The sequence below is a fragment of the Agelaius tricolor genome, unplaced genomic scaffold (assembly GCF_023055355.1).
Source record: "Agelaius tricolor isolate 1412-34295 unplaced genomic scaffold, bAgeTri1.0.p SCAF_55, whole genome shotgun sequence".
Classification (NCBI taxonomy): Eukaryota; Metazoa; Chordata; class Aves; order Passeriformes; family Icteridae; genus Agelaius; species Agelaius tricolor.
Genome location: NW_027269315.1, coordinates 1797878 through 2078468, shown reverse-complemented (window position 1 = coordinate 2078468; position 280591 = coordinate 1797878). Strand labels below are relative to the sequence as shown.

General features: G+C 53.6%; 11 protein-coding genes across 21 annotated transcripts in view; 6 read left to right on the top strand and 5 right to left on the bottom strand.

The window, feature by feature from the left end:
• Nucleotides 1–18437, top strand: part of NXPH4 (neurexophilin 4) — a 24964-nt gene extending 6527 nt beyond the window's left edge. Inside the window, exons 2-4 of one of the 9 annotated variants that reach the window (XR_011684108.1) lie at nucleotides 15786–16582; nucleotides 16813–16880; nucleotides 17074–17089. Coding sequence is in view for 3 of the 9 variants with exons in the window: in XM_071456153.1 (XP_071312254.1) it covers nucleotides 15786–16553 (768 nt within the window). In the remaining 6 variants the exon portion in view is untranslated. Of the gene's footprint in view, nucleotides 1–15785 lie in introns of all 9 variants that reach the window. The other 8 variants (XR_011684107.1, XR_011684106.1, XR_011684105.1 and 5 more) reach the window with 8 other exon arrangements.
• Nucleotides 18438–20657: 2220 nt separating this feature from the next.
• On the top strand, nucleotides 20658–37296 carry SHMT2 (serine hydroxymethyltransferase 2). Of its 2 annotated transcripts, XM_071456083.1 has the most exons (12): nucleotides 20658–20801; nucleotides 24308–24505; nucleotides 25231–25310; nucleotides 27123–27323; nucleotides 28597–28678; nucleotides 29689–29811; nucleotides 30394–30533; nucleotides 32437–32602; nucleotides 33798–33897; nucleotides 34554–34709; nucleotides 35579–35686; nucleotides 36591–37296. In XM_071456083.1, the coding sequence occupies exons 1-12, from the start codon at nucleotides 20778–20780 to the stop codon at nucleotides 36716–36718; spliced, it is 1506 nt and encodes a 501-aa protein (XP_071312184.1). In that variant the 5' UTR covers nucleotides 20658–20777; the 3' UTR covers nucleotides 36719–37296. The 2 variants fall into 2 exon arrangements, with proteins under 2 accessions (XP_071312184.1, XP_071312186.1); XM_071456085.1 differs by lacking the exons at nucleotides 20658–20801; nucleotides 24308–24505; nucleotides 25231–25310; nucleotides 27123–27323 and adding an exon at nucleotides 27904–28028.
• A 3509-nt stretch (nucleotides 37297–40805) lies between these two features.
• On the bottom strand, nucleotides 40806–51106 carry NDUFA4L2 (NDUFA4 mitochondrial complex associated like 2). The gene is made up of 4 exons (XM_071456165.1): nucleotides 50982–51106; nucleotides 46440–46528; nucleotides 43835–43895; nucleotides 40806–41012 (listed from the first exon to the last, which is right to left on the bottom strand). Exons 1-4 carry the CDS (start codon nucleotides 51036–51038, stop codon nucleotides 40956–40958), a joined length of 264 nt encoding a protein of 87 aa, XP_071312266.1. The 5' UTR covers nucleotides 51039–51106; the 3' UTR covers nucleotides 40806–40955.
• A 21518-nt stretch (nucleotides 51107–72624) lies between these two features.
• On the bottom strand, nucleotides 72625–84783 carry STAC3 (SH3 and cysteine rich domain 3). Its single transcript, XM_071456169.1, is given in 13 exon segments — nucleotides 72625–72899; nucleotides 72901–72939; nucleotides 73627–73738; nucleotides 73740–73762; nucleotides 74293–74344; nucleotides 75982–76076; nucleotides 76170–76218; nucleotides 77870–77940; nucleotides 78653–78744; nucleotides 78831–78906; nucleotides 81527–81624; nucleotides 81727–81985; nucleotides 84718–84783. Coding segments are annotated over 13 exon segments (1092 nt in total). The 3' UTR covers nucleotides 72625–72839.
• A 5233-nt stretch (nucleotides 84784–90016) lies between these two features.
• On the bottom strand, nucleotides 90017–181772 carry R3HDM2 (R3H domain containing 2). Its single transcript, XM_071456167.1, is given in 26 exon segments — nucleotides 90017–90895; nucleotides 99550–99634; nucleotides 99714–99814; nucleotides 101146–101293; nucleotides 103483–103652; nucleotides 104908–105008; nucleotides 106593–106747; nucleotides 108136–108231; nucleotides 109502–109563; nucleotides 111915–112041; nucleotides 114114–114359; nucleotides 116992–117081; nucleotides 120440–120549; nucleotides 120552–120602; nucleotides 123622–123854; nucleotides 126707–126738; nucleotides 129784–129879; nucleotides 132217–132325; nucleotides 134112–134252; nucleotides 134468–134527; nucleotides 136815–136893; nucleotides 138295–138421; nucleotides 138595–138681; nucleotides 140961–141002; nucleotides 142970–143168; nucleotides 181657–181772. Coding segments are annotated over 25 exon segments (3093 nt in total). The 5' UTR covers nucleotides 143138–143168; nucleotides 181657–181772; the 3' UTR covers nucleotides 90017–90518.
• A 1806-nt stretch (nucleotides 181773–183578) lies between these two features.
• LOC139604843 (inhibin beta C chain-like) lies at nucleotides 183579–191071 on the top strand. The gene is made up of 4 exons (XM_071456170.1): nucleotides 183579–184006; nucleotides 184430–184470; nucleotides 186910–187402; nucleotides 190828–191071. The coding sequence occupies exons 1-4, from the start codon at nucleotides 183726–183728 to the stop codon at nucleotides 191069–191071; spliced, it is 1059 nt and encodes a 352-aa protein (XP_071312271.1). The 5' UTR covers nucleotides 183579–183725.
• Nucleotides 191072–205376: 14305 nt separating this feature from the next.
• On the top strand, nucleotides 205377–206882 carry LOC139604732 (inhibin beta E chain-like). Its single transcript, XM_071455951.1, has 2 exons — nucleotides 205377–205701; nucleotides 206143–206882. Exons 1-2 carry the CDS (start codon nucleotides 205377–205379, stop codon nucleotides 206880–206882), a joined length of 1065 nt encoding a protein of 354 aa, XP_071312052.1.
• A 9736-nt stretch (nucleotides 206883–216618) lies between these two features.
• GLI1 (GLI family zinc finger 1) lies at nucleotides 216619–257612 on the top strand. Of its 2 annotated transcripts, XM_071456025.1 has the most exons (12): nucleotides 216619–217029; nucleotides 237988–238177; nucleotides 238272–238349; nucleotides 240652–240847; nucleotides 241522–241672; nucleotides 243832–243933; nucleotides 244014–244154; nucleotides 245326–245475; nucleotides 249730–249894; nucleotides 250531–250779; nucleotides 251767–252046; nucleotides 254794–257612. In XM_071456025.1, the coding sequence occupies exons 2-12, from the start codon at nucleotides 238081–238083 to the stop codon at nucleotides 256968–256970; spliced, it is 3786 nt and encodes a 1261-aa protein (XP_071312126.1). In that variant the 5' UTR covers nucleotides 216619–217029; nucleotides 237988–238080; the 3' UTR covers nucleotides 256971–257612. The 2 variants fall into 2 exon arrangements, with proteins under 2 accessions (XP_071312126.1, XP_071312127.1); XM_071456026.1 differs by lacking the exon at nucleotides 216619–217029 and having other exon boundaries at nucleotides 235847–238177.
• A 113-nt stretch (nucleotides 257613–257725) lies between these two features.
• On the bottom strand, nucleotides 257726–262917 carry PRPH (peripherin). Its single transcript, XM_071456118.1, has 9 exons — nucleotides 262441–262917; nucleotides 261393–261453; nucleotides 260533–260628; nucleotides 260297–260458; nucleotides 260097–260222; nucleotides 259797–260017; nucleotides 259410–259459; nucleotides 259189–259265; nucleotides 257726–259114 (listed from the first exon to the last, which is right to left on the bottom strand). The coding sequence occupies exons 1-9, from the start codon at nucleotides 262782–262784 to the stop codon at nucleotides 259073–259075; spliced, it is 1179 nt and encodes a 392-aa protein (XP_071312219.1). The 5' UTR covers nucleotides 262785–262917; the 3' UTR covers nucleotides 257726–259072.
• A 1236-nt stretch (nucleotides 262918–264153) lies between these two features.
• Nucleotides 264154–266818, bottom strand: LOC139604811 (tubulin alpha-1C chain). The gene is made up of 3 exons (XM_071456087.1): nucleotides 266575–266818; nucleotides 266338–266486; nucleotides 264154–265176 (listed from the first exon to the last, which is right to left on the bottom strand). Exons 1-3 carry the CDS (start codon nucleotides 266693–266695, stop codon nucleotides 264205–264207), a joined length of 1242 nt encoding a protein of 413 aa, XP_071312188.1. The 5' UTR covers nucleotides 266696–266818; the 3' UTR covers nucleotides 264154–264204.
• Nucleotides 266819–274682: 7864 nt separating this feature from the next.
• Nucleotides 274683–278753, top strand: TUBA1A (tubulin alpha 1a). Its single transcript, XM_071456092.1, has 4 exons — nucleotides 274683–274831; nucleotides 276372–276594; nucleotides 276683–276831; nucleotides 277595–278753. Exons 1-4 carry the CDS (start codon nucleotides 274829–274831, stop codon nucleotides 278573–278575), a joined length of 1356 nt encoding a protein of 451 aa, XP_071312193.1. The 5' UTR covers nucleotides 274683–274828; the 3' UTR covers nucleotides 278576–278753.
• Nucleotides 278754–280591: the final 1838 nt, after the last annotated feature.

The following is a 280591-nucleotide window of genomic DNA, read 5'->3' as shown; positions in this document are numbered from 1 at the left end:
AATGGCCCAGGAAAGATGAAGCTTCCTCTGCCGCCGCTTGGATTGCTGCTGAAGGAATAATCACATCCCTGGGCCCCCCTCCCTCCCCTCCCTCCCCTCACCGCTTTTTTTTTTTTTCCCTGTTGCAAAAGGAAAGTCATTGTGGAGGAACAGAGCAGGGAATCCATCCCAAATCAATACTAAACCAATCCCAAATTAGTCCCAAATCAATCCCGAATCAATCCCAAATCAATCCTAAATCAATCCCAAATCAATTCCAAATCAATCCTAAATCAGTCCCTAATCAATCACAAATCAATTCCAAATCAAACCCAAATCAGTCCCAAATCAGTCCTGAATCAATCCTGAATGAATCCCGAATCAGTCCCAAATCAATCCCAAATCAATTCCAAATAATCTCAAATCAATCCCAAATCAATTCCAAATCAATCCCAAGTAATCCCAAATCAATCCCAAATCAATGCCAACTCAATTCCAAATCAACCCCAAATAAATTCCAAATCAACCCCAAATCAATCCCAAATCAGTCCTGAATCAATCCTGAATGAATCCTGAATTAGTCTCAAATCAATCCCAAATCAATTCCAAATAAACCCCAAACCAACCCCAAACCAACCCCAAATCAATTCTAAATCATCCCAAATCAATCCCCAAAAAATCCCAGATCAATCCCAAATCAACCCCAAATCAGTCCCAAATCAATCCCAAATCAATTCTAAATCATCCCAAATCAGTCCCAAATCAATCCCAAATAACCCCAAATCAACCCCAAATCAATCCCAGATCCCCTGTGCCACCCAGGCTTGGTGTCACACCGGGGGTGCCCCTCTCATTGTCCCCATTGTCCCCTCGGGGTGGTAACCAGCCCCTGGCTGAGGTGGGTCATGGTCCTTGTGACCCCAAAGGGTCCCCAGTGCTCCTGGTGGGGTTTCTTGAAGGGTTTTAATCAAAGTTTGATGTGGGGTGAAAACGGGGCTGAATTCAGCTCTGAGGGGCACCAGGAGGGTGCCAGGGGGGTGCCAGGGGGGTCTCGGGGGGGTCCTGGTGTCACCCAGCACCTGGCTGAGGTGGGTCATGGTCCTTGTGACCCCAAAGGGTCCCCAGTGCTCCTGAGGGGTCTCTTGGAGGGTTTTAATCCAAATCCACTGTGGGGTGAAAATGGGGCTGAATCCAGACCTGGAGGGCATCAGGGGGATGCCAGGGGGTGCCAGGGGGTGCCAGGGGGGATCAGGGACACTCTGTGCCCTGCTCCACCTGGCTGGGATGGGTCACGCTCCTTGTGACCCCAAAGGGTCCCCAGTGCTCCTGGTGGGGTTTCTTGAAGGGTTTTAATCAAAGTTTGCTGTGGGGTGAAAACGGGGCTGAATTCAGCTCTGAGGGGCACCAGGAAGGTCCCAGAGGGTGCCAGGGGGGTCTCGGGGGGGTCCTGGTGGCTGCCAGCACCTGGCTGAGGTGGGTCATGGTCCTTGTGACCCCAGAGGGTCCCCAGTGCTCCTGAGGGGTCTCTTGGAGGGTTTTAATCCAAATCCACTGTGGGGTGAAAATGGGGCTGAATCCAAACCTGGGGGGCACCAGGGGGATGCCAGGGGGTGCCAGGGAGGTCTCAGGGGGGTCCCAGGTGGGTCCTGGTGGCACCCAGCACCTGGCTGAGGTGGGTCATGGTCCTTGTGACCCCAAAGGGTCCCCAGTGCTCCTGGTGGGGTTTCTTGAAGGGTTTTAATCAAAGTTTGCTGTGGGGTGAAAACGGGGCTGAATTCAGCTCTGAGGGGCACCAGGAAGGTCCCAGAGGGTGCCAGGGGGGTCTTGGGGGGGTCCTGGTGTCACCCAGCACCTGGCTGAGGTGGGTCATGGTCCTTGTGACCCCAAAGGGTCCCCAGTGCTCCTGGTGGGGTTTCTTGGAGGGTTTTAATCAAATCTGGGGTGAAAACGGGGCTGAATCCAACCCTGAGGGGCATCAGGGGGGTGCCAGGGGGTGCAGGGACACTCTGTGCCCTGCTCCTGGTGGCCGCCAGCCCCTGCTCACTCCTTGTGGCCCCTCAATGCTCCTGAGGGCTTCTCTTGGAGGGTTTTAATCTAAATCCACCGTGGGGTGAAAATGGGGCTGAAAATCCAAACCTGGGGGGCACCAGGAGGGCACCAGGGGGCACCCAGCACCTGGCTGAGGTGGGTCAGGGTCCTTGTGACCCCAAAGGGTCCCCAGTGCTCCTGGGGGGGTTTCTTGAAGGGTCTCTTGGAGGGTTTTAGTCAAAGTTTGATGTGGGGTGAAAACGGTGCTGAATCCAACCCTGGGGGTCCCAGGGGGGCACCAAGGGGGTCCTGGTGGCACCCAGCACCTGGCTGAGGTGGGTCATGGTCCTTGTGACCCCCCCAGCACTCCTGAGGGGTCTCCTGGAGGGTTTTAATCAAAATTCATCTTGTTCTGCTGGAGGGAAATTGTTCTGCTGTGGGGTGAAAACGGGGCTGAAAATCCAACCCTGGGGGTCCCAGGGGGGTCTCAGGGGGGTCCTGGTGGCACCCAGCCCCTGGCTGAGGTGGGTCATGGTCCTTATGACCCCCCAGGAGTCAATCCAACCCTCTTGGAGGGTTTTAATCAAAATTTACTTTGGGGACTTTGCTGGTGCCCCCCGATTCCTGTGGGGGACAGATCCCAGCTGGCACTGGGGACGTCAGGAGGGTCTGCAGGTGACACCCAGGGGACAACCTGGCATTTCCCCCCCCCCCCTGGTGACCTTCTCAGTGGCCCTGCCTCATCCAGGGAGGTTGTGGGGGGGCTGGGATTGGGATTTATGATCCCTCCTGATACGATCTTATAAAATTTCCCGGGCACACTGGAAATTACATTTCCATAGCTCGGGAGCAGCGATCTCTGCGAGCGCCAATACCTGCCACTTTTATGGCTACATTTATTGCAATAATAAAGTGGAACGCTGAGGGAAGGGCTGGGGGGTGCCTGGGGGGGGAGCAGGAGGTGGGGGATGAGTTGCTGAGGGTTTGGGGTGCCCCGATTTTGGGGGGATTTGGGTGAAGCTGCTGCGTCCGTGCTGAAGAGCTGGGAGAGACGTAGAGGGATCTGGTTCTGCTTGGGGGAAACTGAGGCAGGAGCATCCTGGGGCCCATCCCTGGTGCTGGGGATGTGGGAATGAGGTGGAACCCATCCCTGCTGGCTGTTTGTCCCCACCCCATGCCCATGAGCTCCCTGTGTCCCCCCATATTTTGGGGGTATTCAAGTGAAGCTGCTGCGTCTCTGCTGAAGAGCTGGGAGAGAGGTAGAGAAATCTTGTTCTGCTTGGGGGAAACTGAGGCAGGAGCATCCTGTGGGGACATCCCTGGTGCTGGAGATGTGGAACCCATCCCTGCTGGCTGTTTGTCCCCACACCATGAGCTCCCTGTGTCCCCCATATTTTGGGGGATTTGGGTGAAGCTGCTGCGTCTCTGCTGAAGAGCTGGGAGAGGGGTAGAGGGATCTGGTTCTGCTTGGGGGAAACTGAGGCAGGAGCATCCTGGGGGCCACCCCTGGTGCTGGAGATGTGGAACCCATCCCTGCTGGCTGTTTGTCCCCACCCCATACCCATGAGCTCCCTGTGTCCCCCATATTTTGGGGGGATTTGGGTGAAGCTGCTGCGTCTCTGCTGTCATCATGGAGGAGGGGTAGAGGGATCTTGTTCTGCTGGAGGGAAACTGAGGCAGGAGCATCCTGGGGCCCATCCCTGGTGCTGGGGATGTGGGAGGGATGTGGGACCTGCCTGTTTGTCCCCACACCATCCCCATGAGCTCCCTGTGTCCCCCCGATTTTGGGGGATTTGGGTGAAGCTGCTGCGTCTCTGCTGAAGAGCTGGGAGAGGCGTAGAGGGATCTGGTTCTGCTTGGGGGAAACTGAGGCAGGAGCATCCTGTGGGGCCATCCCTGGTGCTGGGGATGTGGGAATGACGTGGAACCCATCCCTGCTGGCTGCATTTCCTCCTCCCCACCCCATCCCTTTGAGCTGCCCCTGTCCCCACGTCCTCCTCTGGGGGGTGGCCATGCAGACCCCCTCACTCCCCAGGGACCCCCACAAGGAGCTGGGCGCCCCCAAATTCAACCAGAGCTGTTCCAGGCCTGTTGTTGAGCTCAGGGAGCTGCTGGGTGACAGCCACCCAGCGTCCCCGTCCCCTGCCACCCCCGTGTCCCCTCTGTGCTGGCTGCTGCCCCCCTCCCACACCCCCTCTCCCCCTCCCTCTCCGTTTATCTCCTGTTTTCCCATTCATTCCCTTTTCTCCTCCAGCCCAATGAGTCACACAAGCCCCGAATCCTTTGCCTGCCGCCGTCTCCTCCCTTCTATTATATTTTTTTCCTTTGCTCTTAACAGCACTTTTCCCTTTTTCACCCGTGGGGGGAGAAACTCGGCTTGTACATTTATTTATTTTATTTTTTTTTTCCCCAGCTCCTACCTCACCGCGAAGCCCTTAAAAGTAATAAATAAATAAAACAAACGGCTGAGGAAAAGAAAAGGCAGGAAACGAGTGACAGGGAAAAGGAACCGAAACGAAAAAAAAAGAAGGAGGAGGGAGAGAAAAAAAAAAGTCCTACTCTGGCTATGAAATATTTATTAGCCAGCGCGTGCCGAGCCCGTTAATAAAGCTCCAACATTTGCATATTTTTTATTTTTTGCTGTCAGCGAGGAGCAAGGTGAATGTTTGGGGAGTGAGGGCGCAGCTGATCCAAAGCTGATCCCCCCTGGCCCCCCTGAGGGTCCTGGTTCTGCTCCAGGTGACACCGGGGCTTGGGCACGAGGCTGTCACCGGGAGGGGGACCCCAGCACGGGGCTGGAAGGACCCCGGGGTGGATTTGGTTGGAGTTTGGTTGGATTTGGTGGGTTTGGTTGGATTTGGGTGGATTTGGTTGGATTTGGTGGATTTGGTAGGTTTGGTGGATTTGGTTGGATTTGGTTGGATTTGGTGAATTTGGTGAATTTGGTGGGTTTGGTGGGTTTGTTTGGGTTTGGTTGGATTTGGTTGGATTTGGTTGGAGTTGGTGGATTTGGTTGTATTTGGGTGGATTTAGTGGGTTTGGTTTGATTTGGTGGGTTTGGTTGGATTTGGTGGATTTGGTTGGATTTGGTGACTTTGGTTGTATTTGGGTGGCTTTGGTGAATTTGGTTGTATTTGGGTGGATTTGGTGGATTTGGTGGATCTGGTGGGTTTGGTGAATTTGGTAGGTTTGGTGGACTTGGTGGGTTTGTTTGGGTTTGGTTGGATTTGGTTGGATTTGGTTGTATTTGGGTGGATTTAGTGGGTTTGGTTGGATTGGGTGGATTTGGTTGGATTTGGGTGGAGTTGGTTGTATTTGGGTGAATTTGGTGGGTTTGGTTGGATTTGGGTGGATTTGCTGAATTTGAGTGAATTTGGTGGGTTTGGTGAATTTGGTGAATTTGGTGGGTTTGGTGAATTTGGTGGGTTTGGTTGGAGTTGGTTGGATTTGGGTAGCTTTGGTGAATTTGGTTGTATTTGGGTGATTTGGTGGGTTTGGTGGATCTGGTGGGTTTGGTGAATTTGGTTGTATTTGGGTGGATTTGGTGGGTTTGGTGAATTTGGTGGGTTTGGTGGGTTTGGTGGGTTTGGTTGTATTTGGTGGATTTGGGTGGATTTGGTGGGTTTGGTTGTATTTGGGTGAATTTGGTGGGTTTGGTTGGATTGGGTGGATTTGGGTGGATTTGGTGGGTTTGGTTGTATTTGGGTGAATTTGGTGGGTTTGGTTGGATTGGGTGGATTTGGTTGGATTTGGTGGATTTGGTGGATTTGGTGAATTTGGTGAATTTGGTGGATTTGGTGAATTTGGTGGATTTTGCTTTGCTGAGCTCATCCAGACTCCTCTGGCTGAGGAGGTGCTGGTGTCAGATTCACCTGTCCTGGTGCTGGGGGTGCCCATCCCAATATTGGGGTGCCCATCCTGGTGTTCAGGGTGCCCATCCCAATATTGGGGTGTCCATCCTGGTGTTCAGGGTGCCCATCCCAATATTGGGGTGCCCATCCTGGTGTTCAGGGTGCCCATCCCAATACTGGGGTACCCCTTCTCTGTGCTGGAGTTGCCTATTCTGGATTTGGGGTGCCCATTCTGGTTCTGGGGTGCCCATTCTGGTGCAGGGGTGCCTATCTTGGTGTTCAGGGTGCCCATCCCAATACTGGGGTACCCCTTCTCTGTGCTGGGGTTGCCTATTCTGGTATTTGGGGTGCCCATCCTGGTATTTGGGGTGCCCATCCTGGTATTTGGGGTGCCCATCCTGATGTTTGGGATGCCTGGCCAATGTTAGGGGTTCCCATCCCAATATTGGGGTGTCCCTTCTCTGTGTGTGTCACCATGTGCATGTCACTGTGTGTGTGTCACCGTGCATGTCACCATGTGTGTGTCACTACACGTGTGTCACTGCGTGTGTACACACGAGAGGTCTCTGAAGCCAGGGTGTGGAATTTGGGGTTCATTGCAAAGGGCCAAGTGCAGGGAGCTGCTGGAGCTGCCAGGCACAGCTGGAGCAGGACTGAGAGGAGAGAGAGGGGGAGAGAGGATGAGAGGGTGAGAGAGTAAGAGAGTAAAAAGTTAAGAGAGTAAAAGGGTAAGAGAGGTAAGAGCATGAGGTTCCTGTTACAACACAATAAATCTTCCTCTGTGCTGAATATTCTAATTCTCACTCACCAATCTAGTACAAGATACAAATCCTACAGCATTTGCACACAGCCTGTAAGAATCATTACATTACCATACTGTGTTACATTTTAAACCCTACAAACTCCTCTTTGGGCCCCCTCTGCCAAGCCTAAAAACTCCTCTTTGGAAACCCTAAAACCTCCTCTTTGGAGGAGTTTTAAACCCTACAAACTCCTCTTTGGGCCCCTCTGCCAAGCCAGCAGGGTCTGCTCTGCCCCTTGGAGCTCTCTGCAAGCAGAGGGTGCTGTTCCATCAAAAGGGGATCACCTTCAGCAGTCACACCATTGCTTTCCAGCTGTTCAGTGACTGAGGGATCTCAAAACTTGCTTTCATTTCAATCTCTCTTATAGTTTCCATATTCTCAAAATCAATCATATTTATAAGGCTTTCCTGTTTCATCTCCTTCAACATCCTCACCTGTCTGTCTGTGTGTCTGTCCGTCCTGGCTCACCTAAACTTGCTTTCATTTCAATCTCTCTTATAGTTTCCATATTCTCACAATCTTTTGCCAGACAATCATATTTACAAGGCTTTCCTGTTTCATCTCCCCCAACACTTCACCTGTCTGTCTGTCTGTCTGACCCCCCTGGCTCACCTAAACTTGCTTTCCTTTCAATCTCAATATAGTTTCCATTGTAAGTCTATTGTCCATTATCTCCCCTATCATCCTCACCTGTCTGTCTGTGTGTCTGTCTGTCTGTCTGTGATCCCCCTCCGGTTGCTTTCATTTCAATCTCACTTATAATTTCCATATTCTCAAAAATCTTTTGCCAGACAATCATATTTACGAGTCTTTCCTGTTTCATCTCCCCTGTCTGTCTGTGTGTCTGTCTGTCTGTCTGTGACCCTCCCTGGCTCACCTAAACTTGCTTTCACTTCAATCTCGGTTAGCATTTCCATATTCTCAAAATCTTTTGCCAGACAATCTTATTTATGAGGCTTTCCTGTTTCATCTCCCCCATCATCCTCACCTGTCTGTCTGTCTGTGTGTCTGTGTGTCTGTCTGTGTGTCTGTCTGTGTGTCTGTCCATCCTGGCTCACCTAAACTTGCTGTCATTTCAATCTCGTTTATCATTCCCATATTCTCCAAATCTTTTGCCAGGCTTTCCTATTTATAAATTTTTCCTGTTTCATCTCCCCCAACACTCCACCTGTCCGTCCGTCCGTCTGTCCGTCCGTGACCACCCTGCCTCACCTAACCTCGCTTTCCTTCCAATCTCTCTTATCATTTCCATAATCTCACAAACCTTTTGCCCGACAATCCTACATTTCAGTCCCTCCTGTTTCATCTCCCCCATCATCCTCACCCTCCCGGCCACGCCTGGGCTCGCCGGGCGGCTCCCGCAGCCCCGCGGAGCCGCAGCAGCAGCGGGAGATGAATGGGAGCTGTCAGAGGCACCTTGTTTGCTGCTAACCTTTGGAAATGCCACGGCGCCCCGGGCCGAGGCTGCCGGGGGGAGCGGCCCCGCGGGAATTGTCGCTCTGCACCTCCAATTAATCTCCTGGTGCTAACGAAGGCGGCGGGGTGACAGGGGAGAGGATGGGATGAGCCCGCGGCCGTGGGGAGAGAGGGAGAACCACGAGAAGGGGAGAGGGGGAGGATGACAGGGGATGGGGACAGGGAATGGGGAAAGGGGATGGGGACAGGGTGGGGACAGAGGTAGGGACAGCATGGGGACAGGGTGGGGACAGGGGATGGGGACAAGGGATGGGGACAAGGGATGGGGATGGGGACAGGAATGGGGACAGGGGATGGGGACAGGGTGGGGGACAGGGGTAGGGACAGCATGGGGACAGGAATGGGGACAGGGGATGGGGACAAGGGATGGGGATGGGGATGGGGACAGGGATGGGGACAGGGGATGGGGATGGGGACAGGGGTAGGGACAGCATGGGGACAAGGGATGGGGACGGGGATGCGGACAGGGGATGGGGGCAGGGGATGGGGACAGGATGGGGACAGGGGATGGGGACAGGGTGGGAAAGAGGATGGGGACAGGGTGGAGACAGGGATAGGGACAGCATGGGGACAGGGATGGGGACAGGGTGGGAAAGACGATGGGGACGGGATGGGGACAGGGTGGGTACAGGGTGGGGACAGGGGTAGGGACAGGATGGGGACAGGATGGGAAAGAGGATGGGGACAGAGTGGTGGTAATAATAGGGACAGGGTAGGGACCGAAACAGGTTGGCGGGTATTAATGGGGACAGGGTGGGGACAGTGTGATGGGGACAGGGATGGGGACAGGGTAATAGTAATGGGGACATGATGGTGGTAATAATGAGGACAGGGATGGGGACAGGGTGGGAAAGGGGATGGGGACAAGATGGGGACAGGGTAATGGTAATAATGGGGACAGGGTGATGGTATTAATGGGGACAGGATGGGAAAGGAGATGGGGACAGGGATGGGGACAGGGTGATGGTAATAATGGGGACAGGGTGATGGTATTAATGGGGACAGGATGGGAAAGGAGATGGGGACAGGGATGGGGACAGGGTGATGGTAATAATGGGGACAGAGTGGTGGCAAAAATGGGGACAGGGTGGTGGTGGGACAGGGACAGGTTGGTGGCATGAATGGGGACAGGCTGGTGGGATTAATGGGGGCAATGTGGTGGTAATAATGGGGACAGACTGGTGGTAGGGATAGGGACAGGGTGGTGGCAATAATGGGGACAGGCTGATGGTATGAATGGGAACAGGATGGTGACATTGCTGGGGACAGGGTGGTGGTATTAAGGGGGACAGGATGGTGGTAGGGACAGGAACACACTGATGGCATTAATGGGGACAGGGTGGTGGCATTAATGGGCACAAGGTGGTGGTAATAACGGGGACAGGGTGGTGGCATTAATGGGGACAAGGTGGTGGCATTAATGGGGACAGAGTGGTGGTATTAAGGGGGACAGGATGGTGGCATTAAGGGGGACAGAATGGTGGTAGGGACAGGAACACGCTGATGGCATTATTGGGGACAGGGTGGTGGCATTAATGGGCACAAGGTAGTGGTAATAACGGGGACAGGGTGGTGGCATTAATGGGGACAAGGTAGTGGTAATAACGGGGACAGGGTGGTGCTAGGAGCAGAACCAGGCTGATGGTGGGCATGGAGACAGACTGGCCATGGGGACAGGCACAGGCTGGCTGCAGGAATGGAAACAGGCTGGCAACAGAGATGGGGACAAGGCTGGCGCAGGGACAGGCAGTGCTGGTGGCAATGAGGCCTTTGTGGTGCTCTGCTCCCCCCAGCGCTGCTGGGGCTGCTCTGCCATCGCTCCCAGCCCCTGTCTCGGGGTGCTGCAGCTCATCCCAACCCCCAGCAGCCCATCCGAGCCCCCCTGTGTCCCCCTTGCTGCTCCCCTCCCCTCCACCAAGGTGACCGAGGCTCTCGGGGGAGCGGCTTGGCCCCGGCAGCAAATGGGATGTGAGCGGCCGTCAGCGCCGGGCCTGCCGGACCAAATTGATGCCGAAGGCACCGAGAGCCTTCCCCGGGCCCTCCGCAGCTGCTGCCGGCCCTGCCCGCATCCCCTGGGCTGCCACACGGGGCCTGCGGGCACGCGGGGCTGGAGAGCAGCCGAGCATGGATTGGTGCTGGGGGTGAGGATGAGGATGAGAGGGGGTGAGGATGAGGAGGGGGGTGAGGATGAGAAGGGGGTGAGGAGGGGGTGAGGATGAGGATGGGGAGTGAGGATGAGGAGGGGGCAAGGACGGGGGGTGAGGATGAGGATGAGAGGGGGTGAGGATGAGGAGGGGGTGAGGATGAGGATGAGGAGGGGGTGAGGATGAGGAGAGGGATGAGGATGAGGAGAGGGGTGAGAAGGGGGTGAGGATGAGGGGTGAGGATGAGGAGGGGGCAAGGATGGGGGTGAGGATGAGAAGGGGGGTGAGGAGGGGGGTGAGGATGAGGATGAGCAGGGGGTGAAGATGAGGATAAGGATGAGGATGAGGATGAGGATGAGCAGAAGGTGAGGATGAGGATGAAGATGAGGATGAGGATGAAGATAAGGATGAGGATGAGGATGAGGATGAGGATGAGGATGAGGATGAGGATGAAGATGAGGATGAGCAGGGGGTGAGGATGAGGGTGAGGATAAGGATGAGCAGAGGATGAGGATGAGGATAAGGATGAGGATGAGCAGGGGGTGAGGATGAGGATGAGGATGAGGATGAGCAGAGGGTGAGGATGAGGAGGGGGTGAGGATGAGGATGAGGAGGGGGGTGAGGATGAGGATGAGGATGAGCAGAGGATGAAGATGAGGATGAGGATGAGCAGGGGCAGTGCAGGTGCAGCCGTGCGTGTGACAGTGAATGGCAGCATCCCAGGTGACCCCTGCGGCAGCAGAGCCGCTCACTGGGCAATGCTGAGAACAGAGCGGGAGGGGCCGGCACTGAGACCCCCCCAGGCACGTCCAGGAGGGTCGGGGACACTGGGGACAGGGATGGGGACAGGGGATGGGGACAGGGACAGGGATGGGGATGGGGACAGGGAAGGGGGCAGGGGATGGGGATGGGGATGGGGACAGGGATGGGGGCAGGCGTGTCCAGGAGTTTCAGGGGCACTGAGATCCCCCCAAGGCGCGTCCAGGAGGTTCGGGGGCACTGGGGACAGGGATGGGGACAGGGGAATGGGGACAGGAATGGGGAAAGGGATGGGGACAGGGAAGGGGACAGGGATGGGGACAGGGATGGGGACAGGCGTGTCCAGGAGGTTCAGGGGCACTGAGATCCCCCCCAGCCGTGTCCAGGCGGTTCCGGGGCACGTCTGCCCCCCGCCAGGAGGCACCGAGCAGGAGCACGAACACGAATATGATGAATATTTAAGGCGAGGTGTTGGGCACCTGCCCTGAATGCCGACAGGGGGGTGACCTTGGCTCCCCCGAAGCCTCCCCGTTCGTGCTGATCCCCGCAGGCTCCGAGCGCCCCCAGCCCCCCAGGGCTGGGCGGGGGCTGCGGGGGTCGCCCCGCGCTGCCGGTGCCGCAATCGATGGCTCCCGGCTGCAGCGCTGCTCTGCAATTCCCTTTCATCCATCCCGCAGCAGCTCCTGGGGAGGGCCTGGGGGGATTGGGGGGATGCCAAGCTGGCCCCGAGCCCGCAGGGGTTGGGGCGCCGCTGTTACTGCAGGGATGGGGGGGGTTTGGTCTGTCCGTGCCACCCCCCAGCCCCTGGCGCTGTCGCACAGCGAGTGTCTGTCTGTCTGTCCGTCTGTCCGTCTGTCTGTCCGTCTGTCCGTCTGTCTGTCTGTGCCCCCGTGCTGCCGCTGCCTGCCCATCCCTGTCCCTCCCTGTCCCTTCCTGTCCATCCCTATCCCCATCCCTGCCCTTCCCTGTCCCTTCCTGTCCCATCCCTGTCCCATCCCTGTCCCATCCCTGTCCCTCCCTGTCCCTCCCTGTCCCTCCCTGTCCCCTCCCTGTCCCTTTTCTCTCCCATCCCTGTCCCCTCCCTGTCCCTCCCTGTCCCCTCCCTGTCCCTTTTCTCTCCCATCCCTGTCCCTTCCCTGTCCCTCCCTGTCCCTCCCTGTCCCATCCCTGTCCCTCCCTGTCCCTCCCTGTCCCATCCCTGTCCCATCCCTGTCCCTTTTCTCTCCCATCCCTGCCCTTCCCTGTCCCTTCCTGTCCCATCCCTTTTCCATCCCTGTCCCTCCCTGTCCCCATCCCTGTCCCATCCCTTTCCCATCCCTGTCCCTCCCTGTCCCTCCCTGTCCCATCCCTGTCCCATCCCTGTCCCTTCCCTGTCCCTTTTCTCTCCCATCCCTGCCCTTCCCTGTCCCTCCCTGTCCCATCCCTGTCCCCATCCCTGTCCCTCCCTGTCCCATCCCTGTCCCATCCCTGTCCCTCCCTGTCCCTTCCCATCCATTCCCATCTCAGCCTCTTCCAACCCAACCCCATCACCCCCCCCTTCCCTCACGCCGCACGGACGGGATTGAAAAGGGAAACTGAGGCAGGGGAGGAAGGGCAGAGGCACCTGCGGCACTGCCGGGGACCGGCCTTGGCTGCCAGCCCTGGCTGAGATGGAAATTCAGCTCAGAAACCTCCAGAAACCCTTCCCGGAGGTGGGGGCTCGGCAGGATGAGCTGCCGTGCCCGATCCCCCTGGGCTGCAGCCCCCAGACCCTCGCTGTGGGTGTGTGGGAGGATTTGGGGGGCTCCCAGTGGGGTGTGAGGGGTCCCGGGGGCAGAGATGGGGTGCAGAGCCCGCCCCTCTCAGCTTGGAGGGTGCCCCCTCTCGCTCTGCCCTCGTTCTTTCCCCATCCCGGTCCTGGCCCTCCCTCTCCGGCTGGCGAGGGCGCCCGGCTTTGAAGCTGCGTTGAAAAATAGATAAGGGAGAAATGAGCGGCGAGCTGGGAGAGAGCCGGGGGCAGCGGGGGTGCGGGGATGGGGGGCCGGGAATGGGGGGGCAGGATGGGGGTGTGGGAATGAGGGTGAGGGGATGGGGGTGCAGGGATGGGGGTGAAGGGATGGGGGTGAGGGGATGGGGGGGGAGCGGGGGTGCGGGGATGGGGGTGCGGGAATGGGGGGGCAGGATGGGGGTGAAGGGATGGGGGTGAGGGGATGGGGGTGAAGGGATGGGGGTGCAGGATGGGGGTGAGGGGATGGGGGTGAGAGGATGGGGGTGTGGGAATGAGGGTGAGGGGATGGGGGTGCGGAGATGGGGGGGCAGGGATGGGGGGGCAGGGATGGGGGTGAGGGGATGGGGGTGAGGGAATGGGGGTGCAGGGATGGGGGTGAGGGGATGGGGGGGGAGCGGGGGTGCAGGAATGGGGGTGCGGGAATGGGGGGGCAGGATGGGGGTGAGGGGATGGGGGTGAGGGATGGGGGTGAAGGGATGGGGGTGCAGGATGGGGGTGCGGGAATGGGGGTGCGGGGAAGGGGGTGAGGGAGGGGATGGGGGTGAAGGGTGGGAGTGCGGGAATGGGGTGCGGGGATGGGGGGGGCAGGATGGGGGTGAAGGGATGGGGGTGCAGGATGGGGGGGCAGGGATGGGGGTGCGGGAATGGGGGTGCGGGAATGGGGGGGCAGGGATAGGGGTGGGGGAATGGGGATGCGGGAATGGGGGTGAAGGGATGGGGGTGCGGGAATGGGGGTGCGGGTTAGGGTTAATAAAATATTTTCTTTTATACATTAATATTTTATTTTTCTAAAATTAATATTTTTATGACGTTCTTTTAATTCTATTTATTTTTCTTATCTTTAAAATCGATATTAAAACCAATATTTTGATATTATATAATATTTTATATAATATTTTATATTATAAAATTTAATTTTATTGAGAGCCATCCTATGGGCTGAGCGATGCCAGCATCACCCCCAGCCGTGTCAGGAGCCATTCCCTGAGCCTGCCTCGATTTCCCACATCCCCCCCGCCCCCCCCCAGCCCCTCCAGCTGCTGCCTCCGCTCATCTCCCCCTCCCCACTCCCCCTCCGGGGCTCCAGGTGACCCCGGGCAGCTCAGGGTGACAGTGATTGACGAGCCCGGGGCTGCCGCAGCAGCTGGCAGGGCAGGAGGGCACGGCGGGCACCCCGCGAGGATGAGGATGGGGGCGCGGGGGTGAGGGACAGGGTGGGGTCCCAGGTTGGGGCTGGCAGCTGGATCTGCTCGGGGGGGGGAGCTCGGGGAGGGGATGGGGGGGGCTCAGCCCAGCTGGTGCAGGAGGGAGGAGGAGGAGGGAGGAGCAGGGAGAGGATGAGGAGGGTGCGGGAAGGAGGATGAGGAAGGGGCTGTAGGTAGGAGAATGAGGAGGATGCAGGAAAGAGGATGAGGAGGGTGCAGGTGGGAGGATGAGGAGGGAAGAGTAGGAAGAGGATGAGGAGGGTGCAGGTGGGAGGATGAGGAGGGAGGAAGTGGGAGAGGATGAGGAGGGCGCAGGTGAGAGGATGAGGAGAGAGGAGCAGGGGAAGGAGGATGAGGAGAGTGCAGGCAGAGGGGTGAGGAGGGAGGAGTAGGTAGGAGGATGAGGAGGATGCAGGAAAGAGGATGAGGAAGGGGCTGTAGGTAGGAGGATGAGGAGGGTGCAGGCAGAGGGGTGAGCAGGAGAATGAGGAGGGTTCAGGTGCATGAGCAGGTGCATGCAGGAGGATGAGGAGGGAGGGGTAGGTAGAGGATGAGGAGGGTGCAGGTGGAGGGATGAGAGTGGTGCAGGAAGGAGGATGAGGAGGGTGCAGGTAGAGGGATGAGAGTGGTGCAGGAAAGAGGATGAGGAGGGTGCAGGAAGGAGGATGAGCAGGGTTCATGCAGGAGGATGAGGAAGGTGCAGGCAGAGGGACAAGGACGGTTCAGGTGGGAGAATGAGGAGGGGGCTGTAGGTAAGAGGATGAGGAGGGTTCAGGTGGAAAGATGAGGAAGGAGGAGTAGGTAAGAGGATGAGGAGGATGCAGGAAAGAGGATGAGGAGGGTGCAGAAGGGAGGAGGAGGAAGGAGGAGTACGTAGAGGATGAGGAGGGTGCAGGCAGAGGGATGAGAAGGGTGCAGGAAGGAGGATGAGCAGGGTTCATGCAGGAGGATGAGGAGGGAGCAGGCAGAGGGGTGAGGAGGGTTCAGGTGAGACGATGAGGAGGGAGAAGTAGGCAGGAGGATGAGGAGGGTGCAGGAGAGGATGAGGAGGGTGCAGACAGAAGGATGAGGAAGGTGCAGACAGAGGGATGAGGAAGGGGCTGTAGGTAGAGGATGAGGAAGGTGCAGACAGAAGGATGAGGAAGGGGCTGGAGAGGATGAGGCTGTAGAGGATGAGGAAGGTGCAGACAGAAGGACGAGGAGGGTTCAGGTGGGAGGATGAGGAAGGGGCTGTAGGCAGAGGATGAGGAGGGTGCAGACAGAGGGATGAGGAAGGGGCTGTAGGCAGAGGATGAGGAAGGTGCAGACAGAGGGATGAGGAAGGTGCAGACAGAAGGATGAGGAAGGGGCTGTAGGTAGGATGATGAGGAAGGTGCAGACAGAAGGATGAGGAAGGTGCAGACAGAAGGATGAGGAAGGGGCTGTAGGCAGAGGATGAGGAAGGTGCAGACAGAAGGATGAGGAAGGGGCTGTAGGTAGGATGATGAGGAAGGTGCAGACAGAGGGATGAGGAAGGCCACGAGCACAGCTCACACGCTCTCCCCTCTCCCCAGACCGTGTGCGCCGGCGGCCACATCCCCAAAGCCTTGGGCTACCTGGAGATGGGCGCCTCGGGCCTCCTCAAGGACGTCCCCTACGGCGCCCTGAACCCCCCGGCGCTCAACCCCGGGCGCCTGATCCCGGCAGAGCCGCCCAGGGTGGGCGCGGGCACCGCGGCGGGCGCCTCCCACAGCCCCTGGCGCTGGCAGAAGAACCAAACGTCCCTGGAAGCGCCGAAGCCCCGCGGGCACCGCAAGCCCAGCCTCAAATCCAGCCGCGCCAAGAAGATTTTCGGCTGGGGCGACTTCTACTTCAACATCAAAACGCTCAAATTCAGCCTCCTGGTGACGGGCAAGATCGTCGACCACATCAACGGCACCTTCAGCGTCTACTTCCGACACAACTCCTCCAGCTTGGGCAACGTCTCCGTCAGCATCGTGCCGCCCTCCAAGGCCGTGGGCTTCGAGGTGGTGGTGCCGGCGCTGCTGGGCCCGGCTCCGCGTGCCCAGCAGAGCACCCTGCCCGAGGGGCGCCCGGCCAAGGCGCTCAACTGCCACGTGGAGTACGAGAAAACCAACAGGGCCAGGAAGAACAAGCCGTGCCTCTACGACCCCTCCAAGGTTTGCTTCACCGAGCACACGCAGAGCCACGCGGCCTGGCTCTGCTCCAAGCCCTTCAAGGTCATCTGCATCTTCATCTCCTTCCTCAGCATCGACTACAAGCTGGTGCAGAAGGTCTGTCCCGACTACAACTTCCAGCAGGATAATCCCTACTTTGGCTGATGGCAGGAGGGGTTTGGTGGCACTTTGGTGTCACTTCGGGGTCCCTGTCACTGCCACAGGAGCCTCCTCTTCATCACTGTGACCTTCAAGGTCATCGGCATCTTCATCTCCTTCCTCAGCATTGATGGTGCAGAAGGTCCTGACTACAACTTCCAGCAAGAGAATCCCCATTTTCAGGAAGAAAATCCCAATTTTCAGAAAGAAAATCCCCATTTTGGCTGATGGGAGCAGGACAGGAGGGGTTTGGTGGCACCCACAGGAGCCTCCTCTTCCTCACTCTGACCTTCAAGGTCATCGGCATCTTCATCTCCTTCCTCAGCATCGATGGTGCAGAAGGTCCCAACTACAACTTCCAGCAAGAGAATCCCCATTTTCAGCAGGAAAATCCCCATTTTGGCTGATGGCAGGAGGGGTTTGGTGGCACTTTGGTGTCACTTCGGGGTCCCTGTCACTGCCACAGGAGCCTCCTCTTCATCACTGTGACCTTCAAGGTCATCGGCATCTTCATCTCCTTCCTCAGCATTGACTACAAGCTGGTGCAGAAGGTCCCGACTACAACTTCCAGCAAGAAAATCCCCATTTTCAGCAGAAAATCCCCATTTTGGCTGATGGCAGTGGGACAGGAGGGGTTTGGTGGCACCCACAGGAGCCTCCTCTTCATCACTGTGACCTTCAAGGTCATCGGCATCTTCATCTCCTTCCTCAGCATCGACTACAAGCTGGTGCAGAAGGTCCCAACTACAACTTCCAGCAAGAGAATCCCCGTTTTCAGCAAGAAAATCCCCATTTTGGATGATGGAAGTGGGGCAGGGGACAGGGGGGATTTGGTGGTGCCCACAGGAGCCTCCTCTTCCTCACTGTGACCTTCAAGGTCATCAGCATCTTCATCTCCTTCCTCAGCATCGACTACAAGCTGGTGCAGAAGGTCTGTCCCGACTACAACTTCCAGGAGGAAAATCCCCATTTTCAGCAGGAAAATCCCCATTTTCAGCAGGAAAATCCCAATTTTCAGCAGGAAAATCCCCATTTTGGCTGATGGCAGCGGGACAGGGGGATAAGGGGGGTTCTGGTGGCATTTGGGGGTCCCTGTCACCCCCACAGGAGCCTCCTCTTCATCACTCCATGCTGGCTTGTGGGACAGGCGGTGCTGGGGCTCCTGGACCCCACCCAATGCTGTCCCAACATTGGGGTTCAGTTGGGGCTGCACCCCAAAATTACATCCCACCCCTGCAGCATCACGGGGTACAGGCAGTTCTGGGGGTCCCATCCATCCCTCAGCCCCCCATTTTGGGGTACAGGCAGTTCTGGGGGTCCCACCCATCCCTCAGCCCCCCATTTTGGGGTACAGGCAGTTCTGGGGGTCCCACCCGTCCCTCAGCCCCCCATTTTGGGGTACAGGCAGTTCTGGGGGTCCCATCCATCCCTTAGCCCCCCATTTTGGGGTACAGGCAGTTCTGGGGGTCCCACCCATCCCCTGAGACCCATAACTGGGGTACACCTGTTCTGGGGGTCCCCCATTGAGACCCCATCACTGCAGCCCCCCATTTTGGGGTACACCTTTTTTTTGGGGTCCCCCATTGAGACCCATAACTGGGTACACCTGTTTTGGGGTCCCTTCCACCCCCTGAGACCCCATCATTGGGGTACACCCGTTTTTGGGGTCCCCTATTGAGACCCATTCCTGCAGGCCCCCATTTTGGGGTACACCTTTTTTTTGGGGGTCACCTCCACCCCCTGAGACCCCATCATTGGGGTACACCTGTTTTTGGGGTCCCCCATTGAGACCCCATCATTGGGGTACACCCGTTTTTGGGGGTCCCAGCCCCCTCCTCCACTGACACCCCATCACTGCAGCACTGGGAATCCCGAACCCCCAAAACCCCTTGAGACCCCCCCCAACCCCCCCAAAACTCCACCCCTGCCCCTCCCCATTGGGTACAACTGGTGCTGGGGGTCCCGACCCCCCCTCCCCACCCACCGAGACCCCTCCCCATCCATCGAGACCCTTCCCCACCCATCGAGACCCCTCCCCACCCATCCAGACCCTTCCCCAACCCATCGAGACCCCTCCCATCCATCCAGACCCCTCCCCATCCACCGAGACCCCTCCCCAACCCATCGAGACCCCTCCCCATTCACCGAGACCCCTCCCCACCCATCGAGACCCCTCCCCATCCATCCAGACCCTTCCCCATCCATCGAGACCCCTCCCCATTCACCGAGACCCCTCCCCATCCATTGAGACCCCTCCCCACCCATTGAGACCCCTCCCCATTCACCGAGACCCTTCCCCACCCATCCAGACCCCTCCCCACCCATCCAGACCCCTCCCCATTCACCGAGACCCCTCCCCACCCATCGAGACCCCTCCCCATCCACCGAGACCCCTCCCCATCCACCGAGACCCCTCCCACCCCATCGAGACCCTTCCCCACCCATCCAGACCCCTCCCCACCCATCCAGACCCTTCCCCACCCCATTGAGACCCTCCCCACCCATCGAGACCCCTCCCCATCCACCGAGACCCCTCCCCACCCATCGAGACCCCTCCCCATCCACCGAGACCCCTCCCCACCCATCCAGACCCCTCCCCAACCCATCCAGACCCTTCCCCATTCACCGAGACCCCTCCTCACCCTACCGAGACCCTTCCCCACCCCATCGAGACCCCTCCCCATCCATCGAGACCCCTCCCCATTCACCGAGACCCTTCCCCACCACATCGAGACCCCTCCCCACCCCATTGAGACCCCTCCCCACCCATCCAGACCCTTCCCCACCCATCCAGACTCCTCCCCACCCACCGAGACCCCTCCCCACCCATCGAGACCCCTCCCCACCCAATCGAGACCCCCCCCAAATGCAGCTGGGGGGGGGGGGGTGTCCATGCAGGACCCCCAATATTGGGGGGGCACTGAGGGGGCGATGCCAACTCTGGGTTTGGCACAATGGGGGCACATTTGGGTGCTTTTTTTGGGGGGGGGTCTCAGCCCTCCTGCCCCCTCCTCTCGGGGGGGGGGGGGGGAGGGGCTTCTTCTGCATCTTTTTGGGGTTTTTTTGTTGTTTTTTTTTTTGTAAAGAAAATGAAAATGGAAAAAAAAAAAAAAGTGGAAAATAAAGGAAAAAAAAAAAAGCCTGGGAAAAATCCAAAGGATTTTGTTGGTCCCGCCACGAGTGGGGGTGCGGGGGGACCCCCGGAATTTGGGATGGGAGGTGCAAGGGTTGGGGAAGCCCCAAAATTCGGGATGGGGAATGCGGGGACCCCAAATAGGGATGGGGGGAAGTGGGACCCTAAAATTTGGGATGGGGGGTACAGGGATAGGAGAGCAAAATTAGCGATAGGGGGGTGGGAGGAAGGGGGACCCCAAAATTAGGGATGGGGGACCCTAAAATTAAGGATGGGGGATCCCGAAATTAGGGATGGGGGTGCAGGGACCCCAAAATTGGGGATGGGGGATCCCAAAATTCGGGATCGGAGGTGCAAGGATGGGGAACCTTAAAATTAGGGATGGGGGAACCTAAAATTAGGGATGGGGGGTGCAGGGACCCCAAAATTAGGAATGAGGGGGTGGAATGATGGGAGACCCCAAAATTCGGGACGGGGGACCCCAAAATTAGGGATGGGGGACCCCAAAACTGGGGATAGAGGACCCCAAAATTGGGGATGGGGGAACCCCAAAATTCGGGGTGGGGCTGCAGGGATAGGGGACCAAAATTAGGGATGGGGGACCCCAAACTTGGGGATGGAGGACCCTAAAATTTGGGATGGGGGTGCAAGGACCCCAAAATTTGGAATACCCCAAAATTAAGGATGGGGGACCCCAAAATTGAGGATGGGGGTGCAGGGATCGGGACCCCAGGATTGGGGATGAGGGCGCAAGGACCCCAAAATTCGGGATGGAAGACCCCAAAATTAAGGATGGGGGAACCCCAAAATTGGGGATTGAGGGTTCAGGGATCGGGGAACCCCAAAACTGGGGATGGGGGACCCCAGAATTGGGGATGGGGACCCCAGAATTGGGGATGGGGGTGCAGGGACCGGGCTGACCCCGCTGGGGGGGGGTGGGGAGGTCTCGCTCCCCCAGTTTCCCGTCGGCCCCCGCGGCTCCGGTGGCTCCGCCCCCTCGGCAGCGCGCGCGTGGGGGCGGGGCCAGGCGGGGGCCGGGACCGGGACCGGGGCCGGGAACCGGGACCCGGCCGGACCCACGTGCGGAGCAGGGCGAGATGTGGCCGCTCCGGCTGGGCACGGTGAGAACCGGGGCTGGGGCGGGGACCGGGGTGCATGGGGGGGGCCCGGTTCCGGTAAAAATCCCCGGTAAAGATCCCCGGTAAGGATCCCCGGTGAGGATCCCGGTAAGGATACCCGGTAAAAATCCCCGGTGAGGATCCCGGTAAGGATCCCCGGAAAGGATCCCGGTAAGGATACCCGGTGAGGATCCCCGGTAAGGATCCCAGGTTCCCGGTAAGGGTCCCCGGTTCGGATCCAGGGTCCTCGGTGGGGATCCCCGGTTCGGATCCCCGGTTCCCGATTCGGATCCCCGGTTCGGATCCAGGGTCCCCGGTTATGATCCTCGGTCCCCGATAAGGGTTCCCGGTACGGATCCCCGGTTCGGATCCCCGGTTCCCGCATCCCCCGGTGGCTCCCGGTGCACAGAAAGTTCCGGTGACCGGAGGGAGAGTCCCGGACCCCAAACGGGTCCTGGGTCCCGTTCCCGGTGGCTCCCGGTGCTCACAGGGCTCGCGGTACCCGGTACGGGGGGGGACGACACCCACCGGGGCCCCCCGTGCACGGGCAGCCCCAGACCCCACACGGGTCCCGTTCCCGGTGGCTCTCGGTGCTCCCAGGGCTCCCGGTGTCGCAGCAATCCCGGTACCCGCTATGGGGGGGTCCCGCTCCCCGTTACCGGCTGGGGGGATGTCCCGGTACCTCCGTTCCCCCCCCGTGTCCCCCTTTATCCCGGGGGGGTCTCAATTCCATCCCGCTCCTCCTGCTCCCCCTCTGCGCACCGGGACCCCAGTCCCGGTACCGTGTGCGCCCCCCCCTTATCCCGGTACCGTGTGCCCCCCCGCATCCCGGTCCCGTGTGCCCCCCCCTATCCCGGTACCGTGTGCTCCTCCCTATCCCGGTACCGTGTGCCCCCATCCCGGTACCGTGTGCTCCTCCCTATCCCGGTACCGTGTGCCCCTATCCCGGTACCGCGTGCCCTCCCTATCCCGGTACCGTGTGCCCCCCCGCATCCCGGTCCCGTGTGCCCCCCCCTATCCCGGTACCGTGTGCTCCTCCCTATCCCGGTACCGTGTGCCCCCATCCCGGTACCGTGTGCTCCCCTATCCCGGTCCCGTGTGCTCCTCCCTATCCCGGTACCGTGTGCCCCCCCGCATCCCGGTACCGTGTGCCCCCCCCCATCCCGGTACCGTGTGCCCCTATCCCGGTACCGTGTGCCCCTATCCCGGTACCATGTGCTCCCCCCATCCCGGTACCGTGTGCCCCCCCCGCTATCCCGGTACCGTGCGCCCCTATCCCGGTACCGTGTGCTCCTCCCTATCCCGGTACCGTGTGCCCCTATCCCGGTACCGTGTGCCCCCCCCATCCCGGTACCGTGTGCCCCCCCCCTCCCTATCCCGGTACCGTGCGCCCCCCCCCCATCCCGCGGACTTTGTGTCGGTCCCAAAGTCCCCGGGGCCGGTCCCGGCCCCGCCACCACCGGCCTTGGCCCCTGCCCGGTGCCCGCGGCCCCGCGGGTGATGCAATGGGGCGGCCGCGGTTACATCACCCGGGCACCGGGGATGGGCACCGGGGGGATCCCGGGCACCGGGGGTGGGCACCGGGAGGGGGCACGGGGGGAATCCCCCCACAGCCACAATGAGGGGGGGGGGGTCCCGGTTACCGGGGGTGGGCACCGGGGGGATCCCCCCACAGCCACAATGAGGGGAGGGTCCCGGTTACCGGGGGTGGGCACCGGGGGGATCCCCCCACAGCCACAATGAGGGGGGGTCCCGTGGATGCGAATCCAGCTGGGCACCGGAGCTTGGGGGGGTCCCCGTGGGGTTTTGGGGGTTGTTGTGGGGTTTTTGGGGAATTTTAAGGGGGTTCCGTGTGTTCTGGGGGGTCTTTGGAGATCCCCATGTGCTTTTTTTGGGGGCCCTTGGGGGGGATCCCCAGGTGTCTTTGGGGGTCCTTGTGAGGACTTTGAGGGGGCCCCCATGTACCCCCATGTATCCCCGTGTGGTCTGTGGGGTCCCCAGGTACTTTTGGGGGGACCATGGAGGAGTCTCCATGTGCCCCTTGGGGTCCCCATACACCCTGTGAGGAGCTTGGGGGGTCCCCATGTGTGCTGTGGGGTCCTTGAGGTCCCCATGTGCCCCGTGGGGTCCCCATGTGCCCTGTAGGGTCCTTGGGGTCCCCATGTGCCCTCTGTAGAGCTTGGGGGGGATCCCCATGTGCCCCGTGGGGTCCTTGGGGTCCCCATGTGCCCCTTGGGGTCCCCATACACCCTGTGAGGAGCTTGGGGGGGGTCCCCATGTGTGTTGTGGGGTCCTTGAGGTCCCCATGTGCCCCTTGGGGTCCCCATGTGCGCTTTGGGGTCCCCATGTGCCCTGTGTGGACCTTGGGGGGGTCCCCATGTTCCCTGCAGGATCCTTGGGGTCCCCATGTGCCACGTAGGGTCCTTGGGGTTCTTGTGGGGTCCTTGGGGTCCCCATGCACCCTGTGGGGTCGCCATGTGGTCTGTGGGGTCCTTGGGGTCCCTGTGGGGTCCTTGGGGTCCTCATGCACCCTCTGTGGACCCTTGAGGGGTCCCCATGTGCCCCTTGGGGTGCCCACACCTTGCAGGGTGCCTGGGGACAGATCCTGGGGGTGTCACCCCTGCTGCTGTCCCCTGTTTGTCCTGTCAGGGGCCGGGGGGGTCTCACACCTTGTGTCCCCCTCCCCATCTCCATCCAGGGTGGGTCTCACATCTTGGGGGGGCTCCAGGGGGCTCACACCTTGTGTCCCCCTCCCCATTCCCATACAGGGGGGGGTCTCACTCCTTGTGTCCCCCTCCCCATTCCCATACAGGGGGGGTCTCACTCCTTGTGTCCCCATTCCCATACAGACCCTGCAGCACTGGGGGGCTCCAGGGGGGTCTCACTCCTTGTGTCCCCCTCCCCATTCCCATACAGGGGGGGTCTCACACCTTGTGTCCCCCTCCCCATTTCCATGCAGACCCTGCAGAGCTGGGGGGCTCCAGGGGGGTCTCACATCTTGAGGGGCTCCAGGGGGCTCACTCCTTGTGTCCCCCCTTCCCATTCCCATAGAGGGGGGGGTCTCACTCCTTGTGTCCCCATTCCCATACAGACCCTGCAGTGCTGGGGGGGCTCCAGGGGGGTCTCACATCTTGGGGGGCTCCAGGGCCTTGTGTCCCCCTTCCCATTCCCATACAGGGGGGTCTCACTCCTTGTGTCCCCATTCCCATACAGGGGGGGGTCTCACACCTTGTGTCCCCATTCCCATACAGGGGGGGGTCTCACTCCTTGTGTCCCCATTCCCATACAGACCCTGCAGCGCTGGGGGGCTCCAGGGGGGTCTCACATCTTGGGGGGCTCCAGGGGGGTCTCACTCCTTGTGCCCCATTCCCATACGGGGGGGGGTCTCACTCCTTGTGCCCCCCTCCCCATTCCCATGCAGACCCTGCAGAGCTGGGGGGCTCCAGGGGGGTCTCACATCTTGGGGGGCTCCAGGGGGGTCTCACTCCTTGTGCCCCATTCCCATGCAGACCCTGCAGCGCTGGGGCTCCCGCCTGGGCACGGGCCCCCTCCGGGCCCAGCACGGCGCCGCTGCCGCCGCTGCCCCCGGGCACTGCCCGGGCTGGACGGGCCAGGAGAGCCTGGCCCAGAGCGACCCCGAGCTCTGGAGCCTCCTGCAGAAGGAGAAGGATCGGCAGTGCCGGGGGCTGGAGCTGATCGCATCCGAGGTGGGGCTGGGGGCGTGGGAAGGGGTGGGGTCGGGTTTGGGGGCGTGGGAAGGGGTGGGGTTGGGACTTGGGGGGGCTTTGGAAGGGGTGGGGCTGGGTTTGGGGGGGTGGGGAGGGGTGAGGGTGGGGCTTGGGGGGGCTTTGGAAGGGGTGGGACTGGGTTTGGGGGGTGGGGAGGGGTGAGGGTGGGGCTTGGGGGGGGTTTGGAAGGGGTGGGGTCGGGACTGGAGGGGTTGGAAAAAGGGTTGGGCAGGGGTGGGTTTGGGTTTGGGGGGCTTGGGAAGGGTTGGGGTTTGACCTGGGGGGGTTGGGAAGGGTTGGGGGTGGGGTTTAAGGGGTTTGGGCAGGGGTGGGGTTGAGCCTGGGGGGCTTGGGAAGGGTTGGGGTACCCCCTGTTTAGGGGGGTTTGGCTGCTCCAATTCCCATCCGTGTCCCCGTCCCCATTGTGGGGGGGTCCTGGTGCCCCCTCTGCACCTTTTCTCCCACCTCCATCATCCCTGGGGGTCTCAGTTCCATCCCATCCTCCTCCTCCTCACCCCTGGCTGATCACCAGGACCCCCATCCTGGTGTTGTGTGTCCCCCCTGACCCCAACCCATCTCCCCCCATCCCCTGGATTTGACCCCAGCCTTGCTCCCTGCACAGGGTGGGCTCAGGCTTGGGGTCCCCCCTGTTTAGGGGGGTTTGGCTGCTCTGATTCCCATCCACTTTTCTCCCCCCTCCCCAGAATTTCTGCAGCCGGGCAGCGCTGGAGGCCCTGGGCTCCTGCCTGAACAATAAATACTCAGAGGGGTATCCTGGGAAGAGGTAAAGTGGGGAGGGGGCTTGGGGGGGGGGTTCAGCTGCAGGAGACCCCAGCCAGGGGCTCCCCGGTGGTGATGCCTTGTGAGGGTTGATCTAGGACAGAGATTGGAGTTAAATAATGAATAGGGATTGATTAGGGGGCCTCAATGGATCCGCCCTGGGCTGCACAAGGTGAGCCCAGAATGGTCACAAAATGAACCCAAAATCGTCACAAAATGAACCCCAAATGGTCACAAAATGAGCCCAAGATGAACCCAAATGGCACAAAATGAACCCAAAATGGTCACAAAATGAGCCCAAGATGAACCCAAATGGCACAAAATGAACCCAAAATGGTCACAAAATAAACCCCAAATGGTCACAAAATGATCCCAAGGTAAACCCAAAATGGTCATAAAATGGTCACAAAATGAACCCAAAATGGTCACAAAATGAGCCCAAGATGAACCCAAAATGGTCACAAAATGAACCCAAGATGAACCCAAATGGCACAAAATGAACCCAAAATGGTCACAAAATGAACCCAAAATCGTCACAAAATGAACCCAAGGTAAACCCAAAATGGTCACAAGATGAGCCCAAAATGAACCCAAAATGGGGCCCAAGATGAACCCAAAATGGTCACAAAACGAACCCAAGATGAACCCAAAATGGTCACAAAATGAACCCAAGATGAACCCAAATGGCACAAAATGAACCCAAGATGAACCCAAAATGGTCACAAAATGAACCCCAAATGAACTAAAAATGGTCACAAGATGAACCCAAAATGGCCACAAAATGAACCCAAAATGGTCACAAAATGAGCCCAAAATGGTCACAAAATAAACCCAAAATGGTCACGAAATGAACCCAAAATGGTCACAAAATGAACCCAAAATGGTCACGAAATGAACCCAAAATGGTCACAAGATGAACCCAAAATGGCCACAAAATGAACCCAAAATGGTCACAGAATGAACCCAAAATCGTCACAAAATGAACCCAAGGTAAACCCTAAATGGTCACAAGATGAGCCCAAAATGAACCCAAAATGGGGCGCAGGGGTGGTGGATCAGGTCACTCCTATAGGGTCATGCTGGCTCTGGTGTCCCCCTGATGTCCCCAGGTACTATGGGGGTGATGGACCAGATCACTCCCATGGGGTCAGGCTGGCTCTGGTGTCCCCCTGGTGTCCCCTGGTGTCCCCAGGTACTATGGGAGTGGATCAGGTCACTCCTATAGGGTCAGGCTGGCTCTGGTGTCCCCCTGGTGTCCCCCTGGTGTCCCCAGGTACTATGGGGGTGGATCAGGTCACTCCCATGGGGTCAGGATGGTGATCCCCTGGTGTCCCCCTGGTGTCCCCCTGGTGTCCCCAGGTACTATGGGGGTGGATCAGGTCACTCCCATGGGGTCAGGATGGTGATCCCCTGGTGTCCCCCTGGTGTCCCCCTGGTGTCCCCAGGTACTATGAGAGTGGATCAGGTCACTCCTATAGGGTCAGGCTGGCTCTGGTGTCCCCCTGGTGTCCCCTGGTGTCCCCAGGTACTATGGGGTGCCGAGGTGGTGGATCAGGTCACTCCCATGGGGTCAGGATGGTGACACCCTGGTGTCCCCTGGTGTCCCCCTGGTGTCCCCAGGTACTATGGGAGTGGATCAGGTCATTCCCATGGGGTCAGGCTGGCTCTGGTGACCCCCTGGTGTCCCCCTGGTGTCCCCTGGTGTCCCCAGGTACTATGGGGGTGATGGACCAGATCACTCCCATGGGGTCAGGCTGGCTCTGGTGACCCCCTGGTGATCCCCTGGTGATCCCCTGGTGTCCCCCGGTGTCCCCAGGTACTATGGGGGTGCAGAGGTGGTGGATCAGATCGAGCTGCTGTGCGAGCAGAGGGCTCTGGAGGCGTTTGACCTGGACCCTGCCCGCTGGGGCGTCAACGTCCAGCCCTACTCGGGCTCCCCGGCCAACCTGGCCGCCTACACGGCCCTGCTGCAGCCCCACGAGCGCCTGATGGGGCTGGACCTGCCCGACGGGGGCCAGTAAGGGGGGAATTGGGGGTTTAGGGGCTGGGGATTGGGGGAATTGGGGTTTGGGGGCTGGGGGATTGGGGGATTGAAGGTTTGGGATTGGGGGTTTGGGATTGGGGGAATTGGGGTTTTAGGGGCTGGGGATTGGGGGTTTGGGGTTGGGGATTGGGGAAACCTGCCCGACAAGGGCCAGCTGGGGATTGGGAATTGGGGATTGGGAGTTGGTATATAGGGCCAGTACATGGGAATTTGGGAATTGGGGATTGGGGGATTGGACCTGCCCAACCTGGCCGCCTACACGGCCCTGCTGCAGCCCCACCAGCGCCTGATGGGGCTGGACCTGCCCGACGGGGGCCAGTAAGGGGGGGGACGGGGGGATTGGGGGCTGGGGATTGAGGGAATTGGGGGTTTGGGATTGGGGAATTGGGGGTTTGGGATTGGGGGAATTGGGGTTTGGGATTGGGGATTGGGGGAATTGGGGGTTTGGGATTGGGGGTTTGGGGGCTGGGGATTGGGGAATTGGACCTGCCCGACAGGGGCCAGCTGGGGATTGGGAATTGGGGATTGGGAGTTGGGGGATTGGGAGTTGGGAATTTGGGAATTGGGGATTTGGGAATTGGGGACTGGGGGATTGGACCTGCCCAACCTGGCCGCCTACACGGCCCTGCTGCAGCCCCACGAGCGCCTGATGGGGCTGGACCTGCCCGACGGGGGCCAGTAAGGGGGGAACGGGGGGTTTGGGGGCTGGGGATTGGGGGTTTAGGGGCCGGGGATTGGGGGTTTGGGATTGGGGATTGGGGGTTTGGGGTTGGGGATTGGGGAATTGGACCTGCCCGACAGGGGCCAGCTGGGGATTGGGAATTGGGGATTGGGAGTTGGGGGATTGGGGTTGGGAGTTGGGGATTGGGAATTGGGGAATGTGGAATTGGGAGCTGGGGGAATGGGGATTGGGGAATTGGGATTTGGGAACTGGGGAAATGGACCTGCCCAATGGGGGCCAGTATGTGGGGAATTGGGAATTGGGGGATTGGGAATGGGGGAATTGGGGATTGGGGGAATTGGGGGAACATCTTCCCAGGGCCTACCCTAATATTTTCCCAGGCCCAACCTTTCTTTCCAACTCCCCCGAAAATCCCATGATTTTATCCCCATTTTATCTCCATTTTTTCCCCATTTCATCCCCATTTTTCCCCCATTTTATCCCAAATTTTCCCCCATTTTCCCCCTATTTTATCTCCATTTTTTCCCCTATTTCATCCCCATTTTTCCCCCGTTCCATCCCCAGCCTCACCCACGGTTACATGACGGACACCAAGCGGATCTCGGCCACCTCCATCTTCTTCGAGTCCATGCCCTACAAGCTGGATGTGAGCTGGGGGGAGCCCCAGGGTGTCCCCAGGGTGACCTGTCTGTCTGTCTGTCTATCCCTGGGCTGGCTGACCTGTCTGTCTGTCCGTCCCTGAACTGACTGACCTCTCTGCCCGTCGCTGGGATGAGAGACTTGTCCATCTGTCTGTCTGTCCCTGGACTGACCGATTTGTCTCTGTCTGTCTGTCTGTCTGTCTGTCCCTGGGCTGACCAATCTGTCCATCCATCCCTGGGCTGACCAGTCTGTCTGTCTGTCTGTCTGTCCGTCCATGGACTGACTGACCTGTCTGCCTGTCCCTGGACTGACTGACCAATCTGTCTATCTGTCTGTCTGCCTGTCCCTCTCTGGTCTGTCTGACCTGCCTGTCTGTCTGTCTGTCTGTCCCTGGTCTGCCTATCTGTCCCTGGTCTGTCTGACCTTCCTGTCTGTCTGTCTGTCCCAGGTCTGTCTGACCAATCTGTTTGCCTGTCCCTGGTCTGTCTGACCTTCCTGTCTGTCTGTCTGTCCCTGGTCTGTCTGTCTGTCCCTGGTCTGTCTGACCTGTCTGTCTGCCTGTCCCTGGTCTGTCTGTCCCTGGTCTATCTGACCTGTCTGTCTGTCTGTCCCTGGTCTGTCTGACCTGTCTGTCTGTCTGTCCCTGGTCTGTCTGTCCCTGGTCTGTCTGGCCTGTCTGTCTGTCTGTCTGTCCCTGGTCTATCTGACCTGTCTGTCTGTCTGTCCCTGGTCTATCTGACCTGTCTGTCTGTCTGTCCCTGGTCTGTCTGTCCCTGGTCTGTCTGACCTGTCTGTCTGTCTGTCCCTGGTCTGTCTGACCAATCTGTTTGCCTGTCCCTGGTCTGTCTGACCTTCCTGTCTGTCTGTCTGTCCCTGGTCTGTCTGTCTGTTCCTGGTCTGTCTGACCTTCCTGTCTGTCTGTCTGTCCCTGGTCTGTCTGGCCTGTCTGTCTGTCCCTGGTCTGTCTGTCCCTGGTCTGCCTGACCCGCCTGTCCGTCCGTCTGTCCCTCCCAGCCCGCCACAGGCCTCATTGACTACGCCCAGCTGGAGGTGACCGCGCGTCTCTTCCGTCCCCGCCTGATCATCGCGGGCACCAGCGCCTACGCCCGCCTCATCGACTACGCCCGCATCAGGAGGGTGAGGAGGGCTCCTGGGGGGTCCTGGGGGGCTCAGGGGGGCACTGGGGACAGCAGGTGACCCCTGTGGGTGTCCCTGATGGGTCTCCCCAGGTGGGTGTCCCAGGTAGGTGTCCCCGGTTGGGTGTCCTTGATGGGTGTCCCAGGTGGGTATCAGTGGTGGGTGTCCCAGGTGGGTGACCCAGGTGGGTGTCCCTGATGGATGTCCAAGGTGGGTGTCCCCTGGTGGGTGTCCCCAGGTCAGTGTCCCTGATGGTATCCCCAGTGGGTGTCCCCAGGTGGGTGACCCAGGTGGGTGTCCCAGGTGGATGTCCTCTGGTGGGTGACCCCTGATGGGTGTCCCCAGGTCAGTGTCCCAGGTGGGTGTCCCCAGGTAGGTGTCCCAGGTGGGTGACCCAGGTGGGTGTCCCCAGGTGGATGTCCTCTGGTGGGTGACCCCTGATGGGTGTCCCAGGTCAGTGTCCCTCGTGGGTGTCCCTCATGGGTGTCCCCCGCCTCATTGACTACACCCGCATCAGGAGGGTACCTGGGGGGTCCTGGGGGTCTCTGGGGACAGCAGGTGACCCCGGGGGTGTCCCCACAGGTGTGTGACGAGGTCAAGGCCTACCTGCTGGCAGACATGGCCCACATCAGCGGCCTGGTGGCCGCCAAGGTGATCCCGTCCCCCTTCGAGCACGCGGACGTCGTCACCAGCACCACGCACAAGACCCTGAGGGGGGCCAGGTGGGACCCCCACGGGGGGGTGGGAGTGAGGGATTCAGGGAGCTCCTGGGGGGGGCTGGGAATGAAGGAGCCATTTGGGGGGCTGGGAATGAGGGAACCCCAGTGTGGGGCTGGGATTCAGGGAGCTCCTTGTGGGGCTGGGAATGAGTGAGGGACCCCCTTGTGGGGCTGGGATTCAGGGAGCTCCTTGTGGGGCTGGGACCAGGGAGCTCCTTGGGGGTCAGGGAATGAGGGAACCCCAGTGTGGGGCTTGGGATTCAGGGACCTCCTTGTGGGGCTGGGACCTGTGACCCCCTTGGGTGGCTGGGAATGAGGGACCCCCTTGTGGGGCTGGGATTCAGGGAGCTCCTTGGGGGGTCAGGGAATGAGGGAACCCCAGTGTGGGGCTGGGATTCAGGGAGCTCCTTGTGGGGCTGGGACCAGGGAGCTCCTTGGGGGCCTGGGAATGAGGGACCCCCAGTGTGGGGCTGGGATTCAGGGAGCTCCTTGTGGGGCTGGGACCCTGTGAGCCCCATAGGGAGCTGGGACCCAGTGAGTTCCTTGGGGACCTGGGAATGAGGGAACTTCTTGGGGGGGCTGGGAATGAGGGACCCCCTTGAGGGGCTGGGACCCCAGGAGCTTCTTGTGGGGCTGGGACCCTGTGACCCCCTTGTGGGGCTGGGACCCTGTGACCCCCTTGTGGGGCTGGGACCCTGTGAAGCCTTTGGAGGGCTGGGAATGAGGGAGCTCCTTGGGGGACTGGGACCCTGTGAGCCCCTTGGGGGACTGGGAATGAGGGAACCCCAGTGTGGGGCTGGGATTGAGGGACCCCCTTGAGGGACTGGGACCCCAGGGAGTCCCTGGGAGCCCCAGGTGCACCCCAAGGGGACCCCAGGGTTGTCCCAGGCTGGGACCTAGGGAGCTCCTTAGGGGGCTGGGAATGAGGGAACCCCAGTGTGGGGCTGGGATTGAGGGAGCTCCTTGTGGGGCTGGGACCAGGGAGCTCCTTGTGGGGCTGGGAATGAGGGACCCCCTTGTGGGGCTGGGATTCAGGGAGCTCCTTGGGGGTCAGGGAATGAGGGAACCCCAGTGAGAAGCTGGGATTGAGGGACCCCCTTGAGGGACTGGGACCTGTGACCCCCTTGGGTGGCTGGGAATGAGGGAGCTCCTTGTGGGGCTGGGACCCCAGGAAGCCCCAGGTGCACCCCAAGGGGACCCCAAGGTGCCTCATGTTGGGACCCTGTGAGCCCCTTGGGGGACTGGGAATGAGGGAACCCCAGTGAGAGGCTGGGATTGAGGGACCCCCTTGAGGGACTGGGACCCCTGGGAGCCCCAGGTGCACCCCAAGGGGACCCCAGGGTGCCCCAGGCTGGGACCTAGGGAGCTCCTTAGGGGGCTGGGAATGAGGGGACCCCAGTGAGGGGCTGGGACCCCGGGAGCTTCTTTTGGGACCCTGTGAGCCCCTTGGGGGGCTGGGAATGAGGGACCCCCTTGTGGGGCTGGGACTCTGTGAGCCCTTTGGGGGGCTGGGACAGAGGAAGCCCCAGTGAGGGGCTGGGACCCAATGAGTTCCTTGGGGTCTGGGAATGAGGGACCCTCTTGTGGGTGCACCCCAAGGGGACTCCAAGGTGCCTCAGGCTGGCAATGAGGGACCCCCTTGTGGGGCTGGGATTCAGGGAGCCCCTTGGGGAACTGGGACCCTGTGAGATCCTTGTGGGGCTGGGAATGAGGGACCCCCTTGTGGGGCTGGGATTCAGGGAGCCCCTTGGGGAACTGGGAATGAAGGAGCCCCAGTGAGGGGCTGGGACCCAGGGAATCCCTTTGGGGGACCCCAGGGTGCCTCAGGCTGGCAATGAGGGACCCCCTTGTGCCCCTTGAGTGTCCCCCCCGGGCAGGAGAGGTGACAGTGTCCCTTTGCCACCAGGTCAGGGCTGATCTTCTACCGCAAGGGCGTGCGCTCGGTGGACAAGAGGACGGGCAAGGAGACGCTCTACGACCTGGAGGACAGGATCAACTTCTCCGTGTTCCCCTCGCTGCAGGGGGGACCCCACAACCACGCCATTGCTGCCGTGGCCGTGGCCCTCAAACAGGTCTGTGCTGGGGGGGGCTGGGGAGGGCGTGTCCTGTGTCCCCCCTGTGCTCTGGGGTGTCCCCTGTGCTTATGGGGTATCCCCTGTACTTATGGGGTATCCCCCCTGTGCTCTGGGGTGTCCCCCTGTGCTCTGGGGTGTCCCCTCTGTGCTATGGGGTGTCCCCTTTACTTATGGGGTGTCCCCCTGTGCTATGGGGTGTCCCCTGTGCTCTGGGGTGTCCCCCTGTGCTCTGGGGTGTCCCCCGTGTGCTCTGGGGTGTCCCCCCTGTGCTCTGGGGTGTCCCCTGTACTTATGGGGTGTCCCCCTGTGTGCTCTGGGGTGTCCCCTGTACTTATGGGGTATCCCCCCTGTGCTCTGGGGTGTCCCCCCTGTGCTCTGGGGTGTCCCCTGTACTTATGGGGTGTCCCCTCTGTGCTCTGGGGTGTTCCCTGTACTTATGGGGTATCCCCCCTGTGCTCTGGGGTGTCCCCTGTACTTACGGGGTGTCCCCCCTGTCCCCCCTGTGCTATGGGGTGTCCTCCCTGTGCTGTGGGGTTTTGGCATGTCCCCTGTGCTATGGGGTGTCCCCTGTCCTGTTGGGGTGTCCCCTGTGCCATGGGGTGTTGGGGTGTCCCCCCTGTGCTGTGGGGTGTCCCCCCTGTGCTCCCTGTGCTATGGAGTGTCCCCCTGTCCTGATGGGGTGTCCCCAAGTGTTATGGGGTGTCCTGTGTCCCCCCTGTGCTATGGGGTGTCCCCCTATGCCATGGGGTTTCTCCTGTGCTTATGGGGTGTCCCCCATGCTGATGGGGTGCCCTGTCCCTGCTGTCTGTGGGGTGTTGGGGTGTCCCCCTTGTTCTATGGTGTGTCCCCCCTATGCCATGGGGTTTCTCCTGTGCCATGGGGTGTCCCCTGCCCCATTGGGGTGTCCCCTATGCCATGGTGTCTCCCCTGCCCTGTTGGTGTCCCCCGTGCCAATGGTGTCCTTGTCCCCCCTGTCTGTGGGGTCTTGGGGTGTCCCCTGCCCCATTGGGGTGTCCCCTGTGCCATGGGATGTCCCCTATGCCATGGTGTCCCCCCTGCCCCATTGGGGTGTCCCCTGTGCCGATGGTGTCTGTGTCCCCCATGTCTGTGGGGTGTTGGGGTGTCCCCTGTGCTGTGGTGTCCCCCCTGCCCCATGTGGTGTCCCCCATGCCGATGGTGTCCGTGTCCCCAGGCCAGCTCCCCGGCCTTCAGGCAGTACTGCCAGCAGGTGCTGAGGAACGCCAAGGCCATGGCACAGGCGCTGCTGCAGAGGGGCTACACCCTGGTGTCAGGTGAGTCTGTCTGTCTGTCTGTCCCACGTACACCCTGGTGTCAGGTGAGTCTGTCTGTCTGTCTGTCTGTGCCAGGTACACCCTGGTGTCAGGTGAGTCTGTCTGTCTGTCTGTCTGTCTGTCTGTCCTAGGTATCCCCTGGTGCCAGGTGAGGCTCTGTCCCTGCTGTTGTGGGGTCAGGGAGGGAGGAGCCATGCTGGGGACAAGAGTGACCATGGTGGGGACAAGGCTGAGCCATGCTGGGGACAAGAGTGACCATGGTGGGGACAAGGCTGAGCTGTGGTGGGGACAAGGCTGAGCCATGGTGGGGGCAAGAGTGACCATGCTGGGGACAAGAGTGACCATGGTGGGGACAGGAGTGACCATGGTGGGGACAAGAATGAGCCATGCTGGGGACAAGGCTGAGCCATGGTGGGGACAAGAGTGACCATGGTGGGGACAAGAGTGACCATGTTGGGGACAAGAATGAGCCATGGTGGGGACAGGGCTGAGCCGTGGTGGGGCCAGGTGGCTCTGCCCAGTCTCAGGCCAGCGCTGGGGACGTGCAGCAGGCCTGGGGGGCAGAGGCAGCACCGCCAGCCCTGCAGAGCCCACGAGGCCCAGCAGAGCGGTCTGGGGGTGCTCAGCACCCCTCACCCCTGTCCTTCCCTCCCCAGGGGGCACCGACAACCACCTGGTGCTGGTGGACCTGCGGCCCAAGGGCATGGACGGGGCGCGGGCAGAGCGGGTGCTGGAGCTGGTGTCCATCACTGCCAACAAGAACACGTGCCCAGGGGACAGGAGTGCCCTGACCCCCGGGGGGCTGCGCCTGGGTGAGGGGCACCCCCTGCCCTGGGGCCTGGGGGGCCTCAGCCCTGCTGCTTCTCCCCTCTCTGAGTGGGAATTTGGGGATGGGTTTGGGTGGGGAAGGGGGGAAGACCTTGTGGGGACGAGAATTTGGGGACCTCTTGGTCCTCAAATTTGGGGAGGCCCAGTGAGGGGTTTGGGGCCAGGGAGCTTCTTGGGGGGCTGGGAATGAGGGAGATTCTTGGGGGTCTGGGACCCAGGGAGATCCTTGTGGGGCTGGAAATGAGGGAGCCCTTGTGGAACTGGGAATGAGGGAGCCCTTGTGGGGCTGGGACCCCGTGAGCCCCTTGGGGGTCTGGGACTGAGGGAGCCCCTCATGGGGCTGGTGCCCCTGCAGTGCTGCTGTCCCTTCTGTCCCCGATGGGCTCTGTCCCTTCTGTCCCTGATGGGCTCTGTCCCTGCTGGGCTCTGTCCCTGCTGGGCTCTGTCCCTGCTGTCCCTGATGGGCTCTGTCCCTGATGGGCTCTGTCCCCGCTGTCCCTGATGGGCTCTGTCCCTGCTGTCCCCGCTGTCCCTGCTCTCCCTGCTGTCCCCGCTGTCCCTGACAGGCTCTGTCCCTGCTGTCCCCGCTGTCCCTGCTGTCCCCGCTGTCCCCGCTGTCCCTGCTCTCCCTGCTGTCCCCGCTGTCCCTGACAGGCCCTGTCCCCGCTGTCCCTGCTGGGCTCTGTCCCCACTGTCCCCGCTGTCCCTGACAGGCCCTGTCCCCGCTGTCCCTGCTGGGCTCTGTCCCCACTGTCCCCGCTGTCCCTGACAGGCCCTGTCCCCGCTGTCCCTGCTGGGCTCTGTCCCCACTGTCCCCGCTGTCCCTGACAGGCCCTGTCCCCGCTGTCCCCAGGTGCCCCTGCCCTGACCTCGCGCCAGTTCCGTGAGGAGGATTTCCAGAAGGTCGTGGAGTTCATCGACGAGGGCATCGCCCTGGCCTTGGACGTCAAGAGCAAAACCAGTGAGCCCTGGGGACCCCCATTTCCCCCAGTTCTCCCCATTTCCCCTTCCTTGCTGCCCCTCAGCTCCTTCTGCTGCCCACCCTGGTCCCCAAAAACCACGTGGCAAAACCCATGAGCCACGGGGGCCCTATTTCTTTCCCCCCATTCATTTCCCTCCATTTATTTCCCCCATTTCTTTCCCCCATTTACTCCCCCCATTCCTCTCCCCCAATTCCTTTCCCCCATTCCTTTCCTCCCATTTATTTCCCCTCATTTCTTCCCCCCATTTATTTCCCTCCATTTATTTCCCCCATTTCTTTCCCTCCATTTCTTTCCCCCCATTTCTTTCCTCCCATTTCCTTCCCCTCATTTCCTTCCCCCCATTTATTTCCCTCCATTTATTTCTCCCCGTTTATTTTCCCCATTTATTTCTCCCATTTCTTTCCATTCCTTTCCCCCAATTCCTTTCCCCCAATTCCTTTCCCCCATTTCTTTCCCCCCATTTCTTTCCCCTCATTTATTTCCCCCATTTCTTTCCCCCATTTCTTTCCCCCCATTTCTTTCCTCCCATTTCTTTCCCCCATTTATTCCCCCATTTCTTTCCCCATTTCTTTCCCCCATTTTCTTTCCCCCATTTCTTTCCCCCCATTTCTTCCCTCCATCTATTTCCCCCCATTTATTTCCCCCCATTTCTTTCCCCCATTTATTTCCCCCCCATTTCTTTCCCACCAATTCCTTTCCCCTCATTTCTTTCCCCCATTTCTTTCCTCCATTTCCTCCCATTTCCCCCATTCTCCCTTCCTGCCTGCCCCTCTCCCCTTTGTAACACCACCCCTTCACCCCATCCCGATGCCAGCCCAGCCGTGGGTACCTGTGGCAGGGCTGGAGCTGCCCTGGTGCTCACCTGTGCCCTCCCCACACCAGGTAAGCTCCAGGATTTCAGGAATTTCCTGCTCCAGGACCCGGGCACGCAGCAGCGCCTGCAGGAGCTGCGGGGGCGCGTGGAGACCTTCGCCCGTGCCTTCCCCATGCCCGGCTTCAGCGACCACTGAGGGGGGCACGGCCCTGCTGCCAGCCTGGGGGCACTGGGGAGGGGGCACTGAGACCCTCAGACCCTTTCCCCCTCCCCTTTTTTCCCGTTATCACCCTTGGGTGCTGCATCCCTGGGGTGGGGGCGCACCCTGCTCTCAGTGTTAGAACCTTCCTGGGCTTGCTGCAGCCTCATCTTGCACTTTTCTATGGGGAGGGGTCGCTAATAAAAGTGGGGGCAGAGCTTTGGTGCCGTGCTGGATGTTGGGGAGGGGTCCCTGGGGCCCCTCAGTGCCAGGGACTCTGGGGGTCTCATTGAGACCTTGGCCTGTGCCTGCCCCATGCCCGGCTTTGGGCACCACTGAGGGGGGCACAGCCCTGCTGCCAGCCTGGGGCGCTGGGGAGGGGGCGCTGAGACCCTCAGAGCCACCCTCTGCCTGTCCTCCCCCTCCTTTTGTCCCCCGTTGTCACCCTTGGGTGCTGCGTCCCTGGGGTGGGGGCGCATCCTGCTCTCAGTGTTAGAACCTTCCTGGGCTTGCTGCAGCCTCATCTTGCACTTTTCTATGGGGAGGGGTCGCTAATAAATTGGGGGCAGAGATTTGGAGGTGTTTGGGCCGTGCTGGATGTTGGGGAGGGGTCCCCCAAATGCCAGGATCCACGAGGTTCTTGTTGAGGTCTTCCCCATGCTCAGCTTCGGGCACCACTGAGGGGGGCACGGCCCTGCTGCCAGCCTGGGTGCGCTGGGGAGGGGGCACTGAGACCCTCAGACCCTTTCCCCCTGCTCTTTTTTCCCGTTATCACCCTTGGGTGCTGCGTCCCTGGGGTGGGGGCGCACCCTGCTCTCAGTGTTAGGGTACAGAGACCCCCCCAGACCCTGCATTTGGGTGGGGGGCACTGCTTGCTGCAGCCTCATCTTGCACGTTTCTATGGGGAGGGGTCGCTAATAAAAGTGGGGGCAGAGCTTTGGAGGTGTTTGAGCTGTGCTGGGTGTTGGGGAGGGGTCCCTGGAGCCCCTCAGTGCCCTGCCAGGAGCCCCTCAGGCTCTCGTGCCTCAGTTTCCCCAGCCTGGGGGGCTCTGAGGGCAGGGGGTGGTGCTGAGACCGGGGACTTTGGGGTGCGGTGGGGGGGGGACACCCTGGGGACCCGACCGGACCCGACCGGACCGGACCGGACCGGACCCTCCCCTTTTCCTGGCGCCCAGCTGGGCTCTGTCCGGATCTGTCCCGTGTCTGTCCCGTGTCCGTCCCGTGTCCTGTGTCTATCCCGTCTCTGTCCCAGGCTCTGTCCTGTGTCTGTCCCGTGTCCCGGCTCTGTCCCGTGTCCCGTCCTGTGTCTGTCCCGTGTCTGTCCCCTGTCTATCCTGTGTCTGTCCTGTGTCCTGGCTCTGTCCTGTGTCTATCCCGTCTCTATCCCGTGTCTGTCCCGTGTCCGTCCCGTGTCCTGTGTCTATCCCGTTTCTGTCCCGTCTCTGTCCCATGTCCATCCCGTGTCTATCCCGTCTCTGTCCCGTGTCTGTCCGTGTCTATCCCGTGTCTGTCCCGGCTCTGTCCTGTGTCTGTCCCAGCTCTGTCCCGTGTCCTGTGTCTATCCCGTGTCTGTCCATGTCTGTCCCAGGCTCTGTCCCGTCTCTGTCCCGTGTCCCAGGCTCTGTCCCGTGTCCATCCCGTGTCCATCCCGTCTCTATCCCGTGTCCCGTGTCCATCCCGTCTCTGTCCCTGTCCCGTGTCCATCCCGTCTCTGTCCCATGTCCCGTGTCCATCCCGTCTCTGTCCCTGTCCCGTCTCTATCCCGTGTCCATCCCGTCTCTGTCCCGTGTCCCGTCTCTGTCCCGTGTCCCGTCTCTGTCCCGTCTCTGTCCCTGTCCCGTCTCTGTCCCTGTCCCGTCCCCCAGCGGCTCCAGCCCGTCCCTCCCCGTGTCTATCCCGTGTCCCAGGTTCTGTCCCGTCTCTGTCCCGTGTCTGTCCCGTCTCCCGTGTCCTGTGTCCATCCCGTCTCTGTCCCCTGTCCCGTCTCTGTCCCTGTCCCGTCTCTGTCCCGTGTCCATCCCGTGTCCATCCCGTCTCTATCCCGTGTCCCGTGTCCATCCCGTGTCCATCCCGTGTCCATCCCGTCTCTATCCCGTGTCCTGTGTCCATCCCGTGTCCGTCCCATGTCCATCCCCTGTCCATCCCGTGTCCATCCCGTCTCTGTCCCTGTCCCGTCTCTGTCCCTGTCCCGTGTCCATCCCGTCTCTGTCCCTGTCCCGTCTCTGTCCCTGTCCCTGTCCCGTCTCTGTCCCTGTCCCGTCTCTGTCCCTGTCCCGTCCCCCAGCGCTCCCGCCCGTCCCTCCCCGTCTCTCCCGCCCCTCCCAGCCCCTTCCCCTCCCGGGGGTCCCTGGGCCGTGGGAGCGGAAGCGGCCCCGGGGTCCCGAGGGGCTCCTGGGGCTGCCGGGCCATGGGAGCGTCCCCGGGGGGGTCACACGGGCACCGCCGTGCTCGGGGCTCTGGGGAAACATCGAGGATCCAGGGCTGGGCCCCCACGCCCTGGGAAATCAGGAAAGTCTCAATGTGCTGCTCCCAGGACCTGGGAAACCAGGAAAGTCTCAATGTGCTGCTCCCAGGATCTGGGAAACCAGAAAAGTCTCAATGTGCTGCTCCCAGGATCTGGGAAACCAGGAAAGTCTCAATGTGCTGCTCCCAGGATCTGGGAAACCCTAAAGGATTCAATTCGCTGCTCCCAGGATCTGGGAAACCCTAAAGAATCCAGTTTGCTGCCCCCACTCCACCCCAGGCTCTGGAAAACCATAAAAGTTTCAATTTGCTGCTTCCAGGATCTGGGAAACCCTAAAGGATTCAATTTTCTGCCCCCATCCCACCCCAGGCTCTGGAAAACCATAAACAATTCAGTTTGCTGCCCCCAAGTTCTGGGATTCCATAAAGGATCCAGTGCTGACCCCCCTCAGGCTCTGGAAACCCTAAAGGATCCAGTTTGTTGCCCCCCAAACTCTGGGAAACCCTAAAGAATCCAATTTGCTGCTCCCAAATTTTGGGAAACCATAAAGAATCCAATTTGCTGCCCCTGGGCTCTGGAAAACCCTAAAAGATTCAATTTGCTGCTCCCAGGCTTTTGGAAAACCATAAAGGATCCAATTTGCTGCTCCCAGGATCTGGGAAACCCTAAAGGATCCAGGTTGCTGCCCCCAAATTCTGGGAAACCCTAAAGGATCCAATTTGCTGCCCCCAAACTCTCGGGAACCCTAAAGGAACCAATATCTGCTCCCAAATTTTGGGAAACCCTAAAGAATCCAATTTGCTGCCCCCAAACTCTGGGAAACCATAAAGAATCCAATTTGCTGCCCCCCAGGCTTTTGAAAAACCATAAAGGATCCGGTTTGCTGCCCCCACTCCACCCCAGGCTCTGGAAAACCATAAAAGTTTCAATTTGCTGCTTCCAGGATCTGGGAAACCATAAAGGATCCAGTTTGCTACTCCTGGGCTCTGGGAAACCCTAAAGGATTCAATTTGCTGCCCCCAAACTCTGGGAAACCCTGAAGGATTCAATTTGCTGCCCCCAAACTCTGGGAAACCCTGAAGGATCCAATTTGCTGCCCCCCAGGCTCTGGAAAACCATAAAGGATCCAATTTGCTGCTCCCAGGCTCTGAGAAACCCTAAAGGATCCAATTTGCTGCCCCCAGGCTTTTGGAAAACCATAAAGAATCCAATTTGCTGCCCCCAAACTCTGGGAAACCATAAAGGATTGAATTTGCTGCTCCCAAACTCTGGGAAACCCTAAAAGGTCCAATGCTGTCCCCCCCAGGCTCTGGAAAACCCCAACGGACCCAGTTTGGTGCCCCCCAAACTCTGGGAAGCCCCAAAGGACCCACCTGGCTGCCCCCACCCCCCAATTCCTCCCCGTGCTGGGTTCAATGCAGGAGCTGAGGGTGAGGGGGCGCCCCCAGGGCTGGGCTTTATTGGGGGGTGGGTTTGGGGGGGCTGGGGGTTCTTGGGGGGGGGTTTTTTGGGGGTTTTTAAGGGATTTTGGGGGGTTTTTTGGGGGGTTTTTTGAGGGGTTTTGGGGGTTTTTTGGGGTTTTTTTGGGGGGGGTTTTGGGGTTTTTAGGGGATTTTTGGGTTTTTTTGGGGGGGATTTTGGGGGTTTTTTGGGGGGTTTTGAGGGTTGGGTTTTTTTGGGGGGTTTTGTGGATTTTGGAGGGGTTTTTAGGGGGATTTTTTGGGGGTTTTGGGGGGCTCCTCCCGCAGCCCAGCCCGTCCCAGGGCTGGCTCAGAAGCTCGGCCGCTCCTTCTTGAGGTTCTTGTAGTCAGTGGAAACTGCCAGAAACTGCAGGGGGGAGGGAGGGAGGGGGTCAGGGGGGGTCCCTGCAGCCCCCCCAAAGTCCCTGCAGCCCCCCCAGTGTCCCTGGAGTCCCCCCAGTGTCCCTGGAGCCCCCCCAATGTCACTGGAGCCCCCCCAATGTCACTGCAGCCCCTCAGTGTCACTGGAGCCCCCCCAATGTCCCTGCAGCCCCCCCAAAGTCCCTGCAGCCCCCCCAGTGTCCCTGCAGCCCCCCCAATGTCCCTGCAGCCCCCTCAGTGTCACTGCAGCCCCCTCAGTGTCACTGCAGCCCCCCCAATGTCCCTGCAGCCCCCTCAGTGTCACTGCAGCCCCCTCAGTGTCACTGCAGCCCCTCAGTGTCACCCAGTGCCCCCTCCCCAAATTCGAGCACAAACATGAGGAAAACTCAGGGTTTTATCCTAAAAATGCCCTAAAAGTGGCTGAATCTCCCCCAGAATTGCCTCTGGGAAACCCTAAAGTGTCCCCCCAGTGTCACTGCAGCCTTGGTGGCCTTGGTGCCCCTTCCCCAGATTTCAGCACAAACATTTGGAGCTCTCTGCTCCAGGCCTGATCCCCATTTTTCCCTTTCCTGAGTGTTTTTACCCTAAAAATGCCCTAAAAGTGGCTGAATCTCCCCCAGAATTGCCTCTGGGAAACCCTAAAGTGTCCCCCCAGTGTCACTGCAGCCTTGGTGCCCCTTCCCCAGTTTCAAGCACAAATATGTGGGGAGCTCTGCTCCAGGCCTGATCCCACTTTCAGTGGGATTTCCTGAGGAAAACTCAGTGTTTTACCCTAAAAATGCCCTAAAATTGCCTCTCCCCACCCCTCATTGCCTCTGGGAAACCCTAAAAGATCCCATTTGTTACCCCCTGCCCCATAACCAATGTCACTGCATCCTGGCCTTGGTGCCCCCTCCCCAAATTCGAGCACAAACGTGAGGAAAACTCAGGGTTTTACCCTAAAAGTGCCCTAAAAGTGGCTGAATCTCCCCCAAAATTGCCTCTGGGAAACCCTAAAGTGTCCCCCCAGTGTCACTGCAGCCTTGGTGGCCTTGGTGCCCCTTCCCCAGATTTCAGCACAAACATTTGGAGCTCTCTGCTCCAGGCCTGATCCCCATTTTTCCCTTTCCTGAGTGTTTTTACCCTAAAAATGCCCTAAAAGTGGCTGAATCTCCCCCAGAATTGCCTCTGGGAAACCCTAAAGTGTCCCCCCAGTGTCACTTGGTGGCCTTGGTGCCCCTTCCCCAGTTTCAAGCACAAATATGTGGGGAGCTCTGCTCCAGGCCTGATCCCACTTTCAGTGGGATTTCCTGAGGAAAACTCAGTGTTTTACCCTAAAAAATGCCCTAAAAGTGCCTCTCCCCACCCCTCATTGCCTCCGGGAAACCCTAAAAGATCCCATTTGTTACCCCCTGCCCCATAACCAATGTCACTGCATCCTGGCCTTGGTGCCCCCTCCCCAAATTCGAGCACAAACGTGAGGAAAACTCAGGGTTTTACCCTAAAAGTGCCCTAAAAGTGGCTGAATCTCCCCCAAAATTGCCTCTGGGAAACCCTAAAGTGTCCCCCCAGTGTCACTGCAGCCTTGGTGGCCTTGGTGCCCCCTCCCCAAATTCGAGCACAAACATTTGGAGCTCTGTGCTCCAGGCCTGATCCCCTTTTTTTCCCTTTCCTGAGTGTTTTTACCCTAAAAATGCCCTAAAAGTGGCTGAATCCTCCCCACCCCATGCACTGCCAACCTCCTGAGAAACCCTGAAGTGTCCCCCCGGTGTCACTGCAGCCTTGGTGGCCTTGGTGACACAAATTCGAGCACAAGGATTTGGGGGGGCTCTGCTCCAGGCCTGATCCCCATTTTTCCCCTTCCTGAATGTTTTTACCCTAAATGTGCCCTAAAAGTGGCTGAATCTCCCCCAGAATTGCCTCTGGGAAACCCTAAAGTGTCCCCCCAGTGTCACTGCAGCCTTGGTGGCCTTGGTGGCCCCTCCCCAAATTCGAGCACAAACATGAGGAAAACTCAGTGTTTTACCCTAAAAATGCCCTAAAATTGCCTCTCCCCACCCCTCATTGCCTCTGGGAAACCCTAAAAGATCCCATTTGTTACCCCCTGCCCCATAACCAATGTCACTGCATCCTGGGCTTGGTGGCCTTGGTGCCCCCTCCCCAAATTCGAGCACAAATGTGAAGAAAACTCAATGTTTTACCCTAAAAATGCCCTAAAAGTGGCTGAATCTCCCCCAAAATTGCCTCTGGGAAACCCTAAAGTGTCCCCCCAGTGTCACTGCAGCCTTGGTGGCCTTGGTGCCCCCTCCCCAAATTCGAGCACAAGGATTTGGCAGGGGGGGGCTCTGCTCCAGGGCTGATCCCCCTCTCCATAGGATTTCCTGAGGAAAACTCAGTGTTTTACCCTAAAAAATGCCCTAAAATTGCCTCTCCCCACCCCTCATTGCCTCTGGGAAACCCTAAAAAATCCCATTTGTTACCCCCTGCCCCATAACCAATGTCACTGCAGCCTTGGTGTCACCCAGTGCCCCCTCCCCAAATTCGAGCACAAACATGAGGAAAACTCAGGGTTTTATCCTAAATGTGCCCTAAAAGTGGCTGAATCTCCCCCAAAATTGCCTCTGGGAAACCCTAAAGTGTCCCCCCAGTGTCACTGCAGCCTTGGTGGCCTTGGTGCCCCCTCCCCAAATTCAAGCACAAACATTTGGAGCTCTCTGCTCCAGGCCTGATCCCCTTTTTTTCCCTTTCCTGAGTGTTTTTACCCTAAAAATGCCCTAAAAGTGCCTCCCCCCGCCCACTTCCAGCCCTCCCAGTTCCCCCAGTGCTCACTTTGTACTGGTCTGTGGGGCTCAGCTTGTTCCAGGGTTCCGGATTGTTCTTCCTGTCCCAGCTGGGAGGGGGTGACGGGGGGGGACATCAGCACCGGCAAGGATTGGGGGAGAGACCCCCCCCTAACCCCATGGGACCCCCCAAAGCGCCCCCAGCCCCATGGGAGCCCCCCCAGCCCCATGGGACCCCCCCAAAGCGCCCCCAGCCCCATTGGAGCCCCCCCAGCCCCATTGGAGCCCCCCCAAAGCGCCCCCAGCCCCATTGGAACCCCCCCAAAGCCCCCCCAACCCCCTTGGAGCCCCCCCCAAATCGCCCCCAGCCCCATTGGAGCCCCCCCCAAAGCGCCCCCAGCCCCATTGGAACCCCCCCAAAGCCCCCCCAACCCCCTTGGAGCCCCCCCCAAATCGCCCCCAGCCCCATTGGAGCCCCCCCAGCCCCATTGGAGCCTCCCCAAAGCGCCCCCAGCCCCATTGGAGCCCCCCCCAAAGCGCCCCCAGCCCCATTGGAGCCTCCCCAAAGCGCCCCCAGCCCCATGGGACCCCCCCAAAGCGCCCCCAGCCCCATTGGAGCCCCCCCAGCCCCATGGGAGCCTCCCCAAAGCGCCCCCAGCCCCATTGGAGCCCCCCCAAAGCGCCCCCAGCCCCATGGGAGCCCCCCCAGCCCCATTGGAGCCCCCCCAAAGCGCCCCCAGCCCCATTGGAGCCCCCCCAAAGCGCCCCCAGTGCCGTCCCAGTTCTACTGGAGCCAAACTGGTCGCGTCCTGTGCTGTCCCTGAGGGGCTGGGGGAGGCCAGCAGGGCCGTGGGAGGGGTCCCTGGGGAGAGCAGCTCGTGCTGCCCCCCCTTTTTTCCATCCCCCCCCCCCTTTTTTCCTTCCCCCCCCCCTTTTCCCTCCCTCCCAGTTCCGCTGGTGCTGCCAAGAGCAGAATTTTCCATCTGGGAAGTTTTTCTTTGTGTGTGGATTTCCCACCCTGGAGCTGGGGCTGGCCATGGGCTGAGCTCCCCCACCCACCCCAGCTGTGCCCCAGGTGTGCCCAGGTGTGCCCAGGGCACCTCAAAGCGTACCTGGAGTTTGGGCTGTGCGGTGCCAGCCACACTGGGCACCTCTGGCTCCCACATTTCCCCACTCTGGGAGTGCAGGTTGACCCCCAAGTGTACCCAGGTGAACCCCAGGTGTGCCCAGGTGTTCTCCAAATGTGCCCCAGGGGTACCCAGGGCACCTCAAGGTGTACCTGGCATCTGAGCTGTACACACTGGGCACCTCTGGCCCCCACTCTGGGGGTGTGGGGTGAGCCCCAGGTGTACCCAGATGTGCCCAGGTGTTCCCCAAATGTGCCCCAGCTGTGCCCAGCCATACCTGGCATCAGGGCTGTGCAGTGCCAACCATTCCAGGTGCCTCCTGGGCACCTCTGGCCCCACATTTCCCCATTCTGGGAGTGCGGGGTGAGCCCCAGGTGTGCCCCAGGTGTGCCCAGGGCACCTCAAAGCGTACCTGGAGTTTGGGCTGTGCGGTGCCAGCCACACTGGGCACCTCTGGCCCCACATTTCCCCACTCTGGGAGTGTGGGGTGAGCCCCAGGTGTAGCCAGGTGACCCCCAGGTGTGCCCAGGTGTTCCCCAAATGTGCCCCAGGGGTACCCAGGGCACCTCAAGGTGTACCTGGCATCTGAGCTGTACACACTGGGCACCTGTGGCCCCCACTCTGGGGGTGTGGGGTGAGCCCCAGGTGTGCCCAGGTGTGCCCCAGGTGTTCCCCAAATGTGCCCCAGGTGTGCCCAGCCATACCTGACATCAGGGCTGTGCAGTGCCAGCCACACTGGGCACCTCTGGCCCCACATTTCCCCACTCTGGCAGTGCAGGTTGACCCCCAAGTGTACCCAGGTAAACCCCAGGTGTGCCCAGGTGCTCCACAAATGTGCCCCAGGGGTACCCAGGTGTGCCCCAGGTGTGCCCAGGGCACCTCAAGGTGTACCTGGCATCTGAGCTGTACACACTGGGCACCTCTGGCCCCCACTCTGGGAGTGTGGGGTGAGCCCCAGGTGTGCCCAGATGACCCCCAGGTGTTCCCCAGGTGTGCCCCAGGTGTGCCCAGCCATACCTGACATCAGGGCTGTGCAGTGCCAGCCACCCTGGGCACCTCTGGCCCCACATTTCCCCACTCTGGCAGTGCAGGTTGACCCCCAAGTGTACCCAGGTGAACCCCAGGTGTGCCCAGGTGCTCCACAAATGTGCCCCAGGGGTGCCCAGGTGTGCCCCAGGGGTACCCAGGTGTGCCCCAGGTGTGCCAGGGCACCTCAAGGTGTACCTGGCATCTGAGCTGTACACACTGGGCACCTCTGGCCCCCACTCTGGCAGTGCAGGTTGACCCCCAGATGTGCCCAGATGACCCCCAGGTGTTCCCCAAATGTGCCCCAGGTGTGCCCCAGGTGTGCCAAGCTGTGCCCAGCCATACCTGACATCAGGGCTGTGCAGTGCCAACCTTTCCAGGTGCCTCCTGGGCACCTCTGGCCCCACATTTCCCCACACTGGGAGTGAAGGTTGACCCCCAGGTGTTCCCCAAATGTGCCCCAGGTGTGCCCAGCTGTGCCCCAGCTGTGCCCAGCCATACCTGACATCAGGGCTGTACAGTGCCAGCCTCACCAGGTACAGCACGGCGCTGCCCAGTCCCACGCTGATGAAGCCAATGAGAGGAACGAGCTGCAAAAAAAAAAAAACCACACAGAGAGAAAGGGAAAAAAAATAAACCAAAAAAAAAAAAAAAACAGAAAGAAAATTGAAAAATGCCCCAATAAAATGAATATTTATCAGGCAGAGCGCAAGGCAGAGCTGACACCCGGGAGATTTACAGGGGAGAGGTGGCCCAGCAATGCTGAGCTACAGCTGGAGCTGTCAGCCCGGGTGACTGAATGGAAGCAGAGAGGAGGAAAAATCGCCTCGTGCTGGAGAGGAATTGGGTGGGGAATGAGAAATTGGATCCTCTCAGCCCCGCGCTGCCCGCGGCTGGCGCTGCTGAGGGGATGGGGGAGGCATTGCCGGTGTTCCCAGTCAATCCCAGTGCTCCCAGTCAGGGCTGAGCTGTGGTTTGGGGCTCATCCCTGAAGGATTTGGGGCTGGGGATCCCATTCCCAGTGCTCCCAGTGCTCCCAGTCAGAGCAAACCTCGGTTTGTGGCTCCTCCATGAAGGATTTGGGGCTGGGGATCCATTCCCAGTGCTCCCAGTCAGGGCCAAGCCACGGTCTGGGGCTCCTCCCTGAAGGATTTGGGGATGAGCACCCGATTTCCAGTCAATCCCAGTGCTCCCAGTCAGGGCCGAGCCGCGGTTTGGGGCTCATCCCTGAAGGATTTGGGGTTGGGGATCCCATTTCCAGTGAATCCCAGTACTCCCAGTCAAAGCAAACCCAAATTTATGCTTCTTCCCTGAAGGATTTGGGGTTGAAGGCCCCATTCCCGGCATTCCCAGTGCTCCCAGTCAAGGCCGAGATGTGGTTTGGGGCTCCTCCCTGAAGGATTTGGGGTTGAACGCCCCATTCCCAACATTCCCAGTGCTCCCAGTGCTCCCAGTCAGGGCTGAGCCGCGGTTTGGGGCTCCTCCCTGAAGGATTTGGGGCTGGGGATCCCATTTCGAGCATTCCCAGTGCTCCCAGTCAGGGCTGAGCTGTGGTTTGGGGCTCATCCCTGAAGGATTTGAGGCTGAACACACGATTTCCAGTGCTCCCAGTGCTCCCAGTCACAGCAAACCTCGGTTTGTGGCTCCTCCTTAAAGCTTTTGGGGCTCAGCACCCCATTCCCAGTGACTCCAGTCAGGAGTGGCACCTCCATGAAGGATTTGGGGCTGGGCACCCCATTTCCAGCATTCCCAGTGCCCCTGGTCAGAGCAAACCCAAATTTATGCTTCTTCCCTGAAGGATTTGGGGCTGAACGCCCCATTCCCGGCATTCCCAGTGCTCCCAGTGCTCCCAGTCAGAGCAAACCTCGGTTTGTGGCTCCTCCTTAAAGGATTTGGGGCTGAGCACCCCATTTCCAGCGTTCCCAGTGCTCCCAGTGCTCCCAGTGTTCCCAGTGACTCTGCTCAGGGTTGAATGTCACTTTATGGCTCCTTTCTAAAAGATTTGGGGCTGAACCCCCCATTCCCAGTGCTCCCAGTGCTCCCAATCAGAGCAAACCTCGGTTTATGGTTCTTCCCTGAAGGATTTGGGGCTGAACCCCCCATTTCCAGTGCTCCCAGTGCTCCCAGTGCCCTTGGTCAAAGCAAACCTTGGTTTGTGGCTCCTCTGTGAAGGATTTGGGGCTGAACCCCCCATTCCCAGTGCTCCCAATCAGAGCAAACCTTGGTTTATGGTTCTTCCCTGAAGGATTTGGGGCTGAACCCCCCATTTCCAGCATTCCCAGTACTCCCAGTGCCCTTGGTCAAAGCAAACCTTGGTTTGTGGCTCCTCTGTGAAGGATTTGGGGCTGAACCCCCCATTCCCAGTGCTCCCAGTCAGGGCTGAGCCTCCGTTTGTGGCCCCTCCCTGGAGGATTTGGGGCTGGGGGGGATCTGAGGGGATCTTGGGGGTCCTGGGAGGACCTGAGGGGATCTCGGGGCTCCTTCCCCCAGCCCAACCGGGACACCCCAACCTTTACCCACCCCCCAAAAGGTGAGGGGACCCTCCCCGTGTCCCCCCCCCACCCTGTGTGGGGACATTTTTGTCGGGGGGGGTGGGAATGAAGCCCCCTCCCCATTCACCCCAGCAGAGCCGGCCCTGCCACCCCTCAAAGCATCAAATTCAGGGATTTGGGTAAAAAATGCCCCAAAGCCGAGGCTGGGCACTGCCAGGGGGTGGGCACGGGGGGGTTGGCACCCCCTGGGCGCTTCCCACGTCCTCGGGTGAGGCCCCCGCCTCATCCTCGCTGCAAAAATGGGGAAATTCGGGGCGTTTCTGTTCCTGCCTTTCCCCTGAGGGATTTGGGGGGCGCAAAGGAGACCCCAAATCTGAGGTGTAAAAAGCACAGAGGGTCCGGGGTGTTTGTAATTGCTGTGGTGCCGTCCGTCCGTCCGTCCGTCCGTCCGTCCGTCCGTCTGTCTGTCTGTCTGTCTGTCCGCACCACATCCCCCCCTCCGCTCGGGCTCCACCGCTGGCACCTGCGCCTTGGCAGCCTCTAATTGTCCTGCCGCTAATTACTGCCAGGCGTTAATTACCCAGACGGCGGCGGCGGCAGATGGCGAGAGAGCCCCGAACGGGCTGCGGGAGCCGCGGCAGCTCCCGGGGCCACGGGTGGTGCCAGGGATGGACCCAGGGGTGGTGCCAGGATGGTGCCAGGATGGTGCCATTGTGCCAGGATTGTACCAGGGATGGTGCCAGGGATGGTGCCAGGAAGGTGCCAAAGGTGGTCCAGGGATGGTGCCAAGGATGGTGCCAGGATGGTGCCAGGATGGTGCCAAGGATGGTGCCAGGATGGTGCCATTGTGCCAGGATTGTACCAGGGGTGGTGCCAGGGACGGTGAGAGGAATGGACCCAGGGGTGGTGCCAGCATCCAGCCTGGTTTGGGCACTGCTGGGTGGGAACTGGGCCATACTGGGAGCACTGGGAATGCTGGAAATGGGGTGCCCAGGACCGAAACTTATAGGGAGGAGCCACAAACCGAGGCTCAGCCCTGACTGGGAGCACTGGGAATGGAAATGGGGGGTTCAGCACTGAATCCTTTAGGGAAGAGCCACAAATAGGAGTTCGCTCTGACCAGGGGCACTGGGAGCACTGGGAATGCTGGAAATGGGGGGTTCAGCCCCAAATCCTTTAGGGAGGAGCCATAAACTGGGGTTTGCTCTGACTGGGGGCACTGGGAGCACTGGGAATGCTGGAAATGGGGGGTTCAGCTCCAAATCCTTTGGAAAGGAGCCATAAACTGGGGTTTGCTCTGACCAGGGGCACTGGGAGCACTGGGAGCACTGGGGATGGGGTGTTCAGCCCCAAATCCTTCATGGAAAAACCCTAAACCGAGGTTTGCTCTGACCAGGGGCACTGGGAGCACTGGGAATGCTGGAAATGGGGGGTTCAGCCCCAAATCCTTTAGGGAGGAGCCATAAATTGGGGTTTGCTCTGACTGGGAGCACTGGGAATGGAGTGCTCAGCCCCAAGTCCTTCATGGAAAAACCCTAAACCGAGGGAACAGAAGCTCCCAGCGTGTCCCAGTCCATCCCAGTAAAAAGAATAAAAAGGAACAGAAGCTCCCAGCGTGTCCCAGTCCATCCCAGTAAAAAGAACAGAAGCTCCCAGCATTTCCCAGTCCATCCCAGCAAAAGGAACAGTATCCCAGTTTGTCCCAGTAAAAGGAACAGAAGCTCCCAGTCCATCCCAGTAAAAAGAATAAAAAGGAACAGAAGCTCCCAGCGTGTCCCAGTCCATCCCAGTACAAGGAACAGAAGCTCCCAGTGTGTCCAAGAGAGCTGGGGGGTCCCTGGGAGGAGGATGAGGAGGAGGAAGAGGATGAGGAGGATGAGGAGGATCCTTGGGAGGAGAAGGATGAGGGGGGGATCCCTGGGAGGAGGATGATGAGGAGGATGAGGGGGCCCTGGGAGCAGGATGAGGATGAGGATGATGAGGGGGGAGTCCCTGGGAGGAGGAGGATGAGGAGGATGAGGAGGATGAGGAGGCCCTGGGAGGAGGAAAAGGAGGATGAGGATGATAAGGGGGGGGTCCCTGGGAGGAGAAGGATGAGAGGGTCCCGGGAGGAGGATGAGGAGGATGAGGAGGATGAGGGGGTCCCTGGGAGGAGGATGAGGAGGGGGCCCTGCAGGAAGGATGAGGATGATGATGATGAGGGGTTCCCCGGGAGGAGGAAAAGGAGGATGAGGGGTTCCTTGGGAGGATGAGGAGGATGAGGATGATGAGGGGGCCCTGGAGGAAGGATGAGGATGATGAGGGAGGGGTCCCTGGGAGGAGAAGGATGAGGGGGCCCTGGGAGGAGGATGAGGAGGATGAGGAGAATGAGGATGATGATGATAAGGGTTCCCCGGGAGGAGGATGAGGAGGATGAGGAGGATGAGGAGGATGAGAGGGTCCCGGGAGGAGGATGAGGAGGATGAGGAGGATGAGGGGTTCCCTGGGAGGAGGATGATGATGATGATGATGATGATGATGATGAGGGGGCCCTGGAGGAAGGCTGACTCACTCCGGGGTGCCGTTTCACGTGGCGGGAGAAGATCCCTCCGCGCAGGGGACCCTTCATGGCCACGCTGGGGTCGCTCCGGCCGCTGCCGAGCTCCGAGCGAGGCTGCACCGGGGCTGGGCAGGAGGGGAGGGAGGGCAGGGAGGGGAGGGGACAGGGCCGGGAGGGAGGAAGAGGAAGGCCGGACACCAAATCCCGCTCCCGGCCCTCATCCGGCCTCAATCCCGGTGTCTGGAGGGGCTGGGCAGGGACCCCCACCCCAAAATCCAGGAGTTATGGGGAGGGTCTGGGAGGCTGGGGAGGATTTCACTACAGAATGTGGGGGTCTGGGGGGGCCCTCACCCCAAATTGGGAGGGTCTGGGGGTCTGGGTAGACCTTGGCTATAAAATTCAGGGATCCCGGGGGGGCACCTCGAGGGTCTGGAGGGACCCTCACCCCAAAATCCAGGAGTTATGGGGAGGGTCTGGGAGGCTGGGGAGGATTTCACTACAGAATGTGGGGGTCTGGGGGGACCCTCACCCCAAAATTCAGGAGTTCAGGGGAGGGTCTGGGGGTCTGGGTAGATCCTGAGTACAAAATTCAGGGGTCTGGGGGCATCCCGAGGGTCTGGGAGGGACCCTCACCCCAAATTGAGAGGGTCTGGGGGTCTGGGTAGACCTTGGCTATAAAATTTAGGGAGCCTGGGGGGCACCTCAAGGGTCTGGGTTGGACCCTCACCCCAAAATCCAGGAGTTTAAGGGAGGGTCTGGGTAAATCTTGACTATAAAATTTAGGGATTCAGGGGGGACACCCAGGGGTCTGGGAGGGGAACCCTGAGGGCCTGGGTGGGACCCTCACCCCAAAATTCAGAGGACTCAAGACAAGGGGGGAACCATGAGCACAAAAATCAGAGATCAAGGGAGCTGCCAGGAGCCTGGGGGGAACATCGAGGGTCTGGGGGGACCCTCACCCCAAATGAGGAGGGTCTGGGGGTCTGGGTAGACCTTGGCTATAAAATTTAGGGATTCCGGGGGGAACCCAGGGGTCTGAGGGGACCCTCATCCCCAAATCCAGGAGTTTAAGGGAGGGTCTGGGGGTCTGGGTAGATCTGCACTAAAAAACTCAGGGGTCTGGGGGGACCCAGGGGTCTGGGGGGACCCTGGCCCCACAATCCAGGAGTTATTGGGTGGTTTTGGGTAGAATTTCACTATAAAATTCAGGGGTCTGGGGGTACGCAGGGGTCTGGGGGGACCCTAAGGGTATGAGAGGACCCTGGCCCCAAAATCCAGGAGTTATGGGGAGGGTCTGGGTAGAATTTCACTACAAAATTCAGGGATCTGAGGGGACCCTGGCCCCCAAAATCCAGGGGTTATTTGGGGGTTCTGGGTAGAATTTCACTATAAAATTCAAGGGTCTGGGGGGGACCCTGGCCCCCAAAATCCAGGGGTTATTGGGGGGTTCTGGGTAGAATTTCACTAAAAAATTCAGGGGTCTGGGGGGGACCCTGGCCCCCAAAATCCAGGGGTTATTGGGGGGTTCTGGGTAGAATTTCACTATAAAATTCAGGGGTTTGGGGGTACCCTAAGGGTCTGAGGGGACCCTGGCCCCACAATCCAGGAGTTATGGGGAGGGTCTGGGTAGAATTTCACTATAAAATTCAGGGGTCTGGGGCTATCCTGCCCCCAAAATCCAGGAGTTATTGGGGGGTGTTTTGGGTAGAATTTCACTATAAAATTCAAGGGTCTGGGGGGACCCTGGCCCCCAAAATCCAGGAGTTATTGGGGGGTTCTGGGTAGAATTTCACTATAAAATTCAGGGGTCTGGGGGTACCCTAAGAGTCTGGGGGTACCCTGGCCCCACAATCCAGGAGTTATGGGCAGGGTCTGGGTAGAATTTCACTAAAAAATTCAGGGGTCTGCGGGGGACCCTGACCTCAAAATCCAGGAGTTATTGGGGAGAGTCTGGGTAGAATTTCACTATAAAATTCAGGGATCTGAGGGGATCCTGCCCCCAAAATCCAAGGGTTATTGGGGGTGTTTTGGGTAGAATTTCACTACAAAATTCAGGGATCTGGGGGGGACCCTGACCTCAAAATCCAGGAGTTATTGGGGGGGTTCTGGGCAGATCTGACAACAAAATTCATGGATCCAGTGGGGAGCCGAGGAGGGCTCGGGGATGCGGGGGGGGTTTCGGTTCGGCAGCCGCAGCAGGGCTGGGTTATTTTCGTTATTTTCCAAGCGCTCGGCAAATATTATTCAAGATGAAGGAGAATCACGGCTGCCGCTGCCGGCAGCGAGCCGGGGCCGTCGCTGGGAATTTATCAGCGGGAATTGGGGGCCCCCCCGCGCTCCCCCCGCGGCACGCAGCGGTGATGAAGTGCTTCATTAATGGGAGATGCTGCGGCTCGGCACGGACGTGCCCGCACCTGAGCGCTCGCTGCTGCCTGCCAGGGGCTCGGGCTCCCCCCGCGGCTCCACGGAGAGCCCTGGGTCGCTCCTGAGTCGTGGATGCAGAGAGGAAAAGCCACGGAGCCCCCCTGGATACACAGAGCCCCTCATTGGATCCATAAATCCAGTGGGAAAAATCCACAGAGCCCCCCCCAGATCCACAGATCCAATGGGAAAAATTCACAGAGCCCCCCCTGGATCCGTAAATCCAATGGGAAAAATTCACAGAGCCCCCCCTGGATCCACAGAGCCCCCCCTGGATCCATAAACCAAATGGGAAAAATCCACAGAGGCCCCTTGGATCCATAAATCCAATGGGAAAAGAGCCCCCCCAGATCCATAAATCCAATGGGAAAAATTCACAGAGGCCCCTTAGATCCATAAATCCAATGGGAAAAATTCACAGAGCCCCCCCTGGATTCATCCAGGTCCACAAATCCAATGGGGAAAATCCACAGAGCCCCCCATGATCCATAAATCCAATGGGGAAAATCCACAGAGCCCCCCTGGATCCACAAAGCCCCCCTGGATCCATAAATCCAGTGGGGAAAATTCACAGAGTCTCCCTGGATCCACAGATCCAATGGGGAAAATCCACAGAGGCCCCCCCTGGATCCACAGAGCCCCCCCAGATCCATAAACAAAATGGGGAAAATCCACAGAGCCCCCCCTGGATTCATCCAGTTCTATAAATCCAATGGGAAAAATTCACAGAGCCCCCCCGGATCCACAGAGCCCCCCCAGATCCATAAATCCAATGGGAAAAGAGCCCCCCCAGATCCATAAATCCAATGGGAAAAATTCACAGAGCCCCCCCAGATCCATAAATCCAATGGGAAAAATTCACAGAGTACCCCCAGATCCACAGATCCAATGGGGAAAATTCACAGAGCCCCCCCTGGATCCATAAATCCAAGGGGAAGAGTCCACAGAACCCCCCCCTGGATTCATCCAGGTCCATAAATTCAATGGGGAAAATCCACAGAGCCCCCCAGGATCCACAGATCCAATGGGAAAAATTCACAGAGGCCCCCACTGGATCCACAGAGCCCCTCATTGGATCCATAAATCCAATGGGAAAAATCCACAGAGCTCCCCCATGATCCATAAATCCAATGGGGAAAATCCACAGAGGCCCCCCTGGATCCACAGAGCCCCCCTGGATCCATAAACAAAATGGGAAAAATTCACAGAGCCCCCCCTGGATTCATCCAGGTCCATAAATCCAATGGGAAAAATTCACAGAGACCCCCATTAAATCCATAAATCCAATGGGAAAAATTCACAGAGGCCCCTTAGATCCATAAATCCAATGGGAAAATCCACAGAGCCCCCCCTGGATCCATAAATCCAGTGGGGAAAATCCACAGAGCCCCCCTGGATCCACAAAGCCCCCCTGGATCCATAAATCCAGTGGGGAAAATTCACAGAGTCTCCCTGGATCCACAGATCCAATGGGGAAAATCCACAGAGGCCCCCCCTGGATCCACAGAGCCCCCCCAGATCCATAAACAAAATGGGGAAAATCCACAGAGCCCCCCCTGGATTCATCCAGTTCTATAAATCCAATGGGAAAAATTCACAGAGCCCCCCCGGATCCACAGAGCCCCCCCAGATCCATAAATCCAATGGGAAAAGAGCCCCCCCAGATCCATAAATCCAATGGGGAAAATTCACAGAACCCCCCTGGATTCATCCAGGTCCATAAATCCAATGGGGAAAATCCACAGAGACCCCCATTAAATCCATAAATCCAATGGGGAAAATTCACAGAACCCCCCTGGATTCATCCAGATCCATAAATCCAATGGGAAAAATTCACAGAGCCCCCCCAGATCCATAAATCCAATGGGAAAAATCACAGATCCCCCCTGGATCCCTCTTGATTCACAAATCCAACGGGAAAAGTCCACAGAGCCCCTTCAGGTGCTTCCAGATTGCCACAGGCAATGGATCGAATCCACAGATCCCCCCAGACCCACAAATCCAACGGAATCCTCCAGATCCTTCCAGATCCACACAACCCTTGGGTCAAGCTCCTGCCCTTCCAAATCCCTCCCAGTCCCCACGGAACGGCCCCAAGTCCCCCCTGTCCCCATCCCATGGCACAGGGTGGAAGTTCCAGCTCCTCCAGACCCCTCTGGGTCCACACAACCCTTGGGTCACATTCCTGCCCTTCCAAACCTCTCCTGATGATCCACACAACCTTTGGGTGAAATCCCAGCTCCTCCAGACCTTCCAGATCCACAAAACCTTGGAGTGAAATCCCAGCTCCTCCAGACCTTCCAGATCCACAAAGCCTTGGAGTGAAATCCCAGCTCCCCCAGACCCCTCTGGATCCCCATGGAACGGCTCCAAATCCCCCCTGTCCCCATCCCATGGGACAAAGCCACAACCCCCCCCAGAGCCCTCCCAACCCTACAATTGTAGGGAACCCTACAACCCCAGGGAACCCTACAAAGGTAGGAAATCCTACAATCCCAGGGAACCTTACAAAGGTAGGAAATCCTACAACCCCAGGGAATCCTACAACCCCAGGGCCCTACAACCTGAGGGAACCCTACAATTGTAGGGAACCCTACAGCCCCAGGCAATCGTAAAATTCCCAGGCAATCCCACAACCCCAGGCAATCCTACAATTGTAGGGAATTCTACAACCCCAGAGAATCCTACAACCCCAGGGAATCCTACAATTGTAGGGAACCCCACAATCCCAGGGAACCCTACAGTCCCAGGGCCCTACAATCCCAGGGAACCCTACAATTGTAGGGAATCCTACAATCCCAGGCAATCCTACAATTGTAGGGAATTCTACAACCCCAGGAAATCCTACAACCCCAGGGAACCCTACAACCCCAGAGAACCCTACAACCCCAGGCAATCCTACAATTGTAGGGAATCCTACAACCCCAGGCAATCCTACAATCCCAGGAAATCCTACAATTGTAGGGAATTCTACAATCCCAGGCAATCTTACAATCCCAGGGCCCTACAACCCCAGGCAATCCTACAACCCCAGGGGATTTTGTCTTGGCACGATGGAAAGCGCCATAAAAAAATTCATCCCGAGGAAAACAAACAAACAAACGAACAAACGAACAAACGAACAAACGAACGAACGAACGAACGAACGAACGAACAAACAAACAAACAGGAAGCGAAGAGCCGGGAATTCAGTGGAGAATTAAGGGGTAATTAACGGGACGGATTAATTGTGTAACCTCATAGGATCAGCCCCGGAGCGATCCCGGCCATCCCCAGGGGCACCGATGGGCGTCACACCGCAGCACTATCGCGACATGTGGCGATTTGCACGGCCCGATAACGAGGGAGCAGCCGCGGCTCTGCCAGCGTGATGTCACACCTGCCTCGTGACGTCATCGCTGTCCATGACGTCACGGCCCCCTCCTCACTCCTGTCCCGATCGCGACACGGCCCCGATCGCGACACGGCCGCGATGGCGCCCACGCAGGCCCGGCAGCATCCATCACCATGGGCTGGCAGCGGCACTGAGGAGTCATTAACGGCCTAATTGGCCTCATTAATCAGCGAGGGAGCGGCACCGGGAGAGCCCCGAGCCGAGACACGGAGCGGGGTGCGGGGGGACCCCGGATCCGGACACCCCCAAACACCGACACCCCCAAACACAGACACCCCCAAACACCGACACCCCCACACCCCAAAACCCCGGACATTGACACCCCCAAACACCGACACCCCCAAACACCGACACCCCCACACCCCAAAACCCCCAAACACCGACACCCCCGGACATTGACACCCCCACACCCCAAAACCCCCGGACCCTGACACCCCCAAACACCGACACCCCCAAACACCGACACCCCCACACCCCAAAACCCCCGGACCCTGATACCCCCCGATCCTGACACCCCTGCACCCCGACACCCCCAGATCCGGACGCCCCCAAACCCTGAAACCCCGAGAATCTGCATCCTCCGGACCCTGATACCCCAAAACACCGACACCCCCAAATCCTGAAAGCCCCGGAACTTGGTACCCCCAAACACTGACATCCCAGACCCCTGACACCCCCAAACACGGACACCCCCAGATCCGGACACCCCCAAACCCTGAAACCCCGAGAATCTGCATCCTCTGGACCCTGACACCCCCAAACTCTGACACCCCTGGACCCTGACACCCCCAGATCCGGACGCCCCCATACCCTGAAACCCCGAACACTGACACCCCTGGACCCTGATATCTCCAAACCCTGATACCCCCAAACCCTGACACCCCCAGATCCTGACCCCGCCAAAACCCTTGACAGCCCCAAACCCTGACATCCCCAAATCCTGAAACCCCCAAACCCTGATACCCCCAGATCCGGACACCCCCAAACCCTGAAACCCCGAGAATCTGCATCCTCTGGACCCTGATACCCCGAAACACCGACACCCCCAAATCCTGAAACCCCTGGACCTTGATAGCCCCAAACCCTGACACCCCCAGATCCGGACACCCCCAAACCCTGAAACCCCCAGATCCGGACACCCCCAAACACTGACACCCCCAGATCGGGACACCTCCCCCCCGCTGCCGAGGGGGTTTTGGGGAGCCAGGAAAGATCTTGGGGGGCTGGGAGCAATCCTGGGGAGTTTGAGGTCCTCCTGGGGATCTGGGGGTGATTGTGGGGAGCTGGGGGCGATCCTGGGAATCCAGGGAAGATCCTGGGGAACTGGGGGTGCTCCTGGGGGTTGTGGGTGCTCTTGGGGATCTGGGGGTGATTGTTGGGAGCTGGGGGCAATCCTGGGGTGTTTGAGGTCCTCCTGGGGAGTTGGGGGTGCTCTTGGGGATCTGGGGATGATCCTGGGGATCTGGGGGTGTTCCTGGGGATCTGGGGGTGCTCCTGGGGAGCCGAGGGGTTCAGCTCGGCCGTGGCAGTGAAGCCATTCCCGGAGCTGACCCCACAATGCCCCAGCCCGCGCTATCGATTTCTCTTTTCCATCATTGTCCTCAGCCGCGTCCCCGCCCGCGCCGTCAATAACCGGGGCCGTAACCGGGGCTGAAACCGGGGCTGTAACCGGGGCTGTCACCGGGGCCGTAACCGGGGCTGAAACCGGGGCTGAAACCGGGGCTGTAACCGGGGCTGTCACCGGGGCCGTAACCGGGGCTGAAACCCGGGGCCGTAACCGGGGCTGAAACCGGGGCTGTCACCGGGGCCGTCACCGGGGCTGAAACCGGGGCCGAAACCGGGGCCGAAGCCGGGGCCGAAACCGGGGCTGAAACCGCGGCTGTCACCGGGGCTGTAACCGGGGCCGTCACCGGGGCTGTCACCGGGGCTGTCACCGGGGCTGAAACCGGGGCCGTAACCGGGGCCGAAACCGGGGCTGTTATCGGGGCCGTCACCGGGGCTGAAACCGCGGCTGTCACCGGGGCTGTAACTGGGGCCGTCACCGGGGCTGTCACCGGGGCCGTCACCGGGGCTGTCACCGGGGCAGCGGCTGCGGGCGCTGAGCCGCGATTCAATCAACACAACGGCCCCGTCCTTGGTCTGCCAGACACAGCGGGGGATGAGAGCACACGGCTGGGACACGGCTGGGACACGGCTGGGACACGGCTGGGACACGGATACACAGGGCTGGGACACGGACACACAGAGCTGGGACATGGCTGGGACACGGATACACATGGCAGGGACACGGACACACAGAGCTGGGACACGGCAGGGACATGGACACATATGGGTGGGACATGGCTGGGACACACGTCTGGCACATGGTTGGGACAGGGATACACATGTCGGGGACATGGACACATGGCTGGGACACACACACACAGCTGGGACACGGATACACAGGGCTGGGACATGGCTGGGACATGGACATACATGTCAGGGACATGGACACATGGCTGGGACACACACACACACACACAGCTGGGACAGGGACACACGGCTGGGATAAATGGCTGGGACACGGACACGTGCTTAGGACACGCACACACACATGGCTGGGACACGTGTGAACACATCGGACACGCCTGCACAGAGGTGAGACACCTGCACACGTCCAGACACGCGTGCACAGGCACGGACACACGGACAGAGGGGACACACGGACACCTGCGTCAGACACACGGACAGAGGGGACACACGGACAGAGGGGACACACGGACACCTGCGTCAGACACACGGACAGAGGGGACACACGGACAGAGGGGACACACGGACACCTGCGTCAGACACACGGACGGCACGGACACCCCTGTGCAGGGTGGGGCCGCTCCCGCGGGGTCCCGGCCCGGTCCCTCCCGGTCCCTCCCGGTCCCTCCCGGTCTCTCCCGGTCCCTCCCCGTCCCTCCCGGTCCCTCCCGGTCTCTCCCCGTCCCTCCCCGCTCCTCCCGGTCTCTCCCCGTTCCTCCCGGTCCCTCCCGGTCCCTCCCGGTCTCTCCCGGTCCCTCCCGGTCCCTCCCGGTCCCTCCCGGTCTCTCCCGGTCCCTCCCGGTCCCTCTCCGCTCCTCCCGGTCCCTCCCGGTCCCTCCCGGTCTCTCCCCGTCCCTCCCCGCTCCTCCCGGTCTCTCCCCGTTCCTCCCGGTCCCTCCCGTTCTCTCCCGGTTCCTCCCGTTCTCTCCCGGTCTCTCCCCGTTCCTCCCGGTCCCTCCCGGTCCCTCCCGGTCCCTCCCGGTCTCTCCCGGGCCAGCGGGAGGCCTGCGGTGCCCTCTGGTGGCGGCGGCGAGGCTCGGCCCGGGGGCACCGCGCGGGCACCGGGAAGGGGCTGCGGGGGCACCCGGCAGGACGGGGCACGGCTGGGCCCTGCCCTCCGCAGAACCCGAATCCTTCTCCTCCTTCTCCTTCTCCTTCTCCTTCCCCTTCTCCTTCCCCGTCTCCTGCTCCTTATCCTCCTCCTTTTCTTCCTTCTCCTTTTCCTCCTTCTCATTTTCCTCCTTCTCCTTCCTTTCTCCATCTCCTTCTCCTCCTCTTCCCCTTCTCCTTTTCCTCCTTCTTCCTTTCTCCATCTCCTCCTCCTCCTCTTCCCCTTCTCCTTCCCTTTCTCCTCCTTCTTTCTCCTAATTTTCCTCCTTCTCCTCCTTTTCCTTCTTCTCCTTCCTTTCTCCATCTCCTCCTCCTCCTCCTCCTCCCCTTCTCCTTTTCCTCCCTTTCTCCATCTCCTCCTCTTCCCCTTCTCCTTTTCCTCCTTCCTTTCTCCATCTCCTCCTCCTCCTCTTCCCCTTCTCCTTTTCCTCCCTTTTCTCCTCCTCCCTTTCCTCTTTCTTCTTCCCCTTCTCCTTCTCCTTCCCGGTCTCCTTCCCCTTCTCCTTCTTTTTCCTCCTTCTCCTTCCTTTCTCCATCTCCTTCTCCTCCTCCTCTTCCTCCTCCTTCTTTCTCTCTCCTAATTTTCCTCCTTTTCCTCCTTCTCCTTCCTTTCTCCATCTCCTCCTCCTCTTCTCCTTCCCTTTCTCCTCCTTCTTTCTCCTAATTTTCCTCCTTCTCCTCCTTCTCCTTCCTTTCTCCATCGCCTCCTCCTCCTCTTCCCCTTCTCCTTTTCCTCCTTTTCCTCCTCCTCCCTTTCCTCCTTTTCCTTCCCCTTCTCCTTCTCCTTCCTTTCTCCATCTCCTTCTCCTCCTCTTCCTCCTCCTTCTTTCTCTCTCCTAATTTTCCTCCTTTTCCTCCTTCTCCTTCCTTTCTCCATCTCCTCCTCCTCTTCCCCTTCTCCTTTTCCTCCTCCTCCCTTTCCTCCTTCTCCTTCCCTTCTCCATCTCCTCCTCTTCCCCTTCTCCTTTTCCTCCTCCTCCTCCCTTTCCTCCTTCTCCTTCCCTTCTCCTTCCATCCATCTCTTTATTCTCCTCCTGCTCCTGCATCTGGCACAGGAACGAGCAACTTCCAGCAGCCACAGCCCCCCCTCCACGACCAATCTGGTCCCACTCAGACCCCCAGCACCAGGGCAGGGACCCCAAAACCAAAGCGACCTCTGTGTCCCCCCCTGTCCCCCCCAGCCCAGCGTGGGGACACCATTGGGAGCAGAACTGGGGGGTTCCCATCTCCCACATCCTCTCCAGCCCCCCCGTTTCCCCCTGCCCAGCCCCGCTGACTGATTCCAGAGCCTCCAAAATCAATTCCCATCCCCGCCAGGACACGCCGAGAAGGCAACAAATCACAAATCACGGCGGCGGCGGCGGCTCCGCAGCCCCAGCGCCTCATTTTTCTTCCTGAACTCCATAATAAGAAATCAATGGCAGACGCTGAGCTCCCGGTGCAGCTCCCCCGGGATGGGCGACACCGAGTCCTCCCCCAGCCCCAAATCCCGGGTTCAGCACCCCCAAATCCCGGCTTCTCCCAGCCCCAAATCTCAGATTCCCCCAGCCCTAAATCCCGGCTCCCTCCAGCCCCAAATTCCGAATTCTACCACCCCCAAATCCCGGCTTCCCCCAGCCCCAAATCCCGGGCTCCCCCCACCCCTAAATCCCGGCTTCCCCCACCCCTAAATCCCGGCTTCCCCCAGCCTCAAATCCCCCAATCTCAGATTCAACCACCCCCAATCTCAGATTCCCCATCCCTGAATTTCGGATTTCCCCACCCCCAAATCCCGGCTTCCCCCAGCCCCAAATCCCAGGTTCCCCCAGCCTCAAATCCCGGCTTCCCCCAGCCCCAAATTCCGAATTCTGCCACCCCCAAATCCCGGCTTCCCCCAGCCCCAAATCCCGGGTTCAGCATCCCCAAATCCCGGGCTCAACCACCCCCAATCTCGGGTTCCCCATCCCTAAATTTCGGATTTCTCCACCCCCAAATCCCGGCTTCCCCCAGCCCCAAATTCCGAATTCTCCCAGCCCCAAATCCCGGCTTCCCCCAGCCTCAAATCCCGGGTTCAACCACCCCCAAATCCCGGCTTCCCCCAACCTTAAATTTTGGATTCCCCCACCCCCAAATCCCAGATTCTCCCACCCCCAAATCCCATATTCCCCCACTCCCAAATTCCGGGTGCCCCCAGCCCCAAATCCCATATTCCCACACCCCCAAATTCCGGGTGCCCCCAGCCCCAAATCCCATATTCCCACACCCCCAAATCCCGGCTTCCCCCAGCCCCAAATTCCGGGTGCCCCCAGCCCCAAATCCCGGATTCCCCCAGCCTCCAAGTCCTGGCTTCCCTCTCCCCCAAATCCCAGCTTCAAGCACCCCCAAATCCCGGCTTCCCCCAGCCCCAAATCTGGGGGCACTGGGGAGCCCCAAAAGATCCCTGAGAAATCGGGGCAGGGGGATCCAAGGCCACCATGGAGCAGGGGACAGAGCCCAGCGGGGATTTCTGCCAGTGCAGGAGATGAGAAGGGTGGGGAAGGTGGGGGCGGAGGAGGGGGAGGATCCAGGGGCAGGTGGGATCCAGGGACCAGATGGGATCCAGGGAATGATTTGGATCTGGGGTACAGGGGGTGGGATCCAGGGCCCAGATGGGATCCAGGAGGAGAGTGGAATCCAGGGACAGGTGGAATCCAGAAAATGGGTTGGATCTGGGGCACAGGGCGTGGAATCCAGGGACAAGATGGGATCCAGGGAATGGGTTGGATCTGGGGTACAGGGGGTGGGATCCAGGGGTAGGTGGGATCCAGGGAATGGATTGGATCTGGGGTACAGGGGGTGGGATCCATGGACCAGATGGGGTCCAGGGACAGGTGGGATCCAGGGACAGGTGGGATCCTGGGAATGGGTTGGATCTGGGGTACAGGGGGTGAAATTCAGGGCCCAGATGGGATCCAGGGAATGGGTTGGATCTGGGGTACAGGGAGTGGGATCCAGGGGGAAGATGTGGATCCAGGAGGAGAGTGGGATCCAGGGACAGATGGGATCCAAGGAATGGATTGGATCTGGGGCACAGGGGATGGGATCCAGGGACAGGTGGGATCCAGGGACAGGTGGGATCCAGGGATAGGTGGGATCCAGGGAATGGGTTGGATCTGGGGTACAGGGGGTGGGATCCAGGGCCCAGATGGGATCCAGGGGATGATTTGGACCTGGGGTACAGGTGGGCTCCAGGGAAGATGGAGACCAGGGGCAGGTGGGATCCAAGGAATGGATTGGATCTGGGGTATGGGGGGTGGAATCCAGGGGGAAGATTGGATCCAGGAGGAGAGTGGGATCCAGGGACAGGTGGGATCCAGGGACCAGATGGGATCCAGGGAATGATTTGGACCCGGGGTATAGGTGGGCTCCAGGGAAGATGGAATCCAAGGGACAGGAGGGATCCGGGAGGGTGGGGTTCAGGGGGAGAGTTCAGGGATCCAGGGACCAGGGGGGCTCCAGGAACAGCTGGATCCAGATGGGTGGAATCCAGAGGTACAGGGGGGCTCCAGGGGATGGGTTGGATCCAGGGAACAGGTGGGCTCCAAGGAATGGATTGGATTCGGGGTGCAGGTGGGATCCAGGGAATGGATTGGATTCAGGGTGCAGGTGGGATCCAGGGGATGGGTTGGATTCGGGGTGCAGGTGGGATCCAGGGGATGGGTTGGATTCGGGGTGCAGGTGGGCTCCAAGGAATGGATTGGATTTGGGGTGCAGGTGGGATCCAAGGAATGGGTTGGATTTGGGGTGCAGGTGGGCTCCAGCAGGAAGATGGAACCCAAGGGACAGGTGGAACCCATGGAGAGGCTTTGGTTTGGGGTACGGGTGGGGTCCAGGGGATGGGTTGGATCCAGGGAAGATGGAACCCATGGAGAGGGTGGGATCTGGGGCCAGGTGTCTCCAGGGGATGGTTTGGATCCAGGCACAGGGGGGATGGAATTCAGAGCTGGATCCAAGGCGTGGATGGAATTCAGGAGTCCAAGGGGTGATCCAGGGGATGGTTTGGATCCAGGGAAGATGGAACCCATGGAGAGGGTTGGGTTTGGGGCCAGGTGTCTCCAGGGGATGGTTTGGATCTGGGACCAGCTGGGATCCATGGAGAGGGTAGGATCCAAGGCCAGGTGTCTCCAGGGGATGTTTTGCATCCAGGACCGGCTGGGATCCATGGAGAGGGTTGGATCCAAGGCCAGGTGTGATCCAGGGGATGTTTTGCATCCAGGACCAGCCGGGATCCATGGAGAGGGTAGGATCCAAAGCCAGGGGTCTCCAGGGGATGGTTTGCATTCAGGACCAGCTGGGATCCATGGGGAAGGCTGGATCCAAGGCCAGGTGTCTCCAGGGGATGGTTTGGATCCAGGGAAGATGGAAACCATGGAGAGGGTTGGATCCAGAGCCAGGTGTCTCCAGGGGATGGTTTAGATCTGGGCTACAGGTGGGATCCATGGAGAGGGTGGGATCCAGGCTACAGGTGGGATCCAGGGATGATGGAACCCATGGAAGGGGTTGGATCTGGGGCCAGGTGGCTCCAGGGGATGTTTTGCATCCAGGGAAGATGGAACCCATTGAGGGGGTTGGGTTTGGGGCCAGGTGTCTCCAGGGGATGGGTTGGATCCAGGGGCAGGGGGGATTCAGGACCAGCTGGGATCCATGGGGAAGGCTGGATCCAAGGCCAGGTGTCTCCAGGGGATGGTTTGGATCCAGGGAAGATGGAAACCATGGAGAGGGTTGGATCCAGAGCCAGGTGGCTCCAGGGGATGGTTTAGATCTGGGCTACAGGTGGGATCCATGGAGAGGGTGGGATCCAGGCTACAGGTGGGATCCAGGGATGATGGAACCCATGGAGAGGGTTGGATCCAAGGCCAGGTGTCTCCAGGGGATGGTTTGCACCCAGGACCAGCTGGGATCCATGGAGAGGGTTGGATCCAAGGCCAGGTGTCTCCAGGGGATGTTTTGCATCCAGGACCAGCTGGGATCCATGGGGAAGGCTGGATCCAAGGCCAGGTGTCTCCAGGGGATGTTTTGCACCCAGGACCAGCTGGGATCCATGGGGAAGGCTGGATCCAAGGCCAGGTGTCTCCAGGCATCCCGCAGGCTCCGTTTGGGGCGGGGGGAGCCCCGCGGCCGCTGTCAGGCGGCGGCAGCAGCAGCTGCCGAGGGCTCCGGGCTGGGATTGCTGCTCCAATTAGCCGCAATCGCGCTTCCCCGCCGCGCCTGACACCGAAAATCCGAAATAATTACCCGGCAGCGACAGGCGAGGCAGGAGCGGCTCCCGCTTAATTGAGTGTTTACAGGCTGGAAAGAGCCCCCAGACAGGCAAAACCCCCCCGCAGCCACCGGAAACGGGGGGGAAAAACAGCTTCATCCCCCTCCTCATCCTCACGGAGAGGAGAGGAGAGGAGAGGAGAGGAGAGGAGAGGAGAGGAGAGGAGAGGAAGAGGAGAGGAAGAGGAGAGGAAGAGGAGAGGAAGAGGAGCTGCCAGATGTGCCCCGAGATGGGGATGGGGCACAGGGGACACGGCCAGATGTGCCCCTGAGATGATGATGATGATGGGGACGCACACAGCCAGATGTGCCCCGAGGCGGTGATAGGGTGGGGGGATGTGGCCAGATGTGCCCCGAGATGGGGATGGGGCAAAGGGACCCCAAACCCCTAAAGCGGGACCCCTCAAAACCCCAAAAAGTGACCCCAAATCCCACAAACTGACCCCAAACCAACCACAAACTACACAGTGAGCCCAAAACTCCTAAAGTGACCCCAAAACAGCAAAGCCAAACCCCTAAAGTGACCCCAAACCCCACTCTGGGACCCCCAAAACCCCAAAGTGACCCCAAATTGGGACCCCCCCAAAATCCCACACAGGGACCCCAAACCCCAAATCGAGACCCCCAAAACCCCAAAGCGACCCCAAACTGGGACCCCCCCAAAACACCAAAAAACCCAAAGCCCCACACAGGGACCCCAAAACACCAAAGTGACCCCAAAACCCCACAAAGTGACCCCAAAACCCCACAAAGTGACCCCAAACCCCACACTAGGACCCCCCAAGTCCCAAAGTGACCCCAGACTCTGCCAGTTCCTGCCGTGCCCGACTGGAATCTTTAATTCCAACAAAGCCGAGCCGGGCTCATTTGCATTTCCCTATGCAAATCAGCGCTAATTAGGATGGATTGAGTTCACCTCGCGGGGGCTGCGGGGACACGGGCGCTGCCCCAGCCGGGCTTTGGGGCTTTGGGGGCTTCCTCAAGGATTTGGGGGCGTGGATCCCGCAGATGGGGGGGGCGGGAGCTGGGACGGGAGGCAGAAGGAAGGGGGGGGGGGGGGGATCCAGGTGCTCTGAGCATCTTCAGGAGCCTCCAGGTGTCCCCAGGAGTCACTGAGGGGACAGCAGGGATGGATTCAGGAGCTCTGAGCATCTTCAGGAGCCTCCAGGTGTCCCCAGGAGTCACTGAGGGGATGCCAGGGACGGATTCAGGAGCTCTGAGCACCCCCAAGTCCTCCAGGTGTCCCCAGGAGTCATTGGGGGCACAGCAGGGATGGGTCCAGGTGCTCTGAGCATCTCCAGGACCCTCCAGGTGTCCCCAGGAGTAACTGAGGGGGCACCAGGGATGGATTCAGGAGCTCTGAGCACCCCCAAGTCCTCCAGGTGTCCCCCAGGTCCCCAAGAAGGGGCAGCAGGGATGGATTCAGGTGCTCTGAGCACCCCCAGGACCCTCCAGGTGTCCCCTCTGTCCCCAGGAAGGGACAGCAGGGGTGGATCCAGGTGCTCTGAGCATCTTCAGGACCCTCCAGGTGTCCCCAGGAGTCACTGAGGGGGCACCAGGGATGGACCCGGGTGCTCTGTGCACCCCCAGGATCTGTGAGGGGCTGGGGGGGTCTTTGAGGGGTTGTGGGGGGGATTGGGGGCATCTCTGAGGGGCTGGGGGGGATCTGAGAGGGGCTCTGAGGAGCTGAGGGGGAATTGGGGGTTCTATGAGGGGATTGGGGGGGTGTTTGAAGGGCTGGGAGAAGCTGTGGGGAATCTGTGGGGGTCTCTGGGCATTCTCAGGGGTCTCTGAGGATTCTCGGGGGGCTCTGAGGATCTGGGGGGGCTGTGGGGATTCTCGGGGGGCTGTGGGGACTCTCAGGGATCTCTGGGGATTCTCAGGGGTCTCTGGGGATTCTCGGGGGGCTCTGAGGATTCTCGGGGGGCTCTGGGGATTCTCTGAGCATTCTCGGGGGTCTCTGAGGATTCTCGGGGGTCTCTGAGCATTCTCGGGGGGCTCTGGGGATTCTCTGAGGATTCTCGGGGGTCTCTGAGCATTCTCGGGGGGCTCTGGGCATTCTTGGGGGTCTCTGAGGATTCTCGGGGGTCTCTGAGCATTCTCTGGGCATTCTCGGGGGGCTCTGAGCATTCTCGGGGGTCTCTGGGGATTCTCTGAGCATTCTCGGGGCTCTCTGGGCATTCTCGGGGGTCTCTGAGCATTCTCGGGGCTCTCTGGGCATTCTCGGGGGGCTCTGAGCATTCTCGGGGCTCTCTGGGCATTCTCGGGGCTCTCTGGGCATTCTCGGGGGGCTCTGGGCATTCTCGGGGGGCTCTGCCGGACTCGCTGCCGTGCCCGCCGCCCCCGGCGGTGCCGATGCGCCCGCGGCTGCGGCTGCTCCTGCCCTCATTAAATCGCCCTTAACGAGCTCGGAGCCCCGGGGCGCGGCAGGCGCGGGGTCATTAGGGCTGACAGGGACCTGTCACAGCCATGGAAGGGACATTTGTGTCCCCAGACACGGCGCAGCCCGGGGGGGGCACGGCTGTGTCCCCACAGCAGCAGCCCCGAGGGTCGCGATGGGAGCCGGGGGCGGCTGGAGGGGTCCCGGCAGCGATGGAGGAGAGGAAGAGGAAGGAGAGGGGGGAAATGAACAGAAAAGAAAGGGGAAAAATGGGGGAAAAAGGGGGGGGAAAAGGGGAGGGGAGGATGGAGGAGAGGAAGAGGAGGGAGAGGGGGAAATGAAGAGAAAATAAAGGGGGAAAATGGGGGAAAAAACGGGGGGAAAAGGAGAGGGGGGTGGGACAGGAGAGCGGCCGGGGCTCGGCCCCAGCTCGGAGATGCTCGGGCAGGAGCGGGGGGGCCGAGAGAGGAGGAGGAGGATGAGGAGCAGAACCCCCCCATTCCCCTCAGGAGGAGGATGAGGAGAGGATCTGAGCCCTCCCCATCCCCTCAGGAGCAGAATGAAGAGCAGAACCCCCCAATTTTCCCTCAGGAGGATGAGGAGAGGATCTGAGCCCTCCTCACCCCCTCAGGAAGGTGATGAAGAGCAGAACCCCCCCATTCCCCCCAGAAGGAGGATGAGGAGAGAATCCCACCCTTCTCCATCCCCTCAGGAGCAGAATCCCCCCATTCTCCCTCAAGAGGAAGACGAGGAGAGGATGTGAGCCCTCCCCATCCCCTCAGAAAGTGATGAAGAGCAGAACCCCCCCATGCCCCCTCGGGAGGAAGATGAGGAGAGGGTCCCACCCCTGCCCATCCCCTCAGGAAGGTGATGAAGGGCAGAACCCCCCCATTCTCCCTCAGGAGGAGGATGAGGAGAGGGTCCCAGGCCCTCAGGAAGATGATGAAGGGCAGAACCCCCCCAATTTTCCCTCAGGAGGATGAGGAGAGAATCCCACCCTTCTCCATCCCCTCAGGAGCAGAATGAGGAGCAGAACCCCCCCATTCTCCCTCAAGAGGAGGATGAGGAGGGGGTCCCACCCCTCAGGAAGGTGATGAAGAGCAGAACCCCCAATTTTCCCTCAGGAGGAGGATGAGGAGAGGATCAGAGCCCTCCTCACCCCCTCAGGAAGGTGATGAAGGGCAGAACCCCCCATTGTCCCTCAGGAGGAGGATGAGGAGCAGAACCCCCCCAATTTTTCCTCAGGAGGAGGATGAGGAGAGGGTCCCACCCCTCAGGAAGGTGATGAAGAGCAGAACCCCCCCCCATTTTCCCTCAGGAGGAGGATGAGGAGAGGATCAGAGCCCTCCTCACCCCCTCAGAAGGTGATGAAGAGCAGACCCCCCCCTCCCCTCCCATTCCCCCTCCCGGGGACCCCCAGCCCCGCTCGAGGAGCCCCCGGTGCTCCCCGGGCGCGTTTAATCGGGGCCAGGGCGGTTATTGGATAAATCCCATGAATATGGAAATTGCGTTTATGCTGATTTACGGCCCGGGGGGGGCAGCGCAGACGATTTTTAGTTGATTTTAATTCATTTATTTCCCTGCCTGGAGATGGAGAAGGAGCTCGGAGCGCTGCATCTGCCGCTGCTCCCTGTGGGCCCAGAAATGTTCATTTTGGGATGTGGATTTTGGGATGGGAATTTTGGGATTTATTTTGAGATGAATTTTGGGGATTTATTATTTACCCCAAAATTCACCCCGAAATTCACATCCCAAAATTCACCCCCAAAATTAATCTCAAAATTAATCCTAAAATTCACACCCCGAAACTCACACCCCAAAATTCTGAGACCCCAAACCCCACACTGGGACCCCCTCAAAATCCCAAAGTGACCTGAAAACCCCCGAAATTAATCCCAAAATTCCCATCCCAAAATTAACCCCAAAATTCACATCCCAAATTTAATACTCCAAAATTCACACCCCAAAATTCTGAGACCCCAAACCCCACACTGGGACCCCCTCAAAACCCCAAAGTGACCCCAAAACCCCCAAAATTAATCCCAAAATTCCCATCCCAAAATTCCCATCCCAAAATTCATCCCAAAATTCACATCCCAGAATTCTGACACCCTAAACTGACTCTAAACCCCACACTGGGACCCCAAATCCCACTCTGAGCCCCTTCAAAACCCCAAAGTGACCCTAAACACCCCAAAATTCACCTCCCAAAATTCACATCCCAAATTTAATACCCCCAAATTCACACCCCGAAATTCTGAGACCCCAAAATTCTGAGACCCCAAACCCCACATTGGGACCCTTCAAAACCCCAAAGTGACGCCAAGAACCCCAAAATTCATCCCAAAATACATCCCAAAATTGACCCCAAAATTCACATCCCAAAATTCATCGCAAAATACATCCCAAAATTAACCCCAAAATTAACCCCAAAATGAATCCCAAAATTCTGAGACCCCCAAACCCCACACTGGGACCCCTCAAAACCCCAAAGTGACCCCAAAAACCCCAAAATTCACCCCAAAATTCCCGTCCCAGCAGCAGGGGCCTGGGCAGGGTGTGAGGCTGATCGGGGCCGTTTTCCCCAATTTTCCAGCTGACTCTAATTAAGTTGTTCTCATCATCAGCTGTTCAATTACCCGAAGCCCTCCCTCCCCCTTTTTTTTCCCCTCCCCACCCCTCAAACGCGGCGAATCAGCCGCTCCCCCCCTCCCGCAGGGCTCGGCAAATAAATAAACGGAGAATCCGGGAAAATGAACCGAGAGGAGCCGCAAATGAGGCGGAAAATTTTAATGGCTCGGCATTTAAAGCTGTGACAGGAGGGGAAGGGAGGGAGGGAGGTCAGGCACGAGGATTGCCACCCCCCCCCCCCGCTCATTTGCATAATTCCAGGAGCGGTCTCCGCTAATTGGGGTGCTGGGAATGAGGGGGAGAGCCCAGGTGTGGGGGTCCCACTCTTGCTTCCCCCATCCGGGGTTCCCTGTGCCCCCCTCAGCACCTCACGGGGACCCCTCCGCTAATTGGGGTGCTGGGAATGGGGGGACACCCCCGATGTGGGGGTCCCACTTTGGCTTCTTCCCCCCGCCCGGGGTTCCCTGTGCCCCCCACAACCCCCTCAGCACCTCACGGACTGGGGGGGGGGGGGGGGGGGGGGCGGGGGACATGGGGACCCCTCCCTTCCCTCTCCCCAATCCCATCTCCGGTACCCCCCAAAAACCGCCCGCCAGGAGGCGCCGCTGCCTCCCCTCCTCATTTGCATATTTTTTGCATATTTTGCATGACTTTACATAGGGCTCTGCTGCGCCGCGTGCCGACAGCGCCCCCTGGCGGCCGAACGGGGCAAAGCTCGGCCACGCCCACCTCCGCCAAGCCACGCCCGCCCGCCCCGTTGCCGTGGTTACCGCTGACGTCACGGATGCCGTGACGTCACGGGCGGCCCCGGGCAGCTGCCAAGGTCCCGCCGTGTCCCCGGCACCGGCACCTGGCACCCGCCACACCTGCTCGGGCCCCGCGCCAGCGCCGGGGGGGCCGGGAGCCACCCTGAGCCTCGGAGCGGGCCGGGCACGGGGGGAGCCCCGCGGGGGGACAGCGGCACCGCGGAGTGACCGAGAGAGACCCCCAGAGTGACCAGGGAGTGACCCTCAGACTGACCAGGGAGTGATCAGTGAGTGACCCCTTCATTGGGGACAGCGGCACCGCGGAGTGACCGAGAGAGACCCCCAGAGTGACCAGGGAGTGACCGTGAGAGACCCCCAGAGCGACCAGGGAGTGACCAGGGAGTGACCCTCAGAGTACCAGTGAGTGACCAGGGAGTGACCCCCAGTGTGACCAGGGAGTGACCAGTGAGTGACCCTCAGAGTGACCAGGGAATGAACCCATTCATTGGGGACAGCAGCACCCCCGGAGTGACCGTGAGAGACCCCCAGAGTGACCAGTGAGTGACCCCCAGAGTGACCAGGGAGTGACCCCTTCATTGGGGACAGCAGCACCCCGGAGTGACCGTGAGAGACCCATTCATTGGGGACAGGGGCACCCCAGAGTGACCGTGAGTGACCCCCAGAGAGACCAGTGAGTGACCCCCACAGTGACCCCCAGAATGACCAGTGAGTGACCCCCAGAGTGACCAGTGAGTGACCCCTTCATTGGGGACAGTGGCACCCCGGAGTGACCAGTGAGTGACCCCCAGAGTGACCTGTGACCCCTCCATTGGGTACAGTGGCTCCCCCAGAGTGACTGTGACCCCCAGAGTGACCCCCACAGAGTGACCAGTGACCCCCCCCCCCCCTTGGGGACAGCGGCACCCCAGAGTGACTGTGAGTGGACCCCCACAGCGACCCCTCCATTAGGGCCACCAGCACCCCCAGAGTGACCACTGAGCCCCCCCCCCCCCCCAGTGACCACTGACCCTCCCTGGTGACCACCACCACCCCACAGTGACCAGTGCCCCCCTCCTGCCCCCGTCCCAGTGTGGCACTGCCACCCCAGCAGTGCCACCCCCCAGGTGCCACCGAGCCCCCCCCACAGTGACCACTGACCCCTCCCCTGAGGGCCACTGGCACCTCCACAGTGCCACCCCCCCCCGAGCCCCCTCCCATTAAATCCACACCGAGACGGGGGGGTGGGCACAGCCGTGTATTGCCAGCACCGGGGGCACGGGGGGCACCGGGGCAGGACCCCCCCAGGGACCCCCAGGACTGAGGGTGCCCCCCCCGACCCCAAACCTGTCCCGCAGCCAGGGCCCCCCCCATCCCAATCCCAATCCCGGGTTTTTTTCCCCATTTCCCATCCCCAGGGTGCCCCATCCCATCCGTGCCCTGCAGCCTCTCTGTCCCCATCCCGGGGGGGTCTCTGGCCCCCAATCCCGGGGGTCTCAACCCCCCCATCTCGGGGGTCTCAGCCCCCCAATCCCGGGGCTTTTTTGGGGTTTTCCCCCCCATTTCCCATCCCAGGGTGCCCCCATCCCATCCGTGCCCAGTCCCGGGGGTCGCAGCCCCCCTCCTCAGATTTCCTCCAGGAAGTCCACGGGGAACAGCCCCACTTTGCGGCCCGTGAACACCTTTGACGTAGCCGTTCACCTCCTCTCCCTTCTGCACCACGATCTGGGGGGGACAGCGGGGTGGGTGAGACCCCCCGAGACCCCCCCCAGGACAGGAGAGACCCCTAGGGACCCCCAGGACAAGGGAGACCCCCGAGAACCCCCCCCAGGACAGGGGGAAACCCCCAGGAACCCCCCCAGGACAAGGGAGACCCCCCCAGGACAGGAGAGACCCCCGAGAACCCCCCCAGGAGAGGGGAGACCCCCAAGGAACCCCTCAGATCAGAGGGGACCCCCGGGAACCCCCCCAGATTAGGGGAACCCCAGGAACCCCCTCAGGACAGGGGAGACCCCCAAGAACCCCCCCAGGAGAGGGGAGACCCCCAAGGAACCCCTCAGATCAGAGGGGACCCCCGGGAACCCCCCCAGATCAGGGGAACCCCAGGAACCCCCTCAGGACAGGGGAGACCCCTGACACCCCCCCCAGGAGAGGGGAGACCCCCAAGGACCCCCCAGATCAGAGGGGACCCCTAGGAACCCCCTCAGGACAGGAGAGACCCCCAGGAACCCCCCAGAGCAAATGAGGAAGGGTCGGGACAGAGCAAATCTCATCTGCTGGGAAGGATGATAAGGATAAGGATGATGATGATGATGATGATGATGCTGTTTATGGGGTGCAGCTGGTTTGGGGGGCTTGGAGAGGGGCTTGGGGGGGTTCCCTGGGTGATTTTGAGGGGGGGTTTCGTCTCACCTGATCCTTTTTGAGCGTGATTTGCCCGATTTCCCGGTTTCCCACAAAGGAACGCGTCACTTTGTGCACCCGCTCGCCCGCCCGCACCCGGATGATGAAATTGGGGGGAAAAACCAACTTTCTCCCCGATTTTCCCCTGCGAGGAATTCAAGGAGTGTAGCATTGTGTGTTTATACAGGTTTTGTTGTAAAGTTGGGGATTTTTTTTAAAGTTAAGTTTATGGTTTGACCCTCGGTTCCCCCCATATTCTCTCCGCATAATGGTTTGTTCCTGAGTTGTTTGTCCCTCGTTTTTGCGGGACAAGACTGCAAAGGAGGCGTTGAGGCCGATTTGGGGGTCCCAAACCCCCTTCCCCTGCCACGATAGGGGGTGCCAGGATAGGCATTGTGTGTTTTCTACAGCTTTTGTTGTAAAGTCGGTTATTCTTTATATAAATTAAGATCATGGTTTCACCCTCTGTTCCCCCCCATGTTCTCTCCCCTCATAATGGTTTGTTCCTGAGTTGCTCGTCCCTCGTTTTCCCGCCAGTGACCGGGCGGGACGAGACTGCAAAGGAGGAATTGAGGCCGATTTGGGGGTCCCAAACCCCCCTTCCCTGCCAGAATAGGGGGGGACAGAAGTATTGAGAAGTTTTGGGGCCCCCCTCAAGTGTTGTCCCAGCCTTACCCGCCACCATTCCTCGTTGGAGTCATCGACCACCGTGATCTTCTCCCCTGGGCTGGAAGGGAAGGGAAGGAGGGGATCTCTGAGGGGGGAAGGACCCCCACTCATCCTTGGGTGATTTTCCCACCCGAGAAAAATCTGATTTTCCTTCAGAATCATCAGGAAAACCAGTGGGGAAAAGCAGGGTGGGAAAAGCAGTCAAGAAAAATCTCATTTTCCTTCAGAATCAGCTCCTCCAGTCCTGAGTCTGCGCAGCCCACGAGCTCAGGGACTGCCCAGAGCAGCTCAGCCTTGGGAAATGCACAGAACCACATCAAGCAAAACCCCAAAAAACCCCCAAAAAATTCAGGAAAGAGCCCAGGACAAAGCTGGGAAATCCACTGAGTTTTTTGGGGTTTTTTGGGGTTCTTCCACCAAGAAAAATCTCATTTTCCTTCAGAATCAGCTCCTGGGACACGCAGCCCGCGGGCTCAGGGACTGCCCAGAGCAGCCCAGCCTTGGGAAATGCATGGAACCATGTGGAGCCAGACTCCAAAAAGCCCAAAAAATCCCAAAAAAACCCCCCAAAACAACAACAAAAAAAACCCGAAAAAGATAAAAACCCCCCAAAACCCCCCCAAAAAAACCAAAAAAAATCCAAAAAACCCACAAACCCCCTACCAAAAAACCCAAAAAAACCTTGGGAAAGAGCCCAGACAAAGCTGGGAAGTCCACGGAACCACATTGAGCCAAATCCCAAAAAAAACCCCCCAAAAAACAACAAAAAAAACCACCCCAAAACACCTCGGGAAAGACCTCAGTACAAAGCTGGGAAATGCACAGAACCACGTGGAGCCAAACCCCCCAAAAAAAACCAAAACCCCCCAAAAAACTCAAAAAAAAACCCCAAAAAAACCCCAAAAACCAACCAAACAAACAAAAAAACCCAAACCCAAAAACCCCAAAAAATCACAAAACCACAAAAAACCCCCCCAAAAAACTTCGGGAAAGAGCCCAGGACAAAGCTGGGAAATCACGGAACCACATCGAGCCAAACCCAAAAAACCCTCAAAACCCCCCCAAAAAAACCCCAAAACAAAACAAAACAAAACAAAAAAAAAACCAAAAAAAAAAACCAAAAAACTCAGGAAAAATCTCATTTTTCCTCCAGAATCAGCTCTCCAGCCCCAAGCACGGGCTCAGGGACTGCCCTGAGCAGCTCAGCCTCGGGAAATGCACAGAACCACATCAAGCCAAACCCAAAAAACCCCAAAAAAAAACCCAAAAAACCCCAAAAATCCCAAAAAATTTAGGAAAGAGCCCAAGGAAAAGCTGGGAACTCATGGGAAGTCCAGGTCATCCTCCAGGGCTCAGGGACTGCCCTGAGCAGCTCAGCCTTGGAAATGCACAGAACCACATCAAACCAAACCCCAAAAAACCCCAAAAAAACCCCCAAAAAACCCCAAAACCCTCCAAAAACCCCAAAAACCTCAGGAAAAAATCTCATTTTTCCTCCAGAATCAGCTCCTCCAGCCCCAAGCACGGGCTCAGGGACTGCCCTGAGCAGCTCAGCCTTGGGAAATGCACGGAACCACATCAAGCCAAACCCAAAAAAAACCCAAAAAAACCCCAAAAAACCCCAAAAAAACCCCCAAAAAAACCCCAAAACCCCCAAAAATTTAGGAAAGAGCCAAGAAAAAGCTGGGAACTCACGGGAAGTCCAGGTCGTCCTTCTCCAGGGCTTTGAAGCGATAAAGTGCCACGAAATAATGGGACTGCAGGAACCCCCCTGGCTGGGGCTTTTTGCTCTGTGGGGTTTTTGAGAGCCCTGAGGGTCACCCGGGCAGATCCCATTGGTTTTTCTCAGGTGTTTTTGGGTGCAGGGTGAGGATTTGGGGTACCTTGTCGTCTGCCGGGCTCTTCTCAGCTTTTTTGTCCCCCTCGAGGCACCTGGGGAAGGCAGGAGGGGTCAAAAATGCCGAGGTTTGATGGGGGGAAGCCTCCAAAGGTGGGGACGTGAATTGGGGGAGACGTTTTATGAAGGGAAAAACCCAAAAACAAAAAAAAACCCCAAAAACCCAACAAAAAAAACCCAAAAAACCAAAAAAAAACCCAAAGGTGGGGATGTGAATTGGGGACCCTTTTTCTGCAGGGAAAACCGCCAAAAAAACGCCCCAAAATAACAAAAACCCAAAGATGGGGACAAGAATTGGGGAGCCTTTTTCTGAAGGGAAAACCCCCCAAAAAACCAAAAAACGCCCAAAAAACAAACCTAAAGGTGGGGATGTGAACTGGGGACCCTTTTTCTGAAGGGAAACCTCCCAAAAAACCCCCCCAAAAACAGAAACCAAATGTAGGGACATGAATTGGGGACCCTTTTCCTGAAGGGAAAAACCCCCCAAAAAACAAAACCAAAGGTGGGGACAAGAATTAGGGGACCCTTTTTCTGAAGGGAAACCCCAAAAAAACCAAAAAACGCCCCAAAAAGAAAACTGAAAGGTGGGGACATGAATTGGGACCCTTTTTCTGCAAGGAAACCCCCCCAAAAAAACCAAAAAACGCCCCAAAAAACAAAACCCCCTCCCAAAAAACAGAAACCAAAGATGGGGACATGAATTGGGGACCCTTTTTCTGAAGGGAAAAACCCCCAAAAAACAAAAAAACGCCCCAAAAAAACAGAAACCAAATGTGAGGACATGAATTGGGGACTCTTTTTCTGCAGGGAAATCCCAAAAAACAAAAAAAAAACCCCAGAAACCCAACAAAAAAAAAAACCCAAAAAACAAAAAAAAACAAAGGTGGGGATGTGAATCAGGGACCCTTTTTCTGAAGGGAAACTCCCCAAAAAACCAAAAAAAACCCCAAAATAACAAAAAACCAAAGATGGGGACGTGAATTGGGGACCCTTTTTCTGCAGGGAAAAACCCCCCAAAAAAACCAAAAAACACCCCAAAACCAAACAAAAAAACAAAGGTGGGGACATGAATTGGGGAGCCTTTTTCTGAAGGGGAAATCCCAAAAAAACAAAAAAAACCCCAAAAACCCAACAAAAAAACCCCCAAAAAACAAACAAAAAAAAAAACCAAAGGTGGGACATGAATTGGGGACCCTTTTCTGAAGGAAACCTCCCCAAAAAACAAAAAAAACCCCAAAATAACAAAAAACCAAAGATGGGGACGTGAATCGGGGACCCTTTTTCTGTGGGAAATGCCCCAAAAAACAAAAAAAAACCCAAAAACAAAGCCCCCCCCAAACAAAACCCAAAGATGGGGACGTGAATTGGGGACCCTTTTTCTGAAGGGAAAAACCCCCAAAAAAACCAAAAAAAAACCCAAAAAACAAAACCCCCCCAAAAAAACCAGAAACCAAAGATGGGGATGTGAATTGGGGACCCTTTTTCTGAGGGAAAACCCCCCAAAAACCAAACCCCCCCACCCTAAAAAACACATCCAGGGGGTCCCCATGGGTCAACCAAAAAACCCCCAAAAACCCCCCATAAAAACCCCATAAAAACCCCCATAAAATCCCCATAAAAACCCCAAAAACCCCCATAAAAACCCCAAAAAAACCCCATTAAAAATCCCTAAAAACCCCTCGGCGCTCACCACCCTCAGCTTTGCTCCCCACCGGCTTCGTGGCCTCGGGCTCCTCGTCCATCATCGCTGCCAGGGGCTGGAAGGCAAAAAAGGTGCAAAATTGGGGGATTTTGGGGGTTATTGGGGTGGTTTGGGGGGTTATTGAGGGGTTATTGTAGGGTTATGGAGTTATTGGGGAATTTGGGGGGTTATTGGGGGATTTGGGGTATTTGGGGGGGTTATTGGGGTATTTGGGGGGGGTTATTGAGGGATTTTGGGCGGTTTATTGGGTGCTTTGGGGTATTTTGGGGGTTATTGGGGATTTTGGGGTGGTTATTGGGGTGTTTGGGGGGGTTATTGGGGGATTTTGGGGTGGTTATTGGGGATTTTGGGGTGGGTTATTGGGGGTATTTGGGGGTTATTGGGGTATTTGGGGGGTTATTGGGGTATTTGAGGGGTTATTGGGGGATTTGGGGGGTTATTGGGGTATTTGAGGCGTTATTGCAGTATTTGGGGGGGTTATTGGGGTATTTGGGGGGTTATTGGGGTATTTGGGGGGTTATATGGGGATTTTGGGGGTTATTGGGGTATTTGGGGGGTTATTGGGGTATTTGGGGGTTTATTTGGGTATTTGAGGGTTATTGGGGATTTTGGGGAGTTATTGCGTATTTGGGGGGTTATTGCGGTATTTGGGGGTTATTGGGGTATTTGGGGGGTTATTGGGGGTTTGGGGGGTTATTGGGGGGTTATTGGGGTATTTGGGGGGGTTTATCGGGGGGTTTTGGGGCGATCCCGACCCCCCCACTCACGTTTTTCTTGTCGTCCTGCCCCTTCTTGCGCTCCTTGTTGGCCATGATGACCCCGGTGCGCAGCGTCTCGAACACGGGGTCGCTCCTGTTCCCTGCAGTGGGGGGGTCAGGGAGGGGTTTGGGGGGCTCGGGGACACCCCCAAGGAGGGGACAGCGGTGCCACAAGGACAGGGGTCACCGAGCTGCTCCTTGGTGGCGCCGAGCTGCTGCTCGCTGTACAGGGGGGAGCTGTAGGCGCGGCGGAACCCGGGCGGCTGCGGGACACGGGGACGGGGGGCGCAAATCAGGAACCCCCCCGAGGCACCTGGCAGAGTTTGGGGACCCCCAGAGTGGGATTGGGGGGACCCCTCAGGGACAGGAAATGCCCAGGGCTGGTGGCACCCGAGTCCTGCCCGCAGGGACCGAGGTTGGCACTGCCAGGGGTGCCCCCTTTTGGGGACTGGATTTGGGGTCGCAGCATCAGGCACCTCTCAGAGCCACCTGGCAGAGTTTGGGGGGACCCCCAGAGTGGGATGGGGGGACCCCCATAGACGGGAAATGCCCAGGGCTGGTGGCACCTGCGTGGTGCCCACAGGGAATGAGGTTGGCACTGCCGGGGGTGCCCATTTTGGGGGCTGGAGGGGCGGGGGTCGCAGCATCAAACACCTCTCAGACCCACCTGGGAGAGTTTGGGGACCCCCAGAGTGGGATTGGGGGGACCCCCAGAGTGGGATTGGGGGGACCCCCAGAGCCGGGAAATGCCCAGGGCTGGTGGCACCCCGAGTCCTGCCCACAGAGGCTGAGGTTGGCACTGCCAGGGGTGCCCATTTTGGGGGCTGGATTTGGGGTCACAGCATCAGGCACCTCTCAGACCCACCTGGCAGAGTTTGGGGACCCCCAGAATGAGATGGGGGCACCCTCAGAGTGGAATAGAGGCACCCCCAGAGTGGGATTGGGGGCACCCCCAGAGCCGGGAAATGCCCAGGGCTGGTGGCACCTGAGTCCTGCCCATGGGGTGCCCAATTTGGAGTGTGGGGGGGTCACAGTATTGGCACCCCCCAGAGCCACCTGGCAGAGTTTGGGGACCCCCAGAATGAGATGGGGGCACCCTCAGAGTGGAATAGGGGCACCCCCAGAGTGGGATTGGGGGGACCCCCAGAGCCGGGAAATGCCCAGGGCTGGTGGCACCCGAGTCCTGCCCACAGGGACCGAGGCTGGCACTGCCAGGGGTGCCAAATTTGGGGACTGGAGGGGGGGGGGGGTCACAGCATCGGGTACCCCCCGGAGCCACCTGGCAGAGTTTGGGGACCCCCAGAATGGGATGGGGGAACCCCCAGAGTGGGACGGGTACCCCCATAGCCAGGACATGCCCAGGGCTGGTGGCACCTGCGTGGTGCCCATGGGGTGCCCAATTTGGAGTGGGGGGGGGTCACAGCATTGGCACCCCCCAGAACCACCTGGCACAGCTGGGGGGACCCCCAGAATGAGATGGGGGCACCCCCGGAATGGGATTGGGGCACCCCCAGAGCCGGGAAATGCCCAGGGCTGGTGGCACCTGCGTGGTGCCCCGCGGGGGCTGAGGCGGGCACTGCCAGGGGTGCCCATTTCAGGGACTGGAGGGGATGTCACAGTATCGGGAACCCCCCAAAGCCACCTGGCAGAGTTTGGGGACCTCCAGAATGAGATGGGGGGACCCCCATAGCCGGGAAATGCCCAGGGCTGGTGGCACCTGCGTGGTGCCCATGGGGTGCCCAATTTGGAGTGGGGGGGGTCACAGCATTGGGCAACCCCCAGAACCACCTGGCAGAGTTTGGGGACCCCCAGAGTGGAATAGGGGCACCCCCAGAGTGGGATTGGGGGGACCCCCAGAGCCGGGAAATGCCCAGGGCTGGTGGCACCCGAGTCCTGCCCGCAGGGACCGAGGCGGGCACTGCCAGGGGTGCCCATTTTGGGGGCTGGAGGAGGGGGGGTCACAGTATCGGGTACCCCCCAAAGCCACCTGGCAGAGCTGGGGGACCCCCAGAATGAGATGGGGGAACCCCCAGAGTGGGACTGGGGGGACCCCTCAGGGACAGGACATGCCCAGGGCTGGTGGCACCTGCGTTGTGCCCACAGGGACCGAGGTTGGCACTGCCGGGGGTGCCCATTTTGGGGGCTGGATTTGGGGTCGCATCCCCCTGGAGCCACCTGGCAGAGTTTGGGGGACCCCTAGAATGAGATGGGGGAACCCCCAGAGTAGGACTGGGGCACCCCCAGAGTGGGACTGGGGGGGACCCCTCAGGGACAGGAAATGCCCAGGGCTGGTGGCACCTGTGTTGTGCCCACAGGGACTGAGGTTGGCACTGCCGAAGGTGCCAAATTTGGGGGGTCACAGCATCAGCCACACCCCAGAGCCACCTGGCAGAGTTTGGGGACCCCCAGAATGAGATGGGGGGACCCCCAGAGTGGGATTGGGGGGACCCCCAGAGCCGGGAAATGCCCAGGGCTGGTGGCACCTGCGTGGTGCCCATGGGGTGCCCAATTTGGAGTGGGGGGGGTCACAGCATTGGGCAACCCCCAGAACCACCTGGCAGAGTTTGGGGACCCCCAGAATGAGATGGGGGCACCCCCAGAGTGGGACTGGGGGGACCCCTAGAGCCGGGAAATGCCCAGGGCTGGTGGCACCTGCGTTGTGCCCACAGGGACTGAGGTGGGCACTGCCAGGGGTGCCAAATTTGGGGACTGGATTTGGGGTCACAGCCCTCCGGAGCCACCTGGCAGAGTTTGGGGGGACCCCCAGAAGGGGATAGGGTCCCCCTGAGAGCCAGGACATGCCCAGGGCTGGTGGCACCTGCGTGGTGCCCGCAGGGACCGAGGCTGGCACTGCCAGGGTGCCCCTTTCGGGGTGGCACTCACGATCTTGCCGAAGCAGCGCTGCATCTCCACGTAGCCCTGGCAGTGGTGGTGGATGTTGGTTTTGCAGTTCTTGCACCTCAGCCCGAATTTGTTGTTGACTGCGGGGGGTGGAAAGCACAGGGGAGGTGACAAAGGTGACACCGCGGCCGTGGCGATGTCGCGACAGAGCCCCGCCCCCTCCCCCCCCTCTCAGGACTCACGGACGATCATGCGGGCGCAAACATCGCAGAATTTGGGTTTTTTGAAGTAATGGTCTTTGAATTTGTGCGGTTTGTCGTTCACCAGTTTCTCCGGTTCCGGAGGGGGCTCGGGCTCCTCCTCCTCTTCCTCCTCCTCCTCATCCTCGTAGATGTAGAAGAGGGGTCCCCCCGAGGGGCTGACCAGCTCCCCGTTGGGTTGAGCCTCCTGAGCCGGCTCCTCTTTGGGTTTTCGCTGGAAAATTTCCTTCAGCTTCTGCAGCTGCTGGGGCAGGAGGGGATGGAGGGTGTGTGGCCCAAAAAAACCCCAAAAAACCCCAAAAAAAACCCCAAAAAACCCCAAAAAAACCCCATCCCACAGCCCCTGCCCGGGCTGGTTCTGCCAGGGCAAACCAGGGGTTCCTCAATCCCTCCAGAAACAGGAGCAGACCCCAGGAATGCTCAGAATTTGGGGATGGTTCAGAACTCAGGACATCGCTCCTGGTGCCCAGAGCTGGGGGGCTCAGAGACCCTGGCACACGGCCCAGAGCACCTGGGGATTTGATTTTGAGCCCTGGAGCAAATCACCAGCTTTGGGTGAGGAGCTGAAAGTCACAGAGGTTTAAATGGTTTGATAATAAAATTATCACAGGGTGTAAATGGAGGTTTTAGGATTTTTGGTTTGGGGGTTGTGGGGACAAGATGGAGGAATTTGGGCATCTCCTGCCTTGTTCTTCTTCTCCTTCTTGGTCTCCATTTTCTGCAGTGATGGTGGCACTTTGGGATTGGTTTAGAGTAGAGACAAACTGTCTAACATAGGGGATAGGTGTTGGGAAGTGATTGTAAATATTGTACATGTAGCTTTTAGTACAAAAAACTAACACCACCCCAAGGGCTGGAAACAATTCCCAGCTTTGTGTGAGGAGTTACAAGCCACAAGAGTTTGAGTAGAATGAGAGTGAATTAATCACAGGGTGAAAATGTAGAATTTTGGGGTTTTTGAATGGGGGTTCAGGAGGCAAAACAGAGGAATTTGGGCATGTCCTGTCCCTGTTCTTCTTCTCCTTCTTCTTGGCCTCCATCTTCTGGGTGATGGTGGCACTTTGGGATTGGTTTAGAGTAGAGACAAACTGTCTAACACAGGTGATAGGGACTGGGAAGTGACTGTAAATGTATTATTTGTACAAATGTTATTTGTAGTTTGTATGGTGAAGATTGCAATGCAAGATGTTTTCTATTTCCATCTGTATGGCAGATTATCTTTGTCAAGTGGGCAGTTTGCCTTATCTGTCTCTTTGAGTGCTCACAATCACTCCTCCCTCAGGAGGGGACATTGCTGATAGCAGCTATGGAATGTCCCTGCATGGCTGATAAGAACTACAGCATCCCATTGGGAGATGAGAGCCCAGAGGGAGGAGCCAAGCATTCCTACCTGGACACAATCTGAGATTTCAAACATTCCTACCCGGATACAATCTGAGATTTCAAACATTCCTACCTGGACACAATCTGAGATTTCAAACATTCCTACCCAGATACAATCTGAGATTTCAAACATTCCTACCTGGATATAATCTGAGATTTCAAACATTCCTACCCAGACACAATCTGAGATTTCAAGCATTCCCACCTGGATACAATCTGAGATTTCAAACATTCCTACCCAGATAGAATCCAGAGTTTTTGAGACACCAGCACAGTTTCTCCACTGGATTCCCCAGAGGAACAGCAGCTGCCTCTCCTTCCCCTGGATCTCCAGAGGCAGAATCCATCCTTCTCTACAGATCCCCCTTGCTCCAGCAGAACCACCCCTGACACTGCAGGAGGGCTGAGCCACAATTCCAATGGGACTGATACCAACACCCTGACCCACAGGGTGTCAGGTTGGGTTCTGACTCTGGCAGTGTTGTTCCAGTGCACTGCATTCTTTATTTTATCCTTTCTTTCTTCCCTATTAAAGAACTGTTATTTCCTGCTCTCATTTCTTTGCCTGAGAGCCCCTAAATTTCAAATCTATAACAATTCAGAGGGAGGGGGTTTACATTCTCCATTTCAGGGGAGGCTCCTGCCTTCCTTAGCACACTCCTGTCTTTCCAAACCAAGAAACCTCTGAGTTAAGGGACTTCAGCTTTTTGCATTTTCCAAGCTCTGCCACGCTGGCTGCTCCTTTTCTTGGGCTTGGAGTGGTGTGAGAGCCTTTTGTAATCGAGTTGTGTTCATTACTTAAGGCTTGCTTGTGGGATTGGCCTCACTTTTCCTACCCTTTCATACTGGGAAGAGTTCATCACAGACAGAAACCAACCTGCATTGCTCTGCTCTGAACTCAGATCACGTAGGGCTGTTAATTAACCCTTGAACAAATGAACCCTTAGTAGGAGCTGCACCACGAGGATGTCCTGATCCAACATCGAGGTTGAGGAAGGAAATTCAGGGGAAATGCCAGGCTGGGAAATGCCCAGCTTAAAAATTAAGGGGAAAAATGCCCAGCTTAAAAATTAAGGGGAAATGCCCAGCTTAAAAATGAAGGGGAAATGCCAGGCTGGGAAATGCCCAGCTTAAAAACTATGGGGAAAAATGCCCAGCTTAAAAATGAATGGAAATGCCCAGTTTAAAATTAAGGGAAATGCCCAGCTTAAAAATTAAGGGGAAATGCCCAGTTGGGAAATGCCCAGCTTAAAATTAAGGTGAGATGCCCATCTTAAAATTAAGGTGAGATGCCCAGCTTAAAATTAAGGTGAAATGCCAAGCTGGGAAATGCCCAGTTTAAAATTAAGGGGAAATGCCCAGTTTAAAAATTAAGGTGAAATGCCAAGCTGGGAAATGCCCAGCTTAAAAATTAAGGGAAAATCCCAGCTTAAAAATTAAGGGGAAATGCCCAGCTTAAAATTAAGGGGAAATGCCCACCCCACACCTGTCTGGATCCAGGACCCCTGGCCCCCCAAAGCCTCCTGGGGTGCAGACAGAGAGGGAACATCCCCCATGAGCCACCCCAGGCGCGCCGGGGGCTCCACTTACCCGGCTCTTGGGTTTCCCAGCTGCAGCGGGCGAAGCCGGCGGCTCTGGCACCTCCTTCTCCGTCATGCTGGGAGGGCAAGAGCAGGAATGCTGTGGGCTGGGCAGATCCACCCTGCTGGGTGGGCACTGCCACCCCTTCCCCTGGCACAGACGCCCTCTGTGTGTCCTGCAGCCCTGCCCGGGCTGGTTCTGCCCTGGATCACTCCCAGTGCCCATCCCACAGTCCTGACCATGGCTGGTTCTGCCAGGGCAAACCCTGAGTTCACTGAAGGACAGACACCCTCTGTCTGTCCTGCAGCCCCAGGCAGGGCTGGTTCTGCCAGGGGAACCCTGGATCATTCCCACTGCCCATCCTGCAGCCCCTGCCCGGGCAGGGCTGGTTCTGCCAGGGGGAACCCTGGGCTCACAGCAGGACAGACACCCTCTGTCTGTCCTGTGCCCCTGCCTGGGCTGGTTCTGCCAGGGGGAACCCTGAGTTCACTGAAGGACAGACACCCTCTGTCTGTCCTGCAGCCCCTGCCCCTGCCCAGGCTGGTTCTGCCAGGGAGAACCCTGGATCACTCTTACTGCCCATCCCACAGTCCTGACCAGGGCTGGTTCTGCCAGGGCAAAGCCCTGGTTCACTGAAGGACAGACACCCTCCGTCTGTCCTGTGCCCCTGCCTGGGCTGGTTCTGCCAGGGCAAACCCCGGGTTCACTCCCAGTGCCCATCCTGCAGCCCCTGACCCAGCCAGGGCTGGTTCTGCCAGGGAGAACTCTGGGTTCACAGCAGGACAGACGCCCTCCGTGTGTCCTGCAGCCCTGCCCGGGCTGGTTCTGCCCTGGATCACTCCCAGTGCCCATCCCACAGCCCTGACCATGGCTGGTTCTGCCAGGGGAAACCCTGGGTTCACTCCCAGTGCCCATCCTGCAGCCCCTGACCCTGCCAGGGCTGGTTCTGCCCAGGCAAACCTTGAATTCACAGCAGGACAGACACCCTCCGTCTGTCCTGTGCCCCTGTCCGGGCTGGTTCTGCCAGGGGAAATCCCTGGATCACTCCCACTGCCCATCCCACAGTCCCTGCCCAGGTCAGGGCTGGTTCTGCCAGGGCAAAGCCCTGGTTCAAAGCAGGACAGACACCCTCTGTCTGTCCTGCAGCCCCTCAGCGAGCACAGGGGGCACTGATGGGCACACAGGGGGCACTGATGGGCACACAGGGGGCACTGATGGGCATCACCGGGTTGGCACCGGGGCAGGAGCTGCTCCAGCATCCCCCAAATCCATCCTGGTGCCACCCAGAGCTCCCTGGTTTGGGAGATACCCACACCAGCCAGGAAAACCAGGCAGGAAAAACAGTGAGGAAAAACAGCAAAACCAAAAACCAGCCAGGAAAACCAAAAACCAGCCAGGAAAACCAGTCAGGAAAAACAGCCAGGAAAACCAGGTGGGAAAATCAGCCAGGAAAACCAGCCAGGAACCAGTGAGGAAAACCAGCCAGGAAAACCAAAAACCAGTCAGGAAAAACCAGCCAGGAAAACCAGTCAAGAAACCAGTCAGGAAAACCAGGTGGGAAAACCATCAGGAAAAACCAAGCAGGAAAACCAGTGAGGAAAATCAGTCAGAAAAATCAGCCGGGAAAACCAAACAGGAAAACCAGCCAGGAAAACCAGCTGGGAAATCAGTCGGGAAAACCAGCCAGGGAAAACAGCCAGGAAAACCAAAAACCATCCAGGAAAACCAGCTGGGAAAACCATCGGGAAAACCAGTGAGGAAAATGAGCTGGGAAAACCAGTCAGGAAAACCAGTCAGGAAAACCGGTCAGGAAAACCATCCCAAAATCCATCAGGAAAAGCAGTCAGGAAAACCAAAAACCAGCCAGGAAAACCATCAGGAAGACCAGGTGGGAAAACCAGTCAAGAAACCAGCCAGGAAAACCAAACAGGAAAACCAAAAACCAGCCAGGAAAACCAAAAACCAGCCAGGAAAACCAGGTGGGAAAACCAGTCAGGAAAACCTTCTGGAAAACCATCAGGAAAACCAGTCAAGAAAACCAAAAACCAGCCAGGAAAACCATTCAGGAAAACCAAAAACGATCAGGAAAACCAAAAACCATCAGGAAAACCATCGGGAAGCAGGAACAGGAGCAGGGCACCCCAGGGCACAGCGGGAACGGGACACCCTGAGACCCCAGAGCCCCGGGGGTGGCCAGGGTGGGCACGGGGGGCACGGGGGGCACACGGGGATCATGGGGGGCACACGGGGCACACGGGGGGCACATGGGGCACACGGGGGGCACACGGGGCACTCGGGGGGCACACGGGGCACACATGGGGCACACATGGGGCACTTGGGGGGCACACGGGGGGCACACGGGGTGCATGGGGCGCACACGGGGGGCACACGGGGGCACTCGGGGGGCACACGGGGCACACATGGGGCACTCGGGGGGCACACGGGGGGCACACGGTGGGCACGGGGGGCACATGGGGCGCACACGGGGGGCACACGGGGGCACTCGGGGGGCACACGGGGGGCACACGGGGGGCACACGGGGCGCATGGGGGGCACGGGGGGCACACGGGGACCACGGGGCGTATGGGGCGCACACGGGGGCACACGGGGATCACACGGGGGGCACACGGGGGGCACACGGGGCACACGGGGGGCACACGGGACGCATGGGGGCACACGGGGGGCACACGGGGATCACTCACCCTGTGCCGGGCGCTCTCCCCCCGCGCTGAAGGAGCCCCCGAGGGGCGGCCGGGGCCGGGGCCGCGGTGGCCGCAGAGCCCGCAGCGCTCGGGCCGGGGCCGGAGGAGTGACAGGGCACAGGGGGACGACAGCTGAGCCGCGCCGGGGCTGACGCCGGGAAATTGGAGCCCCGGCGAGCGCCGGGCGGCAGCGGGCGGAGGAGGCTCCGGTTATTTGCGTTGGTGGTTGCTGGGCGTGCCAGGGGCCCCCCCAGGCTGGGCCGGGATAAAGAAGGAACCGGGCACGGAGAGGGCTCGGGGATTTGGGCACACAAAGGGGTCCAGGAGCTGGGCGCAGAAAGGATCCAGGCTCAGGGATTTGGGCACACAAAGGGGTCCAGGAGCTGGGCGCAGAAAGGATCCAGGCTCGGGGATTTGGGCACAGAAAGGATCCAGGCTCAGGGATTTGGGCACACAGAGGGTTCCAGGAGCTGGGCACAGAAAGGATCCAGGCTCGGGGATTTGGGCACAGAAAGGGTCCAGGCTCAGGGATTTGGGCACACAGAGGGTTCCAGGCTCAGGGATTTGGGAACTCGAAGGGTTCCAGGCTCAGGGATTTGGGCACACAGAGGGTTCCAGGCTCAGGGATTTGGGCACACAAAGGGGTCCAGGAGCTGGGCACAGAAAGGATCCAGGAGCTGGACATAGAAAGGATCCAGGCTCAGGGATTTGGGCACAGAAAGGATCCAGGCTCAGGGATTTGGGCTTCCAAAGGGTTCCAGGAGCTGGGCACACAAAGGATCCAGGCTCAGGGATTTGGGCACAGAAAGGATCCAGGCTCAGGGATTTGGGAACTCGAAGGGTTCCAGGAGCTGGGCACAGAAAGGGTCCAGGCTCAGGGATTTGGGCACACAGAGGGTCCCAGGCTCAGGGATTTGGGCACAGAAACGATCCAGGCTCAGGGATTTGGGCACACAGAAGGTCCCAGGCTCAGGGATTTGGGCACAGAAAGGATCCAGGCTCAGTTTGGGCATTGGAGGTTGAGGGTTTGGTGGGCAGAGGGGCAGCAGTGGGGTCTGGTGTGGGGTGGGGTGGGGTGGATGCCGGGCACCCCCTGGCACCAAATCCTGCAGGGATGGCAGGAGCTGGGATCCTGCAGCCGTAACATTTGCTGAAAAAAATTCTGAAAAATTCCTTTCCTTAGGATTTCTCCTCCTGAGAAGCTGAGAGGCCTCAGGAACAAACTGTAAACAGTGATTATCTGCTGCTGTGGAATGCAACAGGTGCAGCTGGGATTGGTCTCATGTGGTTGTTTCTAATTAATGGCCAATCACAGCCCAGCTGGCTCAGACTCTGAGCCACAAACTTTTATCATTTTCTTTTCTATTCTTAGCCAGCTTTCTAATGAAATTTTTTTTCTATTCTTTTAGTATATTTTTAATGTAATATATATGTATTATTATAAACATATATATTACATGATATAATATATATGTACATTATATAATATATATTATATGTACATATATATGTATATATATATGTACATATATACATATATATCATTTATATATACATATATATAATATATGTATATTATATTAATTATATTATATTATGTTATATTATATACATATATATATTATATGTATGTATATACATATTATATATGTATATATTATATTATAATATATACATACATATATGTACATATATATACATATACACACACACACACACACATATATATATATATATATATACACATATCATATATAGTATTATTACATGGAATAAAATAATAAATCTTCTGACACACAGAGTCAGATCCTCATCTCTTCCTCATCCTCAGCCCCCTGCAAACGCTGTCACCGGGTCCCCACTGCTGCCAGGCCACCCTTGGGTCCCTGCCTGGCTCTGGGTGGGCCCAGGGTGGGAGCTGGAGCCAGCCTGGGTGGGTGGAACCCCCCCTTTCCTGGCAGCTCTTTCCCGTCTGTCCTCGGGAATTTTGGGAGCATCCCTGCCCCTGCCAGGGGCTCTGGCTGTGCCACCCCAAGGCCCTGCCCCTGCCCCTGTCCCTGTCCCTGTCCCTGCCAGCTCCAGGCCAGCAGGAATGTGATGGTTCCTAGCAGGACAGTCCATGCCCCCATTCCTGCTCTGGAATTCCACAGCTGGATGGGGCTGGCAGCTGCAGGAGAGGCCATGAACATCTGTCAGCCCCAGTCCAAATGCTCTGATCCCAGCCTGGATCCCCATTTTGGGATCATCCCTGCCCCTGCCAGCTCCAGGTGCTGCCAGCAGGAATGTGATGGTTCCTACCAGGACTCATCCCTGCCCTGGAATTCCACAGCTGGATGGGAGGCTGTGAACATCTGTCAGGAGAGTCCAGCCCAGTCCAAATGCTCTGATCCCAGTCTGGGATCCCACTTTGGGATCATCCCTGCCCCTGCCAGCTCCAGGCCTGCAGGAATGTGATGGTTCCTGGCACTCCATGCCCTCATTCCTGCTCTGGAATTCCACAGCTGGAGGAGAGGTCATGAACATCTGTCAGCCCCAATCCAAATGCTCTGATCCCCATTTTGGAATCACCCCCCTGTCCCCTCACCCCACTGAAGCAGCACAGAGCCCCCAACCCTGACACAGAACAGGAATTTACATTCAAATGATGGACAGTTTTCCTTTTTTTTTTTTTATTTAAAAACAACCCCCCCCAAATAAAATAAGACCAAAAAAAAAAAAAACCAACCAATTTCCCCCCCCCCCCCCCCCCCCCCAGCAAAATAATAATTCGATTAAATAATAAAATGTGCAGTGAACATACCAATCAACACCTGTATGTGAGGTCCAACACAGTGCTTAAACAAAAAACCATGGGCACAGGGGAGGGGGGCGGGCATGGGCATCACTCCAAAAAAAAAAAAAAAAATTAAAAAAACAACAAAAAAAAAAAAAAAAAGAAAAAGAAAAATGAAAAGAAAAAAAAAAAGAAGAAAAAAAAAGAAAAACCACAAAAAAAAAATCAACTCCTCGTCTCTTAATTATGTTCATATAAATATATCAAGGAAGGAGGGCGAGAGGAGGGGAGGGTGGGAGCAGAAGAGGCCCCGGGGCAGCGGCCCTGGCCGGGCTCTACTGGGAGCTCGCCCTCTCCAGCACCCGCAGGTCGTAGTTCTTTTTGGCCACGCGCAGTTTGAAGCGGCTGAGGGAGTTGTTGAGGCGCAGGGAGGCGTTCTGGGCAGCCAGGGGGCTGGGGAACACGGCCACGATGGTGTATAAGGCAGCGAGGTCACTGTGCCTGCCGTTCTCCGCAGTCCCGCTGCTGTTGTTGGTGTTGTTGGTGTTGTTGTTGTTGTCCCCGCCGCCTCCTCCGTCCCCGCGGCGCCCCTGAGTCTCTTTGAGCCACTGGATTTTGGCACCGGCCATGGCGAGCTGCGTGAAGAGCTTGTCGGCCTCTGTCCGTGTGATGCCCTCGGGCAGGTCCGTCACCTCCAGCACCCGGCCCAGCACTGCAGGGCACGAGCACAGCGTCAGACCGGCTCTTTAAACCACCCAATCTGTCCTTTTAAACCACCCAATCTGTCCTTTTAAACCACCCAATCTGTTCTTTTAAACCTCCCAATCTGTTCTTTTAAACCACCCAATCTGTCCTTTTAAACCACCCAATCTGTTCTTTTAAACCACCCGATCTGTTCTTTTAAACCACCCAATCTGTTCTTTTAAACCACCCAATCTGTTCTTTTAAACCACCCAATCTGCTCTTTTAAACCACCCAATCTATTCTTTTAAACCACCCAATCTGTTCTTTTAAACCACCTCATCTGCTCTTTTAAACCACCCAATCTGCTCTTTTAAACCACCTCATCTGCTCTTTTAAACCACCCAATCTGCTCTTTTAAACCACCTCATCTGTTCTTTTAAACCACCTCATCTGTTCTTTTAAACCACCCGATCTGTTCTTTTAAACCACCTCATCTGTTCTTTTAAACCACCCAATCTGTTCTTTTAAACCACCCAATCTGCTCTTTTAAACCACCTCATCTGTTCTTTTAAATCACCCAATCTGTTCTTTCAAACCACCTCATCTGCTCTTTTAAACCACCTCATCTGTTCTTTTAAACCACCCAATCTGTTCTTTTAATCCAGTTATTCTTTTAAACCCTCCAAAGCACCCTGAAATGTCCCATCCCAATCCCTTCCTTTGTGCAGGGGATCCCAATTCCTTCCCCGTGCCCACAATTCTGGTTTTGCTTCAGGAGATGCAGGCACAGGAACCTGCCAAGCTGCCCCCAGGTGGAATTTATTCTTTTAAACCACCCAATCTGTTCTTTTAAGCCCTCCAAAGCACCCTGGAAAGCCCAATCCCAATCCCAATCCCAAACCCAAACCCAGTCCCAATCCCTTCCTGTGCCCACAATTCTGGTTTTGCTTCAGGAGGAGATGTGGGTTCTCACAGCCACCTCTCCTGGGCACAGGAACATTCCCCAGCAGGAATTTATTCTTTTAAGCCACTCAATCTATTATTTTAAGCCAGAAATTTCCCCTCCAAAGCACCCTGGAATGCCCCATCCCAATCCCTTCCTGTGCCCACAATTCTGATTTTCCTTCAGGAGGAGGTGTGGGTATTCCCACAGGAACCCTGCCAAGCTGCCCCCAGGTGGAATTTATTCTTTTAAACCACCCAATCTGTTCTTTTAAACCCTCCAAAGCACCCTGGAAAGCCCCATCCCAATCCCCTCCTGTGCCCACAATTCTGGTTTTGCTTCAGGAGATTTGGGTACTCCCACACCACCTCTCCTGGGCACAGGAGCAGTGCCAGGCTGCCCCCAGCTGGAATTTATTCTTTTAAACCACCCAATCTGTTCTTTTAATCCAGTTATTCTTTGAAACCCTCCAAAGCACCCCTGAAATGCCCCATCCCAATCCCTTCCTTTGTGCAGGGGATCCCAATCCCTTCCCCGTGCCCACAATTCTGGTTTTGCTTCAGAAGATGCAGGCACAGGAGCCCTGCCAAGCTGCCCCCAGCTGGAATTTATTCTTTTAAACCACCCAATCTATTCATTTAATCCAGTTATTCTTTTAAATCCTCCAGATTACCCCTACCTGCTCCCTGCAATGCCCCATCCCAATCCCTTCCTGTGCCCACAATTCTGGTTTTCCTTCAGGAGGAGATTTGGGTATTCCCACAGGAACCCTGCCAAGCTGCCCCCAGCTGGAATTTATTCTTTTAAACCACCCAATCTGTTCTTTTAAGCCAGAAACTTCCCCTCCAAAGCACCCTGGAGTGCCCCATCCCAATCCCAATCCCAATCCCCTCCTGTGCCCACAATGCTGATTTTACTTCAGGAGATTTGGGTGTTCCCACAGCCACCTCTCCTGGGCACAGGAACACTGCTAGGCTGCCCCCAGCTGGAATTTATTATTTTAAACCACCCAATCTGTTCTTTTAAGCCCTCCAAAGCAGCCCTACCTGCTGCCTGGAATGCCCCATCCCAATCACCTCCTTTATGGAGGGGATCCCAATCCCCTCCAATTCTGGTTTTCCTTCAGGAGGGGATGTGGGTACTCCCACACCACCTCTCCTGGGCACAGGAGCAGTGCCAGGCTGCCCCCAACAGGAATTTATTCTTTTAAACCACCCAATCTGTTCTTTTAATCCAGTTATTCTTTGAAACCCTCCAAAGCAGCCCTGCAATGCCCCATCCCAATCCCTTCCTTTGTGCAGGGGATCCCAATTCCTTCCCCGTGCCCAAAATTCTGGTTTTGCTTCAGAAGATGCAGGCACAGGAGCCCTGCCAAGCTGCCCCCAGCTGGAATTTATTCTTTTAAACCACCCAATCTGTTCTTTTAAGCCCTCCAAAGCACCCTGGAAAGCCCAATCCCAATCCCAATCCCAAACCCAAACCCAGTCCCAATCCCTTCCTGTGCCCACAATTCTGGTTTTGCTTCAGGAGGAGATGTGGGTTCTCACAGCCACCTCTCCTGGGCACAGGAACATTCCCCAGCAGGAATTTATTCTTTTAAGCCACTCAATCTATTATTTTAAGCCAGAAATTTCCCCTCCAAAGCACCCTGGAATGCCCCATCCCAATCCCTTCCTGTGCCCACAATTCTGATTTTCCTTCAGGAGGAGGTGTGGGTATTCCCACAGGAACCCTGCCAAGCTGCCCCCAGGTGGAATTTATTCTTTTAAACCACCCAATCTGTTCTTTTAAACCCTCCAAAGCACCCTGGAAAGCCCCATCCCAATCCCCTCCTGTGCCCACAATTCTGGTTTTGCTTCAGGAGATTTGGGTGTTCCCACACCACCTCTCCTGGGCACAGGAGCAGTGCCAGGCTGCCCCCAGCTGGAATTTATTCTTTTAAACCACCCAATCTGTTCTTTTAATCCAGTTATTCTTTGAAACCCTCCAAAGCACCCCTGAAATGCCCCATCCCAATCCCTTCCTTTGTGCAGGGGATCCCAATCCCTTCCCCGTGCCCACAATTCTGGTTTTGCTTCAGAAGATGCAGGCACAGGAGCCCTGCCAAGCTGCCCCCAGCTGGAATTTATTATTTTAAACCACCCAATCTATTCATTTAATCCAGTTATTCTTTTAAATCCTCCAAATTACCCCTACCTGCTCCCTGCAATGCCCCATCCCAATCCCTTCCTGTGCCCACAATTCTGGTTTTCCCTCAGGAGGAGATGTGGGTACTCCCACAGGAGCCCTGCCAAGCTGCCCCCAGCTGGAATTTATTCTTTTAAACCACCCAATCTGTTCTTTTAAGCCAGAAACTTCCCCTCCAAAGCACCCTGGAGTGCCCCATCCCAATCCCAATCCCAATCCCCTCCTGTGCCCACAATGCTGATTTTACTTCAGGAGATTTGGGTGTTCCCACAGCCACCTCTCCTGGGCACAGGAACACTGCTAGGCTGCCCCCAGCTGGAATTTATTATTTTAAACCACCCAATCTGTTCTTTTAAGCCCTCCAAAGCAGCCCTACCTGCTGCCTGGAATGCCCCATCCCAATCACCTCCTTTATGGAGGGGATCCCAATCCCCTCCAATTCTGGTTTTCCTTCAGGAGGAGATTTGGGTACTCCCACACCACCTCTCCTGGGCACAGGAACACTGCTAGGCTGCCCCCAGCTGGAATTTATTCTTTTAAACCACCCAATCTGTTCTTTTAATCCAGTTATTCTTTTAAACCCTCCAAAGCAGCCCTGCAATGTCCCATCCCAATCCCTTCCTTTGTGCAGGGGATCCCAGTCCCTTCCCTGTGCCCACAATTCTGGTTTTGCTTCAGAAGATGCAGGCACAGGAGCCCTGCCAAGCTGCCCCCAGCTGGAATTTATTATTTTAAACCACCCAATTTATTCTTTTAAGCCAGAAATTTCCCCTCCAAAGCACCCTGGAATGCCCCATCCCAATCCCTTCCTGTGCCCACAATGCTGATTTTACTTCAGGAGATTTGGGTATTTCCACAGCCACCTCTCCTAGGCACAGGAACCCTGCCAAGCTGCCTCAACAGGAATTTATTCTTTTAAACTACCCAATCTATTCTTTTAAGCCCTCCAAAGCACTCTGGAATGCCCCATCCCAATCCCTTCCTGTGCCCACAATTCTGGTTTTGCCTCAGGAGGAGATTTGGGTTCTCACAGCCACCTCTCCTGGGCACAGGAACATTCCCCAGCAGGAGTTTATTCTTTTAAGCCACTCAATCTATTATTTTAAGCCAGAAACTCCCCCTCCAAAGCACCCTGGAATGCCCCATCCCAATCCCTTCCTGTGCCCACAATTCTGGTTTTCCTTCAGGAGGAGGTGTGGGTATTCCCACAGGAACCTGCCAAGCTGCCCCCAGCAGGAATTTATTCTTTTAAACCACCCAATCTCTTCTTTTAAGCCCTCCAAATTACCCCAACCTGCCCCATCCCAATCCCCTCCTGTGCCCCCCATTCTGGTTTCCCTCAGGAGGAGATTTGGGCACTCCCACAGCTGCAGGGACCCCAAATCCCCCTGGTGTCCTGTGCACAGCTCGGGCTGTCCCAGGGGCTCTGGGCTCTTTTCTCACCCCAAACCCTCCGAGAGCAGCACTGGGAGCCCAAACCCCACAGGGCCACCCTGATCCTGGCAGGGAGAACGGCAGCACCCATGGAGGAGGGGGTGGCACTGGGTGTGTCCTGCCCTGGGGTTCCCAAATCTCTGCAGCTCCAGTTCCTGCCCTGGGGTTCCCAAATCTCTGCAGCTCAACCCCTCCTCTGTGGTACCCAAATCCCTCTGCAGCTCCAGTTCCTGCCCTGTGGTACACAAATCTCTGCAGCTCCAGCCCCTGCTCTGTGGTACCCAAATCCCTCTGCAGTCCCAGCCCTTGCTCTGTGGTACCTGAATCTCTTTGCAGCTCCAGCCCTTGTGGTCCCTAAATCCCTCTGTAGCTCCAGTTCCTGCCCTGTGGTACCCAAACCCCTCTGCACCTCCAGCCCTTGCCCTGTGGTTCCCAAATCTCTTTGCAGCTCCCAGCTCCAGTTCCTGCCCAGTGGTACCCAAATCTCTGCAGCTCCTGGCTCTGCCCAGTGGTTCCCAAATCCCTCTGCAGTTCCCAGCTCCAGCCCCATGGTACCCAAATCCCTCTGCAGCTCCTGGTTCTGACTTCTGTCCCTGCCATGTGGTTCCCAAACCCCTCTGCAGCTCCAGCCCCTGTGGTACCCAAATCCCTCTGCAGCTCCAGCCCCTTTCCTCTGGTACCCAAATCTCTGCAGCTCCCTGCTCCAGTTCCTGCCCTGTGGTTCCCAAACCCCTCTGCAGCTCCAGCCCCTGTGGCACCCAAATCTCTGCAGCTCCCAGCTCCAGTTCCTGCCCAGTGGTTCCCAAACCCCTCTGCAGCTCCAGCCCCTTTCCTCTGGTACCCAAATCCCTCTGCAGTCCCAGCCCTTGCCCTCTGGTCCCCAAATCCCTCTGCAGTCCCAGCCCCTGTCCTGTGGTTCCCAAATCCCTTTGCAGCCCCCAGCTCCAGCCCCTGTGGTTCCCAAATCCCTGTGGCAGCTCCTGGCTGCAGCCCTGGGCTCAGCAGAGCTGCTGGAGGATTCTTTGCTAATATTAACGAGGCACGTGGGGACCCTGCCAGGGCCAGGAGGGGGAGGCAGCTCTTAAAGGGCCCCTGGGAGCAGCTGCTGCTGCTGGGGACACTGAGGTGACACCAGGGACAAGCCTGAGGGCTCCAGAGCCTCCTGGCTCCAGCCCCTGTGCTCCCCAAATCCGTCTGCAGCCCCTCATGGTCCCCAAATCCCTCTGCAGCTCCTCATGGTCCCCAAATCCCTCTGCAGCTCCTCATGGTGCCCAAATCCCTCTGCAGCCCCTCATGGTCCCCAAATCTCTGCAGCTCCTCATGGTCCCCAAATCCCTCTGCAGCTCCTCATGGTCCCCAAATCTCTGCAGCTCCTCATGGTCCCCAAATCCCTCTGCAGCTCCTCATGGTGCCCAAATCCCTCTGCAGCCCCTCACAGTCCCCAAATCCCTGTGGCAGCTCCTCATGATCCCCAAATCCCTCTGCAGCTCCTCATGGTCCCCAAATCCCTCTGCAGCCCCTCATGGTGCCCAAATCCCTTTGGCAGCTCCTCATGATCCCCAAATCCCTCTGCAGCTCCTCATGGTCCCCAAATCCCTCTGCAGCTCCTCATGGTCCCCAAATCCCTCTGCAGCCCCTCATGGTGCCCAAATCCCTCTGCAGCCCCTCATGGTGCCCAAATCCCTCTGCAGCCCCTCATGATCCCCAAATCCCTCTGCAGCTCCTGTTTCTCCCCTATTCTTGCCCTGTGGTACCCAAATCCCTCTGCAGCTCCAGCCCCTGCCCTGTGGTACCCAAATCTCTTCAGCTCAACCCCTTCCCTGTGGTCCCCAAATCCCTCTGCAGCTCCCCATGGTCCCCAAATCCCTCTGCAGCCCCTCATGGTGCCCAAATCCCTCTGCAGCTCCTCATGGTGCCCAAATCCCTCTGCAGCTCCTCATGGTCCCCAAATCCCTGTGGCAGCCCCTCATGGTCCCCAAATCCCTCTGCAGCCCCTCATGGTCCCCAAATCCCACTGCAGCTCCTGTTTCTCCCCTATTCTTGCCCTGTGGTACCCAAATCCCTCTGCAGCTCCAGCCCCTGCCCTGTGGTACCCAAATCTCTTCAGCTCAACCCCTTCCCTGTGGTCCCCAAATCCCTCTGCAGCCCCTCATGGTTCCCAAATCCCTCTGCAGCTCCTCATGGTCCCCAAATCCCCTTGGCAGCTCCTCATGGTGCCCAAATCCCTCTGCAGCCCCTCATGGTTCCCAAATCCCTCTGCAGCTCCTGTTTCTCCCCTATTCTTGCCCTGTTGTACCCAAATCCCTCTGCAGCCCCAGCCCCTGCCCTGTGGTACCCAAATCTCTTCAGCTCAACCCCTTCCCTGTGGTCCCCAAATCCCTCTGCAGCTCCTCATGGTCCCCAAATCCCTCTGCAGCTCCTCATGGTGCCCAAATCCCTCTGCAGCTCCTCATGGTGCCCAAATCCCTCTGCAGCTCCTCATGGTCCCCAAATCCCTGTGGCAGCCCCTCATGGTGCCCAAATCCCTCTGCAGCCCCTCATGGTGCCCAAATCCCTCTGCAGCTCCTCATGGTGCCCAAATCCCTCTGCAGCCCCTCATGGCCCCCAAATCCCTCTGCAGCTTCTGTCTCTCCCCTGTTCTTGCCCAAATCCCTCCCCAGCTCCAGCCCCTTCCCTGTGGTTCCCAAATCTCTTCAGCTCAGCCCCTGCCCTGTGGTTCCCAAATCCCTCTGCAGCCCCCCATGGTGCCCAAATCCCTCTGCATCTCCTCATGGTCCCCAAATCCCTCTGCAGCCCCAGCCCCTGCCCTGTGGTTCCCAAATCCCTCTGCAGCCCCAGCCCCTTCCCTGTGGTTCCCAAATCCCTCTGCAGCTCCAGCCCCTTTCCTCTGGTCCCTCCCTTGCCCAGGGTCACAGTGGGGACACCCTGGGCATGGACACAAAGGATTCACTGGAACCTTCAGCCTTCACAGCCACCCTGGGAGATCCCAAATCTCCAAAAATTTGGGGTTTGAAGGTGCAGGACCCATGGGAAAGGGAGGCAGGGGTGGGAAGGGTGACTTGGGAATGAGATCTCACATTCTGCTGAGAAAGAGGAAAAAAACCCAGCTGGGGATGGCACCTGGAGGCTCCACCATCCATTTTTGGGGACATCAGAGGGCACAAAGAGGCAGGAGGGGATCACTTGACAACACCCCCAGCCTGGACCCACCTGAGCTGGGGGTGTTTGTGGGTGTGGGGTGAAGGGACTGGCAGGAACCCTCCAAAACCAGAACAGGGAAGGGCAGGAACCCTTCAAACCCCCAAAACCAGCCCAGGGACTGACAGGAACCACCCAAACCTCCAAAATCAGCCCAGGGACTGACAGGAACCCTCCAAAACCAGCACAGGGAAGGGCAGGAACCCTTCAAACCCCCAAAACCAGCACAGGGAAGGGCAGGAACCCTCCAAAACCAGCCCAGGGCTCTGTGGGATGCTGGGGATGGCACCTGGAGTCTCCACCACCCATTTTTGGGGACATCAGAGGGCAAGAAGAGGCTGGAGGGGGTCACTGGCAGCCTGGACCCACCTGAGCTGGGGGTGTTTGTGGGTGTGGGGTGAAGGGACTGGCAGGAACCCTCCAAAACCAGCCCAGGGACTGGCAGGAACCCTCCAAACCTCCAAAACCAGCACAGGGAAGGGCAGGAACCCTCCAAAACCAGCACAGGGAAGGGCAGGAACCATCCAAACCTCCAAAACCAGCACAGGGAAGGGCAGGAACCCCCCAAAACCAGCACAGGGAAGGGCAGGAACCCTCCAAAACCAGAACAGGGACTGGCAGGAACCCTTCAAACCCCCAAAACCAGCCCAGGGACTGACAGGAACCACCCAAACCTCCAAAACCAGAACAGGGACTGATAGGAACCACCCAAAACCAGCACAGGGAAGGGCAGGAACCACCCAAACCCCCAAAACCAGCACAGGGAAGGGCAGGAACTCTCCAAAACCAGCCCAGGGACTGACAGGAACCACCCAAAACCAGCCCAGGGCTCTGTGGGATGCTGGGGACGGCACCTGGAGTCCCCACCACCCATTTTTGGGGACATCAGAGGGCGAGAAGAGGCCGGAGGGGTCACTTGCCTACGTCACTGGTCCCCAGGTCGGTGGAGGCTGATTTCAGGGCCTGCCTCTTGCTCCTGTTGCTGTGTTTCATCCCGGCCTGGCCCTGGGAGGGGACAAATGTCACCTGTGTCACCTGAGGGGCCGCGGGGGCCGCGCAGAGGGGCAGGGGGGCACGGCTGTACCTGGTGGCCTGTGTAGCTGGGCTGGTTGTGCAGCAGAGGAGGGGGACACAGGGACAGGTTGTACTGCAGAGGTTGGCCCAGCAGGGAGTACCTCCCGTCACCTGCACCACGAGAAGGATTTTGGGGACCCCAGGAAATGTCACAGCACTGCTGTCATTGTGATATTTCCTGGGGAAATGCTCTTTGCCCAGGATTGCTTCTCCTGGGAAGTTGAGAAGCCTCAGAGAAAAATGTAAATAATAATAATAACAACAATAACAACAATAACAATAATAATAACAATAGTAATAATAATCTGATTATTTTCTCCTGTTGTTTGCTGCTCTGGAATGTGGGCTGGAGATTGTTTACCAACAGGTGAATGTTCGATTGGTTTCATGCAAATTGTTTTTAATTTTTAATTAAGCCAGCTGTGTTGGGACTCTGGAAGGAGTCACGGGTTGTTATTATTCATTCTTGTTAAGCCTTCTGTCTCTATTCTTTCTCTGTTCTTTAGTTTAGTATTTTATAATATAATGTAATGTAATGTAATGTAATATCATATCATATTGTATCACATCTTATCAAATCATATCATATAATATACTATAATATACTATACTATAATCATATTATATGATTATAATATCTATCATATCATAATATAACATAATATAACAAAATGTAATAAAATACCATATATACTATAGTATAATATACTATACTATAATATACTATAGTATAATATACTACACTATAATATAATATAATATACTATACTATAATCATATTATATGATGATAATATAATATAATATCATATTATAATATAACATAACATAACAAAATGTAATAAAATACCATATATACTATAGTATAAAATACTATAATATACTATAGTATAATATACTACACTATAATATAATATACTATAATATACTGTACTATAATAATATTATATGATGATAATATAATATAATATACTATAATATACTATAATATAATATAATAGCGATCTAATATGATGTGATATATCATATAACATAATTTATAATACATCATATCTCATATAACATAATATAATGTGATAAAATGTAATATATCACGTAATATATATAATATAACACAACATAACAACATAACATAATATAATCATATGATATAATATGATATAATATGATATAATATTATATTATATCATATTATATTATATCATATCATATCATATCATATCATATATCATATCATATCATATCATATATCAAATCAGCCTTCTGAGATTATGGAGTCACATTCACCTCTCCCCTCACCCATCCCCATCCCTGGGCTGCCCCAGGGGCTCTGTGCTCTTTCCCCACCCCAAGCCCCCGTTCAGCAGCACTGGGAGCCACCCCCCCCACCCCTGGCTGCACCCTGGAGGAAGAGGAGGAGGAGGAGGAGGGAGCCCCCCTTACCTTGTGCAGGGCCCATGGGCCGGGGGGGGAACTGGGTGAGCACGGGCAGGGGGCTCAGCCCCGGGCACACGCTGCTCAGGTTGGTGACGGGCGACGGCGTCGGCGACTGCGTGGGGGACGTGATGGGGCTGCTCAGCTGGGTGCTGGCCTGGGGAGGGGACAGGGTCACACACGGCCAGGGCTCGGGACACTCACACACCCGCCCCGTGTCACACCCGACACGGAGAAAAAGCTCCTTTCTCTCACAGTGCCATTCAACTCAACTCAACTCAACTCAAATCAATTCAATTCAACTCAATTCAAATCAATTCAATTCAATTCAAATCAATTCAATTCAACTCAATTCAATTCAATTCAACTCAATTCAATTCAATTCAAATCAATTCAAATCAATTCAATTCAATTCAATTCAAATCAATTCAATTCAATTCAATTCAATTCAATTCAATTCAATTCAAATCAATTAAAATCAATTCAATTCAATTCAATTCAATTATGTTCCAGATTGCAAGGCAAGATGTATTCTATTACCATTTTTGGTAACAGAATACCAAAACTGGGCAGTTTTGCAGTTTTCCTTATCTCTTCCACAATCACTCCTCCCTCCATGGAGACATCAGCTGATAGCAGCTATGGAATGTCCCTGCATGGCTGATAAGAACTGCAGCATCCCATTGGGAGATGAGAGCCCAGAGGGAGGAGCCAAACATTCCTACCTGGATACAATCTGAGATTTCAAACATTCCTGCCTGGATACAATCTGAGATTTCAAACATTCCTACCTGGATACAATCTGAGATTTCAAACATTCCTACCTGGACACAATCTGAGATTTCAAACATTCCTACCTGGATACAATCTGAGATTTCAAACATTCCTACCCGGATACAATCTGAGATTTCAAACATTCCTACCCGGATACAATCTGAGATTTCAAACATTCCTACCTGGATACAATCTGAGATTTCAAACATTCCTACCTGGATACAATCTGAGATTTCCAACATTCATACCCTGTTATAATCTGAGATTTCAAACATTGCTACCTGGATATAATCTGAGATTTCAAACATTCTTACCTGGATACAATCTGAGGTTTCAAACATTCCTACCTGGATACAGTCTGAGGTTTCAAACATTCCTACCCAGATACAATCTGAGGTTTCAAACATTCTTACCTGGATACAATCTGAGATTTCAAACATTCCTACCTGGATACAATCTGAGATTTCAAACATTCCTAACCAGATTTATCAGTATTGATTTAGTTTAGTGCATTGTTTATTTTATCCTTTTATTTTCTTCCCTATTACAGAACTGTTATTCCCTGCTCCCACAATTTCTGTTGCCTGAGAGCCCCTTAATTTCAAATTTATAGTTTGCTACTCTCAGCCTAGAACCTTTAAGCCTCGGTGCTTTTGAGTTTGCTAATCTCAGCCTTGCAGCTTCTAAACCTCCGTGCTCTTGAGTTTGCTACTCAGCCTAGCAGCTTTTAAACCTGGCTTCTTGTCGCAGACATCTTTTCACTAAAAATCCTTTCTTTAGGATGTTTCCTTCTGAGAGGCCTCAGAGACAGAATGTAACCAATGGTTATCAGCTGCTGTAGAATGCAACAGCTCCACCTGTGATTGGCCCATCTTGGATGTGCATAATTAATGACCAATCAAAGACTGAGCTATCTCGGACAGAGTCTGAGAGAGCTGCCTTTGTTATCATTCTCTTCTTTTCCATTCTTAGCTTATCCACCTTCTGAAGAAACCTTTTCCTTCTTTTTCTTTTTAGTATAGTTATAATGTAATATATATATATATCATAAAATAATAAATCAGCCTTCTGAACATGGAGTCAACATTCTCATCTCTTCCCTCATCCAAGAACCCCTGTGAACACGGTCACAGGTTCTCCTGAGCTGCTACTCTCAGCTTAGCAGCTCTTGAGTTTGCTACTCAGCCTAGCAGCTCTGGAGTTTGCTACTCTCAGCCTAGCAGCTCGTGAGTTTGCTACTCAGCCTAGCAGCTCTGGAGTTTGCTACTCAGCCTAGCAGCTCTGGAGTTTGCTACTCTCAGCCTAGCAGCTCTTGAGTTTGCTACTCAGCCTAGCAGCTCTGGAGTTTGCTACTCTCAGCAGCTCTTGAGTTTGCTACTCAGCTTAGCAGCTCTTGAGTTTGCTACTCAGCCTAGCAGCTCTGGAGTTTGCTACTCAGCCTAGCAGCTCTGGAGTTTGCTACTCAGCCTAGCAGTTTTCAAGCCTAGGCTCACCCAGCCCAGCCCCAAAGGCTGAGCTACCTCCCCCCAGTCCCTCCCAGTCCCTCCCAGTCCCTCCCAGTCCCCCCAGTACCTGAGCACTGCTGTCGGGGTTGTAGAGGTCTCCAGGTTTCTGCCCCCTCTGCTCCAGGCTGTAGTACTTACAGTGGCTCCACTGCACCACGGGGGGGTTCTGGGGGGCCTGGGGGCCGTTGGGGACATTCAGCTGCATCACCACCACACCAGGGCCTGATGGGGACACCCCTGGGGACAGACACGCGGCTGTACGGCCCAGGCTCTGCTGCTGGGGGACACAGAGCACCTGCCTGTGCCTGTCCCTGTCCCTGCACACCCTTCCTTCCCCACAGTCCCACTCTCTCCTCTGCCACTCGTGGTTTTTCCAGGCTGGGAAAACCCCCAGGATCCTCTGGGGATTCATCTCTGATAGCAAAGGTTACACCTGGGAGTGGTGATGATTAATGCAGGAGAGATGGGAGCCGAGCTGAGGGATGGCAGCGCAGTGACAGCTCTGAGCATCTCCACAAAACTCCAGGCAAAGGCTCCAGGTGCAGAACTCCAGCATCCCAGCTCAGATCCAGGCTCAGATCCATCATCCCAGCTCAGATCCAGGCTGAGCCTCCATCATCCCAGTTCAGATCCAGTCCAGATCCAGCATCCCAGCTCAGATCCAGGCCCAGATCCAGCATCCCAGCTCAGATCCAGGCTGAGCCTCCATCATCCCAGCTCAGCTCCTGCACCTCACTAAGCCCAAATCTCCATCATCTCAGCTCAGATCCTGCTCCAGACCCATCATCCCAGCTCAGCTTCTGCACCAGGCCCACACCTCCATCATCCCAGCTCAGATCCAGGCCCAGATCCATCATCCCAACTCAGATCCAAGCCCAGATCCATCATCCCAGCTCAGCTCCAGGCCCACACCTCCATCATCCCAGCTCAGATCCAGGCCCAGATCCATCATCCCAGCTCAGCTCCAGGCCCAGATCCATCATCCCAGCTCAGATCCAGGCCCAGATCCACCATCCCAGCTCAGATCCAGGCCCAGATCTCCAGCATCCCAACTCAAATCCAGGCCCAGATCCATCATCCCATCTCAGATCCAGGCCCACATCTCCATCATCCCAGCTCAGCTTCTGCACCAAGCCCAGATCTCCACCATCCCAGCTCAGCTCCAGCTCCACCATCCCAGCTCAGCTCCAGCTCCACCATCCCAGCTCAGCTCCTGCTCCAGCTCACTCCCAGCAGCTGTGACAGGGAGCAGGAATCCCCCACCTCCCCCTCTGCCCTTTTCCCCTCTCTCAGCACCCCAGAGCCCCCCCAGCTCCCTCCAGCCCCGTGCCCACCCTGGCAGGGAGATGCCAGGCACCCTCCAGCGCCCACCCTGACCATTCCCCCGAGGAGCCCCCTTGGCACAGCAGCTTGGCAGCTCCAGAGCCCACGATCCAAAGGCTGCTGCCACCTCTGGAGTGGGTGCCAGCCTTGCCCAGGGCCCCCCTGGTACCTGAATACTGCTGCTGCATCTGGGGAGGGCTGCAGGGCGCCGGGGACTGCGGCATCTGGTACTGCTCAGAGCCAGGGGGCTGCAGGAACCCCACGGATGGGCTGGGGAGCAGAGAGGGTCAGGTCAGCATTCAGGAGGGGTTTGGGAACCCAGGAAATTCCTCTGGCTGCCCTGGAGGGCTCGAGACCCTGCCCAGGGGGCTCAGGGACCTTGGCACAGAGCACAAGAGCCCTGTGGCTTTGATTTAGCCCTTGGAAAAAATAATTACCAAGATTTAAATGAAGGATTACAAGTCAAGAAAGTTTAAGTAGAATGATAGTTAGTTTGTTATGGGGTGAAAAGTCGATTTTTTTGGGTTTTTAGAATGGGGGTTCAGGGGACAAGATGGAGGAATCTGGGCATGTCCTGTCCTTGTTCTTCTCCTTCTCCTTGTTGGCCTCCATCTCCTGCTGTGATGGTGGCACTTTGGGATTGGTTTAGAGAGAAATCATCTAACACAGGTGATAGGTATTGGGAAGTAATTGTAAATATTTTGTAGATTTTAGTATAAAAAAAACTAACACCACCCCAAGGGCTGGAAACAATTCCCAGCTCTGTGTGAGGAGTTACAAACCACAAGAGTGTGAGTAGAGTAATAGTGAATTAATCACTGGGTGAAAATGTAGAATTTTGGGGATTTCAGAATGTGGGTTTAGGAGGCAAGATGGAGGAATCTGGGTGTGTCCAGCCTTTCTTCTTCTGTTTCTTGGCCTCCATCTTTTGCTGTGATGGTTTTAGATTAAACCAATCTAAAGATTAGAGTAGAAGCTCACTGTCTAACACAGGTGATGGGTATTGGAAAATTATTGTAAATATTGTACATTAGTTTTTAGTATAAAAAACTAACACCACCCCAAGGGCTGGAAACAATTCCCAGCTTTGTGTGAGGAGTTACAAACCACGAGGGTTTGAGTAGAATGAGAGTGGATTAATCACAGGGTGAAAATGTAGAATTTTGGGGTTTTTAGAATGGGGGTTCAAGAGGCAAGATGGAGGAATGTGGGCATGTCCAGCCTTTCTCCTTCTGTTTCTTGGCCTCCATCTTCTGCTGTCATGGTTTTAGATTGGTTTGGAGTAGAAGCTCAGTGTCTAACACAGGTGATGGGTATTGGGAAGTTATTGTAAATATTGTACATTAGTTTTTAGTATAAAAAACTAACACCACTCCCAGGGCTGGAAACAATTCCCAGCTTTGTGTGAGAATTACAACCTACAAGAGTTTGAGTAGAATGACAGTGAATTAATCACTGGGTGAAAATGTAGAATTTTGGGGATTTCAGAATGCGAGTTTAGGAGGCAAGATGGAGGAATCTGGGCATGTCCAGCCTTTCTCCTTCTTCTTCTTGGCCTCCATCTTCTGCTGTGATGGTTTTAGATTAAGCCAATCTAAAGATTAGAGTAGAAGCTCACTGTCTAACACAGGTGATGGGTATTGGGAAGTTATTGTAAATATTGTACATGTAGATTTTAGTATAAGAAGATAACACCACCCCAAGGGCACCAGAGCAGAAAACAGAACCCCAGAACCTCCCAAGCTGAAAGATCACAAGGATCCCTGACTCCTGCCCTTGACAGGACACCCCCAAAGCCCCAAACCTGTGGGCACAGCACCCTTTTCACCCCCCTGGCAGCTGCCAGAGCTTTACCTGGTGCCATTCTGCTGGGCAGTGGGGATGACACTGTAGTAGATGGGGACCCCTGCAGCCTGGAGCCCCCCCTGCACAGACTGGCTGGCTGGCACGAGCACGGGCTGCTGGAAGGGCTGCTGGACCACGTTCTGGGAGTCACTGCCCATGGGCACCTGGGCAGGGAGGAGAGCAGCAGGTCACAGCAACAGAGCAGGGGGAAATGGCCCAAAGAGGCAGCAGCAGGGGGAGGGGGCTCCAGGTGGGTTTTTCTGACACCCCACAGCAACCTCCCCCTGGCAGAGCCCGTCCCAGAGATTCAGGTGTGCCCCAAAGGTGCCCTGGGAGCAAATCCCCTCCTTTGGGGGACCCATTGGGCACATCCATCCCCTGGGCACATCCTGCCCAGCCAGGGCCCCCTCCTGCCCCAGATGTGTCCTCTCCATCCCTGTGAGCAAATCCTCACCCTTGGGGACCCCTTGGGCACATCCATCCCTTGGGCACATCCTGCCCAGCCAGAGCCCCCTTCCCCATCACCCCAGACTGGAGAGCAGCAGATGCCCAGCAGGGTGAGGAGAATCCAGGTGGGTTTTTCTGACACCCCAGAGCCCCCTCCCCAGGCCTCCTGCTCCAGATGTGCCCCACAGATCCCCCCATGGACGTGACCTCCCCATCCCTGTGAGCAAATCCCCACCTTTGGGGGACCCTTGGGCACATCCTGCCCAGCCAGGGCCCCCTCCTGCCCCAGATGTGCCCTCCCCATCCCTGGGAGCAAATCCCCACCCTTGGGGATCCCTTGGGCACATCCAGAGCCCCCTCCCCAGCCCTGTGAGCAAATCCCCACCTTTGGGGGACCCCTTAGGCACATCCTGCCCAGCCCTCCTGCTCCAGATGTGCCCCACAGATGCCCCACATGGACGTGGCCTCCCTATCCCTGTGAGCAAATCCCCTCATTTGGGGATCCCTTGGGCACGTCCATCCCCTGGGCACATCCTGCCCAGCCCTCCAGCTCCAGATGTGCCCCAAAGATGCCCTGGGAGCAAATCCCCACCTCTGGGGCATCTCTTGGGCACATCTTGCCCAGCCAGAACCTCCTCCCCAGCCCTGTGAGCAAATCCCCACCTTTGGGGCATCCCTTGGGCACATCCATCCCTTGGGCACATCCATCCCTTGGGCACATCCATCCCTTGGGCACATCCTCCCCAGCCCTCCAGCTCCAGATGTGCCCCACAGATTCCCCACATGGACGTGGCCTCCCCATCCCTGTGAGCAAATCCCCACCTTTGGGGGACCCCTTAGGCACATCCTGCCCAGCCCTCCTGCTCCAGATGTGCCCCAAAGATGCCTGCATGGATGTGGCCTCCCCAGCCCTGGGAGCAAATCCCCACCCTTGGGGATCCCTTGGGCACATCCAGAGCCCCCTCCCCATCCCTGTGAGCAAATCCCCACCCTTGGGCACATCCACAGCCCCCTCCCCATCCCTGTGAGCAAATCCCCACCTTTGGGGGACCCTTGGGCATATCCTGCCCACCCAGAGCCCCCTGCCCAGCAGCCCAGTGCCCACCTGGTAGGAAGGCAGTGCTGTGTACTGGACCATCAGCCCTTGCATCTGGCTGCCCATGCTGCTCCTCTGGCTGCTGAGGAGCCCGGGGGGCTGAGCCTGCTGCACCCCCAGCACGTTCTGCATCTGGCCCCCCATGTTGTTCCTCTGGCTGCTGAGGAGCCCGGGGGGCTGAGCCTGCTGCACCCCCAGCACACCTTGGTAGCTTTGCTGCTGGTTGGACATCATTGGCTGTAAACCTGCCAGAACGGGGTTGGAATGGAGGGACTTAGAGCTGGGCATGGGAAATAACCCCAGATTCAAGATTTAGGGAGTAAATAACTCCAAATTTAGGGAATAAATAACCCCAGATTTAAGATTCAGGGAATCAAATCCTGCTCCTGGTGAAGAATGGGGAAAGGGCTTCCCTTGGAGCAGATTTAAACACAGCCAAGGGAAGCTCCTGGCTTTAAATACCCCTGGCAGAACAGGGTTTCAATTGAGGTTTCAATGGAGTCACTTCCCAGCTGGACATGAGAATTAACTCCAAATTTAAGATTTAGGGAATAAATAAACCCAGTTTTAAGATTCAGGGAATCAAATCCTGCTCCTGATGAAGAATTGGGAAGGGTTTCCCTTGGAGCAGATGTGAACACACCCAAGGGAAGCTCCTGGCTTTGAATTCCCCTGGCAGCCCCTCAGTGCCAGAACAGGGTTGGAATGGAGTGACTTAGAGTTGGGCATGGGAAATAACTCCAGATTTAGGATTAAGGGAATAAATAACCCCAGATTTAAGGTTTATGGAGTAAATAACTCCAGATTCAAGATTCAGGGAATAAATAACTCCAGATTTAAGGTTTAGGGAATAAATAACTCCAAATTCAAGATTCAGGGAATAAATAACTCCAAATTTAAGATTTAGGGAATAAATAACCCCAAATTTAAGATTTAGGGAATCAAATCCTGCTCGTGCTAAAGAATGGGGAAAGGGCTTCCCTTGGAGCAGATGTGAATACACCCAAGGAAGCTCCAGGCTTTGAATTCCCCTGGCAGCCCCTCAGTGCCAGAACAGGATTTTAATGCAGTGACTTCCCAGCTGGACATGGGAAATAACCACAAATTCAAGATTTAGGGAATAAATAACCCCAGATTCAAGATTTAGGGAGTAAATAAGTCCAGATTTAAGATTTAGCAAGTCAAATCCTGCTCCTGCTGAAGAGCGGGGAAAGGGCTTCCCTTGGAGCAGATTTAAACACAGCCAAGGGAAGTTCCTGACTTTAAATCCCCCTGGCAGCCCCTCAGTGGGGCTAAAATCCACCTCATCCTCTCCCCTCTGCATCTGGCCCCCCATGTTGTTCCTCTGGCTGCTGAGGAGCCCGGGGGGCTGAGCCTGCTGCACCCCCAGCACACCTTGGTAGCTTTGCTGCTGGTTGGACATCATTGGCTGTAAACCTGCCAGAACGGGGTTGGAATGGAGGGACTTAGAGTTGGGCATGGGAAATAACAACAAATAACCCCCAAAATTCAAGATTTAGGGAGTAAATAACTCCAAATTTAGGGAATAAATAACCCCAGATTTAAGATTCAGGGAATCAAATCCTGGTCATGGTAAAGAATTGGGAAGGGTTTCCCTTGGAGCAGATGTGAACACACCCAAGGGAAGCTCCTGGCTTTGAATTCCCCTGGCAGCCCCTCAGTGCCAGACCAGGGTTTTAATGGAGTCAATTCCCAGTTGGATAAGGGAAATAACCCCAAATCTAAGATTTAGGGAATAAATAACCCCAGTTTTAAGATTCAGGGAATCAAATCCTGCTCCTGATGAAGAATTGGGAAGGGTTTCCCTTGGAGCAGATGTGAACACACCCAAGGGAAGCTCCTGGCTTTGAATTCCCCTGGCAGCCCCTCAGTGCCAGAACAGGGTTGGAATGGAGTGACTTAGAGTTGGGCATGGGAAATAACTCCAGATTTAGGATTAAGGGAATAAATAACCCCAGATTTAAGATTTAGGGAGTAAATAACCCCAAATTCAAGATTTAGGGAATAAATAACTCCAAATTCAAGATTTAGGGAATAAATAACCCCAGATTTAAGATTTAGGGAATAAATAACCCCAAATTCAAGATTTAGGGAATAAATAACTCCAGATTTAAGATTTAGGGAGTCAAATCCTGCTGCTGCTAAAGAATGGGGAAAGGGCTTCCCTTGGAGCAGATTTAAACACACCCAAGGAAGCTCCAGGCTTTAAATTCCCCTGGCAGCCCCTCAGTGCCAGAACAGGATTTTAATGCAGTGACTTCCCAGCTGGACATGGGAAATAACCCCAAATTTAAGATTTAGGGAATAAATAACCCCAGATTTAAGATTCAGGGAATCAAATCCTGCTCCTGGTGAAGAATGGGGAAAGGGCTTCCCTTGGAGCAGATTTAAACACACCCAAGGAAGCTCCTGGCTTTAAACTCCCCTGGCAGAACAGAGTTTCAATGGAGGTTTCAATGGAGTCACTTCCCAGCTGGACATGAGAATTAACTCCAAATTTAAGATTTAGGGAATAAATAACCCCAGATTTAGGATTCAGGGAATCAAATCCTGCTCCTGATGAAGAATTGGGAAGGGTTTCCCTTGGAGCAGATGTGAACACACCCAAGGGAAGCTCCTGGCTTTAAATTCCCCTGGCAGCCCCTCAGTGCCAGAACAGGGTTGGAATGGAGTGACTTAGAGTTGGGCATGGGAAATAACCCCAGATTTAGGATTTAGGGAGTAAATGACCCTAGATTTAAGATTTAGGGAATCAAATCCAGCCTCTATCTCCACCTCCTGCTGAAGAGAGGGGAAAGGGCTTCCCTTGGAGCAGATTTAAACACACCCAAGGAAGCTCCTGGCTTTAAATTCCCCTGGCAGCCCCTCAGTGCCAGAACAGGGTTTAATGGAGTCACTTCCCAGCTGGACATGGGAAATAACAACAAATTTCAGATTTAGGGAATAAATAACCCCAGATTTAAGGTTTAGGGAATCAAATCCTGCTTCTGCCCCCACTTCCTGCTGAAGAATTGGGAAGGGTTTCCCTTGGAGCAGATCTAAACACAGCCAAGGGAAGCTCCTGGCTTTAAATTCCCCTGCCAGAACAGAGTTTCAATGGAGTCACTTCCCAGCTGGACATGGGAAATAACCCCAGTTTTAAGATTTAGGGAATAAATAACCTCAGATTTAAGATTTAGGGAGTAAATAACTCCAGATTCAAGATTTAGGGAATCAAATCCTGCTCCTGGTGAAAATTGGGGAAAGGGCTTCCCTTGGAGCAGATGTGAACACACCCAAGGGAAGCTCCTGGCTTTGAATTCCCCTGGCAGCCCCTCAGTGCCAGAACAGGGTTTCAATGGAGTCACTTCCCAGTTGGAAATAAAATTTGGAAATAAACTTAAATTTGGGAAATAACCCCAAATTTAAAATGTAGGGAATTAATAATAAACTTAGGGAATCGCATCCTGCTTCTGCCCCCACCTCCTGCTGAAGAATGGGGAAGACTGGAGCAGATTTAAACACACCCAAGGGAACTCCTGCCTTTAAACCCCCCAGGCAGCCCTCAGTGGGGTTTAAACCCATCTCAGTGCCTCAGTGAGCAATGAGGAGAGGGAGGGAAGGACACAGACACCCCCAGCTTCCACCCACGAGCAGCCACAACCCAACCCCAGAGAGCGCAGGGGAGACCCCTGGGGCCAACAACAGCAGCAGCAAAGGGAGATTTGCCCTTTTTAACCCCTTTTTAACCCTTTTTAGCCCTTTTTAGCCCTTTTCCAGCCCCTTACCTGGCTGCTGGGACTGCTGGGGGAGCTGCTGGGGGCGCTGGGAGCTGTAGGCCACTGGGTGACTGAGGGGTCGGTATTGCTGGCTGGAGTTGGGGTACTGCCCAGGGGGGTAGTAAGAAACCTGAATCTGTCAGGGGCAAAAAGAAAACAACCCAGGGGTGTGAGCACAGCAAGGAGCAGGAGCAAGAAAGCTGATTTTTATATATTTTATATATATTTTATGTATATTTTATATATATTTTATATATATATTTTATATATATTATATATATTTTTTATATATATTTTTATACATATTTTATATATATTTTATATATATTTTAATATATATAAAATATATATTTTATATATATTTTTATATATATTTTTATATATTTTTATATATATTTTATATATCTTTTATATATTTATATATATATATTATATATTATATATATATATTTTATATATCTTTTATATATATATATTTTATATATATTTTATATATATTTTATATATATATTTTATATATATTTTATATATATTTTATGGAAAATCCTTTCGTTAGGATTTTTTTTTTTCTCCCCAGAAGCTGAGAGGCCTCAGGAATGAAATGTAAATTATGATTTGCTGGTTTGTTTCTCCTGTGTTTTGCTGCTCTGCGATGTGGTTGGAGATTTTTTTTTTATCCAACGTGTGAATTGTTTTGGATTTGATGACCAAGCATGGCCAGGCTGTGTCAGGACTCTGGAATGAGTCAGGAGTTTTCATTATCAATTCTTTGTAGCCTTCTGTCTGTATCCTTTCTCTATTCTTTAGTATAGTTCTAGTATAAATATAATATAATATAATATAATATAATATAATATAATATAATATAATATATTAATATTATATTATATAATATAATGCAATATATCATACTATATAAAATAATATCGTATAATATTATAAAAATGATATAATATGATATAATATAATATAATATAATATAATATAATATAATAATAAATTAGCCTTCTAAGAACATGGAGTCAGATTCTCAACTCCTTCTCCATCTGAGGAACCCCAAAAATACCACAGGGACCCCCTCCCCAGCAGGTCTGGGGATGTCCCAGATGGATTAAAATATGATATAATAAATTATATTATATTATATTATATTATATTATATTATATTATATTATATTATATTATCATATATAATAGCAATATAATATAATAGCAATATTATATAATATTATGTAATATGATATCATGTAATATCATGTAATATAATGCAATGCAATGTATCATACCTTATAAAATAATATCATATAATATCATAACAACATGATATGGTATGATATGATATATAATGTAATATAATGTAATATCATGTAATATATCACTTCATGTAATGTAATGCAATGTAGTGTATAATACCATAAAAAATAGTATCATTTAATATTATAACAGTATGAAATAACATGCTATGATATAATAATGTAATATGGTATGATACGATACGACATAATTAATATAATATAATATAATATAATATAATGTAATATAATGTAATGTAATGTAATATAATATAATGTAATATAATGTAATGTAATATAATATAATGTAATGTAATGTAATGTAATATAATGTAATGTAATATAATATAATATAATATAACATAATATAATGTAATGTAATGTAATATAATATAATGTAATATAATGTAATATAATATAATGTAATATAATGTAATGTAATATAATATAATATAATATAATGTAATGTAATATAATATAATATAATATAATATAATATAATGTAATGTAATATAATATAATATAATATAATATAATACAATACAATACAATACAATACAATACAATATAATAATAAATTAGCCCTCTAAGAATCTGACAGTAGAGTCAGAATCTCAATTCCCCTATGAGCCCCTGGTGCCCTCCATCCCCCTGGGTGCCCTCCCCCTGGTGCCCTCCATCCCCTGGTGCCCTATCCCTGGTGCCCTCCATCCCCTGGTGCCACCCCCTGGTGCCCTCCCCCTGGTGCCCTCCCCCTGGTGCCCTCCATCCCCTGGTGCCCTCCCCCTGGTTCCAACCCCCCTGGTGCCCTCCATCCCCTGGTGCCCTCCCCCTGGTTCCAACCCCCCTGGTGCCCTCCATCCCCTGGTGCCATCCATCCCCCTGGTGCCCCCCACCCTCCTGGTGTCCCCGTCACCTGCTGTGGGGGCTGGATGTAGCCCTGGGGCTGCAGCACCGGCTGGCTGGGGGCCGTGTGCCCCGAGGCAGAGTAGCTGGAGGTGGGGATGGGCTGCCCAGGAGGAGCTGCCATGATGAACCCTGGCTGCTGGGGGTGCTGGGACAGCAGCGAGGGCTGGAACATCCCCGAGGAAGGGTCTGGAGCCTCCGTGGAGCCCTGGCGGCTGAGGCTGATCTGCCCGAAGGGGCTGCTGAGCTCGTCGGCCTGGAACGGGGCAAGGATGGAGGAGGTGGGACAAAAAGGGCAGCAGGACACAGCTCTGTTGGTAAATACAGACCCCTTCTCCCAAAGAAACTCCCCAAAACACCCCCAAAAATGAGGCACAGAGCAGGACATGGGACATGGGACATGCCAGCTGAGCTCAGAGCCTGGAATGGGGCAAGGATGGAGGAGGTGGGACAAAATGAGAGTAGGACACAGCTCTGCTGGTAAATACAGACCCCTTCTCCCAGAGAAGCCCCCCAAACATGAGGCACAGACCCAGAGCAGGACACGGGACATGGGACATGCCAGCTGAGCTCATTGGCCTGGAACAGGGAAAGGATGGAGGAGGTGGGACAAAAGGAGCAGCAGGACACAGCTCTGCTGGTAAATACAGACCCCTTCTCCCAGAGAAGCCCCCCAAAAACGAGCCACAGACCCAGAGCAGGACATGGGACATGGGACATGCCAGCTGAGCTCAGCAGATGTGGGGACACGAGGGGTGACTCCAGCCCAGCTGCCACGTCCCACGGGGGACAACATTGCCAAAAGATCCCTGTGGGGACAACACAGGGGCTGGGCTGAGCCCCGGGGGCAGCCACGGCCCCCAGACCCCACAATGAGCACAAGCACGGCTGGGGAGCTCTGGGCTTGGGGTTTGCTCTTGGCAAGGCCACCAGTGCAGCAGTGGTGGCCTCAGGCATTGCTGGGGAGCTCTGGGAGCTCTGAATTGGCTCCTTCCAGATCTTTCCAAGGCCACCAATCCAGCAGTGGTGGCCTCAGGCATTGCTGGGGAGCTCTGGGCTTTGAACTTGCTCTTCCCAGGCTTTTCCCAAGCAGCACTGGTGGTCCTGTGGCCTCATGCATCTGCTGAGGAGCTCTGGGCTTGGGATTTGCTCTTCCCAGGCTCTTCTGGTCCCATGGCCTCATCCATCTTTTTGGGAGCTCTGAGAGCTCTGAATTTGCTCTTCCCAGGCTCTTCCCAAGGCATCTGCTGGGGAGCTCTGGGCTTGGGATTTGCTCTTCCCAAGGCCACCACTCCAGCACTGGTGGTGCCATGGCCTCATGCATCTTTTTGGGAGCTCTGGAGCTCTGAATTTGCTCTTCCCAGGCTCTTCCCAACCCACCAATCCAGCAGTGGTGGCCTCAGGCATCTGCTGGGGAGCTCTGGGCTTGGAATTTGCTCTTTCCAAGGCCACCAGTCCAACAGTGGTGGCCTCAGGCATTTTTTTGGGAGCTCTGAATTTGCTCTTCCCAGGCTCTTCCCAAGGCATCTGCTGGGGAGCTCTGGGCTTGGAATTTGCTCTTCCCAAGGCCACCACTCCAGCACTGGTGGTCCTGTGGCCTCAGGCATTGCTGGGTGGCTCTGGGAGCTCTGAATTTGCTCTTCCCAGGCTCTTCCCAACCCACCAATCCAGCAGTGGTGGCCTCAGGCATCTGCTGGGGAGCTCTGGGAGCTCTGAATTTCTCTTCCCAAGCAGCACTGGTGGTCCCATGGCCTCAGGGATCTGCTGAGGAGCTCAGGGCTTGGGATTTGCTCTTTCCAAGGCCACCAGTCCAACAGTAGTGGCCTCAGGCATTTTTTTGGGAGCTCTGAATTTGCTCTTCCCAGGCTCTTCCCAAGGCCACCACTCCAGCACTGGTGGTCCTGTGGCCTCAGGCATCTGCTGAGAGCTCTGGGCTTGGAATTTGCTCTTCCCAGGCTCTTCTGGTCCCATGGCCTCATCCATCTTTTTGGGAGCTCTGGGAGCTCTGAATTTGCTCTTCCCAGGCTCTTCCCAAGCCACCAATCCAGCAGTGGCGGCCTCAGGCATCTGCTGAGAGCTCTGGGCTTGGGATTTGCTCTTCCCAGACTCTTTCCAAGGCATCTTCTGGGGAGCTCAGGGCTTGGGATTTGCTCTTTCCAAGGCCACCAGTCCAACAGTGGTGGCCTCAGGCATCTTTTTGGGAGCTCTGAATTTGCTCTTCCCAAGGCCACCACTCCAGCACTGGTGGTCCTGTGGCCTCAGGCATCTTCTGGGGAGCTCTGGGCTTGGAATTTGCTCTTCCCAAGGCCACCAATCCAGCAGTGGTGGCCTCAGGCATTGCTGGGGAGCTCTGGGAGCTCTGAATTTGCTCTTCCCAGGCTCTTTCCAAGGCATCTGCTGGGGAGCTCTGGGCTTGGGATTTGCTCTTCCCAAGCAGCACTGGTGGTCCCATGGCCTCAGGCATCTGCTGGGTGGCTCTGGGAGCTCTGAATTTGCTCTTCCCAGGCTCTTTTCAAGCCACCACTCCAGCAGTGGTGGCCTTAGGCATTGCTGGGTGGCTCTGGGAGCTCTCAATTTGCTCTTCCCAGCCAGCAGTGGTGGTCCCATGGCCTCAGGCATTGCTGGGTGGCTCTGGGAGCTCTCAATTTGCTCTTCCCAGCCAGCAGTGGTGGTCCCATGGCCTCAGGCATTGCTGGGTGGCTCTGGGAGCTCTCAATTTGCTCTTCCCAGCCAGCAGTGGCGGTGCCGTGGCCTCAGGGACCCCAGAGCTGGGTGGATCCCAGCCCCAGGGGGGGTGTTTGGGACACACCTGATCAGCACAAGCTCACAGAACACAAACACAGCACAGAGCACAAGAGACAGAGCAGAAGAGGAACGGGGGTTTGTACCAGGTTGTACTGCTGGGGTGGAGAGACTGGCAGGAGGACTTGGGGGCAGGAGCTTGGAGAGTACGGAACGGGCTGCAGCGCCGGCACCGGCTACACCAGCAGAGAGGGATGGGCAGGGAGAGGAGGGAGGAAAATGGAGGAAAAGGGAGGGAAAGGAGGAAGGAAAATGGAGGAAAAGGGAGGAAAAGAAGGAAGGAAAAGGGAGGAAAAGAAGGGAGGAAAATGGAGGAAAAGGAGGGAGGAAAATGAAGGAAAAGGGGGAAGGAAAATGGAGGAAAAGGGGGAAGGAAAAGGGAGGAAAAGGGAGGAAAAGAAGGAAGGAAAAGGGAGGAAAAGAAGGAAGGAAAATGGAGGAAAAGGAGGGAGGAAAATGAAGGAGGAAAATGGAGGAAAAGGGAGGAAAAGAAGGAAGGAAAAGGGAGGAAAAGAAGGAAGGAAAATGGAGGAAAAGGAGGGAGGAAAATGAAGGAAAAGGGGAAGGAAAAGGGAGGAAAAGGGAGGGAGGAAGGAGGAAAATGAAGGAAAAGGGAAGAAGGAAATGAAGGAAAGGATGGAAGGGAAAGGGAGGAAAAGGAAGAGGAAAGAAAGGGAGGAAAGGAAGGAAAGGGAGGAAAAGGAGGAAAGGGAGGAGAGAAGAAGGAGAAGGAAAATGAAGGGAAAGGAAGGAAAAGGAGGGAGGAAAAGGGAGGAAAAGGTAGGAGGAAAATGAGGGAAAAGGGGGAAGGAAAGAGAGGAAAAGGAAGAACAAAAAGGGAAGAAAAGGGAGGAGGAAAATGAAGGAAAAAGGGGGAAGGAAAAGGGAGGGAGGAAGGAGGAAAATTAAGGGAAAGGAGGGAGGAAAACAGAGGAAAAGGAGGGAGGAAGGAGGAAAATGAAGGAAGGGAGGGAGGGAAGGAGGGAGGGAGGAAGGGAGGGAGGAAGGGAGGAAGGAAGGAAGGAAGGAAGGAAGGAAGGAAGGAAGGAAGGAAGGAAGGAAGGAAGGAAGGAAGGAAGGAAGGAAGGAAGGAAGGAAGGAAGGAAGGAAGGAAGGAAGGAAGGAAGGAAGGAAGGAAGGAAGGAAGGAAGGAAGGAAGGAAGGAAGGAAGGAAGGAGGAAGGAAGGAAGGAAGGAGAGAAAGAAGGAACAACCAGGTTAGTGTCAAGTGAGCCAACTGCAAACACAGAGGAGCCTTGCAGGGCCTTGGGAAGCACAGGAACCATCCAGGGCAGTATCCACCACCCACCCATCAGGCACAGCCCAGGTGTCTCTGCTGCTCCCAGCACTGCCCACAGTGCTCCTGGTGCCCACTCACCTTCCACAGGGACCCCTCTGTGTCACCTGGAGCACTTGATGAGACTGAAACCCCTCACTGAAACCCCTCACTAAAACCCTTCACTGAAACCCTTCACTGAAACCCCTCACTGAAACCCCTCACTAAAACCCCTCACTGAAACCCTTCACTGAAACCCCTCACTGAAGCCCCTCACTGAAACCCCTCACTGAAACCCCTCACTGAAACCCTTCACTGAAACCCCTCACTGAAACCCCTCACTAAAACCCCTCACTGAAACCCCTCACTGAAACCCCTCACTAAACCCCTCACTGAAACCCCTCACTAAACCCCTCACTGAAACCCCTCACTGAAACCCTTCACTGAAACCCCTCACTGAAGCCCCTCACTGAAACCCCTCACTGAAACCCCTCACTGAAACCCCTCACTGAAACCCCTCACTAAAACCCCTCACTAAAGCCCCTCACTGAAACCCCTCACTAAACCCCTCACTAAAACCCCTCACTAAAGCCCCTCACTGAAACCCTTCACTGAAACCCCTCACTAAACCCCTCACTGAAACCCCTCACTAAACCCTTCACTGAAACCCCTCACTAAACCCCTCACTGAAACCCTTCACTGAAACCCCTCACTAAACCCCTCACTGAAACCCCTCACTAAACCCCTCACTGAAACCCTTCACTGAAACCCCTCACTGAAACCCCTCACTGAAACCCCTCACTAAACCCCTCACTGAAACCCCTCACTAAAACCCCTCACTGAAACCCCTCACTGAAACCCCTCACTAAAACCCCTCACTAAAACCCCTCACTGAAACCCCTCACTGAAACCCCTCACTAAAGCCCCTCACTGAAGCCCACCCTGTGCTTTGGGCACCAATGGTCACTGCTGGGTGGGGGGGCTGATGCTTTGATTGCACCTTTGGATGGACACGGGCATGGTGCATTTCCAGATCCTTCACCAACACCCAAACAACCTGAGATCATTTCATTCCAGGCTCTAAACCCTTGGATCAGACAGCAGAAGATCCAGACTGAAACCCCAGCCTGAGATCCCACCCAGGCTCTCTGCTATCCCAGCTCCAGACAGACACCCCAGCTCATTCCTCGAGGCTCAGGATCCTCCACAAACAAATCCACAACCCCTGGAGCCCCTCCAGAGCCCAAAAAATATCAGTTCCCCCTGTGCTACAGCTGGAAGCTGCTCCTGATACCTGTAGTAAAAGCTTTTCCAGAAGGTTCTTCCCTTCTGAGAACCATGGAACTGCCCAGGTTGGGAGGGACCTCAGGACACCTGGTCCAATTGTTTGCTTTTATTGTCCTTTATTGTCCTAATTCTGATTGCCCAAATTTGTATTGTTCTAATTTTTATAACTATTTTTATATTATTACTATTACTAATGGTTATATAACTATTAACTAATATATCTATTAACTAATATAACTATTAATTATAACTATAAACTAAATATAGCTAATTATGACTATAAACTAAATATAACTATTAACTAATATATATATTAACTAATATATATATTAACTAATATATCTATTAACTAATATAACTATTAATTATAACTATTAACTATAACTATTAACTATAACTACTAACTATAACTATTTATTTCTAATATTAGTATAACTAACTTTTTACTAATATATTAGTAAAAAGTTATTACTGATATATTAGTAAAAAGTTATTACTAATATATTAGCAAAAAGTTATTACTAACATATTAGCAAAAAGTTATTACTAATATATTAGCAAAAAGTTACTACTAATATATTAGCAAAAAGTTACTACTAATATATTAGCATAACTAACTTTTGACTATTATTTATTACTATTATTATAACTATTTTAGAACTATTATTTTATTACTATTAAACTTCTAAAATTTCAACACAAGTGATTGGGGTTTTTTTGCACACAGCAACGCTTAATGCCAGCAAAAAAAAAGCAGAATTACTGCTTCAGCAAAAAAGCTGAATTACTTTCAGTTTGTCTTCAAAAATGAGACAAACTTTGAGTCGTGATCTAAATTTCCTGAGAATTTCCTGAGAATTTCTGCATCGTGTTAAGAAAACCAAGTAAAGCAAGAAACAGAAAATAGGCAGATGTATTCTAGCAAGGTTATGAACCACATTTTACCCCCCCAAATTGCCCCGTGGGACTCACCTGGGACATGATGGGGCTGCTGATGGGCGGCTGCTGCTGCTGCTGCTGCTGCTGCTGGGCCGGGGGGAGCCCGGGCGGCTGCGGGGCCGAGCAGGGCAGGAGGGCACGGCGGCCTGGGATGAGGGGGACGGGCTGCAGCCCTCGGGGGCAGCCAGCACCAAACCTGCAGCACAGAGAGACAGAGAGAGGGGCACAGAGAGCTGGGAGGCAGCAGGGAAGCAGCAGGGAGCGGGGAACAGAGCAGGGGAGGGCACCTGTAGGATGCATCTGACTGCACTGAGCCAGGGGGCTGAACTATTATTCTATTCTATTCTATTCTATTCTATTCTATTCTATTCTATTCCATTCCATTCCATTCCACTCCATTCCACTCCACTCTATTCCATTCCACTCTATTCCATTCCATTCCATTCCATTCCATTCCATTCCATTCCATTCTATTTTATTTTATTCCATTCCATTCCATTCCATTCCATTCTACTCTATTCTATTCCCTTCCATTCCATTCTATTCCATTCCACACCATTCCATTCCATTCCACTCCACTCTATTCTATTCCACTCTATTCTATTCTATTCTATTCTATTCTATTCTATTCTATTCTATTCCATTCCATTCCATTCTATTCTATTCCATTCTGCTCCATTCCATTCTATTCCATTCTATTCCATTCCTTTCCATTCTATTCTATTCCGTTCCATTCCATTCCATTCCACTCCATTCCATTCTTTCCTTTCCATTCCATTCCATTCCATTCCATTCCATTCCATTCCATTCCATTCCATTCCATTCCATTCCATTCCACTCCATTCCACTCCATTCCATTCCGTTCCCTTCCATTCCGTTCCCTTCCATTCCTTTCCATTCTATTCCATTCCATTCCACTCTATTCCATCCTTTCCTTTCCTTTCCTTTCCTTTCCTTTCCTTTCCTTTCCTTTCCTTTCCTTTCCTTTCCTTTCCTTTCCTTTCCTTTCCTTTCCTTTCCTTTCCTTTCCTTTCCTTTCCACTCCATTCCACTCCATTCCACTCCATTCCACTCCATTCCACTGTTAGGGGCACCTAGCACCACACCTGGAACAGAACAGAGTCCTGGATGTGCCCCCCCAACACCCAGGTGTCCTTTGGCAGGCAAAGATTTCCAGTTCCCCAACCCAAATTTATTCAGCCAGGTGCCCTTTGGCAGGTAAAGGGCTCCAGTTTCCCCAACCCCAAATCCACCTCCCATGTGCCCTTTTCCATGCCAAGACCCCCATTCCCTAGCCCAGGTGCCCTTTTCCATGCAAAGATCTCCATTTCCAGAACCCAAAATCCATCTCTCAGGTGCCCTTTTCCATGCCAAGATCCCCATTCCCCCAACCTAAAATCCACCTCCCAGGTGCCCTTGTCCATGTAAAGATCCCCCATTTCCCCCAGCCCTAAATCAGTCTGCCAGGTGTCCTTTAGGAGAGAAAGATCTCCATTTCCCCAACCCAAAATCCATCTCCCAGGTGCCCTTTTTCATGCAAAGATCCCCATTTCCCCAACCCAAAATCCATCTCCCAGGTGCCCTTTTTCACATAAAGATCTCCATTTCCCCAGCCCTAAATCCACCTCCCAGATGCCCTTTTTCATGTAAAGATCTCCATTCCCCCCAGCCCAAAATCCATCTCCCAGGTGCCCTTTGGCAGGTAAAGGGCTCCAGTTTCCCCAGCCCTAAATCCACCTCCCAGGTGCCCTTTCTCAGGTAAAGAGCTCCAGTTCCTCAACCCAACATCTGCCAGTGCTGGTGACAGACTGGAGACCATGGAGACATCCAGGTGCCCTTTTCCATGTAAAGATCCCCATTTCCAGAACCCCAAATCCATCTCCCAGGTGCCCTTTTCCTTGCCAAGATCCCCCTTCCCTATCCCAGGTGCCCTTTTCCATGTAAAGATTCCCATTTCCAGAATCCAAAATCCATCTCCCAGGTGCCCTTTGGCAGGTAAAGGGCTCCAGTTTCCCCAGCCCTAAATCCATCTCCCAGGTGCCCTTTTTCAGTTCAAGATCCCCATTTCCCCAACCCCAAATCCATCTCCCAGGTGCCCTTTTCCATGCCAAGACCCCCATTCCCTACCCCAGGTGCCCTTTTCCATACCAAGACCCCCATTCCCTATCCCAGGTGCCCTTTTCCATGCAAAGATCCCCATTTCCCCAACCCAAAATCCACCTCTCAGGTGCCCTTTGGCAGGTAAAGATCCCCATTTCCCCCAGCCCTAAATCCATCTCCCAGGTGCCCTTTTTCAGTTCAAGATCCCCATTCCCCCAACCCCAAATCCACCTCCCAGGTGCCCTTTTCCATGCCAAGACCCCCATTCCCTATCCCAGGTGCCCTTTTCCATGCCAAGACCCCCATTCCCTATCCCAGGTGCCCTTTTCCATGTAAAGATTCCCATTTCCAGAACCCAAAATCCATCTCTCAGGTGCCCTTTTCCATGCCAAGATCCCCATTCCCCCAACCTAAAATCCACCTCCCAGGTGCCCTTGTCCATGTAAAGATCCCCATTTCCCCCAGCCCTAAATCAGTCTGCCAGGTGTCCTTTAGGAGAGAAAGATCTCCATTTCCCCAACCCAAAATCCATCTCCCAGGTGCCCTTTTTCACATAAAGATCTCCATTTCCCCAGCCCTAAATCCACCTCCCAGATGCCCTTTTTCATGTAAAGATCTCCATTCCCCCAGCCCAAAATCCATCTCCCAGGTGCCCTTTGGCAGGTAAAGGGCTCCAGTTTCCCCAGCCCTAAATCCACCTCCCAGGTGCCCTTTCTCAGGTAAAGAGCTCCAGTTCCTCAACCCAACATCTGCCAGTGCTGGTGACAGACTGGAGACCATGGAGACATCCAGGTGCCCTTTTCCATGTAAAGATCTCCATTCCCCAACCTAAAATCCACCTCCCAGGTGCCCTTTCTCATGTAAAGATCCCCATTTCCCCCAGCCCTCAATCAGTCTGCCAGGTGCCCTTTCTCAGGTAAAGAGCTCCAGTTCCCCAACCTAAAATCCATCTCCCAGGTGCCCTTTTCCATGCCAAGATCCCCATTCCCCCAACCCCAAATCCATCTCCCAGGTGCCCTTTTCCATGTAAAGATCCCCATTTCCAGAACCCCAAATCCATCTCCCAGGTGCCCTTTTCCACACCAAGACCCCCGTTCCCCCCTGCCCTCCTGTACCTGCCCGTGAGCTCCTGCTGCCGGCGCTGCCCTTGCTGCTGCCCACGCTGTCCCCTCTGGTGAGGATGGAGATGCCACTGAAGCTGCTGGCTTTGGTGACAGGCGGCCTCAGGCTGCGGATGGAGCCGTCAGAGTCCGTGCTGCTCCAGGGACGCGGCTCCAGGGATTTGATGTCGCTCTCGGTGCTGCTCTGGCGGCTGCCAGGGCTCCTGCCCAGCCCTTCCCGGGCGCCCCTGCAGGGAGGGCACGACTCAAACCGGGCTCCAGGGCAGGGACAGGGCCAGAGCTGCTGCTGCTGCTGCACCAGTGCCCCCAGTGTGCTGGGCCTGGGAGCCTTTTGGGGCAGTGTGACAGCAAAAAAGGACAGGACACGGGTTGGAGAGGACACAGGTGCAGCAGGGAAGGGATAGGTTGGATGTCAGGAGGAAAATTTTCCACCAAAAGAATAATAAAGCACTGGAATGCTCTTCCCAGGGAGGTGGTGGAATCACCATCTCTGTGATGTGGTTAAGGAAAGGCTGGACAGGCACTGGGTGCTACAGTCTGGGTGAGGTGTGAGGGCACAGGTTGGACTCGATGGTCTGAGAGGGCTCTTCCAACCTCATCATTCTGTGATTCTGGGATTGATTCTGGGATTGGTTCTGGGATTGATTCTGGGATTGATTCTGGGATTGATTCTGGGATTGATTCTGGGATTCTGGGATTGATTCTGTGATTCTGGGATTGATTCTGGGATTCTGGGATTGATTCTGTGATTGATTCTGGGATTGACTCTGTGATTCTGGGATTGATTCTGTGATTCATTCTGTGATTCTGGGATTGATTCTGGGATTGATTCTGGGATTGATTCTGTGATTCTGGGATTGATTCTGGGAGTGATTCTGTGATTGATTCTGGGATTCTGTGATTCATTCTGTGATTCTGGGATTGATTCTGGGATTGATTCTGTGATTGATTCTGGGATTGATTCTGGGATTCTGGGATTGATTCTGGGAGTGATTCTGTGATTGATTCTGGGATTCTGTGATTCATTCTGTGATTCTGGGATTGATTCTGGGATTCTGGGATTGATTCTGGGATAGATTTTGGGATTGATTCTGGGATTGATTCTGGGATTCTGGGATTGATTCTGGGATTGATTCTATGATTCATTCTGTGATTCTGGGATTGATTTTGGGATTGATTCTGGGATTGATTCTGTGATTCTGTGATTGATTCTGGGATTGATTCTGGGATTCTGGGATTCTGTGATTGATTCTGGGATTCTGTGAATCTGTGATTGATTCTGTGATTGAGGGATTCATTCTGTGATTGATTCTGTGATCCTGTGATTCATTCTGTGATTCTGTGATTCATTCTGTGATTCTGTGATTGAGGGATTCATTCTGTGATTCTGTGATTCATTCTGGGATTCTGTGATTGATTCATTCTGTGATTGATTGATTCTGTGATTGATTCTGTGATTCTGTGATTGAGGGATTCATTCTGGGATTCTGTGATTGATTCATTCTGGGATTCTGTGATTGATTCATTCTGTGATTCATTCTGTGATTCTGTGATCCTGTGACCCCTCTGACTCAAGGAGAGCTCTGCATTTTGACCTGAGGCCATGGAAAAGGCTCCCAGAATTGACTGATTTTGGGATCACTGCAGTGATTTTGGTGGCACTGAGGTCATGGCTGTGCAGTTGATTACAAGTGTGTGATTTCACTTTTCTGCCAAAATCCAGCAGGCAGAAAGGCAGGGATGAGCATTTCCTATCTTTTTGGGAGAAAAAGAGGATTGAAAACTGCTGGAATTCCTCCCTGCCATTGCCACCCTCCTTTTGAATTTTAAACAGCCAAAAAGGACTCAAAATTGAAAGAAAACACTTTTAGAAAACTCCCCTGGGGCATTCAGCGTGGCATGGCACAAATAAATCACAGGGAAATCCCTGCAAATCTGCCCCTGCCTGTGAGAGCAACAAGAAAAGCATTCTGTGGGGAGTGTGAGGAGGGAAAATCAACATTTTAGAGTCTCCCAGGGCAGAATTCACCCTCAGCAGCTCAGATGGAGCCTGAGACACTTCAGTGTCACCTTGAAATCACCCAGAATGGATAAGCAGGGATTAGGGACAGCCCTGCCTGATCCTGGCACTGTAAGGGCAGGGATTTCCTGTCCTTTTTGGGGGGAAAAAAGAGATTTGAAAACTGCTGGAATTCCTCAATTCCTCCCTGCCATTCTCACCCTCCTTTTTCATTTTATTTTTGAAAGGAAAAAACAAAAACCCTTCAGGGCAGGGATTCCCTGTCCTTTTTGGGGGAAAAAAGAGATTTGAAAACTGCTGGAATTCCTCAATTCCTCCCTGCCGTTCTCACCCTCCTTTTTCATTTTATTTTTGAAAGGAAAAAACAAAAACCCTTCAGGGCAGGGATTCCCTGTCCTTTTTGGGGGAAAAAAGAGATTTGAAAACTGCTGGAATTCCTCAATTCCTCCCTGCCGTTCTCACCCTCCTTTTTCATTTTATTTTTGAAAGGAAAAAACAAAAACCCTTCAAGGCAGGGATTCCCTGTCCTTTTTGGGGGAAAAAAGAGATTTGGAAACTGCTGGAATTCCTCCCTGCCGTTCTCACCCTCCTTTTTCATTTTATTTTTGAAAGGAAAAAACAAAAACCCTTCAGGGCAGGGATTCCCTGTCCTTTTTGGGGGAAAAAAGAGATTTGGAAACTGCTGGAATTCCTCAATTCCTCCCTGCCGTTCTCACCCTCCTTTTTCATTTTATTTTTGAAAGGAAAAAACAAAAACCCTTCAGGGCAGGGATTCCCTGTCCTTTTTGGGGGAAAAAAGAGATTTGGAAACTGCTGGAATTCCTCCCTGCCGTTCTCACCCTCCTTTTTCATTTTATTTTTGAAAGAAAAACAAAAAACACCTTCAGTGAGTCCTGGAGCAGCTGTGCATGGCATGGCACAAAAAAAATCAAAGAGAAATCCCTGCAAATCTGCATCTGTGGGTGGGAGCTGCAAGAAAAGCATTCTGGGGGGAATGTGGAGAGGGAAAAGCAGAATTTTATGGCATTTAAAATGAAATTATACCAGGGCAGCACTCACCTGCTGTCTGTGAGGAATCCATTCTGGCCAGACTGGGAGCAGCAGCAAGGTGGAGATGGGGAGGAAAGAAAAAAAAAAGAGACTTCAAAAAAAAAATGTGGGAAAAACCCCAATTCCAGAGGGTGGGGACGGCACCCGGAGGGTGCTGAGGGTGGTGCTGAGCCCCCTGCACAGCAGATCCCTGAGGGATCCATCCAGGGAATTCCCTGATCCCTCAGGTCTCCCAGTTCCTCCCAGGAAGGACGAAATTCCTTCTAGGAAGGACGAAATTCCTCATGGGAATGCCCAAATTCCTCCTGGGAATGCCCAAATTCCTCCTAGGAAGTCCTAAATCCTTTCTAGGAATGCCCAAATCCCTCCTGAGAATACCAAATTCCTCCTAGGAAGGCCTAAATCCCTTCTAGGAATGCCCAAATCCCTCTGGGAGGGAGTAAATCCCTCCCTGGAAAGGGCTAAATTCCACCCAGAAATGGCCAAATTCCTTCTGGAAATGCCCAAATCCCTCCTGGAAATGCCCAATTCCTCATAGGAAAACCTAAATTCCTCCTGGGCAGGCCTAAATTCCTTCTGGGAATGCCCAAATCCCTCCTGGGAAGGATTAAATTCCACCTGGGAATGCCCAATTCCATATAGGAAGGTCCAAATTCCCCCTGGAAATGTCCAAATTCCCTCCTGGAAATGCCCAAATCCGTCCTGGGAATGCCAAAATTCCTTCTTGGAGTGCCCAAATCCCTCCTGAAAATACCAAATGCTTCCTAGGAAGGCCTAAATCCCTTCTAGGAATGCCCAAATTCCTCCTGGGAAGGCCCAAATCCCTCTGGGAGGGAGTAAATCCCTCCCTGGAAAGGGCTAAATTCCACCCAGAAATGGCCAAATTCCTTCTGGAAATGCCCAAATCCCTCCTGGAAATGCCCAATTCCTCATAGGAAAACCTAAATTCCTCCTGGGCAGGCCTAAATTCCTTCTGGGAATGCCCAAATCCCTCCTGGGAAGGATTAAATTCCACCTGGGAATGCCCAATTCCATATAGGAAGGTCCAAATTCCCTCCTGGAAATGTCCAAATTCCCTCCTGGAAATGCCCAAACTCCTCCTGGGAAGGCCCAAATCCCTCCCGGGAAGGACTAAATCCCTCCTAAGAAGGACTAAATTCCACCCAGAAATGCCCAAATCCCTTCTGGGAATGCCCAAATTCCTCCTGGAAATGCCCAAATCCCTCCTAGGAATGCACAATTCCTCCTGGGAAGGCCCAAATCCCTCCTAAGAAGGGCTAAATTCCACCCAGAAATGCCCAAATTCCTTCTGGGAATGCCCAAATTCCTTCTGGAAATGCCCAAACTCCTCCTGGGAAGGCCCAAATCCCTCCTGGGAAGGCCCAAATCCCTTCTGGAAATGCCCAAATTCCTCCTGGGAGTGCCCAAATTCCTCCTGGAAATGCCAAAATTCCTCCTGGGAAGGCCCAAATCCCTCCTAAGAAGGGCTAAATTCCACCCAGAAATGCCCAAATTCCTTCTGGAAATGCCCAAATCCCTCTTGGAAATGCCCAAATCCCTTCTGGGAATGCCCAAATCCCTCCTAAGAAGGGCTAAATTCCACCCAGAAATGCCCAAATCCCTCCTGGAAATGCCCAAATTCCTTCTGGGAAGGCCCAAACTCCTCCCGGGAAGGCCCAAATCCCTTCTGGGAAGGCCCAAATTCCCCCCGGGAAGGCCCAAATCCCTCCTGGAAATGCCAAATCCCTCCTGGAAATGCCCAAATCCCTCCTGGAAATGCCCAAATTCCTCCTGGGAAGGACTAAATCCCTCCTAAGAAGGGCTAAATTCCACCCAGGAAGGCCCAAATCCCTCCTAGGAATGCACAATTCCTCCTGGGAAGGCCCAAATCCCTCCTGGAAATGCCCAAATCCCTCCTGGAAATGCCCAAATTCCTCCTGGGAATGCTCAATTCCTCCTGGGAAGGACTAAATCCCTCCTAAGAAGGGCTAAATTCCGCCCAGAAATGCCCAAATCCCTCCTGGGAATGCCCAAATCCCTCCTGGAAATGCCCAAATTCCTTCTGGAAATGCCCAAATTCCTCCTGGGAGTGCCCAAATTCCTCCTGGGAAGGCCCAAATCCCTCCTGGGAAGGATTAAATCCCTCCTGAGGGCTAAATTCCACCCAAAAATGCCCAAATTCCTTCTGTAAATGCCCAAATCCCTTCTGGGAAGGATTAAATCCCCCCGGGAATGCCCAAATTCCTCCTGGAAATGCCCAATTCCTCCTTGGAGTGCCCAAATCCCTTCTGGGAATGCCCAAATCCCTCCTGGGAAGGCCCAAATCCCTCCTGGGAAGGATTAAATCCCTCCTAAGGGCTAAATTCCACCCAGGAATGGCCAAATTCCTTCTGGGAATGCCCAAATTCCTCCTGGAAATGCCCAAATCCCTCCTGGGAATGCCCAATTCTTCCTTGGAGTGCCCAAATCCCTTCTGGGAATGCCCAAATCCCTTTTGGGAAGGACTAAATCCCTCCTAAGAAGGGCTAAATTCCACCCAGGAAGGCCCAAATCCCTCCTAGGAATGCCCAAATCCCTCCTGGAAATGCCCAAATTCCTTCTGGAAATGCCCAAATTCCTTCTGGGAAGGCCCAAATCCCTCCTGGGAAGGCCCAAATCCCTCCTGGGAAGGATTAAATCCCTCCTGAGGGCTAAATTCCACCCAGGAATGCCCAAATTCCCTGGAATTTCTGGAAGGAGCAGACTAAATTCCACCCAGGAATGCCCAAATCCCTCCTGGAAATGCCCAAATCCCTCCTGGAAATGCCCAAATTCCTCCTGGGAATGCCCAAATTCCCTGGAATTTCTGGAAGGAGCAGGCTGGAGGCTGCAGCTGTGGCTCCTCCACCCCAGAAGCTCAACCACCTTTGCTGGAATCCAGCGGCCCCAAAACTCTGAGAAACGTTGGCAGGGAAAAAATCAACATCTGCAATATTGAAGGGGAAAACCTTGTGGCCCAAAGCTCCAGGAATAATAATAACAATGCTGATAATAATGATAATAAATTGGTGATTAATCATGATTTGGTGAAGGATCCCAAAACTCACCTCTCGTGCAAAGATCCTCTCCCTGACCCGCTGGTATTCCTCCTCCCGCTCCTCGATGGATTTGCTCCTTCTCCCATCCTGCAAGGGGAGTCTGATCTGAAGGGACAAACACAGCTCAGGGGTCAGCAGGAGCAGCCAGTGCTGCCAATTTTGGGTGGGAATTGTGGATTTGGTGATTTTGTGCACCTGCACCGACCTTGGAGACACCTGAGTGCAAGGATGAAGGGGCCAGGGGGTTCATTCCTGGCTGTTCCCAAATAGAAACCAGCCTGCCTGAGCTCTGCATGAGGCAGAAATCAGGAATATCACCCTGGTTTCATGGGGAAAAAATCGGGAATGTCACCATGGAAAATCAGGAATATCACCCTGGTTCCATGGGGAAAATATCAGGAATGTCACCCTGGAAAATCAGGAATATCACCCTGGAAAATCAGGAATATCACCCTGGTTTCATGGGGAAAATGTCAGGAATGTCGGCCTGGAAAATCAGGAATATCAGCCTGGAAAATCAGGAATATCACCCTGGTTCCATGGGGAAATATCAGGAATATTCAGAGGGAAAATATCAGGAATATCACCCTGGTTTCATAGGGAAAATCAGGAATATTCAGAGGGAAAATATCAGGAATATCACCCTGGTTTCATGGGGGAAATGTCAGGAATATCACCCTGGAAAATCAGGAATATCACCCTGGTTCCATGGGGAAAAACAGGAATATTCACAGGGAAAATGAGGAATATCTCCCTGGTTTCATGGGGGAAATGAGGAATATCTCCCTGGTTTCAGAAAATCAGGAATATCACCTTGGGTTAAGGGGGAAAATCAGGAATATCACCCTGATCCAATGGGGAAAATATCAGGAATATCACCCTGGAAAATCAGGAATATCACCCTGGTTTCAAAGGAAAATCTAAAAAATTCCCATCAAAAATTCCCAAAAAATTCCCATTAAAAAATTCCCATCAAAAATTCCCATCAAAAATTCCAAAAAAAAATTCCCATCTAAAAAAAATCCCCATCTAAAAAATTCACATCAAAAATTCCCATCTAAAATTCACATCTAAAAAAATTCCCATCAAAAATTCCCCAAAATTTCCCATCTAAAAAAAATTCCCATCTAAAAAATTCCCATCTAAAAAATTCAAAAAAAATTCCCATCTAAAAAAATTCCCATCAAAAATTCCCATCTAAAATTCCCATCTAAAAAATTCCCATCTAAAAAAATTCCCATCAAAAATTCCCAAAAAAATTCCTAATCTAAAAAACTCCTCCCAGAACAGGCTCAGGAATTTTTTCAGGAATTTTTTCAGGAATTTTTTCAGGAATTTTTTCAGGAATTTTTGCCCAGGGAAGCTGTGGCTGCCCCATCCCTGGAATGCCCAAGGCCAGGTTGGGGCAATGCTGCTGCTCAATGCATTTGGGATGGTGGAAAATGTCCAGGGATGGAACTGGAGGAGCTTTAAGGGTTTTTCCAAGCCCAATTATTCCATGTTTTTATGGAAATGGGAGCTGATATCATTGGGATAGGGCATGGCTTGCTGCAAGAGGAGAAAGCAAAATATTCCCAAAGAAACCTTGGAAAAAGGCTCCACTTTTTAAAACCTGGCCTGGCCTCCAGCTGATTTTGGGGAATGGAGAAGCAGAGCCATAAAACCCACAGCAATTTTTCATCCATTTCCATAAAATTGGGCAAAAAAATCTTTGATGAAATTCAGATGTTGCTGCCTGGGTGGGGTGGGAGCTTCCATGGGATGAGGGGCAGGAGAATTTTGGAGTTTTTGTGCTCCTGGGAGCTTTGCCAAGGCCGCCCTGTGCCCTCCCTCACCTGGTTGTCGTCCCGCTCCAGGGAAAATCAGGAATATCAACCTGGTTTCACAGGGAAAATCAGGAATATCACCCTGGTTTCACAGGGAAAATCAGGAATATCTCCCTGGTTTCATGGGGGAAATGAGGAATATCTCCCTGGTTTCAGAAAATCAGGAATATCACCTTGGGTTAAGGGGGAAAATCAGGAATATCACCCTGATCCAATGGGGAAAATATCAGGAATCTCACCCTGGAAAATCAGGAATATCACCCTGGTTTCAAGAGGGAAAATCAGGAATACCACCATGGTCACTGGTTCCATGAGGAAAAGCAGCAATATTCAGAGGGAAAATCAGGAATATCACCTTGGTTTAAGGGGGAAAATCAAGAATATCACCCTGGTTTCAAAGGAAAATCTAAAAAATTCCCATCAAAAATTCCCCTGATCCAGTTGGGGAATGGAGAAGCAGAGCCATAAAACCCACAGCAATTCTCCATCCATTTCTATAAAATTGGGCAAAAAAATCTTTGATGAAATTCAGATGTTGCTGCCTGGGTGGGGTGGGAGCTTCCATGGGATGAGGGGCAGGAGAATTTTGGAGTTTTTGTGCTGTGCCCTCCCTCACCTGGTTGTCGTCCCGCTCCATGCTGGTGTCATCCCTCTTCAGGATGAACCTCTGAGGGAATTCTGCGCTCTTCTCGTCCTTGATGTGCTCAGAGAATCTCTGCTCGGGGCTGCAAGAGAACCAGCCCTTGTTAGGAGGGGAAAAAAAGCAGTTTTAAGGTGAAATTTGGGTGAAATTTGGGTGAAAATTGGGGGAAATTTGGGGGAAATTTGGGGGAAATTTCAGCTCCTGTCCCTTCCTCCAGGAGCTGTGGAGAGGCAGGGAGGGCTGGAAGGAAAAGGTTTTTCTTCCCTGTGCCCCTTCATTCTGTGATTCTGGTTCTAGAGAGGGAGCTTCACCTCTAATGAGGTAAAACAAAAATGTAAATGTGGTGTGGAACCCATCCTGGTACAGAGGATTCCTGGGATGTGGGGAAGGGAGAGGGGAAAGGGGAAGGAAAAAGGGAAAAGGGAAAGAGAAGGGGAAGGAGAAGGGAAAGGGGAAGGAGAAGGAGAAGGAGAAGGAGAAGGAGAAGGAGAAGGAGAAGGAGAAGGAGAAGGAGAAGGAGAAGGAGAAGGGGAAGGAAAAGGGGAAGGAAAAGGGGAAGGAAAAGGGGAAGGAAAAGGGGAAGGAAAAGGGGAAGGAGAAGGGGGAAAAGAAGGGGGAAAAGAAGGGGGAAAAGAAGGGGAAGGGAAAGGGAAAAGGGAAAGAGAAAAAGGGAAAGAGGAAGGAAAGGAAAAAGGGGAAGGGGATGAGAGAAGAAGAAGGGGAAGAAGGAAAAAGGAAAAGGGGAAAGGGAAAAGGGAAAAGGGGAAAGGGAAAAGGGAAAAGGGAAAGGGAAAAGGGAATGGGAAAAGGGGAAGAGGAAGAAGACGGGGAAGAAGAAGGGGAAGGAGAAGGGGAAGGGGGAAAAGAAGGGGGAAAAGAAGGGGGAAAAGAAGGGGAAGGGAAAGGGAAAAGGGAAAGAGAAAAAGGGAAAGAGGAAGGAAAGGAAAAAGGGGAAGGGGAAGAAGAAGGGAAAGAAGAAGGGGAAGGAGAAGGGAAGGGAAAGAGGGAAAAGGGAAGAGGAAGGAAAAGGAAAATGGGGAAGGGGATGAGAGAAGAAGAAGGGGAAGAAGGAAAAAGGGAAAGGGCAAAAGGGGAAGGGAAAAGGGAAAGGGAAAAGGGGAAGGGAAAAGGGGAAGGGAAAAGGGGAAGAGGAAGAAGACAGGGAAGAAGAAGGGGAAGGAGAAGAAGAAGGGGAAGAGAATGGGAAAGGAAAAAGGGAAAAAGGGAAGAGATGGAGAAGGGGAAAAGCAAGGGGAAGGAATCAAGGGGAAGGAATCAAGGGGAAGGAAGAAAAGGGAAGGTAGAAAGGGGAAGGAAGAAAGGGGAAGGAGGAAAGGGGAAGGAAGAAAGGGGAAAAGCAAGGGAAAGGAAGAAGGGGAAGGAAGCAGGGGAAGGAAGAAAGAGGAAAAGCAAGGGAAAGGAAGCAGGGAAGGAAGCAGGGAAGGAAGCAGGGAAGGAGCAAGGGGAAGGAGGAATGGGGAAGGAGGAAAGGGGAAGGAAGCAGGGAAGGAGCAAGGGGAAAAGCAAAGGAAAGGAAGCAGGGAAGGAGGCAGGGAAGGAGGCAGGGAAGGAAGCAGGGGAAAAGCAAAGGAAAGGAAGCAGGGAAGGAGCAAGGGGAAGGAAGCAGGGAAGGAAGCAGGGAAGGAGGAATGGGGAAGGAAGCAGGGAAGGAGGAAAGGGGAAGGAAGCAGGGAAGGAGCAAAGGAAGGAAGCAGGGAAGGAAGCAGGGAAGGAGCAAGGGAAGGAGCAAGGGAAGGAAGCAGGGAAGGAGGAAAGGGGAAGGAAGCAGGGAAGGAAGCAGGGAAGGAGCAAGGGGAAAAGCAAAGGGAAGGAGCAAAGGAAAGGAAGCAGGGAAGGAAGGCGCTTACATTCGCGTGTTGCTGGTCTTGTTGATGATCACAGCCTTGCCAGTCTGGTCCACGTTGTGATCCATGCCGAAGTACGCGGCCACGCGGTGCAGCAGCATGCGGTGGTACGAGGTCATCTGGGGGAACTTCTTGAACTGATTGCTGGGGGACAGGGACAGGGACAGGGACAGGGACAGTCACTTCCACCCCTGCCACCTCAGGGTGTGCAGGAGAACATCCTCACCCTGCTCCAAATCCCCAAATTCCCAAATCTCCGTTGGGAAATTCCCCTTGCTCGGCACAGACTCCAGCACCACTGGTTTTCAAATACACTGAATTGAACAGCAGATTTTTCAAAGACAATGAATTAAACTTACTTGTTATCACTAATGAACTCCAGAATCTCCTGTTCCAACTTGAGCAGCATCATTCTGTCCCTGTCAGGGTAAAAAGAAAGATTGAAAAGGTGACTTTAGGGATAGGGAGCAGCATTCCCTGCTGCCAAGCCCTGTCCTGCAGCAGAAAAAGTCACAGGAGGAAGGGAGATCTGATTTTACACAGAAATGGGCTAAAAAAACTCCAGGTTTTTCAAATACTCTGAATTAAACAGCAGATTTTTCAATAAGACTGAATTGAACACAGATTTTCCAAAGACATTGAATTAAACAGCAGATTTTTCAAATACATTGAATTGAACACCAGATTTTCCAAAGACACTGAATTAAACACAGATTTTCCAAATACATTGAATTAAACAGCAGATTTTTCAAATACTCTGAATTGAACACCAGATTTTCCAAAGACACTGAATTAAACAGCAGATTTTCCAAAGACACTGAATTAAACACAGATTTTCCAAATACACTGAATTGGACACCAGATTTTTCTAATACACTGAATTGAACACCAGATTTTTCAAATACATTGAATTAAACAGCAGATTTTTCAAATACTCTTAATTGAACTTCAGGTTTTTCAAATACACTGAATTGAACAGCAGATTTTCCAAATACACTGAATTAAACACCAGATTTTTCAAATACTCTGAATTGAACAGCAGATTTTTCAAATACACTGAATTGGACACCAGATTTTTCAAATACATTGAATTAAACACAGATTTTTCAAAGACACTGAATTGAACAGCAGATTTTCCAAATACACTGAATTAAACAGCAGATTTTTCAAATACACTGAATTAAACAGCAGATTTTCCAAATACTCTGAATTGAACACAGATTTTCCAAATACACTGAATTGAACACAGATTTTTCACATACACTGAATTGAACACAGGTTTTCCAAATACACTGAATTGAACACAGATTTTTCAAATACACTGAATTAAACAGCAGATTTTTCAAAGACACTGAATTAAACACAGATTTTTCAAAGACACTGAATTAAACACAGATTTTCCAAATACACTGAATTGAACAGCAGATTTTCCAAATACATTGAATTAAACAGCAGATTTTTCAAATACATTGAATTGAACACAGATTTTCCAAATACACTGAATTGAACACCAGATTTTCCAAATACACTGAATTGAACACAGATTTTTCAAAGACACTGAATTGAACACAGATTTTTCACATACACTGAATTGAACACAGATTTCTCAAATACATTGAATTAAACACAGATTTTTCAAAGACACAGAATTGAACACCAGATTTTCCAAATACACTGAATTGAATACCAGATTTTTCAAAGACACAGAATTAAACACAGATTTTTCAAATACACTGAATTGAACACAGATTTTTCAAATAATCTGAATTGAATACCAGATTTTCCAAATAATCTGAATTGAACCAGATTTTCCAAATACACTGAATTAAACAGCAGATTTTTCAAATACTCTGAATTGAACAGCAGATTTTTCAAATACATTGAATTAAACACAGATTTTTCAATAAGACACAGAATTGAACAGCAGATTTTCCAAATACTCTGAATTAAACACAGATTTTTCAAAGACACTGAATTAAACACAGATTTTCCAAATACACTGAATTGGACACCAGATTTTTCAAATACATTGAATTGAACAGAAGATTTTTCAAATACACTGAATTAAACAGCAGATTTTCCAAATACATTGAATTAAACACCAGATTTTTCAAATACACTGAATTAAACACAGATTTTTCACATACACAGAATTAAACACAGATTTTTCACATACACAGAATTAAACACAGATTTTCCAAATACACTGAATTGGACAGCAGATTTTTCAAATACTCTGAATTAAACACAGATTTTTCACATCCACAGAATTAAACACAGATTTTCCAAATACACAGAATTAAACACAGATTTCCCACATACACAGAATTAAACACAGATTTTTTCCAGTTTAAGGTTGCTTTGCTAACAATGCCTGGCTTTGGAAAGCCTCAATCTCTGCTGGAAGCTCCAACTTTGCCATTCCCTGCCAACCTCTCCTCAATCCCACTGATTATTCCCTTTACAGGCTGGCACTTGAAAACCCTTTATAGAAAAGAGTTAAAACCATTTAAATTTCTTTCTTTGCATTGAAACAAATTATTTGTCCTTCTCTCTTCACATTTGGAATTGAGCAGGATATATAAAATTACAGTTGTGCTTTTAGTTTTTGGTAACTCTTGGAATTCCAAAGAGGAAAATACAGAAATATTTGCAGCAATGGACACACAGAGCCCTCAGGGAGTTGTTTTATTGACCATGACTTACCTTGGGTTTTTTTTCAGTGTATTTACTAAAAATTCATGCAAATCTATTCCAGTGGAGTCTGTATATTCCTGGCTGGAATCTGGAAAAAAAAAGCAACAATGGAAGTAGAAAAAATTTAAAAAATCATTGGGGTAGCACAGAGAGAGAAGGAAAAATGGGGGAAAGGAAAAAAGGGGGGAAAGGAAAAAAGGGGGAAAAGGAAAAAGGGGGAAAGGAATAAAGGAGGAAAAGGATAAAAGGGGAAAGGGAATAGAAGGGAAAAGGAAAAAAGGGGGGAAAGGAAAAAAGGGGAAAAGGAAAAAGAGGGGAAAAAGAAAAAAGGGGGGAAAGGAAAAATAGGGGGAAAAGGAAAAAATGGGGAAAGGGGAAAAAGGGGAGAAGGGGAAAAAGGAGGGAAAGGAAAAAGAGTGAAAGGAATAAAGGAGGAAAAGGAAAAAAGGGGAAAAGGAAAAAAGGGGGAAAAGGGAAAAAAGGGGGAAAGGATAAAAGGGGGGGAAAAGGAAAAAAGGGGGGAAAAGGAAAAAAGGGGGGAAGGAAAAAATGGGGGAAAGGAAAAAAGGGGGAAAGGAAAAAATGGGGGAAGGAAAAAAGGGGGAAAGGGAAAAAAGGGGAAAAGGGAAAAAGGGGGAAAAGGAGAAAAAATGGGGGGAAAGGAAAAAATGGGGAAAGGATAAAAGGGGGAAAGGAAAAAAGGGGGAAAGGAAATAAAGGGGGGAAAGGCAAAAAGGGGGAAAGGATAAAAGGGGGGAAAGGAAAAATGGGGGAACGAAAAAAGGGGAGAAGGGGAAAAAGGGGGAAAAAGAAAAAAGGGGAAAAGGAAAAAAGGGGAAAAGGAAAAAAGGGGAAAAGGAATAAAGGAGGAAAAGGAAAAAATGGGGAGAAAGGAAAAAATGTAGGGAAGGAAATAGAGGGGGGAAAGAAAAAAGGGGGAAAGGAAAAAAGGGGGGAAAGCAAAAAAGGGGAAAAGGGAAAAAAGGGGGAAAAAGAAAAAAGGGGAAAAAGGAAAAAAGGGGGGAAAAGGAAAAGAGTGAAAGGAATAAAGGAGCAAAAGGAATAAAGGAGGAAAAGGGAAAAAAGGGGGGAAGGAAAAAAGGGGGGAAAGGAAAACAGTGAAAGGAATAAAGGAGGAAAAGGAAAAAGGGGAAAAGGGAAAAAAGGGGAAAAGGAAAAAGGGATGAGTGTAGGTGAACCTGGAGAAGAGAAGAATCCAGGGAGACCTTGGAGCTCCCTCCAGTGCCTCATTTTTTCTACTAATAAATACTTTACCTATTAAATAAACCAATTTTTTCCCACTTTTCTCCAAAAAAAAAAAATCTTTTCCCCAAACCAATTTAAAAAAAACCACTTAAGTTTATTTTCTAAAAAAAAAAAAAAAAATTAAAAATTTTTCTCCCAAATTTACCCTAAACCAAAACAAAAAAAACCAAACACCCCCAACCACCTGTCCCACTTCCAGAAGGTTCCCAGAGCAGCACCTGACCTCGAGAGAGCATCTTCCTTGGTGTTTTTTCTTTATTTTTCTCTTTTTCTTCTTTCTCCACCCCATCTTTGGTGGATTTCTCCTCCTCCTTGTCGGAGGGGCAGCTCACGTGCAGCTGGATGATGTCCTGGGGGGGAGAAAAATCCAGGAGGTTCAGCCATTCCCTGAGCAGAAAAGCAGCTCAGGAAGGTCTCAAAAAGCCCTTGTAGGAATTTTTTTGGCTCCTCAGGGCAAGGCCTGGATAATTTTGGATTTTTTCTGGGTTTCCAAAAGCTCAAATTTGTCTCGTTCTGGGCCTACCTGAGACTCCAGCAGCCCATCCACGAAGGGGCCTGAGGATTCCTCACACACAGCCAAGCTCCTGACCAGTTTAAGCTTTGAGTTGGACTGGAAAAGATGAAAAAAAAGGGGAATAATTACGAGATCTCAGCTAAAATTCACACTTGAATTCCTGCAGCTGCATTCCCGAGGCACCAGCGCAGCCATTCCCAATTAAATCCCAATTAATCTGCCCAATAAGAGGAATATTCCCCTCAATATACAGATACAGAATGACTTGGAATCCCTGAATAATCCCTGAATAATCAGTTATTTTATTCCTTCAACCTTTAAAGCATAAAATTCCCAATTAATCTGCCCAGTAAGAGGAATATTCCCTCAATATAAAGATACACAATGACTTGGAATCCCTGAATAATCAGTTATTTTAATAAAGGAATATTCCCTCAATATACAGATATAGAATGACCTGAAATCCCTGAACAATTAATTATTTTATTCCTTCAGCCTTTAAAGCATAAAATTCCCAATTAATCTGCCCAATAAGAGGAATATTCCCCTCAATATACAGATACAGAATGACCTGAAATCCTTGAACAATTAATTATTTTAATAAAAGGAATATTCCCCTCAATACACAGATATAGAATAAGCTGGAATCCTTGAATAATCCCTGAATAATCAGTTATTTTAATAAGAGGAATACTCCCTTCAATATACAGATACAGAATGACTTGGAATCCCTGAACAATTAATTGTTTTATTCCTTCAGCCTTTAAAGCATAAAATTCCCAATTAATCTGCCTAATAAGAGGAATTTTCCCCTCAATATACAGATATAGAATGACCTGAAATCCCTGAACAATCAGTTATTTTAATAAGAGGAATATTCCCTCAATATAAAGATACACAACTATTTGGAATTCCAGAACAATCCATTATTTTATTCCTTTTATTTATTGAAGCATAAAATTCCCAATTAATCTGCCCAATAAGAGGAATATTCCCCTCAATATGCAGATATAGAATGACCTGGAATCCCTGAAAAATCCCTGAATAATCAGTTATTTTAATAAAGGAATATTCCCCTCAATATACAGATATAGAATGACCTGGAATCCCTGAACAATCAGTTATTTTAATAAGAGGAATACTCCCTTCAATATACAGATACAGAATTACTTGGAATCCCTGAACAATTAATTCTTTTATTCCTTCAGCCTTTAAAGCATAAAATTCCCAATTAATCTGCCCAATAAGAGGAATATTCCCCTCAATATACAGATATAGAATGACCTGGAATCCCTGAACAATTAATTATTTTAATAAGAGGAATATTCCCCTCAATATAAAGATACACAATTATTTGGAATCCCTGAACAATCAGTTATTTTATTCCTTTTATTCATTGAAGCATAAAATTCCCAATTAATCTGCCCAATAAGAGGGATATTCCCCTCAATATAAAGATACACAATGACCTGAAATCCCTGAACAATTAATTATTTTAATAAGAGGAATATTCCCTCAATATACAGATATAGAATGACCTGAAATCCTTCAACAATTAATTATTTTAATAAGAGGAGTATTCCCCTCAATATAAAGATACACAATGATTTGGAATCCCTGAATAATCCCTGAATAATCAGTTATTTTATTCCTTCAACCTTTAAAGCATAAAATTCCCAATTAATCTGCCCAATAAGAGGAATATTCCCCTCAACATACAGATACAGAATGACTTGGAATCCCTGAACAATCAGTTATTTTATTCCTTCAGCCTTTAAAGCATAAAATTCCCAATTAATCTGCCCAATAAGAGGAATATTCCCCTCAATATACAGATATAGAATGACCTGAAATCCCTGAACAATTAATTCTTTTATTCCTTCAGCCTTTAAAGCATAAAATTCCCAATTAATCTGCCCAACAAAAGGAATATTCCCCTCAATATACAGATACAGAATGACCTGAAATCCTTGAACAATTAATTATTTTAATAAAAGGAATATTCCCCTCAATACACAGATATAGAATAAGCTGGAATCCTTGAATAATCCCTGAATAATCAGTTATTTTAATAAGAGGAATATTCCCCTCAACATACAGATATAGAATGACCTGAAATCCCTGAACAATCAATTATTTTATTCCTTCAGCCTTTAAAGCAAACTTTAGCTGGGAAATTCCCTGCCTCAATTCTCCCTGACTTCCAGCCAGAGCAATTCCAGCTTTTTTCCTGTTGGAAAGGAGCACATGGAAATCCCTGTCCTGAGGCACCACCTGCTTTTCCAGGGACAGGAAAGGCTCAGGAGCAGCAGCCAAAGCTGGGCTCAAGAATTGGAGCAGCCCAAAGGAAATTGGGGGAGCAGCAGAGCTCCTACCTTGGCTCTTTTCCTGGCGTGGCCGTGACTCGACGTTCGCTTCTGCGGAGAGAGGAAAAGGCAAAGATTTAATCTGGGAATTCCCTGCCCTTCCTGGCACATAAAGAGGGGTCAGGACAGAGAGGCTGCTGGGGCTGGACCTGGCTGGGAAGGGTTTGAGGAGGTGTCCATGCTGCAAAACAAAAGGGAATTTTATTTGTCATTGGTTAGAGGTGAGGCAGTTGTAGATTTCTGTGCCTCTGCCACAAACCAATCCTCCCTCCAGGAGCTATCTCCTGTTAATTGGTCATTAATTATTAATTATCTCCTGTTCACAGGCCATTAATTATGAATTATCTGCTGTTCATGGGGCAATGAGTGTCCCTGCATGGCTGATAAAATTCCATCATCCCACTGGGAGATGAGAGCCCAGGGGAGGAGCCAAACATTCCTGCCTGGATACAATCTGAGATTTCAAACATTCCTACCTGGATATAATCTGAGATTTCAAACATTCCTACCTGGACACAATCTGAGATTTCAAACATTCCTACCTGGATACAATCTGAGATTTCACACATTCCTGCCTGGATACAATCTGAGATTTCAAACATTGCTACCCAGATAGAATCTGAGATTTCAAACATTCCTGCCTGGATACAATCAGAGATTTCAACCATTCCTGCCTGGATACAATCTGAGATTTCAAACATTCCTGCCTGGATACAATCTGAGATTTCAAACATTCCTACACAGTTATAATCTGAGATTTCAAACATTCCTACCCAGATAAAATCTGAGATTTCAAACATTCCTACCTGGATAGAGTCTGAGATTTCAAACATTCCTGCCTGGATACAATCTGAGGTTTCAAACATTCCTACCTGGATATAATCGGAGGTTTCAAACATTCCTACCTGGATACAATCTGAGATTTCAAACATTCCTACCTGGATCTAATCTAAGATTTCAAACATTCCTACCTGGATACAATCGGAGGTTTCAAACATTCCTACCTGGACACAATCTGAGATTTCAAACATTCCTACCTGATGGAATCTGAGATTTCTAACATTCCTACCTGGATACAATCTGAGATTTCAAGCATTCCTACCTGGGTATAATCTGAAATTTCAAGCATTCCTACTTGGATATAATCTGAGATTTCAAACATTCCTACCTGGCAGGGCAGTGGAATAACTGAATTATTATTTTGAAATAGTACATTGAAATTGAAATATTATTTTGAAATATTGAAATGGAAATATTATATTGAAATTGAAATATATTGAAATATTGAAATGGAAATATTATCTTGAAATGGAAGTATTATATTGAAATATTATATTGGAATATTCAATAGAAATAGAAATATTGTATTGGGATATTGTATTGGGATATTGTATTGGGATATTGAAATTGGGATATTGAAATTGGGATACTGAAATTGGGATATTGTATTGGGATATTGTACTGGGATATTGAATTGGGATATTGAATTGGAATATTGTATTGGAATATTGAATTGGGATATTGTATTGGGATATTGAATTGGGATATTGAATTGGGATATTGCATTGGGATATTGATTTGGGATATTGATTTGGGATATTGTATTGGGATATTGTACTGGGATATTGAATTGGGATATTGAATTGGGATATTGAATTGGGATATTGAATTGGGATATTGTATTGGGATATTGAATTGGGATATTGAATTGGGATATTGAATTGGGATATTGATTTGGGATATTGATTTGGGATATTGAATTGGGATATTGTATTGGGATATTGAATTGGGATATTGTATTGGGATATTGAATTGGGATATTGAATTGGGATATTGCATTGGGATATTGCATTGGAACATTGCATTGGAATGGAAATATCTCAGCCTCTGTGGCCAGGAGGGCCCATGCAGAGGAAGGGAGCCGCCTGCCCGGCCTGGGCCCCCCGTGTGGCTCTGGGTGCTCTGGGAAGGGAAGGGGAGCAGCAGGGGAGGGCTCAGCTGGCCCTGCCCACGCTCACCTGGGACTCCTGGCGCACGCTGACCTCCTCCCCGCCATCCTTCTCCACCTCCTCCTTGCTTGGTGACCTGGACACGTATTTGGTTTTGTTCACAGACTCCTCCACCACCTTTTTTTCTGATTCCTTCATAATTTCCAGGGACTCCTGTGCCGTGTTGCTGTTGGACATCTTCAGAGGCCTCCGCCGCAGCGACGGGCACCTGCAGGGACGAGGGACAGCTCAGCACTGAGCTCCTCTCTGCACACAAACTCTTCCAGACTCAAGCTGGAATTTCCTTGGAGCCCAGCACGTGCACAGATCCCAAATCAAGCCCTCAGATTGTGATGGACAAAAACTCTCCGACAGTTCAGAGTTAGAAAGTGGATGTTTGTTGTGGGATAGCTCCCAAATAACTTTGGCACATCCCATTCCCAATATGGATATTGATCTAGCACCAATATCCAAAAACTCTCTGATAGTTTAGAGTTAGAAATTGGATGTTTGTTGTGGGATAACTCCCAAATAACTCTGGGACATCCCATTCCCAATATGGGTATTGATCTAGCACCAATATCCAAAAACTCTCTAAGAGTTTAAAGTTAGAAAGTGGATATTTATTGTGGGATAACTCCCAAACAACGTTGGTACAGCCCATTCCCAGTATGGATATTGATTTATGGATTTTGATATCCATAGATATCAATTCAATCCAAGTATTGAATACCCAAAATACAAATCCATATTCATAACTTTGGTACAGCCCATTCCCAACATGGATTTTGATCTAGCACCAATATCCAAAAACTCTCTAAGAGTTTAAAGTTAGAAAGTGGATGTTTACTATGGGATAATTCCCAAAAACACACTGCAATTTACAGGTGATTACAAATCTATATCTATATCTTTTCTCTATCTATATAATATATAATCTATATCTTTTATCTGTACAAGTATGGAATACCAAAAATACAAATACCTATTGATAACTTTGGTACAGCCCATTCCCAATATGGATATTGATCTAGTACCAATATCCAAAAACTCTCCGACAGTTTAGAGTTAGAAAGTGGATGTTTGTTGTGGGATAACTCCCAAATACACACTGCAATTTACAGGTGATTGCAGAGTCCTCTTATCTGTACAAGTATTGAATACCCAGAACACAAATACCTATTGATAACTTTGGTACATCCCATTCCCAACATGGATATTGATCTAGCACCAATATCCAAAAACTCTCTAAGAGTTTAAAGTTAGAAAGTGGATATTTATTGTGGGATAACTCCCAAACAACGTTGGTACAGCCCATTCCCAGTATGGATATTGATTTATGGATTTTGATATCCATAGATATCAATTCAATCCAAGTATTGAATACCCAAAACACAAATACCTATTGATAACTTTGGTACATCCCAATCCCAACATGGATTTTGATCTAGCACAAATATCCAAAAACTCTCTAACAGTTTAGAGTTAGAAAGTGGATGTTTACTATGGGATAATTCCCAAAAACACACTGCAATTTACAGGTGATTACAAATCGATACCTATATCTTTTCTATATCTATATAATATATAATCTATATCTTTTATCTATACAAGTATGGAATACCAAAAATACAAATACCTATTGATAACTTTGGGACATCCCATTCCCAACATGGATATTGATTTATGGATTTTGATATCCATAGATATCAATTCAATCCAAGTATTGAATACCCAAAATACAAATCCATATTCATAACTTTGGTACATCCCATTCCCAATATGGGTATTGATCTAGCACCAATATCCAAAAACTCTCTAACAGTTTAGAGTTGGAAAGTGGATGTTTATTGTGGGATAACTCCCAAAAACACACTGCAATTTACAGGTGATTACAAATCTATAATATATATATATATATATAGATATATATATCTATATCTTTTCTATATCTATATAATATATAATCTATATCTTTTATCTATACAAGTATGGAATACCAAAAATACAAATACCTATTGATAACTTTGGTATATCCCATTCCCAATATGGATTTTGATCTAGTACCAATATCCAAAAACTCTCCGACAGTTTAGAGTTAGAAAGTGGATGTTTATTGTGGGATAATTCCCAAAAACACACTGCAATTTACAGGTGATTACAAATCAATATCTATATCTTTTCTATATCTATATAATATATAATCTATATCTTTTATCTATACAAGTATGGAATACCAAAAATACAAATACCTATTGATAACTTTGGTACAGCCCATTCCCAATATGGATATTGATCTATGGATTTTGATATCCATAGATATCAATTCAATGCAAGTATTGAATACCCAAAATACAAACACATGTTGATAACTTTGGGACATCCCATTCCCAATATGGATATTGATTTATGGATTTTGATATCCATAGATATCAATTCAATCCAAGTATTGAATACCCAAAATGCAAATCCATATTCATAACTTTGGAACAGCCCATTCCCAATATGGATATTGATCTAGCACCAATATCCAAAAACTCTCTAAGAGTTTAAAGTTAGAAAGTGGATGCTTATTGTGGGATAACTCCCAAAAACACACTGCAATTTACAGGTGATTACAAATCTGTATCTTTTCTATATCTATATAATATACAATCTATATATTTTATCTATACAAGTATGGAACACCCAAAATACAAATGCATATTCAGAACTTTGGTACATCCCATTCCCAACATGGATATTGATCTATGGATTTTGATATCCAAAATCTATGGATTTTGATATCCATAGATATCAATTCAATGCAAGTATTGAATACCCAAAATACAAACACATGTTGATAACTTTGGTACATCCCATTCCCAATATGGATATTGAGCTATGGATTTTGATATCCATAGATATCAATTCAATGCAAGTATTGAATACCCAAAATACAAATCCATATTCATAACTTTGGTACATCCCATTTCCCTCTTTGTATGGTAATTAGTTCAAAAGCCATTAAGCATGGTAATTAGTTCAAAAGCCATTAAGCATGTGCAATTTGTTCCTTGAAATGGGGTCCCTTTCATGGGAAGGGGTCCCAAAATGAGGAAGTAAATTAAGTCTTCCTCATTCTGACCTTTCTACCCTTTCAATGCAAATCTGACAAATGAACCCTTGGTAGAACTCCCATTCCCCATCTTCAATTGGTTTCAGAACAGAGGAGCCCTACAATTGTCTGATGTTCCTAAAAGCCATTTATCAGTTTCTATATTCTCCATTAGAAACCCAGCTAACCAAACATTGTGCTGACAAGCAATCAATTATTAATTAACTACTAACTCTTAACTTCATCATGGCCTGCCCATTTATTTCAATTAACTCCAATAAAGCTTACCTCTAAATAAAATCTCAGCTCCTCTAAAATCTCCAAATTCCTTCAAGTTCATGCCTCAAGATCAAGCCTGCCCACCCTGGCTGCAGCCCCAGCTCGAGGGCTGGAGCAGGAGCCCCGTGGTTCTCACCAGGATTTTGGAGGCACCAGGGCTGGACAAAGCCCCTGAGGCAGAACAGAGGTGCTGAGGCAGGTGAGTGATGGAGACAGAGACACTGAGGGCAGCTCTAAACCAGCCAACACCACACAGGGGAAATAAATTCCAACAACCACAGCTGGGCTCTGCCCCAGGGCCAAACCAGCACCAAAAATCTGCATTTCACCAGATCCCAGGCCAGGTCTTTTTGTGATCTTTGTAAAAGATTACAGAAATCTTTTGTGATCAGTCAAATCTTCTGTAATCAGTCAAATCTTGAGTGAGAAAACAGCCTTGAACTCCAAGCAGGCTCTGTGAGATAAGGTAACCCTGATATCTCCTCCTGGGCAGGATGAGTGGGACTCATTATTAAATTACAGATTAAGACAGAAATTCTTGATATATTTGAATTTAGTTTGATGAGCAAGGAGCTGGCAGCCCCTGGAAGCACCTCTGGGTTAGAGCGGAGCCTAAACCAGCCAACATCAAACAGGGGAAATAAATTCCAACAACCACAGGGCCAAACAGCACCAAAAATCTGCATTTCCCCAAATCCCAGCCCAGGTCTTTTTGTGATCTTCGTAAAAGATTACAGAAATCTTTTGTGATCAGTCAAATCTTCTGTAATCAGTCAAATCTTGAGTGAGAAAACAGCCTTGAACTCCAAACAGGCTCTGAGATAAGACAACCCTGATATCTCCTTCTGGGCAGGACAAGAGGGACTCAAATTACAGATTAAGATAAAAATCCCTGATAAAGTTGAATTTAATTTGATGAGCGAGGAGCTGGCAGCAACTGGAAGCACCTCTGGGTTAGAGTGGAGCCCAAACCAGCCAACATCAAACAGGTGAAATAAATTCCAACAACCACAGGGCCAAACCAGCACCAAAAATCTGCATTTCCCCAAATCCCAGCCCAGGTCTTTTTGTGATCTTCGTAAAAGATTACAGAAATCTTTTGTGATCAGTCAAATCTTCTGTAATCAGTCAAATCTTGAGTGAGAAAACAGCCTTGAACTCCAAGCAGGCTCTGAGAGATAAGACAACCCTGATATCTCCTCCTGGGCAGGATGAGTGGGACTCATTATTAAATTACAGATTAAGACAGAAATTCTTGATATATTTGAATTTAGTTTGATTAGCAAGGAGCTGTCAGCCCCTGGAAGCACCTCTGGGTTAGAGCGGAGCCTAAACCAGCCAACATCAAATAGGGGAAATAAATTCCAACAACCACAGGGCCAAACCAGCACCAAAAATCTGCATTTCCCCAGATCCCAGCCCAGGTCTTTTTGTGATCTTTGTAAAAGATTACAGAAATCTTTTGTGATCAGTCAAATCTTCTGTAATCAATCAAATCTTTTGTAATCAGTCAAATCTTTCATAATCACTCATATCTTTAGTGAGAAAACAGCCTTGAACTCCAAACAGGCTCTGTGAGATAAGGTAACCCTGATATCTCCTTCTGGGCAGGACAAGAGGGACTCAAATTACAGATTAAGACAAAAATCCCTGATAAAGTTGCATTTAAAGTTCCCAACCCAAACCAGCCCAGGATTTCCTGATTCTGAGTCTGGGCAAGGATTAAACCAGCTCCACGTGGGATGTGGCACCAGCAAACACCTCTGGAAGAGACAAATTCCCCAAAAAATAAAAATGGAGTTGTCCTGGTTTGAATTTTTTAGGAGCCTAAATCAGAGCAAGGCTCGAACAAAACCCCTCATAGCAGAAAACAGCTGTTGAAAAACTGATTTTTAATTCCTTTGGCAGAATGTGGCTGAAACAAGAGCCAGAACTCACAGAGATTTATCAGCTCCTGCCTCTGATATTCCTGGAGAATTCCCCTTTAATCTGCGGAGCTGCTGAACACAAAATGTGCATTTGACATTTATGAAATTACTGGAATTGGTTTCAGGCAAAGAAAGCAGGAAAATGCAGTGAGCTGCCTCCATCCCATGGATTTTTACATGGAATTTTAATAAATTTTTTTTGAAGACATGGAGGGGAGGAGGGAAAATGCCAGATCCAGCGGGAAAATAGGACAGGAGTGACACAGGGAGGGAAATATCCCAGAAAATTCATGGGGAAAAAGGAAATATCCCAGAAAATTCATGGGGAAAAAGGAAATATCCCAGAAAATTAATGGGAGAAAGGAAATATCCCAGAAAATTTAGGGGAAAAGGTGCAGGGAGGGAAATATCCCAGAAATTTTGTGGGGAAAAGGAAGTATCCCATAAAATTCATGGGGAAAAGGAAATATCCCAGAAAATTTATGGGGGAAAAGGAAATAGCCCAGAAAATTCATGGGAAAAAGGTGCAGGGAGGGAAATATCCCAGAAAATTCATGGGGAAAAGGAAATATCCCAGAAAATTAATGGGAGAAAGGAAATATCCCAGAAAATTCATGGGGGAAAAGGAAATATCCCAGAAAATTCATGGGGAAAAGGTGCAGGGAGGGAAATATCCCAGAAATTTTGTGGGGAAAAGGAAATATCCCAGAAAATTTATGGGGGAAAAGGAAATATCCCAGAAAATTTATGGGGAAAAGAAAATATCTCAGAAAATTCATGGGGAAAAGGAAATATCCCAGAAAATTCATGGGAAAAAGGAAATATCCGAGAAAATTAATGGGGAAAAGGTGCAGGGAGGGAAATATCCCAGAAATTTTGTGGGGAAAAGGAAATATCCCAGAAAATTTATGGGGGAAAAGGAAATATCCCAGAAAATTCATGGGGAAATGGAAATAGCCCAGAAAATTTGCGGGGAAAAGGAAATATCCCAGAAAATTTATGGGGAAAAGGTGCAGGGAGGGAAAATATCCCAGAAAATTCATGGGGAAAAGGAAATATCCCGGAAAATTCATGGGGAAAAGCTGCAGGGAGGGAAATACCTCAGAAATTTTGTGGGGAAAAGGAAATATCCCAGAAAATTCATGGGGGAAAAGGAAATATCCCAGAAAATTCATGGGGAAAAGGAAATATCTCAGAAAATTGATGGGAAGAAGGTGCAAGGAGGGAAATATCCCAGAAAATTCATGGGGGAAAGGAAATATCCCAGAAAATCTATGGGTAAAAGGAAATATCTCAGAAAATTCATGGGGTAAAAGGAAATATCTCAGAAAATTCATGGGGAAAAAGGAAATATCCCAGAAAATTCATGGGGAAAAGGAAATATTCCAGAAAATATATGGGGAAAAGAAAATATCACAGAAAATTCATGGGGAAAAGGAAATATTCCAGAAAATTTGTGGGGAAAAGGAAATATCCCAGAAAATTCATGGGGAAAAGGTGCAGGGAGGGAAATACCCCAGAAAATTCATGGGGAGAAAAGGAAATACCCCAGAAAATTCATGGGGAGAAAAGGAAATACCCCAGAAAATTTGTGGGGAAAATCCCAGAAAATTGATGGGAAGAAGGTGCAGGGAGGGAAATATCCCAGAAAATTGACGGAAAAAAGGTTCAGGGAGGGAAAATATCCCAGAAAATTCCCCCCACGAGGGAATCCCACGCTGCTCCAACAGGAATTAGGTCAGGGAGGGAAAAGGGAACGCTTTGCCTGATGTGCCTCATTTGAGGGATGATGGTGCAGGGGGTGAAGGTGGCAAACTCTGCCTCCTCCCAGCCCTAAATATTCCAAACTGCTCCAAGGCTCGGGGGTTTTAAATATTCCAAGAGGATCTGGAGGAGATTTTGGAGAAGGGAAGGGAGGAGGCAGCGCCGGATCTGCACACACGGCACTGAAATAAATTCGTACAGCTCATTCCCTTTTGCACCACCCACCCCTCTTCTAACAAGTTTTTTCCCCCCAAGCCAAATTTAAGAATGACAACAGGATCTTTTCCTGTCGTGCTGCAACGTAACTTCAGCATCACGCTCATCAGATTTCTCAGAAAAGATAAACTGGGAGCCACAGGAAAAATAAATAAATCAATAAAAAATAAAAATGACATTTATCAGCTGCCCCCTCCTGTTCCAGCTTCCATCCCCAGCAGGCAGCCTCCAGGACATGAAGGGATCAGGGAAAATTTGTTTTTCCAGAGGAGGATTCCTTGCAGGATGAATGAATCAGCCCCAGCTCCCCGGGGCAGCCGTGGGATGCAGTGAGGGGGTGGCAGACAACGAGTGACGGTGACAGACAGGGGTTGGTGCAGGAAATTTCAAGTTCAGAGCGCTCAGGGAGGGTGGGTGGGACTGAGCTGGGCCTTGGGAGAGAGAGGGGGGGAAAAAAAAAATAAAATAAATGACCCAGATGCAGCAAAAAATGTGTGTCAGGAAAAAAGAAAAAAGATGGAGCAAAGGTGGAAGGGAGGGTGGGGATTGGAAAATGACAGCAGTGACTGGGCAAACTGGGGATGTTTTCTGGGATATTTGCTGCCCTGAAAGGGTCAGGGAGTCAGGACACACTGAAATCCTCCTCCTCCTCCTCAGTCCAGAAATGAACATGGAATTCCACCTCTGCTGCCTTTTTTTTGCAGCTGGGAGCCCCGAGAATGCAGCAGGGAAGGGGAAATTAAAGCAAGGAAAGTTCTGAATTTCCAGCTCAGATGGATCTGGCAGCAGATCTGGAAAAGGCAGGAAGCTCCTGCTAAATCAACTCCTTTCCTGGCCTTGTTTCTGAGGGAACAGAGCTGCTCCTGAGCAAAAATGAGGGTGCAAAGGAGACACAGGGCTGCAGCCTCCCACACACAGCGCCAGGGGCATGGAGGGGGATTGAGGGGGGATTGAGGGGGTTTGAGGGGGTTTGAGGTGGGGATTGAGGGGTTTGAGGGGGGATTGAGGGGTCTGAGGGGGTCTGAAATGGGGATGGAGGGGTCTGAAATGGGGATGGAGGGGTTTGAGGTGGGGATTGAGGGGTTTGACGGGGTCTGAGGAGGGGATTGAGGGGTCTGAAATGGGGATGGAGGGGTCTGAGGGGTCTGAAATGGGGATGGAGGGGTCTGAAATGGGGATGGAGGGGTTTGAGGTGGAGATTTGGGGGTCTGAGGGGGGATTGAGGGGTTTGAGGGGGTCTGAAATGGGGATTGAGGGGTTTGAAGGGGGGATGGAGGGGTCTGAGGGGGGATTGAGGGGGTTTGAGGTGGGGATTGAGGGGTCTGAAATGGGGATGGAGGGGTCTGAGGGGTCTGAAATGGGGATTGAGGGGGGACTGAGGGGGGATTGAGGGGGGATTGAGGGGGGATTGAGGGGGTCTGAAATGGGGATTGATGGGTTTGAAGGGGAGATGGAGGGGTTTGAGGTGGGGATTGAGGAGTTTGAGGGGGATGAGGGGGGATGGAGGGGTCTGAGGGGGTCTGAAATGGGGATGGAGGGGTCTGAGGTGGAGATGGAGGGGTCTGAGGGGGGGATAGGGGGGATGAGGGGTTTAAGGTGGAGATGAAGGGGTTTGAGGGGATATTGAGGGGTCTGAAATGGGGATTGAGGGGTCTGAAATGGGGATTGAGGGGTCTGAAATGGGGATTGAGGGGTTTGAGGGGGTCTGAAATGGGGATGGAGGGGTTTGAGGTGGAGACGGAGGGGTCTGAAAAGGGGATTGAGGGGTTTAGGGGATATGGAGGGGTCTGAGGGGGGATGGAGGAGTTTGAGGGGGGATAGGGGGGATGAGGGGGGATGGAGGGGTCTGAGGGGGGATTGAGGGGTCTGAAATGGGGATTGAGGGGGGACTGAGGGGTCTGAGGAGTCTGAAATGAGGATGGAGGGGTTTGAAGGGATATGGAGGGGTTTGAGGTGGGGATTGAGGGGTCTGAAATGGGGATTGAGGGGGGACTGAGGGGTCTGAGGAGTCTGAAATGAGGATTGAGGGGTTTGAGGGGATATGGAGGGGTCTGAGGGGGAATTGAGGGGTCTGAGGGGGTCTGAAATGGGGAATGAGGGGTTTAAGGGGATATGGAGGGGTCTGAGGGGGGGATAGGGGGGATGAGGGGCTTAAGGTGGAGATGGAAGGGTTTGAGTGGAGATTGAGGGGTCTGAAATGGGGATTGAGAGGTTTAAGGGGATACGGAGGGGTCTGAGGGGGGATAGGGGTTTGAGGTGGAGATGGAGGGGTCTGAAATGGGGATTGAGGGGTCTGAGGGCATCTGAAATGGGGATTGAGGGGTTTGAAGGGGATATGGAGGGGTCTGAGGGGGGGACTGAGGGGTCTGAGGGGGGAATTTATTATTTTATAATATGATATTATATTAAAGAATGCTATACTGAACTATACTAAAGAATACAGAAATTATATTTACAGAAGGCTAAAAAAATAATAATGAAAATTCATTACTCTCTCCAGAGTCCCAACACAAAGGGATTGGCCAAAGTTTGGCCAAAGAGTGAAAACAACTCACACCAGAATCCAAACAATTTCCAAACACATTCCAAAGGAGCAAAACAGGGAGAAGCAAATGAGATAATTATTGTTGTCATTTTTCAGTTGTTCTCAATTTTTTCTTCATTTGTTTTCAATTTTTTTTAATTTTTTTTCAGTTATTTTCGTTTTTCCCTGAGGCTCCTCAGCCCCCCAGGAGAACAATCCTGGCCCATGGATTTTTCAGAAAATGTGAATTTTGTGACACCATCCTGAGAACACCTGCCCTTCTAGACTGGAGCTCAGACTAAGTAAATAGTACAGAAAGGATATTTACAGAAGGCTAAAAAAAATAATAATGAAAATTCATTACTCTCTCCAGAGTCCCAACAGAAAGGGATTGGCCAAAGAGTGAAAACAACTCACACCAGAATCCAAACAATTTCCAAACACATTCCAAAGGAGCAAAACAGGGAGAAGCAAATGAGATAATTATTGTTTTCATTTTTTCTCAATTATTTTCATTTTTCCCCGAGGCTCCTCAGCCCCCCAGGAGAACGATCCTGGCCCAAGGATATTTCAGACAATGTGAATTTTGTGACACCATCCTGAGGACACCTGCCCTTCTAGACTGGAGCTTAGACTAAGTAAATAGTACAGAAAGGATATTTACAAAATTATATTTATATTAAAAAAATAATAATGAAAATTCATTACTGTCTCCAGAGTCCCAACATAAAGGGATTGGCCAAAGAGTGAAAACAACTCACACCAGAATCCAAACAATCTCCAAACACATTCCAAAGGAGCAAAACAGGGAGAAGCAAATGAGATAATTATTGTTTTCATTTTTTCTCAATTATTTTCATTTTTCCCCGAGGCTCCTCAGCCCCCCAGGAGAACGATCCTGGCCCAAGGATATTTCAGGCAATGTGACCCTGACACCCTCCCAGCCTCGCTGCCCTCTCTGGACTCCCTCCAGCCCAATCCATCCCATAATTTCCCCCTTTTGCCCCGTTTGGGGGCAGCAGCACCCAGCACCTCCCTCCCCGCTGGGTACCAGTGACGCTCCAGCCAGCAATTCCCTGATTGGCTGCCCGGCAGCCAATGGGAAGCCGAGCTCCATGGCAACGGGGCCCTGTTGCCAGGAGCAACGGGGCGGGGGTGACTCAGGGAAATGGGGGCGGTGGGGCTGGGCAGGGGAGGAAGGGCTGGGATGAGGGACGGGGGCTCCAGGCTGCTCTTAAAATTCAATTTATTCCACTCAAAATGCAATTTATGGTATAGAAAATGCAGGTTATTGGATACAGTAACTTACTGGATAAAAAAATCCCCTTTATTGTATGCAAAATGCAATTTATTGTATAGAAAATGCAGTTTATTGTATGCAAAATGCAATTTATTGTATGCAAAATGGAGTTTATTGTATACAATACCTTATTGTATACAAAATGCAGTTTCTTGTATACAAAATGCAGTTTCTTCTATACAATAACTTATTGTATACAAAATGCAATTTATTGCTTAGAAAATGCAGTTTATTGTATACAAAATGCAACTTTTACTGTATGCAAAATGCAATTTATTGTATGCAAAATGGAGTTTATTGTATACAAAATGCAGTTTCTTGTATACAATAACTTACTGTATAGAAAATGCAGTTTATTGTATAGAAAATGCAGTTTATTGTATAGAAAATGCACTTTATTTCATACAAAATGCAGTTTCTTGTATGCAAAATGACATTTCTTGTATACAATAAGTTATTGTATACAAAATGCAATTTATTGCATAGAAAATGCAGTTTATTGTATACAAAATGCAACTTTTACTGTATGCAAAATGCAATTTATTGCATACAATAACTTATTGTGTACAAAATGCCATTTCTTGTATACAAAATGCAGTTTCTTGAATACAATAATTTATTGTCTACAAAATGCAGTTCATTGCATACAAAATGCAGTTTGTTTTATACAATAACTTATTGTATACAAAATGCAACTTATTGTATGGAAAATGCCATTTATTGTATACAAAATGCAGTTTCTTGAATACAATAATTTATTGTATACAAAATGCCATTTATTGTATACAATAACTTCTTGTATACAAAATGCCATGTATTGCATAGAAAATGCAGTTTATTGTATACAAAATGCAGCTTATTGCATACAATAACTTACTGTACAGAAAATGCCATTTATTGTACACAAAATGCAACTTATTGTACACAAAATGGAGTTTACTGTATACAATAACTTATTGTATTCAAAATGCAACTTATTGTCTACAAAATGCAATTTATTGTATACAAAATGCACTTTATTGTATACAATAACTTACTATATTCAAAATGCAACTTGTTGTCTACAAAATGCCATTATTGTATACAAAATTCAATTTATTGTATACAAAATGCAACTTGTTGCATACAAAATGCAGTTTATTGTATAGAAAATGCAGTTTATTCTATACAGTAAGTTATTGCATGCAATAAGTTGCATTTTGTATGCAATAAGTTATTGTATACAATAAACTGCATTTTCTATCCAATAAACTGTGTTTTCTATACAATAAGTTATTGTCTACAAGGAGTTGCATTTTGTATACAATAAACTGCATTTAGTGTACAATAAATTGCATTTTGCATGCAGTAAATTGCATTTTGTATACAATAAACTGCATTTTCTATACAATAAACTGCATTTAGTATTCTCATCTCTTCCCTCAAGTGGGAATTGCACAGGAAGGAGTTTTTAGAGGGATAAAAATGTCCTAAAATGGCTCCATCCAGGACAAACACCCCAAAAACCCCAAAAAATCCCCAAAACTCAACAACTCCAACCTCAAAGCCAGAATTCTCTCCTTATGCAGAAGGAATTCATTCAATAATTCCTCCCTCACAGCTCCTTTAATTTCATTTTAGGCTCGGCAAGAACCTCCTCACCCCTCATTTCCCAAAATGTGAGGGAGGAAAAAAACCCAAATTCAACAGAAAAAAAAATAAAACCCAGCAAGATTCTGGGCTCCTGTCTGAATCATTTCTCTATTTCTTTTAGTATAGAATTGTTAATGTCATATATATCATAAAATAATAAATCAACCTTCTGAAACATGGAGTCAAGATTCCCTTCCCTCATGTGGGAGGAGTTTTTAGTGGGATAAAAAGGGCCTGGAATGGCTCCATCCAGGACAAACACCCCAAAAACCCCCAAAAACCCCAAAACTCAACAACTCCAACCTCAAAGCCAGAATTCTCTCCTGAATTCTCTGCTTATTTTCAAAAACAGAAGGAATTCATTCAATAATTCCTCCCTCCCTCACAGCTCCTTTAATTTCATTTTAGCCTCAGCAAGAACCTCCTCACCCCTCATTTCCCAAAATCTGGGGGAGGAAAAAAACCCAAATTCAACAGAAAAAAAAAAACCCAACAAAAAATAACTTCCCCCCCAGGAGGTTGGAGGTGCCTGCACTGCCTGTGCTGAGTCACTGCTTGAAATCCTCATTTCCACCCCCTCATGACATCAAATTCTCCAATGCTGATGCAGATGGAAGGGTTGGGCTCCAATAAAGAGAATTAAAAAGCTTTTATCAACCTGCAGGCAGGAAATGCAGGTGAGTCGAAGGGAATTGTGGAGAATCAGGAGGTTTCCTTGTGGAAAACACCTCAAAGCAAACATGATTTAGTGAGGAATAAAATATTCTGGTTTTTTGGTACTCCCTCCATCACTAAACTCAGGAGAGGGGTCAGCTTTATCCCAGGAGTGTGACCTGGGCTGCCAAAATAATTTCCATGGGATACCCAGGAATCACATAGAGGTGGATAAAAGTTTTATGTTTATATTTCATTAAAATAATTTTATAGTTCATAAAAATAATTTCATATTTCATTAAAATAATCTTATAGTTCATAAAAATAATTTTGTCTTTCACAAAAATAATTTTACATTCTATATAAATATTATATATTATACATATGATATAATTTATATATTATATAATTTACATTTTACATTCTATATAAATATTATACATTATATAATTTATAGAATAATGTTTCTATTTCTATACAGATATTTGATATAAATAATTTCGTATTTTATAGAAGTATTTTTATATTTTATACAACTATTTTTATATTTTATAGAGATAATTTTATATTTATAGAGATCTTTTTATATTTTATATAATTTTAATATTTTCTTTATATTGTGTATAAATTCTTAGATTTTATAGAAATATTTTCTATTTTATACAATTTTTTTAATATTTTATAGAAATATAAAATATATTATATAAATTTTATATTTTCTCTAAACATTTTATATTTAATATAAATTTTTATATTTTATACAAATATTTTCTATTTTCTATTTTATAGAGATAATTTTATATTTTTTAGAGATAATTTTATATTTTTTAGAGATAATGAGCAATGAGAGGAGTTTTAATTCCCTTCCCACCCAAACCATTCCATAATTCCATTTTCACATCACCTGAGCCACAGCTCCAGCACTTCTGGGCACAAAAACCTCTTAAATCCTCTGACCTGGATGGGAAAACTTGGTTTAAATTGAATTTCCATGTGTGGAAAAGGAAATACAGAGAATTCCTGTGCCACATCTCCCAGACACTGACAGGTTAATTTTGGGAGAAAATAATCAACTGTATAAACAGCTCAGGAGTTAAACAGGCCCAAGGAACAGTTCCCTAAGAAAATTTGGATTAAACTGTTTTAATTTCATGTTTTCCAAGCCTGGAGCTCTCAGCAGCGAGGGCCACTCTCAGCCCTGCTCTTCCCTCTTGTAGGAAAAGTGAAATTATTGATGTTCAAAAGGAAGGAAACTCTGATCCTGCTGTGGGAGTTGCTTTAAAACCTTCTCACCCTTCCTTTCCAAAATCTGGGGGAGGAAAAAACCCAAATTCAACAGCAAAAAAGCCCAAACTCAACAGCAAAAAACCCAAATTCAACAGCAAAAAATTCAACCCCAAAAGAGACAAAAAGTGAAGGATGATCCCAGACACTGACAGGTGAACATTGGGAGGAAGGAACCAACTGCACAAACAGCCCAGGAGTTAAACAGGCCTAAGGAACACTGCCCTAAGAAAAATGGGATTAAACTGTTTTAATTTCATGTTTTCCAAGCCTGGAGCTGCCAGCAGCGAGGGCCACTCTCAGTCCTGCTCTTCTCTCTCATAGGAAAAGTGAAATTATTGATTTGATGTTCAAAAGGAAGGAAACTCTGATCCTGCTGCTCCTTTTGCCTTTGACTTTTGGGAGCTGCTTTAAAACCTTCTCATCCCTCCTTTCCAAAATCTGGGGGAGGGAAAAACCCAAATTCAACAGCAAAAAACCCAAATTCAACAGCAAAAAATTCACCCCTAAAAGAGACAAAAAGTGAAGGATGATCCCAGACACTGACAGGTGAACACTGGGAGAAAATAATCAACTGTATAAACAGCTCAGGAGTTAAACAGGCCCAAGGAATAGTTCCCCAAGAAAAATGGGATTAAACTGCTTTAATTTCGTGTTTTCCAAGCCTGGAGCTGCCAGCAGCGAGGGCCACTCTCAGCCCTGCTCTTCCCTCTTGTAGGAAATGTGAAATTATGTGAAATGTAGGAAAAGTGAAATTATTGATGTTCAAAAGGAAGGAAACTCTGATCCTGCTGCTCCTTTTGCCTTTGACTTTTGGGAGCTGCTTTAAAACCTTCTCATCCCTCCTTTCCAAAATCTGGGGGAGGAAAAAAACCCAAATTCAACAGCAAAAAAACCCAAATTCAACAGCAAAAAACCCAAATTCAACAGCAAAAAAACCCAACCCCAAAAGAGACAAAAAGTGAAGGATGATCCCAGACACTGACAGGTGAACATTGGAAGAAAATAATGAACTGCATAAACAGCCCAGGAGTTAAACAGGCCCAAGGAGCACTGCCCTAAGAAAATTTGGATTAAACTGCTTTAATTCCATGTTTTCCAAGCCTGGAGCTCTCAGCAGTGAGGGCCACTCTCAGCCCTGCTCCTCCCTCTTGTAGGAAAAGTGAAATTATTGATGTTCAAAAGGAAGGAAACTCTGATCCTGCTGTGGGAGTTGCTTTAAAACCTTCTCACCCTTCCTTTCCAAAATCTGGGGGAGGAAAAAACCCAAACTCAACAGCAAAAAAGCCCAAACTCAACAGCAAAAAACCCAACCCCAAAAGTGAAGGATGATCCCAGACACTGACAGGTTAACATTGGGAGAAAATAATCAACTGCATAAACAGTTGAAGGAGTTTAACAGGCCCAAGCAACACTGCCCTAAGAAAATTTGGATTAAACTGCTTTAATTCCATGTTTTCCAAGCCTGGAGCTCTCAGCAGCGAGGGCCACTCTCTCTCTGCTCTTCCCTCTCATAGGAAAAGTGAAATTATTGATGTTCAAAAGGAAGGAAACTGATCCTGCTGCTCCTTTTGCCTTTGACTTTTGGGAGCTGCTTTAGGCTGAGCAAGAACCTTCTCAACCTCCCTTTCCAAAATCTGGGGGAGGGAAAAAAAAACAAATTCAACAGCAAAAATACCCAATTTCAACAGCAAAAAAAACCCAAATTCAACAGCAAAAAACCCAAATTCAACAGCAAAAAAACCCAACCCCAAAAGAGACAAAAAGTGAAGGATGATCCCAGACACTGACAGGTTAATTTTGTGAGAAAATAATCAACTGCACAAACAGCCCAGGAGTTCAACAGGCCCAAGGAATAGTTCCCCAAGAAAAATGGGATTAAACTGCTTTAATTTCGTGTTTTCCAAGCCTGGAGCTGCCAGCAGCGAGGGCCACTCTCAGCCCTGCTCCTCCCTCTTGTAGGAAAAGTGAAATTATTGATGTTCAAAAGGAAGCAAACTCTGATCCTGCTGTGGGAGTTGCTTTAAAACCTTCTCACCCTTCCTTTCCAAAATCTGGATGAGGGAAAAAACCCAAATTCAACAGCAAAAAAGCCCAAACTCAACAGCAAAAAAACCCCAAATTCAACAGCAAAAAAACCCAAACTCAACAGCAAAAAATTCACCCCTAAAAGAGACAAAAAGTGAAGGATGCTCAATGCCCCAGCTCTGGAGAACACAGGCAACGCTGCCAGTGCAGCACCAAAGCTTCGTGGACAGTTCCTGAGGCTTCCTGGGCAGAATTTTGGCAGAGAATTCCCTGTCAGAGCTCCCAGCTCCGTTTCCCAGCATTTCCCACCCTCCTCAGCTCGAGCTATTCCTGTCTCCATCCCCAGAGCAGGGAAGGGCTCCCGTGACGTCAAAGCAGTTTCCCAGCAACAATTCATGAGGGCTGTCCACCACAGGGGTTTCCTGAAAAGCAAGGAATTATCCACCTCCTTTCCACGGTGCCAGGATGCAAAAGGACAGCACCGAGCAGGGAGCTCTGTTAACCCTTGCAGGGGAATCCCTGGGAATTGCTGCTGGGTTTGGGTAGAGAAACTCGAGGGGAATTTCTGCCTCCTGGGCCCAGCCCCTAATGAGGCACCTGCAATGGAGGTGACGAGTAGGGAAATGTGGGAAACTAAGTAGGGAAATGTGGGAAACTAAGCAGGAAAACTAAGCAGAGAAACATGGAAAACCAAGCAGGGAAATGTGGGAAACCAAGCAGGGAAATGTGGGAAACTAAGCAGGGAAACATGGAAAACCAAGTAGGGAAACATGGAAAACCAAGTAGGGAAACATGAAAAACCAAGCAGGGAAATGTGGGAAACTAAGCAGGAAAAAATGGAAAACCAAGCAGGGAAACATGGAAAACTACGCAGGAAAATGTGGGAAACTAAGCAGGGAAACATGGAAAACTAACCAGAAAACAATGTAAAACCAAGCAGGAAAATCAACCAGGAAAACATGGAAAACCAGATAGGGAAACATGGAAAACCAAGTAGGGAAACATGGAAAACCAAGCAGAAAACAATGTAAAACCAACCAGGAAAATCAACCAGGAAAACATGGAAAACCAAGTAGGGAAACATGGAAAACTAAGCAGGAAAACATGGGAAACAAAGTAGGAAAATCAACCAGGAAAACATGGAAAACCAAGTAGGGAAACATGGAAAACTAAGCAGGAAAATGTGGGAAACTAAGCAGGGAAACATGGAAAACCAAGCAGAAAACAATGTAAAACCAAGCAGGAAAATCAACCAGGAAAACATGGAAAACCAGATAGGGAAACATGGAAAACTAAGCAGGAAAATGTGGGAAACTAAGCAGGGAAACATGGAAAACTAACCAGAAAACAATGTAAAACCAACCAGGAAAATCAACCAGGAAAATATGGAAAACCAATGTGGAAAACCAATGTGGAAAACCAATGAAACCAATGTGGAAAACCAATGTGGAAAAAAATGGAAAACCAAGTAGGAAAACAAGGAAAACCAACCAGGAAAGCCAACAAGGAAAACATGGAAAACCAACAAGGAAAACCAATGTGGGAAACCAAGAAGGAAAACCTGGAAAACCAAGCAGGAAAACCAACCAGGAAAACATGGAAAACCAATGTGGAAAACCTACCAGGAAAACATGGAAAACACACCAGGAAAAAATAGAAAATCAAGCAGGGAAACCAACCAGGAGAACATGGAAAACCAAGCAGGAAAAAAATGGAAAACCAAGTAGGAAAACTAAGCAGGAAAGCAAGGAAAAGCAACTTGGATAACATGTAAAACCAAGCAGGAAAACAAGGAAAACCAACCAGGAAAACATGGAAAACCAAGCAGGAAAAAAATAGAAAACCAACCAGGAAAACCAGCCAGGAAAACATGGAAAACCAGCCAGGAAAACATGGAAAACCAGCCAGAAAAACAAGGAAAAACCTTCTCCTGCTGGCAGCTGCTGCTGTGCTCAGCCTGTGGCAGGCAGGAGCAGCAGCGTTAAAAATCTGGATGAGGGAATCAGGAATTCCCTCCCCTTCCCCAGCTGGCAAAGCAAATCCCCAAAGTTTGTTCAGCAGCTCCCAGAAAAGCTCCAGAGGAGGGAGGGACGAGGCAGGAAGGGTGTCTGGATCCCTCCTCTCTCATCCCATGGCAGACTCTGGGTGTTCTCCAGGTGAGACCCAGAAATGGATTTGAACGTAGGGAAAAAAATGGGGAAATGATGATTCAAAGGGAAAAAAATATGAATTTTATTTGTTGGCTGGCAGCAGAAGTTGGGATGGAGGGTGGAGTCTGAGGAGCAAAGTACAATAATCACACCTCAATCCTAACAAAAACCAGTTGCCAGCACTAAATGTGAAGAGAGCAGAACTTCTTCTAGGCAAAACTGGGCGATGGACGTGTGTGAGGAGGGGGGAAAAGTCAATCCAAGCTCACTATTCCACTAAACTCACCTCAGTGAGGGGTTTAAACGAACTCAAATTCATTTCAAAATGAGGTTAATGTATCAGTGAACACAAGCAGCATCCTCCAGAACAACCAAATTGCATAAGCCACCCCAAAAACGTCACATGGCACGAGGCCAAGCCGGTAACCAACATTCCCCATCGACGGAGCAGCTCCAAACACATAAATCCAGGAAAAAAACCAACCCAGCAGAAGAGCTGGGGAAGGTTCTGTGTCTGCAGAACGAGGGGGAACTCCCCAGGAGCCAGCACAAGGAGATTCCATGATGCCGTCAGGGGAACTCCTCAATGACACGGCAGAGCACAGGGGATTCCCTCTCTCTGGCTCCGGAGGTGAATCCCCAGCAGAATCACAAAAGGAACGAGAGCAGAGCTCACCCTCACCCTCCCAAGCCCCTCAGAGCCACGTTTTTATTGAGCCCAGCTCCATTTTCAATTAACAGCAGCAGAAATCCTGGCATTTACCAAGGGGAGAGGGGGACGCTGAAATATTCGCCCACATTTACGCCTGCGTTTCGCGCCGGGGAGGGGAGGGAAAAGAAAAGTCTGAGCAATTTTTTTTTTTTTATTTATTTTTTTTCCCCTCTCGAATAATTAAAACCTCATTCTAAAAATCAACTCACCCTGCTGGTTCTGCACTCTGAGCACGTCAGCTGTTTGCTGATTTCAGTGGAGACTCCATGGCCACGAGCAGTTCCAGAGGAATTCTGCCAGGATAATCTGGCTCCCGGGAAGCCCCCGCCAGCTCTCCCGAATAAAAAACCCCCAAAAAAATAACCCCCAAAAAAACCCCAAAAACCTGACGATTTCTGCTGCTGCTGGGGGCTCTGACAAGCAGCTCAGCAGCTCCCGGGGATGTCAGCACAGCTCTGCCAATAACCACATCCACACACCCCCTCCTGCTCTCCTGCAAATCTTCAATGGAGCTGCCTCCGCGCAGCCGGAGCCGCCGTTAAAGACGCAGCATCCGTGCCCCAGCAGAGCCCTGGAGAAACACGGGCAGGGATTGAGGCTCCTGCTGGGTGCCCAGAGCTCCTGCAGCCAGGGCAGAGCCTTGAGGAGATTTGGGTGCTGGAGGGCCGGGCTCAGGTGTGCACAGGTGGGACATGAGAGGGCTTGAAAGGGGAGGAAGGTGGAATCATGGAATGGTTTGGGTGGGAAGGGACCTTAAAGCCCATCTCATTCCACCCCCTTGCTGTATTTAAGAGATATCAAACTATCAGAGATATAAATTATCAGAGATATAAAACTATCAGAGATATAAAACTAGGAGTATTTAGGAGATTTGGGTACCCAGAAGTGCTGGAGGGCAGCAGAGAACAGCTGGGGCTGGGGCTGAGGTGTGCCCAGGTGGGACATGAGAGGGCTTGAAAGGCGAAAGGTTTGGGTCCATCTCATTCCACCCCCTTGCTGTATTTAAGAGATATAAAACTATCAGAGATATAAACTATCAGAGATATAAAACTATCAGAGATATAATACTAGGAGTATTTAGGAGATTTGGGTACCCAGAAGTGCTGGAGGACAGCAGAGAACAGCTGGAGCTGGGCTCAGGTGGGACATGAGGGCTTGAAAGGGGAGGAAGGTGAAGAAAGGATCTGAAAATGGAACCATGGAATGGTTTGGGTGGGAAGGGACCTTAAAGCCCATCTCACTGCACCCCCTTGCTGTATTTAAGAGATATAAAACTACCAGAGATATAATAATATGAGTTTTTAAGAGATTTGTGTACCCAGAAGTGCTGGAGGGCAGCAGAGAACAGCTGGGGCTGGGGCTGGGCTCAGGTGGGACATGAGAGGGTTTGGATGCTCAGAGCTCCTGCAGCCAGGGCAGAGCCTTGAGGAGATTTGGGTGCTGGAGGGCCGGGCTCAGGTGTGCCCAGGTGGGACATGAGAGGGCTTGAAAGGTGAAAGAAAGGATCTGAAAATGGAACCGTGGAATGGTTTGGGTCCATCTCATTGCACCCCCTTGCTGTATTTAAGAGATATAAAACTACCAGAGATATAAAACTATCAGAGATTTAATCTATCAGAGATATTAAACTATCAGAGATTTAATACTATCAGGCTATTTAAGAGATTTTTGTAGGCAGAAGTGCTGCAGGGCAGCAGAGAACAGCTGGGGCTGGGGCTCAGGTGGGACATGAGGGCTTGAAAGGGGAGGAAGGTGGAATCATGGAATGGTTTGGGTGGGAAGGGACCTTAAAGCCCATCTCATTCCACCTCCTTCCTGTATTTTAGAGATATAAAACTATCAGAGATATAAAACTATCAGAGATTTAATACTATCAGATATTTAATCTATCAGAGATTTAATACTATCAGGCTATTTAACAGATTTGTGTACCCAGAAGTGCTGGAGGGCAGCAGAGAACAGCTGGAGCTGGGCTCAGGTGTGCCCAGGTGGGACATGAGGGCTTGAAAGGTGAAAGGATCTGAAAATGGAACCATGGAATGGTTTGGGTGGGAAGGGACCTTAAATTCATCTCATTCCACCTCCTTGCTGTATTTAAGAGATATAATACCACCAGAGATATAATACTAGGAGTATTTAAGAGATTTGGGTACCCAGAAGTGCTGGAGGGCAGCAGAGAACAGCTGGAGCTGGGCTCAGGTGGGACATGAGAGGGCTTGAAAGGGGAGGAAGGTGGAATCATGGAATGGTTTGGGTGGAAAGGGACCTTAAAGCCCATCTCATTCCACCCCCTTGCAGTATTTAAGAGATATAAAACTATCAGAGATATAATAATATGAGTTTTTAAGAGATTTGGGTACCCAGAAGTGCTGAGGACAGCAGAGAACAGCTGGGGCTGGGCTCAGGTGGGACATGAGGGCTTGAAAGGGGAGGAAGGTGAAGAAAGGATCTGAAAATGGAACCATGGAATGGTTTGGGTGGGAAGGGACCTTAAAGCCCATCTCATTCCACCCCCTTCCTGTATTTAAGAGATATAAAACTATCAGAGATATAAAACTATCAGAGATTTAATACTATCAGAGATTTAATACTATCAGGCTATTTAAGAGATTTTTGTAGGCAGAAGTGCTGGAGGGCAGCAGAGAACAGCTGGGGCTGGGCTCAGGTGTGCCCAGGTGGGACATGAGGGCTTGAAAGGGGAGGAAGGTGAAGAAAGGATCTGAAAATGGAACCATGGAATGGTTTGGGTCCATCTCATTCTACCTCCTTGCTGTATTTAAGAGATATAAAACTATCAGAGATATAATAATATGAGTATTTAGGAGATTTGGGTACCCAGAAGTGCTGGAGGGCAGCAGAGAACAGCTGGGGCTGGGCTCAGGTGAGACACGAGGGCTTGAAAGGTGAAAGAAAGGATCTCAAAATGGAATCATGGAATGGTTTGGGTCCATCTCATTGCACCCCCTTGCTGTATTTAAGAGATAATAACATTATCAGAGATATAAAACTATCAGAGATATAAAACTATCAGAGATATAAAACTATCAGAGTATTTAATATTATCAGAGTATTTAAGAGATTTGTGTGCTGGAGGGCTGCAGAGAACAGCTGGGGCTGTGGCTCAGGTGTGCCCAGGTGGGACATTCATTATCATTCATTATTTGCTTTTTACATTCTGTAAGTATCCTTTCTGTATCCTTTAGTATCGTATTTTTAATATATGATAGTATTATAAAGTATTAAATTAACTTTCTAAACACATGGAGTCAGATCCATCATTCCTCTCTGCCACGGGGTCCAGGGCACGAATATCAGAAACCACCCAGCCCCTCAATATCTGACCCTATGATAGCATATTTAATATATCACAGTCTATCATAGTATATTTAATATATCATAGACCCTATATTATATTCAATATATCATAGTCTGACTCTATCACAGTATATTTAATATATCATAGACTCTATGATAGTATATTTAATATATTGTAGTCTACAGCCCCTTTATCCCAGTTTGCCACTGAAGGAAATAAATGGAATTTCCAGGTTTTGCAGGAATGTTTTGGCAGATGGTTGAGCTCTCCCCTCCTCTCTCAGCATCAAAAATAGCCCCAGAAAAACACAGATTTTTCTCTGCTTCCTCGTGAGCAGCAATTCTGGCTTCCCAGAGACTTGTGAGAGGGGAAATTGCCATTAATGAGAAAATACAGAGTGAGTTTTTATAAGGAAAAATAAAATTAAAAACCTACTAACTCCAAACTTAGGGGTTTTCCATAAATATTTTTCAGTTTTCCCAAAAACACGAAAATAAATCCTGGTTTGCCAAGGACTTGTGAGAGGGGAAATTGCCACTAATAAGAAAATAGAGAGTGAGTTTTTATAAAGAAAATAAAATTGTATCACGTGAAGGTAATTAGAAATATTATAATAACTCCAGACTGAGAGGTTTTCCACAATTATTGTTGAGTTTTCCCAACAAACATGAAAATAAATCCTGGTTTCCCAAGGACTTGTGAGAGGGGAAATTGCCACTAATAAGAAAATAGAGAGTGAGTTTTTATAAGGAAAAATAAAATTATATTCCATGCAGGTAATTAATAACCTAATCACTCCAGACTGAGAGGTTTTCCACAATTATTGTTGAGTTTTCCCAACAAACATGAAAATAAATCCTGGTTTGCAAAGGACTTGTGAGATGGGAAATTGCCATTAATAAGAAAATAGAGAGTGAGTTTTTATAAAGAAAAATAAAATTAAAACCCTACTAACTCCAGACTTAGAGGTTTTCCATAAATATTTTTGGGTTTTCCCAACAAACACGAAAATAAATCCTGGTTTCCCAAGGACTTGTGAGAGGGGAAATTGCCACTACTGAGATGAGCTTTAAGGTTCCTCCCAAGCCAAAATTGGAATTTTTGGAGTCCTGGCATCCCACAATTCCCTGCTAAAAGGGAGTTGCTCTCTCCCAGTCACGTCCCAGCAGGAATTTGGGATTTTTCCCTGTTCTGGGAAGGTCTGTGAGGGGTTCAGGTCCATCCAGGCAGTGCCACCAATTCCATTCCCTGTCTGAAGCCAACCTGGAGGAGAAAAAACCCCAAATTTTGCCATTTTTGGGTCAAATCCCAACAGGATTGGGCTCAAAGCTCCTGATCCCTTTGAACAGAGGGGAGCGGGAAGCACAAAATCCCATTTCCCCACGGAATTTCCTGCCTGAAGCCTCCCTAAGAAAGGTCAATTCGGGGATGACGCCTTCCTGAACAAAGCGAATTTTGTGTCTAAACTCATCTCGGGAGAAATTAATTCCTCCAAGAAAATAAAAAATTGAAAAACTTCATTAAAAAAACAACAACTCCCAGGGAGCTGCTGTGCCGAGCGGGCCGGGCCTGCCCACGCTCGGCCGAAGCCGAAATTGTGAATTTCTGGGGAAGGAGGAGGAGCAGCAGCAGCGCTGACTCAGCCCCGGCTGCTCCTGGGGACGGACCCGAGCTCCCGATCCACGGCCCCGAGGGCCCCAGGGACTGCCCGTGCCTGGGGGGCCGTGGCTGGGCAGGGATGGAGCCCCTTCATCATCATCTTCATCATGGCTGGGGGGCCGTGGCTGGGCAGGGATGGAGCCCCTTCTTCATCTTCATCTTCCTCTTCTTCTTCCCACTCCCTTTCCCCTTCCTCTTTCTTTTTCCCCTTCCCCACTCCCTTTCCCCTTCCTCTTTCTTTTTCCCCTTCCCCATTCCCTTTCCCCTTTGTCTTTCTTTTCCTTTCTCCTTCTTCTTCTGCCTCCTCTTCTTCCCCTTTCTCTTCTTCCTGTTCCTTCCTCTTCCCCTTTCCCTTTTTCCTTCCCCTTCTCCTTTCCCTTCCACTTCTTCTTCCCCTTCCCCTTCCTTCTTCTTCCCTTTCCTTTCTCCTTCTTCTTCCCCTTCCCCTTTTTCCTTTCTCTTTCCCTTTCCCCTTCTCTTCACCTTCTTCCCCTTCTTTTCTCCCTTCCTCTTCTTCTTTTTCCTTTTCCTTCCTCTTCCCCTTCCCCTTTTTCTTTCCCCTTCTCTTTGCCTTCTTCCCCTTCTTTTCTCCCTTCCTCCTCTTCTTTTTCCTTTTCCTTCCCCTTTTTCTTTCCCCTTCTTCTTCCCTTTCCCCACTCCCTCTCTTTCCCCTTCATCTTCCCCTTCCTATTTCCCTTCCCCTTCTTCCTCCCTTCCTTCTTTCCCTTCCCCTTCTTCCTCCCTTTCTCTTTCCCCTTCCCCTTCTTCCTCCCTTTCTCTTTCCCCTTCCCCATTTCCTTTCCCCTTCTCTTCCACTTCTTCCCCTTCTTTCCCCCTTCCTCTTCTTCTTTCTCCTTTTCCTTCCTCTTCCCCTTTTTCTTTCCCCTTCTTCTTCCCCTTCCCCTCTCTTTCCCCTTCTTCTTCCCCTTCCTATTTCCATTCCCCTTCTTCCTCCCTTTCTTCTTCCTTTTCTTCTTCCCCTTCTCCTTCTTCTTCCCTTTCTCTTTCCCCTTCCCCATTTCCTTTCCCCTTCCTCTTCCCTTTCCCCTTCTCTTCCACTTCTTTCCCTTCTTTCCCCCTTCTTCTTCCTTCTCCTTTTCCTTCCTCTTCTCCTTTTTCTTTCCCCTTCTTCTTCCCCTTCCCCTTCTTCCTCCCTGTCTTCTTCCTTCTTTCCCTTCTCCTTCTTCTTTTCTTTCTCTTTCCCCTTCCCCATTTCCTTTCCCTTCTCCTTCCCCATTCCTCTTCCCCTTCTTCTTTTTCCCTTTCCTTCCTCATCCCTTTTTCCTCTCCCTTCCTCTTTCCCTTCTTTCCTTTTCCTTCCCCTTCCCTTTTTTTTTCTCCTTCACCTTCTTCTTCCCCTTCCCCTTTTTCCTTTTCCTTCCCCTTCTCCTTTCCCTTTCCCCTTCTCTTCGCCTTCTTCCCCTTCTTTCCCCCCTTCCTCTTCTTCTTTTTCCTTTTCCTTCCCCTTCCCCTTTTTCTTTCCCCTTCTTCTTCCCCTTCCCTTTCTTCCTCCCTGTCTTCTTCCTTCTTTCCCTTCTCCTTCTTCTTTCCTTTCTTTCCCCTTCCCCATTTCCTTTCCCCTTCCTCTTCCCTTTCCCCTTCTCTTCTCCCTCCCCATTCCCATTCCTCTTCCCCTTCTTCTTTTTCCCTTTCTTTCCTCATCCCCTTTCCCTTTTTCCTGCCCCTCCCTCTTTCCCTTTTTTCCTTTTCCTTCCCCTTTTTCTTCTCCTTCACCTTCTTCTTCCCCTTCCCCTTTTTCCTTTCCCTTCCCCTTCTCCTTTCCCCTTCTCTTCACCTTCTTCCCTCCCTTCCTCTTCTTCTTTTTCCTTTTTCTTCCTCTTCCTCTTCCCCTTCTTCTTCCCCTTCCCCTCTCTTTCCCCTTCTTCACCTTCCTATTTCCCTTCCCCTTCTTCCTCCCTTCCTTCTTTCCCTTCTCCTTCTTCTTCCCTTTCTCTTTCCCCTTCCCCATTTCCTTTCCCCTTCCTCTTCCCTTTCCCTTCTCCTTTCCCCTTCTCTTCTCCTTCCCCATTCCCCATTCCTCTTCTTCCATTTTCCCTTTTTCCTTTTCCTTCCTCATCCCCTTTCCCTTTTTCCTGCCCCTCCCTCTTTCCCTTCTTTCCTTTTCCTTCCCCTTCCCTTTTTTCTTCTCCTTCACCTTCTTCTTCCCCTTCCCCTTTTTCCTTTCCCTTTCCCCTTCTCTTCCACTTCTTCCCCTTCTTTTCCCCCTTCCTCTTCTTCTTTTTCCTTTCCCTTTCCCTTCCTCTTCCCCTTTTTCTTTCCCCTTCTTCTTTGCCTTCTTCCCCTTCTTTTCTCCCTTCCTCTTCTTCCTTTCCCTTCCTCTTCCCTTTCTCTTCTCCTTTCCCCTTCTCTTCTTCCTCTCCATTCCCTTTCCCCTTCCTCTCCTTTTTCCCTTTCCTTCCTCATCCCCTTTCCTTTTTTCCTGCCCCTTCCTCTTTCCCTTTTTTCCTTCCCCTTCTTCTTCTCCTTCTTTTTCCCCTTCCCCTTTTTCCTTTTCCTTCCCCTCTTTCCTTCCCCTTTTCCTTCCCCTTCTTTTTCCCCCCCTTTTCCCCACCCTGAGCCCCCACATCTCCCTCAGAATTCCCCAGACCCTTTTCCTGCTGCTCCAGCCCTTCCCAGCCTCCCCTCTCCTCCTCCAGATCCACTCCTGGAGCTCTCTGACCTTTTTAAGTTTTTACCAACAAAAAAAAAATCCAAAATCCATCCTTTAAAACAAAAATAAAATAAAAATATTCAGACCAAAGCAGGAGCTGAATCCACCTTGTCCCACACTTTTGTTTCCTTCCAACATTTCCCACTTTTATTCCCTTGGGATATTCCCCTGCAGCCACGGTGAGAGGCTCAGGGTCATCCCAACAGGTTTAAAACATCGGAATTTGGCTTTCAAGCTCTGCTGGAGCCAGAAATGGATATTTGGGAAGAGTTTAAGGCAAAGAAAAGCAACCTTGGCACAGGAATGCAGGGGAAGCACCAGCAGCCCTAAATATTGGCAAGATCGGTTGATTCAGTCTCTATTTAGCCAAAAAAAACCAAAAAAAAAAGACTTTAAAAAAGTCTTCAAGGTGCCAAGCTGTGTTCCCTGCTGCGAATTATTTGGGAATAACTCAGTGAGTGACTGAGGTGGGAGGAGAGCTCCTAAATCTGCTCGGAAAGTTTGGCCACTGATCCCTCTGAGGTGCCCCTGGGGCAGGCACCTCCTCCTTGCAAACAATTCAAACCCAATCAATTTATTCCAATTAATCTCGGTTTTAATTCAGATTAAATGAGATAACGAGGCTGGGGCTGGGAGCAGTGGTTTAGGCACCTCCAAGGGGTGATTTAGGCACCTTCCCCCCTTAAAATCAGGGGTTTGGAATAGCAGTAAATAAAATTTAGCAGCACAAGTGGCAGCAAATAATTAAAATCCAATCAATTTATCCCAATCAATCTGGTTTAATTTATATTAAATGAGATAACAAGGCTGGGAGCAGTGGTTTAGGCACCTCCAAGGGGTGATTTAGGCACTTTCCCCCCCATAAAATCAGGGGTTTGGAATAGGATAAATATAATAGATAATAGAATAATTATTAATATAATAGATATTAATATAATAGAATAAATATTAATAAATATAATAGATAATAGATAAATATAATAGATAATAGAATAATTCAAACCCAATCAATTTATTCCAATTAATCTGGTTTAATTTATATTAAATGAGATAATGAGGCTGGGAACAGTGATTTAGGCACCTCCAAGGGGTGATTTAGGCACTTTCTCCCCCATAAAATCAGGGTTTGGAATAGCAGCAAATAATTCAAACCAAATCAATTTATTCCAATTAATCTGGGTTTTAATTCAGATTAAATAACGAGGCTGGGAGCAGTGGTTTAGACACCTCCAAGGGGTGATTTAGGCACTTTCCCCCTATAAAATCAGGGTTTTGGAATAGCAGCAAATAATTCAAACCCAATCAATTTATTTCAATTAATCTGGTTTAATTTATATTAAATGAGACAATGAGGCTGGGAACAGTGATTTAGGCACCTCCAAGGGGTGATTTAGGCACTTCCCCCTCTCTAAAATCAGGGGTTTGGAATAGGAGCAAATAATTCAAACCCAATCAATTTATTCCAAATAATCTGGGTTTTAATTCAGATTAAATAACGAGGCTGGGAGCAGTGGTTTAGGCACTTTCCCCCCCATAAAATCAGGGGTTTGGAATAGCAGTAAATTAAATTTAGCAGCACAAGTGGCAGCAAATCATTGAAACCCAATCAATTTATTCCAATTAACCTGGTTTAATGTTTAATTTCTATTAAATGAGACAACGAGGCTGGGAGCAGTGGTTTAGGCACCTCCAAGGGCTGATTTAGGCACTTCCCCCTCTCTAAAATCAGGGGTTTGGAATAGCAGCAAATAATTCAAACCAAATCAATTTATCCCAATTAATCTGGTTTAATGTTTAATTTATATTAAATGCGATAACGAGGCTGGGAGCAGTGGTTTAGGCACCTCCAAGGGGTGATTTGGGCACCTTCCCCCCTGAAAATCAGGGGTTTGGAATAGCAGTAAATTAAATTTAGCAGCACAAGTGGCAGCAAATAATTCAAACCCAATCAATTTATTCCAATTAATCTGGGTTTTAATTCAGATTAAATAATGAGGCTGGGAGCAGTGGTTTAGGCACCTCCAAGGGGTGATTTAGGCACCTTCCCTCCATTAAATCAGGGTTTTGGAATAGCAGCAAATAATTCAAACCCAATCAATTTATTCCAATTAATCTGGTTTTTAATTCAGATTAAATGAGATATTGAGGCTGGGAGCAGTGGTTTAGGCACCTCCAAGGGGTGATTTAGGCACTTTCCCCCCCATAAAATCAGGGGTTTGGAATAGCAGTAAATTAAATTTAGCAGCACAAGTGGCAGCAAATCATTCAAGCCCAATCAATTTATCCCAATTAATCTGGTTTAATGTTTAATTTATATTAAATGAGATAAAGAGGCTGGGAGCAGTGGTTTAGGCACCTCCAAGGGGTGATTTAGGCACTTCCGCCCCACAAAATCAGGGTTTGGAATAGGAGCAAATAATTCAAACCCAATCAATTTATTTCAATTAATCTGGTTTAATTTATATTAAATGAGACAATGAGGCTGGGAACAGTGATTTAGGCACCTCCAAGGGGTGATTTAGGCACCTTCCCCCCATTAAATCAGGTGTTTGGAATAGCAGCAAATAATTCAAACCCAATCAATTTATTCCAATTAATCTGGGTTTTAATTCAGATTAAATAACGAGGCTGGGAGCAGTGGTTTAGGCACTTTCCCCCCCCATAAAATCAGGGGTTTGGAATAGCAGTAAATTAAATTTAGCAGCACAAGTAGCAGCAAACAATTCAAACCCAATCAATTTATCCCAATTAATCTGTTTAATTTATATTAAATGAGACAACAAGGCTGGTAACAGTGGTTTAGGCACCTCCAAGGAGTGATTTAGGCACCTTCCCTCCATTAAATCAGGGTTTTGGAATAGGAGCAAATAATTCAAACCCAATCAATTTATCCCAATTAATCTGGGTTTTAATTCAGATTAAATAACGAGGCTGGGAGCAGTGGTTTAGGCACCTCCAAGGGGTGATTTAGGCACTTTCCCCCTATAAAATCAGGGTTTTGGAATAGCAGCAAATAATTCAAACCCAATCAATTTATTTCAATTAATCTGGTTTAATTTATATTAAATGAGACAATGAGGCTGGGAACAGTGATTTAGGCACCTCCAAGGGGTGATTTAGGCACCTTCCCCCCCATAAAATCAGGGGTTTGGAATAGCAGCAAATCATTCAAACCCAATCAATTTATCCCAATTAATCTGGGTTTTAATTCAGATTAAATAACGAGGCTGAGAGCAGTGGTTTAGGCACTTTCTCCCCTATAAAATCAGGGGTTTGGAATAGCAGTAAATTAAATTTAGCAGCACAAATGGCAGCAAATAATTCAAACCCAATCAATTTATCCCAATTAATCTGGTTGTTAATTCAGATTAAATAACGAGGCTGAGAGCAGTGGTTTAGGCACTTTCTCCCCCATAAAATCAGAGGTTTGGAATAGCAGCAAATTAAATTGAGCAACAAAAATGGCAGCAAATAATTCAAATCCAATCAATTTATCCCAATTAACCTGGTTTAATGTTTAATTTATATTAAATGAGACAACGAGGCTGGGAGCAGTGGTTTAGGCACCTCCAAGGGGCAATTTAGGCACTTTCCCCTCTCTAAAATCAGGGGTTTGGAATAGCAGCAAATAATTCAAACCAAATCAATTTATCCCAATTAATCTGGTTTAATGTTTAATTTATATTAAATGCGATAACGAGGCTGGGAGCAGTGGTTTAGGCACCTCCAAGGGGTGATTTGGGCACCTTCCCCCCTGAAAATCAGGGGTTTGGAATAGCAGTAAATTAAATTTAGCAGCACAAGTGGCAGCAAATAATTCAAACCCAATCAATTTATTCCAATTAATCTGGGTTTTAATTCAGATTAAATAATGAGGCTGGGAGCAGTGGTTTAGGCACCTCCAAGGGGTGATTTAGGCACCTTCCCTCCATTAAATCAGGGTTTTGGAATAGCAGCAAATAATTCAAACCCAATCAATTTATTCCAATTAATCTGGTTTTTAATTCAGATTAAATGAGATATTGAGGCTGGGAGCAGTGGTTTAGGCACCTCCAAGGGGTGATTTAGGCACTTCCCCCTCTCTAAAATCAGGGTTTTGGAATAGCAGCAAATAATTCAAACACAATCAATTTATTCCAATTAATCTGGTTTTAATTTATATTAAATGAGATAACAAGGCTGGGGCTGGGAGCAGTGGTTTAGGCACCTCCAAGGGGTGATTTGGGCACTTTCCCCTCTCTAAAATCAGGGGTTTGGAATAGGAGCAAATAATTCAAACCAAATCAATTTATTCCAATTAATCTGGGTTTTAATTCAGATTAAATAACGAGGCTGAGAGCAGTGGTTTAGGCACCTCCAAGGGGTGATTTAGGCACTTTCCCCCCCATAAAATCAGGGGTTTGGAATAGCAGTAAATTAAATTTAGCAGCACAAATGGCAGCAAATAATTCAAAGCCAATCAATTTATCCCAATTAATCTGGGTTTTAATTCAGATTAAATAACGAGGCTGGGAGCAGTGGTTTAGGCACCTCCAAGGGGTGATTTAGGCACTTTCCCCCTATAAAATCAAGGGTTTGGAATAGCAGTAAATTAAATTTAGCAGCACAAGTGGCAGCAGTGCTGCAAGGGGAACCAGGGGGATCCGGTGTCACAGCTGGAAGGAGGGGCTGGCCCTGGGTGCTCTCCCTGCTCCTAACTCAGGAATTCAACCAAAATAAAAGAGAAAAAGCAGCAAATTCAATTTATTCCCCATCCAGGTCAGTCCCTCTGGTCAGGGAATCCTGCAATGGGTTGGGAGGGATTTTAAAGCTCAAAATTGTGAAGTTCAAAACTTTAAAGTTTAAAGTTTCACCATCCCTGCTCCAAGTTCTGTCCAACCTGGCCCTGGACAATTCCAGGGATCTTCAATTCCCTCCAACCCCTCTTCTTAATTCTCTTTCAACATTATTTTGTTCTACAAATTTCTATTTTGTTCTACAAATTTCATTATTTTGTTCTACAATTTCTAAATCAGCATTTTTTATCTCAAGGTTTGTACACAGGTTTGGAGAATTGGAGAATTCTCTAAAATTCATTTCCTACACTTGGAAATTCACCCAAAAAAAGAAAACAGCAGCTCCTTCCCACCCAGGTCAGTCCCTCTGACCAGGGAATTCTGCAATAATTTGGGTTGGGAGGGATTTTAAAATTCCAAACTTTAAAGCTCGAAACTTTAAAGCTCCAAACTTCAAGTTTTAAAAGTTAAAGTTCCACCATCCCTGCTCCAAGCTCTGTCCAACACTGGACACTTCCAGGGATCTTCAATTCCTTCCAACCCCTCTCCTTATTCTTATTTCAACATTATTTTATTCCATGGCATTTCTAAATCAGCATTTTTTATCTCAAGGTTTGTACACAGGTTTGGAGAATTGGAGAATTCTCTAAAATTCATTTGGAAATTCATCCAAAAACAAGAAAACAGCAGCTCCTCCCCATCCAGGTCAGTCCCTCTGATCAGGGAATTCTGCAATAATTTGGGTTGGGAGGGATTTTAAAATTCCAATTTCACCATCCCTGCTCCAACCTGGCCCTGGACACTTCCAGGGATCTTCAATTCCTTCCAACCCCTCTTCTTAATTCTTATTTCATTATTTTATTCCATGGCATTTCTAAATCAGCTTTTTTTATCTCAAGGTTTGTACACAGGTTTGGAGAATTGGAAAATTCTCTAAAATTCATTTGGAAATTCATCCAAAAAAGAAAACAGCAGCTCCTTCCCATCAAGGTCAGTCCCTTTGATCAGGGAATTCTGCAATAATTTGGGCTGGGAGGGATTTTAAAATTCCAATTTCACCATCCCTGCTCCAACCTGGCCTTGGACACTTCCAGGGATCTTCAATTCCTTCCAACTCCTTATTCTTATTTCAACATTATTTTATTCCATGGCATTTCTAAATCAGCATTTTTTATCTCAAGGTTTGTACACAGGTTTGGAGAATTTGAAAATTCTCTACAAATTCATTTGGAAATTCATCCAAAAAAGAAAACAGCAGCTCCTTCCCATCCTGGTCAGTCCCTCTGATCAGGGAATTCTGCAATAATTTGGGTTGGGAGGGATTTTAAAATTCCAAACTTTAAAGCTCCAAACTTCAAGTTTTAAAGCTCCAAGTTCCACCATCCCTGCTCCAAGTTCTGTCCAACACTGGACAATTCCAGGGATCTTCAATTCCTCCCAACCCCTCTTCTTAATTCTTATTTCATTATTTTATTCCATGGCATTTCTAAATCAGCATTTTTTATCTCAAGGTTTGTACACAGGTTTGGAGAATTGGAGAATTCTCTAAAATTCATTTGGAAATTCACCCAAAAAAAGAAAACAGCAGCTCCTTCCTATCTAGATGAGTTTTCCCAGCCCTTCTGACCAGGGAATTCTGCAATAATTTGGGTTGGAAAGAATTTTAAAATTCCAATTTCACCATCCCTGCTCCAACCTGGCCTTGGACACCTCCAGGGATCTTCAATTCCTTCCAATTCCTTATTCTTATTTCAACATTATTTTATTCCATGGCATTTCTAAATCAGCATTTTTTATCTCAAGGTTTGTACACAGGTTTGGAGAATTGGAGAATTCTCTAAAATTCATTTGGAAATTCATCCAAAAACAAGAAAACAGCAGCTCCTTCCCATCCAGGTCAGTCCCTCTGATCAGGGAATTCTGCAATGATTTCGGTTGGAAAAGATTTTAAAATTCCAATTTCACCATCCCTGCTCCAACCTGGCCTTGGACACCTCCAGGGATCTTCAATTCCTTCCAACCCCTCTCCTTATTCTTATTTCAACATTATTTTATTCCATGGCATTTCTAAATCAGCATTTTTTATCTCAAGGTTTGTACACAGGTTTGGAGAATTGGAGAAATTCTCTAAAATTCATTTCCTACAATCAGAAATTCACCCAAAAAAAGAAAACAGCCATCCATGTGAATTCCTCATGCCCCTCTAACCTGGGAATTCTGCAATAATTTGGGTTGGGAGGGATTTTAAAATTCCAATTTCACCAACCCTGCTCCAACCTGGCCTTGGACACCTCCAGGGATCCTCAATTCCTTCCAGCCCCTCTGCTTAATTCTTATTTCAACATTATCTTATTCCATGGCATTTCTAAATTAGCATTTTTCATCTCAAGGTTTGTGCACAGGTTTGGAGAATTGGAAAATTCTCTACCAATTCATTTAGAAATTCCCCCAAAAAAGAAAAAGCAGCGCCTTCCCATCCAGGTCAGTCCCTCTGATCAGGGAATTCTGCAATGATTTGGGTTGGGAGGGATTTTAAAATTCCAATTTCACCATCCCTGCTCCAACCTGGCCCTGGACACTTCCAGGGATCTTCAATTCCTTCCAGCCCCTCTTCTTAATTCTTATTTCAACATTATTTTATTCCATGGCATTTCTAAAGTAGCATTTTTTATCTCAAGGTTTGTACACAGGTTTGGAGAATTGGAGAATTCTCTAAAATTCATTTCCCACACTTGGAAATTCACCCAAAAAAAGAAAACAGCAGCTCCTCCCCATCCAGGTAAGTCCCTCTGATCGGGGAATTCTGCAATAATTTGGGTTGGAAAGGATTTTAAAATTCCAATTTCACCATCCCTGCTCCAACCTGGCTCTGGACACTTCCAGGGATCTTCAATTCCTTCCAACTCCTCTTTAAAATTAAAAAATTCCTGTGAGACTCAGCACTCCCCACCCCAGCATTCAGCAGAACCCCAAATCCTCACTCCACAAATTCCCAAAATTCCCACTCTGGACCTTTTGTTTTTTGGGAAACTCAAATGGAAGGCAGAAATTTTAAATTAATTTAAATTAATAGGGAGGGAGGGAGGTGGAGCCCCGGTTTGAGCCCAGGAAATTCAAGTGGAAGGCAGAAATTTTAAATTAATTTAAATTAAGAGGGAGGAAGGTGGAGCTCAGATTTGAGCCCAGGAAAGTCAAATGGAAAGCAGGAATTTTAAATTAATTTAAATTAAGAGGGAGGGAGGTGGAGCTCAGATTTGACCCAGGAAATTCAAGTGGAAGGCAGAAATTTTAAATAAATTTAAATTAAGAGGGAGGTAGAATTGACATTTGAGCCAGAAAACTCGAATGGAAGGCAGGAATTTTTAAATTAATTTAAATTAAGAGGGAGGAAGGTGGAGCTCAGATTTGAGCCAGGAAACTCAAGTGGAAGGCAGGAATTTTAAATTAATTTAAATTAATAGGGAGGGAGGGAGGGAGGTGGAGCCCAGGTTTGAGCCCAGGAAATTCAAGTGGAAAGCAGAAATTTTTAAATTAATTTAAATTAAGAGGGAAGGAGGTGGAGCTCAGATTTGAGCCCAGGAAATTCAAGTGGAAGGCAGAAATTTTAAATTAATTTAAATTAAATTGTTCAGGAAGGAGCACCAAGGATTTTGGTGATGTTTTCTTCTCACAGCTCCAGCAGAAGCTCAGGAGCACAAATTTCCACCAGCACATTTCAAACAGACCCGAGGATGCTTTAATTAACACTTTAATTACCATAACTCACCTACAGCACCTCCTGCCAGGGACAGAAACAGCTCTGACCCTCAGCACAAATTCCAGGTACCAAAACCAGAATCCCTGGGAGGATTTAAAGGATTTAAACCAAAAAAAAAACCAAAAATGCACAAATTTTTATCAGCACATTTCAAATAGACCCAAGGATGCTTTAATTAACACTTTAATTACCATGAACTCCTGAAACAGCTCTGACCCTCAGCACAAATTCCTGCAGGTACCAAAATCAGAATCCCTGGGAGGATTTAAAGGATTTAAACCAAAAAAAAATTTTAAAAAACTGCACAAATTTCCACCAGCACATTTCACAGACCCGAGGATGCTTTAATTAACACTTTAATTACCATAACTCACCTTTAAATCCTCCTACCAGGGATAGAGAACCAACTCTGACCCTCAGCCCAAATTCCTGTAGGTACCAAAATCAGAATCCCTGGGAGGATTTAAAGGGTTTAAACAAAAAAAAAATTTTAAAAAACTGCACAAATTTCCACCACCACATTTCACAGACCTGAGGATGCTTTAATTAACACTTTAATTACCATAACTCATCTACAGCACCTCCTGCCAGGGACAGAAACAAATCTGACCCTCAGCACAAATTCCAGGTACCAAAACCAGAATCCTCAGGAGGATTTAAAGAAAAAAACCCCAAAAAACTGCACAAATTTTTACCAGCACATTTCACAGACTCAAGGATGCTTTAATTAACACTTTAATTACCAAGAACTCACCTTTAAATCCTCCTACCAGGGACAGAGAAACAGCTCTGACCCTCAGCCCAAATTCCTGCAGGTACCAAAATCAGAATCCCTGGGAGGATTTAAAGGGTTTAAGCCAAAAAAAAATTTTAAAAAACTGCACAAATTTCCACCAGCACATTTCACAGACCTGAGGATGCTTTAATTAACACTTTAATTACCATAACTCACCTACAGCACCTCCTGCCAGGGGACAGAAACAGCTCTGACCCTCAGCACAAACTCCTGCAGGTACCAAAACCAGAATCCTCAGGAGGATTTAAAGGATTTAAACCAAAAAAAAACCCCAAAACTGCACAAATTTCTACCAGAACATTTCAAATAGACCCAAGGATGCTTTAATTAACACTTTAATTACCATCAACTCCTGCCAGGGACAGAGAAACAGCTCTGACCCTCAGCACAAATTCCTGCAGGTACCAAAATCAGAATCCCTGGGAGAATTTAAAGGATTTAAACAAAAAAAAAATTTAAAAATCTCCACAAATTTCTACCAGAACATTTCACAGACCCAAGGATGCTTTAATTAATACTTTAATTACCATGAACTCCTGACACAACTCTGACCCTCAGCCCAAATTCCAGGTACCAAAACCAGAATCCTCAGGAGGATTTAAAGAAAAAGACCCCACAAAACTGCTCAAACTTCTAGCAGAACATTTCACAGACCCAAGGATGCTTTAATTAACACTTTAATTACCATCAACTCCTGCCAGGGGACAGAAACAACTCTGACGCTCAGCCCAAATTTTGGTACCTGCAAAATTCCAAATTTTGCAGGTAACAAAATCAGAATCCCTGGGAGGATTTAAACCAAAAAAAAAAAAACCAAAATAATATAATATTTTTATGGATCCCATCAGCACTAAACCAGCTGGGCACTCTAAACCAGCACCTTCCCAGCTGCTGGGAGATCCCAGATTGGGAATAATTCCCGGGAAAAGGGGAATTGCCTTCGGGAAAAGGGGAATCGCCCCCGGGAAAAGGGGAATCACCTCTGGAAAAAGGGGAATTACCCCCGGGAAAAGGGGAATCGCCCCAGGGAAAAGAGGAATCACCCCCGGGAAAAGGGGAATCGCCCCTGGGAAAAGGGGAATCGCCTCCAGGAAAAGGGGAATCAGCCTCGGGAAAAGGGGAATCAGCCTCTGGAAAAAGGGGAATCGCCTCCGGGAAAAGGGGAATCGTCTCCAGGAAAAGGGGAATCGCCCCCGGGAAAAGGGGAATCGCCTCTTGAAAAAGGGGAATCGCCTCCAGGAAAAGGGGAATCATCCACAGGAAAAGGGGAATCGCCTCAGGAAAAGGGGAATCACCTTCGGGAAAAGGGGAATCGCCCACGGGAAAAGGGGAATCGCCTCCGGGAAAAGGGGAATCATCCACGGGAAAAGGGGAATCATCCACGGGAAAAGGGGAATCAGCCTCGGGAAAAGGGGAATCGCCTCCGGGAAAAGGGGAATCGCCCTCGGGAAAAGGGGAATCGCCTCCAGGAAAAGCCTTTCAGAGCCATCACGTTGTGCATGAGGACACCAGAGCATCGCCCGTGGCCCCGGTGCCCGCGGCTCTCGGGCTCCACGTGCTCTGGGCAGCGGCTCCGTGAGAGCCTCCGAGCACCGCCGGGAGCAGCGGAGAGCGGGCACCGAGAGGGGCACGGCGGGAACCGGGGCTGGACCCCGAGAGAGGCAGAGAAGGAACCGGACCCGGAGATGGGACGGAGCCGGACCCCGAGAGCGGCGGGACGGGAACCGGACCCCGAAAGGGGCAGAGCAAGAACGGGACCCAGAGAGGCGCAGGACGGAACCGGGGCCGGACGGGAGCCGGACCCAGAGAGGCGCAGGACGGGAACCGGACCCCGAGAGGCGCCGGGCGGGAACCGGGGCCGGACCCCGAGAAGGGCAGGACGGGAACCGGGCACCGAGAGCTCCCCGAGAGAGGAGATCAGAAACCGACCCCCGAGAGCGGCGGGGCAGGAGCCGAATCCCGCGGCGAGCGACCCCGAGGGAGGCAACCCCGGGCCGGGAACCATGCCCGGGAACAGCCCCGGGAAGCATCCCCGGGAGCAGCCCCGGGCCGGGAACCACCCCCGCGGCGGAAGGAGCGGTCACCCCGCGGTTGGGTCCCCGCCGTGCCCGGTGCCCCGCGATCCCCACGTTACCCCCAGCCCCGCTCCCCCCACCCCGCCCCCGCCGCACTTACCGGGACCGGGCCGCGCCGGGCCGGGCCCTGCGCCGCGGGGCCGCCGCCGCCACCCCGGGCCGGGCCGGGCCTGGGCCAGCCCTGCGGGGTGGGGCGGGATGGGGATGGGGAGGGGGGGGAGGGGAGGGTGACCGGAACGGGGAAAAACGGGAAAGAAACGGGAAAAAAAAAAAAGGGAAAGAGGAGGCGGCCCCTCCCCCGCGGCGTGCGCGCTGCGTCAACGCGCCGTGCGCGCTGCGTCATCATCCTGCGCCCGCTGCGCCCGCGTTGCTGTGGCAACCGGAGGGACGCTACGCGGGAGGGGCGTGGGGCGCCCCCTGGCGGCGCGGAGGGAGCGGGGGCGCCTTTTATGGAAATGGGCGTGGCGTGGGCGGGGTTATGAGCAGGCTCCGCCCAGCAGGTGCGGTGGGAGTTCGGCTCCGCCCCCTCGGGGATCCCGCATGGCCCGGGGTCCTCCGACCCCGGAGGTCCCGAATTCACCAGGGATCCCAAATTCACCTGGGGTCCCAAATCTCCTCTGGGGTCCCAAATCTCCTCTGGGGTCCCGAATTCACCTGGGGTCCCAAATTCACCCGGGGTCCCAAATTCACCTGGGGTCCCAAATCTCCTCGGGCATCCCGAATTCACCAGGGGTCCCGAATTCACCCGGGATCCCAAATCTCCTCTGGGGTCCCGAATTCACCAGGGGTCCCGAATTCTCCAGGGGTGTCACATCACCAGGGATCCCACATCCTGCAGGATCCTCTGTCCCCCAGTATCCCAAATTCCGAAGGAATCCCACATTTCCCTGGGGGTCCCACATCACCAGAGGCTCTACAGTTCCCAGGATCCTCCATCCTCAGGGATCCCAAATTTCCCAGGGGTCCCACATCACCAGGGATCCCAAATTCCCCAGGGGATCCCAAATTCCCCCAGAATCCCACAGCTCCCCAGGAAACTCACATCACCGAGGATCCCAGATCCCCCCCGGATCCTCCATCCCCAGGGATCCCAAATTCCCCAGGGGTCCCAAATTCCCCAGGGATCCCAAATTCCCCCGGAGGTCCCAAATTCCCCAGGGATTCTCCATCCCCGGGCGCCCCACATCCATGGACACCCCTCATTCCAAGGGATCGCTCATTCCCCCCATGGATCCCTCATCCCCCAGAGAACCCCCTCCCACCTGGAATTCCCTTTCTCTGAGTCTCCCCCATTGGTCAGGATCTCCAATTTTCAGATTTCTCCACCTCCAACCACTCCTCGACCCCCCAAAATCCCCCTTCCCCGACCTCCAGAGATCCCCTCACCCTCGGGGATCCCCCATTGGTCGGGATCTCCCATCTCCACCTCCAAAGAGCCCTCGGCTCCCCCAAAATCTCCTTCTCTGAGCATCCCCAGAGATCCCCAGAGATGCCCCCGCCCTCGGGGATCCCCCGTTGGTCAGGATTTCCTATCTCCAGATATTTCCACCTCCAACCACCCCTCGACCCCCCAAAATCCCCTTCTCAGAGGATCCCCGACCTCCGGAGATCCCCTCACCCTCGGGGACCCCCATTGGTCGGGGTCTCCCATCTCCACCTCCAACCACCCCTCGACCCCCCAAAATCCCCATTGGTGGGAATCTCCCGTTTTCAGATATCTCCAAAGACCCCTCGACCCCCCAAAATCCCCTTCTCTGAGGATCCCCGACCTCCAGAGACCCCCCCACCCTCGGGGATGCCCTCAGGACACCCCGGGATCCCCCCCGTGTCCCCGGGAGTCCTCACCGCGTCTCTGCCCGTGCACCGGGCCGGGGTGACACCGGGGTGACACCGGGGTGACATCGGGGTGGCCTCGATGTCCCCCCCGAGCTGCCCCAGCCCCATCGGCCCCGCTCCACCTTAACCGGAGCGGCCGCTCCGCTCTGCCCGGGCGGCTCCGGCGGAGCTCGGGGGCGTTTATCGCACCCGGGATCAGCCAATATTTGTGGCCACGTCAGGAGGAGAACGAGCCCGGTGCTCCCGGCTCACTCCAGTTCCACCCCCCTGCTCCCGTTCTGCTGCTCGGACGCTGCTCGGGGTCCGTCCCGTTGTCACCTCCCGCCACCGGCGATGCCGCTGCCCGTGGTTCTCCTTCTCCTGAGCCTCCCACGGCTGGCGGCCGCCAAGGGCGGGCGGTGCCCGGTCTGCGGGGCGGCCTCGCTGGCCCCCGGGGCTCAGCGGGACGCGCTCCTGGCTCTGGCCAAGCAGAGCATCCTGGCCAAGCTCCGCTTACCGGGCAGACCGGGCGCGCCGCGGCCGCCGTCCCGGGGCTCGCTGCTCACCGCGCTCCGCACGGTGCTGCGGGACGGGGGAGCCACCCCCGGGATGCTCCGGGATGGAACCCCCGGGATGAGCCGGGATGGAGCCGACACCCCCGGCATGCTCCGGGATGGAACCCCCGGGATGGTCCGGGATGGAGCCCCCGGGATGCTCCGGGATGGAGCTGACACCCCCGGGATGGTCCGGGATGGAACCGACACCCCCGGGATGCTCCGGGATGGAACCGACACCCCCGGGATGCTCCGGGATGGAACCGACACCCCCGGGATGCTCCGGGATGGAACCGACACCCCCGGGATGCTCCGGGATGCCACCCCCGGGATGCTCCGGGATGGAGCCCCCGGGATGAGCCGGGATGGAGCCCCCGGGATGCTCCGGGATGGAGCCGACACCCCTGGAATGCTCCGAGATGGAGCCGACACCACCGGGATGTCCCGCGATTCCAGCCCCGGGATGCTCCAGGACGGATCCGCCACCCCCGGGGCGCTCGGGACGGGGCTGCAGGAGTTCGAGCTGCTGAGTTTTGCTGAGTCAGGTGAGGGCGGATCCGCGTCCGGCGGGTGGGGGGCACCGGGGGGAGGGTTCACAGAGGTCCCAGGACGAGGGAAGAGATGAGGAGGATCTTGACTCCATGTTTCAGAAGGCTGATTTCTATATTATTTCTATTATATTAAATTTATATTTATATTTATAGGTTAATTATATTTATATTTATATTTATCTATATTTATATTTTAAAATATATTTATATGTTAATTATATTTATATTTATATTTATAAATTATCTATATTTATATTTTAAATATATTTATATTTATATTTATATGTTAAATATATTTATATTTATAATTTATAATTTATCTATATTTATATTTTAAATATATTTATATTTATATGTTAATTATATTTATATTATTGTATAAATTATAACTTTAAAAATATATATAATTATATATATAATATATATAATTTTTTATATAATATATATTAATATATATATATTATATTTATTTTAGTATATATATTATATTAAAAGAAAATGATATTTTAAAACTATACTAAAAGAATAGAAGAAAGCATTTCATCAGATGGCCAGCAAGGAAAGGAAAAAATGGAATGATAATAAAATCTTGTGACTGACCAGAGAGTCCGAGACAGCCAGACTGTGATTGGCCATTAATTAGAAACAACCACATGAGCCCAATCCCAGATGCTCCTGTTGCATTCCACAGCAGCAGATAATTATTATTTACATTTCATTTCTGAGGCTTCTCAGGAGGAAGGATCCTAAGGAGAGGATTTTTCTCCAAACCCGTGCGAGGCAGGAGGGCGGGGAGGCGCCGGGCAGAGCCGGGGTGGATGCGGGTTCGCTGCTGCCGGAGGCGGTGCCAGCTCCCGAAGCTGCCCAGGTGCGAGGGTGGCAGCTGTGCCGCTCTGTGGTGTCCCCTGTCGCCCGCTTGGGCTGAACCCTCCCCGCTTGTGCTGGAGGTGAAGGGGTCACACGGCCACGTTTTGCTAAAATGGGATTTTTAGGCTCGGTTTTCTGTCGGTTCACAGCGTGCGGATGGAGCTGCAGAGCTCACTGTGCCTGCACATCCCACCCAGAGCAGGGGGTGCCTCGTTTCACCCCAGAATCTGCTGCTTCTGGCAGGGGAAAACTCCCCAAAACACACTCAGGGCTCCTGAAAGAAAAAAATAAAATATCACCACTGGGAAAAAAGTATTCGATTTCTACACAGACATCTTTCCTTGGAGAGACCCAAGCTCACCACCCCATCCCACAGAGCATCCTGCACTGTCACAGAGGTGTTTTCTGAAAAATCCCTTTGCCAGGATTGTCCTCCTGAGAAGCTGAGAAGCCTCAGAAATGAAATGTAAATAATGATTATCTGCTGCTGTGGAATGCAACAGGAGCATCTGGGATTGGGCTCATGTGAATTGTTTTTTATTAATGGCCAATCACAGCCCAGCTGTGTCAGACTCTCTGAGTCTGTCACCAGTTTTAATTAAGATTCTTGTCTGGCTTCTGATGTCTCCTTTCTCTTTCTTTAGTGTAGTTTTAGTGTATCATTTCAGTATAGTATTATATCAGCCTTTCTTTTGTCTTTTTTAGTACTGTTTTAGTATCTCATTTTCATATAATATGATATTAATATAATATAATATAATATAATATAATATAATATAATATAATATAATACGATACAATATAATGTAATATATCATACTATATAATATAATATAATATAATATAATAATAAATTAGCCTTCTAAGAACATGGAGTCAGATTCTCAACTCCTTCTCCATCTGAGGGACCCCAAAAATACCACAGGGACCCCCTCCCCAGCAGGTCTGGGGATGTCCCAGATGGAATATAATATAATATAATATAATATAATATAATATAATATAATATAATATAATATAATATAATATAATATAATATAATATAATATAATATAATATAATATAATATAATATAATATAATATAATATAATATAATATAATATAATATGTAGTGTGATTAATATAATATTATAATATCATAATCATATCATAAAGTAATAAATCAGCCTTACTGAGAACTTGGAGTCAATTCTCATCTCCCACCTCGTCCTGGGGACCCTCACAACACCAGCACAACAGGGCTGGGACAGGATCACTCCCCCTGTCACGAGCTTCCATCATCATTCTTGTTCAGCTTTCTGATGTCTCCTTTCTCTTTCTTTAGTCGAGTTTTAGTGTAGCATTTTCATATAATATAATATAACATCATATCGTATCTATCATATCATATCATATCATATCATAATCATATCATATCATATCATATCATAAAATAATAAATCAGCCTTCTGAGAACTGGGAGTCCATTCTCATCTCTCATCCCACCCTGGGGACCCTCCCAACACTGCAGCAGGGCTGGGGCAGGATTTCGCTTCACTCCTGATCCTCCTCTCGCTTCTGTCCAGGTTCCTCCACTTCCCGCAGCGTCCGCCTCCATTTCCGCTTCTCCCCGGAGGTGGCCAGGAGTGCTGAGGTCCAGGAGGCCACCCTGTACCTGTTCTGGACATCCCCTGGGCCCCACCCTGTCACCGTCAGGCTCCTCCAGCCAGACCCAGCCGGGCCAAACCTGACGGTGACCAGCGAGGCCCGGCTGGAGGTGCGGGCACCCGGCTGGACCACGCTGGACGTGGCGGCGGCCGTGCAGAGCCTCTTCACCCGGGACACCCCACGGCTCACGGTGCACCTGGAGCTGCCAGAGCACTGGGGATCCCCTCTGCCATCCCACCAGGGCCATTCCCACCGGCCCTTCGTGGTGGCCAAAGCTCGTTCCAGGGCTCCCCACCGCGTGCGGCGGCGCGGCGTCGATTGCGGGGCCGACTCGCGGATGTGCTGCCGCCGGGAGTTCTTCGTGGACTTCAAGGAGATCGGCTGGGAGGATTGGATCATCCAGCCCGAGGGGTACGTTTTGAGGAGATAAACAAAGCTCCACAACGTTTTTTGTGGAAGTTGTAAAGTACAACTTAATTTAAGTTGCCTAAAGTACAACTTAATTGTACTTTACAATAAAGTTTACAGTGCGTTTACTAAGCGCTGGCCGCATGTGGGAATTGTTCCCTTACAATGCCATGCGTACTTCTGGGGGCTTCAGGTCCCTTTTTATCTCCTTCTCAAATATATATGCATAGAATTTCACAGCAGGTTGTGAAAGGGACAAGATGGGCACCATGGTGCTGGTACCTGTGTTTTGCAGAGATAAACAAAGCTCCACAACTTTTTTATGAAAGTTGTAAAGCTGGTACATTTATTACAGCGCTGGACGCACGTGGGAATCATTTTTTTATAATGCCATGCGTACTTCTGGGGACTTCAGGTCCCTTTTTATCCCTTTCTCAAATATATATGCATAGAATTTCACAATAGGTTGTGAAAGGGACACGTTGGGCACCACAGAGCTGGTACCTGTGTTTTGTGGAGATAAACAAAACTCCACAACGTTTTTTGTGGAAGTTGTAAAGTACAAACTTTATTGTACTTTACAATAAAGTTTACGGTGCGTTTATTACAGCGCTGGACGCGTGTGAGAATCATTTTTTTATAATACCACACGTACTTCTGGGGGCTTCAGGTCCCTTTTTATCCCGTTCTCAAATATATATGTGTACAATTTCACAATAGGTTGTGGAAGGGACAAGATGGGCACCATGGTGCTGGTACCTGTGTTTTGTGGAGATAAACAAAACTCCGCAATTTTTGTGAAGTTTTGCAGAGATAAACAAAACTCCACAACATTTTTTGAGAAAGTTGTAAAGTACAACTTTATTGTACTTTACAATTAAGTTTACAGTACGTTTATTACAGCGCTGGACGCATGTGGGAATCGTTCCCTTACAATGCCATGCGTACTTCTGGGGACTTCAAGTCCCTTTTTATCCCTTTCTCAAATACATTTGTGTACAATTTCACAATAGGTTGTGAAAGGGACAAGATGGGCACCACGGTGCTGGTACCTTGTTTTGTGGAGATAAACAAAGCTCCACAACTTTTGTGAAGTTTTGTGGAGATAAACAAAGCTCCACAATTTTTGTGAAGTTTTGAGGAGATAAACAAAACTCCACAAGTTTTTTATGAAAGTTGTAAAGTACAACTTAATTGTACTTTACAATAAAGTTTACAGTACATTTATTACAGCGCTGGGTGCATGTGAGAATCATTTTTTTATAATGCCATGCGTACTTCTGGGGACTTCAGGTCCCTTTTTATCCCTTTCTCAAATATATATGCATAGAATTTCACAATAGGTTGTGAAAGGGACAAGATGGGCAGCACGGTGCTGGTACCTTGTTTTGTGGAGATAAACAAAACTCCACAACGTTTTTTGTGGAAGTTTTAAAGTACAATTTTATTGTACTTTACAATAAAGTTTATGGTACATTTATTACAGCGCTGGACGCATGTGGGAATCACTCCCTTATAATGCCATGCGTACTTCTGGGGACTTCAGGTCCCTTTTTATCTCCTTCTCAAATATTTATGCATAGAATTTCACAGCAGGTTGTGAAAGGGACAAGATGGGCACCACGATGCTGGTATCTTGTTTTGTGGAGATAAACAAAGCTCCACAATTTTTGTGAAGTTTTGCGGAGATAAACAAAACTCCACAACGTTTTTTATGAAAGTTGTAAAGCTGGTACATTTATTACAGCACTGGACGCATGTGGGAATCATTTTTTTATAATGCCATGCGTACTTCTGGGGGCTTCAGGTCCCTTTTTATCCCCTTCTCAAACACATATGTGTACAATTTCACAATAGGTTCATGCATCTTCATTTTTGCAAATTTCCCGTGACATTTGCTGCATGTTCTTCTTTATCAGAAAGAATTCTTAGGTCAGGTTTGTCACAGACGTCTTTTATGAAAAATCCTTCCTGAGAAGCCAAGAGGCCTCAGGAACAAAATGCAAACATTGATTATCTGCTGCTGTGGAATGCAACAGGGGCATCTGGGATTGGTCTCATGTGGTTGTTTTTAATTCATGGCAAATCACAGCCCAGCTGTCTCAGACTCTGGTCAGTCACAAGATTTTATTAACATTCCATTTTTTCCTTTCCTTGCTGGCCTTCTGATGAAATCCTTTCTTCTATTCTTTTAGTACAGTTTCAATATAATACATATATCACAAAATAATCAATCAGCCTTTCTGAAACAGACATCTTTTATGGAAAATCCTTTCCTTAGGATTTTTTCTCCTGAGAAGCTGAGAGGCCTCAGGAACAAAATATAAACATTGATTATCTGCGGCTGTGGAATGCAACAGGTGCATCTGGGATTGGGCTCATGTGGTTATTTTTAATTAATGGTCAATCACAGTCCAGCCGGCTCAGACTCTCTGTCCGAGCCACAAGCCTTTGTTATCATTCTTTCCTATTCTATTCTTAGCCAGCCTTCTGATTAAATAGATTAAATCCTTTCTTCTATTCCTTTAGTATAGTTTTAATATAATATATATCATAAAATAATAAATCAGCCTTCTGAAACATGGAGTCAGATCCTCATCTCTTCCTCATCCTCAGGCCCCTGTGAACGCGGTCACAGAGGCTGACCTGCTCTCACAGCGCTCTCTCTGTCTCTCGTTATCTCCCTCTGTCTCCCCCCCTTATCTCTGTCTTTCACTGAAGCAGTTTCTCTGAGGCTTTTGCAGTCAGGATAAATATTGCCAGCTTGGGGTCTGTGAACAAACCACAAACAGGACGGGGCTGCTGAGGAACTGCCTTGAGCTGTTTGATTTTCCAGCATCAGTCTCATTCCATGGCTATGACAATGGGAAGATGCCAGCAGCTCACATCTCAGGCAGCAGACCAAGAACTTAATGTTACAACTCACTTTATGAGCTTTTTGACCAATCACACAAAGCAAAAGCACATTGACAGTAGTTCTATCCAACCACCATAAGCACAGGTACCTTTGGTTAAACAATGCTTGCTTATTTTGAATACAATACCTGCCTGCAAGCCCTAAAACACAACGCACAGAGCTCCATTATTAAGCTTTAACCTTCCTAATATCTTGCTAGATAAACTTTTCTGTAGCTTAGAGACCTATTCTGACAAGCGTTAATACACAGGCCACTGTTCTATTTGCCTTTGCTTTTCCTACAGTTTAAATAATTTTTCTGCTGTCCTATCTCATGGCTGCTTTAGCTCTGCTCACAGTTCTGCTGTATGCGAGCCCTGCCTTTTGCAGCTTTCCCAAAACCCTCTGATTTTGTAAATTCCCACCGCTAAATACCTATATTTTCTAACCACAGACTCAACTCAAAAAAAAATCTACATTTGGCTTAAATCAAAACGGATTCCTAGCCTGGAAAATTTCTCCTCTGCCTCAGGTACCACATGAATTACTGCTCGGGGCTGTGCCCGCTGCACATGGCCGGCATCCCCGGCCTGGCCGCCTCCTTCCACACCGCCGTCCTCAGCCGCATCAAGGCGGCGAGCGCGGCGGCGGCCGTGGGTTCGTGCTGCGTGCCCACCCAGCGCCGCCCGCTCTCGCTGCTCTACTACGACCGCGACGGCAACATCGTCAAGACCGACATCCCCGACATGATCGTGGAGTCCTGCGGCTGCACCTGAGCGGGCATGGGGAGGGTGGGGGGGCTCCTTCCCGGCTCCTCCCGGCTGGACGGGCTGAGGGGCTGAGGGGCCGAGGGACTGACAGACAGATGGACTGATGGACTGAGGGACTGATGGACTGAGGGACTGACAGACAGATGGACTGACAGACTGAGGGACTGAGGGGCTGAGGGACTGATGGATTTATGGACTCATGGACTCATGGACTCATGGACTGAGGGACTGAGGGGCTGAGGGAGTGATGGACTCCTGATGGACAGATGGACTGAGGGACTGAGGGGCTGACAGACAGATGGACTGATGGACTGAGGGACTGATGGACTGAGGGACTGATGGACTGAGGGGCTGAGGGACTGACAGACAGATAAACTAATGGACTGAGGGGCTGAGGGGCTGAGGGACTGAGGGACTGATGGATTTATGGACTCATGGACTCATGGACTGAGGGACTGAGGGGCTGAGGGACTGACGGACTGAGGGGCTGATGGACTGAGGGAGTGATGGACTCCTGATGGACAGATGGACTAAGGGACTGAGGGGCTGACAGACAGATGGACTGATGGACTGAGGGACTTCTCCTGATAGACTGACGGACTGACAGACCGATGATCTCCTGATGGACTGACTGATGGACTGACAGACTGATGGATTTATGGACTCATGGACTCATGGACTGAGGGATTGACAGACTGAGGGACTGACAGACAGATGGACTCGGGGACTGAGGGACTGAGACGCTGATGGAGTGATAGACTGAAGGACTGATGGACTGATGGACTGAGGGTCTGACAGACAGATGGACTGATGGACTGAGGGACTTCTCCTGACAGACTGATGGACTGACGGATTGATAGATTGATAGACTGACGGACTGACAGACTGACGGACTGAGGGACTGACGGACTGACAGACTGATGGATTTATGGACTCATGGACTCATGGACTGAGGGACTGACGGACTGACAGACTGATGGATTTATGGACTCATGGACTCATGGACTGAGGGACTGAGGGACTGACGGACTGACGGACTGACAGACTGACGGACTGATGGATTTCCCCAGCTGCAGACCCCACATCAGCCCGGTCCCTCTGCCGTCCCCCACCAAGGTCCAGCTGTGCCCTGGGTGCAGCCACACCAGCCCAGGACCCACCCGTGTCCCCCCGGGCTGCTGGGGTGGCGAGGGCCGAGGGCCGGGGTCCCCCATGGTCCCAGCCGGGTGGACACGAGGCTGAGCAGGGGGAGAAGAGGGAAATGCATCCAAGCGGGAGGAATTGTCTCCCTCTGCAGGCACCCCGGCTGCTGTGCTCAGTGCAGACTCCCAGTGCTCTGTGTGTGTGCCCCGTCACTCACTGGCACACCTGGAGTGCTCCTGGCACACCTGGGGTGCTCCTGGCACACCTGGAGCGCTCCTGGCACACCTGGGGTGCTCCTGGTACACCTGGAGCGCTCCTGGCACACCTGGGGTGCTCCTGGCTCACCTGGGGTGCTCCTGGCTCACCTGGAGTGCTCCTGGCACACCTGGGGTGCTCCTGGCACACCTGGGGTGCTCCTGGCACACCTGGAGCGCTCCTGGCACACCTGGAGCGCTCCTGGCACACCTGGGGTGCTCCTGGCACACCTGGGGTGCTCCTGGTACACCTGGAGCGCTCCTGGCACACCTGGAGTGCTCCTGGCACGGGCAGCCCTGGCATGGCACGGCACAGACCCAGCCTGTGGCACTGGAGCCTCCAAAGCGCCCCCTGCACGCCCTCTGCCCCTCAGCTGCCTTCCCCAGGGAGGGCAGAACCCCAAATTCATCCCAGCCAGATCCAGGCACCCCCCTGGACACAGGTGAAACACATTGTATGAAAAATCCTTTCCTTAGGATGACAGGATTTTATGAAAAATCCTTTCCTTTCTTTTCCAAAAGGTAAATAATAATTATTGTTTACATTTTGTTTCTGGGGCCTCTCGGCTTCTCAGGAGGAAAAATCCTTTCCTTAGGATTTGTGTCGCAGACACATTTTATGAAAAATTCCTTTCCTTAGGATTTATTTCTCCTGAAAAGCTGAGAGGCCTCAGAAATGAAATGTAAATAATAATTATCTGCTGCTGTGGAATGCAACAGGTGGATCCGTGATTGGTCTCATGTTGGTTGTTTCTAATTAATGGCCAATCACAGTCTGGCTGTCTTGGACTCTGGTCAGTCACAAGATTTTATTGTCATTCCATTTTTTCCCTTCCTTGCTGGCCTTCTGATGAAATGCTTTCTTCTATTCTTTTAGTATAGTTCTAATATAATATATATCAGAAAATAATCAATCAGCCTTTCTGAAACAGAGATGTTTTATGAAAACTCCTTTCCTTAGGATTTTTTCTCCTGAAAAGCTGAGAGGCCTCAGAAATGAAATGTAAATAATGATTATCTGTTGCTGTGGAATGCAACAGGTGGATCTGGGATTGGGCTCATGTGGTTGTTTTTAATTAATGGCCAATCACAGCCCGGCTGTCTCAGACTCTCTGGTCAGTCACAAGATTTTGTTATCATTCCATTCCTATTCTATTCCTTCAAGCCTTCTGATGAAATCCTTTCTTCTATTCTTTTAGTATCGTTTTAATATAATATATATAATAAAATAATCAGCCTTTCTGAAACTGATGAAATCCCTTCTATTCTTTTAGTACCGTTTTAACATATAATTTCTTTTAATATAATATATATAATAAAATAATGAAACATCCTTCTGAAACTGATGAAATCCTTTCTTCTATTCTTTTAGTACAGTTTTAACATATAATTTCTTTTAATATAATATAATATAATATAATATAATATAATATAATATATATAATTAAATAATAAATCAGCCTTTCTGACACATGAAGTCAACGTTCTCATCTCTTCCCTCACCCTGTGAACAGTGGTCTGTAATCCCCACCAGGAAAGGACAATCCCCTTGTTGTACCAAACCCCCCATTCCACCAAAACCACCTGAATTTGGGCCATCCCTGTCCCAAACCAGGACAGAACCGAGAAATTCTTTTTCCTTTTGGAGCAGACGGATTTAGGGGCAGCCTCAGCCCCAGCTCCCCCCATTCAGAGCATCCCCTGGGCTCATCCCCGGCCCTGTGCCCCTCACCAGCCCGGTGACACCAAAATGGGACCTCTCGGATTCTCTGTCAGTCACAAGATTTTATTATCATTCTATTTTTTCCTTTCCTTGCTGGCCTTCTGATGAAATCCTTTCTTATCTTCTTTTAGTACAGTTTTAATATATAATTTCTTTTACTATAATATATATATAATAAATTAATAAATCAGCCTTTCTGACACACGGAGTCAACGTTCTCATCTCTTCCCTCACCCTGTGAACAGTGGTCTGTAATCCCCACCAGGAAAGGACAATCCCCTTGTTGTACCAAACCCCCCATTCCACCAAAATCACCTGAATTTGGGCCATCCCTGTCCCAAACCAGGACAGAGAAATTCTTTTTCTTTTTGGAGCAGACGGATTTAGGGGCAGCCTCGGCCCCCAGCTCCCCCCATTCAGAGCATCCCCCAGGCTCATCCCTGGCCCTGTGCCAGCCCAGTGACACCAAAGTGGGACCTCTCAGATTCTCTGTCAGTCACAAGATTTTATTATCATTCTATTTTTTCCTTTCCTTGCTGGTCTTCTGATGAAATCCTTTCTTTTATTCTTTTAGTTCAGTTTTAATATATAATTTCTTTTAATATAATATATATCATCAAATAATAAATCAGCCTTTCTGACACACGGAGTCAACGTTCTCATCTCTTCCCTCACCCTGTGAACAGCACCACAGGGTCTGTAATCCCCACCAGGAAAGGACAATCCCCTTGTTGTACCAAACCCCCCATTCCACCAAAACCACCTGAATTTGGGCCATCCCTGTCCCAAACCAGGACTGAGAAATTCTTTTTCCTTTTGGAGCAGACGGATTCCAGCTCCCCCCACTCAGAGCATCCCCCGGGCTCATCCCCGGCCCTGTGCCCCTCGCCAGCCCAGTGACACCAAAGTGGGACCTCTCAGATTCTCTGGTCAGTCACAAGATTTTATTATCATTCCATTTTTTCCTTTCCTTGCTGGCCTTCTGATGAAATCCTTTCTTCTATTCTTTTAGTATTGTTTTAATATATAATTTCTTTTAATATAATATATATCATAAAATAATAAATCAGCCTTTCTGACACATGGAGTCAACATTCTCATCTCTTCCCTCACCCTGTGAACAGCACCACAGGGTCTGTAATCCCCACCAGGAAAGGCACCACTCCTTGCTCGGAACAAAAATCCCCCATTCCACCAAAACCACCTGAATTTGGGCCATCCCTGTCCCAAACCAGGACAGAGAAATTCTTTTTCCTTTTGGAGCAGACGGATTCCAGCTCCCCCCATTCAGAGCATCCCCCGGGCTCATCCCCGGCCCTGTGCCCCTCGCCAGCCCAGTGACACCAAAATGGGACCTCTCAGATTCTCTGTCAGTCACAAGATTTTATTATCATTCCATTTTTTCCTTTCCTTGCTGGCCTTCTGATGAAATCCTTCCTTCTATTCTTTTAGTATCGTTTTAATATATAATTTCTTTTAATATAATATATATCATAAAATAATAAATCAGCCTTTCTGACACACGGAGTCAACATTCTCATCTCTTCCCTCACCCTGTGAACAGTGGTCTGTAATCCCCACCAGGAAAGGACAATCCCCTTGTTGTACCAAACCCCCCATTCCACCAAAACCACCTGAATTTGTGCCATCCCTGTCCCAAACCAGGACAGAGAAATTCTTTTTCCTTTTGGAGCAGACGGATTTAGGGGCAGCCTCAGCCCCCAGCTCCCCCCACTCAGAGCATCCCCCGGGCTCATCCCTGGCCCTGTGCCCCTTGCCAGCCCAGTGACACCAAAATGGGACCTCTCAGATTCTCTGTCAGTCACAAGATTTTATTATCATTCTATTTTTTCCTTTCCTTGCTGGCCTTCTGATGAAATCCTTCTATTATTTTAGTATTGTTTTAACATATAATTTCTTTTAATATAATATATATCATAAAATAATAAATCGGACTTTCTGACACACGGAGTCAACGTTCTCATCTCTTCCCTCACTCTGTGAACAGCACCACAGGGTCTGTAATCCCCACCAGGAAAGGACAATCCCCTTGTTGTACCAAACCCCCCATTCCACCAAAACCACCTGAACTTGGGCCATCCCTGTCCCAAACCAGGACAGAGAAATTCTTTTTCCTTTTGGAGCAGACGGATTCCAGCTGCCCCCATTCAGAGCATCCCCCGGGCTCATCCCCGGCCCTGTGCCCCTTGCCAGCCCGGTGACACCAAAATGGGACCTCTCGGATTCTCTGTCAGTCACAAGATTTTATTATCATTCCATTTTTTCCTTTCCTTGCTGGCCTTCTGATGAAATCCTTTCTTCTATTCTTTTAGTACAGTTTTAACATATAATTTCTTTTAATATAATATATATCATAAAATAATAAATCAGCCTTTCTGACACATGGAGTCAACGTTCTCATCTCTTCCCTCACCCTGTGAACAGTGGTCTGTAATCCCCACCAGGAAAGGACAATCCCCTTGTTGTACCAAACCCCCCATTCCACCAAAACCACCTGAACTTGGGCCATCCCTGTCCCAAACCAGGACAGAGAAATTCTTTCTCCTTTTGGAGCAGACGGATTCCAGCTCTCCCCACTCAGAGCATCCCCCGGGCTCATCCCCGGCCCTGTGCCCCTTGCCAGCCCAGTGACACCAAAGTGGGGCATGGGACACCTCAGGGCCGTGAGAGCAGGGGACAAAGGGCGGCTCTGACACTTCTGCCCCGTTACGTAACCGGGGTCGGGTTTCTCCACCCCTCCTCGTGTGTCCCCCGTGTGGCAGGACTGGAAAAAGGGGAGATCTCGGGGGTTTTGCTGCTCTGAGTGACTTTGAGACGCGTTAGAAAATCTCTTTTCCCAGCCCAGTGGTCAAGGAAGGGGTCAGAACTCTTCATTTTTCTGTCTCAAGGTTATTTATTGTTTCTTAGCTAGAAAATTCTTTATTTTGTCCAGCTGAGGTCTGTTCAGAAAGACAGACAGAGGCACTGTGCTTGCCTTCAGGGTGGTGTTATCTTTTTATACTAAAAACTACATTATTTACAATAATTTTCCAGTACCTATCACCTGTGTTAGACAGTTTGTCTCTACTCTAAACCAATCCCAAAGTGCCACCATCACAGCAGAAGATGGAGGCCAAGAAGAAAAAGAAGGAGAAGAAGGACAGGACATGCCCAGATTCTTCCATCTTGCCTCTTGAACCCCCATTCTAAATCTTCAAAATTCTACATTTTCCCCCAGTGATAAATTCACTCTCATTCTACTCAAACCCTTGTAGTTTGTAATTCCTCACACAAAGCTGGGAATTGTTTCCAGCCCTGGGGGTGCTGTTAGTTTTTTATACTATGGATGACATGTACAATATTTACAATAATTTTCCAGTACCTATCACCTGTGTTAGACAGTTTGTCTCTACTCTAAACCAACCCAAAAGTGCCATCATCACAGCAGAAAATGGAGGCCAAGAAGAAGAAGAAGGAGAAAGGCTGGACATGCCCAAATTCCTCCATCTTGCCTCCTGAACCCCCATTCTAAAAACCCCAAAATTCTACATTTTCACCCTGTGATTAATTCACTATTATTCTACTCAAACTCTTGTGGTTTGTAACTCCTCACACAAAGCTGGGAATTGTTTCCAGCCCTTGGGGGGTGTTAGTTTTTTATACTAAAAACTACGTGTACAATATTTACAATAATTTTCCAGTACCTATCACCTGTGTTAGACAGTGAGTTTCTACTCTAAACCAACCCAAAAGTGCCACCATCACAGCAGGAGATGGAGGCCAAGAAGAAGAAGGAGAAATTCACCCAGATTCCTCCATCTTGCCCTCTGAACCCCTAAAAACCCTAAAAAATCTATTTTTTCACCCCATGACGAAGTAATTATTATTCTACTTATATTCTCATGGCTTGCAGATCCTCATATAAGCTTGGTAATTTTTTCCATGGGTTAAAATCCAAGTCACAGGGGTCTTGGGCTCTGTGCCAGGGTTTCTGAGCCCCCTGGGCAGGGGTTTGGGCAATCCAGGACTGACAGAGGAATGTCCTGAATTCCCACAGGGAGGAGGTGCTGGGGTGGGATATTTGGGCAGGGGGTCCTGGGGTGATGCCTGAGGGGTGATTTCAGCTTTAGGGTCCACCCTGCAGGTGCTGACAACCACTGGTGGCCGATCCAGGTGGGGAGAGGCTCAGAAGAGTGAGGAGGGGCTCTCAGACCTTCTCCCCACCCAGCTTCACATCCCGTCCCTGCTCCAGGAGCAGCGAGGCACCGGCCACGAGCAGGGTTGGGATGCCCTGGAGGGCTGGTGACACTGGAGAAGGGATGGAAGGGATGGAAGGGACACAAACGTGTGGCAGTTTGTCACACATTGTCCCACCAGCCCACCTGGAGCAGGTATGGGATATCCTGGAGGACTGGTGACACTGGAGAAGGGACGGAAAGGATGGAAGGGACACAAACATGTGGCAGTTTGTCACACATTGTCCTCCCAGCAGCCCCAGCTGGAGCAGGGTTGGGTTGCCCTGGAGGGCTGGTGACACTGGGAATGGGATGGAAGGGACAAAAATGTGTGGCATCTTGTCACACATCCTCCCACCAGCCTCAGCTGGAGCAGGGATGGGTTGTCCTGGAGGGCTGGAGAAGGGATGGAAGGGATGGAAGGGATGGAAGGCACATAAGTCTGTGGCAGTTTGTCACACATCATCCCAGCAGGGTTGGGTCATCCTGGAGGGCTGGTGACACTGGGAATGGGATGGAAGGGACAAAAACATGTGGCAGTTTGTCACACATTGTCCCACCAGCCCCAGCTGGAGCAGGGTTGGGTTGTCCTGGAGGACTGGTGACACTGGGGAAGGGATGGAAGGGACACATGCAGTTTGTCACACATCCTCCACCAGCCCTGCTGGAGCAGGGTTGGGTTGTCCTGGAGGGCTGGAGCAGGGATGGAAGGGATGGAAGGGACACAAACATGTGGCATTTTGTCCCACATCCTCCCACCTGCCTGGCTGGAGCAGGGATGGATCATTCTGGAGGGCTGGTGACACTGGGGAAGGGATGGAAGGAACACAAACGTGTGGCAGTTTGTCACACATCCTCCCAGCAGGGATGGGTTGTCCTGGAGGGCTGGAGAAGGGATGGAAAGGATGGAAGGGACACAAGAATTTGTCACACATTGTCCCACCAGCCCATCTGGAGCAGGGATGGGCTGTCCTGGAGGGCTGGTGACACTGGGGAAGGGATGGAAGGAACACAAACCTGTGGCATTTTGTCCCACATCCTCCCTGCTAGAGCAGGGTGGGGTTGTCCTGGAGGACTGGATAGGGGATAGAAGGGATGGAAGGGACACAAACATGTGGCATTTTGTCCCACATCCTCCCACCTGCCTGCCTGGAGCAGGGATGGGTCATTCTGGAGGGCTGGTGACACTGGGGAAGGGCTGGAAGGGACACAAACCTGTGGCATTTTGTCCCACATCCTCCCTGCTGGAGCAGGGACCCCCATCTGCCCGGGTCCAGGTGTCCCCAGGGAAGGGAGGAAGGCTCAGGGATCGATCCCGTCTGGGACCCAAGGCCGCTTGCGCAAACCCAGAGAGGGTTTGGTGTTTGTTTTATCCCTTCCTTTTCCAACTCCTCGTTTCACTGTCTATATTTATTGAACAAACAGCTTCCCTGGAGCCAGGGCCAAGCTTCCTGAGATGCAGCAGCTGTGGGGACACAGGGAAGGGACAGGAGAGCCCTCGGCTGCTGCTGTGGGCCTACAGAGCCCTCAGCTCAAGCAGCACAAGCCTGAGACACTGAGCTGAGCTTTGTCCCACTCCCAAGGAAAGAGACACCCTAATCTTAACCCTAATCTTAACCCTAACCCTTCCTCACCCTAATGTTAACCCTAATCTTAACCCTGATCTTAACCCTAACCCTTCCTCACCCTAATGTTAACCCTAATCTTAACCCTGATCTTAACCCTAACCCTTCCTCACCCTAATGTTAACCCTAATCCTTCCTCACCCTAATTTTAACCCTAATCTTAACCCTAATCTTAACCCTAATCTTAACCCTAATCCTTCCTCACCCTAATCTTAACCCTAATCCTTCCTCACGCCAGCACAGCTCAGGAACTCCAACGTGGCCCTTCCCATGGAGGATGAGGAGGGTGCAGTTAGGGCAGAGTGATCCTTCCTCCCTGCCGTGACTCCCTGCTCTGCTGGTGTCCCCCTGATGTCCCCAGGAGGGTTTGGAAGGGGTGGCTGAGGCCCAGGGCTGGGAGATTTTCCTGTTGGGACCAGTGGGGATCCCACCCTGCAGCCCCCAGCCCAGCCTTGGGGACGTGGACACGACCCCAGCCCAGCACAGTCATGGGGACATGGAATCAACCCAGATGTGATGGGGACAGACACGATGTCCCCTTGGTCTCCACTCCAAGAGGGCAGAGTGATCCTCCCTGCCGTGACTCCCTGCTCTGCTGGTGTCCCCCTGATGTCCCCAGGAGGGTTTGGAAGGGGTGGCTGAGGCCCAGGGCTGGGAGATTTTCCTGTTGGGGCCAGTGGGGATCCCACCCTGCAGCCCCCAGCCCAGCACAGCCATGGGAACATTGAATCAACCCCGATGTGACCCAGGTGGGGACAGACACGATGTCCCCTTGGTCTCCACTCCGGGAGGGGACAGAGCTGCTGGAAGGAGCCTTTGCCAGAATCAACAGCCCCTGAAGCAAAGGTCCAAGCAGGCTGTGCCAGGTGTCCCCTGGGCAGCTGCAGCTCCCAGGAGGGCTGGGAATTTCTAACAGTCCCTTCCCTTGCCTTGAGAGGAGTTAATGTTTAATTCCCAGGCCCATGGCCCATTCCCAGCCAGGGCCACCACTCTGGGCACTGCTGCTCTTCCCCCAGGAAGAGGAAACGGCCTCAGGCTGTGTCAGGAGAGGTTTAGGTTGGAGATTAAGGAAAAGCTCATCGTGGAAAGAGTGGCCAAGGCTGGAATGGGTTGCCCAAGGCAGTGGTGGAGTCACCGTCACTGGAAATGTTCAAAAATATCTGGGGATGTGGTTTAGTGGTGGCCTTGGCTGTGCTGGGTTAATGGCTGGGCTGAATGATGCAGGTTTTTCCAACTTTAATGATTCCATGATTAATTCCATGATTCCATGATTAATTCAATTATTCCATTATTAATTCCACTATTCCATTATTTATTCCATGATTCCATGATTAATTGCATGACTCCATGATTAATTCCAGGATTCCATGATTAATTCCATGATTCCATTATTCATTCCATTATTCATTCCATGATTAATTCCATGATTCCATGATTAATTCCATGATTAATTCCATGATTAATTCCATGATTAATTCCATGATTCCATGATTAATTCCATGATTAATTCCATTATTAATTCCATTATTCCATGATTAATTCCCTGATTAATTCCATGATTAATTCCATGATTAATTCCATTATTAATTCCATTATTAATTTCATTATTCCATTATTAATTCCATTATTAATTCCACAATTCCATTATTAATTCAATTATTAATTCCATAATTAATTCCATTATTCCATTATTAATTCCATTATTAATTCCATTATTAATTCCACAACTCCATTATTAATTCCATGATTCCATGATTAACTCCATGATTAATTCCATGATTAATTCCATGATTCCGTGATTAATTCCGTGATTAATTCCATTATTAATTCCATTATTAATTCCATTATTAATTCCACAACTCCATGATTAATTCCATGATTAATTCCATGATTAACTCCATGATTAACTCCATGATTAACTCCATGATTCCGTGATTAATTCCATGATTGACTCCACCATTCCATGCTCAGGTGCTGCTGCACCAACTCTTGGGGGGGTCCTGGCTGAGCCCGGCCGCTGTCACCTGCAGGTCAGGTCAGCGGGTGCCACGCTCACCCCAACGGCCAGGGGGTCAGAGAACCCAGGAGCCATGTGTGCACCTGCTGCTGGGCCCAGGGGACCTTGTGCGGGTATTTTGGTCAGGTCAGTGCCTGGGCTTTGCTTTCTGGGAACCGCTTAATCAACAACACAATTATGCAATGGGTGCAAGAGCTCCGCGCTCACCCCTGCCCCAGATCCTGGGCTGGAGCGTGCTGGGGAGCACGAGCTGAGAGGGGATGGGGTGGGGTGGGATCCATGGGATGGGGTCCATGGGATGGGGTGGGATGGGATCCATGGGATGGGGTGGGATGGGATCCATGGGATGGGATGGGATCCATGGGATGGGATGGGATCCATGGGATGGGGTGGGATCCATGGGATGGGATCCATGGGATGGGGTGGGATCCATGGGATGGGGTGGGGTGGGGTGGGATCCATGGGATGGGATCCATGGGATGGGATGGGATGGGATGGGATGGGATGGGATGGGATGGGATGGGATGGGATGGGATGGGGTGGGATCCATGGGATGGGATGGGGTGGGATCCATGGGATGGGGTGGGATGGGATCCATGGGATGGGGTGAGATGGGATCCATGGGACGGGGTGGGATCCATGGGATGGGATGGGATGGGGTGGGATCCATGGGATGGGATCCATGGGATGGGATGGGATGGGATCCATGGGATGGGGTGGGATGGGATCCATGGGATGGGATGGGATGGGATGGGATGGGATCCATGAGATGGGATCCATGGGATGGGATGGGATGGGATGGGATGGGATGGGATGGGATGGGATGGGATGGGATGGGATGGGATGCTCTTATCGAGCTGGAGGTGCTTGGGGGTTCATGGGGTGCTGCCCCATGCACAGGGATCTGCGCAGGATCTTTGGGGAGACCCCGCTCACAGCCTGGAATGGAGGGTGGGTGTTCTGGAGAGTTCTCATCCATTTTTTTTTCCACATTTTGTCTCCTGTTTCTGCTGTGTCTCCTGGTTCCTGTGTGTTCCACAGCCCCAGCCCTGGCTCTGGGAGCTGGCAGGGATGGGAGAACACAGCACAGTTGGGGATGGGATGTTCTTGCTGAGCTGGAGGTGCTCTGGGGGTTCATGGGGTGCTGTCCCATGCAGAGGGATCCAGGCAGGGTCAATCCCTTTGGGGAGACCCTGCTCAGAGCCTGGAATGGAGGGTGGGTGTTCCATCCCCTGTCACTGGGCAGCCACCACCCCTGCTCCTGCCACTCCAGCTGCTTTCAGAGTCTCTCTCCATGTGGCAGCACCTTCACCTGTGAGCCCGAGTGCCCTGGAGGTGCCACCTGCCCCATCCCTCCCTGCCCTGCAGCCAGGGCTCCCAGGCCCTGTGGGATCTGTGCTCCAGGCCACCCTGTGGCCCCTGGCTCCTCTCTGTTGACATTCCTGGGCTATTCTGGGAGCTGCCAGCCAGCTGAGCCCTTTGCCCCTTGCTCTGCGGTTGCATCACCTCCTGTGGGTGCTTTTTCCCAGACTCTGTTTACATGGCACCTCTGGCTTGCCCAGGCCCAGGGGCTCTGTGTGGTCAAGACCTTGGAGCTGGTGCAGTGGGCACAGGACATGCTGGAGCCCTGGCCTGGCAGGGCTTCAAGTTCCCTGGCTTCTCTGCCAAGCCCCCGACACCCTGGTGGCATCTTGCATCACCTTGGCCAGGTTTTCTGCCAGCCCCTGCCCTGCCTCAGCCCGAACATCCCGCTCCAAAGAGTCTGAGGAACATCTGAGCTTGGTGTGAGGAACATCTGAGCTTGGTGTGAGGAACATCTGAGCTTGGTGTGAGGAACATCCTCAGCTTGGTGTGAGGAACATCCTCAGCTTGGTGTGAGGAACACCCTCAGCTTGGTGTGAGAAACACCTTCAGCTCAGTGTGAGGAACATCCTCAGCTCGGTGTGAGGAACATCCTCAGCTCGGTGTGAGGAACATCCTCAGCTTGGTGTGAGGAACATCCTCAGCTCGGTGTGAGGAACACCTGAGCTTGGTGTGAGAAACACCTTCAGCTCGGTGTGAGGAACATCTGAGCTTGGTGTGAGGAACATCCTCAGCTTGGTGTGAGGAACACCCTCAGCTTGGTGTGAGGAACACCCTCAGCTTGGTGTGAGGAACACCCTCAGCTTGGTGTGAGGAACATCCTCAGCTTGGTGTGAGGAACATCTGAGCTCGGTGTGAGGAGCATCCTCAGCTCGGTGTGAGGAACATCCTCAGCTTGGTGTGAGGAACATCCTCAGCTTGGTGTGAGGAACATCCTCAGCTTGGTGTGAGGAACATCCTCAGCTCGGTGTGAGGAACACCTGAGCTTGGTGTGAGAAACACCTTCAGCTTGGTGTGAGGAACACCTTCAGCTTGGTGTGAGGAACACCTTCAGCTTGGTGTGACTCTGGCTGCCACCTCCTGAGCCCTCAGGACACACAAATCCCATTTTTTATTTTGGGAGGAGGAGGAGGGAACACCGTGCACACATTCACTGACCCTTCCCAGCTCTGCCCCGGGCTGGGGATGGACCAGGTGGTCCAAGGGTGGGCTCAGACCCCCAAAACGTGCTGGGAGTGACAAAAGCCCAGAGATGTGACAGTGCCCTGATCCCTGCTGGGTCCTATAACGGGATTGGCACCGCCAGGGTGGCTCGAGGGTGCTCGGGGGGCAGTGCCCAGGCTGGGGCAGCTCTGTGGCATCCAGGGATGGGCAGCCGAGCTGGGATCCCTCCGGCTACCTCTGCTGGCCAGGATTTTCCCCAGCCCTCCCTCCCTGAAGGTTCTGGAGGATCTGGCCGCGGTTTCTCTCCCCCGCAGGCAGAGCCCCTCGCCCACAGCTCTGCCCACCCCGCTGTTTGCCCACCCCCGTGGGAACTTCCCCGTGTCCCGACCCCACCCGTGTCCAACCCACCGGTGCTGGGCGCCCCGTGGGACTCCTCCCGCCATTCCCCGCCGGTTGGCGAGGCCCGGGAACGGGCGGGGAGGCGGGGGTGGGGTGCTAATCCCGGTAATCCCCGACTTCGGGACGGGACGGGCAGGTGCGGCGGCCAATGGCGGGGGGCGGGGGGGCGGCGGCACCGCCCCCGGCCGCAGGTGCCCAAAGCAGGCCCCGCCGCACGGCTCCCGGTGCCGGTACCGCTGCCGGTGCCGCTCCCGTCCCGTGCGCGCTGCTCCCGCTGCCCCTCCCGTCCCCTCCATCCCAGACGGGCGTCGCTCCCTCGGGTGCCGGTGACGGTCCCGCCCCGTCGGTGCCGCTGCCGCTGCTCGTCCCGTGCCGTCCGGTGGGCGCGGATGGCTCCGCCGGGCCCGTGGCTGCTGCTGGCCGCGGTTCTGTGCGCGGCCGTGGCGGCGGCGGCGGCCGAGCCCCGGTGCCCGTCGTGCCCGGCGGGCCCGGAGCGGTGGCTGCTGGAGGAGGTGGCCAAGAAGCAGCTGCTGGAGAAGCTGCGGCTCCGCGATCGCCCGCGCCTCGCCCACGCCGTGCCCCGCGCCGCCGTGACCCGCGCCCTGCGGCGGCTGCAGGCGGGAGGCGCCCGCCGGAGCCCCGCTGGTACCGGCCGTGAGGAGGAGGAGGAGGAGGAGGAGCAGAGCTACGAGATCATCAGTTTCGCGGAGACAGGTGGGTGGCGGCCCCCCAGAGCCCGGTGAGCCCCGGGGTGTGGGGTTCATGTCCTGGTGAGCCCCGGGGAACCGGAGCCCCGCGGGCTGTGCGTGACTCGGGACTCCCCGCACCCTCCGCGCACCGGTGACATCCCGGCAGGGACAGAGGGGGAGGTGGTTCCTCTCCTGCTCCCGCTTGTCGGGACATTTGTTTTGTCCCCTAAAAACGTGAGGGTCCCCAAGGTGCCTGGGACTCTTGAGTTGGGAGCTGCAGGAATAATTTTGGGGGGGCTGGAAGCGCTTTCCAGCCTCACCCCGTGAGGAGAAGGGCGGGTGAGAGCAGGGTCCCCCTCTGCGCCCCTTCTGTCTGTCCTCCGCAGAAAAAGCTGGAAGTTTGGACTCTCTGGATGGCCGGGGAGCATCCCTCAGCGCTCACCTCCTCATCCCTTTCTCCCCCCAGATCTCACATCTCCCTCCAGTTTGGGGCTGCAATTCCAGTTCAGCCAAGCGCAGGACCAGGACCTCCGCATCCTGCAGGCTCAGCTCTGGCTCTACCTGCGAGTTCCCCGCTCCGGCCTCACCCTGAGGATCTTCCTGGCCTCCAAAACCGAGGCTGGGGCTGGGGGAAACCGCACTCTACTGGGGGAGAGGCGGCTGAGCACGGCGGGCAGCGGCTGGAGCTCCGTCCCCCTCCTGCCGGGGCTCCGGGGCTTCTTCTCCGGCCACAGCCGGACCCTGCGGCTGGAACTGGACGGCAGCGATGTCACGGCCCAGCTCAACGCCAGCCGGTCCCACCAGCCCTTCCTGGTGGCCAAAGTGAAGGTGAGGGAGCCCGGACACCGCGTGGCCAAGCGCAGCCTCCGCTGCAGCCAGAATTCCGATCTCTGCTGCCGCAGGGATTTCTACGTGGATTTCCGCGACATCGGCTGGAACGATTGGATCATCAAGCCCGAGGGCTACCAGATCAATTACTGCGTGGGCCAGTGCCCTCTGCACGTGGCTGGCAGCCCTGGCATGGCCTCTTCCTTCCACACAGCCGTCTTCAACCTGGTCAAAGCCAACAATGTCCAAGCCTCGGGCCATTCCTGCTGCGTGCCCACGCGGCGCCGCCCGCTCTCCGTGCTCTACTTCGATCGCAACAGCAACATCGTCAAGACTGACATTCCCGACATGATCGTGGATGCTTGTGGCTGTAGTTAGGGCTGGGGGAGATGCGGTGGGACCCCCCCCTTTCTCCAGGATTGTCCTGCTGCTGGAGGGGGAGGCAGCCGGAGAGCTCCACGAGCCCTCGGTGCATCCCTTTGGAGAGGTTGGGAGGGCGAGGGTCTCGCCAGGGGGAGCAGAGGGGGCTTTGGGGACACATGGGACAGAGCCAAGGCCACATCAGAGTGCCCAAAGCTGGGCTGGGGGCGTTGATGACTCCGGACATCCCTGCTGCGCTGTCCCCGAGCTGATCCCACATTCCTGGTGCTCACATTCCCCACCTGGTTCACGTTCAGTGTCCCGTGAGGGGTTGGGACGTGGCTGCCTTGGGGGCAGAGCTGAGGCGCAGAAACGGAGCCGCTTCCTCCAGGAGCTGCCGCCTCCTCCAGGTGGGAATCTGCAGAACGAGGCAGCCCCGCTCGTTTCCCTCCTGGACCAAACCTTCCTGCACCCACTGCAGGCCTGGCTTTGGGGACACAGAGCATGGGGCACAAACAACAGGCCTGCGAGAGGAGGATGAAGGGTACGCCTTCATCAAGAACCCCCAGCCAGCAGTGAACAGGACAAAGTTCTCTGATCCCTGGAGGGCACAGAGCACTGAGGACCAAACTCCCAGGTCCTGGGTGCTTCCCCTTTCCCTGGGTTTGTGCTTTCCTCCCCTGCTCCCAGCCCGGTGCCTCCATAAGGGGAGGTTCCAACTTTGTGGCTCAAACTTTACCCTCAAGACCTCACCCGAGGTACAGATTTGGTTTGTGCCACTGGTTTTGCAGCTATCCCCACTTTTTCAGTTCCTGCAGCTGTTGGGATTCCCTGGTGCTCCATCCCCTCTGCTGAAGATCCCACTCTGCTTTCCCCTTCCTCACTCGGCCTCTGCTTTAATTTATTACACAACATTTTGGTGCAGCTTCCCAAATAAACGGGTGGAAATGCAAGATCCAGGCTCTGGCTGCTTTTTCCTGGCACCACCTGCAAGGATGGGGTGAGGGAGAGGCCAGAAGGGCCCAGGTCCCTCAGGAACTGGGGCTGGGATGGACCAGGAGCTGCATGGCGCTGCCATCCTGGGATCTGGGGGATTTGGGGGGCTCCTGGTGCGCTCACGAGGTTCTGCTTGAATCTGCAGGAATTTGATTCCCAGGAATCAAACAGGGCTGACCCCAGTCTCGGGCAGAAGCTCTGGTGGGTGATGAGGACTCTCCTGCAGGATTTGGGGTGGGATGTTCCTGACCATGTCCCATGTCCCCAGTCCCCCAAACACCACCCAGAGACCCCAGTCTGATGGGGGAATCTCCTGCAGGATTTGGGGTGGGATGCTCTGGAGCAGGAGATGCTCCTGACCATGTGCCATGTCCCCAATCCCCATAAACACCACCCAGAGACCCCAGTCCCAGCCAGAAGCTCTGATGGATGATGGGGGACTCTCCTGCAGGATTTGGGGTGGGATGTTCCTGACCATGTCCCACCTCCCCAATCCCCATAAACACCACCCAGTGACCCCAGTCTCAGCCAGAAGCTCTGCTGGGGATCTCTCCTGCAGCATTTGGGGTGGGATGCACCTGACCATGTCCCATGTCCCCATAAACACCCCCCAGAGACCCCAGTCCCAGCCAGAAGCTCTGCTGGGGACTCTCCTGCAGGGTTTGGGGTGGGATGCTCTGGAGCAGGAGATGCTCCTGACCATGTCCCACCTCCCCAATCCCCCAAACACCACCCAGTGACCCCAGTCCCAGCCAGAAGCTCTGATGAGGGGGTCTCCTGCAGGGTTTGGGGTGGGATGTTCCTGACCATGTCCCATGTCCCCAATCCCCATAAACACCCCCCAGTGACCCCAGTCCCAGCCAGAAGCTCTGATGGGGGACTCTCCTGCAGCATTTGGAGTGGGATGCTCTGGAGCAGGAGACACCCCTGACCATGTCCCACCTCCCCATAAACACCCCCCAGTGACCCTAGTCCCAGCCAGAAGCTCTGCTGGGGTCTCTCCTGCAGGGTTTGGGGTGGGATGTTCCTGACCATGTCCCACCTCCCCAATCCCCCAAACACCCCCCAGAGACCCCAGTCCCAGCCAGAAGCTCTGATAGGAGTCTCTCCTGCAGGGTTTGGGGTGGGATGCTCTGGAGCAGGAGACACCCCTGACCATATCCCACCTCCCCATAAACACCCCCCAGTGACCCCAGTCCCAGCCAGAAGCTCTGCTGGGGTCTCTCCTGCAGGGTTTGGGGTGGGATGCTCCTGACCATGTCCCATGTCCCCATAAACTCCACCCAGTGACCCCAGTCCCAGCCAGAAGCTCTGATAGGAGTCTCTCCTGCAGGGTTTGGGGTGGGATGCTCTGGAGCAGGAGGCAGTGCCCCCTTCCCACCCCTCTGAGATCCCGCAGGCTGAGCCAGCTCCCTGTTGTGCAAGCGCCCGCTCAAAGCTCACGCTGGGGCTCTTTCATCTGGGGACAAAGCTCCTCGGTTTCCCAGCTGGGCCCTGCCAGGGAGCAAAGGGCACCTTTCATCAGCCAGGGCATCCCCCTGGCACCGGGGTCACTGCAGCCACCCCCGTGCTCCCAAAATATCCCGAAAACACCAGAGCACCCCAGCCTCCCGTCCGTGTCCTGGGGGCACGTGCAGGGAGCTGAGCCTGCAGGCACGGGGGGTGGGAAATGCAGGGATTGGAGGATTGGAAATACTGAAATTAATATTATATGTGCTGTGTTAGAAAGTGATGCTGTGGTAATTCTCTTAAGTAGTGTGTTAAATGTAGTTATAGGTTATTAAAAATGTTAAAATAGAAACTGTGCTGTGTGGAAAATGCATGGATTTGATGATTGGAAATATTGAAATTAATAATATATGTGCTGTGTTAGAAAGTGATGCTGTGTTAATTCTCTTAAGTAGCGTGTTCAATGTAGTTTTAGGTTATTAAAAATGTTAAAATAGAAACTGTGCTATGTAGGATGTGAAAAATGTGTATTTTATGATTGGCTTTTTGTAAATATTGAAATGAATATGATATGTGCTGTGCTAGAAAGTGATGCTGCGGTAATTCTCTTAAGTAGCGTGTTCAATGTAGTTTTAGGTTGTTAAAAATGTTAAAATAGAAACTGTGCTATGTAGGATGTGAAAAATGTGTATTTTATGATTGGCTTTTCGTAAATATTCAAATGAATATTGTATGTGTTGTGTTAGAGAGTGATGCTGTGTTAATTCTCTTAAGTACTCTGTTAAATATAGTTTTAGGTTATTAAAAATGTTAAAATAGAAACTGTGCTGTGTGGAAAATGCATGGATTTGATGATTGGAAATATTGAAATGAGTGTGATATGTGCTGTGTTAGAAAGTGATGCTGTGTTAATTCTCTTAAGTAGTGTATTCAATACAGTTTTAGGTTATAAAATATATTAAAATAGAAACTGTGCTATGAAGGATGTGAAAAATGTGTATTTTATGATTGTTTTTCTGTAAATATTCAAATGCATATGGTATGTGTTGTGTTAGAAAGCAATGCTGTATTACTTCTCTTAAGTAGTGTGTTCAATGTAGTTTTAGGTTATTAAAAATGTTAAAATAGAAACTATGCTACATAGGATGTGAAAAATGTGTATTTTATGATTGGCTTTTCGCAAATATTGAAATGAATGTGATATGTGCTGTGTTAGAAAGCGATGCTGTATTAATTCTCTTAAGTTACTGTGTTAAATATAGTTTTAGGTTATAAAAAATGTTAAAATAGAAACTATGCTGTGAAAAAGGCCTATTTTATGATTGGCTTTTCAAAAATATTCAAATTAATATGATATGTGTTGTGTTAGAAAGTGATGCTGTGTAATTCTCTTAAGAAATGTGTTAAATATAGTTTTAGGTTATTAAAAATGTTAAAATAGAAACTGTGCTGTGTGGAAAATGCATGGATTTGATGATTGGAAATACTGAAATTAATAATATATGTGCTGTGTTAGAAAGCGATGCTGCGGTAATTCTCTTAAGTAGTGTATTCAATATAGTTTTAGGTTATAAAATATGTTAAAATAGAAACTATGCTATGTAGGATGTGAAAAATGCCTATTTTATGATTGGCTTTTCAAAAATATTAAAATAAATATTATATGTGTTGTGTTAGAAATGTATGTTGTATTAATTTTCTTAAGGCGTGTGTTAAATATTGTGAAAAATGTGTATTTTATGATTGATTTTTTGTAAATATTCAAATGAATATGATATGTGTTGTGTTAGAAAGTGATGCTGTGTTAATTCTCTTAAGTACTGTGTTAAATATAGTTTTAGGTTATTAAAAATGTTAAAATAGAAACTATGCTGTGTAGGATGTGAAAAATGCCTATTTTATGATTGGCTTTTCAAAAATATTGAAATTTATATTGTAAGTGTTGTGTTAGAAATGTATGTTGTATTAATTTTCTTAAGGCATTAAATATTGTGAACAATGTGTATTTTCTGATTGGCTTTTCAAAAATATTCAAATAAATATTATATGTATTGTGTTAGAAAGCAATGCTGTATTAATTCTCTTAAGTTACTGTGTTAAATACAGTTTTAGGTTATGAAATATGTTAAAATAGAAACTGCGCTGTGAAAAATGCATGTATTTTATGATTGGAAATATTGAAATGAATATTATATGTGTTGTGTTAGAAAGTGATGCTGTGTTAATTCTCTTAAGTAGTGTGTTCAATAGTTTTAGGTTATAAAATATGTTAAAATAGAAACTGTGCTACATAGGATGTGAAAAATGTGTATTTTATGACCTTTTTAAAATTTTGAAAACAAGCGATTGGTGTTTTTCACTTGCATCATGTATGTGATGCATGAATATGCAACAGGTTATTGTTTTTAATGGTTAACGTGGGTCCTTTTTTGGGTTTATTTTGCCCAGAAAAGGTACCCAGACCATCCATAACTCTTTGTATTTATTGCCTCATCTTGTCCTAACCCAATTTGTCCAAATTATTATTACTCTTTGTTTCTATTGTCTCATATTCTCCTGATCCAAATTATCCAAATTATTATTACTCTAATTGTATTATTATTTTTATAACCATTTTATTCCTCTTAAAATTTGAAAATTTTAAAAACAAGTGATTGGCGTTTTTCACATGGATCATGTATGAAGTGTATGAATATGCAACATTTTATAGTTTTTAAGGGTTAATCCTCTGTTAACGTGGGTCCTTTTTTGGGCTTATTTTGCCCAGAAAAGGCACCCAGACTGTCTGTAACTCTTTGTTTTTATTGTCTCATATTGTCCTAATTCAAATTGTCCAAATTATTAGTACTCTAATAGTATAACTAATTTTTATAACTATTTTATCACTATTAAACTTTTAAAATTTTAAAAACAAGTGATTGGCGTTTTTCACATGCATCATGTATGAAGTGAATGAATATGCAACAGTTTAGAGTTTTTAAGGGTTAATCCTCTGTTAACGTGGGTCCTTTTTTGGGCTTATTTTGCCCAGAAAAGTCACTCAGACTGTCTGCAACTCTTTGTTTTTATTGTCTCATATTGTCCTAATTCAAATTATCCAAATCATTATTACTCTAATTGTATTACTATTTTTATAACCATTTTATTACTATTAAAGTTTTTAGAATTTTAAAAACAAGTGATTGGCGTTTTTCACTTGCATCATGTATGAAGTGTATGAATATGCAACAGGTTATTGTTTTTAAGGGTTAATCCTCTGTTAACGTGGGTCCTTTTTTGGGCTTATTTTGCCCAGAAAAGGTACCTGGACTTTGTCTCTATAGTCTCATATTGTCCTAATCCAAATTATCCAAATCATTATTACTCTAATTGTGTTACTATTTTTTATAACCATTTTATTCCTATTAAACTTTGAACATTTGACAAACGAGCGACTGCCGTGTCTGCAGAACCACCCTGCTCCCCTCCTAAACCCCAAAACACCTCAAAACGCACCCAGCCACGCGCAGAGCCGGCAGAAATGCGATTTTTGTGGCCAGCAAATGAAGTTTTTCCCTGTTTTCGCCGCGGTACCGAGTGCGGGCGGGATGTGCTGACTCACTGGCACACTGACACGCTGTCCCCACGCCACGGTGGCACCTCGGCAAATCCCTCACCGGGGATCATGTCCTGAGCCGCTGTGACTCTCCCAGACAGGAGAGGGGGATTAATCCTCCTAGGGAGGGAATTAATCCTTATAGGGAGGGGAATTATTCCTTATAGGGAGAGGAATTGTTCCTTATAGGGAGGGGAATTGTTCCTTATAGGGAGGGGAATTGTTCCTTATAGGGAGGGGAATTATTCCTTATAGGGAGGGGAATTATTGCTTATAGGGAGGGGAATTATTCCTTATAGGGAGGGGAATTAATCCTTATAGGGAGGGGAATTGTTCCTTATAGGGAGGGGAATTAATCCTTATAGGGAGGGGAATTGTTCCTTATCAGGAGGGGAATTATTCCTCATCGGGAGGGGAATTATTCCTTATCGGGAGGGGAATTATTCCTCATCGGGAGGGGGATTATTCCTTATAGGGACGGGAATTATTCCTTATAGGGAGGGGAATTGTTCCTTATCAGGAGGGGAATTGTTCCTTATCGGGCGGGGGCTGTGGTGGTCGGAGGGCGCTGGTCACGCCCAGGGGTGGCAGCTGGTGGCAGAGGGGACCTGGGACGGTGTCACCGTGAGGGGACGGGGGGTGGGCTCGGGGGGAGTCCCCAGACCCCCAAGCCGATTATGCAGGGTGACACTGCCGGGGAAAAGCGGCTGAGCCGCTTATGGAGGTGACAAAACGGGGATGGAGGCGGGGCCTCGGCTGCTCCACCCCTCACCTGTGCCCACCCCTCACCTTCTCCGCCCCTCACCTGTGCCCTTCACCCCTCACCTGTGTCCAACCCTCACCTGTGCCCTTCACCCCTCACCTGTGCCCAGCCCTCACCTGTGCCCAACCCTCACCTGTGCCCTTCACCCCTCACCTGTGCCGCCCACCCCTCACCTTCTCCGCCCCTCACCTGTGCCCTTCACCCCTCACCTGTGCCCAACCCTCACCTGTGCCCACCCCTCACCTGTGCCCTTCACCCCTCACCTTCTCCGCCCCTCACCTGTGCCCTTCACCCCCTCACCTGTGCCAAACCCTCACCTGTGCCCTTCACCCCTCACCTGTGCCCTTCACCCCTCACCTGTGTCCAACCCTCACCTGTGCCCACCATCCCCTCACCTGTGCCCACCCCTCACCTGTGCCCTTCACCCACTCACCTGTGCCAAACCCTCACCTGTGCCCTTCACCCCTCACCTGTGCCCTTCACCCCTCACCTGTGCCCTTCACCCACTCACCTGTGCCCAGCCCTCACCTGTGCCCTCCACCCCTCACCTGTGCCCTCCACCCCTCACCTGTGCCCTCCTTCCCCTCACCTGTGCCCGCCCTCCACCTGTGCCCACCCCTCACCTGTGCCCTCCACCCCTCACCTGTGCCCTCCACCCCTCACCTGTGCCCTCCAACCCTCACCTGTGCCCTCCACCCCTCACCTGTACCCAACCCTCACCTGTGCTCTCCACCCCTCACCTTCTCCAACCCTCACCTGTGCCCACCCCTCACCTGTGCCCACCCCTCACCTGGCTGGAGCCATGGCAGAGTCTGGGGGCACCCCAGGACCCCCCTGGTTGTTCTCCCCTCCTGCCAGGTGAAGGGGTTGACCCTGCAGGTGTTGTCACCTCCGCGGGGAGCAGAGACCCCTCCTCATCCTCGCTGTGCTGAGGGGGCGGCGGGGAAGGAAATCAGGTGGGGCCAGAGGGGAGGGAAACTGAGGCAGGGAATGGATTCTGCAGGGGAGGGAAACTGAGGCAGGGAATGGATTCTGCATGGGAGGGAAACTGAGGCAGGGAATGGATTCTGCAGGGAGAGGGAAACTGAGGCAGGGAATGGATTCTGCAGGGGGAGGGAAACTGAGGCAGGGAATGGATTCTGCAGGGAGAGGGAAACTGAGGCAGGGAATGGATTCTGCAGGGCACGGCTGCGAGCTGAGGACTCCTGAAATCCTCATTACGGTCCCGGTGCTGCTCCTCCGCCCTGAGGGTCCCGGAGCGGTGACACCGGGAGCTCCGGGGACACCGAGGGACACTGGGGGGCACTGAGGGACACCGGTGGGACAGGGGACGGGCTATGCCGGGGACACCGGAGCTCCTGGCGGGGCAATCCCGGTAAGCAGCTCCGGGCTCGCCGCAGTCACGGCCCCGCCACCCTCGGGGCTCTCCCGCTCACGGCCCCGCCAATCTCGGGGCTCGGTCACGGCCCCGCCACCCCCGGGGCTCCCCCGGTCACGTCCCCGCCACTCTCGGGGCTCTCCCGGTCACGGCTCCGCCACCCCCGGGGCTCCCCCGGTCACGGCCCCGCCACCCCCGGGGCTTTCCCGGTCACGGCCCCGCCACTCTCGGGGCTCCCCCGCTCACGGGCGGCACCGGCTCGGGCAGCGCCTCCCGCCGCCACCAGGGGGCGCTGCCCTCCCGTGGCTGCCCCCGGTCCGGCCCCGACCCCCGCCCGGCCCCGGCCGCGACCCCCGGGCTGTGGGAGGGGTCCCACGAGCGCGCGTGGGCAGCAGGGGCTGAACCCCAACCCCGGGTGCCTTCCCCGCGTGTGCGGAACAGAACGGGCGATGTTTATTTCAAATAAATACTTATAATTCTTATAAATTATAATTTTTTTTATAACAGGGTCAGGGTTAGGGGATGGGAAGGGTCCCACGAGCGCGCGTGGGCAGCAGGGTGTGACCCCCCCCCCCCACCCGGGTGCGTGGCTGTGCCTTCCCCGCGTGTGCAGAACAGAGCGGGCGATGTTTATTTCATATCAATATTTATCATTTTTATAAATTATCGATTATTTTATACCCAGGTCAGGGTTAGGGGATGGGAGGGTGGCCACGCGTGTGCGTGGGCCGTGTCCCTCCGCCTGGGTGTGGCAGCGCCACCCGGCGGGTGCGTGGTTTGTGCCCTTTGAGTGTGCGTGGCATCCTCGCTGTGCCTCCCGCCCGTGCGTGTCCGTGGGCTGCGGGGCGCTCTCCCCGCGTGTCCGTGGGCTCTGCCACCCGCGTGTGTTCGTGTGCGGGCTGTGTCCCCTGCCTGTGCTGTGTCCCCTGCCTGTGCGTGTCCTGGACCCCCTGTGTGTCCGTGGGGTGCTGCCTGTGTCCCCCGCGTGTCCGTGGGCTGGAGGATGTCACCCCCACGATCACCTGGGCTGTGCCCCCCGTGTGGGTTGCACCCCCGCTCGCACACGCGTGTGTTCACGCTTGCACTTTCACGCGTGGTCCCTGACTCGAGTGGGCACCGCTGCGTGCTCACGGGGGTCCCCCACGCGCGCTCCCGCTGCCTGAACCCCGCGGGTGCGAGCGGCCACGCGTGTCCCCACCTCTGCCCGCGTGTTCTGCAACGCGCGGGGTCCCGTGTGAGGGGTGGACACGCGTGGGTGAGAGCGTGCGGGACCCGGGGCCGTGCGGGCGGACACGCGTGGGGGAGAGCGTGCGGGACCCCTCGCCGCTCTCCCCACGGACACGCGTGGAGTTCTGGCGGCCTGGATCGAGCATGACCCGCTGCTTTCTCCACAGACACGCGTGGATGAGAGCGAGCAGGACCCGCTGCTCTCCCCAGGGACACGCGTGGGTCAGAACGTGCGGGACTCGCCGCTCTCCCCACAGACACGCGTGGAGTTTTGGTGGCCGTGAACGTGCGGTTCCCGTCGCTCTCCCCACGGATACGCGTGGATGAGATCGTGCGGTTCCTGTCGCTCTCCCCACGGACACGCGTGGGGTTCTGGCGGCCGGGAGCGAGCTGGGACCGGGCCCGTGCGTGTCCCGGATCCATCCCGGGTTTTCGGCGCCGCCGCTCCCGGCCGGGGTCTCCGTCCCGAGCGCGATCGGCGCCGCCGCCGCCGCCGGGATCCGCCGCAGTTGGCGGAGCGGGACCCGCCGGGATCCGCCGCCCCCGCGGCGCTCCGGGAACTCCCTGCGGGCGCCCGGGGCGGGCCGGGGGAGTGCGGGGGGCGCCGTCCCGTCCCGTCCCGTCCCGCCCCATCCATCCCGGCCGCCGCCGTCCCCCCCTGGATGTGCCGCTTCTCTCCCGGAGCCAAGCGCCGCCAACGCCAGCGGGGGAACGGGGGGCGCGGAGCCCACGGAGCCGCTCGGAGCCCCCCCCGGAGGTAGGAACCGTCGGGAGGGTCCGGGCCGAGGGATTCTCCCTGCCGGGATGGCGCCGATCCCTTTTCGGGCCGTGCCGTGGGTTCCACGGGGGGAAACCGGGACTTTGAGCGGCGTGGGGGGCCCGGCCACGCGGGGCGGGCAGAGGGGATCAGCCCCACGCGTGCCCCGTCACGTCCCCTCGTGCTCCCGCCCACGTCCGCACGCTCCCGCCGCGCTTTGAGCGCTGCCGGTGGGTGGGAGATGGGCTCGGTGTGTGTGGGTGGGCTGGGAGCGGGGCAGCCGCGGAAAGGAGAGGCCGGCTCGGAGCTGGGGAGCTCCGAGCACTGCTGAGTGCTACCGGGTCCTACTGGGTCTTACCGGGTCCTACTGGGTCTTACTGGTTGTTACTGGGTGTTACTGGTGTTGCTGGGTGCCGCCGGCTCTGCCCGGATTGGGGATGGTGAACTGCGAGCAGCGACCCAGGGAAAGTTTCTCTCCCGGCCGCGGTGACGCAGCAGCCTCAGGACTGTCCCGGGGGGGCTGTGCCAGCTGTGCCACCCACCCTGCCAGCCCCGGCCACCCTGAGCCTCGCATCCCACCAGGCCGGTGCCCCAGCAGCCGCCTCCTCGTGGGCCCGGAGCTGTGGATGGAGCCCACGGGCAGCACCCGCTGTTCCCGGGGCCCTGGCACGGCCTCGGGGGGGTTGGCACGGCCACAGTGGGTGCTGCCAGCCCCCCTGGTGTCCTGCCAGGCCGTGCGGTGGCACTCGGCGCTGCGGGCCCGCGCCTGTCCCCAAAGGAGGGCGATGGAGGGGATGGGGAGGAAGGAGCTGAGCGATGGAATCTGGGGGACGCCCAGCACGGCTCCGGCAGCCCGAGGGCTGCAGCCTCTCCGGGGAGGATGAGGAGGATGGAGCTGAGCGATTCCTGTAGAATTTGGGGGACACCCAGCACGGTGCTGGCAGTTCTGAGGGCTGCAGCCTCCCATGGGAGGATGAGGAGGAAGGAGCCGAGCGATTCCTGTGGAATTTTGGGGACACCCAGCGCGGCTCTGGCAGTCCCTGGGAGGATGGGGAGGATGGAGCTGAGCGATTCTTGTGAAATTTGGGGACACCCAGGCACTGCTCTGGGTGCAGCCTCCCATGGGAGGATGAGGAGGAAGGAGCCGAGCTATTCCTGTGGAATTTTGGGGACACCCAGCGTGGCTCTGGCAGTCCCTGGGAGGATGGGGAGGATGGAGCCGAGCAATTCTTGTGAAATTTGGGGACACCCAGGCACAGCTCTGGGTGCAGCCTCTCCGGGGAGGATGAGGAGGACGGAGCTGAGCGATTCCTGTAGAATTTTGGGGACACCCAGGCACTGCTCTGGCAGCCTGAGTGCTGCAGCCTCTCCTGGGAGGATGAGGAGGAAGGAGCCGAGCGATTCCTGTGGAATTTTGGGGACACCCAGCGCAGCTCTGGCACTCCCTGGGAGGATGAGGAGGATGGAGCCGAGCGATTCCTGTGGAATTTGGGGACACCCAGCGAGACTCTGGCAGCTCCAAGTGCTGCAGCCTCTCCTGGGAGGATGGTGAGGACAGAGAGAAGGCGGCCGAGGAATGGCTCTGGCATTCCAATGCTGAATTTGGGGACCGGGAAACTCCTGGATTCTCCACCCACAGCTGGGGTCCTGCTCCCAGCCCTGCAAACGATTTGGGGGACCTGGATTTTGGGATTTTGTGGGATCCCAAGCGATTCCAGCAGTTTCCTCCTGCTCTCCTGCCTGTGCCAAACCTGAGCCGATGGATGCGGGTGGGCACTGAGGTTTGGGGGAAGGGAGGAGGAAGCAGCTGGATGAAACTTCAGAAACTCAGACCTAGGAAAGCTTTCCAGTTTTCCTGCTGCGTCCAGCTGAGAGGCAGAGGCTGCCTCTGTGCAGACAGGGTCTGGTTTCTTGGAGGGAATCCTCATTTCCCTCATTCTCCAGGGTCTTTCCCATCACAAAACCAAGGGTTTTGGGAGCCGAGCCTCTGCGGGCCCCCAGGGCTGGTGTGGTGGGAGGCGGTGGAATAAACTCCGTGCTGGAGCTGGCTGAGCCTGCGAGGATCTCCCTGGAGTTAGAGAAGTTTCCATCGCGGAGTGAGTCAGCACGGACACCTTGTGACGCTCCCGCCGGGCGGGACAGGCTGGGGAGAGGCGGGCGGGGAGCTCCGGCTGGGACCCGCGCCTCGCTCTCCAGAGCCTGGCAAGCCGCAGCACTTTTAGGCAGGTTTAGATGGGATTTTAGGGGAAATCCCTTCACTGGGAGGGTGATCAGGCACTGGCATCCCTGGAATTGTGCAAAACTCGTGTGGATGTGGCACTTGGGGACGTTGGTTGGTGGTTGCTGCGTCAGTGCTGGGGTTTGGGTTGGATTTTATGATCTTGGAGGGCTTTTCCAACCTTAATGACCCCAAGGGACCAAGGGCAGGTGGGGGGAAGAAATGAGGGCCCTTCACCCAGTGCTCCTGGGACAATGTTGGGGACACATTGGGGACACCCTGTCCTTCACCCATTGCTCCTGGGACAATGTTGGGGACACATTGGGGACACTCTGCCCTTCGCCCAGTGCTCCTGGGACAATGTTTGGGACACATTGGGGACACTCTGCCCTTCGCCCAGTGCTCCTGGGACAATGTTGGGGACACACTGGGGACACCCTGTCCTTCACCCAGTGCTCCTGGGACACTGTTGGGGACACCTGGGATAATGTTGGGGACATCCTGTGCACCTGGGACACTGCTGGGGACATCCTGTCCCTCACTCAATGTAATTGGGACTATTGGGGACATCCTGTCCTTCACCCAGGGCACCTGGGACACTGCTAGGGACACCTGGGATAATGTTGGGGACACCTGGGATAATGCTGGGGACATCCTGCCCTTCACTCAATGCAACTGGCACTATTGGGGACACCCTGTCCTTCACCCAGTGCACCTGGGACAATGTTGGGGACATTGGAATAATGTTGGGAACCTGGGATAATGTTGGGGACATGTTGGGGACATCTGGGATGCTCTTGGGGACATCCTGTGCTCCTAGGACAATGTTGGGGACATCCTGCCCTTCACCCAGTGCACCTGGGACACTCTTGGGGACACCTGGGACGCTCTTGGGGACACCTGGGATAATGTTGGGGACACCTGGGATAATGCTGAGGACATCCTGTGCTCCTGGGATAACACTGGGGACACCCTGCCCTTCACCCAGTGCTCCTGGGATAATATTGGGGACATCCAGTGCTCATGGGACACTGTTGGGGACACCCTGCCCTTCACCCAGTGCACCTGTGCACACTTCAGGAATTATTTGGATGCCACTCCCAGGCAGGATTTTTGGATTTTGTGGGATCCCCACCAAAATTCAGGTGGGATTTTTGCTGTCCCCTGTTCAGGGCTTGGGGTTGAACATCCTGGTCCATCATGAGACTGAGGGTTCCCACAGGAGCACCCCAATCCTTATGGCACATCCAAACCCTTGGGAAGCTGCAGGACAAGGCAAGATGAACAGCTGATTAAAATAAAATAAAAGATAAAATAATAATAATAATAATAAAAATAAAACAAAACAAAACAAAATAAAATATAAAATAAAATAAAATAAAATAATAAAATTAAAATAACATAACATAAATAAAATAAAATAAAAATAAAATAACAAATAAAATAAAATAAAATAAAATAATAAAATTAAAATAACATAAATAAAATAAAATAAAAATAAAATAACAAATAAAATAAAATAAAATAAAATAAAATAAAATAAAATAAAATAACTGCCTCAGAGTGGGAACAAGTCACAAAACAGAGTCAGGTTTCAGCTCTGCTGCATCCAGGGTGAAGTCTGGGGGATGTTTCCAGGTGTTAGAACCCCTCTGACCAACTCCTGGCCAGGATTTATGGATGCAGAGCTCTGGCTGGTGGCCCTGGGGTGGCAGAGGACATCCTGGAGGGGATGGAGTTGATGTGTGGGGACAGAGCAAGTGTCCAGCCAAGGAACAGGAGAGACAAATGGATCCCACAGGCAAATCATGGCTGGGAATTTTGGGAGCAGCCTGGGGACACTCCCACCTCCACCTCCCAGCAGGCAGAGGGGTCTCCTGCCCCAATAAATCCCTAAATCCCCAAGGGTGCTCCGTGTCAAAGGTAATCCCAGAGATTAACAGGATTTGTGTGGTGTATCCCATCCTCCAGTGGGTGCCAGAGCCCCCTGTGTGTCCTGCACATCCTCCTGCTCCCATCCTTGAGGGAATCCTGCAGGATGGGGAAGGAACAGGCTCAGTGTCAGGCTCAGTGTCAGGCTCGGTGTCAGGCTCAGTGTCAGGCTTGGTGTCAGGCTCATCCCCTGCTCCTCCAGGATGGGGTTGAGGGGTAGGAACGGGCTCAGTGTCAGGCCCAGTGTCAGGCTCATCCTCCTGCTCCAAACCTTGAGGGAATCCTGCAGGATGGGGAAGGAACAGGCTCAGTGTCCTGCACATCCTCCTGCTCCCATCCTAGAGGGAATCCTGCAGGATGGGGTAGGAATGGGCTCAGTGTCAGGCTCAGTGTCAGGCTCATCCTCCTGCTCCAAACCTTGAGGAAATCCTGCAGGATGGGGTAGGACCAGGCTCAGTGTCCTGCACATCCTCCTGCTCCAAACCTTGGGGGAATCCTGCAGGATGGGGAAGGAACAGGCTCAGTGTCCTGCACATCCTCCTGCTCCAAACCTTGAGGGAATCCTGCAGGATGGGGAAGGAACAGGCTCAGTGTCCTGCACATCCTCCTGCTCCAAACCTTGAGGGAATCCTGCAGGATGGGGAAGGAACAGGCTCAGTGTCAGGCTTGGTGTCAGGCTCAGTGTCAGGCTCAGTGTCAGGCTCATCCCCTGCTCCTCCAGGATGGGGTTGAGGGGTAGGAACGGGCTCAGTGTCAGGCTCAGTGTCAGGCTCATCCTCCTGCTCCCATCCTTGAGGGAATCCTGCAGGATGAGGTTTTGGTGTAGGAACAGGTTCAGTGTCCTGCACATCCTCCTGCTCCTGCAGGATGGGATTTTTTGGGGTAGGAATAGGCTGTGTCAGGCTCATCCCTTTGATCCCATCCTTGGGGAATCCTGCAGGATGGGGTTTTGGTGTAGGAACAGGCTCAGTGTCAGGCCCCTGCCTGCAGTGAGAGGATGGATTTTGCTGCTTGTCCCATCTCACCTTCAGTCCCTCAGTTTGTCCAGGATGTCCCCAGCCTGCCCAGCTGGGATGGGGATGATTCTTGATGCCACAGGAGGGGTTGTGGGGTAGGAACGGGCTCAGTGTCAGGCTCATCCTTCTGCTCCCATCCTTGAGGGAATCCTGCAGGATGAGGTTTTGGTGTAGGAACAGGTTCAGTGTCCTGTACATCCTCCTGCTCCTGCAGGATGGGATTTTTTGGGGTAGGAACAGGCTCAGTGTCAGGCTCAGTGTCAGGCTCATCCTCCTGCTCCCATCCTTGAGGGAATCCTGCAGGATGGAGTTCCTGGTGTAGGAACTGTCTCAGTGCCATCCCTGCCTGCAGTGTGAGGATGGATTTTGCTGCTTCTCACATCTGACCTTCCCTCCTTTGGGATGTCCCCAGCCTGCCCAGCTGGGATGGGGACAATTCTTGATGCCACAGGAGGGGTTGTGGGGTAGGAACAGGCTCAGTGTCCTGCACATCCTCCTGCTCCTCCAGGATGGGGCTGAGGAGTAGGAACAGGCTCAGTGTCAGGCTCAGTGTCAGGCTCATCCTCCTGCTCCCATCCTAGAGAGAATCCTTCAGGATGGGGTAGGACCAGGCTCAGTGTCCTGCCCATCCCCTGCTCCAAACCTTGAGGGAATCCTGCAGGATGAGGTTTTGGTGTAGGAACAGGCTCGGTGCCATCCCTGCCTGCAGTGTGAGGATGGATTTTGCCGCTTCTCACATCTGACCTTCCATCCTTTGGGATGTCCCCAGCCTGCCCAGCTGGGATGGGGACCATTCTCGATGCCACAGGAGGGGTTGTGGGGTAGGAACAGGCTCAGTGTCCTGCACATCCTCCTGCTCCTCCAGGATGGGGCTGAGGAGTAGGAACAGGCTCAGTGTCAGGCTCGGTGTCAGGCTCATCTCCCTGCTCCCATCCTAGAGAGAATCCTTCAGGATGGGGTAGGACCAGGCTCAGTGTCCTGCCCATCCCCTGCTCCCATCCTTGGAGGAATCCTGCAGGATGAGTTTTTGGTGTAGGAACAGGCTCAGTGTCAGGCCCCTGCCTGCAGTGAGAGGATGGATTTTGCTGCTTCTCACATCTGACTTTTGATCCCTCAGGACGTCCCCAGACCGCCCAGCTGGGATGGGGACAATTCTTGATGCCACAGGAGGGGTTGTGGGGTAGGAACAGGCTCAGTGTCAGGCTCAGTGTCCTGCACATCCCCTGCTCCCATCCTAGAGGGAATCCTTCAGGATGGGGTAGGAATGGGCTCAGTGTCAGGCTCATCCTCCTGCTCCCATCCTTGAGGGAATCCTTCAGGATGGAGTTCCTGGTGTAGGACCAGGCTCAGTGTCCTGCCCATCCCCTGCTCCAAACCTTGAGGGAATCCTGCAGGATGAGGTTTTGGTGTAGGAACTGTCTCAGTGCCATCCCTGCCTGCAGTGTGAGGATGGATTTTGCCGCTTCTCACATCTGACCTTCCATCCTTTGGGATGTCCCCAGCCTGCCCAGCTGGGATGGGGACCATTCTTGATGCCACAGGAGGGAGTGGAGCCTGCCAGGGGCTCCCACAGCCCTGAGTGACTCAGAGCTGGGTTTTTATGGGTCCCACATGTTCCCTGTTGTTGCTTCCCTCCAGCGCCGGCGAGGAGGAGGAGGAGGAAGAGGGGGAAGCATAAAAATTCCTTCCAGCAGCTGCTGCCATGTGTGTGCCCCCCCTCACCTCCACCCCAAAACCTTGTTCCCACCCGGCCAAGGCTTTAGGGCAGTGATTTTTAGGGGGGTAGCAAGTGCTGGGGGCCAAAACAAACAACGAGGGTCTCCCGCCGGCCTGGGGACCACCTATGGAGCTCCCCCCAGCCCTGCCACGGCTTCCTGAGCAGCTCTGCTGCGCTGCAGGGCTGGGAATGCCTTTTTTCCAAGCTCTCCTCGTGGTTATCCCTGGCCTGGGTGTGCGGGACCGGCTCCCGCCTCTCCTCCTGCGAGCACACGTGTGTGAGCACGTCCAGGGACGCGTCGGGGCACGGCCCTGGCTGCAGGCAGGGCTGGGTGGGTTCTGCCCCCCGAGATGGGGCACGGGGGTCTTGGGGGGCACCCGGAGGGCCGGGTGGGCTGGGCAGGGGCTTCTGAGCCGCCCCGAGGGAGGCGGGAATGGCAAAGAAGGATTGGGGGGGATGAGGATGAGGATGGGGATGAGTGACAGGGATGGGAGAGCGGGGATGGAGGGTGGGGGGTGTCTGTGTGTCCTGGCAGTGCTGTGTCCGTGTGTCTGTGTGTCCGTGTGTCTGTGTGTCCGTGTGTCTGTCCTGGCAGTGCTGTGTCCGTGTGTCTGTGTGTCCGTGTGTCTGTCCTGGCAGTGCTGTGTCTGTGTGTCTGTGTGTCTGTCCTGGCAGTGCTGTGTCCGTGTGTCTGTCCTGGCAGTGCTGTGTCTGTGTGTCTGTGTGTCTGTCCTGGCAGTGCTGTGTCCGTGTGTCTGTCCTGGCAGTCCTGTGTCTGTGTGTCTGTGTGTCTGTGTGTCTGTCCTGGGAGTGCTGTGTCTGTGTGTCGTGTGTCTGTGTGGCTGTGTGTCTGTCTGTCCATGTGTCTGTCCTGGCAGTGCTGTGTCTGTCCTGTCAGTCCTGTGTCTGTCTCTCTGTCCTGGCAGTGCTGTGTCTGTGTGTCTGTGTGTCTGTGCGTCTGTTTGTCTGTCCTGGCAGTGCTGTGTCTGTGTGTCCGTGTGTCTGTCCTGGCTGTGCTGTGTCTGTGTGTCTGTTTGTCTGTCCTGGCAGTCCTGTGTCAGTGTGTCTGTCCTGGCTGTGCTGTGTCAGTGTGTCTGTCCTGGCTGTGCTGTGTCAGTGTGTCTGTCCTGGCAGTGCTGTGTTTGCTCCTTTCCCTCCAGAGCAGTTCAAACATCCCCAGGATGGAGTCTGGGATGTCCCAGGTCTGTCCTGGCTGTGCTGTGTCTGTGTGTCTGTCCCGGCAGTCCTGTGTCCATTCCTTTCCCCCCACACCAGCACTTTTCCCCCCTTTCCCCACCATTCAGCTGCTCCTTCCTTTCCTCAGCTTTTCCAGGCCCGGGACCACCTTGGATGGAGCCTGGCAGCCCCCACCAGCTCGGGATCGTGACCCTGAGTCGTTCCCTTTCAGACCCCCTGAACCTGAAGCGATTCCCTTTGTGGAGCCCTGCCCAGATTAGCCGAGCTGCCCCACGCCGAGGGGCTGGGCCGCTCCTAAAGCCCGGCCTAACTCCGGGGAGGGGCTGGGGACAGCACAGGGGGGGTCCCACTCATCCCCTCTGAGCCCAGAAAGTTGTGGGCTCAGGGAAAGAAGCATTTCCCAGCCCAGGCTGAGCTCTTAGGGCTCAAAATTTGATTTTTTTTTTTTTTTTTTTTTTTTTTCCATGGGGGATCTGCAGCTCTGTGCAGCTCCAGGGAGGATGGGAGGGACCCGGCTTTAGGGTTGGATGGGTTTGGGGCTTTTGGGGTTTGCCCACCCCATTGCAGACCCCAATTCTCCTGATAAAAGGTGCCCAGGGGTACCCAGGGGTGTGGCCCTGTCCCTCACCTCACCCGTCCCTCTGTCCGTCTGTCCTCCCTGCTCTGTCTGTCCCTCGCCCCACCCGTCCCTCTGTCCGTCTGTCCTCTCTGCTCTGTCTGTCCCTCGCTCCCCCCTGAGGGAGGATTTGGGGGTCACCGAGCCCTTCCCCATCAGGTGTTGGAGCTGCCCACGCTGTGCACACGGACGGACAGACAGACAGACAGACAGACAGGCATTCGTGTATCCCGGGTTCCCAGGGGCTGCAGCTGCCTCCCTGCCCCCCTTCCCACCACCCCAGCTCCAGCTCCATCGATTTTGGGGTGTCTGTGCTCCCACTTCCATCAGTTTTGGGGTCTCTCTGCTCCCACCACCCCTCGATTTTGGGGTGTCTGTGCTCCCACCTCTCATCAGCTTTGGGGTCTCTCTGTTCCCATCACCCCTCAATTTTTGGGTGTCTCTGCTCCCACCTCCATCAGTTTTGGGGTCTCTGTGCTCCCATCACCCCTCGATTTTGGGGTGTCTGTGCTCCCACCTCCATCAGTTTTGGGGTCTCTCTGTTCCCATCACCCCTCGATTTTGGGGTGTCTGTGCTCCCACCTCCATCAGTTTTGGGGTCTCTCTGTGCTCCCATCACTCCTCGATTTTGGGGTGTCCTTACTCCCACTACTCCTCAATCCTTGGGTGTCTCTGCTCCAGTTTTGGGGTCTCTCTGCTCCCATCACTCCAACGCTCGATTTTGGGGTGTCTGTACTCCCACCTCCATCAGTTTTGGGGTCTCTCCTCTCATCACCCCTCGATTCTGGGGTTTCTCTGCTCCCACCAACGCTCAATTTTTGGGTTTCTCTGCTCCCATCACTCCAATGCTCAATTTTGGGGTGACTTGGCTCCCAACACCCCTTGATTCTGCTCTCCTTGAATTTTGGGGTTTCTGTGCTCCCACCACCCCTCGATTTTGGGGTTTCTCTGCTCCCACCTCCATCAGTTTTGGGGTGTTTCTACTCCCACCAATGCTCAGTTTTGGGGTATCTCTGCTCCTATCACCCCTCAATTCTATGGTATTTCTGCATCCACCTCCCCTCGATTTTGGGGTCTCTCTACTCCCTCCATTTTTGGGTTTCTCTATTCCCCCCATCCCTCAGTTTTGGATTTCTCTGCTCACACCACACTCGATTTTGGGGTCTCTCTACTCCCTCAATTTTTGGGGTCTCTCTACTCCCTCCATTTTTGGGTTTCTCTGCTCCCATCACCCCTCGATTTTGGGGTTTCTCTGCTCTAGTTTTGAGGTTTCTCTGTTCCCCCCATCCCTCAATTTTGGATTTCTCTCCTCCCACCCCCTTCGATTTTTGGGTTTCTCTGCTGCTCCCACCTCCCATCACTTTTGGGGTTTCTCTGCTCCCCCACCACCCCTCAATTTTTTCTGTTTCTCTGCTCCCCCACCCCTTCATTCTGGGGTATCTCTGCTCCACTTTTGGGATTTCTCTACTCCCACCCCCCCCCCTCAATTTGGAATTTCTCTCCCCCCCACCCTCCCCTCACCCCAAATCCCCTCTCCCACACTCAGCCACGCTCAAACACGTGCGTGTTCACCCTGCCCCCCCCGAGCCCCCTCCCCGAGCCCCCCCCGAGCCCCCCAGGCCCCCCACGCCGGGGGCTGTGCCTGTGGCTGATGGATTGTGCCACACACAGCTCGGCCTGGGGGGGCTAATCCAGCCCTGCCATCGCATTCCTGCAGCTGGGGCTGTTAACCCTGCGGGGCCCGGGGGGCTCGGGGGGCTCAGGGACCCCCCCAGGGGATGGGATGGGATGGGGGGGGGGATGCAGCCAGTGAGGGGTGGGAGCGTTCCTGGTGGGAGAGGGAGGGGGGGTCTGTAGGGTTGGGGGGTGCTCAGGAGCGGGGTCTCCCCCATCTTGGGGTGCTTGAGGGGGGGTGTCTGTGCCTTATCCAGGGTGCTGTGGGGGGGGGGTCTGTCCCATTTTGGGGTGCTTGAGGGGGGGGTCTGTGCCATATCCAGGTGCTGTGCGGGGGGGTCTGTCCCATTTTGGGGTGCTCGAGGGGGGGTCTGCACTGTTGTGGGGTGCTGGAGGGGGGTCTGCCCCATTTTGGGGTACTCGAGGGGGGGTCTGCAGTGTTGGGGGGTGCTCAAGAGCGGGGTCTGCCCCATCTTGGGGTGCTTGGGGGGGGGTCTGTGCCATATCCAGGGTGCTGTGGGGGGGGTCTGTCCCATTTTGGGGTGCTTGAGGGGGAGGTCTGCCCCATTTTGGGGGGCTTGAGGGGGGGGTCTGCACTGTTGGGGGGTGCTGGGGGGGGGTCTGCCCCACCTTGGGGTGCTCGTGGGGGGGGTCTGTGCCATCCAGGCTGCTGGGGGGGGGTCTGCCCCATCCTGGGGTGGTCATGGGGGGGTCTGTCCCCTCCAGGGTGCTGTGGTGGGGGTCTGCAGTGTTGGGGGTGCTCAAGGAGGGGGTTCTGTCCTATACAGGGACCTGCAGTGGGGGTCTGCCTCATCTTGGGGTGCTCAAGGGGGGGTCTGTGCTGTCCAGGGTGCTGTGGTGGGGGTCTGCACTATCGTGGGGTGCTCGAGGGGGGGGTTTCTGTCCCATCTTGGGGGCTCTGCAGTCTCGAGGGGTGCTCGAGGGGGGGGTTTCTGTCCCATCTTGGGGCTCTGCAGTGTCGGGGGGTGCTCGAGGGGGGGGGTCTGTTCCGTCTAGGGGTGCTCGGTGCCCATCCTGGGGTGTTCAAGGCGGGGTGGGGAGGGTCTGTCCTGTCGGGGGCTCTGCCCCATCCTGGGCTGTTCAAGAAGGGGGGGCCCTGTCCCGTCTAGGTTGTGCTGGGGGTCTGCCCCATCTCGGGGTGCTCGGGGTGCAGTTGCCTCCTTCTCCTCCTCCTCCTCCTCCTCTTCCGGTGTCCCCGGGCTGTCCGTGCCCACGTCCGTCTGTCCCCCCCACCTCTCGCTGTCACCACCCCACAAACCCCCCCCCACCACCACCCCCAGCCCCTTTTTAACCCTCTCCCTCCATCCCCTCCCCTCTCCCGGGTGTCCCAAGGAGGAAACCGGAGCCAGATGCCAAAATCTCGCTGCGTTTGCAGGAAATCAAAGGCGAGGAGCCGTGAGGGGGAATGGGGGGGGGGGGGGGGGGGGCGGCCATCCCTGACCCCCCCCCCCCCTCACTCCATTCCCGCTCCCAATTTCGCGTCTGGAGCCGTCCCCGCTCCTCTGGCTGCGCTCCTGGATTGTTTTTGGCAGGGAGCAGCAGGAATGTGTTTCAGTTTGAGTTTCTTGGCAAGGAGGGAGGAGAGCGAGGGAAGATTCATCCCCCCCCCTGCTCCCTCCTCCATTCCCGCCTGCGCCTGGCTCTCAAATTTATGCCCAAAGGCTTCGACTTGGGTGGGCCGAGGCGCTGTGAGGCCGGCGGGGGAGGCCGCGCCGCGGTGGGCGAGGCTCGGGATGGTTCCCAGCGCTTCCCAAAGGCTCCCGGAGAGCCCCAAAGAGCTCCCGGGGAGCCCCAAAGAGCTCCCGGAGAGACCCGGCCCCATCCTGACCGCTCAAATCGGGGGGCAGCGGGATTTGGGGAGCCCCCGTGGATCCCTGTGGGTCTGAGTGAGGGGTTTGGGGTGGTTTGGGATGGTTTGGGGTGGTTTTGGGGCTCCCAGAGAGACCCGGCCCCATCCAGACCCCTCAAATAGGGTGGCAGCGGGATTTGGGGAGCCCCCGTGGACCCCGTGGGCTTGGGGGGAGCATCCTGTGGGTCAGAGTGGGGCTTTGGGGTGGTTTTGGGGCTCCCAGAGAGCCCCAGCCCCATCCAGACCCCTCAAACTGGGGGGCAACGGGATTTGTGGAGCCCATGGGGCTGGGGGGGGAATCCTGTGGGTCAGAGTGGGGGTTTGGGGTGGTTTTGGGGCTCCCAGCACTTCCCAAAAGCTCCCAGAGAGCCCCAGCCCCATCCAGACCCCTCAAATCGGGGGAAGCACCGTGTTTTGGGGAGCCCCCGTGGACCCCTGTGGGTCTGAGTGGGAGGTTTGGGGTGGTTTTGGGGTGGTTTTGGGGCTCCCGGAGAGACCCGGCCCCATCCAGACCCCTCAAATTGGGGGGCAACGGGATTTGTGGAGCCCATGGGGTTGGGGAGAGCATCCTGTGGGTCAGAGTGAAGGTTTTGGGGTGGTTTTGGGGCTCCCAGAGAGCCCCAGTCCCCTCCAGACCCCTCAAATCGGGGGGAGCACCGCGTTTTGGGGAGCCCCCGTGGACCCCATGAGGTTGGGGGGAGCATCCTGTGGGTCAGAGTGGGGGTTTGGGGTGGCTTTGGGGTGGTTTTGGGGTGGTTTTGGGGCTCCCAGAGAGCCCCAGCCCTCTTGGCTCGGGGGAGGCAATGCTTTTTGGGGAGCCCCCATGGACCCCTGTGGGTCTGAGTGGGGGTTTTGGGGGGGTTTGGGGTGGTTTTGGGGCGGTGGAGCCGCCCCTTGTCGTGTGCTGTGCTCTGAGGATGTGGAGGGTGGGGAAATGGCACCTGGTACCCACCTGGCACCCACCTGGCACCCACCTGGCACCCACCTGGCACCCACCTGGCACCCACCTGGTACCCACCTGGCACCCACCTGGTACCCACCTGGCACCCACCTGGCATGCTGGAGGTGAGGGCAGAGCCCCCCAGAGCTGGCACAGGGGGTGCTGGAAGGGGCAAAAAAGGGGGGACACAGCCCTGGGGTGGGAGGTGATGTGAAAATCCAGGGGATGGGGTGAGCTGTGCTGTACCTGTGTGCTCTGGGCTGTACCTGTGTGCTCTGTGTGTACCTGTGTGCTCTGTGTGTACCTGTGTGCTCTGTGTGTTCTGTGCTGTACCTGTGTGCTCTGTGCTGTACCTGTGTGCTCTGTGTGTACCTGTGTGCTCTGTGTGTTCTGTGCTGTACCTGTGTGCTCTGTGTGTACCTGTGTGAGCTGTGCTGTACCTGTGTGAGCTGTGCTGTACCTGTGTGCTCTGTGCTGTACCTGTGTGCTCTGTGTGCCCTGTGCTGTACCTGTGTGCTCTGTGTGTACCTGTGTGCTCTGTGTGTACCTGTGTGCTCTGTGTGTACCTGTGTGCTCTGGGCTGTACCTGTGTGCTCTGTGTGTTCTGTGCTGTACCTGTGTGCTCTGGGCTGTACCTGTGTGAGCTGTGCTGTACCTGTGTGCTCTGTGCTGTGCCTGTGTGTCCCCACAGGCAGTGACACCCTGGGCACACCTGTGTGGGAGCCTGGAAATGTCCCAGCCCAGTTTGGAGCACCCTGGGCTGCTGGGAGGTGGCACAGGATGAGCTCTCCTGGTCCCTGCTGTGATTTTTGTGTTTCTGCAGAGCTCTGTGTGTGTTCTCCCACCTTTACCTGTGCCTGTGGGTGTGCTGCTGTCACACAGGTGTGGGAACCTGTGCTCCAGGGCTGGCACAAGGGGTGCTGGAAGGTGAAAAAGGGGAGACACAGCCCTGGGGTAGGAGGTGATGTGAAAATCCAGGGGATGGTGTGAGCTGTGCTGTACCTGTGTGCTCTGTGCTGTACCTGTGTGCTCTGTGTGTTCTGTGCTGTACCTGTGTGTTCTGTGCTGTACCTGTGTGCTCTGTGCTGTACCTGTGTGCTCTGGGCACACCTGTGTGGGAAGCCTGGAAATGTCCCAGCCCAGTTTGGAGCACCCTGGGCTGCTGGGAGGTGGAACAGGATGAGCTCTCCTGGTCCCTGCTGTGATTTTTGTGTGCCTGCAGAGCTCTGTGTGTGTTCTGTACCTGTCCCTGTTCACTCCAGGTGTGGGAACCTGTGCTCCAGGGCTGGCACATGGGGTGCTGGAAGGTGAAAGAGGGGGGACACAGCCCTGAGGTGGGAGGTGATGTGAAAATCCAGGGCATGGGGTGAGCTGTGCTGTACCTGTGTGCTCTGGGCACACCTGTGTGAGCTGTGCTGTACCTGTGTGTTCTGTGTGTACCTGTGTGCTCTGTGCTGTACCTGTGTGCTCTGTGCTGTGCCTGTGTGTCCCCACAGGCAGTGACACCCTGGGCACACCTGTGTGGGAAGCCTGGAAAGGTCCCAGCCCAGTTTGGAGCACCCTGGGCTGCTGGGAGGTGGCACAGGATGAGCTCTGAGATATCTCCTGGTCCCTGCTGTGATTTCTGTGTTCTGCAGAGCTCTGTGTGTGTTCTGTACCTGCCCCTGTTCACTCCAGGTGTGGGAACCTGTGCTCCAGGGCTGCCCAGGGCTGGCACAGGAGGTGCTGGAAGGTGAAAAAGGGGAGACACAGCCCTGGGGAGGGAGGTGATGTGAAAATCCAGGGCATGGTGTGAGCTGTGCTGTACCTGTGTGCTCTGTGCTGTACCTGTGTGCTCTGGGCACACCTGTGTGGAAGCCTGGAAATGTCCCAGCCCAGTTTGGAGCACCCTGGGCTGCTGGGAGGTGGCACAGGATGAGCTCTCCTGGTCCCTGCTGTGATTTTTGTGTTCCTGCAGAGCTCTGGGTGTGTTCTGTACCTGTCCCTGTTCACTCCAGGTGTGGGAACCTGTGCTCCAGGGCTGCCCAGAGCAGGGTCTGCTGCTCACCAGGGGTCTCAGGTGATGGATGTGGGGAGGGGGAGGTGGGGATTTGCCCCCCTCACCTCCCAGGTGTGCACATTTGTTGGATTTTGCTCTTTTCTGACCCAGAGATGGGGAAACTGAGAGGTGCTTTGAAAGCTTTTATTCCATTTTCAGTCTCATGTGAAGGGTGAGGCAACACAGATGTTATAATTCACACCACCACAATCAGGACCTAATTATTTCTTAATTACAATACACGATAAGCATTTCTTTTCTTATAATGCATTTTCAAGCATTTGAAACTTGTCTCCAGTTTTATTTCTCTTTTAACAATGTTTGTCTCACTCTGTGCCATTTCAAAGCCAGCTCCATTTTACCTTAGAATTTGCATGTAAATGCAGATTACGTGAGGTTTTTTGTCAGATTTTGAGAATTTTTCACCTAAACACGTGCACCTCTCTGCTGAGCTGGTTTGTGTGTGCACACAGGCCTGAGCTGGGGGCCTGGAGTCACCCCAAAACCCCACAAACTTTAGGAAAAGGGTTTTCAAACCTCTTTAACCCTGGCAGGAGGGGAAAATTGAGAACTTTCCATGGGGTCAATCCCCAAATTCCCCTCCAATTTTCCAGCCCATGGGAGAGGTGTGATCCCCTTTCTCTGCCCCATTTCCTCCTCCTCAGCTCTTTTTCCCCTTTTCCCCTTCATTTCCACCCCAAAACCCCATGAACTTTAGGAAAAGGCTTTGCAAACCTCTTTAACCCTGGCAGGTGAGGAAATTTGGGAACTTTCCCCAGGGTTAATCCCCAAATTCTCCTGCCAGGCTCAATTCCAGGTGAGATCCCCCTTCTCCACTCTCTTCCCCCCTGTTTCCTCCTCAGCTCTTTTTCCCCTTTTCCCCTTCATTTCCACCCCAAAACCCCACAAATTTAGGAAAAAGGTTTTCAAACCTCTTTAACCCTGGCAGGAGGGGAAAATTGGGAACTTTCCCTGGGGTCAATCCCCAAATTTTTCTGCCAGGCTCAGTCCCAGGTGAGATCTCCTTCACCCTCTCCTCCCTGTTTCTTCCTCATCTCTTTTTCCCCTTTTTTCCCCTCATTTCCACCACCTTCCCGGGTTGGGGTCACCCCAAAACCCCACAAACTTTAGGAAGAGGCTTTGCAAACCTCTTTAACCCTGGCAGGTGAGGAAAATTGAGAACTTTCCATGGGGTCAATCCCCAAATTCCCCTCCAAGTTTCCAGCCCATGGCACAGGTGTGATCCCCTTTCTCTGCCCCATTTCCTCCTCATCTCTTTTTCCCCTTTTCCCCCCCCATTTCCCCCACCTTCCCAGGTTGGGGTCACCCCAAAACCCCACAAATTTAGGAAAAGGGTTTGCAAACCTCTTTAACCCTGGCAAATGGGAACTTTCCCCAGGGTCAATCCCCAAATTCTCCTGCCAGGCTCAATCCCAGGTGAGATCCCCCTTCTCCACTCTCTTCCCCCCTGTTTCTTCCTCATCTCTTTTTCCCCTTTTCCCCTTCATTTCCACCCCAAAACCCCACAAATTTAGGAAAAAGGTTTGCAAACCTCTTTAACCCTGGCAGGTGAGGAAAATTGAGAACTTTCCATGGGGTCAATCCCCAAATTCCCCTCCAATTTTCCAGCCCATGGGACAGGTGTGATCCCCTTTCTCTGCCCCATTTCCTCCTCATCTCTTTTTCCCCTTTTCCCCCCCATTTCCCCCACCTTCCCGGGCATCCCCCTCCCCTCTGCCTGTCCCTCTGTCCCCCCCCTGTCCATTCTTCCTGCCTGACACGCTCACAAAGCCCCTGGACGAGCTTTCAAAGGGGCAACTCATGCGGAAGAATCGCTGCCCCCTGAGCCCCTCCCGGCTCCGAACCCGACCCGGCGCTGTTCCCAGCGGGGTGAGGGGCTCCCACTCCCCCAGACCCCCTTGTTTGGGCCGATTCCCCGCCCTTCCAAGGGGGAAGGAGCCCCCCGTTCCCAGCGCCACCCAGTTTGTGGTGGTTTCTCCTGCCAGGTGTCCGTGTCACCCTCGGGGTTTTGGGGACAGGGAGGGGTGGGAGTGGATGGGCTCAGGATGGAGATGGAGTTGGGGGGCAGGACAGGGACCAGGGGGATGGCCGTGGGTGGGTTCAGGATGGTGGAGATGGAGTTGGGGGCAGGACAAGGACCATGGGTGTGGGGACAGGATGGTTGAGGTGGATTTGGGGACAGAATGGTGGCCCTGGACTGGCTCCTGTCCATGTCACCCTTGGGGTTTTGGAGACCAGAGGGGTGGGAATGAATGGGCTCAGGATGGTGGAGATGGAATTGGGGGGCAGGACAAGCACCAGGAGTGGGGGGACAGGATGGTTGAGGTGGATTTGGGGACAGAATGGTGGCCCCAGGTGGGGGCGGGATTGGCTCCTGTCCGTGTCACCCTTGGGGTTTTGGGGACAGGGAGGGTGGGAATGGATGGGCTCAGGATGGAGATGGAGTTGGGGGGCAGGACAGGGACCAGGGGGATGGCAGTGGGTGGGTTTGGGATGGTGGAGATGGAGTTGGGGGGCAAGACAAGCACCAGGAATGGGGGGACAGGATGGTTGAGGTGGATTTGGGGACAGAAGGGTGGCCCCAGGTGGTGGCTTCTCCCACTCCTGTCCGTGTCACCCTCGGGGTTTTTGGGACCAGAGGGGTGGGAATGGATGGGCTCAGGATGGGGGAGATGGATGGAAATGGAGTTGGGGGGCAGGGCAGGGACCATGGGTGGGGGGACAGGATGGTGGCCCCAGGTGGGGGGGGGGACTGGCTCCTGTCTGTGTCACCCTCGGGGTTTTGGGGACCAGAGGGGTGGGAATGGATGGGCCCAGGATGGAAATGGAGTTGGGGGGCAGGACAAGCACCGTGGATGGGAATGGATGGGGGGACAGGATGGTGACCGGGGCCTGGGGACAGAATGGTGGCACCAGGTGGGGGCGGGACTGGCTCCTGTCTGTGTCACCCTCGGGGTTTTGGGGATCAGAGGGGTGGGAATGGATGGGCTCAGGATGGTGGAGATGGAATTGGGGGACAGGACAAGCACCAGGAGTGGGGGGACAGGATGGTTGAGGTGGATTTGGGGACAGAATGGTGGCCCTGGACTGGCTCCTGTCCGTGTCACCCTCGGGGTTTTGGGGACCAGGGAGGGAGGGGATGGATGGGCTCAGGATGGAAATGGAGTTGGGGGGCAGGACAAGCACCAGGAGTGGGAATGGAGTGGGGGGACAGGATGGTTGAGGTGGATTTGGGGACAGAAGGGTGTCCCCAGGTGGTGGCTTCTCCCACTCCTGTCCGTGTCACCCTCGGGGTTTTGGGGACCAGAGGGGTGGGAATGGATGGGCCCAGGATGGAAATGAATGGAGATGGGGCTGGGGGCAGGACAAGGATGGTGAGTGAGGGGACAGGGTGGGGACCAGGGGGTTGGGGACCGAATGGTGGCCCCAGGTGGGAGCGGGGCCCCACAGGCAGCGATCGCCCTGGGCTGGGCTGGGCTGGGCTGGGCCCCGTGGCTGCGTGGGTGGGACAGGGCAGGGTGGGGACCCGCGGGCAAGGCAGGGCTGGGTGGGACCTGCGAATGCTGGAGAATCCCTGGGAAGGGAGGAGGGAGGGAGCCAGATCTGGTCCTTGGCCCGGGAGTGGTTCCGGCTGTGCCCTCGCTTTTCCAATTCATGGAATCCCAGAATTCCAGAATGGTTTGGGCTGGAAGGAACCTTAAAGTCACATTCTGACCCCTCACCATAGGCAGGGACACCTTCCACTACCCCAGATTGCTCCAAGCCCCATCCAGCCTGGCCTTGGACACTTCCAGCACTCACAGGGAGGAATTTCTTCAAAATATCCCCAAATTTCACCAATTTCATTTTAAATCCAGGTTCCAAAGGAACCTTAAAGTCACATTCTGACCCCTCACCATAGGCAGGGACACCTTCCACTACCCCAGGTCACTCCAAGCCCCATCCAGCCTGGCCTTGGACACTTCCAGGACTCATAGGGAGGAATTTCTTCAAAATAACCCCAAATGTGGCTGGTTTTTGTTTAAATCCAGGTTCCAAAGGAACTTTAAAGTCACGTTCTGACCCCTCACCGTAAACAAGGACACCTTGCACTATCCCAGGTTGCTCCAAGCCCTGTCCAGCCTGGCCTTGGACACTTCCAGGATTCCAGGGGCAGCCACAGCTTCTGTGGGCACCCTGTGCCAGGGCCTGCCCACCCTCCCAGGGAGGAATTTCTTCCCAAAATCCCCAAATCTCGCTGATTTCAGTTCAAATCCAGGTTCCAGAAGGAACCTTAAAGTCAGTTCTGACCCCTCACCGTAGGCAGGGACACTTTCCACTATCCCAGGTTGCTCCAAGCCCTGGCCTTGGACACTTCCAGGATTCCAGGGGCACCCTGTGCCAGGGCCTGCCCACCCTCCCAGGCAGGAATTTCTTCCCCAAATCCCCAAATCTCGCCGATTTTTGTTTAAATCCAGGTTCCAAAGGAACCCTAAAGTCACATTCTGACCCTTCACCATAAGCAGGGATACCTTGCACTACCCCAGATTGCTCCAAGCCCCATCCAGCCTGGCCTTGGACACTTCCAGGACTCACAGGGAGGAATTTCTTCCCAATATCCCCAAATTTCACCAATTTCATTTTAAATCCAGGTTCCAAAGGAACCTTAAAGTCACGTTCTGACCCCTCACCGTAAACAAGGACACCTTGCACTATCCCAGGTTGCTCCAAGCCCCATCCAGCCTGGCCTTGGACACTTCCAGGACTGCATGGCACCCTGTGCCAGGCCATCCCCACCATCCCAGGCAGGAATTTCTTCCCCAAATCCCCAAATCTCGCCGATTTTTGTTTAAATCCAGGTTCCAAAGGAACCCTAAAGTCGCATTCTCACCTTCCACTATCCCAGGTTGCTCCAACCAGGCCTTGGACACCTCCAGGATTCCAGGGGCATCCTGTACCAGAGCATCCCCACCCTCACAGGGAGGAATTCTCCCAAATATCCCCAAATCTCAGCGATTTTTGTTTAAATCCAGGTTCCAAAGGAACCTTAAAGTCATGTTCTGACCCCTCACCATAAGCAAGGACCCCAGGTTGCTCCAAGCCCTGGCCTTGGACGCTTCCAGGACTCCAGGGGCAGCCACAGCTTCTCTGGGCACCCTGTGCCAGGGCCTGCCCACCCTCCCAAGGAGGAATTTCCTCCCAAATATCCCCAAATCTCGCCAATTTTTGTTTAAATCCCACTCCAGAAGGAACCTTCAAGTCACATTCCAACTCCTCAACACAGACAGGGACACCTTCCACTATCCAATGTTGCTCCAAGCCCGATCCAGCCTGGCCTTGGACACTTCCAGGACTCCAGGGCACCCTGTGCCAGGCCATCCCCACCCTCCCAAGGAGGAATTTCTTCAAAATATCCCTAAATCTCACGGATTTTTGTTTAAATCCAGGTTCCAAAGGAACCCTAAAGTCGCATTCTGACCCCTCACCATAGGCAGGGACACCTTGCACCATCCCAGGTTGCTCCAAACCCTGGCCTTGGACGCTTCCAGGACTCCAGGGGCAGCCACAGTTTCTCTGGGCACGCTGTGCCAGGGCATGCCCACCCTCCCAAGGATGATTTTCTTCCCAAAATCCCCAAATTTCGCCGATTTTTGTTTAAATCCAGTCCCGGGCAGCGGGGGGGGTCCCGCGTGCTGTGGCGCCCCCTGGCGGCCGAACCCAACCTCTCCCTCTCCCCCAGGTCCCGGTGTCGCCCCCCAGGTCCCGGTGTCGCCTCCCGGGCCCCTCCATCCCCCCGATGTCCCCCTGAGCCACCCCCGCGCCCTATCGCGACATGTTCGACCCCTCTGGACCCCCGGCCGCCGGCTACAGCGAGCACTGCTGCCTGCACCCCCCGCACGGAGCAGCCCCCGCCGTCCCGGGACCGCCAGGTGGGTCATGGGGGGGCTCCAGGACCCCCCCGAGGTCAGGGGGGCTCCGGGGGTCTCTGTCCCAGCCCCAGCTCAGCTCTGCTCCCTCCTCCAGGGCTGGATTTCCCCGTGTGCCACCAGCCCGGGCAGCGCGGGTATGGGCTGGCCCCAGGAGCTGAACACGCCGGGGATGGTGAGTCTCGGGTTTTGGGGGGTGTGGGGCAGGGGGGGATCCCCAGAGGGGTGAAACATCTCTGTGCTCCAAATTCGGAGTGAACTGGCACACCCAGGGCACTCCTGCATCCTCCAAGCGCCAGGTTTGTGTCCTTGGGGTGTCTCCAGCTCCCCAAAACCGTGCTGAGGGCAATTTTGGGGTGCCATGGGGCAGGAGGGATTCCCTAGAGGGGTTAAACATCTCTCAGTTGTAAATCCAAAGCACATTCGGGGCACTCCTGCAGCCTCCAAACACCAGGTTTGTGTCCTTGGGGTGCCCCTGGACCATACTGAGGGCAGTGTCCCCCACTCTGCCCCCAATTTTGGGGTGCCATGGGGCAGGGGGGATTCCCTAGAGGGGTTAAACATCTCTCAGTTCCAAATCCAAAGAGAGCTGGCACACTTGGGGCACTCCTGCAGCCTCCAAACACCAGATTTCTGACACTGGTGTGCCTCCAGCCCCCCTGGACCATACTGAGGGCAGCGCCTCCTGCTCTGCCCCCGGTTTTGGGGGGCTGTGGGGCTGAAGGGAATCCACAGAGGGGGTTAAACATCTCTCAGTTGTAAATCCAAAGTGAACTGGCTCACTCGGAGCACTCCTGCAGCCTCCAAACACCAGGTTTGTGTCCTTGGGGTGCCCCCAGCACCCCTGGACCACACTGAGGGCATTGCCCCCCGCTCTGCCCCCAATTTTGGGGCACCATGGGGCAGGAGGGATTCCACAGAGGGGGTCAAACATCTCTCATTTGTAAATCCAAAATGAACTGGCACACTCGGAGCACTCCTGCAGCCTCCAAGCACCAGGTTTGTGTCCTTGGTGTGCCTCCAGCCCCTCTGGACCACACTGAGGGCAGTGCCCCCTGCTCTGCCCCCAATTTTGGGGCACCATGGGGCAAGGGGGATTCTGTAGAGGGGTTAAACATCTCTCAGTTGTAAATCCAAAGCACACTTGGGGCACTCCTGCAGCCTCCAAACACCAGATTTCTGACACTGGTGTGCCTCCAGCCCCCCTGGACCACACTGAGGGCAGTGCCCCCGCTCTGCCCCCAATTTTGGGGCACCATGGGGCAGAAGGGATTCCCTAGAGGGGGTAAACATCTGTGTTCTAAATCCAAAGCACACTCAGGGCACTCCTGCAGCCTCCAAACACCAGGTTTGTGTCCTTGGGGTGCCCCCAGCCCCTCTGGACCACACTGAGGGCAGTGCCCCCTGCTCTGCCCCCGGTTTTGGGGGGCAGGGGGGATTCCCTAGAGGGGTTAAACATCTCTCAAGTTGTAAATCCAAAGCACAATTGGGACACTCCTGCAGCCTCCAAGGACCAAATTTCTGTCCTTGAGGTGCCTCCAGCCCTCCTGGACCACACTGAGGGCAGTGCCCCCTGCTCTGCCCCCGGTTTTGGGGGGCTGTGGGGCTGAAGGGAATCCACAGAGGGGGTTAAACATCTCTCAGTTGTAAATCCAAAGTGAACTGGCACACTCGGAGCACTCCTGCAGGCTCCAAACACCAGATTTCTGACACTGGTGTGCCTCCAGCCCCCCTGGACCACACTGAGGGCAGCACCCCCCACTCTGCCCCCAATTTTGGGGTGCCATGGGGCAGGGGGGATTCCCTAGAGGGGGTAAACATCTGTGTTCTAAATCTAAAGCACAACTGGGACATTCCTGCAGCCTCCAAGGACCAGGTTTGTGTCCTTGGGGTGCCTGCAGCCCCTCTGGACCATACTGAGGGCAGTGCCCCCTGCTCTGCCCCCGGTTTTGGGGGGCAGGGGGGATTCCCTAGAGGGGTTAAACATCTCTCAGTTCTGTGTGAACTGGCACACTCAGGGCACTCCTGCAGCCTCCAAACACCAGGTTTGTGTCTTTGGGGTGCCCCCAGCCCCTCTGGATCATACTGAGAGCAGTGCCCCCTGCTCTGCCCCCGGTTTTGGGGGGCTGTGGGGCTGAAGGGAATCCACAGAGGGGGTTAAACATCTCTCAGTTGTAAATCCAAAGTGAACTGGCTCACTCGGAGCACTCCTGCAGCCTCCAAACACCAGGTTTGTGTCCTTGGGGTGCCCCCAGCACCCCTGGACCACACTGAGGGCAGTGCCCCCCGCTCTGCCCCCAATTTTGGGGCACCATGGGGCAGGGGGGATTCCCTAGAGGGGGTAAACATCTGTGTTCTAAATCTAAAGCACAACTGGGACATTCCTGCAGCCTCCAAACACCAGATTTGTGTCCTTGGTGTGCCTCCAGCCCCTCTGGACCACACTGAGGGCAGCGGCCCCGCTCTGCCCCCCTCAGGCTCCCGGTTCTCCACGCCCCGAGGCGCAGGGAAGCTGAGCAAGAAGCGAGCCCTGTCCATCTCGCCCCTGTCCGACTCCAGCATCGACCTGCAGACCGTGATCCGCACCTCGCCCAACTCCCTCGTGGCTTTCATCAACTCCCGCTGCGCCTCCTCTGGCGGCTCCTACGGTCACCTGTCCATCAGCACCATCAGGTGGGCACTGCCCTGGCCCCTCTGGCACCTCCTGGTGTGGGAATCTACAGAATCAGAGGGTTTTGGGGAAAGCTGCAAAAGGCAGGGCTCGCATACAGCAGAACTGTGAGCAGAGCTAAAGCAGCCATGAGATAGGACAGCGGAAAAATTATTTAAACTGTAGGAAAAGCAAAGGCAAATAGAACAATGGCCTGTGTATTAACACTTGTCTAGAATAACTCTCTAAGCTACAGAAAAGTTTATCTAGCAAGATATTAGGAAGGTTAAAGGTTAATAATGGAGCTCTGTGCGTTGTGTTTTAGGGCTTACAAGCAGGTATTGTATTCAAAATAAGCAAGCATTGTTTTAACCAAAGGTACCTGTGCTTATGGTGGTTGGATAGAACTACTGTCAATGTGTGATTGGTCACAAAGCTTATAAAGTCAGTTATAACATTGAGTTTTTAGTCTGCTGCCTGGATTGTGAGCTGCTGGCATCTTCCCTTTGTCATAACCATGCAATGAGACTGATGCTGGAAAATCAAACAGCTCGAGGCCTTTCAGCAGTTTGTAAATAACCCCCCCTTGCCAGTGCCCATTCACACCTTTGGGAGCAGCGTGGGGTGGTGGGGAAGGGATGGTTGGGATTCCAGATCTCTGTTCTCATCTGCTGATGGTGTCACCTGCTCTCCACAGCCCCTCCCTGGGGTACCAGAGCCCACCTGGGCAGCACAAGGGCCAAGGGCACCTGTACACACCAGCCCCAGCCTGCAGCTCCCACGAGGTGCCCACACGGCCGGGGCTGCTGCAGCACCCACCTGCTCGAGGGGCACTGAAACACTGCCAGGTATGGGGGAAATGGGAGAGGAACCCTAAAACTCTGCCAGGTATGGGGGGAAATGTGAAAAAGGGGCACTGAAACACTGCCAGGTATGGGGGGAAATGTGAGAGAAACCCTAAAACACTGCCAGGTATGGGGGGAAATGGGAGAGAAACCCTAAAACACTGCCAGGTATGGGGGGAAATGGGAGAGAAACCATAAAACACTGCCAGGTATGGGGGGAAATGTGAAAAAGGGGCACTGAAACACTGCCAGGTATGGGGGATCTGTGAGAGGAACCCTAAAACACTGCCAGGTATGGGGGATCTATGAGAGGAACCCTAAAACACTGCCAGGTATGGGGGAAATGGGAGAGGAACCCTAAAACACTGCCAGGTATGGGGGATCTGTGAGAGGAACCCTAAAACACTGCCAGGTATGGGGGATCTATGAGAGGAACCCTAAAACACTGCCAGGTATGGGGGATCTGTGAGGGGAACCCTAAAACACTGCCAGGTATGGGGGAAATGTGAGAGAAACCCTAAAACACTGCCAGGTATGGGGGGGATCTGTGAGAAAACCCTAAAACACTGCCAGGTATGGGGGATCCTTGAGGGGAACCCTAAAACACTGCCAGGTATGGGGGGAAATGTGAGATAAACCCTAAAACACTGCCAGGTATGGGGGGAAATGTGAGATAAACCCTAAAACACTGCCAGGTATGGGGGGAAATGTGAAAAAGGGGCACTGAAACACTGCCAGGTATGGGGGATCTGTGAGATTAACCCTAAAACACTGCCAGGTATGGGGGATCCTTGAGGGGAACCCTAAAACACCTCCAGGTATGGGGGGAAATGTGAGAGAAAGCCTGAAACACTGCCAGGTATGGGGGGAATGTGAAAACAGGCACTAAAACACTGCCAGGTATGGGGGATCCATGAGAGAGGAATCCCTGTGAGAGGGATCTGTGTGAGAGGGGATCCCTGTGACTGGGATCCATCTGAGTGGGGTTCCATGTAAGTGGGGTTCCCTGTGAGTGGGGTTCCATGTGAAAAGGGATTTAAAGTGCATCCCTGTGAGTGAGGTTCCATGTGAAAAGGGGTCCCTGTGAGTGGGGTTCCATGTAACTGGGGATCCCCATGAGTGGGGTGCCGTGTAATTGGAGATCCCTGTGATTTGGGTTCCATGTAAGTGGGGTTCCAGTGAGTGGGGGTCCCTGTGAGTGGGGTTCCATGTTAAAGGGGATCCCTGTGATTTGGGTTCCATGTAATTGGGGATCTGTGAGTGGGGTTCCTTGTGAAAGAGGATCCCTTTTAGTGGGGCTCCAATGTAATTGGGGATCCCTGTGAGTGGAGGTCCCTGTGAGTGAGGTTCCATGTAATTGGGGTTCCCTGTGATTGGGGTTCCATGTAAATGGGGTCCCAGTGAGTGGAGGTCCCTGTGAGTGGGGTTCCATGTGAAAAAGGATCCCTGTGAATGGGGTTCCAATGTAACTGGGGATCTGTGTGAGTGGGGTTCCATGTAATTTGGGATCTGTGAGTGGAGTTCCATGTTAAAGGGGATCCCTGTGATTTGGGTTCCGTGTAATTGGGGATCTGTGAGTGGAGTTCCTTGTGAAAGAGAATCCCTTTTAGTGGGGCTCCAATGTAATTGGGGATCCCTGTGAGTGGAGGTCCCTGTGATTGGGGTTCCCTGTAATTGGGGATCCCTGTGAGTGGGGTTCCATGTAATAGGGGATCCCTGTGAGTGAGGTTCCCTGTAACTGGGGATCCCTGTGATTGGGGTTCCCTGTGAGTGGAGGTCCCTGTGATTGGGGTTCCAATGTAATTGGGGATCTGTGTGAGTGGGGTTCCATGTAACTGGGGATCTGTGAGTGGGGTTCCTTGTGAAAGAAGGTTTCTTTTAGTGGGGTTCCCTGTAATTGGGGATCCCTGTGAGTGGAGGTCCCTGTGATTGGGGTTCCCTGTAACTGGGGATCCCTGTGAGTGGGGTTCCCTGTAACTGGGGATCCCTGTGAGTGGGGTTCCGTGTGAAAAGGGGTCCCTGTAATTGGGGTTCCCTGTAATTGGGGATCCCTGTGAGTGGGGTTCCATGTGAGCCGTGTCCATGTGAGCCGTGCATCCCTGTAAGTGCTGTTCCAGTGCCCATCTCCCTGCTGACTCCCTCCCCCTTCCCTGCCCTGGCAGCAGCTGAAGCTGGAGTGGAGCCTGAGCAGCCCCCTGAGTGCCAAATTCCCAGAGGAGCGATCTGAGGGTGACATCTCCAGCCCAGCATCCACGGGCACCCAGGTACATCCCTGACCGTCAGATCCCCCCTCCCAACGCCCTGGCAGTCACCCTGGGAGTGCTCACCTGCCCTTGCCCCCCAGGAGCCCTTGCTGGGCATGCTGGATGTCCGGGAGGAGCTGGAGAAGGAGGATGGCAAAGCCGAGTGTGAGGCTGTGTATGAGACCAACTGCTACTGGGACGGCTGTGCCAAGGAGTTCGACACCCAGGAGCAGCTGGTGCACGTGAGTCAGGGGCTGCCAAGGTGTTGCCAGCCCAAAATCTGCCCTCAGGCTGCTGGGCAGCATCTCCTTGGATCAGCTCATGATTCCCGCTCCCAGGTCCCATCCACCTCTGGATCAGCTCATGATTCCCACTCCCAGGTCCCATCCACCCCTGGGGACTCACCAGGAGGGATGAGCATCCCCCAGGTCTCCTCAGCCACTGGTGCTTCCAGATCCCTCCTCTGCTCCAGCTTTCCTCCCTCCAACTCTCCCATATCCCCTGACCGTCCTTTGGACCCCTCTGGCTGCTCTTGGATGTCCCAGAGTATCCCTCAAACATCGCCTGCATTCTGTGCCTCCTCCAAACACCACCTGGGCTGTTCTCCCCCAGACTCTGCTGTCTGCACCTGCCATCCCAGTCCCTCTATGTCCCTTTGTCCCATCCCAATCTCTCCTGTATCCCCTTCTCCCATCTCAGTCTGTCCATCCCCTTTCTCCCATCCCAGTCTCTCCTGTATCCCTTTCTCCTATCCCTATCCCAGTTTCTCCTGTGTCCCTTTCTCCCACCCCATTCCTCTCTCAATCCCTCCAACCCCTTTCTCCCATCCCAATCCCTCCATCCCCTTTCTCCCATCCCAGTTTCTCCTGGGTTTATTTTCTCCCTTTTTCCCATCCCAGTCTCTCCTGTATCCCTTTCTCCTCTCCCAATCCCCCATCCCCTTTCTCCCATCCCATTCTCTCCATCCCCTTTCTCCCATCCCAGTTTCTCCTGGGTTTATTTTCTCCCTTTCTCCCATCCCAGTTTCCCCTGTATCTCCTGTATTTTTCCCACCACACTCCTCTCCCAATCCCTCCATCCCCTTTATCCCATCCCAGTTTCTCCTGTTTTTTTTTCTCCCTTTCTCCCATCCCAGTTTCTCCTGGTTTTTTTTTTCTCCCTTTTTCCCATCCCAGTCTCTCCTGTATCCCTTTCTCCTCTCCCAATCCCCCATCCCCTTTCTCCCATCCCAATCCCTCCATCCCCTTTCTCCCATCCCAGTTTCTCCTGGGTTTTTTTTTCTCCCTTTCTCCCATCCCAGTCTCTCCCGTATCCCTTTCTCCTCTCCCAATCCCCCATCCCCTTTCTCTCCTTCATCCCCCATCCCTTTCCCCCCTCCCCAGTGCCCCCAGTGACGCTGCCCTCCCTCCCCAGCACATCAACAACGAGCACATCCACGGTGAGAAGAAGGAGTTCGTGTGCCACTGGGCAGCGTGCTCGCGGGAGCAGAGGCCCTTCAAGGCTCAGTACATGCTGGTGGTGCACATGAGGCGCCACACGGGGGAGAAACCTCACAAGTGCACGGTGAGATGCCAAAAAACTCCCCCCAAAATCCTGCCTGGGCTGGGAGAATGAGGGGTGTCTCGGTTTGGAAAGGGAGGTGTGTGCTAAGGAAGGCAGGAGCCTCCCCTGAAATGGAGAATGGAAACCCCCTCCCTCCAAATTATTATAAATTTGAAATTAAGGAGGTCTCAGGCAAAAATATGGGAGCAGGAGTAACAGTTTGTCTTGGTTTGGAAAGTCAGGTATGTGCTAAGGAAAGCAGGAGCTTCCCCTGAAATGGAGAATGGAAACCCCCTCTCTCCAAATTGTTATACATTTGAAATTAATTAATTAATTAATTGTTATAAATTTGAAATTAAGGGGCTCTCAGACAAAGATATGGGAGCAGGAATAACAGTTTGTCTTGGTTTGGAAAGGGAGGTGTCTGCTAAGGAAAGCAGGAGCTTCCCCTGACATGGAGAATGGAAACCCCCTCTCTCCAAGTTGTTATAAATTTGAAATTAATTAATTAATTAATTGTTATAAATTTGAAATTAAGGGGCTCTCAGACAAAGATATGGGAGCAGGAATAAGTTTGTCTTGGTTTGGAAAGGGAGGTGTGTGCTAAGGAAGGCAGGAGCCTCCCCTGAAATGGAAAATGGAAACCCCCTCCCTCCGAATTATTATAAATTTGAAATGAATTAATTGTTATAAATTTGAAATTAAGGGGCTCTCAGACAAAGATATGGGAGCAGGAATATAAATTTGAAATTAAGGGGCTCTCAGACAAAGATATGGGAGCAGGAATAAGTTTGTCTTGGTTTGGAAAGAGAGGTGTGTGTGCTAAGGAAGGCAGGAGTTTCTCTGAAATGGAAAATGTGAACCCCCTCCCTCTGAATTATTATAAATTTGAAATGAATTAATTTTTATAAATTTGAAATTAAGAGGCTTTTAGGCAAAGATATGGGAGCAGGAATAAGTTTGTCTTGGTTTGGAAAGTCAGGTGTGTGCTAAGGAAGGCAGGAGCCTCCCCTGAAATGGAGAATGGAAACCCCCTCCCTCCAAATTATTATAAATTTGAAATTAAGGAGGTCTCAGGCAAAAATATGGGAGCAGGAATAACAGTTTGTCTTGGTTTGGAAAGGGAGGTGTGTGCTAAGGAAAGCAGGAACTTCCCCTGACATGGAGAATGGAAACCCCCTCTCTCCAAATTGTTATAAATTTGGAAATAATTAATTAATTAATTGTTATAAATTTGAAATTAAGGGGCTCTCAGGCAAAAATATGGGAGCAGGAATAACAGTTTGTCTTGGTTTGGAAAGGGAGGTGTGTGCTGAGGAAGGCAGGAGCCTCCCCTGAAATGGAGAATGGGAACCCCCTCCCTCTGAATTATTATAAATTTGAAATGAATTAATTGTTATAAATTTGAAATTAAGAGGCTCTCAGGCAAAGATATGGGAGCAGAAATAAGTTTGTCTTGGTTTGGAAAGTCAGGTGTGTGCTAAGGAAAGCAGGAGTTTCCCTGAAATGGAAAATGGAAACCCCCTCCCTCCAAATTATTATAAATTTGAAATTAAGGGGCTTTTAGGCAAAGATATGGGAGCAGGAATGAGTTTGTCTTGGTTTGGAAAGAGAGGTGTGTGCTGAGGAAGGCAGGAGCCTCCCATGAAAGGGAGAATGGAAACCCCCTCTCTCCAAATTGTTATAAATTTGAAATTAATTAATTAATTAATTAATTGTTATAAATTTGAAATTAAGGGGCTCTCAGACAAAGATATGGGAGCAGGAATGAGTTTGTCTTGGTTTGGAAAGAGAGGTGTGTGCTGAGGAAGGCAGGAGCCTCCCCTGAAATGGAAAATGGGAACCCCCTCCCTCTGAATTATTATAAATTTGAAATTAATTAATTAATTGTTACAAATTTGAAATTAAGGGGCTCTCAGACAAAGATGTGGGAGCTGTAGCCCGGGTGGCAGAAGGGGGGTACAGGTGTGGGGCTCATGGAATCCTGCAATATTTCGGGTTAGAGGCACCTTAAAGTTCATCCCACCCCACCTTCCACTATCTCAGGCTGCTCCAAGCCCTGCCCAACCTGTCCTTGGACACTTCCAGGGATGGGGCAGCCACAGCTTCTCTGTGCCAGGGCCTGCCCACCCTCACAGGGAGGAATTTCCACCCGAAATCCCACCCAAACCCAGGCTCACAGGGCCCTAAAGCTGCCCCATGCTTTGGGATTTGTTCCTGAATTTAAGTCAGGATTGGTGTTGCTGTCAATGCCAGCTTGGGGACCCTCTGAGGGGCTGCCATGGGACAGGAGGAGGTGACACAACCCCGGGGTGCAGGGCTGTGCCACGGTGTGAGGCTGGCAGGTGTGTTGGGAGGGGAGATGTGTCACACGTGGGCTGTGGGACGTGTCACCACATGCTGCGAGTCCTGGGGACAGCGTGGGACATGTCCCACCCTGTCCCATCCCTGTGTGTGACACGTCCCACCCTGTCCCACACGCGTGTGACACGTCCCACCCTGTCCCACCCCTGTGTGACACGTCCCACCCTGTCCCACCCGCGTGTGACACGTCCCACCCTGTCCCACCCGTGTGTGACACGTCCCACCCTGTCCCATCCCTGTGTGACACATCCCACCCTGTCCCACCCCTGTGTGACACGTCCCACCCTGTCCCACCCCTGTGTGACACATCCCACCCTGTCCCACCCACGTGTGACACGTCCCACCCTGTCCCACCCCTGTGTGACACGTCCCACCCTGTCCCACCCTGTGTGACACGTCCCACCCTGTCCCACCCGCGTGTGACACGTCCCACCCTGTCCCATCCCTGTGTGACACGTCCCACCCTGTCCCACCCTGTGTGACACATCCCACCCTGTCCCACACACGTGTGACACGTCCCACCCTGTCCCACCCTGTGTGACACATCCCACCCTGTCCCACCCGCGTGTGACACGTCCCACCCTGTCCCACCCGCGTGTGACACGTCCCACCCTGTCCCACATGCGTGTGACACATCCCACCCTGTCCCACCCGTGTGTGACACGTCCCACCCTGTCCCACCCTGTCCCACCCTGTGTGACACGTCCTACCCTGTCCCACCCTGTGGGACACGTCCCACCCTGTCCCACCCTGTCCCACCTGTGTGTGACACGTCCCACCCTGTCCCACCCTGTCCGACACGTCCCACCCTGTCCCACCCGTGTGTGACACGTCCCACCCTGTCCCACCCACGTGTGACACGTCCCACCCTGTCCCACCCGCGTGTGACACGTCCCACCCTGTCCCACCCCTGTGTGACACGTCCCACCCTGTCCCACCTGTGTGTGACACGTCCCACCCTGTCCCACCCGCGTGTGACACGTCCCACCCTGTCCCATCCCTGTGTGACACATCCCACCCTGTCCCACCCACGTGTGACACGTCCCACCCTGTCCCATCCTTGTGTGACATGTCCCCATGTCCCACCCATGTGTGACACATCCCACCCTGTCCCACCCGCGCGTGACACGTCCCACCCTGTCCCACCCGTGTGTGACACGTCCCACCCTGTCCCACCTGTGTGTGACACGTCCCACCCTGTCCCACCCTGTGTGACACGTCCCCATGTCCCACCTGCGTGTGACACGTCCCACCCTGTCCCACCCCTGTGTGACACGTCCCACCCTGTCCCACCCGCGTGTGACACGTCCCACCCTGTCCCACCCCTGTGTGACACGTCCCACCCTGTCCCACCCTGTCCCACCCCTGTGTGACACATCCCACCCTGTCCCACCCCTGTGTGACACGTCCCACCCTGTCCCACCCGCGTGTGACACGTCCCCATGTCCCACCCTGTGTGACACGTCCCACCCTGTCCAACCCACGTGTGACACGTCCCACCCGTGTGTGACACGTCCCACCCTGTCCCACCCTGTGTGACACGTCCCACCCTGTCCCACCCCTGTGTGACACGTCCCCATGTCCCACCCCTGTGTGACACGTCCCACCCTGTCCCACCCCTGTGTGACACGTCCCACCCTGTCCCACTCTGTCCCACCCTGTGTGACACATCCCACCCTGTCCCACCCGTGTGTGACACGTCCCACCCTGTCCCACCCGTGTGTGACACGTCCCACCCTGTCCCACCCTGTCCCACCCGCGTGTGACACGTCCCACCCTGTCCCATCCCTGTGTGACACGTCCCACCCTGTCCCACCCGCGTGTGACACGTCCCACCCTGTCCCATCCCTGTGTGACACATCCCACCCTGTCCCACCCGCGTGTGACATGTCCCACCCTGCTCTGCCGCAGTTTGAGGGCTGCAACAAGGCCTATTCCCGCCTGGAGAACCTCAAGACGCACCTGCGCTCGCACACGGGGGAGAAGCCCTACGTGTGTGAGCACGAGGGATGCAACAAAGCCTTCTCCAACGCCTCTGACCGTGCCAAGCACCAAAACCGCACCCACTCCAACGAGGTACGGCCCCACCGGGTGCTCCTGGATCATTCCTGCCCTCTGAGAGCTCCTCACATCCCTGGGCATTGCCCCAGCTCCCTCTTTTCCTGCTTTAAGTATCTCCTTCATCACCCTGGGATCCCTTTAGCCCTCTTACTCATTCCTCTGCCATCCTGAGCTCACCTCAGTGCCCACCGTGTGCCCTCCACATGGCTTTGATGCCACCCTCAGCTCTCTGCAGAGGGTGACAAGGGGGTTTTTTTTGGGGGGAAGGGGCTGCAGTTGGAGCTGTCTCCCTCCCTCCTCCATGGCACCAAAACTGCACCCACTCCAACGAGGTATGGCCCCACCAGGGCTCCTCGTGTGCTCCTGGATCATTCCTGTCCTCTGAGAGCTCCTCACACCCCTGGGCATCGCCCCTGTATGCCCACACTCCCTTTTTTCCTGCTTTAAATATCTCCTTCACCACCCTGGGATCCCTTTACCCCAGTCCGGGGAGTTCCCTCCCTCCTCTGCCATCCTGAGCTCACCGTGCCCCCTCCACAGGGACTCACCCGCTTTGCTGCCACCCTCAGCTCTCTGCAGAGGGTGGCAAGGGGGGTTTATTTTCGGGGAGGGGGCTGCAGCTGGAGCTGTCTCCCTCCCTCCTCCATGCAGAAGCCCTACGTGTGCAAGATTCCCGGCTGCACCAAGCGCTACACGGACCCCAGCTCCCTGCGCAAACACGTCAAGACCGTGCACGGCCCCGACGCCCACGTCACCAAAAAGCACCGGGGGGACGTGGGGCCGGGCCGGGCACTGCCAACCCCCGGTGCCCCCCCGGATATGAAGCAGGAGAAGGAGGCAAACGGCCCCAGCGAGGCTCAGAAGGACGATGGGAAACTCCTGGTGCCTGAGCTGGCCCTGGTGAGTGAGGAGCTGAGGGGGTGGAGGAGGATGGAGGGAGGGTTTGGTGCTGGGGGACAGGAGAAAACAGCCCCAAGATGTTCCAGGGGAGGCTTAGCTTGGATATGAGGGGAAATTTCTTTGTTGTCAGGTGCTGGAATGGGCTGCCCTATGGAATCACCGTCCCTCTTTGGTGAAGTGTCCAAAAAATGCTGGGATGTGGCACTTGGGGACGTGGTTTAGTGGTGAACACGGCAGTGTTGGGTTAATAGCTGGGATCAGTGATCTCAGAGGCTTTTCCAACCTTCGTGGTGATTCCAAGTGTGTCCTGGTGTTGGGATCTCTGGCTTATCAGAGTGATCCCAAGAAAAGTTCAAAAGTCTCTTTTCCCAGCCCAGCGCTTGAAGAAGGACCCAGGGCTCTTCATTTCTTGGTCTCAAGGTTTATTATTGTTTATTTTATCTTATCTATAAAAAATTTTCTCCTGCCCTGCCAAGGTCCACCCAGCAGGACAGCTCCAGGCACTCTGCCTGCCCCAGGGCAGGGTTATGTCTTTATACAAAAAACTACATGTACAATATTTACAATTACTTCCCAACACCTCTCACCTGTGTTAGACACTGAGCTTCTACTCTAAACCAATCTAAAAGTGCCACCATCACAGCAGAAGATGGAGGCCAAGAAGAAGAAGGAGAAAGGCTGGACACACCCAGTTCCCTCCATCTTGCCTCCTGAACCCCCAGACCAAAAACCCCAAAATCTACTTTCCCACCCCGTGATAACTTCACTATTATTCCACCTAAACTGTTGTAGCTTGCTGATCTCCATATAAGGTTGGTAATTTGCTCCTTGGGTCATAATCAAACACAGACAGGTGTTTTGGGCTCTGTGCCGGGGCTCCTGAGCCCCCTGGCAGGGGTCTTGGCCATCCTGGCCAGCCAGAGGGAAGTTCTGGGTTCCCACATTCTGGGTGCTTGACCCCCTTGGCGCTGCTCTGGTTCTCCCCAGAAGCCCCAGCCCAGCCCAGGGGGGCAGTCCTCGTGCAGCAGTGACCACTCACCCCTGGGCAGCACCACCAACAACGACAGCGGCGTGGAGATGGCAGGAAACGCCGGTGGCAGCTACGAGGACCTGTCCACTCTGGAGGACGTGGTGCCCGGGGAGCCCATGGGCACCTCGGGGCTCATGGCCCTGCACAAGCTGGAGAACCTTCGCATCGACAAACTGAAGCAGCTGAGGAAACCGGCGGCTTCCAAGGGCCTGAACCTGCCACCCATCCCTGGAGCCGGTGAGATTGGGGTGCCTCTCCCCCTGGGATGTGGGGCCTGGCCCGTGGGAGGTGTGTGCAGAGATCTGCTTGGCAGCCAGAGGTTTCCACACCTTGCTGGTGTTAGAATGTCTTGGTTTGGAAAGACAGGAGTCTGCTAAGGAAGGCAGGAGCCTCCCCTGAAATGGAGAATGTGAAACTCCCCCTCCCTCCAAATTGCTATAAATTTGAAATTTAGGGGCTCTCAGACAAAAAAATATGGGAGCAAGAAATAACAGTTCTTTAATAGGGAAGAAAAATAAAAGGATAAAATAAACAATGCAGTGCACTAGAACAACACTGCCAGAGTCAGAACCCAACCTGACACCCTGTGGGTCAGGGTGTTGGTGTCAGTCCCATTGGAATTGTGGCTCAGCCCTCCTGCAGTGTCAGGGGTGGTTCTGCTGGAGCAAGGGGGATCTGTAGAGAAGGATGGATTCTGCCTCTGGAGATCCAGGGGAAAGAGAGACAGCTGCTGTTCCTCTGGGGAATCCAGTGGAGAGCTGTGCTGGTGTCTCAAAACCTCTGGATTATATCCGGGTAGGAATGTTTGAAATCTCAGATTGTATCCAGGTGGGAATGCTTGAAATCTCAGATTGTATCCGGGTAGGAATGTTTGAAATCTCAGATTAGATCCAGGTAGGAATGTTTGAAATCTCAGATTGTATCCAGGTAAGAATGTTTGAAATCTCAGATTGTATCTGGGTAGGAATGTTTGAAATCTCAGATTGTATCCAGGTAGGAATGTTTGAAATCTCAGATTGTGTCCAGGTAGGAATGTTTGAAATCTCAGATTGTGTCCAGGTAGGAATGTTTGAAATCTCAGATTTTATCTGAGTAGGAATGTTTGAAATCTCAGATTGTGTCCAGGTAGGAATGTTTGAAATCTCAGATTGTGTCCAGGTAGGAATGTTTGAAATCTCAGATTTTATCTGAGTAGGAATGTTTGAAATCTCAGATTGTATCCAGGCAGGAATGTTTGAAATCTCAGATTGTATCCAGGTAGGAATGTTTGAAATCTCAGATTGTATCCAGGTAGGAATGCTTGGCTCCTCCCTCTGGGCTCACATCTCCCAATGGGATGCTGTAGTTCTTATCAGCCATGCAGGGACATTCCATAGCTGCTATCAGCTGATGTCCCCTCCTGAGGGAGGAGTGATTGTGAGCACTCAAAGAGACAGATAAGGCAAACTGCCCACTTGACAGAAGATAATCTGCCATACAGATGGTAATGGAATACATCCTGCATTGCAGTTTGGAACGTAGAAATGCACCCCAAAATCTGGGGAAATATTAAAGCCCTAAAGGGGTTCCAAGAGAACTGGATTGGGATTTTGGACAAGGCCTGGAGTGGCAGGACAAGGGGGAATGGCTTCACATTGGCAAGGAGGGCAGGGTTAGGTGGAATATTGGGAAGAGTTCTTCCCTGGGAGGGTGGGCAGGCCCTGGCACAGGGTGCCCAGAGAAGCTGTGGCTGCCCCATCCCTGGAAGCACCCAAGGCCAGGCTGGAGCAACCTGCTCCAGTGGGAATTGTCCCTGCCCATGGGACAGGGGGGGTCTTCAGGATCCCTCCCAACCCAAACCATTCCATGATTTTTCCAACCCAAACAAGCTTCTGCTGGTCTTTGTTGCCACCTGCCCCCACCAGCTCTAACCATGGAAGAGCCACATCCCAGCTCTGGAGGTGGCTCCTGTCCCTGCTCTGACATTGCCACACTTGTCCTGGGGTAACTCCTCCTTCTCTGTGGTATTTGTGGCGTTCCCAGAGGAAGGAAGGAAGGAAGGAAGGAAGGAAGGAAGGAAGGAAGGAAGGAAGGAAGGAAGGAAGGAAGGAAGGAAGGAAGGAAGGAAGGAAGGAAGGAAGGAAGGAAGGAAGGAAGGAAGGAAGGAAGGAAGGAAGGAAGGAAGGAAGGAAGGAAGGAAGGAAGGAAGGATCTGACTCCATGTTCTCAGAAAGCTAAAAAACTAAACTACACATATATATATATATATATACATGTATGTATATATAGTTTAGTTTATATATTTTATATATTATATATATTATATACTATATATATATATAAATATATATTTAAAAAATATATAAACTATAAAACTAAACTATAAAACTAAACTATACTAAAGAATACAGAAAGGATACTTACAAAAAGCTAAAATGACAATAATGAAAAACTCATGGCTCTTTCCAGAGCCTCAACACAGCTTGATCCTGATTGGCTAATAAGTCAAAACAATTTACATGAAACCACATAAATTTCATGGTTTATGAAATGAACCGATGAAACAATCATTGGTAATTTGCTGGTAAACAATGCACAAACACATCCCAAAGCAACAAAACACAGGAGAAGCAAATCAGAAAATTACTGTCTTCCTTTTTCTCTGAGCCGTCTAAGATAATAATGAAAAACTCATGGTTCTTTCCAGAGCCTTGACACCGCTTGATCCTGATTAGCTAATAAGTAAAACAATTTACATGAAACCATGTAAATTTAAGAAATTAACCAATGAAACAGTCATTGGTAATTATTGGTAAACAACACCCAAACACATCCCAAAGCAGCAAAACACAGGAGAAGCAAATCAGAAAATTATTGTTCTCCTTTTTCTCTGAGCCTTCTCAGCTTCCCCGGAGAAGAATCCTGGGCAAAGAGGATTTTTCAGAAAATATGACCGTGACAGAAAATTTTTCAGAGAACATGACTGTGACACTTCTCTCCCGCAGGCCTGCCCGGGGAGGTGCCACCCCCGGCCTCTCACCGCCGCATCGCCGAGCTGTCGGCGGCCGAGCTGGGCCTGGCGGCGCCGGGCGAGCGCCGCAGCAGCGGCACCAGCACCGTCAGCTCTGCCTACACCGTCAGCCGCCGCTCCTCCCTGGTGTCCCCGTACCTGTGCCCGGGCGGTGACGCCACGGCGATGCCCGGCGGGCCGTGCCCGGTGGACGGTTACGGTGCCGCCTCTCCGGATGAGTCGCGGCGCTCCGGTGATGCCGGGGGGCTGCCGGGGGTGGGCAGCCTGACCCCGGCACAGCGGTACCGCCTCAAGGCCAAGTACGCCGCGGCCACGGGCGGCCCCCCGCCCACCCCGCTGCCCAGCGTGGAGCAGGTGGCCTCAGGTGGGCACGGCGGCACGCCCGGGGGTTACCCCGTGCCCGCCGGGCCTCGCTGCGTCGCCAATGGCTTCTTGAGAAGGAACAGCTCCAACGAGAGCCCCGGTTACCCGGGCAGCGTGCCCGCTCACATGGTGCCCCGACACGGCGTGCGACGGGCGAGTGACCCCGCCCGGACGGTGGCCAAGCCTCCGGCCGTGCCCAGAGTGCAGAGGTTTAAGAGCGTGGGCAATGTGAGCGTGCCGGGCGCGGGCAGGACGGCGCTGCAGCCTCTGGGTGGCTCTGAGGCCAACCTGCAGCGCCACGGCTTCTCCCCACGCCCCCCCAGCATCACTGAGAACGTCTTCATGGAGAGCATGGGGGGCCCTGGCCCCGATTCCGGCCTGCTGGACATGGAGCAGTACCTGAGTTATCCTGAGGAAGGCTTCCCGTGCCAGGGCACTGGCGTGGAGCTCCAGGGTGGCATCTACGGCGCTCACCGGACCATGGTGGGGACTCATGGGGACATGGAGGAGGGGCTGCTGCAGCAGCCTGAGTTCTCCCTCCCGCAGTGCCAGGTGAACCAGCGCTTCCCCAGTTTGCCTGCTGGGAACAATGGGGCTGTGCCAGAGCCCTGGGATGGACCCCCCCAGGCCACGCTGGGGATGAGCTCCAGACAAAGTGTGGGTGCTCCCACCATGTCTGGGCCGCACTGTCCTCATCAAAACATCGAGTACCCCCATCCCAGCGCCTGTGGGCAGCATCCCAGACTGGTGAGCTCGTGCCAGGACCAAGAATTTTCGGGGGGGCATCGTTTTAACCGGCTCCAGATCAAATCTGAGCAGCGATACCCAGCGCCGAGCCCAGCACTCACTCCCTGCCCCAGCACCAAGCTGGCCGGGCCCTCAGCATCCCCCGCTGCCTTTGGGCACAGCATGGACGTGGGGCAGGCTGGGTACCCCCCTGTGGGGCCCACACCGGGTGGGTACATGGGCATGGCCAGCCCAGGTGCCCGCAGAGCCCAGACCCCCACCCTGCAGACCAAAGAGGTGATGGTCCGGAACTACGTGGAGGCGCAGCAGGCGCTGCTGTGGGGGGAGCAGCAGCCCCTGTGCAAGGGCAGCGTGGCCGGCGCGGGGCTGGGCAGCGAGCCCGGGCAGTGCCAGGCCGTGCCAGCCCCACCACCGTACCTCAGCCCCAGGTACTGCAGTTACCAACCCAAAGGGGATCATCTGCAGAGCCTGGCGGAGCCCCAGCACCTCCTGAGCCCGCCCTGCTTCAACCCCGAGATGATCCCACACCCTCCAAGCGGCCCCAAGCCAGCGGCTCACCTGAGCTACCCAAACAGCCTGGCACAGCCTGGGCATGGCTACGAGGGGGCGGACAGCGGTGCCCGGCGCCTGCCACGCCTGCCCCCCGCCCGCCCCGTGCCCGAGGGAGCCGGGAACCTCCCCCTGTACTACCCAGGGCAGGGGGGCAAAGGTGGGCACAAGCTGCTGGGGCAGGGGGCAGCGAGCTGCGGGGGGAGCGGGCACTACGGCCCGGAGGGACTCAAGGGCACCTCCTGTTACTACCTGGACTCTGGGGAGCAGGTGGCCAACAGCCTGGACTCGCTGGACCTGGAGAACACGCACCTTGACTTTGCTGCCATTGTGGAGGACGTGGAGACGCCCCCGGCGCTGCCCAGACCCCCCAGCCCGGCCGGGGGGCTCCTGGTGCCCTCACATGGGGGCGCCAACATGGCAGTGGGGGACATGAGCTCCATGCTGAGCACGCTGGCAGGGGAGAGCCACTTCCTCAACTCGCTGTCCTAACGGGGGGTACCTGCCCTCAGGTCCCAGCGTGGTGGGCAGGGCTGGGAATCCTCCTCAGAGCCGCGTTTGTGCCTGGGGGGAAGCGGGGATCACCCCCCCTTGGAGTCACCCCCGTTCGGGAGGGGCCCAGGACACAGCCCCAGCTCTCCAGGTCACCTCTGGCGTGGGGAACTGGTTTTACTGGGCGCTTGTTGGGGTGTCCCCGCTCGGGATGAGCCCCTCCTGCCCCCCCCCCCACGCAGCCTTAACGCCGAAACCAAAGAGCCCCCGCCCCGAGGGCCGTCCCAGTGCTCCCAGCGCCCCCCGCCCCAAATCCCAGTCTGGCAGGACTGCAAGCGCCCCCAGCCCCTCTCCAGCGGGGCAATTCCCCAGAGGTGGGGCGGGGGGTGCCTGTACATAGTGTTCATACCTGTCTGTCTGTCTGTCTGTCACCCTGAACCTCCTTTCTGTGAGAGCACCAGCAGGGCCACCCCCTCCCCTCATTAAACCCTTTCTCAGGGGACTGAGACCGTGTCTTTGTCACCTCTGCCAGGGGCTCCCTGATCTCGTCCTTGGTCCCCTGTGACCAAAACCGCCCGGCAGCAGCTTCAGCACCCTCGGGCAGGGATCCCGAGACCCACATTGCAATTAGCGCTTCAGATAATGCAAACGGCTCAAAATAATGCTGTTAATTAGGCAAAAAATGGGTTGAAATAATTCAATTTTCTTGCGAAAAATTTAGCTAAGATAACGTGATTAGTAATGAGGGAAAACAGTTAAAATAATGCGATTTTATATTATTTTGTTCGTGTAATTGATGGTGCGAAGATTGCATAAAATAACGCAATTAATTATGCCAAAATTCCATGAAATTATGCAATTTCGTATGATTTGCTATAACACAATAATGCAAAAAAGTGCTTAAAATAACGCAATTGACGATGCAAAAAATACTTAAAATGCAATGATGCAGCATTTGCTTAAAATAAGGCAATTATGTGTGCAAGATTTGTTTAAATAACGCAATTGTGCATCATTTGCTTCAAAGAATTCAACCAGTGGTGCAAAAAATGCTGAAAATAATGAAATACTGCAAAAACTTGCTTAAAATAACAAAACTAACAACCAAATCTTTCATTAACGCGATTTTGCATAATTTCGCTGAACTCAATTAACAATGCAAAAAAAAACCCTTCACGCAATTATAGAAATCAGGGTGTTTCCCCGCGCACCCAGAGCCTTGTCACGCTGTAATTAACCCGTAATTAACACGCAATTAACGCGGAATTAACCGGCGGCAGCGCTCGGGCCGGGCTGGTGGCGCCCTCTGGCGGTCCCGGTAAGGAACGAGCGCGGCCGTGCCCGGCCCGGTCCTGCGATCCCCCCGGAGATTCCGTGGGTCTGGAGCGGGATAATGGGCGTGTCCCTCGGTCCTCTGCAAATCGCGGGGTCGCGGGAAGCAGCGGGACCCCCGAGGATTCAGAGTTCAGGGGTTGAGGCTCCTTCCCCGAGGCAGTGACACCACAGGGACGGCGCTTCAATGTCACCGGAGCCGCCAATCCCGGGATAACCGGTGCTTGTTGCAGTGATGGGAGGGGAGGTGAGACCCCCAGAGTGACAGTTGTGACATGGAGAGGAGCTCTGGGACAGATTGAACCCCGGGGACACAGATTTCCCCCTCAGCCGGGCGCTGCTTCCCTTTCTGTCCCCATGGCAGTGACACCACAGGGGACAGCGCTTGGGTGCCACCGGAGCCGCCAGCCCCGGGGACATCAGTGCCAGCTGTGGTGCCAGGAGGGAGAAGCCGGGACCCCCTCGGCCTCAGGGCAGCGTGGGGAACACCCGATTTTAAATACAGCTGGGGTTGTGGTTGGGAGAGTAATAAATAGGCGATAAATAGCGATAAATAGTGGGGGACAAGGCACAGGGACACACGGCAAAGGCACAGGGACACACGGCAAGGCACAGGGACACCCCACGGCGTTGTCCCATGGTGCTGACAGCAGCAATAGCAATTGGGGCACTCCCAGCCCCCCTGCTCTGCTCCGTGCCCCACCCAGCACTCAGCAGGGTCTGGCAAACCCCTCCCGTGGGCTCGGGGCCGTCGCAGCCGCTCCTCTCTGTCACTTCCCCGCTCGCTCCTTGTGCGATTCTGTCACCACTTGCTGCAAGAGGAGAATTTGGGGATCAGTCCCATGGCAGGGTTGGGCCTCCCAGGCAGGGCACCCCCAGTTCTCACCTGCCCATCCCGTGTCTCGATGGTTTTGATCAGCACCATCCTCCGGGCCGGGCTCTCTGCAGGCTGAGGCTCCAGCACTGGGCACAGAGGGGCCATGAGGACCCTGTGCCCTCCCAGACAGCCTGGGCAGGAGCACAGGGACCCACCCACACCCACCCGGGGTCTTTACCCTCAAGGAAAGACCCCCAGACATAGTGGGGGACCCTCAGCTTGTGGCTCACCTGAGCTCCTCATGCTGAAGGAGGTGGTGGGGTGCAGTGGGATGGTGATCCTGGGGGGGAGAGGAGGATGAGGAGGGGCTGGGACTCCTGGACATTGCCAGGGACCCTTCCACACTCTCCAGTCTGTGACCCACACCCCAGATCAGCTGTGCCCGTGGGCTGCCAGGCCGGGGGCTGTGCCCGTGGGCTGGCACCCGGAGCAGAGCTGGAGGCAGCTCCCCCACCATCCCCTGGCCTTGCTTTTATCTCAGCTCCCATGGGAACCTCTTGTTTTCCTGTGGGAACAAGGCCTGGAGCTGCCTCCCTCCGGGAAAATCCCACAAAAACCGGGATGAGTCACCACAGGGGACATCCCCGCGGGCAATGGGGACACTCTGCGGCCCTCACCGGCTCTCCTCGCCCTCCAGCAGCTTTCTGTACGTGGCAATCTCAATGTCCAGGGCCATCTTGACGTTCAGCAGGTCCTGATACTCGCGCAGGTGCCGTGCCATCTCCTCCTTCATCTGCTGGATCTCCTGCTCCAGCCTCCCCACCACGTCCTGGTAGTTCCCGATCTCCTCCCCGAACTCGTCCTCCATCTCCCGCATCTGCCGCTGCAGCGCCTCGTTCTGCAGGGACAGAAAGGGCTGCAAAGGGCCGGGCTGGGCTCTGCTTTTTGCACGCCCCCGAACGCTGCCCGGTTCTCACCACGCCCTTCAGCCCGTCCACCTCGCACGTCAGGCTCTGGATCTGCCGCCGGGACTCGTTCATCTCCTGCTTGGCCAGGCGCAGCGCCTCGTGGTTGCGGTTTGCTGCATCCGAGAGGTCGGCAAACTGCACGGGCAGGGCGAGTCAGGGCTCTCTGGGAGGGCTCAGCCGTTCCTAAATCCCTCCCCAGCCCCGGGTACCTTTGATTTGTACCATTCCTCGGCTTCCTGCAGGTTTTTGACCGCGATGCTCTCGTACTGAGTGCGGATCTCCCGCAGCGCTGCCGTCAGCTCCGGTTTGCACATCTCCACCTCGGGCAGCCCCGCCGGGCTCGGGCCGCTCACCTCCAGGTCCCGCAGCTCCTGCAGGGGCACGGGGGCATCACAAGGACCTGATCTGTGCCCCCCCTGCCCGTCCCATCCCACCCCAGCCCCACCTCCTCGTGCAGTTTCTTGAGGAAGCCGATCTCGTCCATCAGCAGCTCCACCTTGCGCTCCAGCTCCAGGCGGGACAGCGTGGCGTGGTCCACGTCCTGTGGGAGAGGTTGGGATGAGCTGCAGGGCAGCGTGGGGGGGATGAGATGATCCCGGATCCCCACCCCGGGGTGGTGATGGTGGTGATGGGCACGGGGCTCAGCCCCCCAAAGCCTGGTTTTGCACAGGGCTGACCCAGCATCACCCCAAGGAGACACCCAGGAGCTGAGGAGGGAGGTGTGGAGGGACCAGACTGGGGCTACCAGAGTGCTCAGCCCTGGGGGTCCCATCCTGCCCAAACCCACGGAGGGACTGAGCAATGACACAATGGACACAGCCCCCCCAAACCCCGTTTGTGCCCTGGCTCACGCAGGGCTGACCCAGCATCACCCCAAACTCCAGCTGGAGACACCCAGGAGCTGAGGAAGGAGGTGTGGAGGGACCAGACTGGGGCTACCAGTGTGCTCAGTCCGAGGGTCCCATCCTGCCCAAACCCACGGAGGGACTGAGCAATAACGAGGTGGGCACAGACTCAGCCCCTCCCAAACTCTGGTTTTGCCCTGGCTCGTGCAGGTCTGACCCAGCATCACCCCAAAACCCAGGAGCTGAGGATGGAGCTGTGGAGGGACCAGGCTGGGGTGCTCAGCTCTGGGGGTCCCACCCTGGCCCCCCAGCACTGATCGGTGCCATTCGTGCACCAGCACCTCCCGCGGGCCCAGAATTGGGGTTCCCCAGGGTTATTCCTGTCCCCACCATTCCCAGTCCCCTCCACCCACGGATCACTGGTTACTGCAGGGGGAAACGAGCCCGCCAGCCCCCTCACCTTGCGGAACAGCACCAGGCTCTTCTCGGCATCCTCCCGCTTCTGCGTCTCGTCCTCCAGCCTGGGGACAGCGAGGGATGAGGGGGAGGTGGGCACGGGGGTGCAGACCCCTCCTCCTGTTGCGCACACAGCGGAGGCGAACGGGGATGGAGCGGCCCCCAGCGCTCGCAGCAATCCCCGCCCAGTGTCCCCACCCTTGTCCTGCCCCTCCCAGTGTCCCCACCCTTGTCCTGCCCCTCCCAGTGTCCCCACCCTTGTCCTGCCCCTCCCAGTGCCCCGCCCTTCCGCAGAGCCCACATCTCCCAGTGCCTCCCAGTGCCCTCCGTGCATCCCGGGCGCCTTTCCCAGTATCCCTTCCCAGGGATCCCCTTCCCCGGACATCCACCAATCCCTCCCCCGACCTCCCCGGGGATCCCCCATCCCCATCCCGCTGCATCCCCCGCTCCCCATCCTGGTGCAAAGCCTCATCCCATCACATTCCTCATGCCAGTCCCTCTCTGGCACATTCCCCAGTCTTCATCCCATGCATAACTCACCCTGCCACACCCCCGGCCCCCACTGCAGTTCAGCCCTCATCCAAATTCATCCCTCATCCCGGTCCATCCTTCATCCCAGAACATCCCGGTCCATCCCTAATCCTGGTCCATCTCCCATCCCAGTCCATCCCTCATCCCAGAACATCCCCCATCCCAGTTCATCCCTTATTCCAGTATATCCCTCATCCCAGAACATCCCCCATCCCAGTTCATCCCTTATTCCAGTATATCCCTCATCCCAGTACATCCTGGTCCATCCCTAATCCTGGTCCATCCCCCATCCAAATTCATCCCTCATCCCGGTCCATCCCCCATCCTGGTCATTCCCCATCCCAGTCCATCCCAGTTCATCCCCCATCCCAGTCCATCCCAGTCCATCTCCCATCCCAGTCCATCCCAGTCCATCCCAGTCCAACCCCCTGTCCCCAGCACACCCTCCGCTCCCCATCCCTCATCCCGACCCACCCTCTCTCCCCATCCCGCTGCCTCCCCCGGCCCCACCGCCGTCCCACCGTTGCCTCAGGGCCGCCAGGTCTGTGGCGAGCCCGTCCCGCTCCGCCTGGAGCCGGTCCCGGTCGCGGCCGAGGCGCTGCAGCCGCTCCCGCAGCCCGCGCAGCTCCCCCTGCACCAGCCCGGTGCGGGGCCCGCTGGCGGCCGTGGCGCGGCCCAGGGCGGCGCGGAGGGTCCCGTTCTGCCGTTCCAGCGCCCGCACCCGCTCCAGGAAAGCGGCGAAACGATCGTTCAGCGCCGCCAGCTCCTCCCGTTCCGCTCCCCGCGCTGCCGCCGCCGCCGCCAGCCGCTCCGGGGCCACGGGGAGCGGCGGCGACATCCCGGGGTCGCGGTCACGGCGGCTCATGGTGGCACCGGGAGGGCGCTGGCTGCCGGCAGCGGCCGTTTATAGCGGACAGCGGCTCCGCCCCGCCGGGGGACCCGGGACAGAGAGAGGGGAGGGGTCCCGCGGCCGGAGGGAGGATCGGGGGCTGCGGACGTTCCCCTCGAGGGGGCGGGGAAAGGGGATGGAGGTGGTCGGGGATGCCCCCAGGGATGAGAGGCGGGGGCTGCGGGATGTGGGGCTGCAGGAATTCCCATTCAGGGGGGCTCGGGGATCTCCTTGGGATGAGAGGCGGGGGCTGCGGGATGTGGGGCTGCAGGAATTCCCATTCAGGGGGGCTCGAGGACCCCCTTGGGATGAGGGGTGGGGGCTGCAGGATGTGGGGCTGAAGGAATTCCCCTTCAGTGGGGCTCGGGGATGCCCTTCGGGATGAGGGGCGGGGGCTGCAGGATCTGGGGCTGAAGGAATTCCCATTCAGGGAGGCTCGGGGACCCCCAAGGGATGAGAGGTGAGAGCTGCAGGATGTGGGGCTGCAGGAATTCCCCTTCAGTGGGGCTCAAGAATCCCCAAGGGATGCAAGGTGAGGGGCTGGGGGGTGCAGGCAGAGGAACCAGCAGCACCAGGGGCAAGGGGGAGAGGATCCGAGGGAGACACAGGAACCCCCCCCTGCTCGGTCAGGAGGAGAGAGACCCTTATGGGGTCTCCCCCAGGGAGACCAAACCCCGAATCTGGGATGCAGAGCACCCCTCTGAGCTGGGTCCCATTCTGCTCAGCATCCATGGAGGGGGTGCCCCTCTCAGCCACGCCCCTCCCTCCCGTTCTGTCGGGGCCGCCGTGACTCGGCTCTGCGGGAGCTGCCATGCGCGGGGCAGCGCTGGACAGCGAGCTCTGCTCTGCAACCCCCCTGAACCCCCCCTTTCCGGGCAGCCAGGGCGGCACTTACGGGAAGGAGTCGGGAAGGAGTCGCTGCCCTGCCCAGAGGCTCCTCCTGGGGAGGGTCTCCCCCACCCAGGACCCCCTCCCAGCTCTGCAGAGAGCCGCACCGGGAGTGGCTCTGTGCCAGCAGCAGCATGACACCACGTCCAGCCCGTCTGCACCAGGCTCTGGGCACGACACTGGGGGCTCTCAGGGGTCCCCCCAACCTCACCTGGTGACCCCCCCAGGGCCAGCAGAACGCTGAGGAGAACAGGAGCCCCCCACCACTGCCAGCTCATAGCACAGGAGCCAGCCAGGGACCCCAACCCCACAGAACCCCCCAGCCTCTCCCAGCATCTCCCCTGTGCCAGCTGGCAGCAGGGCCTGGCAGCCAGCCCAGCTGAGGCCCCCCCTCCCCTGGGATGTCCCCCCAGGTCACCACAAGGCGGATTGTCCCAGCACAATGAAGAGGCAGCACTGGAGAGAGGCATTTTAATGAACAGCACCACAGTGTTCAGACAAGGCGCTTCTATTCCTCTCCTTCCTCGTCGCCCTCCATGCTGTCAGCTCCCACCTCCTCATAATCCTTCTCCAGGGCTGCCATATCCTCACGAGCCTCCGAGAACTCGCCCTCCTCCATGCCCTCCCCCACGTACCAGTGCACAAAGGCCCTCTTGGCGTACATCAGGTCAAACTTGTGGTCCAGGCGGGCCCAGGCCTCGGCGATGGCCGTGGTGTTGCTCAGCATGCACACAGCCCTCTGCACCTTGGCCAGGTCGCCCCCGGGCACCACCGTGGGAGGCTGGTAGTTGATGCCAACCTTGAAACCAGTGGGGCACCAGTCCACAAACTGGATGGTGCGCTTGGTCTTGATGGTGGCGATGGCGGCGTTGACATCCTTGGGCACCACGTCCCCGCGGTACAGCAGGCAGCACGCCATGTACTTGCCGTGCCGAGGGTCACACTTGACCATCTGGTTGGCCGGCTCAAAGCAGGCATTGGTGATCTCAGCCACCGTCAGCTGCTCGTGATAAGCCTTCTCAGCAGAGATAACCGGGGCATAGGTGGCCAGAGGGAAGTGGATGCGGGGATAAGGCACCAGGTTGGTCTGGAATTCTGTCAGGTCGACATTCAGGGCTCCGTCAAAGCGCAGAGAGGCCGTGATGGAGGACACGATCTGGCTGATGAGGCGGTTCAGGTTGGTGTAGGTTGGGCGCTCGATGTCCAGGTTGCGGCGGCAGATGTCGTAGATGGCCTCGTTGTCCACCATGAAGGCGCAGTCGGAGTGCTCCAGGGTGGTGTGGGTGGTCAGGATGGAGTTGTAGGGCTCCACCACAGCTGTGGACACCTGCGGGGCTGGGTAGATGGAGAACTCCAGCTTGGACTTCTTGCCGTAGTCGACAGAGAGGCGCTCCATGAGCAGGGAGGTGAAGCCAGAGCCGGTGCCACCGCCAAAGCTGTGGAACACCAGGAAGCCCTGCAGCCCTGTGCACTGGTCAGCCTGCAGGTGGGAAGGGGAAAACAAGACCAAACTGTCAGGAATTCTCAACTTCAGCTGTTGCTGACTTGCCCTGGAAGGAAAACTTTCCCCCCATGATCTCAGGACCTTCCCAGCAGGTCCAGGGAAAGGGACCCCGTGCTGCAGGGATTTGGGGACACTCAGTAGAGACAAGGAGGGGCATGTTTGTTCCAGGCAGCAGAAGTTGCTCCTCTCCTTGGCCTCATGAGGACATTATTAGGGTGTTCCAGCACCACGGCAAGAACCACCAGCGTGGTGGACAAGGTGTCCCTGACATTACACGTTGGACACTGACTCATGGTGGATATCCCAGCTCTTGGGAGACACCCCAGCAGGCTCTGGAAGTCAACCACAGCTTCACCCCCTCTTTTTCCAAGAAGGTGCAGCAGGAACAGGTTCTGATCCCACAAGAGCCCACGGGGCAGCCAGCTCAGCCTTGGATGTGCCAGGAGCTCCCCGAGCGGAGCCGCTGGCGCAGCAGGTCCGGCCGCCCCGGCGCCAGCCCTAGCGTGGGAACCAGAGGTTCAAAGAGCTTGGGCAGCCACACCAGTCAAACCAGTGCTGCACCAGCACCCAAACCATCTCTCCTTCCCCGCTGCCCTGGCCAAGGGGCTTTCCCATCCTCCTCTCCTTGGCAAGGCTTAGAACTGGGCTAGGATAGAGCCAGCAGGTCCCTCTTGGGACAGGCCTGCTCTCTGTCCCAAAGTGCTGAGAAGGACCAGCCCAGGGACACCTGGAGCTTCCCCCTGTCCCCACATCCACCACAGGAATGGAACAAGCTCAGAGTGCACATCCTGTGCTGGCGGGGTTACAGAGCCCTGAGTAAAGGGATTCAGGTCAAGGGCAAGGCAAGGGGCTGATCCTGATCACTTAGAGCATCCAGACCCCAGAGGGAGCCAGGATGTGCTGCAGGCTCAAATCCATCCAGATCCTGGAGGCACAACAGGGGTCATGCAGCCCCCACCAGGAAGGCAGGAGGCCCCTCCTGGCACAACCCAGGGCTGATCCCTCCTGGCACAACTCTCTGCCCCACAGCGCTGATGGGCTGAGAAGGACCTGCCCGGGCACACCTGGAGCTTCCCTTTGTCCCCACATCCTCCGCAGGGACGAACCCACCCCACCTGCACTCCCCAGTGCCCCTACCAGCTTGCGGATGCGGTCGAGCACCAGGTCGATGATCTCCTTGCCGATGGTGTAGTGCCCGCGGGCGTAGTTGTTGGCCGCATCCTCCTTGCCCGTGATCAGCTGCTCGGGGTGGAAGAGCTGCCGGTACGTGCCCGTGCGCACCTCGTCTGCGGGGACAGCCCCGGGCCCCGTTAGCAGCCGCCGCCCGCCGCCAGCGCCCGCCCCGCCCGCCGCCCGCCCCCCGCGCGCGCTCACCGATCACCGTGGGCTCCAGGTCCACGAACACGGCCCGGGGCACGTGCTTGCCGGCGCCCGTCTCGCTGAAGAAGGTGTTGAAGGAGTCGTCCCCCCCGCCGATGGTCTTGTCGCTGGGCATCTGCCCGTCGGGCTGGATGCCGTGCTCCAGGCAGTACAGCTCCCAGCACGCATTGCCGATCTGCACGCCCGCTTGGCCCACGTGGATGGAGATGCACTCGCGCTGCGGGGGCACACGCCACTCGGTCACCTCCTCTGGCCCCTCTCTGTCCCACCCCGGCACCCCCCGGGCTGGGAAGGGTCTCTCCTCAAGGCTGGATGGGGGCACATCCTGCCCAGCTGCTCCCGTTGTGCTCAGCTTTGCTGCTGCCATCCTGCTCCTCCTCCCCAGCCGCTGAGACCCTGCACCAGTTGGTGCCTTCACCCCACGCACCCCACAGAGCCAGGAATTGGGGTTCCCCAAGATTATTGCTGGTCCCCACTATTCCCAGTCTCCTGTGAGGACAGGGACACTTAACCCCCCTCTGCAGGGACAGGGACATCCCCATAACCCAGGGAACATCTCAGTGCTCAGCTCCGAGGGTCCCATCCTGCCCAAACCCACGGAGGGACGGAGCAATGACACGGTGGGCACAGGCTCAGCCCCCCCAAACCCCGTTTGTGCCCTGGCTCACGCAGGGCTGACCCAGCATCACCCCAAACTCCAGCTGGAGACACCCAGGAGCTGTGGCAGGACCAGACTGGGGCTACCAGTGTGCTCAGCCCTGGGGGTACCAGGGACACAGCGGGTGCTCAGCTCTGGGGGTCCCATCCTGGCCCCCCTGCACAGATCGGTGCCATTCGTGCACCAGCACCTCCCATGAGCCCAGAATTTGGGTTATTTCCAGTCCCCTCCAGCCACGGATCACAAAGGGACAGTGACAGGGACACTTCAGCCCCTTCCCCAAGGGGCTGCTCATCACTTCTGGGGGGATCTTGGACCTCACAGAACACGGAGCCGCTCCCTTCCCCAGCCGCCCTTGCACAACCCCGGCCTGTCCCGGTCCCTGAACAGGCAGCTCCACCCGGGCCAGAGCAAACTCCGGTCACCGGGAGGACTTTCCCCGTGCCCGCCGCTCCTGCTTGTGCCCGGGCCACGCTGAGATCTCCCCCCCACCGTGACTCACACCCACGCGTGTCCCGGAGAACACAGCCACGAGAGAGTGGCACAAGGAGTGCCCCCAAACCCCCTCTCGGCCCGTTCCTGTGCTGTGGGGACGAGTGCAGTGCCCGCGTGGGAGCCCAGGACACGCAGTGCCACTCTGCGTGTCCCAACGACTTCAGCAGGGAACTGGGGTGGGTGGGAGCCCCCCGGGCAGCGACCCCCGCTTCTGGGGGGGACACACGCACCCCCAGCTCAGCCCCTGCCCTGCACGAGCCAGAACTCGGCAGCCCCACGAGGCGTCCGGAACACGCGAGGAGCTCCCAACGCCTCCAGAGCTCAGCCCCACGTGCTGAAAGGGACACGGGGGGGGCCTGGCACGCAGCCCCCGCTCTGCTCGGGGGGGTCCCGCACTCCCAGGGGGTCCCACCCCGCACGGAGCCCCCTCAGGACCCCCGAACGCCCCCAACCCTCACCATGGCCGCTCGCTGCCCGAACCGTTACGGAGCCGTCGAGGAGGGAGGCGGGGGTTGCCCCGTAGGGCCCCCGAGTTAAACCCCCAAGGGGCGTGGCCTCACAGGGGGCGGGTACAAGGGGAGGAGCCAATCGGATTTCGCCCCGCCCCTCCGACCACGCGGCGCTCTGGACACGCCCCCTCCGCCCCGCCTCGATTCTGATTGGACGGTTCGAATGTCGGCGAGGGTGGGTGGGTGGTGACGTCAGCGAAGCGGAATGCGGTGGGCGGGAGGCGGAGAGGGGGCGTGGTCTAACGTGGAAATAGGCGTGGTTATGGGCGGGGAAATGGGTGGGGAGGAGGATTGGGGGTCCCGAGAGTTGCGGGGGGGGACTGGGCGGGCAGACAGGGGGGAACTGGGGGGGTCAGAGGGGCCGGAAGGCGTCACTGGCGGGGGGGCCGAGGAATATTGGGGCGGGGGGGCTTTAGGGGTGCTTTAGGGGCGGGGGGCTTTAGGGGGTGCTGTAGAGCCGGGGGACTTTAGGGGCAGCTTTAGGGGCGGGGGGCTTTAGAGGCGGGGGGCTTTAGGGGCAGCTTTAGAGGCGGAGGGCTTTAGGGGCAGCTTTAGGGGCGGGGGGCTTTAGGGGTGCTTTAGAGGCGAGGGGTTTTAGGAGTGCTTTAGGGGCGGGGGGCTTTAGGGAGGCTTTAGAGGCGGGGGGCGTTAGGGGCAGCTTTAGGGGCGGGGGGCTTTAGGGAGTGCTTTAGGGGCGGGGGGCTTTAGGGGTGAGGGGTTTTAGGAATGCTTTAGGGGCTGGGGGCTTTGCGCTATTGGGGCGGTGGGCTCAGACGGGTCCCTGAAGCCCCCGGCCGCAGCCTCAGGGAGCGCCACAGCCCCGCTGAGTTGGAGACCTCGGGGGTCCCGAATCCCTCCCCGTGCCCCCGTCCCCGTCCCGGTGCCGTTCCCGTGGGAAGCCCCGCGGGCTCCCGTCGCGCCGGCTCCTGTGCCCGCCGCCGCCCTGCTCCGTGCCAGCCCCGCGGCTGCTCCCCGGGGGCACCCACGCGGGGCAGGTCCTGTGGGGCAGGACGGACAGGGCCGGGGGAACATCGCACACCCACCCCCGGGGTGCAGGGCCCTGTCCCAGCCTGCCTCCCCCGCTCTGGGCTTGGTTTGAAGCGGGTGGGAGTGGCGTTCCAAAGGCCACAGAGGGGTTTGGGACAGCATGGGGACATTGGGGTTGGCCCCGAGACGGAATTACAGACTCTACGTTCGCCAGTGTTCCACCAGCCCCTGGGCACCCCTCACAGCCTGGGCACCTCAGCGTCCCTGAGCACCCTCAGTGTCACCCCCCAGTCGCTCCCAGTGCCCCCTCAGAGCCTCAGTGTCACCCCCAGTCAGTCCCATGTCCCCTCCCAGCCTGGGCACCTCAGTGTCCCTGAGCACCCTCAGTGTGTCCCCCGTCAGTCACTCCCAGTGCCCCCTCATAGCCTCAGTGTCACCCCCAGTCACTCCCAGTGTCCCCTCCCAGCCTGGGCACCTCAGTGTCCCTCCCCTCCCCGAGCCCCCGGTGTCCCCCCGTTCCCTGGGCACATCCCCGGAGCTGCCACACGCCCATGGCCGGGGTGCCCCTTGTCCCCACCCCACCCGTGATCCCCCGGTGCCACCGGAGCCCTCCGAGCCCCCACCCCGCCGGTTCCGGTGCCCTGCTGGGGGTCAGGGGCTGCTTTAGGGGGAAACCTCCGAGAGCGGGGTCTCTCCCGGCTCACCCCCACCCCTCCGCCGCCCCGCTCCTTTCTTCCCGGCTTTGCCGCATTGCGGAACCGCCCCGCACGCAGGCGGTGCCGCAGCCCCCTCCCCACGGGCAGCGCGCCCGCAGCCCCCTGCACCCCACGGCTGCTCCCCGCACCCCACGGCTGCTCCTTGCACCCCACGGCCGCTCCCCGCACCCCACGGCTGCTCCTTGCACCCCACGGCCGCTCCCCGCACCCCACGGCTCCTCCTTGCACCCCACGGCTCTTCCCTGCACCCCACGGCTCCTCCCCGCACCCCACGGCTGATCCCAGCACCCCATGGCTGCTCCCCGCACCCCACGGCTGCTCCTTGCACCCCACGGCTGCTCCCAGCACCCCACGGCTTCTCCCAGCACCCCCCGGCTTCTCCCTGCACCTCACGGCTGCTCCCAGCACCCCACATCTGTTCCCCTGCACCCCGCGGCTGCTCCCCGCACCCCACGGCTCTTCCCTGCACCCCGCGGCTGCTCCCAGCACCCCACGGCTGCTCCCCGCACCCCACGGCTGCTCCCTGCACCCCACGGCTGCTCCTTGCACCCCACGGCTCTTCCCTGCACCCCACGGCTGCTCCCTGCACCCCACGGCTGCTCCTTGCACCCCGCGGCTGCTCCCAGCACCCCACGGCTGCTCCCCGCACCCCACGGCTGCTCCTTGCACCCCACGGCTCTTCCCCGCACCCCACGGCTCTTCCCCGCACCCCACGGCTGCTCCCAGCACCCCACGCCTGCTCCTTGCACCCCACATCTGTTCCCCTGCACCCCACGGCTGCTCCTGCACCCCACGGCTGCTCCCTGCACCCCACGGCTGACCCCGCACCCCACATCTGTTCCCCTGCACCCCACGGCTGCTCCCAGCACCCCACGGCTGCTCCCAGCACCCCACGGCTCTTCCCTGCACCCCACGGCTCTTCCCTGCACCCCACGGCTTCTCCCCGCACCCCACGGCTGCTCCTTGCACCCCACAGCTCCTCCCGCCCCACAGCTTCTCCTGCACCCCACGGCTTCTCCTGCACCCCACATCTGTTCCCCTGCACCCCACAGCTGCTCCCCCTGCCCCTCGCAGTGCCCACCCCCGTCGGGACCGATTCTCCCCTTTGTTGTGGTGGGAGGGGGCACCGGGACACCCAGGCTGCGGGAACACCGGTGCCACCTCCCCGCTTCCTCCCACAGGCAATGAATGCCCTGCTGCCCCCAACACCGGGGCTGGAGGCGTTTTCCCTCTGCCCTCCGGGCGCGGGCAGGGGTGGGTGCCACCCCTGCGAGGGTCCAGCCCCTCTGTGCCACCCTGGGCCGGCCGAGGGGCAGAGGGACCCCTCCACCACAGCACCCCGGAGAGGACCTGGGGTGGGTCCAGCCCCTCTGTGCCACCCTGGACCAGCCAAGGGGCAGAGGGACCCCTCCAGCACAGCATCCCCCCCCCCTCCGAACTGCCCTGTCTCTCCATCTGAATGAATCTGTCACATCGATGGACGGACAGACAGACAGAGCTGGGTTCTGCAGGGAAAACAGGCTAAAAATAACAGCAGCTTGTGTCTGGGTTGTCAGCCCCGAGCCATGACAGCTCCTGATGGGGCTGAGACCCTTCGATCCCTGGGGACGGCCGTGTCCCAGCCGTGGGGTTTGAGGTCACCAATTTGGGATCCTCAGGAAGGGCCCAGACTGGGGGAGGCTGGGAATCTCAGCCGTGCCACGGGCAGGAGTCCAGCACCAGGAAATCAGCCCACGCAGGAGGAGATGCCAGCTCTGGGAGCCCCCGAGTGTCCCAGCCCACGTGGGGACAGCCATGGGGACACTGTGCAGACAGGGGTGACCTCGGGGGGGGTCCAGGGTCTGTCCCACCCAGTGGCACCATGGAGGTGGACATGGAAGGGGAAGGACAGCAACCGTCACCAGGAGCCACCACGTTGCTACCAACAATCAACAGAGCACGGAGAATGGAAGCACAGGAGGGGGGGATGGGAGCTGTGCCAGACCCCCCCCATGCTGGCACTCAGCAGGGCTGGATACTGGGGGGGCCACAAGGATGGTGACATCCATGGCAGGGACCCCAGGGCCTGGGTACCCCCACCCTTGGCAAGGCAGAGTGGTGGGGGTTCCATGGATGGTGCCCCAACATTGGGGTCAGGAACTGGGGGTCACAAAGGTTGTGCCCCTCCCTCGGGGTCAGGCACAGGGGGTCCCAAGGATGGTGCCCCAACATTGGGGTCAGGCACTGGGGGTCCCAAGGATGGTGCCCCAACATTTGGGTCAGGCACTGGGGGTCCCAAGGACAGTGGGGTGAGGCAGCGGGGGTCCCATGGATGGTGCCCCAACATTGGGGTCAGGAACTGGGGGTCCCAGGGATGGTGCCCCAACACTGGGGTCAGACACTGGGGGGTCCCAAGGACATTTGGGTGAGGCATTGGGGGTCCCCAGGATGGTGCCCCACCCTTGGTGCCAGGCACTGGGGGTCCCAAGGACAGTACCCTACCCTTGGGGTCGGACATTGGGGGTCCCAAGGACCCTGCCCCACCCTCAAGATCAGGCACTGGGGGTCCCAAGGACAGTGGGGTGAGGCAGTGGGGATCCCAAGGGCAGTGCCCCACCCTTGGGGTCAGTCATTGGGGGTCCCAGGGATGGTGCCCCACCCTTGGGGTCAAGCTCTCGGGGTCCCAAGGGCAGTACCCCACCCTTAGGATCAGGCACTGGGGGTCCCAAGGACAGTGGGGGTCCCAGGGATGCTTTCCTCACCATGATAATAAGGCCAGGCAGTGCTGAGAACCCAGCCTCGTCTTCTGCCTGCAACCCCCGCCCACCAGGCCCCAGGATGGATGGTGAGGAAGGGGGATGCGAGGGGGGGTCCCCACCCTGTCTCCTAGCAACCAGTCTCCTAGCAACCCCACCGGTTGCCTGGCAGCAGTCAGTGCAGGACGTGTGGTTGTCCATACCCAAGGAGATGGGAGGGGGCTGGGGGGCACCAGGGGGGCTGCAGCCCCCTAACCCCTCACCCTACACCCACAGCACCCACCGGGGCTGAGCCACCCCTGCCCTATGAGGCACCTCCCGCCCTCAGCTCAGGGCAATGGGGTGGGGGGGGGCCTCTGCTTAGCTTGGAGAGTGGTCCCTGAGGCAGGGGGCTGCTGTGAACCCCCAAAACCCCGGGTTGGGGACACAATGGGGACACCCTGACAGGCCCCACACTGGTGTTGAGCGCTTGGGACTGTAAGAGAACAAAGGCAGGAGGCATTTCCCATGCAGGGATGGAGCTACAGCGGGGTCAGGGCTGGGGGCTGAGCTGCTATGGGGTGAGGGTGCCCCAAAATAGCCATTTGCAAAGGGGACCAGCCTGGTGGGAGCCAAATCTGGTTTTTGTCTACTCAGCAAAGCCAGGGCCACCTGCTCCTTTGTTCTGGTGGGCGATGCCCAAATCCCATCCCCTCTTTGTTTGCAGCTCTGCACCCAAAACCAGGGTGCCCCGGGGGCACAGGGCTGGCTGTGGGGACACTGGGATGGCAGTGAGGACACTGGGATGGCGGTGGGGACACTGGGCTGGGCAGCAGGGACATGGGAACTTTGGTTCTGCCCAGAAATCTGCATCATGTGGGAAACACCAGGAAAAAAACCCAGGGGATTTCTCAGCGGGGGAGGCATCCTGGCAGCTCCACCTGCAGCAGCTGGGGATGTGGGGATGCTGTGGGGTCACCCCTCTGCAGGGACCGAGCCCCCCAGCACCTCCTGCCTCGGGGAGACGACCCCAAACCCCTGTGGGCTTTGCAAGAACAAACGGGAGGGGGGAACCTCCCCCCCCCAGGAGTGGGAAACCCCAGGGCTGTGGGGTTGGTGGCTCGGGGGGGCTGCAGCAGATGGAGGGGGTGGCCAGGGGACGCGTGTCCCAGTGTCCCAGCTGTGTCCCCACCACCAGCTGCCGCACAGCAGCTGCTGCTCTTCCCGAGCCCCCAGCCCTAAACTGCCCTGGGGGCTTTTGTCCCCTGTGTCCTCCCGCTGTCCCTCAGCCCCTCCCGGCCCTGCTCGTCCCCAGCTGCCCGGGGGATGGCTCTTTGTCCCCCGGCTGGGCCCCGCGGCTCTGGTTCCCACTGCCCGAGCAGACAAAGAGGCGCTGGAAGGGCTGGGCACGGCGGGGAAAGGGCCGGCACAGGCACGGGGCCATGGCAGGGACACGGCTGAGAACCAGGGCACTGTGGCACGGCCAGGGATGAGGACAGCGCCCCTGGGCATGGGCACAAGGATGGGGACAGTGTCAGGATGGGGGACCAGGGCGTGGCTGGCTGGGAATGGGGGCCAGACAAGGGATGGGAACAACGGGGACAGGGACCAGGGTGTGGCCGGGGATCACCGGGAGCTCGGGCAGCGACCGGAGAAGGGGGAGGGCTGCATCACCGGGGATGGCGACCAGCGCGTGCTCCTACCCCGTGTACCGGGAGCCCCATTCCGGGCAGCGGGAGAGAACGGGCAGAACGGGGGAAAAGGGGCCGTGGGGGGATGGGGACCGTGGGATGGGGACCGGAGCGTGACCGCTGGCTCAGCCAAGACCGGGGACCGGGGCGTGGCAGGGACGGTGCCAAGGACACAGCCGGGGCCCCTCCGGCGGCGGGCGGGCGGGAGGCGGCGGCGGGGCCGGGCCGTGGCCGCCGCAGCCCCCGGGGCCCCCCTCCCGCACCGCCCGGCCTTTGTCTGCGGCTGCGGGGGGGCATTACCTCATTCCGGGCCGCCAATGGGCGCCGCTGCCGCCCGCCCCGCCGCCCCCCCGGCCCCGCCGCCCGCCCCGCCCCGCCGCCGCTATAAAGCCCCGCACCGAGCCCCGCGCTCCGCCGCGCCTCTTACATCGACCGCCTCAGCGTCGGGCTGTGAGACCGCCCCGGACCGACCGCCGCCATGGTGAGGGGGTGCGGGGGGGTCGGGACTTTGTCTCTGTTCCCACGATCCCTGTTCCCTTCTCCCTCCATTCCCGCCGGCCCCATCCCTCCCACCCCCGGCCCCGTGGTTTTCTCCGGTGCCAATCCCCACCCTCCCATCGCAGTCTCAGGTTTTCATCCCCCGCCCCGGCCCCCGTCTCGCCGTTTTTTCTGCTTCCCAACCCCCCCCGATCTCCATTCCCAAGGGCTTCTCGTCCGCCCATCCCGGGATGAGCTCGCGGCGCCGGGACTCCTCCCGCAGCGGGCGTGGCTCCCGTTACACCGAGTAAAATGTGTCGCCCGGGACCCAGCCCCGAGTGTAGCTCCGGTTAAATAGGCCTGGAAGGGTCTTCCTGCCTCCCCCGAGCCCGCAGCGGGCGTGGCTCCCGTTAAACCGGGCAGGATGGGACCTCCAGGACTTAGGACTAAGCTTCTATAGGGCGTGGCTCCCGTTAAACCGGCCAGGATGAGACCCCCGGGACTCGGCACTAAGCTTCCATAGGGCGTGGTTCCCGTTAAACCGGGCAGCATGAGACCCCCGGGACTCGGCACTAAGCTTCCATAGGGCGTGGCTCCCGTTAAACCGGCCAGGATGGATCCCTGGCGCTGATCCACGGTACCGCACCGGGCGTGGTTCCCATTAAACTGGGCAAGATGAGACCCCCGGGACCGAGCCCCGAGCCTGCACTGGGCGTGGCTCCCGTTAAACCGGGCAGGATGGGACCCCGAGACGCGGTTAAACCCAACAGGATGGCTCCCTGGTACCGACCCCCGAGCCCGAACCGGACGTGGCTCCCGTTAAACCGGGCAGGATGGGTCCCCGGAGCTAAGCCCGTACTGGGCGTGGCACCGGATGAAAGGGGCAGAATCGGGACTCCATCTTTCGGTACCGAGCCAGCGTCCGTCCCTGGGCGTGGCTCCCGTTAAACCGGGCAGGACAGACCCCCAAGCCCCGGTGCTGAGCCCTCAGCTTGCACTGGGCGTGTCCCCGGTATAATGGAGCAGAAAGTGTCCCCGGGTGCGGGGTGGGCAGGGCGGAATGCCCCCCTCAAATGCTGAGAACCCCATCCCGCACCAGAAATCGAAGCACGGCAGGATGGGGGACCCCCCCCACACCCCAGTCCCGCACTGGGCGTGGCATTGCTTCGACTGGGACCCGGGTGGGTGGGCAGGAGGAGCCCACGGTGCTGAGCCACCCTGGGGCTTTGCTGGGTCTCATCAGGGCAGGGTGGGGCAGGATGGCAACCCCGGGGCTCCCTGTGTCACCCTGGGCGCAGCCCCAGCCCCTCGGGGCAGGATGAGCCACAAGTGCTGAGCTCCCCATCCCCCAGAGGCGGGGTGCCAGCAGTGATGGGCACAGGGCAGGATGGGGACCCCTGCACTGGGGGCACCCCCAGACCCAGAACAATGGGTGTGTCTAGGCAGGATCTGACCCCATCCAGCTTTGAGGAGGGATCCTTCCCAGCCCGGTGAGTGCTGGGGGAGGACAAAAGGGGGTGACCCGGTGGCGTGTTCCCCCCCAGCGCGAGTGCATCTCCATCCACGTGGGCCAAGCGGGCGTGCAGATCGGCAATGCGTGCTGGGAGCTGTACTGCCTGGAGCACGGCATCCAGCCCGACGGGCAGATGCCCAGCGACAAGACCATCGGCGGGGGGGACGACTCCTTCAACACCTTCTTCAGCGAGACGGGCGCCGGCAAGCACGTGCCCCGGGCCGTGTTCGTGGACCTGGAGCCCACGGTGATCGGTGAGCGCGCGCGGGGGGCGGGCGGCGGGCGGGGCGGGCGCTGGCGGCGGGCGGCGGCTGCTAACGGGGCCCGGGGCTGTCCCCGCAGACGAGGTGCGCACGGGCACGTACCGGCAGCTCTTCCACCCCGAGCAGCTGATCACGGGCAAGGAGGATGCGGCCAACAACTACGCCCGCGGGCACTACACCATCGGCAAGGAGATCATCGACCTGGTGCTCGACCGCATCCGCAAGCTGGTAGGGGCACTGGGGGGTGCAGGTGGCGGGCGAGGACAAAGCCTCCATTCTGTCTTGCCCTCCCTTCCAGACTCGCTGGGTTGGGTTTAGATTTAATTTATTAATTAATGTTAATCCTGTTGTGCAGTGGCTGCCATTGGCCGGCAGCGGGACGCGGCGCAGCTGGAGCTGGAGCGGCTCCACAGCGCCGCAGCCCCCGGGCGCTGCCGGTGCTGAGCTCGGCAATTCCCTCTTTGTTCCCACTTTGCTCCTGACGTGGCCGAGTCCAGCTGCGTGTGCTGGGAACGGGCAGCCCCAAACCGGTCCCTTCCAGAGTCATGTGGCCGTGATAGTTCATGGTCAAACTGGTCCCCACAATGCTGCTGAGCCGGTGGCAATTGTGCCCTTTGAGGTGCCCCTGGGCACTGCCTCACCCCAGAGGCCAAGCAGCTTCCCTGGTGATTCACCGTGAGTCAGTGGGTCACAGATGGAGCCGCTGCCACCCTGTCCCCCATCCTGCTGACTCTGCCTCTGCTGCTGGAAAGCCCCCAAATGTCCTCATGAGGCCATGGAGAGGAGCAACTTCTGCTGCCTGGAACAAACATGCCCCTCCTTGTCTCTACTGAGTGTCCCCAAATCCCTGCAGCACGGGGTCCCTTTCCCTGGACCTGCTGGGAAGGTCCTGAGATCATGGGGGGAAAGTTTTCCTTCCAGGGCAAGTCAGCAACAGCTGAAGTTGAGAATTCCTGACAGTTTGGTCTTGTTTTCCCCTTCCCACCTGCAGGCTGACCAGTGCACAGGGCTGCAGGGCTTCCTGGTGTTCCACAGCTTTGGCGGTGGCACCGGCTCTGGCTTCACCTCCCTGCTCATGGAGCGCCTCTCTGTCGACTACGGCAAGAAGTCCAAGCTGGAGTTCTCCATCTACCCAGCCCCGCAGGTGTCCACGGCCGTGGTGGAGCCCTACAACTCCATCCTGACCACCCACACCACCCTGGAGCACTCCGACTGCGCCTTCATGGTGGACAACGAGGCCATCTACGACATCTGCCGCCGCAACCTGGACATCGAGCGCCCAACCTACACCAACCTCAATAGGTTGATAGGCCAGATCGTGTCCTCCATCACGGCCTCTCTGCGCTTTGATGGAGCCCTGAACGTCGACCTGACAGAATTCCAGACCAACCTGGTGCCCTACCCCCGCATCCACTTCCCTCTGGCCACCTACGCCCCGGTTATCTCTGCTGAGAAGGCTTATCACGAGCAGCTCTCGGTGGCTGAGATCACCAACGCCTGCTTTGAGCCGGCCAACCAGATGGTCAAGTGTGACCCTCGGCATGGCAAGTACATGGCGTGCTGCCTGCTGTACCGCGGGGACGTGGTGCCCAAGGATGTCAACGCCGCCATCGCCACCATCAAGACCAAGCGCACCATCCAGTTTGTGGACTGGTGCCCCACTGGTTTCAAGGTTGGCATCAACTACCAGCCTCCCACGGTGGTGCCCGGGGGCGACCTGGCCAAGGTGCAGAGGGCTGTGTGCATGCTGAGCAACACCACGGCCATCGCCGAGGCCTGGGCCCGCCTGGACCACAAGTTTGACCTGATGTACGCCAAGAGGGCCTTTGTGCACTGGTACGTGGGGGAGGGCATGGAGGAGGGCGAGTTCTCGGAGGCTCGTGAGGATATGGCAGCCCTGGAGAAGGATTATGAGGAGGTGGGGGTGGATTCTGTGGAAGGGGAGGGAGAGGAGGAAGGGGAGGAATATTAAAGTCACAAGGGTGCTGCTGGAACAGGGAACATAAACTAGTTGAAGACCCCGCGGGGTCTGTAGCAGTGTGTGCGCCGCGCTCTGTCCTGTCAATGGTCTGTGCTTCAATGGAAAAAAGTCTGTGACGGACTCACCCGTCCTCTCCTGTGGGTCTGAATAAAAAGCATTCCCTGTCTTACCCTGCCTCTGGTGTCTTCACTCCCTGTGGCAACATCCCTGCCTGGCTTTGACACTGTCCCCACCAGCACATGACACGGCCCCGCAGTCCCTGTCTGCACCAGGGTCTCCACCCTGTCCCTGAGCGTGTGCTGGGGGTTGTGGTGAGCTCAGCACCCTGCAGACCCCCCAGACTGGTCCTCCCAAACCCATGCTCCATCCTCATCCTGCTGGGCTTGGTGTTGTGCCCCCACCCCAAGGGCTGGGGAAGTGGAGAGGGTTGGATTTTTTAGTACCAGATGTCAAGTGAGTACATTGGGGGTCTCAGCTCCTGTGGCTGGGCTGGAGATGCCCGAATGCCCCCTGTTGAACACAAGTGTTTGGTATCTCTGCTGCCTCCTCTTCCTGGGCAGGGGAGGGGCTGCATTGCCCTGGGGGTGGGGAGGGGGAGCTCTGCCCACCACGGGCGGGAGTGTTGGCGATGGGGGCTCCTTTCATCCAGCTCAGCGTCTGGGGGTTCCTCCAACACCAACCACAATCTGTCCTCAAGTTCCTCTGGCTCTTTCAGGGATGAGGAATTGGCCCTGTTGGTCCCAGCCACTGGAGGGGAGGGGGAAATGTCATTTCAGCCCCCTGGAATGGGGGGAGCCTCTTCACCCTCCCTCTCCTCTCCTTTCACCCTGTCCCTCACAGCTCCACGCAGGGATAAATAATGAAGGGGAAGCTGAACGCAGAGTGAAACCTGAGAGAGTGATGCAGCTGAGGGGGGACCCCTGGGACCCTCATTTGTGTGCTGCACCCCTCCCTCTTCTGCACTCTGAGCTCAGGCTAAGCCTTGATGAGCAGCACCAGGGCCAAGCTCCTCGAGTCCATCAGCTCCCAGGAATTTGTGCTGTCAAACGAACTCCTTGATTTTAAGGAACAGCCTTGGGAAGTCATTTTTTCTGAAGGACAACCCAAGTTTGACAACAAGTGTTTGTTATCAAGCTTTCAAAGGAAGATACAAATTGTGGCCAGGATAGAAAATTAGGATAACTAAAAAGCCAACACTTGCAGTGTTAAACCCAGCAGGTCCTGAGTGAGACCCCCTGGGATGACCAGGAGAACTCTCAGGGGCGGTGAGCTCACAAATTTGGGATTCTTGGAGGGTGAACAGAGCTTGTGCTGATCCCCCAGAACTGGGGGCTCAACCCTTGGCCTGTTGAGAAGACACAAAGGCACTGATGTCAATACTGGACTCCAGGTGGATTTTTTACAGGTATTTACACCTGCACATGCTCTTCAGGTATGTGTGTGTGCAAGGCTGAATATTCTATGGCAAATGTCCCAGGAATGTTGCTCTCAGATTCCTTCTTAAGTGCTTTAGATTCATAAATAAAATAGGCCTGTGTGTTACTGTTGTGCCTATAGTAAATTTTATATGAATCTGTTGGTAAATTATTTCAATTAAGCTCTGGATTAAGTGCTCTTAAGCCTTTAGGCTTAAACTTTTTAGGCTTAAACGAAGCCCAGGGCTCTGTTTGACAATGGGGCAGGGGGTGACTCTGCCCCTTTTACTCAGTGGGCAGATCTCAATTATTATTCAATTTTATCATTATTTTCCCATCCCCAGCCTCTCAGTAGTTCATTTTTGGCCAAATCTACTTTTACACTGATCAATTTCTAATTTCAGCCCCATTTTCCTCTGTTGGCTTTCACTACTGAGTCACAGAGGGAAGTCACCGGTGAATTTTGTCGCACTTTCACTTTAACATTCAACCTGCTTTTGCTCGTTTTCCGAGCGACCCAAAACACTTCCTAACACCGTTCCAGAGCTGACGTGATGCGCGGGGAATTCAGGAGGGGGTGTGTAACAAACCC

Bases quoted from the DNA above. Each gene is read 5' to 3' on its own strand.
- GLI1 (XM_071456025.1), top strand. From the start codon at position 238,081: ATGTTCGACCCCTCTGGACCCCCGGCCGCCGGCTACAGCGAGCACTGC. The intron at 241,673-243,831 runs GTATGGGGGAAA...CTGCCCTGGCAG, and splicing joins GGGCACTGAAACACTGCCAG to CAGCTGAAGCTGGAGTGGAG. The intron at 244,155-245,325 runs GTGAGTCAGGGG...CTCCCTCCCCAG, and splicing joins CCCAGGAGCAGCTGGTGCAC to CACATCAACAACGAGCACAT.
- PRPH (XM_071456118.1), bottom strand. From the start codon at position 262,784: ATGAGCCGCCGTGACCGCGACCCCGGGATGTCGCCGCCGCTCCCCGTG. The intron at 260,459-260,532 runs GTGGGGCTGGGG...GTGCCCCTGCAG, and splicing joins TCAAGAAACTGCACGAGGAG to GAGCTGCGGGACCTGGAGGT. The intron at 260,018-260,096 runs GTGAGAACCGGG...CTGTCCCTGCAG, and splicing joins TGGACGGGCTGAAGGGCGTG to AACGAGGCGCTGCAGCGGCA.
- LOC139604811 (XM_071456087.1), bottom strand. From the start codon at position 266,695: ATGCCCAGCGACAAGACCATCGGCGGGGGGGACGACTCCTTCAACACC. The intron at 266,487-266,574 runs GTGAGCGCGCGC...CTGTCCCCGCAG, and splicing joins CCTGGAGCCCACGGTGATCG to ACGAGGTGCGCACGGGCACG. The intron at 265,177-266,337 runs GTAGGGGCACTG...TCCCACCTGCAG, and splicing joins TCGACCGCATCCGCAAGCTG to GCTGACCAGTGCACAGGGCT.
- LOC139604843 (XM_071456170.1), top strand. From the start codon at position 183,726: ATGCCGCTGCCCGTGGTTCTCCTTCTCCTGAGCCTCCCACGGCTGGCG. The intron at 184,471-186,909 runs GTGAGGGCGGAT...GCTTCTGTCCAG, and splicing joins GCTGAGTTTTGCTGAGTCAG to GTTCCTCCACTTCCCGCAGC. The intron at 187,403-190,827 runs GTACGTTTTGAG...CCTCTGCCTCAG, and splicing joins TGGATCATCCAGCCCGAGGG to GTACCACATGAATTACTGCT.
- LOC139604732 (XM_071455951.1), top strand. From the start codon at position 205,377: ATGGCTCCGCCGGGCCCGTGGCTGCTGCTGGCCGCGGTTCTGTGCGCG. The intron at 205,702-206,142 runs GTGGGTGGCGGC...TTCTCCCCCCAG, and splicing joins CATCAGTTTCGCGGAGACAG to ATCTCACATCTCCCTCCAGT.
- SHMT2 (XM_071456083.1), top strand. From the start codon at position 20,778: ATGTGGCCGCTCCGGCTGGGCACG. The intron at 28,679-29,688 runs GTGAGCTGGGGG...TGTCCCTCCCAG, and splicing joins CCATGCCCTACAAGCTGGAT to CCCGCCACAGGCCTCATTGA. The intron at 30,534-32,436 runs GTGGGACCCCCA...CTTTGCCACCAG, and splicing joins AAGACCCTGAGGGGGGCCAG to GTCAGGGCTGATCTTCTACC.
- TUBA1A (XM_071456092.1), top strand. The intron at 276,595-276,682 runs GTGAGCGCGCGC...CTGTCCCCGCAG, and splicing joins CCTGGAGCCCACGGTGATCG to ACGAGGTGCGCACGGGCACG. The intron at 276,832-277,594 runs GTAGGGGCACTG...TCCCACCTGCAG, and splicing joins TCGACCGCATCCGCAAGCTG to GCTGACCAGTGCACAGGGCT.
- NDUFA4L2 (XM_071456165.1), bottom strand. From the start codon at position 51,038: ATGAAGGGTCCCCTGCGCGGAGGGATCTTCTCCCGCCACGTGAAACGG. The intron at 43,896-46,439 runs GTATGGCTGGGC...ACCCCCTCCCAG, and splicing joins CTGTACAGCCCTGATGTCAG to CTGGGACAGGAAGAACAATC. The intron at 41,013-43,834 runs GTGAGCACTGGG...TCCCCCCTGCAG, and splicing joins GCCCCACAGACCAGTACAAA to TTTCTGGCAGTTTCCACTGA.